Source organism: Toxorhynchites rutilus, chromosome 1, assembly GCF_029784135.1.
Source record: "Toxorhynchites rutilus septentrionalis strain SRP chromosome 1, ASM2978413v1, whole genome shotgun sequence".
In the NCBI taxonomy this organism is placed as follows: Eukaryota; Metazoa; Arthropoda; class Insecta; order Diptera; family Culicidae; genus Toxorhynchites; species Toxorhynchites rutilus.
The window spans coordinates 152,480,562-152,768,919 of record NC_073744.1 but is presented as its reverse complement, the minus strand read 5'-3'; the positions used below and the strand labels follow the sequence as shown (position 1 = coordinate 152,768,919).

The window sequence follows — 288,358 nt, the reverse complement described above, 5'->3', positions numbered from 1 at the left end:
AGGGCGTATCGATTTTAGTAAGAGAAATCTTTGATAATTTATATCTCAAAAACTATGAGTTGTACCGAAATAGTGTCTTAGAAAGAGTTATAGAGTATTGATGGTTGAATATGAAAAAAATGTACATTGAGATAAAAAATTAGTACTCTTTTTTTTATTTACAAAATAAAAATTCAATTTGCAATATCCAAAAAACATATATATTTTTTTTATTTTTTCATACAAAATAGAAGTCATGCAGAAAATTTAAAAAATGGGCCAAAGATAGTAAAACTATTTTTGACGAACTTTGCGGAACATCGAATTTTTAGGAATTTTTGAAACTTCGAATTTTTGTATGTTAAGAATCATTTTTAGCCACAAAATGAATCCTGATGTAATTTAAAACAAAAAGGGTTATTTTCAATCTCCTTCTAATCGTAGCCATTCTCGAAATATTAAAAAAAAAATATTTCTAATTTATTGTCTTTTTTATAGTAAATAATCCCTTTTAATATGTTTGTCGTGTTATACCGTCATGTTAATGAAATTCTATGAATTTGCTTATAATTTCCAACAACTTTTCCAAATACATCATCATGGTTCAATTTTTTGCCTCAAGTGTAACTTTTTAAAATGGCGTATCGATTTGAGTAAGAGAAATCTTTGATAATTTATATCTCAAAAACTATGAGTCGTACCGAAATAGTGTGTTAGAAAGAGTTATAGAGTATTGTTGGCTTAATTTGAAAAAAAATATACAGAGAAGAAAAATTAGTACTCTTTTTCTATTTACAAAATAAAACTTTTATTTGCGATATAAAAAAATATGTATTTTTAAAAATTTTTTAAATTTTTTCACTTAAAATAGAAGTCATGTAGAAAAAAAATTAAAAAATGGGTCCAAGATGGTAAAACTATTTTTGACGAACTTTGCGGAACATCGAATTTTTAGGAATTTTCGATACTTCGAATTTTTGTATGTTAAGAATAATTTTTAGCCACAAATAATGAATCCTGATGTAATTTAAAACAAAAAGGGTTATTTTCAATCTCCTTCTAATCGTAGCCATTCTCGAAATATTTAAAAAAAAATATTTCTAATTTATTGTCTTTTTTATAGTAAATAATCCCTTTTAATATGTTTGTCGTGTTATACCGTCATGTTAATGAAATTCTATGAATTTGCTTATAATTTCCAACAACTTTTCCAAATACATCATCATGGTTCAATTTTTTGCCTCAAGTGTAACTTTTTAAAATGGCGTATCGATTTGAGTAAGAGAAATCTTTGATAATTTATATCTCAAAAACTATGAGTCGTACCGAAATAGTGTGTTAGAAAGAGTTATAGAGTATTGTTGGCTTAATTTGAAAAAAAAATATACAGAGAAGAAAAATTAGTACTCTTTTTCTATTTACAAAATAAAACTTTTATTTGCGATATAAAAAAATATGTATTTTTAAAAATTTTTTAAATTTTTTCACTTAAAATAGAAGTCATGTAGAAAAAAAATTAAAAAATGGGTCCAAGATGGTAAAACTATTTTTGACGAACTTTGCGGAACATCGAATTTTTAGGAATTTTTGATACTTCGAATTTTTGTATGTTAAGAATCATTTTTAGCCACAAATAATGAATCCTGATGTAATTTAAAACAAAAAGGGTTATTTTCAATCTCCTTCTAATCGTAGCCATTCTCGAAATATTTTTAAAAAAAATATTTCTAATTTATTGTCTTTTTTATAGTAAATAATCCCTTTTAATATGTTTGTCGTGTTATACCGTCATGTTAATGAAATTCTATGAATTTGCTTATAATTTCCAACAACTTTTCCAAATACATCATCATGGTTCAATTTTTTGCCTCAAGTGTAACTTTTTAAAATGGCGTATCGATTTGAGTAAGAGAAATCTTTGATAATTTATATCTCAAAAACTATGAGTCGTACCGAAATAGTGTGTTAGAAAGAGTTATAGAGTATTGTTGGCTTAATTTGAAAAAAAAAAAAAAATACAGAGAAGAAAAATTAGTACTCTTTTTCTATTTACAAAATAAAACTTTTATTTGCGATATAAAAAAATATGTATTTTTAAAAATTTTTTAAATTTTTTCACTTAAAATAGAAGTCATGTAGAAAAAAAATTAAAAAATGGGTCCAAGATGGTAAAACTATTTTTGACGAACTTTGTGGAACATCGAATTTTTAGGAATTTTCGATACTTCGAGTTTTTGTATGTTAGCAGTCATTTTTAATCACAAATTATGAATCCTGATGTTTTTTTTTTTTTATCCAAAATATATATTTTTATTAAGGCTCATATGGCGTCAACCTGACGGGGCCGGGAGTTCAATATTTCGACAATGTTTGCCTTATAACTATGTTAGTAATATGTAACCGATTACTCGCGGTTGGCTCGAGCTTAGTATTACAAGTGTTTTCGTAATTGTGATGTTGCTGTCTTCAATGATCTGTACCTGTGCCCGACACGGGATACTTCCTATTGGGATGCAGCTGACCATTAATCAGCAACGCCCCCCTAGTCTGTACCCCATATCTAGCGTGGTGCGTCTTCTCGAGGAATCCAGGATAGAATGGTCAGAATCCTGATGTTATTTAAAACAAAAAAGGTTGTTATCAATCTCCTTCTAAATGTAGCCATTCTCGAGATATTCAAAAAAATATTTTTAATTTATTGTCTTTTTAATAGTAAATAGGCCCTTTAAATATGTTTGTCGTGTTATACCATCATGTTCATGAGATTTTATGAATTCGATTATAATTTCCAACAACTTTTCCAAATACATCGTTATGGTAAAGACATATGTTTAGGAGTTGCGTTACGAAACATTCGAAGACATGTGGGTTAATACAAAACGTAGCGAAACTAAAAAATCTTTTTTTTTTTATCTTAATACAAACTTCAGTCAATCAAAAAAATTGTTGGAAATTATAAGAAAATTCATTAAATTTCATGAACATGACGGTATAACACGACAAACATATTAAAAGAGATTATTTACTATGAAAAAGATTATAAATTATAAATATTTTTTTAAATATCTCGAGAATGGTTGCATTTAGAAGGAGATTGATAATAACCGTTTTTGTTTTAAATCACATTAGAATTCATAATTTGTGGCTAAGAATGATTGCTAACATACAAAAATTCGAAGTTTCGAAAATTCCTAAAAATTCGATGTTCCACAAATTTCGTCAAAAATAGTTTTACCATTTTAGGCCCATTTTTTAAATTTTCTACATGACTTCTATTTTATATGAAAAAAATGAAAAAAATATAAAAAAATACATATTTATTGATATCGCAAATTAAAGTTTTATTTTGTAAATAAAAAAAGAGTTCTAATTTTTCTTCTCAGTGTATATTTTTTTCAAATTAAGCCAACAATACTCTATAACTCTTTCTAACACACTATTTCGGTACGACTCATATTTTTTTTGAGATATAAATTATCAAATATTTATTGATTTCGCAAATTAAAGTTTTATTTTGTATATAAAAAAAGAGTTCTAATTTTTCTTCTCAGTGTATATTTTTTTCAAATTAAGCCAACAATACTCTTTCTAACACACTATTTCGGTACGACTCATATTTTTAGAGATATAAATTATCAAAGATTTCTCTTACTCAAATCGATACGCCCTTTTCAAAAGTTACACTTGAGTCAAAAAATGAACCATGATGATGTATTTGGAAAAGTTGTTGGTAATTATAAGCAAATCCATAAAATTTCATGAACATGACGGTATAACACGACAAACATATTAAAAGGGATTATTTACTATAAAAAGACAATAAATTATAAATATTTTTTAAATATCTCGAGAATGGCTGCATTTAGAAGGAGATTGATAATAACCCTTTTTGTTTTAAATCACTCCAGGATTCATAATTTGTGGCTAAAAATGATTGTTAACATACAAAAATTCGAAGTTTCGAAAATTCCTAAAAATTCGATAGTTTTACCATTTTGGACCTATTTTTTAAGTTTTCTGCATGACTTCTATTTTGTATGAAAAATAAAAAAAATTAAAAAATATGTATTTTGGATATTGCAAATTATATTTTTGTAAATAAAAAAAAGAGTACTATTTTTTTTCTCAGTGTACATTTTTTTCATGTTCAGACATCAATACGCTATAACTCTTTCTAAGACACTATTTCGGTACGACTCATAGTTTTTTAGATATAAATTATCAAAGATTTCTCCTACTAAAATCGATACGCCCTTTCCAAAAGTGACGCTTGAGTCAAAAAAAACTCCCAATTGCTGTGGAAAACTCATATTTCTTCCAACCCAAACGGAATACAAACTTTCATTCGAATCAAAAATACATGTTTTTAAAATCTGCATTTTTGGACGATTTCATTTGGAATCGCACTATTGTGCTTAGTTTCTCGTTTTCAATGAAACATTCAGAAATACGTAAAAACACACAGAAAAAAAATTGCGAGAAATTAGAAGCTCTCATTTAAACGCAATTTTAACAACTATTAGAAAACTTATGATTTTCTATATTGCTAGTGAGTGTTGTAATTCATTGGGGCAGAACAAACGTGAATAAATCAATCACCAAACTGCCTGAGAGCTTAGATATTTCTTAGTCCATTGAGTTATGCTAGATGGCGTCTAGCCTAACTCAATAGTTTTGGTACAATGCGTCATATCGAAGATCACATAGCTATCTACCGGAAAATGAAGGTTGTCACTTTTCCCAATCTAATAGTTTCATTGACGTTTTATTAAAACACGGGATTCTGATTCTCCCATTGCAAAAGACAAAAGTGGCTCCAGTGAAACCAGAATAACTTATCAACTAAACATTATATAATCATGGAATTTCAGTGGATTGTGATGCCATCTATGTGTTCGATTCGACACTTTACGAGTGATGTGTTCTTCAAATCCGTGAAGAGAACATTTCAACTTCTTCATTTATTTTTGTATTTATTCTTTATTCGTGATTACAATGTCCAGCATATTTCCTTTTTATTTTGTTTTTATTTTGCGAGAGGCATGGACTTTCGATATAAACTGGTAGATTCGACAAAAACGAGTCTTCAAAGTTCAGTTTTCCAAAACTATGCCATCAATCGCTTGCTGAACTCAATCTCTTGTAGTCAAACAAATCCCCAGAAAACGGAAATGATTAGAAGGCATCACCAGTGGTCGAGTTTTGATTGCGGTTCAAGCAATGGTAAAGTTTTGCGGCCCTCAGTCAACTACTCGGCAGCGAGGCCGAGGTGTTTCTAAAACAAACAACAACAGAAAGTGGTGTTAGGAGAATAGAAAAACTTTGCCAATAGAGCCTACCAATTACTTGCAATTGATCTTCAGCCAAAAACTTTGTCCTGGTTGGATGGAAGCGGCGTCCAGGAGAGGGATAAAAGGGAGAGAGGCTCTCCGAACAGCCGTTTAATATCCTTCGTCAATTGCGTGCGAGATGTTTCAGTGATATGTTTCGGACTGTGGAGATGGAAAAAGTTTTTGCTCCAGCTAATCAGGATTCTTGAGATCATTTCCCAGGAGATTTAATCAGCTTTTATTTGGCCTGCGGAATTGCTGCCAGAATATGATTGCTTGATCATGCGGTGCGGTGAATATGTAGTATATTTTGCGTTAACCTTGTTCCAAATTTATTAGGTTGGATTTTTTATGTTGCTAAATTTAAAAAAAAAACATTCACTTTCGCCCAACGCCACATGCTAGTCTGAGTTCCACTGATTGACGATGTTTCGACGCTACATGGCAATCGCTTGTCACCAAATAAAAGTAATTCCATTGTATCCTGCTGGGTTTAAGGTATTGAAGCGTGCGAAAACGGAGCGGAAAAAAATGGCACGCAATAACATTACCTATGAGAGGGGAAGAAAAACGCGCAGCAAAAAATAGCAGACATCAATTTAGACTCCCACCCTTGGCTCCAACTCCGACAGTTGTTGGTGGGAATAAACGAAAACATACACTCTTATAATTGTCAGAAGCAGTAGCCGAGAGTGGTACAGTGAAAGTGAGATTCTCTTCGTATTTTTTTCCTTCCATCGGGATATCTGCCAAGCTTTGTTGTTTTTGGAAACGGCAACTGTTTTGATGAAATTATAAGAAAAAAAATGCAACCCATAGTTTCTTTTGTGAGTTCAAATATTTCATCTTCGAACGCCGCCAAGTTGAACGGAAATATTTCCAAGCAAACCTCATCCTGTTTCGCCGAGAACGCCCCCATCCCGGACGTCTTCCCAGAGTCTAGTTTCACGCTCTGTTACCTTCCGTTGGTTAGCTTACAGAGCAGCACAGCATCCCGGGCCAGGGTGAGCGAAAGAACCCGGCCGTCTCGGAATGGAGCGAAATAATTGATATAAAGAAGAAATTCTGCTGCTGCTGCTCTATTTATTCGGATGTTGGGAAGCGGAAGCAGGTGGTGGGAAAATCCTGTCAAATGAATCGCAGGAAGGTGGCGAATGGAATTGCGCGGGTCGAGATTATCAGCAGCATCTCTCAGCGAGCGCCACACAATGGTACGGAACGGAAATACAATGATGAAAAAATTGGTTTATTTCCCGGGGGACGATTTTCACCAACCTTAAGAAAAGCTCGGGGCTGTATGTTTTGGGTGACTAGACAGTGGCGGATAGATTGTGATGGAATGAAGATCGAGTGCTGGATGACGTACTCAGGATGAAAGGATGGAAATTTCTCCGGTTTCATTTCCTGTGGCAAGCAGGATTTTTTCTTTCACTAGAAAATGAAGATACATATCAAGATGAATGCAGGGAGATGGTGTATGCATGGTGTACATATAAAAAAACACTAAAGGGTGTGTCACATCAAATTGCATCACGGAAAAAACGCTGTAGAAATTTAATTTTTAGGAATTATATCTTCAGCTTTCGCTTATAATCAGATAAGAGTGTATAGATCACGTTGGCCATGCTTCACTGTCAAATTTTCGTAAATTTGGGAAAATGTCGTCGAACGAAAAAGAGCGTCGTGAATTAATCCTGTGCACTCATTTCGAGAATCCGGAGTTGTCACATCGGGACATCGGTAAGATGCTGGGAATCGTCCAATCCACGGTCAGCAGAGTACTAAAACGATACTTCGAGAACCTAACCATCGACCGGAAGGTGAAGAACGGCAAAAATGGATGCTCCGTCAGTGAAAAAGATCACAAGCGCGTAGTTAAGCAGTTTAGACGTGATCCGAGAAGTTCGGTCCGGGATGTCGCCAATAAGCTGAATTTGTCAAGTTCATTCGTCCAGTGGACCAAGCAGCGGGAGGGCCTGCGTACATACAAGGTTCAGAAGGCTCCTAACCGCGACGAAAGGCAAAACATGGTGGGGAAGACGCGAGCCCGGAAGCTGTACACCGAAATGCTGACGAAGCCGCATTGCCTGGTAATGGACGACGAAACCTACGTCAAAGCGGACTTTCGTCAGCTGCCGGGCCTGTTGTTCTTCTCCGCAGAGGACAAATTCAGCGTTCCGGAGGAGATTCGCAAGCAGAAACTATCGAAGTTTGCCAAAAAGTACATGGTGTGGCAAGCGATCTGCTCTTGCGGAAAAAAAAACTACAACCTGACGTTGTACAGAACCTTATGGACGGGGTAAAGAGGAAGGTGCGAGCATACGGGCTTGGGTTGAATTATGAATAAAAATAAAATGCCAAAAGTTGTTTAACAGTTTTTATTTTACTGTCTAAAATTTTCAAAAGGATCGGTCTACTGGGCGAATTTCTACAGCGTTTTTTCCGTGATGCAATTTGATGTGACACACCCTTTATCACTGCGAAGTAAACTAGGAGAAAATTCTGGTCGAAACCCAGCGATTTTTTGTCATACTGCTAGCTGTTGTAGGGGTTTGAAGGATAAACACAAATTCATGGAGGATAAAAATTTGGTACACCAAAAAGCATGCTTCATTATTTTCAATAATATTTTTTATGTTTCTCATTCCGAAGATGTATAGAAAGTACAGATTTTTTTTCAAAAAAAATATGGAACTGTCCGAGCGAGTGGAGACACATCAAAACGCAAATAGATTTAGTCACATTTGTTCAAGGAGTGCATATACACTAGGGTGCCAATGAATGTATGGGAAAAAACGACCCTAAAATTTCAAAAAGTTACCCTACACAAAATGTTCACCACCTCGAAAAAACACCCTATGCCAAATATCAGCTCAATCGGTGGCGTAAAGCGGTCAAAGTTTGAGTTTTTTGAAAATCGAAAAATCACCCAAGGGAGTAGAAAAGGAAATCGGGTTTTTCGAAAAAAAAAATTGATGCCAAATGTCTTAAAATTGCATGAAACGTCGAGATCTAGTGTCATCTCGAAATTTTTTTTAATTTAAAATCGACACTCTGGGACTTAGTTCTTTTTCGGAATGCGAGACGAAACGTATGGTTTTAAGTTCCAATAAAAATAGTTATCTCGCTTTTTCATTCGGAACATGTTGCGAAATGTTGACTTGCACGATAATATACCCCATGCGAAATATAAGCTCATTCAAACTTCATTTATTAGTGTTGCAGACGTTAAAATTTGAGTTTTTTTTTGAAAACCGAAAACTCACCGGAAATCGGGGTTTTGTTTTGGTGCTGAATATCTCAAAATTGCGTGACACGTCGAGATTTACAGTTATCAGAAAAAAATTTTTTTGTCAAAAGTCGAGATGAGCTTTGGTTTAGGACCACCATTTTTTAAAAAGTTTGATTCATAGAACTACATTTTACAGTTTTTTTTATCGCCAACCGAAATTAGTCGATTTTTGACGTAGAACTACGTGTTTCAGGAAGGGTGCCAAATCAGAAAACAGGTCACGATGAAATGAAGTTAACGTTAATAACTATTTTCATTGTGAACGAATTCTCATGATTTGCATACCAATCAAATCGGATATTCTCTAAGATTTGTTTGATATGCTATACATTACAATTCGGTAATCTCTAATCGGTTTGAATTCATGAAAACTGGAAGAACTTCCTTTTTTCCCATACATTTGTTTTGCCGATTTGTGTGCTAAACCTACCCGTATTTCGAATGCTTATAACTCGAACATTTCTGATCTACTGATCTAAGGTTTCCCCAACACAGACTTCAAAATCGATGTACCTGTGGAAATCCGCTTTGCAAATATACATGTAAGTCGGGGGTATTTTTTCCCACTGAGCTGTGTTCCCCTAATATAGACTTCAAAATAAATGTGCCTGGGGGAATCCGCTATGAAAATACATGCAAATCAGAATATGTTTCCCTAAAACGTACTTTTAAACTGAAAAGCCTGGGAAAATCGTCATTTCAGATGCCAGAGGTGATAAACTTTCGCGGTTCGAGAACTACGTAAACATGAGATGTGCAATAATTTCAGAGGGAAATGTAAAATATAATAATCGTATGACAACTCTTCCGTACACATATTTTGGTAGTCCTAGGCATCATATCAAACGTAAAAGGAAGTTCATCAAATTTATTTGTAACAAAGAACATAATCTATTACAAAAATTTCGATGCAATTTAAAATAATATTCGAAGTGGTAAACAAATGGATTGCATAATATAATTGCGTAGTTCTACGTCGAAAAAATGCGGTCGTGTCTTAGATACAACCCCTTACAATTTTCAATGCACACGTTAGTCTCTTGCTAACATCTCACCGAACTGTGTTGGTTTCACAAATATGATTACATAATAATCTATTTTACATTTTGCCATTCGGATGGTTTAGGAGAGCATGTCTCAATCTTTCTCGAATACCAACGAAGTTTCAACTTTTTTATTTTTTATTTATTTATTTTACAATACAAGATGGCTTCCGATAAAAAATAGAGATTCACACTAGATGTTTCGAAAAATATCAATTTTGAAAATGTTTAGATTTCATATGAATTATTTGTAGAACGGGGTAAGTTGAAACGTGAAAGTTAATATAGGTTTTTTTCTTCTCAAACTATCTACAACTGATTTTTGAAACACTAATTTGAAGGAATTACATACAAACACTTGGAAAAAGCGGTTTTGGTACACGCGAGATGTGGGACAGTAGTCTTGATACACGTAAATTGGACACTACATACTAGGAATTAATATACGAAACAATCACATCAATAATACCATTTTAGACGCTTTCATGTCAGAGTAGAGCCACCCAAAACGGCCACTAATGATGTTTATGGGATCATTCAAATTTTCATATATTACGTAACACACTCAGGAAGGGAGGAAGGGGTGCCTTGTAAAAACTTGTTTAGAAATAAATCTAAATAAGTCTAAATATTTTTAAGCAAATGAGCATTTGTTTCATGTTATGCAGGGAAGAGGGAGTCTAAAACAGTAAGCAAATTGCGTTACGTAATATTTGGACGACACCTAGTTGCAAAACTAACAAATTTAACTTGTATCATGCCTGTAACACTCAACGAAAAAAAATAGCAAGATAATGTTTTAAAATAGGTTGAAGTGTAAAAAGAAGGTACAGTGATGTACAATATGTACAGTGAAAATCTAGAAAGTATGCATGCAATGAAAGATGAAAGATTTTGAACGCTTATAACTCGACCATTTCTCGCTAGATCGCATAGATATTAGCAATATTTCTACGCACCTGTAGGAGGCGATCTGGAGTTGTTAACACCGTATGTTGACGATGAGACCATTTCTCCTATTTTTTATTCTCCATTTTCCAATCCATTCTTCATTCTCCATTCTCCATTCTCCATTCTCCATTCTCCATTCTCCATTCTCCATTCTCCATTCTCCATTCTCCATTCTCCATTTTCCATTTTCCATTTTCCATTTTCCATTTTCCATTTTCCATTTTCCATTTTCCATTTTCCATTTTCCATTTTCCATTTTCCATTTTCCATTTTCCATTTTCCATTTTCCATTTTCCATTTTCCATTTTCCATTTTCCATTTTCCATTTTCCATTTTCCATTTTCCATTTTCCATTTTCCATTCTCCATTCTCCATTCTCCATTCTCCATTCTCCATTCTCCATTCTCCATTCTCCATTCTCCATTCTCCATTCTCCATTCTCCATTCTCCATTCTCCATTCTCCATTCTCCATTCTCCATTCTCCATTCTCCATTCTCCATTCTCCATTCTCCATTCTCCATTCTCCATTCTCCATTCTCCATTCTCCATTCTCCATTCTCCATTCTCCATTCTCCATTCTCCATTCTCCATTCTCCATTCTCCATTCTCCATTCTCCATTCTCCATTCTCCATTCTCCATTCTCCATTCTCCATTCTCCATTCTCCATTCTCCATTCTCCATTCTCCATTCTCCATTCTCCATTCTCCATTCTCCATTCTCCATTCTCCATTCTCCATTCTCCATTCTCCATTCTCCATTCTCCATTCTCCATTCTCCATTCTCCATTCTCCATTCTCCATTCTCCATTCTCCATTCTCCATTCTCCATTCTCCATTCTCCATTCTCCATTCTCCATTCTCCATTCTCCATTCTCCATTCTCCATTCTCCATTCTCCATTCTCCATTCTCCATTCTCCATTCTCCATTCTCCATTCTCCATTCTCCATTCTCCATTCTCCATTCTCCATTCTCCATTCTCCATTCTCCATTCTCCATTCTCCATTCTCCATTCTCCATTCTCCATTCTCCATTCTCCATTCTCCATTCTCCATTCTCCATTCTCCATTCTCCATTCTCCATTCTCCATTCTCCATTCTCCATTCTCCATTCTCCATTCTCCATTCTCCATTCTCCATTCTCCATTCTCCATTCTCCATTCTCCATTCTCCATTCTCCATTCTCCAGTCTCCATTCTCCATTCTCCATTCTCCATTCTCCATTCTCCATTCTCCATTCTCCATTCTCCATTCTCCATTCTCCATTCTCCATTCTCCATTCTCCATTCTCCATTCTCCATTCTCCATTCTCCATTCTCCATTCTCCATTCTCCATTCTCCATTCTCCATTCTCCATTCTCCATTCTCCATTCTCCATTCTCCATTCTCCATTCTCCATTCTCCATTCTCCATTCTCCATTCTCCATTCTCCATTCTCCATTCTCCATTCTCCATTCTCCATTCTCCATTCTCCATTCTCCATTCTCCATTCTCCATTCTCCATTCTCCATTCTCCATTCTCCATTCTCCATTCTCCATTCTCCATTCTCCATTCTCCATTCTCCATTCTCCATTCTCCATTCTCCATTCTCCATTCTCCATTCTCCATTCTCCATTCTCCATTCTCCATTCTCCATTCTCCATTCTCCATTCTCCATTCTCCATTCTCCATTCTCCATTCTCCATTCTCCATTCTCCATTCTCCATTCTCCATTCTCCATTCTCCATTCTCCATTCTCCATTCTCCATTCTCCATTCTCCATTCTCCATTCTCCATTCTCCATTCTCCATTCTCCATTCTCCATTCTCCATTCTCCATTCTCCATTCTCCATTCTCCATTCTCCATTCTCCATTCTCCATTCTCCATTCTCCATTCTCCATTCTCCATTCTCCATTCTCCATTCTCCATTCTCCATTCTCCATTCTCCATTCTCCATTCTCCATTCTCCATTCTCCATTCTCCATTCTCCATTCTCCATTCTCCATTCTCCATTCTCCATTCTCCATTCTCCATTCTCCATTCTCCATTCTCCATTCTCCATTCTCCATTCTCCATTCTCCATTCTCCATTCTCCATTCTCCATTCTCCATTCTCCATTCTCCATTCTCCATTCTCCATTCTCCATTCTCCATTCTCCATTCTCCATTCTCCATTCTCCATTCTCCATTCTCCATTCTCCATTCTCCATTCTCCATTCTCCATTCTCCATTCTCCATTCTCCATTCTCCATTCTCCATTCTCCATTCTCCATTCTCCATTCTCCATTCTCCATTCTCCATTCTCCATTCTCCATTCTCCATTCTCCATTCTCCATTCTCCATTCTCCATTCTCCATTCTCCATTCTCCATTCTCCATTCTCCATTCTCCATTCTCCATTCTCCATTCTCCATTCTCCATTCTCCATTCTCCATTCTCCATTCTCCATTCTCCATTCTCCATTCTCCATTCTCCATTCTCCATTCTCCATTCTCCATTCTCCATTCTCCATTCTCCATTCTCCATTCTCCATTCTCCATTCTCCATTCTCCATTCTCCATTCTCCATTCTCCATTCTCCATTCTCCATTCTCCATTCTCCATTCTCCATTCTCCATTCTCCATTCTCCATTCTCCATTCTCCATTCTCCATTCTCCATTCTCCATTCTCCATTCTCCATTCTCCATTCTCCATTCTCCATTCTCCATTCTCCATTCTCCATTCTCCATTCTCCATTCTCCATTCTCCATTCTCCATTCTCCATTCTCCATTCTCCATTCTCCATTCTCCATTCTCCATTCTCCATTCTCCATTCTCCATTCTCCATTCTCCATTCTCCATTCTCCATTCTCCATTCTGCATTCTCCATTCTCCATTCTCCATTCTCCATTCTCCATTCTCCATTCTCCATTCTCCATTCTCCATTTTCCATTTTCCATTTTCCATTTTCCATTTTCCATTTTCCATTTTCCATTTTCCATTTCCATTTCCATTTTCCATTTCCATTTCCATTTACTTATCTGAAAGGATCAAAATTATACAATTATTTTTTATCAATTTTTATTTCACCTCACGACCGTTAGCAGATTAGTGAAGAAAAAACTCTTTATATTTATATTTTCCCTTATAACCAGCTATCGGTTCTTAACGATAAAACGACATTCCAACGGTCGTCACTCTCTGGAAGCAAAAAAACTTAAATTTCCCATCAATATGTAAATTCCTTCGAAGAAGCATCCGTTTTTATGTGCAATACAAATTCTCGCCTTTATCATGGTCATGGGTAAGAATCGTATATGCGGGAATTCATAACCGCTGGATGTGCCCCGACTCTGGCAACTGGAAAACTAATAGAGATGACGATATCGCCAGCTGGAATGGAACGAGAGTGCGCGCGTTGGCAGCGAGAAGGCAATAAATAAATCGAATATGTTGGAAAAAGTGACATCTATACCATCGGGCTGCGCCAGAAGCTGCGCTTGATTGAGTGTCACAGCAACGTAGTTTCTATTGCTGCTGCTGCTGCCGCTGTTCTTCTATGACTTTTCATCCATTTTTTGTATCTACCCAACCAAACGGTGGGAATGCAATTTCGTTTCCAATATTTATACACATCGAATTCATCGATTTTTTCTCCGCGCGACCAACACATGGTGATGTGTTTCGGATTGCCGAAACATCAAATCAGATCTCACGTAGCTCCGTTTAAATTTGCATAACCGTTATTTGGGAGTCGCCTAAAGGCTGCATCTCGGAACGCACCGAGAAGCCTCATTACGGGGTGCCAATCTAATATTTACTCTGATACTGATTATCAACATCGTTTTTTTCCGAATGAAACGTGGACCAAGCGTCAACGCAATTCGACAGGGCGCTTCTTTTAAGTGACTGCTTGGCTTGGTCTGGGGCCAAAATATATCTAGAAAGAAAAAAAACGAAAACTGGCCCGACAGCGGAAAAATAAACAAATATAAAGCGCTAAAAAAATATCAGAGAACTGTAGCGTGGAAATAAGACGTGACATAAAATTTAAACGCTCATTCAAAATACAAAGAGGGGAACGAGATTATTCGTTCCGCTATCGCTCCTCCCCCCGACTCCCTCCACCTGCCGAACACACGGAATCGACTTTCCCACCGTTGATAAAGAGCACTGTGGCATCCGCTGGGGCGCGCACCGACAGCTTCTCCGCTTGGCTGGTCTGTTCAGGTATTCAGACAGGAACAATTGAAGATGTGTTCCGGAAATCTTCACGTTGAAGTATCTTCCTGAGAGCGGGAAAGAAAACACTCGGCGGTGAGTAATATGCAAAAAGGACATCCTCCTCCTGAGGGCGAGAAGCAATGCCACGTGATCGAGATTAAACAGTGGCCGGGAGGAGGTGAGATGTCAACTTGTTCATTCGGGACATTTGAGCTAGCGCACTGATTTAACCGACAGTTACAGCGCGAATGGAAGCGTTATCCTGGACATACCAATTTTCGATAGCATAAGAATAGTTGCTTCATAACCGTTTGAAGTATGGAAAGATAGTACAGGTCGGACTCGATTATCCGGAGTATTGATTTTTTTTCACTCCGGATAATCGAGTCAAAACAAAAATTATTTTTTATTCGTTTTTTGTTTTTTGAATAAAAAAGAGAAATTTGATTTTTGATTCATCCCCTTAAAGTCAGGAAGCACCTTTCTCACATGAAAAAAATAAATTTGTTTTTTAAAAGATTCTCTCAGGAGGTGATAGGTGATCATATTTGATGAAAAAAATCCTTCTACGCATATGTACGAATTTCAACAATGACAGAGTTATAGAACTTTTTTTCTGTTTCGGACTCTGTTGCCTCAAACTGGCTCTACATTGAAAAGTACGCTACGGAAGACAACTGCCTTCATTTGAAGGATGAGAAAATTTAGTATAGGGTATAGTAGTGGAACATCTAAGTTAGTGTATTTTAAAAACATTTTGGAAGTGAAAAACTTAAAAGTTAATAATTTTTAATGTGTTATTATTACTTTTATCCTAAAAATTATACTAATTGGATAGTTCCTATCAATTAAATTGAAGCTCTCAAACCGCTCTACAATTTGTTCTTTGACACCCAAATTCTATCTTTCTTAATTTGGCTGCAATATCAATATAAAGAATTCCTAGTAGAAAATCAAGCAAAATCTAGAAAAATCTCTATTTTCACACCACTGTACATGTAATAGCCACTCAAATTCCACCTTAACGTTGAAAGGTTACATTTCTTCTTGAAATAAGTCATATTTGAAAAAAAAAACATTACAAACTGTATATAATCGAGTCCAAAATTGTATATAATCGAATCACATATAATCGAGTCTGTATATAATCGAGTCTGACCTGTATCAAATGAAAGGGATTGACTAGTAGAACACAGTTATTTATTAAAAATGCAAATCCAAAATGGCCGCCACCACAAAGTGGCGCCAAATATACATATATATTTTTCAAAACCACATCAATATGGGTATCAAACGAAAGTGCTCGACTAGTAGAACATAGCAGATCATGAAAAATTCAAATCCAAGATGGCCACAGTCCGCAAATAACTGATTACTTTTTAATGGTTTCATTTAGCTGAATTTTCAGCAGTTTTATAATGGCAATAGAATTAAAGGTATGTTCCAAATTTCAGATCAATCAGTGATCAGGAACGGGGTCAAATTTCAATTAATGTGGGGCAATCGTACGTACACTCAAACATACATACAAACAGGGCAAGCTGAATGAAACCATTAAAAAGTAATCAGTTATTTGGGAACTGCGGCCATCTTGGATTCGTATTTTTCATTATCTACTGTGTTCTACTAGTCAAGCCCATTCATTTGATACCCATATTGAAGGGGTTGGGAAAAAATATATGGCACGATCTCGTGGTGGCGTTCATCTTGGATTTGCATTTTTCATAAATAACTGTATTTTACTAGTCAAGGTCTTTCATTTGATACCCATATTGATGGGGTTCTGAGAAAATATGTAATCCACCATCTTGTGGTGGCGGCCATTTTGGATTTGAAGTTTTCATAAATAACTGTATCCTACTAGTCAAGCCCTTTCATTTGATACCCATATTCGCTATTCAATATGGAATTGATATACAAATTATCCTAAATTTCCGAAAAACAAAAATAAAATACTCCGGATAATCGAATCCCGGATAATCCAGTCTCCGTATAATCGAGTCCGACCTGTATTTCGTTTTTTTTTTGTTCTTTATATACCGTTTTGTCTCATATTCCGAACAGTCTCATGTTCCGAACACTTCATTTTTAAATGTAAATTTACTAAACTTTTGTGTTATAAATAATTGAATAATGAAAACACAGACATTCTTTGGGATATGGGCTTCATTTTGACATCATTTACAGGTACCGATATAACCTATAACGTATAATATTAAACATTTGCAAAAAAGTGACAGTCAAAACCAAAGATAAAATGTTTGCGTTAGTAGATTCCGTAAAAAAGAAGCATATTTCATTTTTCAGTTTTCGTAGTTGTTCCAACTATTTGGTTTGCTGTTTTCATGTTAAATGCTTGAGAATGTAAGAATCTATAATAAATGGATGAAGAAAAAAAGATATTTTATGCTGAAATTTTCATTAAAATTAGTATTGAAGTAGTGTTCGGAATATTAATCAAGTTTCTACGCATGATTCAAATTCCGAACACTTCATCTTCAAATGTAAATTTACTGAACTTCAATGATTTATAAATTGAATAATCAAATTGACATTCTTTGGGTTATAGCCTTCATTTTAACATCAGTTACAGGTATCGATAAAGCGTATAATTCATGATACTAAGCATTTGCAAAAAAAATGTGACTGTCAAAACCAGTGATAAAATGTTTGCGTTAGTAGATTCCGTAAAAAACGAGCATCGTTATTTTCTCAATAAAAAGCAAGTACAATCAATAATTACAAAAACAAAATACATTTTTTGTGAGTATAGCATTTTTCTAAAAAAGACTAGCTAATTGGCTTGAATTTGATATATCGATCAAATGAATCCGTCCCGTAATTCACAAGTTATTATTTTTTTTAAAAAGACGTTTTCGCTGTTCGGAATTTGAGACAAAAGTGTTCGGAATGTGAGTCAGAGGCAAAAATGGTGTTCGGAATTTGAGACAAATGTGGTTAAACATTTTTTTAGTTTTTTACCATGAATATGCATTTGTAAATCAATTTTATTGCAATCAAGTGAAAAAGAAGGCTCGATTGTACCCAACAATTAAATTAATTTCTCGAAAAAGTACCATTTTGAGTAATGAGACACTGTTCAATGGCCATCAAAGTTTAAGTGTTCGGAATATGAGACAAAACGATATTTTAATGATGTTCTCCTTTTCTTCCCATACAAAGGTATGAGCTGGATCTGGTAGATAGTTGCGTTCTATGATTTAAATCTATATATACATAAAAATGAATTTCTGTCTGTCTGTCTGTCTATCTGATTGTTATGGACTCGGAAACTACTGAACCGTTCGACATGAAAATTAGTATGTAGGGGTTTTTGGGGCCGGGGAAGGTTTTCATGATAGTTTGAGACCCCTCCCCCTCTCTAAGGGGTGGGGGGGGGGTTTGTCTGCCATACAAATGAAACACAAATCACAAATTTATGCATTACTCGAGAATTTATCAAGCAAATGAAACCAAATTAGAATTATGGAGATTTTAAAAATTTATTTATTTACCATCTTTGGTCACAGACCACACAGACTATTTAGACATTCTTAATTCTATCTTTAAAAACTAGTCTACTTATGTTGAAATCAAAAATATCGTGCACATCGTTAAAAAGCCTACAGCATCTATCTAGCGGATTGTTATATCCGTATGTAGTACGGTGCCCTTGAACTCTGAGAAAGGAAGTGCTTCGGAGTTGGCGGTTCGGAACGTGAATATTAATATTTTGCAGTATGCTGCCGCAGTCGATGTTGTTGCTTAGTACGTCGTAGATGAACAGCCTTTGCAGAAAACTGCGCCGGCTCGACAGAGTTTGGAGTCCGATGAGCGCGCATCGATGTTCGTAAGGCGGTAGATTGTCGGGATTTGTCCATGGGAGCCGCCGTAATGCACTTCTTATAAAACGTTTCTGGATTTTTTCGATACGTGTTACGTGCACACTGTGATACGGGGCCCAGATCTGCACTCCATACTCTAATACGCTGCGAACCAGAGAACAGTACAGTGACTTCATGGCATGTACGTCGTCAAATTGCGCTGTATTTCTTCTCAGGAAGCCAAGCATGGAGTTTGCAAGTAATGTTTCTATGGTGGTTAGATACTCCACCCTCCTCCCTAAGGGGGGGCATACAAATGAAACACAAATTTCTGCATTACTCGAGAATTAATCAAGTAAACGAAACCAAATTTGGCATGTGAAGATTTTAGGGGGCACGAAACGTTTCTATGATGAATGGACACTCCTCCCCCCTCTCTAAGGAGAGAAGAGGGGAGGGGTCTGTCTTTATTCTATCATATTTTCTGTATCAAACATTTATTCCATGTAACGGAGAAACATGTTATTTGCAAGTGGTTGAAAAATCTTGAACGAGAATTGTGTCTGAAATAATCCGATATTAAAATGATGAGTTTTGGTAGAAGTACTAGGATTTTTTTAGTAAAAGGTAAATTCAACGGGGTCGATTAGATGATCAATCAATGAACAGTTCTGCGATTGGACTAATGAACTTGCGCTTAGTAAGAAAACAAGAATGTTTGAAGGTATTGATAACAAAAAACAAATTTTGGGCGGGACGAAGTTCGCCGGGTCAGCTAGTCAATAATAAAAAAACATATTGATGCGATGACATACATTTAACTCAAGGAATGTCAGCGAGAGAATCATCGTATACCATTCCATACCATTCACATTCCGTATGACTATTTTTTTTATATATTTTTTTAAATATTTTTTTTATATTTTTTTTTCGGGTCCAGACAGCTAAGCACATCCGACTTCCATACTGGCACTCACAGCCCTCAAAGTTTAGACTACAGAATTTGCAACAACATTGATATTTTTTTCAAATATTTCTTTTAAACAATCTCTTACCAGTCCGGTCTACTTAACAATGCACAATGGTCCAGGAGATACATTAAAGTGGAAATTAGCAATTAGAGCTCGGCCGTTATTCTCTAGACAAAAACATTATTCGACAAAGCTGTTGCATGTGCGCTCAATTTTATGTTGTCAAAAATAGATTGATCATAATTTTCAATGAAACTTTTTTATCTTCATAGATAGTGGTAAACATAATTCGACAATGTTGTAGCCCCGGTTATTGTAAGTAACTTTATAGAAAAAAGTATTTTTCTGTCTCTTGGAATAACCGCTATAGCGATTTTATTCCTAAGTTACGTAAAAATCATCAATCAAAAATTGTTTTTTTTTGCTTCAACTTTTAAATTTGAAATTCTACATTAAAACTGTCTTCGGAAAGCTTTTAGAGGTTAATAATAAAAACATTTTGTTATGTAATACTTGTCAATATCTCAATTCTGCTCAAAGTTATTGATATTTCTTCCCAAAAACTACGCAAACACAAAAAAAGTGTATTGACGGCATTTGAAAGAGAATATATCACTCTATTTAATGTGAGATTTTCAAAGCTATGTTATTTTTTGTATTTGAGTAAATTGAAATCGTAAATTTTTGTAAATATACGAGCTACGAAAGCGGAAAACGTCTTTTCTGTCTGTCCGATTGCTAGCGCAACAATTCGTTCGCTATGGAAGTAGTTGTTACGTTAACATTATTTCATAAAAACGAGACATATTTTGTTATTGAAAACAATGATTCAAGTAAACGTATCAAAATACAAAAAAACTTAAACATGCAACGAATTCATGAAAGATGTTGAATTATTTGATCGAATAGAGTTTTGCATCAATCGATTGGACATGTTTTCACATATCCATCAAAATAAAAAATATATAGGAGGTTGTGTTCAAGACACGACCGCATTGTTGACGTAGAGCTACGCTGTAGTTTAATTCATGTCGCTTGTTTATAAATGCGGAAATTATTTTATAATGCTACGAAAATTTTTAAATAACCATTCTACCAGTTTGATCGCCCTGAAATGTTTTTTTTTGTAGAATCATTTGACGATAATTGTTTGATGATTCTGTGCTCGCAGAACAATACATGCTCGAGATAAGCGCAGCTGTCATCCATGTTTTGCTACTGGCAAGCGAAACCAAATCACATACAAAATTCCATAACGCCATTTACTTTCTTGGTGACTAAATAAGCGAAATAAACTTTATCTGTTAATCTCAACAACTTCGAAAAGCTTCATTATGATCACGATTAGCGCAAATGCAATCCTAGTTGAAAGCAGTTTTGCGACTGGCACGTGAACCCAAATAAATTAATAACATATTATAACTTATTGAATAACTTGGTATTCTCCAAATATTTTTTTTTGTGCACAACCTTAACACTTGCTTCACCATAGCGTCAGTTCAATGCATTGATGACAGAAAACAAACAATGTTAACTGCTTGGAAAAAGGCTGAATATTTGCCTCAGCAGCGATTCATTACTAACACCCTAGCGTAAATATTTCCCTCCTCCTATTTTCCCTCCTTGTTTATATTTATCATTACGACTGCATAATTTGAAACACCAAACAATCTTCAATTATAGCATAAAAAATTAGGCGATTGTTGCATCGCCAATGCACACGGGAGCAGATACAAATAGGCCTTCAGCGTAGCGAAGATGTACTATTTTTACTTACGGGTTATGAAGCACGCACGTACGCACACAAATATCCATATATCGATGGCTTGAAGGAACACACACACTTATCTCCGTTTGCACTCTTCTCAGCAGAAGCCCTTTTAGTTAATATTGCCAGTCTAGATTAGCTTAGCTGTCATCCTTTGTGTTTCCTACCGTCATGCGAAACCAAATCACTGACAAAATTCCAGTACATTTATTTTCTTGGTGAGCTGACGATAGCCTAGCTTGATGATTCCCCACACAATTGTGTAGCTCAGAACCTTAACGCAATGGCGTCAGTATGATGCAATGATTGCAATGCCAGAGACATCAGCGAGTGAGTAATTTGGTCGCGTCCACAGCTCAGCCCGAAACGAAGACATGTGATATCGCAAAACAAGGAAGAACAAGCGATATTCATTGCTTTGAATACAGAACGAGACTGAGGGTTTGCCTCCCTTCCTTGCTTGAGACTTTATACTTCTTCAGTTCAGTCATTCTAACCTTCAAAAAGGTCCTTGAAAAACTTTACTTTATCCATCATATTATTCCTCCACCCCCATTGCCTTGAGAAAGGCGTTCGATCCCTCGCCGTCCTGCTCGCCCAGCAACGATGTTGTTCAGTCGATTTCCTCACGAAGAGTGAAAGTTTGCCTCAGCGAGATCCACTGTTTATACTCTAGACAAATATTCCCCTTCGTTCTTCTTCTTTTCCTTTGTTCACGGAGACTTTACATCTTACGATTTCCCCTTCGTTGCTCGTCGATAAGTTGCTCGCTATAGACAGCTCTGTTCGGGAAAGCATACAAATGGACAGAACAAATGCATGAGGAAATGGGAATGCTTCCAATTTTCATCAATTTAAACCATATACAGATTATGGGATTGTAATGTATAGCATATCAAACAAATATTAGGGAATTTCCAATTCGTTTGATATGTAAATCGGCAAAATCCGTTCGTGGCAAAAATAGATATTAACGTGAACTTTATTTCATAAAAACGTGACCCGTTTTCTGATTTGGCACCCTTAATGAAAGACGTAGTTCTACATAAAAAAAAAATATATATATTTTTTTTGGAAACAACCTCTTGAAAAATTGGAAGTTGTTAAGCATTACCTTAACCATTACCAAGAAAAACGGACAGAAATTTTGAGATAAGGCTAGCTTGTGTATTATTTTCGTGAGAGCAAGAATGATTCATGAATCAACTATCACAAGCTACTTCTAAGAATCCACCCAAACTATCGACCCATTCCAGGGCCACCAAAACCTTTTACTAAAATGTTATTTCTGAATAGCGATTGATTCTGAAATAATATCCGATATGAAAACAAACGAGCTGAACAAAATAATTTCGTAGCCCTGTGTCAACAATTTGGTTGTGTCTTGAACACCATCTTCTATCATTTTTAGACATGTTACAACTGCCAAGAAAATTAGGAGGTTGTCAGTAACTATCAGGATTGTGAATAATTTTTGCATTTGTGTATCTGGTGGTTCCCGACTAATTCAGGTAACGCATTTTTCTTGATAGGCGGTCACTTTTTTCACATGCATCATTAATCCCCGGCTGTATATAGTAATACATCGAAATCCGGACGCTTAAGCGCTTACGATAATAACTTCAACTACTAAAAAATATTGACATATCATAGCATGAAAAATTAGCGTTCCTATAGTATTAGAAGGCCATCATCTAAGTTATGAATCACAGAATTTCACAAAATCATGTTATTTTTGTTCATAATTTGAAATTTTATTCATCGTGTCGTGATTTTAAATCCGGACATTTCTTTAATCATGCTTCGAAATTCAGACACTTTTGCTTTTAAATCCGGACGCGTGTTTTCTTTGCAATTCTTTGAGAGAAATTGTTTATTAATTATTGTAGAACTTATTAACGGTGCGTCATAGGTAGCGGGACTAAATGGAAACATGTTCGGAACAAAAGTTTTTTTTTTTAATTCAACTATTTATTGTATTTTCACAAGATGACCACTACAAGATGGCGCCATTTTTTTTTTCAAAACCCCATCAATATGGGTATCAAATGAAAGGGCTTGACTAGTATAATACAACCATTGCACTATGGTCCAGGAGGTGCATTTAAGTGGAAATTAGCATCTAGAGCTCGACAGTGATTCTCTAGACAAAAACTGTCTTCGACAAAGTTATTACATATAATAGAGCGCTCATTTTTATGTTATCAAAAATAGGGTGACCAAAATTTACGATGAAATGAAAAATCTAACTTTCTTATCTTTATAGATAGAGGTAAACATAGTTCGACAATATTGTAGCCCTGGTTATTTTAAGTAACTTTGTGGAACAATATTTCTTTCTATCTCTTCAAATAACCGATATAACGCCTTTTCTCTAGGTTGAGTTAGGGTTACCATGAAAAAAAAGGTTTTTTTGCTCTAACTTTTAAATGTAAAATTCTACATCAAAACTGTCTTCGAATGACTTTTAGAGCTTTCCAATCCACGCATTTTACTAACTTGTATGTATCTTAATTCTACTCAAAGTTATTGATGTTTTTTCCCCGAAAACACGACCTTTTCATTTGCTAGTCGTTCTTTTTGGGGCAAACATAATACAAAATTATTGATGGCATTTTAAAGAGCACATTTGATTCTACATAAGGTGTAACTTCCAAAAGAGTGTTATTTTTTGTATTTGAGTAAATTAAATTTGAAATTATGAGTTTTTGCATATAAATGAACAAGTTGCAATTTTTAAATGCATATAGTAAGCGTAAAGTTTAAAGCAGCATCATTTTAGTTCAGTCTTATAGCCACTCAACATGGAGGTTCAAAGAAGACACATTTTTGTGTTTGTTTGCGGTGGACGAAATATAGAAGACGTTATACAATTATTACGAGAAAAATGCCAAGATATATGTGTTTTGAGTGCCAGAAAGTGCCTGAAATGCCAAATGCTGAGCCAAAGGATGCGTAACCGTAACCGTGTTCGGGAGATTACAGAAAAATTTTCTGCTGAAAAACTGGGCTTCGCAACAGCTTCGGATCCAGTATTATCTCTTAGTAATAGGCAAACACCAGAGTATTCCGATCTTCTGATTCCGGAAAATGCTAAACATTTGATTTTGTAGTTTTTTATTTGTATGATTTTTATTTATTACTATGAATTTAATTTCCATTATAACAACTAAAACAGGTTAATATGTACATACGGAAGATTATAAAAATAAATTTGAATAAAACAATAGGAACAACAAAAGTTTGGTAAAATAATGTCATCAATCAGCTCATCGCCAGTAAAATATGTCAATATATTACTTAAAAATGACACGTCGAGCCCCGAGTTGTTCTTCATAAGGTTTCTATTCAGGAAGCATTTGATAATTTGTCGGTCCCCGCTTTTCTTTTTATACAATGAATATATTTTATTGTAGAAAAAGAAAATAGTCAGAAATTTTTCTCGTAATAATTGTATAACGTCAATAACTTTGAGTAGCATTAAGATACATACAAGTTATGCACCGTAAAATGCGTGGATTGGAAAGCTCTAAAGATCATTCAAAGACAGTTTTGATGTAGAATTTTACATATAAAAGTTAGAGCAAAAAAACCTTTTTTTTCATGGTAACCCTAACTCAACCTAGAGAAAAAAGCGGTTTATCGGTTATTTGAAGAGGTAGAAAGAAATATTGTTCCACAAAGTTACTTAAAATAACCAGAGCTACAATATTGTCGAACTATGTTTACCTCTATCTATAAAGATAAGAAAGTTAGATTTTTTATTTCATCGTAAATTTTGGTCACCCTATTTTTGATAACATAAAAATGAGCGCTCTATTATATGTAATAACTTTGTCGAAGACAGTTTTTGTCTAGAGAATCACTGTCGAGCTCTAGATGCTAATTTCCACTTAAATGCACCTCCTGGACCATAGTGCATTGATGAAAAATATAAATCCAAGATGGCGGCCACTACAAAATGGCGGATAAACATATTCTCTCAGAACCCTATCAATATGCGTATCAAATGAAAGGGATTGACTAGTAGACAGTTATTCATGAAAAATGGGAATTCAAAATGGCCGCCAGCACAAAATGGTGCCATATATATATTTTTTCCAAACCTTATCAATATGGATATCAAATAAAAGGGCTTGACTAGTAGAATACAACAATTGATGAAAAATATAAATCAAAGATGGCGGCCACTACAAAATGGCGGATTAAATATTTTCTCAAAACCCCATCAATATGGGTATTTTATAGCGGCCGCCATTTTGGATTTTCAGGATCATGAAATACGCGGGTTTAATAATGACTGCATAGATAAAGGTGCGTTCCAAATTTCAGATCAATTGGTCAACAGGAAGGGGGTTAAATTTTTATGAATGTGGGGCATTGCTACATACAAAGTTACAAAGCTACCAACGTACATACAAACGGGTCATATAATCGACTCCGCACTGTATACCGAAGAGTTTTGCGGTTTCCCGGATCGAAAATCTTTACTCCACACTCCATACTCCATACTAAGGCTTTCAACATACCCTTATGCAACGCCTTCAATGAGAAATTTAATCGTCAACTTTTGACCGTCCGGATTTAAAATCATTTTCTGAATGTACTTTTTATTCCGGACATGGGTTTGTGAAATTCACATTGATTTTTGATTTTTGACATTTTTTTGTTTCTTGTTTGACACTAAATTAACTAAATTGACACAATAGTAACCATCAGTCACATTAATTCAACATGCAAAAAATGTCATGGTTTTGGCATGATATTGATTGTAATGAAAAAGTGTCTGGATTCAGAAGCATCACTTGTCTGTGTCTGGATTCAGAAGCGTACTTGTTTATCAAACGATGATTGTTGGCCAAAACACCAATTAATGCCACGAAACCAAATAGGTGCAATTGCCGAGTCCAATTCTAAACATGACTGTGTCGTAAACAATAAAAAGTGTGTTGCTAGTTCGAAACCTATCCAAAAATCCGAATTTTAAACTATTCCAGAGGTATTCGCATAACTCACAACACTGGCGGCTATCAATGTAAATCGTGAACATTATCATGGCGTCGGCGAATCCATTTTATTGATGTTTTTATTTCGAGCTTAAATTCCGAATTTTCCCCCCATCAACCCAGGACGAGAGGGATGGCTGCCAGAGGACAAGTGTTCGGCTGTTAAAACAAATTTTATACGTATTATTGGCACGTCGATCAGCGTTGTGATAAATTTGTTTTGCAAACGCAAATAAATAGTGTTCTTCGTCCTGACCGGGGCCAGCCGACTTTGGGTTTGAGGCTGCCGATGGCTCTCGGAGTGGGGATGGGAAAGGGGGTTGCCGTGATTGCGTGAAAGATTGATGGCCAACCAACTGGCTTTTCGGTTTCGGTTGGGTACGACAGTTGGCAAATGCATACAATTTCCGCCGCTGGGACTGTGTGGACCGATGTTCCGTTGTTCGGTGGATGGATGAACGGTTGTTGAATTCGCAGTTTTGATGTTTTCACTATTTTTATCGCATTTATTTGCTTCAACAAATGGCAACGACAGCGAGAAAAACGAGCTGAACAAGCTCGAGGAATTTGTTTCCGATTAGCTAGGTGCTCGACTGGCTGAGTTGGTTGAACATTGGGATTGCTGGTGGCGTTTGTGCGTTTGATAAAACGATTAAGCGGACGAAGCTCGCTCTCTGTATGTTGACAGGCCAATGTCGGAATGATATATGTCGATAAATAGATCGGAGACAAATCATTAATCAAGTTGTCCAAGTGAGATTCTATGTTGCTAAAGGTAGTTAATTAAAATACTGTCTTACCTAATTGATCACACACAATATAATTTGCTGATTCCATCGATGACCAATTAGGGAAGCAGAGATCAAAAGTGCAAACCACTGAACGCAAACCTCCTACCGGTGCTGCAGTAGCTGCCGATGCGTCAAGTTCATAATTACACAACAAACTGTGATTATCAACAGCGCCGGAAGGCCCCCTCCCGAGATATCCCATCGTCCATCCCTTTTGAAAGCTACCGGGTGAGTCAAGAAAAGCAACGAGTTTATCTATATAACCGGCCAATTATCGTCGTCATGTTTCGTGACAAAAGTCAGTGATATTATCAAATTAGAATTATTCACTCCCACCGGCACCCACCGCAGCACCCACTTTGTGACACTTGATTCCACAATTAGCTGGTTCCCCGTACAAACGTTGGTTAACGAAGAGAGGGCGGAAAGAAAAGCCAACTGTTCTGTAACTAACGATTATTATCTCTGTGTGGCAAGTTACGGAAGAAAGTGAGCGAGCGAGTGAAGAAACAAGCTGCTGCTTCTGCTACGAAACTCTTCCTTCATCAACATCTGGACGAGGAGAACAACTACCACTAAGGTTGCCTCCAGTGAAGGTGAAAATTATACACTCCTCATTTCCTCGGATCTGACCGACCGCCAAGAACCGCCCACCGAGACTAGCGTCTGGGATGGAAAGGGGTTGAAAGTTAATTCTAACGAGACAAGGTGTGTTTCATGGTGACGAGGAATTTAAAGCAGCAAAGGTGATGCTCGTTCGTTCCTCTGTACAGAATTGGAGCAGGGTCTTTTCGGGGGATGTTCAGTGAGATCATTTCGAGTTATTTGTATTTTTCAATGACCAATGGTTTGATTGTTTCACTGAATATTGTTCTCAATGTTTGAATTGTCGTAATGTCGTAATGACTTCGGCAGCTCAGCAAACTATTACTTTTGTGGCCATGCTGCCGGTGTTATTCATTTTGTTGATACATGTATGTCTTTCTTGCCGACGCAAGTATGCAAGGCGCAAGTGGTATTCGTAAGTATTCAACTCATGTTCCTTTACAACTTTACTCAACACTAACTGCAGCACAACTTTAGAGTGCGGAAAGGAACAAACATCTATAACTTATTTTGCACAATCTCTTATGAATTCATCACTTATTTGTGTGTAGTTTACATTTACTTAAAAAAAAGGAACAAATAAGTTTTGTTAAAAAGGTTCTTATTCTTTTCCTAAGTGTTGTGGTCAACTGTTTTAAATTTAAAAAAAAAAAATTCACATATCATCTTATGCTCATTATGAATATAGAATTCCGACGTGTGAATTTGTTTGCGTTCCGTAACATTATTTGGGTGGACTACTTGATATAAAAGTGATATGACCAACCCGCGTTATTTTCTTGAGATTGTTGTTAGATTTTGATATGTGAATAAAACTGAATTAAAATAAGAGTTAGGTAAGAAAATAATACCGATCAATGATCAATTATTGATCACAGTCAGAGATGCCAACCAAATCTTTGAATAAGCTGAAAAGATTTTAAAAAAAAACTGGAGAAAGCTGGAAGAGAAATTGAAAAAAACTGGAAAAAATCTTTTTTTTTTTAGATTTTTTTTTAAATTTTTATCTATTTTTCTATATCTATATATATGAAAATGGATTTCTGTCTGTCTGTCTGATTCTTATGGACTCGGGAACTACTGAACCGATCAATATAGAAATTGGTATGTAGGGTTTTTTGGGGCCGGGGAAGGTTTTCGTGATAGTTTGAGACCCCTCCCTCCTCTCTAAGGGGTGCTTCTTCTTCTTCTTATATGGCACTAACGTTCCTAGAGGAACTCCGCCGTCTCAACGTAGTATTACTTGCGTCATTTTCATTAGTACTTAGTTGAGATTCCTATGCCAAATAACACGCCTTGAATGCATTCTGAGTAGCAAGCTCTAGAATACGCGTGACAACAGTGCAAGTCAGAGGAAATTTCTTTGAAGAAAAATTTCCCCGACCAGAACGGGAATCGAACCCGAACTCCCGGCATGTTAGGTTTGACGCTTACCACTCGGCCACGGGAGCACTCTAAGGGGTGCTGCCATACAAATTAAACACAAAATTCTACATTACTCGGGAATTAATCAAGCAAATGAAACGGAATTAGGCATATTGAGGTTATAGGGTGCAATAAATGAGTCTATGGTAGTGAGACTCTCCACCCCCCTCTCTAAGAGGGGGCTGCCATACAAATGAAACACAAATTTCTGCATTACTCGAGAATTAATCAAGCAAATGGAACCAAATTTTGACGAGGTTTTAGGGTGCAATAAATTATTCTATGGTGGTTAGATACTCCTCCCCGCTCTCTTAGGTGGGGCTGCCATACAAATGAAACTCAAATTTCTACATTACTCGAGAATTAATCAAGCAAATGGAACCAAATTTTGACGAGGTTTTAGGGTGCAATAACTGGTTCTATGGTGGTTAGATACTCCTCTCCCTTCTCTTAGGTGGGGCTGCCATACAAATGAAACACAAATTTCTTCATTACTCGAGAATTTATCAAGCAAATGCAACCAAATTTTGCATGTGGAGGTTTTAGGGTGCTATTAATGTTTCTATGGTGGTTAAACACTTCACCCTCCTCTCTAAGGGGGGTTTCCATACAAATGAAACACAAATTACAGGGGGCACACAAATACAAACTTCTGCATAACTCGAGAACTAATCAAGCACAATTGATCTTTGTTTGAAACTGGAAATGGATTTTAATGTGATGAAATGCACTCCTATATCTTCTTCAATCTATACCAATAAAAAAAAACATTTATTCCGTGTAACGGAGAAGCATGTTATTTGCAAGTGGTTGAAAAAACTTGAACGAGAATTGTGTCTGAGATTAATCTGATATTATAATGATGAGTTTTGTTAGAAATACTAAGAATTTTATAGTAAAAGGTAAATTTAACGGGGTCGATTAGAAGATCAATCAATGAACAGTTCTGCGATTGGACCTGTGAACTTGCTCATAGTAAGAAAACGTGAATGTTTGAAGGTATTGATAACAAAAAACAAACTTTGGGCGGGACGAAGTTTGCCGGGTCAGCTAATTAATTGTACAAATTGAGGTATACAATGACAGTGTCAGTATGTAGCATTAGTACTTACGTATTACTGCCACCGGATCGTTATTTTCATTATGAATTTATTTTTAACGTAGATCTACGTCTTTCAGGAAGGGTGCCCAATCAGAAAACAGGTTACGTTTTTATGAAATAATGTTAACAGTAATAACTATTTTCACAGTGAACTAATTCCCATGATTTGCATACCAATCGAATCGGAAATTCTCTAAGATTTGTTTGGTTTAGTTTGGCTAAATGGTTTAAATTTACGAAAACTGGAAGAACTCCCTTTTTCCCCATACATTTGTTCGTTAGATTTGTGTGCTAACCCTACCCGTATTTCGAATGCTTATAAGTTGAACGTTTCTTAGCAGATTGGAAAGATGTTTGCATCAAGTGATAGGAAATACTTCTGCGCGTCTATCAAAATTAATAAAATGTTATTTTTCATGAGATGAACAATTGAATAACTGTAAAGTTTCAAGCGTTATCTAAACGCCCTAGCTGCCAAGGGTTGATTGGCCCGATTTACGGTTTCCTCAACACAGTCTTCTAAATCGATGTACCTGTGGAAATCCGTTTTGCAAATATACATGCAAGTCGGGGGTATTTTTTCCCACCTAGCTGTGTTTCCCTAACACGGACTTCAAAATTAATGTGCCTGGGGGAATCCGCTTTGCAAATACATGCAAGTCGGGGGTATTTTTGACGTAGGACTACGTCTAACCGGAAGATATAGGGGGTGAAATGGAAATCTAGGCACTGAACAAGTAGGAAAAAATGCAAGATTTGGAACGCTTATAACTCGAGTATTTCTCAATAGATCGCAAAGGTTTTTGCATCAATTGATAGGAAATATATCTACGCATCTATCATAACGAATAACATTTTATTTTTCTTGAGATAAATAAATGAATAATTGTTAAATATCAAGCATTGTCAAAATGCACTATGTGCCCATTTTTGATTGGTCCATTTTGTGCTCCTCAAATCGTACCGACCAAAACGGGCAACCAGAGCAGCAGCGAAATAGAATGAAGCACGATTGGAAAGGAAAAAGAAAAAAATGAACGAAACATTGGTCGCAGTCTCACACATGCGTAACTCTCGAGCCAGCCAGTTAGCTTAAAAATCCCCGCTCCGCTGCCGTAACGATCATTCTCATTCAAACCGTACACCACATCGGTTCGCATCACAACACATCAACAAACCAACCCAAGCAGCCATGTCTGGACATGGTAAAGGAGGAAAAGTGAAGGGAAAGGCAAAATCCCGCTCGAACCGTGTTGATCTGGAGTTCCCCGCAAGGGTAGCTAGGCCGAGCGCGTTAGTACCAGTGCACCAGTCCACCTAGCCGGCGTTATATAGTTTCGGCCGCCGAAGTGATCGAGTTAGCTGGCAAAGCTGCTCGCGACGATAAGAAAACCCGCATTCGGAACAGAACACATTCGGTTCGGTGGACATCAAGACAACAGGTAGTTGCAGCGAGTGGCAAACGCAATCGCAAAACGGCATCAGGTAGCAGAAGATAAAAGTTTGTTCTTTATACAAACTGCTTTGGTGGCAAATCCAGAACAAGGCGGCATCGAGGGCGTTCGAAATGGTTTTCTTCAATACCACGAGTACTAAGTTTTCTAAATTGGAACCATTCCATAAAACAAGGCGCTTTTCAGGGCCATTAAACCTTCCAAAAAAGAGTTTAGGAAATACAGTTCAATGCTTTCTAAAACATTATCCAAAATAATAATAAAACACAAATTGATTTTTTCATAATTTGTTTGCCAGGATCTGATGAGTATGTGAATTTGATAGTTGTTATGAGCTTATTGATAGTTGGGGACTTTCCTGATTATTCAATTTTCACCAATTCTTAAATTGTTTCCAGATTGAAAGTACAGTAATTTACAATTAGTTCGACATTAAGCTAATTGGACGGACATGTAATGCGACTTATTTAGTTGGAAATTTTTGTAAACATAGAGATCCAAATTATGACCCCACATTGAAAGTCGACACTGTACCACTGTCATCGCAAATGTTCAATTACAGGTTAAAATCGCCTCCAATGCGATACTGAGTGGCGCTTCGGCACGTCGCATTGAATGTAATTTACTGTACAACATGTGACAAAGCTGGATGGGAAGAAATTTTCCAACTGTGAAAGCTGTGGCGAGTGGCAATAAATCTCTAAACAGGAAGGTTTAGCCGAACAAGATGAGGATATCGAGTGATAACAAAACAATAAACTCTTTAGATTGAATATAATTTTGTGATCCTGAAAAGGACCCTTTTTAGCCTGCATGTGAATCCAACGAGCGAACAAATCGTAATGAATGTATTTTTTTTGCCATCGCTCCCTTTTAACGCTCATTCGTTCGCCTCGTTGGACTCGTCCCTCTGGCTAAGTCTACCGATTTGTCTCTATCCTGTGAGTGTGTACCGCTAGAGTATAAAACACGCGGACCCCAAAAAATATCTTATTTTCTTTCAAACCGTAAACCCGTGTGGTTGTACGGCATCGGCATCGTGGACGTAACAAAGGAGGACAAGTTAAGGGAAAGGCAAAGTCTCACTCGAACCGTGCAGGTCTCCAGTTCCCTGTTGGTCGCATTCACTGATTGCTCCGCAAGGGTAACTAGGCCGAACGGATTGGTGCCGGAGCACCAGTATACCTAACAGCGATTATAGAGTTTCGGCCGTCGGAGTGCTCGAGTTGGCTTGCAAAGCTGCTCACGACAATCAGAAAACCCGCATCAAGAACAGAGCAGCTTCGGTTCGGCGCTCATCAAGGCAACAATTAGTTTCAGTGAGTGGCAAAGTGTTTCTCCGGCACGTCGCATTAAATGTAATTTACTGAACAACATGTCACAAGCTGGATGGGAAGAAATTTTCCAACTGTGAAAGCTGTGGCGAGTGGCAAACGCAATAGCTAAACAGGAAGGTTTAACCGAACAAGATGGGAATATCGAGTGATAACAAAAACACAACACCAAAGGTTCTTTTCAGAACCATCAACATATTCATAAAGAGTAAACAGTAAACTAATCCATTTTTCAGGTAGATAGGTAGGTATTCACGTAGGAGAAGAAAATAAAACAATATATTTAAAATATATATTTAACAAAAGCTGTCCCCTGTGTATAGTCCTACGTCACTCCGGTTATGTCCCCGACATTACCCACCCGTCTTTTTGGTGTTAAGTACTTTTGTACTGAGAATCCTGGAAAATCGTCATTTCAGATACTAGAGGTGAATGGACTTTCGCGGTTCGACAACTACGTAAACATGAGATGTGCAATAATTTCAGAGGGAAATGTAAACTACAATGATCGTTTGACGTGCACAGATTTTGGTTGTCCTAGGCATCATATCAAACGTAAAAGAACGTTCAACAAATTTATTTGTAACAAAGAACATCATCTATTACAAAAATTTCGATGCATTCTAAAATAATATTCGAAGTGGTAAACAAGTGGATTGCAGAATATAATTGCGTAGTTCTACGTCGAAAATATACGGTTCTAGATACAACTCCTTACAATTTTTTGACTAAATTATCTATCACCTGAGAATCTTTTGCCATTTCCGTTTCACACTAACGGAATACGATGCTTAATTTTGCAAATGCGGAATCCAATTGTGCTAACAACGATGTCATTATTAAACATACGAAAATATTTTTTTTACCATGATCAAAAGTTTTTTTTACCATAACATTGACCCACGGGCAGAGAAGAAAACAACAAAATAAAGACAGCTTAAATCGGACAAATCCTTTCTCGGGTTCATTTGACCCTTCATTTTTATTTATATAGATAGATAGAAGTTAATTCCAATTCAAGAAATTGACTACAGTTGGACGAATTTATCATTACAGAACAAATGCGTAATATTTTTTTTTCGATTAAGCCAATTAAAAAAAATCTTTTGACGTAGGACTACGTTTTACATTAAGGGTGCCAAATCAGAAAACAGGTCATGTTTTTTTCTGAAATAAAGTTAACGTAATAACTATTTTTGCTGCGAACGGATTTTCACGATTTGCATACTAATCGAATCGGACATTTTCTAAGATTTGTTTGATATGCTATACATTACAATCTCATAATCTTTATGGTCTAAATTGATGAAAATTGGAAGCATTCCCATTCCACATACATTTGTGTGCTTTCACGAACAGAGCTGTCAGTAACGGACAACTTATGCAGCTGCTAGAATAGAAACAACGAAGGGGGATAGCGAAAAGAGAATATTTGCGAAGTAAACTCTACCCTTGTATAGTAAGTAAGCTGTCGCTAGCGTATAAGTATTGCATCTCCTCTGAGGAACATTCTCAGAATCTTTCTGTGCCCGAAACAACAATGGTCGCTTATTCTGCTCGTGTTTGTGTTTTATGTTTCCCCTCGAGCTGTGAACGCTAGCAATTAACACAACCATCCGAGCCGTGGCAATGAAGGCAAACAAATAGAAGAGTGCAAATGATTGTAAGTCACTTCTAGCCATCAGGGTTTGGCTTTGTGTGTGTTGCTCGTTTTCGTTGCGCGAAACTTAGAACTTGTTCATTTCCTGTACATGTGAATAGTGCACCTTCGATACTTTCAGTTGCCATTCGTATTTGTTCTCGTGCGCATCGGCTCTGTACTGATGCAACAAGCTCCTAGCTTTGTTGACGGTTTCGATCGAAAGTCGAGAAACGATTTTCCATAAACGGTCATTCTAGCGATGTTTCATTTTTATCGCTGCAACTGTTAGGCGTGTGTTTGATGCTTGTTGAATGGCGAAGTATTCAACATGCATTGCTATGTAAAGAAACAAATTGCGACATATGACAAATCAGTGTATTGTTCTCGCAAAGGCAAGAAAGAATCGTTGATTCTCGAAATGATTCTACAAAACCTCGCAAGCCATTAATTTTTTTTAGGGTCCCCGAAACTTTTTACTAAAGAGTTATTTATGAAATTTCGACGTATTCGCAAATAATATCCAAAATGATAAACCAACAAATTTAAAAAAAAACAAGATTGCGTAGTCCTACGTCCTAAGCGGTCGTGTTTTGGATACAACCCCTCGAATTTTTTTTATTTACAATATTTTCCAAATTACGATACATAGACGGCTAAAATTTGATCAGCCATTCTCCTGTGATGATGAGTTATACGCACGTGGGAATATCATTCCTTTATGTATAAGATTTCCTGTTCGTCTTGCCTTCACCATGTGCCCGTTTAACCCGCACGAAACAGAAAAAAAAATCAGTTTTTCGGTCTGTTTTTATCACAGTACAAAAACATAGGTACCACACTTATTTTGAACATCATTTGACAGATTAATCCGGAAAACAGTTTATCGAGCTGCAAAAACTGCATTAAAGTGTTGGAAAGCATAAGTTTGCACATATACGAGCGAAGTTGTTCTTAAATTGTCCGTATTCCTACCAATAATAATATTTTTTCAATTATGAGGATATTTTATTCTTGCAAAATTTAAAACTCTAAAAAACTAAAAGATTAGAGTTGTCCTTCCGGAATCTCTTTGTTTCAATTTCTTCACCAGGAAACCCTAATGAAAATTAAGAAAAACGTAATTTCTGAATTGAAGATTGTCTTAAAATGTATACATTTTTGTTAAAAAAAATATTGGGAATTGTATCCCAGACACGATCGCCTTAAATGTAGGACTACGCATTTGTTTTGTTTAATTTTCTTGTTTATCATTTCGAATATTTTTTTTTTAAATGCAACGAAATTTAATAAATAAGTTACATTGGTATTGCGACTGAAATGCGAAACTAAATCACACATGGCATTCCAGCAGAAGAATAATTTTCCTTGTGAGCCGGCGATGATGGCCCAGCTTGATTTTTCCTTACAAAATGTGGCGAAAAACAACATTATGATTACGCTCGCTTTGTTATGGCTCGGCTCGATGTGTTGATTGCAAAGCCAGATCCACAGCGAGTGAAATAGCTGTGGCATCGAGGGGAAACGAAGATGACACAAAATGAGCAGAATGAGAAAGACAATTCATCCTCGTTCGTAAGTAATATTAGTAGATTAAATATCTATTCAATACATAATCTTATTGATGTTAGTGAATAAATATGAAATTATGAATATGAATTATTACCTACTAGCTGACCCGGCAAACTTCGTCCCGCCCACAATTGCTTTTCTGATTTATACAATTTCGAACACTCACGTTCCCCGAAAAATATTTCTCTGTACTCGATCTATATTCGAAGCATATAATTTCTTTTTTGACATGCACTTAACCCAGACTGAGACACTTCAATCCTGATACTGACTGTTCAAATCCGTTGCTCCGTTCTTGAGTTAAATCGTGAGGAACGGACACCAAATTATTTTTATTTATATAGATATACAAAACTTGCTAAAAAATTATTTTCCAATTTTCCAACTTTCCGAATGGTTTTCATAATTTTTTTTGCATCTAAACCTGACCTGGCTATTAAACGTATCGCGAATTCAAATTACAGTATTGACAAATTATCAGTTATCTAGCTAGCGACCAGATAGCAGGGAGGCTTTCGAAATGATTTTTCTTAAGGCCAAGTGTTTAGTTTACTTTTCCAAGTTGATCTTTTTCAAGGCTAGAGGCGAATGAGTTGATGAATTTTGAAGCCTCTATAATTTAAAACAACATCATTTTTTTATTTAAATCGTTTATTTTTACAGGCTCAGTTACATAGGTTTAAAGGAGCCGAACTCCTTACTGTATTGTTACTAGTATATAAACATTTTTCCTTAATTCTAATGTTAATAATATAGGAAACCGATTACTCGCGGTCGACTCGAGTTTAGAAGGGTGACATATTTTTTTCAGGAAAAGGAGGGGATATGAGGATATATTGACAATGATCACACTCACACTCTCAATCACACTCTCAATCACACTCATCACACTCAATTCTTAAACCTATCTTATATCTAATATGTATTTACATTTCATCTTATTCTTAAGAAGGGATCCGATCTCTCACAAAGGAAAAGGAAAAGGAAAAACTAAGGGTGTAAGGACAATCACACACGAAGATCGATAGCTTTAAGGAATACATATATTTGGAACATGTAATCAAGGTCTAACCGAGCCAACACGTCTCTCACCGGCATCATGGGCTGCCTTCCTCGGGCCCGAAGGGTGACTACTAAATTCAATCTGGCGACAAGATACAGCTCGCACGACCAAACAACGTGCTCGATGTCGTGGTAACCTTGGCCACAAACACAAAGATAGTTGTCGGCAAGATTAATACGAAAGAGTAGCGCATCTAACGAACAGTGATTGGACATGAGTCGGGAGAAGGTGCGAATAAAGTCCCGACTCAAGTCCAGACTTTTGAACCATGGTTTGAGGCTAACCTTAGGGATAATCGAGTGGAGCCACCGGCCCAATTCATCTTCGTTCCATTTGCGTTGCCAGTTAACTATGGTATTTTTGCGGACTAAAGAATAAAATTCATTGAAGGCGATTTGACGCTGATAAATATCGCCTTCAATTGCACCTACCTTTGCTAATGAGTCAGCCCTCTCATTACCCGGAATTGAGCAATGTGAAGGGACCCAGACAAAGGTAATGACATAACAGCGTCTGGATAAAGCACTCAAAATTTCTCGTATTCTCTCAAGGAAGTACGGCGAGTGCTTTTCCGGCCTCACTGATCGTTGGAACGATCCTCGATCGAAGATAGTCTGATGTTCCATGGATATCCTGCTTCATGGACAGATCAAAATGCACAGAGGAATTGATGTAGTCAGGAAAACAAACACGGTTGGGAATATACGAAGAAGGATTAACCTGCATGGAGACGAATTCATGATATGAGCTCATGAATCCAGAATGAAAATTTAGCTCGATCAGCTGCTCAAAATTTCCGATCACCAATGGGTTCATAACCTTACACCGGATGAGGAACCGAAGAGATAATAAATTGAAGCGATCTTTTAGTGGGAGTAGGCCTGCCAAAACCTCGAGACTCATGGTTTTGCTGGTTTATGCTACCTAGAAAAAACCACCATCTCTGTTTTCTCCGTGGAGAATTCGATCCCTAGCCCAATGGCCCAGGTTGAAAAATTGTTCAAAGTATCTTGTAAGGATTCTTGCAGGTCGGATTCGTTTGATCCTACGACAGACACCACTCCATCATCTGCAAGTTGTCTTAGGCTGCAATTTTGTGTAAGGCAATTGTCAATGTCGCTTACGTAGAAGTTGTACAAAAGGGGGCTTAAACATGAGCCCTGGGGGAGGCCCATGTAAGAGACCCGACTTACTGCCGAATCTCCGTGAGAAAAGTTCAAATGTTTCTCACAAAGCAAGTTATATAACATATTATTCAATAGAGGCGGCAGACCCCGAGATTGTAATTTGTCTGACAAAACCTCTATTGAAACAGAATCAAAGGCCCCCTTTATGTCCAAGAATACTGAAGCCATTTGTTTTTTTTCGGCGTAAGCCATTTGAATTTCTGAAGAAAGCAACGCAAGACAATCATTCGTCCCCTTGCCCTTGCGGAACCCATATTGTGTATCTGAGAGTAGGCCATTCGTTTCAACCCATCGATCAAGGCGAAACAAGATAATTTTCTCCAACAATTTCCGTATACAAGACAGCATTGCTATTGGGCGGTACGAATTGAAGTCGGACGCGGGTTTTCCGGGTTTTTGAATAGCTATAACTCGTACTTGTCTCCAATCATCTGGAACAATATTATGCTCCAGAAACCGATTGAATAAGTTCAACAAGCGATGTTTCGCCACATCAGGGAGATTTTTCAGCAAGTTGAACTTAATTCTATCCGATCCCGGAGCAGAATTGTTACATGAAAGGAGAGCAAGAGAGAATTCTACCATCGAAAACTCGGAATCAAGATCGCACCTATCTTGTGGTATATCTCGAATAATTCTTTGCACTGGAGCGGAATCGGGACAAACCTTTCGTGCAAAATTAAAAATCCATCGATGTGAATATTCCTCGCTTTCATTGGATGAAGAGCGATTTCTCATGTTTCGAGCCACTTTCCATAATTTTTTCATTGACGTTTCTCGTGATAAACCTCCCACGAAATTTCGCCAATAAGCACGTTTTTTCCCTTTGATCAAGTTTTTAAATTGATTTTCAAGGTCCAAATACGTTTGAAAATTCTCAATGGTTCCACGTTTCCGAAAAGCTTTAAATGCATTCGATTTATCTCCATAAAGCTTGGAACACTGGCCATCAGTCAATGTGTCTTGTGAGGTCATATGCCATGTTTATAGATTCAGAAAAATTCGACCCAATGGTGATGGAAATTTTGATTGGCAAGTGATCACTACCGTTGGGATCCTGTATTACATTCCACTTGCAATCTAACGATAGTGAATTCGAGCAAAGCGAGAGGTCAAGAGCACTTGGTTTAGCAGGAGGTTTAGGTACACGTGTTGTTTCCCCAGTATTCAAAACGGTCATATTGAAGCTGTTACAAAGGTCATATATCAACGATGAACGATTATCGTCGTACGGTTCCCCCCAGGCAGTTCCGTGAGAGTTGAAGTCTCCCAAGATCAATCGTGGCTCAGGAAGGAGTGAGCACATGTCAACAAGTTGCTTGCGGCTAACCGCAGCTCTCGGAGGCCAATACAAGCTGACTATACAGAGGTCTTTGCCTCTGATGTTTGCATGACAAGCAACAGCTTCGATCCCTCCAATAGGTGGAAGGTCAATTCTAAAAAATGAGTGACACTTATTGATCCCCAATAGTACCCCTCCGTATCTGTCATCGCGGTCCAAGCGTATTATATTAAAATCGTGGAAAGAGAGATCATTTTGAGAAGAGGGCCAGGTTTCGGATAGAGCAAAAACATCACAATTGAGTTTATGAATTAGAAATTTGAATGTATCCAATTTAGGGATAAGACTACGACAATTCCACTGTAAAACAGTGACATCTCCGACCCCTCTATTTAAATTAGACATCAAGAGAGATAATCATTGCAAGGAGGGGCCATGTTTGCACCAATTGCTGCAAAATTGTCTTTAGTACTGGAAGCATTGCGGTGACAATGGTTCTGATGGAGTCGGAAACATTAAAACACGTGAAGATTTGATCCACAAGGTCAGACAACTTTATAAATCCCGATTGGGAAGTTGAACTTGACGGAAAAACAGGGACAGTTGGGGTTTTTGATGTCCCCTCAAGTGCTGGGTCGTTCGAAGGTGAACTATTACCACGGAGGCCAGGAGGGACCTGATTTTGCTTATCCGCTGCACTCGATTTTTTGGGCAAGCTAACAGGGGGTATCACCGGAGGGACTTGTCCTTGAACTTTGGGAGTGGTCACATTTTTGCGCCGGGGATTCCCTTGAGAAATAAACGGCGTGCCCCCGTTAGCTGTATCCGCTTCCATTTCGTCAACTGGCAACGTAGCGAAGACATTGTGTGTATTGATTGGTTGTTGTTCTTGAGCCAGTGGAGAAGCGCCCTTCAAAATTTCTGCGAAAGTGCGTTTAGAGCGTTCCCTCAAAGAGCGCTTCTGTTTCTCCCAGCGAGCCTTGTATGTTTCACAAGCTGAGAGCACGTGTGGGGATCCCCCGCAATATGGACACTTATGCTCAGTCGCACTGCAGGATTTCCCCTCATGTTGTTCTCCGCAAGTGGCACATCGTTCTTTATTGGCACAATAAGCAGCCGTGTGACCAACTGACTTGCACTTTAGACAAGTCATTGGCTTTGGAATAAAAAGTCGCACGGCTAACCTCAATTTATCTACCATCACGTAGTCAGGGAGAGCTGAACCAGCGAAGGTGACTCGAAACGAGTTGGACGGCGTAAATTTCTTTTCTTCTCCTTCATGGGAGACTGTTCCGAGCTGGCGGCAACCCAAGATCTTAACAGTCGTCGAGGGCAGTTTTTTAAAACGGCCGGTACCTTCACTCGTAATGTATTCGCACGTCAAGCCCGTTTCGGTTATCACACCCTCAATTTCGACTATGTGAGAGGGAATGTAAACCCGATACTCAATTGTAAAATGCTGATCGACAACAATCTTGTTTGCGTCTTTTCGATCATTCACGACAACTCGCAATTTGTTTGGTCTAACCTTCGAAATTTCCGAAACGGAGGTATACCTTGCCAGATCTTTCGCGATCTGCATGACTCTCAACGCCTTTCTATTTGGCTTAGGCCTGAAGAAAACAACCCAGGGACCAGTTCCGGGCGCATCTTCTGGATAGACCTTTACACGGGGAGTGGGAATAACAGGGGGGGAAGGCGAGGACGGGGATTGAGAGTGGGAAGACGAAGGTTGAGAAGGAGCGGGAAGAACAGAGGGAGAATACGAGGTTGAAGGTAGAGTGGGATCGTTAAGGGCAGATGGGAGATTTGCTAGTTTTTTGGAGGGAGGCTTGGTAGGGTTAGCTGACTCGTCCCCAGAAGAAGTATCTTCCGTATTTGGTACGAATTGAAGTCGGACGCGGGTTTTCCGGGTTTTTGAATAGCTATAACTCGTACTTGTCTCCAATCATCTGGAACAATATTATGCTCCAGAAACCGATTGAATAAGTTCAACAAGCGATGTTTCGCCACATCAGGGAGATTTTTCAGCAAGTTGAACTTAATTCTATCCGATCCCGGAGCAGAATTGTTACATGAAAGGAGAGCAAGAGAGAATTCTACCATCGAAAACTCGGAATCAAGATCGCACCTATCTTGTGGTATATCTCGAATAATTCTTTGCACTGGAGCGGAATCGGGACAAACCTTTCGTGCAAAATTAAAAATCCATCGATGTGAATATTCCTCGCTTTCATTGGATGAAGAGCGATTTCTCATGTTTCGAGCCACTTTCCATAATTTTTTCATTGACGTTTCTCGTGATAAACCTCCCACGAAATTTCGCCAATAAGCACGTTTTTTCCCTTTGATCAAGTTTTTAAATTGATTTTCAAGGTCCAAATACGTTTGAAAATTCTCAATGGTTCCACGTTTCCGAAAAGCTTTAAATGCATTCGATTTATCTCCATAAAGCTTGGAACACTGGCCATCAGTCAATGTGTCTTGTGAGGTCATATGCCATGTTTATAGATTCAGAAAAATTCGACCCAATGGTGATGGAAATTTTGATTGGCAAGTGATCACTACCGTTGGGATCCTGTATTACATTCCACTTGCAATCTAACGATAGTGAATTCGAGCAAAGCGAGAGGTCAAGAGCACTTGGTTTAGCAGGAGGTTTAGGTACACGTGTTGTTTCCCCAGTATTCAAAACGGTCATATTGAAGCTGTTACAAAGGTCATATATCAACGATGAACGATTATCGTCGTACGGTTCCCCCCAGGCAGTTCCGTGAGAGTTGAAGTCTCCCAAGATCAATCGTGGCTCAGGAAGGAGTGAGCACATGTCAACAAGTTGCTTGCGGCTAACCGCAGCTCTCGGAGGCCAATACAAGCTGACTATACAGAGGTCTTTGCCTCTGATGTTTGCATGACAAGCAACAGCTTCGATCCCTCCAATAGGTGGAAGGTCAATTCTAAAAAATGAGTGACACTTATTGATCCCCAATAGTACCCCTCCGTATCTGTCATCGCGGTCCAAGCGTATTATATTAAAATCGTGGAAAGAGAGATCATTTTGAGAAGAGGGCCAGGTTTCGGATAGAGCAAAAACATCACAATTGAGTTTATGAATTAGAAATTTGAATGTATCCAATTTAGGGATAAGACTACGACAATTCCACTGTAAAACAGTGACATCTCCGACCCCTCTATTTAAATTAGACATCAAGAGAGATAATCATTGCAAGGAGGGGCCATGTTTGCACCAATTGCTGCAAAATTGTCTTTAGTACTGGAAGCATTGCGGTGACAATGGTTCTGATGGAGTCGGAAACATTAAAACACGTGAAGATTTGATCCACAAGGTCAGACAACTTTATAAATCCCGATTGGGAAGTTGAACTTGACGGAAAAACAGGGACAGTTGGGGTTTTTGATGTCCCCTCAAGTGCTGGGTCGTTCGAAGGTGAACTATTACCACGGAGGCCAGGAGGGACCTGATTTTGCTTATCCGCTGCACTCGATTTTTTGGGCAAGCTAACAGGGGGTATCACCGGAGGGACTTGTCCTTGAACTTTGGGAGTGGTCACATTTTTGCGCCGGGGATTCCCTTGAGAAATAAACGGCGTGCCCCCGTTAGCTGTATCCGCTTCCATTTCGTCAACTGGCAACGTAGCGAAGACATTGTGTGTATTGATTGGTTGTTGTTCTTGAGCCAGTGGAGAAGCGCCCTTCAAAATTTCTGCGAAAGTGCGTTTAGAGCGTTCCCTCAAAGAGCGCTTCTGTTTCTCCCAGCGAGCCTTGTATGTTTCACAAGCTGAGAGCACGTGTGGGGATCCCCCGCAATATGGACACTTATGCTCAGTCGCACTGCAGGATTTCCCCTCATGTTGTTCTCCGCAAGTGGCACATCGTTCTTTATTGGCACAATAAGCAGCCGTGTGACCAACTGACTTGCACTTTAGACAAGTCATTGGCTTTGGAATAAAAAGTCGCACGGCTAACCTCAATTTATCTACCATCACGTAGTCAGGGAGAGCTGAACCAGCGAAGGTGACTCGAAACGAGTTGGACGGCGTAAATTTCTTTTCTTCTCCTTCATGGGAGACTGTTCCGAGCTGGCGGCAACCCAAGATCTTAACAGTCGTCGAGGGCAGTTTTTTAAAACGGCCGGTACCTTCACTCGTAATGTATTCGCACGTCAAGCCCGTTTCGGTTATCACACCCTCAATTTCGACTATGTGAGAGGGAATGTAAACCCGATACTCAATTGTAAAATGCTGATCGACAACAATCTTGTTTGCGTCTTTTCGATCATTCACGACAACTCGCAATTTGTTTGGTCTAACCTTCGAAATTTCCGAAACGGAGGTATACCTTGCCAGATCTTTCGCGATCTGCATGACTCTCAACGCCTTTCTATTTGGCTTAGGCCTGAAGAAAACAACCCAGGGACCAGTTCCGGGCGCATCTTCTGGATAGACCTTTACACGGGGAGTGGGAATAACAGGGGGGGAAGGCGAGGACGGGGATTGAGAGTGGGAAGACGAAGGTTGAGAAGGAGCGGGAAGAACAGAGGGAGAAGACGAGGTTGAAGGTAGAGTGGGATCGTTAAGGGCAGATGGGAGATTTGCTAGTTTTTTGGAGGGAGGCTTGGTAGGGTTAGCTGACTCGTCCCCAGAAGAAGTATCTTCCGTATTTGGTACGCGTTTGAGTGACTTTTTTTATCACTTAGGAGGGAACTAGAGTCAGAGACCTCCATATCCGAAGGTCCCCCACCCTCTGACATTTTAAAATTGGCACTTATATTCTAAGTATTTTTTTTAAAATAATATTTCACAATAATAATAATTCACAAAAACAAACAAAAAAAAAACTTATAATTAATAAATATTTTCTCTCACTATATTCAATCTTGTTCACCTATGAACGCACTCCAGTGCAGATGAACGGGAGCGTGCTGAAAGCTCGTTGGTGGTGGGAATGTGCCTACGACACCACTACACACAGTCGTCGGTGAAAGCTTACCCGCACTGTCACTGTTGGCACGATGACTCGGCGAAATCTCCAATGTCGGCGAAGCAGCGACAAAACAAAAACCAATGCTTGGCTTTCCGAGGATGAAAGCCTCTATCCACTAGCAGGCAGGGTACTTCACTCACTATCCAGATAGCGAAATGAACTCTTCAGCGGCAAAAAAAACAACAATCACGCGGTAACCGATAACGGAACTTGGACGCGACTTTCCTTCGTCTGGTTACTTCGGGCAATCGGCGAAGAATCTAAAACAACATCATCATTCAAGTCGTTTCGCTCCAAATATCAGACAGCAGTCTCAATGCTGATGTCACACAGCGGTTTTGCTCGATTGAAGGAAGAATGAAAGATATATATCGCTCAGTATGATGCCGTTTTGTTCGGTGGGGACACAAAATTCGAATTTCCTGTTGCCGATCTACGTCTTCTGATATGCTTCGTTCTGCGTTGAAGATGTAATTTTGCTAAGAGATACTGAAAAACTACCTAGATATTTAAGAAGATCAATATTTCAGTTTCAGTTCTCCAGACAGCGAGCAATCAACAGTACATTTTAATCCTTGGAATCAAATTGACAATCTTCTCAAATTGCTTCGCAATAAGTTCGCGCTCTGCACTCAGTGAAAGCATTTATTTATCGGCCCTTGTCATTGCTATTAAACCCTTTACACACCAGAGGATTGTAATGAAAAACATATCAAACTAATCTTAGATATTTCCCGACTCTATTGGTACGCAATTCAACAAAATCCGATTGTGGCAAAAATAGTTATTAATGTTAACACTATTTCATAAAAACGTGATCAGTTTTGGCACCCTTAATGAAAGACGTAGTCCTACGTCGAAAGCCTTCAGTTAGCATAAACTTTTCACCCATGGAAAGGACAAAGTTTCATCCAAACCGGATGTATCGAGCTCTCTCTGACTAGAGTCACTTCATGACTTCTTGCTATACTTTTGCTTTGTAGCATCTTAAATTATTGGTTTCATAAATTAAATTCCACTGACTTTGGGGCATGGGAAAGCGTGCTTGTGCATTTCAATACTTAATAGATACAGCAGTCAGCTTCGAAAATTTATGAATACCGATGACAACGAAACATATTCCATTTCCACGGTCACGGTTACGACGACTACTCCGAAAGTCCCCACACAGAGGCGCACACACACGCGCATACACTCGCAAACTCTCTTCTCCAGCATCTCCAGCAGAAAACCACATCCACCGGTGGGCGCGGAGGAATCCAGGAGAAGCGCCGACAACTAACGGCCGCCTTCTGCTGAGCCTTGAGAAATGTTGTTATTGGTGGGAGTCTCCCGTCGTAAGATATGAGGTCGAGCGAGCAGTGAGCACGAAGACCGGAAGCCGTGGAGCCGGCTGCTGCGGGGGCAGAAAAATAATAACAAAGCTCGGTGGGAGCCCGAATCGAGTCCCAGGGGGTGGTCGCTTCGTTCCGTTGAGCAAGAGAGAACGTAGAGAAGGAGCGGTTCTTCGGTTCCGCCCGGCGCCGAAAAACATCGTCAATGTTTTACAGCTCTATCTTCATAGGATCAAAAACTTAAAGGATTTGTTCATATTGATGAAGATTCGAATGCCTAAAACTTATGACTCTTATGACTTCTGAATGGAAACTCTAGAAACTTTTTCGAAAGTGATCCAGCAAGGCGGAATATTGACGCACTCCATTTCCCACCGTGCTCGAACTCAATGCGATGTTTTTCTCTCCAGATAGGACACTGAAACTCGACCAGCTGTTCTGTGGAGTGCTCTCCTGCTCTCGGGTGGTTCGTTCCGTCGTGTCCGTCGGGTCCCGCGATAGTAAACATTTTGCAACAACGAGTCCTGTTGTGCCGAGCGGATGGTAAATTGTTTTAGTTTATACTTAACCTCGTTTCGGATCAGACGCGCGATTTCCACCGGCCTTTCGGGGCAAGCATATGCTTAATCCTTTCAGTGATTGTTTCTGTGGAAAGGCTTAAGACAGCTGATTGTGACTGTTGTCAGTTCGCTTGCGGGGGTGTGGAGCTTAGGTCATTCTCTACTTCCGATCGGATCGGTTCTTGACATTGGACTCAACAAGGGGGAAAGTGTTTTGCCCGCTGATTTGTGCTAGCAATGGAAAAATACTTTGTATACAATTTTCAAAAAAGGCAACAGTTGAAGTGGATTGTAATCGGCGGAATGAAGTGTTGATGCCCGGCGTCGAATGAAAGTCAGTCGACAGTTTGACTTCAAAGCGTGGCTGCTGTGTGTGGGCGGAGGAAGATGCCGGTGGATGGAGTAGAGAAACCGTGATGTGTACATGATGGAATTGTGATGAAGTGCTAGAGTTTTTACATCGTCACTGTAAGCTGTTAGTTATCATTTTCAGACGAGGCGCCGAGCTTCGGCGGAACCGAAACGGCGAGCGGTTCATCACATCAAAAATGCATGCAAAAAATGAAATGTGCTGTTATAGCTGTGGCAACGCAAGTGCATTCTAGTTCAAAGGAAAGAGGATATTTTCATTAGTGCCACGGAATAGTGTAGTTTTGCGGCGGTCATAGCAAAAAAAAAGTGAGTTTCAATCCGTTAATCAGATTTTTTTTCTAACAAGTTGATTCAATATTGCTACGGCATTTGTGTTTTACTGGTCTACTGTTTACTGGTACGTCCTTTGATTCACACATATGAAATGGTTTTCACGAAAATGTGATTGTTCATAATTCATTCTGAGAAAATTGTCCGTTGGAATTCGACGTGAAGTTATTTTTTGTACGGTTATATCCAATGCTCATGTTCCTAGAGAGTTATCTGTTTATCTTTGTTCGATGTTAGGTTATTACATTTCGAAGCTTTCTAAGCCTGGTTCTTTTCCCAATACCAAGAAATTTTCAATTTCTAGTCGAAAACATTATTAGGTGAGATGATAGTAAATACCTGACCTCTATTCTTTCCAAAATGGTTAGGAAATGTTTCTGAAACAAATTTGACTATTATTTTTTGTGCAGTGGTTGGGACAATAAGGTCGAAGGAGTTTCATTGATTGAAAAATAAAACACTAAGCCACATTGAAGTTTCTGATGAACAGTACACCTTATCTATAACTGCCCTCTTCTCCGTCGCAGCTTTTAATTGAGTTTGAGCAACGAAGCTTTTAATTGAGTAGTCGCAAACGTTCTTTCGCATATGATATGAAAAAATGAATTTTGACGATGATGAAGAAAAAATCAAATTGGAGGGAAATTACATCAGACATGAACAAAACAGAAGAATCGATGCTTTACACATTGATATTTTTGTTAGGAGAGCGTGTTCACAGTGGGACTGACAGTAACAAAGTAACAAAATAAAATAAAAAAATATTTGGTTGGGGCAACAGTAATCCACTATTTTTGCGTGAAATTCAAAGCTTTTTTTTAAATATGCTTCGGATGTTTAGATCAAATATGCACCGGTTTGTTGCCATTCTAAAGGCAGCCTCATAATGCCTCTCTCGTAGAAGTCTTATTCCTTATTGACGAAAAACTCTTGCAATAGATTTTTACAGTCTTCTCTTGATACCAATTTCTTATCACTCAGGAAATTTTGCAATCCTAGAAAAAGGTGGTAATCACTTGGTGCTAGGTCCGGAATATATGGTGGAATATATGGTAGTGGACAACAGCTCTTCTGTTGGCCAATTCTGGACATAACTGGTCAATTGTTAGCTTCAAACGACCCATTTGTTGACAGTCGACATTTGAACTTAATGGAAATTTAGTGAAATAAGAAAAATAATTAAAATTAAAAAAAACAAATTGTACGTATTTGACTGTTGCAGCAACGACACCCTAAACATCATTCACAATTTCAGCGGCCTGGCTTTCATTTTCACCTTTATAAAAAAAACGTTTAAAATATACCGAATTTTCTCTTTGTTCACTTACACTGTTAACACCCTGTAACTCCCAACTGAATGGAACAAACAAAAAACAGCAAAATATTTTTTTTTACTTTGGATTGAGCCTAATTTTGTGATTGTATGATCGATATTACGCGAGATATTGATCTCAAAGCTAGGTACCGAGAAAATAATGGATTACTTTTTCGCTAACCTAACATATTGGTTCGTTTCCAGATTTGTTATGATTTGATATGGTATGAAAAATTTCCCCCTTCATCTTTGACGAATTATTATTCAATAAACAATGATCGCAACGCAATTCGGAAGGCAGTTTGGAAAACTTTTTTGAAATCGATGCAAGAAAATTTCCAAAGTTACCAAAACTGTCTTTCGATTGCGATGCAATGCGAAGGGGAAATTTGACATTCAAACAGCAATATCTCTCCACTGAAAGGTCCAACAGGAACGTTTTAGGAATCAAATAAAAGCTGGTTGATGGCGCTTATTGGATTTTCTATTGTATTAGTTGGCAAAAATTGTTTTAGTCCACAAAATCTTTGAAAAAACAGAAAGAGATCGGTGTTTTATTTCTCCATGATATTTATGTCCACTTCATCTACACACACCAAGACAAAAATTTTCTCGTAAAATATTTCAAAACTTGAGAGTTTACGCTCTAGAATTATGTTCATCCCGTTTTTATGCGTTCATTCTATGTACAAAAAAATGGGATATTTTTCTAATGAACCTAATCGGTAATTACTTTTCGGGTAACCCAATAGAATCAGTGATTGAAAAAGTTAAATGATCAATTAATAAAACAAGGGAATGACGTCGTGGATTTTTTAAGGTATTTTATATTCGACGTTTGTTCCATAGTGTACAAAGGCAATCTTTGCATTTAAAAAATGTAAAGAGCAATTCCACGCAAAATCTGCTGAAAACCAGATGATTTTGACGTGAAACTGTCCGCGTCTTTATGTCCAAAATTACAATTTTAACCAATTAGGAATACTTCTGATTCTTTGTAAGGGCGTATTCAAAATCATTGATTCTTTTCTCCATTCACCCTTGCCTCCTTCGTAACTCAAAATCCAGATGTTCGATTAAAATATGACGCTAAAAAAATAAATATGAGCTGTATACCTCACGCAGCTGTATATGGTTTAATACAAAGTGGTACCATGGTGTGATCTCCATGGAAACCGATCTAGAGATTGGAGTGATTACATTGTTTTGGGATAAGCCGATGGTATTTGGTTGTGTTCCTTATTTCATCGGAATGTAACGATACACAGCGATTTGTTCACCTCTAGATACTCTCAGTTGATTGCTCACCATCCCTCTTAAGGTATGGTGGTCACACTACAGGTTTTTTAAAGAAAAAACTATAGATTGGTTATAATAGAGGTTTATATAGGACTACTGTTGACTTTTTTTCCCTCGTTGGGTGTGAACCATTGCGTCCATTATTTTGAACTTTTGTGGTATATCGTTGACTTAGTAATTATTTGTTTGAGGTTGCATCTGAGAAATTATCAATAAAAGGGTGTTTTGAAATATGGCTGAAAAGTGCAAGCTCGGTTCAATGCTTCTTTTATGCGTATTTGTCGAATGTATTCTGGAGTGAAAAACAACAAAATCAATACGGTAGCAAAATAGTAACAGGACTGATAGGAGTGAGCAAAATTGGGTATTCATAGATTTTTGTGATTTCATTGTTATGCTTCTAAATTAATTCTTGAGCTGTCGAAACGTGTTTTTGGAAACGTATTAATTTTTGATGTCAAATATTAACGCTCAAAACCACTCTGTGTTGGCCGCTCTGTCGAATAAGAATAATTGACTGATATCAACGGGACAGACTAAAGAAAATTGTCATTTCAATATTCTAAAACCCATAATAGCTTCCGCACGGATCCTCGGATCCTCGAAGTACAAACAGGAATGACCCTGTAAACCAGAATCAGCGGAATCGGAATCCTCTTCGGATGTACGCAATGCAATTTATTCTACCCACAAGTTGGAATCGTTGATTGATTGATTGATTGATTTTATATAAATAATTAAGGGAGATAATAAGAATTATTATTTTTTATCTAGATTCGAATTTTGTTAATAAAATGGAAAAACCCGCGGGAGTAAGAATGCCTTGGCTACCTCTTCTCCCGTTAGCCTAGTCGTAACCCTCTATATTTATTCATTCAAACAATTATATGTTCCAACTTGGTTCAAAAGGTTAGTATGACACACTACATATATTAGTATGGTTAGTATGACACACTAAGATATTGTTAAGAGATAATATTAAATAGAAAACATAAATATGGATAATAATTGATTTGATTATTGATAGATTAGTGAATTCTTTTATATGTAATAAGTAGGATGTCTCAAAAAATCGGCCATCCGATTGTTGTCACATTACTAGCTGAAAAAAATGTTTGGTTCGATTTTCGTTTTCATTTATAGAGGGGAGTGAGTGTGCTTCATTTATTTATTCTCCCGTAGGCACAAACTCTCTATATCTCAGCATCTCTATAATTACATGCTCCACCTAATACAGATAATATTGAATAGGAAATTTAAATGTAAGAGCACCTTTTCCAGACATTTCACTAAATTTCTTCCAAACTTTTTTGATTCAATCCGATAACAACTGAAACTATGAAAAAATCTCAGCTTTCAGGGAAAAATATATAACAATATAGCGAATTTTTGAAAAAAGTCATTTTTGAAAAAAGGTGAATTTATTTCATTTTGCTTCCAAATTACAATATTATTTGTTTACTCATCTCATGAATTACGTATACTTTCAATGGATCTTTTGACGTAGGACTACGTCTTACATTAAGGGTGCCAAATCAGAAAACAGGTCACGTTTATTTTTTAAATAAAGGTAACGTTAATAATTATTTTTGCTGCGAACGGATTTTAACGATTATGAATCCAATCGGAAATTTTCGGATTTGTATGATAGGCTATACATCACAATCCCATAGTCTGTATATGGTCTAAATTGATGAAAATTGGAAGCATTCCCATTTCCCCATACATTTGTGTGCTTTCTCGAACAGAGCTGTCAATAACGGGCAACCTATGCAGCCGCTAGAATAGAAACAACGAAGGGGGATAGCGAAAAGAGAATATTTGCAAAGTTAACTCCACCCTTGCATAGTAAATAAGATGTCGCTAGCGTATAAGTATTGCATCTCCTCTGAGGAACATTCTCAGAATCTTTCTGTGTCCGAAACAACAAAGGTCGCTTAGTTGGCTCGTTTTGTGTTTTATGGTTCCCCTCGAGCTGTGAACGCTAGCGAATATTTCAATTGAAATGCATCTGGCATTGCAATTAACACAACCATCCGAACGGTGGCAAAGTAGGCGAACAAATAGAAGAGTGCAAATGATTATAAGTCGCTTCTAGTCATCAGTGTTTGGCTTTGTGTGTGTTGCTTGTTTTTGTTGCGCGAAACTTAAAACTTGTTCATTTCCTGTACATGTGAATAGCACACCTTCGTTACTTTTTGTTTCCATTCGTATTTGTTCTCGTGCGCATCGACTCTGTACTGATGCAACAAGCTCCTAGCTTTGTTGACGGTTTTGACCGAGAGTCGAGAAACGATTTTTCATAAACGGCCATTCTCGCGATGTTTAATTTTTATCGCTGCAACTGTGTGCATTTGATGCTTGTTGAATGGCGAAACACGGAAGATGCCTCTCGTTAAATACTCAGTGCAATGTGAGCATTGCTATGTAAAGAATCAAATTGCGACATATGACCAATTAGTGTATTGTTCTCGCAAATGTAAGAAAGAATCGTTGATTCTCGAAATGATTCTACAAAACCTCGCAAGCCATTAAATCTTTTAAGGGTCCCCGAAACTTTTCATTAAAGAGTTATTTATGAAATTCCAACGTATTCGCAAATAATATCCGAAATGTTAAACCAACAAATTTCAAAAAATAAACAAGATTGCGTAGTTCTACGTCCTAAGCGACCGTGTTTCGGATACAACCCCTCGATTTTTTTCTGATAAACAGAAAGTACCGTCGATGGGGGTGAAAATGGGTCAAAAAGGTAGTTTCCGAACTTTTTGTTGAATAACTATCGTAAATTAGAGTAAAACACAATTCTGGATTACCTAGAAATGTTCTCTAATGATGAACACTCGTAAGCGTCGAAGGAATTTTCGAATAATATTATTTTTTCACTGAACAACGATTAAATGAAAGTTGACCCAATCTCACACCTTGGAGGGGGTGACAATGGGTCAAAGTAGTGAATATAACTTTCTATTAAGAATTGTGTTTAGAAATCAATGTCTCAATAATCTCAAGATAGTGCGATGAAAATGTTTATATGTTTATATTCCATGTCAAACCGATATAGTTGTTCTCAGATTTTCATGAAAAGTGGTAGTTTTGTTATTTATCGTAAAACATTAGACCCGTATTTTTTATCATTAGAGTGATCATTTTCATTTTCTTTTACCATTTCCATTTTTTTTTCCAAAAATGACTTTTTTTTAAAACTCATAACTTTTGAATTACTGCACCGATTCAGATGATCGACATATCAAATTGAAGCCAATTAGCTAGTCTCCTTTCGGAAAATATTATACATGCGTAACAACACTTACAGAATATAAGAGGCACTGTATTTCATATGTAAAAGCTGTGTTCTCTTAACAGCTGAACGAGTTTTTGTTTATTTTTATGACGAAGATCTTTACTGACGAAGTTTTACACGAACGGATAATTTAATGTGGACAATTTTTTTGCAGTTTGTTTTCAATATTTTCAATGAATCTGACGAAGTTTTTTTTGAACGGATTATATTATGTAGATTATTTAATTTTTTTTTTTAAATTTGTATTGATCTCGATTATGTCTGTCATTCTTATAGTTGTATTAGTTTAAAAAAATAAAAGTAGTCTACAAAAGTTTGAGCGTCGCGCTCGAGACACAGATATAAAGGATATTAAATTGAAAGTTTTTTTGAAGTGCCGGTCTAGGAATTTTTCGTAAAGGAAATTTTCTCGATTTCTCTGAATGAGGGTATTCACAGTCAATCTAAAACAAGGCTGGCGGTTGGACTTGTGCTCTGGTGGACCACTTGGCTGCAAGCGCCTCGTCGGGACCGTATCGGCTCTGTGGCGGACATGACTGAGTATTGGACATTTTTGGACATTGCAATTTTTGAACTTATATCTGTAAATAAAATCAGTTCGTTTTTCATGTTTGCTAAACTGATTTCAATGTTGAAAAAAAAATTATCTTTTAGATAACTCGTCTTGCTCAAACCTCTGTAGGGGAAGGAGGCGGGACCATCATCATTCAACTTGCGGAAATTTTGGATTTTGATCTAGTAATTATTATTTGTATTTTTTTTTATAGTTTACATTATCTCGGGACCAAGGGCGCTATATTTTTTATATTTTTTCTTGAAGGCTGAGATTTTTTCAGATAACATATCCAAAATTCAGAGATGTGTTATTTTTTATTCTTGAGTTATGATTTTTCAAAATTAACCGATGGTCCAAAAATCATTTTTCCCTTTTTTCCAAAAATGACTTTTTTAAAATTTATATTTTTTCAATTACCGGGCCGAATCAGATGATCGATATACTAATTTGAATACATATGAAATACCATATATGCATAAAAATTGGATTCTAGTCGCATAGATGACATCAGCGCATAGGAATATTGAACGAAAACTTAAAACATGTTAACTTTGAGAAATCATTCGAGAACGAAAAAAAAAACCTCTCTGATATTCGGATATGTCATGGAAGAAAACCTCAGCTTCCGAGAAAAAAATATGAAAAATGTGTTGACCTTAGTTGCGAAACCATGTAAGCAATGAAAAACAATTACAATCAATAATTACGAAAACAAAATCTTTGGTTTTTGACGTAGAACTACGTCTTTCATTAAGGGTGTCAAATCAGAAAACAGGTCACGTTTTCATGAAATAAAGTTAACGTTAATAACTATTTTTGCCGCGAACGGATTTTGGCGATTTACATACTAAACGAATCGGAAATTCCGTAAGATTTGTTTAATATGCCATAAAATAGAATCCCCTGGTTAGTTAATGGTTAAAATTCATGAAAACTTTAAGTGTTTCTATTTTCCCATACATTTGTTCTGTCCATTTATGTGCATTCCCGAACAGAGATGTCAATAACGAGCAACTTATCGACGACTAACGGAGGGGAAATCGTAGGATTGCAAGTCTCCGTGAACGAAGAAAAAGTAGAAGAATGAAGGGGAATACTTGCCTAGAGTATAAACAGTGGATCTCGCTGAGGCAAACTTTCATTCGGCATCGGACTGTTGAGTAATCCAGTTCACTTTGCTTTCGCTGCGCTTCGATCTAAGATTGGACCCCACCAGTGGTAATCCAACTTGGAAATCGTCGTTTGATTTTTTTGTTCGTTTTTCGCGTTATTCGTATCGTGTGTTCTTCTTTCCGCGTCATAAATTGGACGCTTCGCGTAGTGTGCGATGAGCAAGAAGAAGAGGAAGGCAGGCTCGAACCCTGCAAAAAAAAAGGACGCATTGCCAGGGGCAATAAAATTTCGAGGTAAGCGTCATCTAATGATGCACGCGATGGTGGTGCAGTGAAAAGCGCTCGCACTGAACCGAGCCTTCGCGAATGTGACACCGTACCGAACAACAGCGAAGTAGGCAATTTCGGCGCGTCGGTCGAAAATGTAAACGCCGTTACTAAAATCAAGCTCCCCCCGCAGGTGCTGAAGGCGGTCGCTCTTGACAAACTCATCAGCGAATTCGCATCGATGGGTGTTACAGCAGATAACAAGCTGTGTGGCATAATTCAGTCTTTTTCCAAGCAGTTAACATTGTTTATTTTCCGTCTTCATAAGGGCTTCGTTGGTGCCTTTGAGAATGCATCAATGCATTAAACTGACGTTATGGCGAAGCAGACGTTAAGGTTGTGCACCAAAAAATTATTTGGGAATACCAAGCATCTTGAATGTCTTACTGGAATGTTATAAGTTATTTGGGTTCGCGTGCCAGTCGCAAAACTACCTTTAACTAGGATTGCATTTGCGCTAATATTGATCATAATGAAGCATTGCTACTGTTTTCGAGGTTGTTATTAACAAAAAGAGTTTATTTCTCTTGTTTAGTCATCAAGAAAGTAAATGTTCTGGAATTTTGTATGTTTGTATTTTGTATTTTGTAGGTTTTGCTTGCCAGTAGCGAAACTTCCTCCACTAAGGGTGACAGCTGCGCTTCTCTCGAGCATGAGAAAGTAATGCAACTCTTTTCGAGGCCAGTAATATTAACAGAAGCGTTTCTTTTGAGAATAGCGCAAAATGATGAGAAATGTTTATATTGCTAGTAGTTTCAAGCCACCAATGTATGGCTCTGTATGCATGCTATGGTGAACGCGTGTTTGGCGCTTGGTTTACGCTTAGTTTGTACGAACGATATCTAGAGGTGCGATTCCTTTGAGGCAATACTAAATAATATGTAGCATGATATTTGATACTTGCAAGTGTTGTCATTGTTGTTGTTTACATGCTTACATGCCAAAGATATATTGATGTAGTTATGAGATATGGAATAACGGTGCTGGTGCAACATGTATATAATCGACTGTAGCCGAGTCTATGTCAATTTCGAAAAAGGCCACCAGAATAGCCTCCGAGGTAAATTTTCAATGCATTGACATGAAATAAATTGCGGCATACGATTGTTTTGCGAGGGCGAGAATGAATATTCAATCAGTTATCGTCAACTGATTCTACAATGAAAAAATAATTTCAGAGATTATTCTACTAAGCAGTTGTTTCTAAAATTTCACAGCATTATAGAATAATATCCGAAGGCATAAACAAGCGACTTATATAAAATAACAGCGTAGTTCTACGTCAACAATGCGGTCGTATCTTGGACACAACCTCCTATAATTTTTTTTCTTCATGTTTTTCAAACAAAACTAGCTCATTGGCTTTAATTTGATATATCGATCATCTAAATCGGTCCAGTAGTTCAAAAGTTATGAATTTCTGAAAAAGGTCATTTTTAGAAAAAATGGGGAAAGTAGATTTTTCCGACCACCATAGATTGGAAATGGCCACCCTGATGAAAAAAAAAGGGTCTCTTATTTTACGATGAGGAATAAAAGTACCAATTTTCATGAAAATCTGACACTCACTATATCGGTTTGGCATGGAATTCAATTTCGTGCTTGACCCATTCTCACTCCCACTCAGTGTAAGTAAGAGATTATTTTGAAAATATTGAAATTCGAATTGAAAAAAAATGAAGTTCAAAATCAGTGATGACTCATCTTGCAAGACCTTAAAGAATAATTCTATCCAATTTTTACAATTTTAGTAGTTCTGTATAATGCTGGGCATGAGATTTTTTTCTGAGGTGTTATTTAATGGCTATTCACACATAAAACTTTGATGAGTTATTATATAATAACTGTTTGTACTACAGTTAAGTATTATGCATTGGAAGTTGTGGAAATATGTCTCCTATTAAACGGTTCATAGCTTTAAAAAATATTCGCAATTTTTGTCAAGATATTACTAATGGTAACTTTCTCCGTTTTTGACACAATTTCACCCCCATAACCTATTTTCACTCCCATCGACGGTACATATAAATACTACATGAAGCTTCGAATGAAATTATATTTCTCAAGCATTGAAATGGGTAAAAGGAATCATTTCAGATAAATCAAAGCCTATCTTCTTAAAATAAAACGGTTTTACAGGATCCAGTTTTTTTTTTAAGATCAATCTTCCAATTTTTTGAAAAATATCCCAATATGACCACGAACATCATACGCCTGAAGCTATGTAATCATTTCACAATTTCATTTCACCAGCACCACATACACCACGAGTGAGGTTCGATGTTGTACGTTCTGGCACAGTCTGATCGCCACGAGTGTGGCTCGACGTTGTACGCGAAAGGGTTGAAGTTTGTAATTTCTCGGGATCATAACTTATCGCTGATGCCAGAGAGAAAGTGTAATCCTTCTATAGCTATGCACACATTACAAACTCTCCATATGTACGATTTACTTGATATTCTGTGCGATTTCATGTCAAAGTTGAATAAATAAATTAAATTTAAAATGAATCTTCAGTAAATGCGCATATTCCCCAAGAAAATATTTTTTTAAATATTTCTTTTATATTCGGAAATAACGGAAATAATATTTCTTCTACCAAAATGAACTACTCAGTGTAGGCTTTCTGTCTTCCAGAGCAATTCCCGCAAAATATGCAAATCGCGCTCAATTTCCCCGAAGACGAATATCATCGAAATCGGTAGTCCTACTTGTCTCTCCTACTCGCCCACCGGATATCACCTCGTGCCAAGTCGGGATTTTGCAACCTCTCAAAACTCCAACACTACCACCACCACCACCACCAGCATCCAGTCGTCATTCTTCGTCGCTCCCAACGTAGTCGACATCGTTTGTCGTCGTCGTCGTCGTCGTTTATGCTCGATGTCACGCGGTAATGGGAAGACGAAACTCACCACCCACTCAAATATGCCGTTCCATTTCCGCCGCCTTCTTGCTGGTTTTCGCTCCTTGTTTCCGGTTTTCCTATTTTTTGTTCTCCATTGCACACCCAACGGCCAATCTCACGCCTTACTGAGCATGGGTTATGAGTTTGCTGCGTAACTTCAATCGCGAGGAAGGGAACCTGCTTTTACTCATTTTGGCTCATTAGGAAATTTGGTTTGTTAATTTACGGAATAAAATAAGCATCAGCTGTATTTGAACATTCGCGCGTATTCAAACAACAATAAGTCTCCTCATGAGCTCACTAATGTGTGCTTAAACGAAACTCGAATAAACTGTTCAAATTTGGGGCGAAACTACCCACTAGTCTCTGAGCGAAACACACTAACCCTCGCTGCTGCTTTGGCTTTCCGAAGTGCAGTTTGCAGCTACTTGAAAGAAGTTTCGCAAACGAAAACTTTCTTCTGAAGCCCGAGCTCCTCAACCAGGAAAGGCAACACTGTTTGACTGCTCATTAACCCGATGTTGAACCACTAATCCTGCTTCGGTCTGCCGGCCTCATTCCTGTATTCCACTGGCTTGCCAAATGGCTTCGCCGGATCTGAATGGTTGCAGTTTTAATCCGCTGCGATGAAAAACTTTTTTTCTCTGTCTCTCTCTCTCTGCTCTGTACCTTTGCATGCGTTAGTTTTGGATTTCTTTTGGGGGAAAATTAGTCTGCCGAGCGGAAACTTTGAAAGCCCAGTGGTCTCACAGCGCTCTGATCCAGCGTTCCAGATCAAACAAGCAAAACGAGGAAACGAGGGCGATTCCCTTCGGCGGGTAAGCAATGAGTGCCTGAGAGATGGAAGTAGTCGTAGTTTAGTTTGAATATGTGAGTCACTCGATCACTGAGAGTCCACCAAGTTTTCTGGGGGTGGAATAATTTTCCGGAATATTATACCGAGTTCTAGCAAACTCTCTGTTGGAACAGAAGTGAAAACTCATAAACAGATTGCTTCTTACAAAAATGCTCAGAAACTTGAAAATGATACTTGGCATTAACAGTGAGAGAACTTGAAACGAATCCTTTGAGAGTAATTCATTTGAAAAAGATATGATAATTCCTCTGACTTTTTGTTTCGTCAAACATGTTTTCTGACATTTCCCCCACCTTACTTGAATTGTCTCAATCACTCAAAACATACAGTTTGAATGAATGGTAATGACTCCAATTTTACAATTTTAAAACAACATTTTTATTTCTTTAGTTTTTATTTTTTGCTATTTATTCATCTTTTGACTGATGCAGAAAAACTGCTGGTAGTTAGCTTTAGTAGTTTGTTATGTATGGTTAATATTACATAAAAGGTAACAGATGACGAAACAAAAAAAAAAATTGTAGAATGAATTTTTTGTTTCGTTCAAAACATGGGATTTGTAATGCGAAAGTAACCCTCAGGCTAAACACATTTTCAATATTTAATCGCTGACATTTTTGCTCTCGATTCTCAACGCGATCCAAATACGCTCACAAAAAAATTAAAACATAAAAAATCGAAATTTTTCTTTACAAATTACCTAAACAATTTGAATGTCGCTCTTTGCCCTTCTTATTATTTTGTTTGTCGAGTGTATTTCATCAATTTTATTCGTATTGCTATCTATCTATCAATTATCCTCGTGATTGAATCTAGTTTCTAATAACACAACATTTTCAAGCCGAGGTAGGATTTACTAATCAGAATTACGAAACATACTGTAGAAAAAGTAGCTCACAGAATAGAGTGATTAACTTCATCTGTGCTAGTTACACAAAAATCACGGTGTTGGATTCCCTTCCCTTCGAGGGCTATAGATTCTCTCAATAAAAAAAAAAATGTTTTGACTTGCTTCTGAAATATGTATGCTTTTGGCCTTACCGCTCATGTTTTTATGTTTTTCAAATAAATTATCCATACAATCGACCAACTCAAACCTATAGAAGGGAATGGGGCGGGACTTTCATTATTATAATTACTAACTGGAATAATACCTAAAAAATAAGTAAAAAAACTTTTTAAGTTACACGGTTTAATTGTGATTAAACATAATAATGTACTAAAAGCTAGAAAATAATTAGGCAAGTAGCAGTTAGCAGTTATCACATCTCTCCTTCATTAGTCTAGGGCATTGATTAGACTAAATTAAATCGTGGGACATATCATGAAGTCGCTAATTGTGGATAATGGAAATCCAACGTGCCCCACGATTTTATTTTAGTTTTATCAATGTCCTAGACTAATGAAGGAGAGGTGTGATAACTGCTAACTGCTACTTGCCTAATTATTTTCTAGCTTTTAGTACATTATTATGTTTAATCACAATTAAACCGTTTAACTTAAAAAGTTTTTTTTACTTATTTTATTTTCTAGTTTTTAGTACATTATCTGTTTCATTAGAATATTTCTCTACAATTAAACCATTGTACTGTATTCTATCAGTCAAATAATTTCATTTGATACCGATATTGAGTGGATTTCAGAAAATACATATTGTGTTCTCCAAGTCAAGTTCGTTCGATTGATACACATATCTCAATCAACCTTTCTTGAGATAATATTATAGCTAAGATAAAGGTGTTTTATAAATTCGGTCAGTTCCTATTGGTCAAATTCCTATTAATATGGGACAACCCTACCGACATACAAACATACATTCAAACAGTTCAAGCTAAATAAAACCGTTTAATAAAGTAATTTGCTATTTTGTGATTGCGTCCATCTTGGATTTGGTTTTTGCATGATCTAGACGCCCATTCATTTGATACCCATATTGATGGAGATTTGAAAATATATATATATATATATATATATATATATATATATATATATATGACGCCATTTTGTGGTAGCGGCCATTTTGGATTTGCATTTTTCACAAAAAACTGTATTCTACTAGTCAAGCCCTGTCATTTGACACCCATATTGATGGGGTTTTGGAAAACCCATATCGATGAGGTTTTGAGAAAATATGTGATCCGCCATTTTGTAGCGGCCGCTATCTTGGATTTTCAAGATCATGAAATACACAGCTTTATAATGACTACAGAGATAAAGGTGTGTTCCAAGTTTCAGATCAATCGGTCAACAGAAAGGGGGTCAAATTTCTATAAATGTGAGTCAGCGCTACAGACAAACATGTTACAAACATACAAACATACAAACATACAAACATACAAACATACAAACATACAAACATACAAACATACAAACATACAAACATACAAACATACAAACATACAAACATACAAACATACAAACATACAAACATACAAACATACAAACATACAAACATACAAACATACAAACATACAAACATACAAACATACAAACATACAAACATACAAACATACAAACATACAAACATACAAACATACAAACATACAAACATACAAACATACAAACATACAAACATACAAACATACAAACATACAAACATACAAACATACAAACATACAAACATACAAACATACAAACATACAAACATGCAAACATACAAACATACAAACATACAAACATACAAACATACAAACATACAAACATACAAACATACAAACATACAAACATACAAACATACAAAGGATCCGTCCCTGAAAAATCTCGGAGAAAACGTGGCCAAAGTAAGGCGAACTCAAAATGGACAACTGCTGTTCGAATTGAAGAAGGACCCAACGATTAGAAGCTCAACTTATAAAGAGCTTGTCGAGAAATCTTTGGGCGAAACAGCGAAAGTGAGAGCTCTGTCCCAAGAAACAGTTGTAGAATGTAGAAACCTGGATGAGATCACTACAGATACCGAATTGAGAGTAGCCCTGAATGAACAGTTTGAGCTGGGAGAAGTCGCCATATCAATCAGGCTGAGGAAAGCATTTGGAAATACTCAAATAGCAACCTTAAGACTGCCAAGAACCGCAGCTAGAAAGCTATTGGAGGTTGGTAAGATGAAAGTCGGATGGACGGTGTGTTCCCTGAGAGCTATCCAGCAAGTATCTAGGTGTTTCAAGTGCATGGACTTTGGCCACCAAGCAAAGTACTGTAAAGGACCTGACAGATCGGAGCTCTGTATAAGATGCGGCGACAAGGGGCATTTGGCAAAGAATTGTACTAAGCCCCCAAGGTGCATGCTCTGCACGACGGAGGAAGAAAAAGACCACGCCACAGGGGGATCGAGATGCCCGGTCTATAAAAGGGCGATGGCAGCAATAACCAAATGGAGGTAACCCAGATAAACCTGAATCACTGCGACACGGCGCAACAATTGCTATCACAAGCCGCATCAGAAACCAAATGCGATGTGGCGATCATAGCAGAGCCGTATCAATTACCTCCAGATAACGGAAACTGGTTGACCGATAAAGCTAGAATGGCTGCACTATCGACGATGGGAAGATACCCCATCCAGGAAGTGGTATCCAATACATACGAAGGGTTCGTGATAGCCAAAATAAATGGAATCTTCGTATGTAGCTGCTATGCCCCCCCGCGATGGACAATAGAACAGTTTGATCTGATGCTATATAACCTAACAGACGAGCTCATCGGACGGAGTCCCATAGTCATCGGTGGAGACTTCAACGCCTGGGCAGTGGAGTGGGGGAGCAGATTTACCAACGCGAGGGGTTTTAGTCTACTGGAAGCCCTGGCGAAGCTGAATGTGAGACTGGTCAACGAAGGCTACACCAGCACTTTCCATAGAAACGGTCGAGAATCAATCATCGATGTTACCTTCTGCAGTCCGATGTTGGCAGTAAATTGGAGAGTATGTGATGATTACACTCACAGCGACCATCAAGCAATCCGCTACACTGTGCGCTGTCAGAGTTCATCTAAAACAAGAAATATAAAAACAAAAGGTCGCAGGTGGAAGTCGAAGAAATTCGACAAGAATTTATTCATTGAAGCACTCCGAGAGGAGCGAACAGTCACCAGTCTTAGTGCCGGCGAACTAACAAATTTGGTAGTGAGAGCATGCGACGTTACCATGCCACGAAAACTAATACCGAAAGGCGAACATCGCCCAGTTTATTGGTGGAACGAGACGATTAACTCCCTTCGGTCGAACTGTCTCCGAGCCAGGAGGAGGATGCAAAGGGCCAGAAATGCTATCGACAGAGTAGAGCGCAGGGAAGAACTCAAAACAGCAAAAGCCGCCCTTAAGCATGAAATAAGACGTAGTAAGATAAACTGCTTCAGAGAACTATGCCGCGATGCCGATGCGAACCCTTGGGGCAATGCATATAGGGTGGTGATGGCAAAAATTAAAGGTTCATCGACACCCAGTGAAAGCTGTCCGGTGCGGTTGAAGAATATTGTAGAAGGGCTCTTTCCGCAGCATGATCCAACGAGCTGGCCAGCAACACCATATAGTGAAAATGAAGAACACGTCGAGAGAGTGTCCACAGAAGAGCTGCTGGCGGCGGCAAAAGAACTGAAAGTGAATAAAGCACCTGGCCCCGACGGAATCCCAAATGTGGCCCTCAAAGCCGCGGTTGAAGCGTATCCAGATCTTTTCAGAGCAACGATGCAAAAGTGTCTGGATGAAGGATGCTTTCCAGATATTTGGAAGAAGCAGAAACTGGTACTGTTGCCGAAACCAGGAAAGCCGCCAGGGGAACCCTCTTCCTATAGGCCCATCTGTCTACTGGATACCCTCGGAAAACTGCTGGAGAAGATAATTCTGAACAGGTTGACGAAGTACACAGAAAGTGACAACGGACTCTCGAAGACGCAGTTCGGGTTCCGGAAATATAAATCCACGGTGGATGCCATCCTGTTAGTTGCCGAAGCAGCCAGAAAAGCCTTAAAACAGAATAGACGCGGCGATCGATACTGCGCTATAATAACGATTGACGTGAAAAATGCTTTCAACAGCGCCAGTTGGGAAGCTATTGCCGAAGCACTGCACCGAATGAAGGTACCGAATTATGTGTGCCAGATCCTCAAAAGCTACTTTCAAAACAGGGTTCTGACTTACGACACAGAGAAGGGACAGAAGGCATTGAATATAACAGCGGGTGTCCCTCAGGGCTCCATCTTGGGTCCAACGCTGTGGAACGGGATGTACGATGGTGTGCTGAGGTTGAAGCTTCCTACAGGAGTGAAGATTACCGGCTTCGCCGATGATATTTCCCTGACGGTGACAGGCGAAACTTGTGAGGAAATCGAGATGCTGGCTACAGAGGCGATAAAGATAGTGGAAAATTGGATGAAAGAGGCTAAGTTGCAGATAGCACATCACAAAACCGAAATGGTGTTGGTCAGCAATCACAGAGTTGTAAAGCAAGCGAAGATCAATGTTGGGGCGCATACTATCGTCTCCAAACGTGAGCTGAAATACCTTGGGGTGATTATCGACGACCGACTAAATTTCAAGAGTCATGTTAAATACGCATGCACGAAAGCGGCCAAAGTCATCGCGGCGCTAGCTAGAGTTATGCCGAATAACGCGGGGCCTAGCAGTTGTAAGAGACGCCTCCTGGCCAGTGTAGCAACATCAATACTCCGATATGGCGGTCCAGTTTGGACAGCAGCGCTTGAATGCCAACAAAATCGCAAGCTGCTGACTAGAACATACCGAATAATGGCGATGAGAGTAGCGAGCGCTTATAGAACTATATCTGCGGATGCGGTTTGTGTCATAGCCGGAATGATCCCGATCGATCTCACTCTGGCCGAAGACGACATGTGTTACAAACAGAGAACAGAAAGCGTGCAGAGTAACAGAAAAGTGCGGGTAAGAGCTAGGGCTGGCTCCATGAGAAAGTGGCAGCAGGAGTGGAACAACACGCCTAACGGTAGATGGACCCACAGCTTGATCCCGAACATCACTACGTGGGTAGAAAGAAAACACGGAGAAGTGAGCTTCCACCTGACGCAATTCCTATCCGGTCATGGTTGTTTCAGATGGTACTTGTACAGATTCGGCCATGCAAGTTCGCCGCTTTGCCCAGAGTGTAACACAATAGAGGAGACAGCAGAACACGTGGTTTTCGACTGCCCCCGTTTTTCTATTGAAAGGGAAGAAATGTTCCTCGCTAGCAGATCAACCCTAAATGCTCAGAACATCGTCCAAAAGATGTGCGAAAGTGAAAGTACGTGGAATGCAGTGAATCGTGCAATAACAAAAATGTTGACGACGCTCCAACGAAGATGGAGGGACGAGCAAAGATTCAGCATAGCAAATCTAGAGAGATGAGTGCATGAGCACAGCCCCCTCCCGAAGTAATACCAAATGGTGGTTCCGGGGGGTCCAGGCATGAAGTACAAGGAGGTGGTTTTAGTGAGTAAAAATCTCACACTACCCAGTCAACATGGCGACGGGGAGTCTATAAAGATCTCCACCTCCTTGCCAAAAAAAAAAAAAAAAAAAAAAAAAAACAAACATACAAACATACAAACATACAAACATACAAACATACAAACATACAAACATACAAACATACAAACATACAAACATACAAACATACAAACATACAAACATACAAACATACAAACATACAAACATACAAACATACAAACATACAAACATACAAACATACAAACATACAAACATACAAACATACAAACATACAAACATACAAACAGATTACAGGGCAAGCTAAATAAAACCGTTTAATAAAAATACCAACAACAATTGCAACATGTTCAGAAAGTATGAATATTATTCAGAATATACATAGCATAACGAAGAACATATGTTAGGCATGTGGGAGAATAATCTATAGACATTTTATAACATTTAGAATCCTCGATATATTGTGGGTCTTCATCCTTGTTATTCATATGAATGAAATGAAAAGCGAAAGGAATAACAGGGTGGTGGTGTAAAATGAGAATATAGAAATTCAACATGTAAGAAAAAATGAAACGGTTGGACCATTTCTAGATAGATCGCAAAGATGTTCGTATCAATTGATTGGGAATGGCGTTTAACGCATTTATCACTATAAAGCAGTCTTCAGAAAACAAACTCAGCGCTGCGCTTGAGTTTAATTATCATCAGCGCGCGCTCGAAGACAACTCTTATTCTATCTTGGTGCGAAGAGCACAAAATTCATAAGCACGACAGCGCAAAATGCACCCGGCGCAGAACTCAGATACTAAACATTTCTTCTCACTTGTGTGATGCGCGTCTCATTCTATACACACACACACACATACACATCAAATTCTAGCGCCCGCCTTGGCTTCGTTCGTTCTAAGCAAAGCAAAGCCTCAACAGAGAAAACAAAGTAGACAAACAAGATTCGAGCGCGGTTTAAAATTGGGCATATACATCGGTGTAAGGATACGATGCAGAAAGGATGTTCGAACTTTAAAGCGAACGGTGTTGATACAAAACATTTCAACTTTGTTCCGGCGCGCGTTGATTCGTCCGGGCGCAGGTGAGCGCAAGGAGTGAGAGTTCAACTGGGTGCAAAACAAAAAGTTGCACATCAGCACCGCGTTGCTTCCCGAAGACTGTTATAAAGAAAATTACAGTTTTTTGAAACAAACAATTTAATAACCGGAAAATGCCAAAAATACCTGAACGAGCCGAATTCCACGTTTTGATTGGCCCAATTTGTGCTTCCCAAAGTGTAGCGATCAAAAGGAGCGACTAAAGTGGTAGCAAAATACAATTTGAATTCATCAATACCACTGCGAGAACAATACTATCGTAGCTCTCCACCGGAAATATCATTCTATCAAAGGGAAATAAGAAAAAAAGAAATTAAGTAGCCATATCACTAAATTCGAACAGTCTTTCCTAGTTCTGATTTTACATACAACTATTTCGCTTGATACAATGAAAGCTATAGCACACTGTTTAATCCCTGATAAATAGTTAATCATTGCATCGCAAGCCCTACCCTTTGGGATTCTCCTGCCAGCCTGTATGCATCAACATAGTTGTTCTGCTGTGAATTGATCAGTAATTTTCTAACCGTGAAGTAGTTAACATCATCAACCAAAACGAAGAACCTGAGATAAAAGTCGGTTAATCAAATACAACATCAGCGAAAGGAGCGGTAGCAAAGCAGCAACATCAACAACATCATCAGCAGCAGTAGCAGGAGCAAACAAGTTTCAACATGAACGAAAACATAATGCCAGTATTTATGCTTCGCTCCTGTCGCAACGTGTTTTGTTCCGCCATTTACCCAGCAGTAGGAGTTAATTTATCAGTTCTTTTCAGAACTATTTTTCCCACAGATTTTCTGCTATGGACTTGCAAGTTCATGCGTCCACCGGAGAACTGTTCTCGTGCTATCTATCCAACACCCACAGTGAATTTTGTTCGGTTGTAGCACCGAGTGTTTTTGTATTTTTGATTCACGCTCTTTCCGCTTATCTTCAGGTCCAGTGTACACTTGCGGGGATATTTTAGCTTAGTTAGCGCCGGTGTAAGGTTGAGCTGCATTCCAATCCGAATGAAATTGATTCCAAACCGAATGAAATCTATATCTAGGGGAGGTGCGGTAAGTCGGACAGTGGGGGTAATATGGACAGGTGGTTGATTTGCATAGTTACATATTGAATACAAATTTATGTCAATGAGAATACCTTCTACACGTTACTCTATAATATTTCAACCACACTATGACAATGAATACTAATCAAAAGTGGAAAAGGGAAACAAAAACCGAAAATGATTCGGATAGATTATCATATCATTAGATGGAAAGTGTTTGTGTACGATAAAATTACATGTAAGCATTTTTGATTTCATGCGTTGTCAAATGTGGTGATGGTACACATTTAAAATCGCCTGCGGCTGCAACGTGTGTATCAGGAACAAGAGATGCATTCGCACATTGACAATAAGTAGACAAATTTCTATATATGTATTGTGTATTGTGCCATATGTCGCATCTTTTTTCTTTGTTTTTGTCAATGCGCGCCATGCATCACGGAATTTTTTCTTCAAGAAGATCGAAACCAACATATGTCGCGACGGTCTTTTTCGCCGCTGACATACTCTGCGGCCACATGCGATTATATATCTGTTCCAATCAATCATACACGAATACTCTCCACTTGACGATATGGAAACGGACGCAGTTCATCGTTTCATCGAGCCTCCTAGGATTTGAGACCAAATATTTGAAAATAGAATAAAATCACTGCGAAATGACGAGCAAAACCTGCTCCCGTTGGCTGCTCGCTGGCTGAAGTCAGAATACAATGAAATCACAAGTTTACTTGAATACTACCCCGTTGCAAAGGCGGAGCTTACGCTGCAATATTTTACTTTTTTTCCCTTCACCTGTACTGCGTTTGCATTTCGAGCGAGCGATTCCCGGGCGACTGATTTGCACGGCAGGATTCGCAATGGTATTAGCAGGCTATATGAAAATTAGCACAGAGCACAGGAATGCAAGAAAAAATATATTCCATTGGTATGTAAATCCACGAAATCTGTATGCAGCGAAAATAGTTATTAATGTGAAAACTATTTCATAAAAACGTGACCTGTATTCAGATGTGGATTCCTCACTGAAAGGCGTAGTCCTACGTTAAAACTGTATGGATGTTCAATAAATTCAGTATTTCAGTCTCACTCTAGACAGCGAGCGATCAGCGGAAATGGCGCCAAAAAATTGAGAAAGCTTGGTTGGAAAATTTTGATGTATCCACTGTATGTTCTGGGCTTTACACCATCTGACTATTTTTTTTTAAATCGGCAGAATAGTCTTGGTGGATGAACTTTGGTCGTCATAAAAGCTACCGAAAATCACCCGAAAAAGTTTCCTTCGGAATGCCACGGAAAAATGTCGAAAGGTTATGTGTAATAATGGCCAATATAAACATGATTAAAATTGATCTTCACAGAAGAAAAATTCCATTCCAAAATTAAACAAGAACAACTCAAGTTTTCCGAAAGACATGATAATCTTTCCAACTCAAAACATTGATTTCTACGATTGTAGATATATTGTAGATAGATAGCAGTTAAGCCGTTTATCAAATCGGTCACAGCTTCCTTGACAGTCTCTAGGTCGCCAAGGGAACCCTGAGATTATATTCAATTTTGGGATCAAGAACTTACTTACTCTTGACTTTGTTTTTCGATCTCGAGTTGATAGTCATATATCCTCGGATATCCAGTGACTACCCAACTTATCCAGTTGCTGCTTCGTCCTGCACGCGGGACAATAAATCCTCACAGATCGTTTTTACTCATTTTTTTAAAAGGTGGAAATTCATATTCGAAAAAAATGCGTAAAAAGTTATACAGTGTGCTATTCTGTCAAATCTAAAATGAAGTCCTAAAATGAATATCCCAATCCCATATTGTCTAGTGGTTGGGATAGGGGGTCTTCGTAGCCTAATTGGTTGCGTGTCCGCTACTAAGCGAACGATCATGAGCTCATTACTCAGGGCCCCTCAACTGACCATCTTAGTGTGTTATTCTAGCTACTACGTTCACGCAGCAATCATCATGTGTCGGTAATCTCAGTCCCTTACCGTTCACATTTTCGGTCTGCTGCATCGGTAATTGGCACTATTAATAACGCAACAATGGAAGCCTCATATCAACAGTCCCGCTGTGAACAACCCAACTGTGAACATTCGAACAATAGCAATATTCTTACGCCGAAAAAAAGGGCGACATGTGTTGTGCATCGATAGAATAGGAATTCTAAACGGCTAGTAGCCTTTTAGATAAAACAAATGTTTATCGATAGATATCGAAGCTCTTACGCCTCAAAAATGGTAACAGTGTAATATACAACAAAAGTTATCTTAAGATAAAAAATGTACACGAATGAATTCGGCTCTGTTACAGCTGAATTGCTAAATGAGCCTAATAAAATAAACTGTTGGGATAAAAAAAAATAAAATAAAATAAAATGAAGTCGAATCTATTTCCTAGAGAAATGCGCATCAGCAATGCAATACCCCTAGTTATGAAGAAACAACTCGATTGCAGGAATTTATTCTCCAACCCTCATATATTTACCACTCTCGCAATATGGTGCCTAGCATTGTGATGTTGCGAAATCCCTTTATCGTTTTATTGTATTGCGGATTTGGCCACGCGAAAAATGCGGTTGCCATCGAGAGACTCGGCGGAAATGACAGGCTTTTCGCAATCTTACGCCCAGGAAGTGTTAAAAAAATGTTTGTATGTTTCGAGTAGAAGTCTCATTCTCTCGGACTCTATGTCAGCTTGGAATTGAACCCAAATCCCACACGATACACCAATGCACGTGAATGTTATACCACATTTTGAAATAAAATTGGATCTTTGAAGTATACACGGAAAAGAGCTTTTCTTGCTGAGAAGGCGTAAACAACTTTTTTAAACCTCTGATGTGTGCTTATTTGCAAATTGTCTCTTAATTTGCTCTTATATTGTTATGGCATATATACTGTGATAGACATAAAAAAGCCCACCTTGGATGTTCAGAAACTTGTTGTCTCAATTTCTGGACTATTTTATCAAAAAATTACTACCGTAATTTTATAGATTTTTTTTTTGTTAACTATTACTCTTTCAAGTAATTGACAAGTTTTGCCATTTCTGTTAGATTTTGTTAACTCCATTACATTACTTCTTTAATGTGTGCAAATATGCGTTAACAAAATTAAAAGCCAAAACATAACTGTCAAATCACCCAAAACCTTTGAGTAACCCCTCGTTTCTTCATGTTATGATATCTAGAGCTGTGCGGTATTGTTAGCAATCGATATTGAAGCGATGCAAATAAAGTGTTGTTTACATTGTATTATTAACAACATTAAATAAGGATTTTCTTAATGTTGATCCAATTTTAAACAATTTTTGTAAGTAAAAATAACAATTTCATGAGTCTTTATCAGGAAATTATTAGGCATTTTTCGTTGCATTTCCATCATATTTAGGTTATATATAATTCATGAAACTTATACCAAACATTTGATTTCAATGGCTCGCAAAATGAAAATAGAATACAAGTGAAGAAGCCCTAGTTCAAGGATTTATAGATCACACAATAAAAGCAAAAATGTTAAAAGCGTCTTTCACCACTTTGTTGTCGCTGTGTTTGGCTTGGGATCAGGACATTGTGGTGGCCATTCAAGGGTTTTTTAATTTTGCGTTCGCTCTTTTTAGCAGTATGTTTCGTAGGCCAGTTTCCGAAGCGATTCCTTCAGGTTAACCTTAAGAATGTCAATGTAGACATCTGCAGTTATGATTCTGTGAATTTGCACCGTATATCCAACACCAGCCCAGGAAAAGCATCTCCACACCATTACGTTGCCTCCTCCATGCTTGACTGTAGCCTGTAAATGAAGTTCCTGCAATCTTTCATCATCTTTCCACCACACACTTTCACGCCGCTTCTTGTTGAGAAGGTCAAATTATGATTCGTCAGTCTACATTACATCTTTCGAAAAGTCCCTGGGTTTGTTAACATGCTCGATACCACCAACGAGAGGTTTTCCTGAATTGGTTTTGACTGATACTTTTGGAGAATTCTTCACTTCCCAGATGATTCGTTGATCCTTCCGGCTATCGGTCTTCCAACGACGGCCTCTTCCGCTGTGAAATTTGCTGCAAATGATCCTGAATAACAATATTTCGGACTTGAATGCTGATTTCCTTTCACCCATTTTGATTTTGTTGGAAACCCTTGGTTTGGATAACAACAATCGACTTTTATTTTGCAACGTAAACAACACTTTGTTTATATCGTTTCAACTGAATAACTGAAAGTTTGTAAATAATATCGCACAGCCCTATCTGTCATAACATGTGGAAACGACGTAGAACTACGTCTTTCAGGAGGGGTGCCAAATCAGAAAACAGGTCACGTTTTTATGAAATAAAGTTAACGTTAATAACTATTTTCACTGTGAACGAATTCTCAAGGTTGGCATACCAGTCGAATCGGAAATTCTCTAAGATTTGTTTCATATTTGATACATTACAATTCGCTAATCTCTAAACGGTTTAAAGTCATGAAAACTGGAAGAACTTTATTTTTTTTCCCATACATTTGTTCTCCCATACATTTGTGTGCTAACCCTACCCGTATTTCAAATGCTTATAACTCGAACATTTCTTAACAGATCGGAAAGATGTTTGCATCAATTGACAAGAAATATTTCTACGCGTCTATCACAATTAATAAAATGCTATTTTTGCCATGCCAAGCTTTATCTAAACGCCCTAACTGCCAAGTTTTGATTGGCCCGATTTACGGTTTCCCCAATACAAACTTCTAAGTCGATGTACCTGTGGAAATTCTAAAATATTATTCGAATTGGTAAACAAGTGGATTGCATAATATAATTGCGTAGTTCTACGTCGAAATATGCGGTCGTGTTCTAGATACAATCTCTTACAATTTTTTAATACCTATCACTGTATTATACATAAACTAGAATCTTGTTTGAGTAAATGCTGTACAAGTTTGTCTGTATATCATATTCAATGAAACTTTTAATCTCATTTGGTTGTACGTTTTCTGGAGCTGAATGAGTTTGATTTTTTTCTCTGGAGAGTGGAATCCAGCCAATATCTTGAAGCTAGGGCCGATTGAGAAATGAAGAATCAGATTAAAACTACCAACGACGAACAGCAGTTTTGTGCAAAGAATGACGGAATAACACTGAAACAATGGACTTATAATAGTAATGACCTGATACATTCTTCTTCTGTAGGAACATTGTACCACTGCGACCATTAGTTTGATCTATTGTAGTGCACTCCAGTTTGTTATGTATGCAGTGTCAGTTCGTTCCATCACTCAGGGAATAAGTGATAGTCGCACCAGGACTTCGCATATCCCCCCACGAAGGTATGACTTCGTTTATGAAGTTCCTTACCTTTTTTGGTTCAGCAGACCAAACCTCGTTAGGCATAAGAATGCCCTTTCCAAGAATCCGCAGTCTTTGCTGAATTAGTGTACTGCTGTGATACAGTAAATGTTCCGAAGTTTCAGCTTCGAAATTGCAGAAACGACAGTTATCATCTGCCAGTTTTCCGATTTTTTTAAGGTGATACCTGCTCGGACGGTGTCCGGTCAACAGACCGGTTAATGTACTCAAATCTGCCTTATTCAAGCTGACTAGGTTGCGTGTTATTCCGTTACGAGGTGTAATGAATAATTTGGATTGTCTTGGTGTTGATAGAACCCTCCAATTGGCTTCAATAATTGATATTTCCCATGTTTTGAGCTCAGATTTCATGCATGATGTTGATAGTCCACAAAATGGCTCAGGCCCGACGAATTCAGTTGAATATCCTAATCTTGCTAATAGATCGGCTTTTTCATTACCTTCTATACCGCGGTGACCAGGCACCCAGTACAGATTAACTTCGTTAGTAGCAGTTAGTTGTTTTAAGAATAGAATACATTCCCAAACCAACTTTGACTGACATGTGTATGCTTTTACTGCATTAAGAGCTGCTTGGTTATCTGAGAAGATACAGATATTGGCATACCTGTATTTTCTAGCCAAACAAATATTTGTACATGTTAGAATAGCTTGTATTTCTGCTTGATAAACTGTAGGCCACTGTCCCATTGGAATTGACATGTCGAATCCTGGTCCAGTAATCCCAGCTCCCGTAGCACTACCAATTTTAGATCCATCGGTATAAAACAAGAGTGATCCTGGACGAGTTTTGGGACCACCTTCGTCCCGTTCGTTGCGATTGAATTCAATCACTTTGAAGGGAACACTGAAGTTAGTCTTTGTTTTCATCCAGTCTTCATTCATGCTTACTATAGTGTTCAGTTGAAAATCTTTCAGGATTTGTAAATGCCCTGTGAGATCTCCTTCTAGAAAATGTTTTATACGTTTCAGCTTAAGAGCACCTTTTTCCGCTTCAAGTTGCATATATTGTTGCATGTGTAGAAGGTATGAAAGAGCATCTAGGGCTTTGGAGGGGGCGCTGGATATTGCTCCAGTTATTGATAATTATGCCAGACGTTGTAGTTTATCGAGGATTTTCTGAGCTGATATTTGTGTAGTTTTAGGCCACCACATTAGCGAAGCATATGTTATTCTGGGTCTCACAATTGCCGAGTAAATCCAGTGTATCATTCTCGATTTTAGTCCAAACTTTTTCTTGAATATACTACTACAACTCCAGAGCGCAGTCTGGGCTTTAGATGTTACATACTCCAGTTGGTCGCTCAAATTTAGTTTTTGGTCAAGTATGACACCTAAATATTTGGTTCGTTTTGAAAGTTCCAATTGTACATCTTCCAATCTAAGAGGTGAAATGTCATACTTTTTTTTCTGGTAAATGTAATTATGACTGTTTTTGAAGGATTAACACTAAGTCCTTCCTAGTTGCACCATTTGAGTGTGTACTTAAGGACTGTTTGCATTCTGTTGGAAATAGTATACTCACATTTACCCCTCACTAAGATGATTATGTCATCAGCAAAACTAATGACTTCGTATCCTAAATTAGCTAGGTTATTAAGAAGATCGTCGACAACTAGGGACCACAACAGAGGAGACAGAACTCCTCTTTGAGGGAAACCTCTAGTTGGTTTCGTTGTTAGAGTAGATCCTCTTGATATGGCTGTTATTAGTCGGTTGGTTAGCATGGCATTTATCCAGTTGGAGATGCACATGTCAAAACTACATTTTTTCATTGCTTTATTTATAGAGTTTTAGGATGCATTGTCAAATGCTCCCTCAATATCAAGAAAAGCCGTAAGTGAGATTTCTTCTTTAGCATCAAAAGGCTTCTCTATTTCTGAAATTAACGTGTGAAGCGCTGTTTTAGTTGGTAGGCAAACTGAAATTTGTTCAATGGTCTCCTATTCAAATATGATGATTTGATCCCGAGATCAATGACCTTTTGCATCATTTATAAGATGACAGATGTTAGACTAATTGGTCTATACGCTTTGGGAGTCATCTTGTCACGTTCACCAGCCTTGGGAATAAATATAACCCGGACTTCTCACCATTTTCTAGCAATGTAGCTTAGCACCATACTAGCTCTGAACATCTCCGTTAGAAGAGGGACAGTGATATCCTTGCTTTTTTGTAACAGCACCGGATAAATCCCGTCTGGTCCTGGAGATTTAAAGGGGTTTCAAGGAATCCACTGCCCACTCAACCCTTGACTTCGTGAAGACCGCCGTAGCCAATTCATTAGCTCTATTCTCGTCTCTGATTAGACAAGATTGAGTTGTATTGAAGACCTGTGCGTGTCCGGAAATCAATTGGATTGAGCTTGGGAGGTGTGTTTCCATCATGATACTAAGTGTTTCCTGGGAAACGGTTGTATATTGACCATTTCCTTTTTTCAGACTACCAAGCCCGTTGGTGTGATCCTTAGAGAGGGCTTTATGAAGTCTTGCTACAACAGGTAAACTTTCTACCTGTTCACAGGTGAACTTCCAATCCCTTCTCTTATATTTACGGAGTTCTTTGTTCATTCTGTTAGACAGTTTTTGTAATCTGTTCAATCAGAGATAATTTTTTCTTTGTTGAAGAGTTTTCTAGACAATTTTCTAAGCCTTTCAAGTTTTTTGTTCCACCAAGATGCATCCTTGAAGTTTTTTGGTTCAGTGGACAATTTTCTTCGAAGGTGGATTTAATATTGGTTTCAAATTCTGATGAAACTATTTCAAACTGTTCAGTGGAAGAAATACTTTCCACTGATATCAAAATTTTCTCCTGAAATTAGGAATGATAACAATCCCAATTTGTTCTTCTCGGATCTCTGAATTGTTCGATCAAAAGATCACTAGAATTATAATTAAAAATTATATGTTTAAGATCAGATAGCGATTCTTCATTCGACACATGCCAATTTTTTATCTTATCTGATAGTTTAGTGCAGAGTGTTAGATCAAGAACTTCTTGTCTAATGTTAACAAATGTCGGGTCGTTTACTTGGTTAAAAATGCTAATATAATTTGACATTGAATATTCAAGCGAACATTCAACTATAACATTAACGTCGCTACTGCCCCAGACCATATGGTGGACATTGGCGTCATATCCAATAATGAATTGTTTGTTATATAATTTACAGTGTTGTATCAGCGCAGCAACTTCAAATGGAGGAACTTCTACGTTGTATCCGGGGAAATAAGCCGAAGCGACGATGATAACGGGTTCCTCTCGGGTCGTTGGAACATCCAATTGTATTGTTACGATGTCACGGTTGATAAATTCTGTAATCGGTACATACCTAATGTAAATCCCGTAAAAGAATTGCTGCTCTTGGTGCAGTTTGTGTGCTGTCATAGAGAAGCTTACATTTTTGTGTAGAGATTCCTCGAATCCTAGAATTATAGAACCAAGGCTCTTCAATGAGAGCTACATCTAAAGTTTCGTGAATGAACCTTCTGCATTGGACGCTGCTCGCTCCCTTGGCGTGATGAAGGTTCACTTGAATAAACTATATTCTGTCCAGCATTTTGTTCATCTCCATTATTCAGGGAGAAGCTGCCGGAACCCGAAAAGCTTGTTAGGGTTGTTCATGTGAGTCCCACGAGTTGGGTAGAAGAAGGTCAGCTACATCAGTGACCCGCTTAATGCAGTAAGGGCGGAAAATACTGTGGCGCCCCGGTGCTCCATAGGCTCCGTTATAGGCAGGGTATTTGATGAAACCCCCTCCCCCTACCATACATCCCACTGCACGGGTCGCGTAACACCTTGGCTTAGGGGTTTATTCATTACTTTCTTTCTATAATAACCATGGATAACAGCTATTACAACCATCCCACTTTTTTGATACATTGATACATTGAAAGATAAGAAATAATTAGCGATTGTTTACAATCACCCTCGTATGATGTTTGTTCTGAATATATCATCGATTATTAATAACGTAATGTACGACTGTTTACTGATCTTGTTTATATCGCCAAATCATTCACCCTTCAAAACTGCATTTGCATTCATGAAAATTCATTCATTGGTTTTTGCTCAGTGTATCATTGACTATAAAAAGTAAATATTTAGAGGGTTTCCCATCTACTCAGATAGCCAAAAAAAAAAAGTTTCGCTCGAATAGATACATTTTCACTGAAAGTTAAACAGCTTAATAATTCAAAAGCACACTTGGCGCTTTTTACTTGCAGTCAGCGCATTTTTCGAATAGCCTGCAAACAGACAAAAACTGTCTAATTGATCCATATGGAGCGCTACTAGTGCCTATTGCACGCTGGTCATCTCCATTTTCCATTTGATGATGATGGGGATGCACTGGCCAATAGCATTGCGCCTGACCAACCAGCGAGTAATGCTCGAAACCATGAGCTCTGTCGATGGGGATGGCGATGATGATGCTGATGATGCATTTGTGTTCAAGTTTACGATCTCGTTTGGACTTCTCGTCCAATAGAATCCAGGGACACGCCGTTTCGGCACACTAGCGGATGGTAGCAGCCGTTGTTTGCACTAAAGTTTGATGGAAATTTTAAAAGCTTTCGCTTCCTGTGCCATCCCAATCTCCGTCTAAACCCTGAATAAACCAACAAGTGAAACTATCGACTGTGCGAAACTTGGCAGGAAAAAATGTGTGGGGGAGGTGGGAACACTCCCACCCCGCAACCAACAGATATGTGTAGACTTCAATCCATTAAGGCCACAGAAATGATGCAGTGCTAGGCGAAAAAATCGCTGTTCAACTATTTTTACCACCCTCACTCACTCCCACACTCACACGCTCCGGAGATGCAGCGAAGAGGAGCGATCAAAACGGCACAACTTTGGCGCTGCAAAACAGCCAAACAAAAATATCCCCATCTCATGTACGTGAAAATGAACTATTTCAAGCCGAACTATCTCGACCTCATCAATCATCTCTCCGGCACTTCGGAGTGGGTTGAAAGTTTGCGATGCGCAGTGATGTCGATTCTTCGGCTGTTTTTTTGTTTTGTTGCAGCATTTTGGCAACATCATAGGTACTGAATTTATTGGAACGCTGTGAACACATCTCATACAGTTCATTATCATTGTCACGAGACGAGATTCAGCAGTCTGTTGTTGGCGTACTTTAACCACGGAGCTGTGTACAGTTATGAATAAACAGAGAATTCTTTGTAAGCAAATTCCTTTTTTTTATTAAGCTATGGAATATTCTAAATTTCCAAAAATTTGTTTCCTCTCATTCAACTCATGAAAAAAACCTTTGGGTGCATGAAAAATTGTAATAGTTTACTGAGTCCAAACTGGTTATTTGAAAGGAAAAGAAAAAAATATTCATAACTACAGCGCTCAAAACATGCAAAATATTGTTGACCATAGCCCGGGGTCAAGAAATCAATAGTTGGCGGAGACCAGAGTATCCTTCTAGACACGTAACACCAAGCAAGGAAGACGAACAAAACAGAAGACGTCTCGTCACCCCTTCCAAGCGAAGATGACAAATCCCGTTGAACTCCCCGTCGGACGCCACGACACGCTTCACTCTACGGAGATTATTAGCATGTCTATTTTCGAGTCATCAGACGAGGCTTATCTCCCCGTTCGATAAGCGATTGCTGCTGCGGTGTTGCTATTCACTAGCACTCAGCATGGTTCTGAGACCATACAAGCTGAGCTAAAATTGAAATCCTCCCGCTTCGCCCCCACCTTCGTTCAATTGAATAGTGGTTGTCCATATTGCGTTGAATTAAACATGGATACGGGGAACGAGGCACCGTGTTTAAAAATACAAATTTTGCTCACACGGGAAAACCCCAACTCCCTGGGTAGAAGGGTCTAATAATATCATAAAAAAATAGACGGAACGCTTATCACATGCCGATAGTGGCTTCACCACGGTCGTCTCGCCATGGTTGAATTTAGAATCTGATTCGGGTTCCTACCGTGGGTGGGTTACACCGGAGAAGTGAGGAAGCTTTCTAATTAATTTGAACGAACTTGCATAGAGTTCGGGATGTTGTTCGTTGGGGTTTTTTTTACAGGAAGAATCGTGATTGCTATCGGTGTTAGTTCGTATCCGGACTTTGGCGATCACTATTGAGTGTTCATTTTTGGTAATAATTTGATTCGAATTCGTTGCAAGTTTTTTTTATTACGGTGTCCATTTCCATTTTAGGGTGGTCCGAAAAATAATTTTTTTCCACTTTTTCCCAAAAATGTCTTTTTTCAAAAAGTCATAACTTTTGAACCACTGAACCGATTAAGATGATCGACATATCAAATTGAAGCCAAAAAGCTAGCCTTTTATTAAAAAATATTGAACTTGCAAAGGAAATGGATTTCATTTTCGTAATTATTGATTGTATTCGTTCTTTATAGTGTTCATGGCTTTGGACTAGAGGGCGCTATATTCTTATGTTTTTTCTTCAAAGCTGAGAATTTTTCTCACAACATATCTCGATATCAGAGATGTATTTTTTTCGTTTCTGAGTTATAGTTTCTCTAATTTAATCTGTGGTTCGAAAAAAACAATTGTTCCCCATTTTTTCCACTACAAAAAAATCATAACTTTTGAACTACTGAACCGATTCATATGATCTACGTATCAAATTAAAGCTTATGAGTTAGTTTTGTTTGAAAAAATATTATCTTTGCGAAACAATTGATTTTTTTTGTAATCATTGATTAAGTTAGCTTTTCATAGTTTTCACGGTTAAAGATAGAGGGCGTTATATGTTTTTATATTTTTTTATGAAAAGCTGAGAATTTTTAACATAACATATCACGATATCATAGATGTTATTTTTTTCGTTTTTAAGATATTATTTTGCAATTTTTACATGTTTTAAGTCTTCGTTCAATATTCCTATGTGACTTGACTAGGCGTATGCGACTATAATCCAATCTTCCCGCAGGTGTGATATTTTTTCAAAGAAGGTTAGCTTATTGGCTTCAATTTAATATATCGATCATTCAAATCGATGCAGTGGTTCAAATATTATAAATTTTGGCAAAAAGTCATTTTTGGATCAAAGTGGAAACAGGATTTTTCGAACCACCGGTTAACTTTGAAAAATCATATCTTAAAAACGAAAAAAATAGCATCTCTGATATCAAGATATGTTAAGTAAAAAAATCTCAGCCTTAAAGAAAAAACAAAAAAATATAGCGCTCTCTAGTCCAAAGCCATGAAAACAATAAAAAACGACTAAAATCAACGATTACGAGAAAACCATTTCTTTTGCGGGTTCCATATTTTTTAATAAAAGCTTATTGGCTTCAATTTGATATGTCGATCATCTAAATCGGCTCAGTGGTCAAAAGTTATGATTTTTTGAAAAAGGTCATTTTCGGGAAAAAGTGGAAAAAATGATTTTTTGGACCACCCTTAAATGGAGATGGGCACCCTAAAGAAAAATAAAAAAATAACGGGTTTAATGTTTTGCGATACAGCAATTCCAAATGAAATCGTCCTAAAAATGCAGATTTTGAAAACTTGTATTTTTGATTCCAATGAAAGTGTGTATTCCGTTTGGGTTGGAGGAAATATGAGTTTTTCACAGCAATTGGTAATTTTTTGACTCAAGCGTAACTTTTGAAAAGAGTGTATCGATTTTAGTAAGAGAAATCTTTGATAATTTATATCTCAAAAACTATGAGTCGTACCGAAATAGTGTCTTAGAAAGAGTTAAAGAGTATTGATGGTGGAATACGAAAAATTGTACACTGAGAAAAAAAATTAGTACTCTTTTTTTATTTACAAAATAAAAATTCAATTTGCAATATCCAAAACACATATTTTTTATTTTTTTTTATTTTTTCATGCATAATAGAACCCATGCAGAAACTTTAAAAAATGGGCCCAAGATGGTAAAACTATTTTCAACGAACTTTGTAGAACATCGAATTTTTAGGAATTTTCGAAACTTCGAATTTTTGTATGTTAACAATCATTTTTAGCCACAAATTATGAATCCTGATGTGACTTAAAACAAAAAAGGTTATTATCAATCTCCTTCTAAATGTAGCCATTCTCGAAATATTTAAAAAAAAATTCTAATTTATTGTCTTTTTTATAGTAAATAATCCCTTTTAATATGTTTGTCGTGTTATACCGTCATGTTCATGAAATTTTATGAATTTGCTTATAATTTCCAACAACTCTTCCAAATACATCATCATGGTTCATTTTTTGACCCAAGCGTAACTTTTGAAAAGGGCGTATCGATTTGAGTAAGAGAAATCTTTGATAATTTATATCTCAAAAAATATGAGTCGTACCGAAATAGTGTGTTAGAAAGAGTTATAGCGTATTATTGGCTTAATTTGAAAAAAATATACACTGAGAAGAAAAATTAGTACTCTTTTATTTTATTTACAAAATATTTTAAAAAAATAAAAAATTTGCGATATAAAAAAATATGTATTTTTTGATATTTTTTTCATTTTTTTCATATAAAATAGAAGTCATTTAGAAAATTTGAAAAATTGGCCCAAGATGGTAAAACTATTTTTGACGAATTTTGTGGAACATTGAATTTTTAGGAATTTTAGAAACTTCGAGTTTTTGTAAAATTCATAAAATTTCATGAACTTGACGGTATAACACGACAAATATATTAGAAGAGATTATTTACTATAAAAAAGATTATAAATTAGAAATATTTTTTTAAATATCTCGAGAATGGTTGCATTTAGAAGGAGATTGATAATAACCTTTTTTGTTTTAAATCACATCAGAATTCATAATTTGTGGCTAAGTATGATTGTTAACATACAAAAATTCGAAGTTTCTAAAATTCCTAAAAATTCGATGTTCCACAAATTTCGTCAAAAATAGTTTTACCATCTTAGGTCAATTTTTTAAATTTTCTGCATGACTTCTAGTTTGTATGAAAAAATAAAAAAAAATTTAAAAATATGTATTTTGGATATTGCAAATTGAATTTTTATTTTGTAAATAAAAAAAAGAGTACTATTTTTTCCTCAGTGTACATTTTTTTCATATTCAACCATCAATACTCTATAACTCTTTCTAAGACACTATTTCGGTACGACTCATAGTTTTTGAGACATAAATTATCAAAGATTTCTCTTACTCAAATCGATACGCCCTATTCAAAAGTTACGCTTGAGTCAAAAAATTCCCAATTTCTGTGGAAAACTCATATTTCTTCTAACCCAAACGGAATACACACTTTCATTCGAATAAAAAAATACTCATGTTTTGTCATTTGTCGATTTCATTTGGAATTACTCGATAAAGAACAAAATTACCACTTTTGACGAAAATGACGAAAACCGCTATATCGGTTTGGCATGGAATGGCTGTGTATAAATAAACATGAAAGGCCAACGTGTTGCCAATCGCAAAATCCGAAGAAGGAAAGGTCTGCTTTGAGCCTTCTTCATTTTGTTGTGTTTGATGTATTCTGCCCATAGAACAATGTTATGATGAGAAACAATGCTAAACTTTTAGAAATTTGTTGTAAAGAATTCAGTACTGGGTCTCAAAATTCTAAGAAAAATAATTAAAATTTGGAATTTTTTTTCGTACCGCACAACATTTAAAATTCTGAGGAAACACACATCTCTAGATATGGCGTAGGAATACATGTTAACACGAATTAGAGCAGTACTGAATCTCAAAATACCCCAAAAAATATTACTAGATTTTTTTACTACATCCTTCAATTTTTGATGAAATTTTTAAATAACATATTAGGCTGTCAAAAAAGTCCTGCGGTATTTTTTTTGAATTTTCATTTGTTCATAAAATTAGATACAATCATCTGTTTTAAGTCAAATATGCGCCGTTTTGTTCGATGATTTGTTCCCAACGAGATGCCAACTTCATAATACCCCTGTTATAGAAGCTCGCTTCCTTATTGGCAAAAAAACTCGGATAGCCAATTTTCACAGGCCTCTTTTGTGGCTAACTTCTGACTACCTAGCTCGTTCGCCATGGACAAAAACAGGTGGTAGTCACTTGGTGCTCCCATCCGAGCTCCCGGAGCTTCTGGCGCGTCACCAAAGAAGTGTGTGGCCTGGCGTTGTCCTGATGGAAGACAATGCGGCCTCTGTTTATCAAAGATGGCCTCTTCTTCATGAGTGCTACCTTCAAGCGGTCCAGTTGTTGGCAGTACAGGTCCGAATTGAACGTTTGGCCATAGGGAAGCAGCTCATAATAGATTATTCCTTGACAATCCCACCAAACACACAGCAGAACCTTCCTGGCCGTTAATGAGGGCTTGGCCACCGTCTGAGCCGCTTCAGCGGGCTTCGACCACGACCGTTTGAGCTTCACGTTGTCGTAAGTGACCCACTTTTCATCGCCAGTCACCATCCGCTTCAGAAACGGGTCGATTTTGTTGCGATTCAGCAGCGATTAACATGCGTCGATACGGTCAAAGATGTTTTTTTGCGTCAACGTGTGTGACACTCATACATCGAGCTTCTTTGTGAATCCAAGCTTCTTCAAATGGTTAATAATGGTTCGATGACTTATCCCCAGCTCTTGGCCGATGCTACGGCTGCTACTATGCCGGTCTTTCTCGGCTAATTCAGCGATTTTGTCGCAATTTTCGACGACAGGACTTCCGGAGCGTGGCGCATCTTCGACGACCTCTACACCAGAACGAAAACGTGGAAACCATCGTTGTGCGGTGGAAATGGAAACTGTATCGGGTCCATAAACTGCACAAATTTTATTGGCAGCTTGAGATGCATTTTTGCCTTTGTCATAGTAGTACTGTAAAATATGTCGGATTTTCTCTTTATTTTGCTCCATATTTGCGACACTATAACTCACGAACGACTTAACCAAACAAAACACTGTCAAGGACTATATTATAGCAAAAATACCTTTCCAACAAGCTATAGTATGACTCGATACAATGAATACAACTAGAACTACGCGCTTACAACGACACCTCGCGGAAACACCGCAGCACTTTTTTGACAGCCTAATATATCGATACACCATAAAAAGATGCACTTTCAGTATTTTTTTCAAATTTATATTTCGTGGCTATTGAGAATGACATGCCAAAATTGAAAAGTACGTTTTTCTATGGTGAACCTCATAGATTTTCAAGAGAATACTCAAAATTTCTTATTCGGTACCCTATACAATATTTTCCGTAGAGCGAGTGATTTGGTTTGGGGGCACTTTTTACTTCCATACCCAGCCAGGCTCTTTGTCTAATAGTTGATACTGGTATGAAGCTTTTGTTCGGCTTGCCACTGCACTATGTTTTCAGGAAGACAAAAATCATAAAAGTGATTCTCTCTAATACATTTTTGGATTTTTCTATCAAAAGCAATGATTTCAACTAAATAAGAGTTCAAATTTTAAGACTCTGACACGTGTTACTTCTGAGATATTGAATGATGAAGTTGAAAATGGGAAAAAAATTGCATTTTTTTGCTAGAACACCTTTCACTAAAAAATCATTTCGTGAACATTGTTTATCAGAATAAACTATAAGTATATTTGATTTTTTAAAACAAATAAACTACACTCGACAAGAAATCAAAGGAACAGTCGAAATTTCGAGTTGGTTTTTGAAATACTGTAGCTTCGTGAAAAAAAGCGCCTACTTTGTTCTTTGTTTTTTCTCTATTTGGAGAAAAAAAAACAGTCGAAGCACACCATTGGTTGTTATAACGTTATTTCGAGAACCCTAAGCGCAAAAAAACATGGTTTTCATCTGGTAATGCCGACTCATTTACTACAAAGCCAAACCGGTTTAGTGGAAAACGGGAAGAATCATTACGTCTTTCGACACCTTTTGCTCCAGTGGAATATGCACTTGTAGAGCAGGACGTCGTCGAATGTAAAGATGTCGAAAAATGGTCGGCAAATGCTTTTCGTCGATACAAAAAATGTTTTATTGGAACGGAATCCGCAATATGCCTGGAGAATGGGTAAAATATATAGAGCCCTGAAAATTATGTGTTTTCTTCATAGAAAAAAAAAACAAAAAATGTTGATGGATTTTTCTACACTTTTATACCGGTAACTGTATTACACAATATAACCAATAATTCTTCGCAGTAATTTTTCCTCATTCTATGAAATTCGTATCTGGCATTGGTGATAAAGTAACCTACCATCAAATCAACGCACAACAACGCACATTCAATTCAACAGAGCGCAATCGAATGCAGTTTTGTAGAATGCGTTGTCACCGTTTCTTCTAACGAGGGATAGCTGGAAAACGTGATACATTTATTAAAATTGCTAATCACGACTAGGGCAGTTAGCATGATGCTGCATTCAGATAGACGTTAAAACAGCTAGAATCTGCAGCGACACGGCGTTTTGGTACAAATCGATTTTGACTGGCTTGTTCGATTGGGTGGAGCTTAATGTCACACCATTGCTCCAATGCACAATGATCCAGGAGGTGCATTTAAGTGGAAATTAGCATCTAGAGCTCGACAGTTATTCTCTAGACAAAAACTGTCTTGGACAAAGTTGTTGCATATGATAAAGCGCTTATTTTGATGTTGTTGAAAATAGGGTTACCAAAATTTTCGATGAATTAAAAAATCTAACTTTCTTATCTTTATATATAGAGGTAGATACGGTTCGACATTGTTTAAGCCTCAGTTATTTCAAGCAAATTTGTAGAGCAAAGTTTTTTTGTACCTCTTGAAATAACCGATATAGCGAATTTTTTCTAAGTTGCGTTAGAGTCACCATAAAAAAAAGTTTTTTTTCTCTAATTTTTATATTGAAAATCTTACATGCAAACTGTCTTCTGAAGACTTTTAGAGCTTACTAAGACAAACATTTGCGATGCAGAATTTGTTAATATCGCAACTCTACTCAAAGTTATTGATATTTCTTCCCAAAAAATACGCTTGCATCATTTGCTTGTCATTCATTTTGGGGCAAACATAAAAAATGTTCGTTGACGGCATTTGAAAGTGCATACTTGACTCTAAATACTTGACATTTTGCGATGCAGAACTTGTCATTATCACAACTTTACTCAAAGTTATTGATATTTCTTCCCAAAAAATACGCTCTCTTCAATTACTTGCCATTATTTCTGGGGCAAACATAAGAAATATTTGTTGACGGAGTTTGAAAAACAAATTTCACTCTATATAATATGTGATTTTCAAAGATATGTTATTTTTTGTATTTGAGTAAACTAAAATTGAAATCAAGAGTTTTTGGGTGAAAACCCATCAATAACTTTGAGCAGGATTGAGATGTTGATAAATTCTGCATCGCAAAATGTTGGTATTGATTAGCTCTAAAAGTCGTACGAAGGCAATTTTGATGTAAAGTTTCAAATATAAAAGAGTAAAATAATCGGTTTTTTCATGGTTACCCTAATGCACCTTAGTTAAAAAACAACTTTACAACAATATTTATTCTTTAGAGAAAAATTGTCTTCGACAAAGTTGTTGCATATGATAGAGCGCTTATTTTTATGTTATCAAAATAGGGTGATCAAAATTGCCGATGAAATAAAAAGTCTAACTTTCTTATCTGTATAGATAGAGATAAACATAGTTCGATAATATTGTAGTCCCAATTATTTTAATTAACTTTGTAGAACAAATCTTTTTTCTATCTTTTAATATAATCGATAATTTTTTCCTGAGCTGCATTAGGGTGACCATGAAAAAGCGGTTATTTTGCTCTAACTTTTATATTTCAAATTCTACATCAAAGCTGTCTTCGTACGACTTTCAGAGCTTATAAAGACCAACATTTTGCGGTGCAAAAATTGTCAATATCTTAATCCTACTCAAAGTTATTGATGGTTTTTCAGCCAAATTTCAATTTTAATTTAATCGAACACGAAAAATAACATAGATTTTAAAATCACACATTATGTAGAGTGTACTATGTTCTTTCAAATGCCGCCAATAAACTTAGTTTGTGTTTGTCCCAGAAAGAATGACAAACAATTGTAGAGAACGTATTTTTTGGGACGAAATATCAATAACTTTAAGTGAAGTTGAGATTTTGACATGATCTGCATCGCAAAATGTTTGTATCAGTATATTCTAAAAGTCTTTCGAAGACAGTTTGTATGTAGAATTTGAAATATAAAAGTTAGAGCAAAAACACAGTTTTTTTTTATGGTGACCCCAACACAAATGACCCATTCTAGCGTGACGTGACAACGGGTTGACTCACTAAAAACAGTTTTTATTCCCCTTTTTCATGTATTAATAATACGATTTCCAAATCGTAAACGATTTTAAAGTGAAATTTAGAAAATTTCCTACAAGAATCTTCAGTTGGAGAATATGTTGCAGTAGAATTCGCTTGTTGCCAACCCAATACTTTTGTGACGTGACAACACCTGTCTTTTTGCGGGTTCCGACTTTTGAACATTAATGTTGTATTTTCAGTTCCGTTTTAAAACATACAAATAAACTTTGTTCTATGATTTGACGATGAAAGAAGAACGTAGATTCCTGTATACTCAGTTTTTCGAAAAACTCGTAAGAACATGCATTTTGACGGCATGCATTTTGTGACGTGACAACACGCTCTGTGCTAATAAGCAGTCTCCACGAAGCGTTGTCACGTCACACAATCAATAAGTTGTATTAAATAAGAATTTCACCGTATTGTATCAAGCTATATACTATTTTTCATGTTTTTATTACACTGAATATCTCTTACATTCCTCTGAGATCTCCCCTTCCTTCCAAAGGTCCATCCTATAGGGGAAAGTGGGCCTAACGTGACCGGTGATCCTGAACCTACCCCTCTTTGTATCTCAGTAACGGTACGTCCTATCGAATTATCAGTAGTATCAAATGAAAGGTGTCGCTGATAATTCGATAAGGTGACCTTTTTCTGGCTCTCTTAATTTTAGCGTTTTAGCGCCATTTTGCGTTTTATTTGCTTCAAAAACAGAGAAGAAATAAATATTTTTGACCTGTATGCAAAATGAGTTCAATGTTCTTTTAGATTGTGAAACATTGCGAAACAAAACAATTGTAAATGCTTATGGTAGTATATATAAATTGAATCTACAGCTTACCTGTAATACAGCTGTTACCTGTAATACATTTGGGAAAAGTCGGGGTGGTGCTAAACCGACCTCCAGTTTTTATATCGTGATTGTTTAACACGTTCACTCTGGTGCTTGCCATCAATGGCTGGTACAATCCTGGTTCATCGAGTGGCACTCACTACAGGGGGAACGCAACTTTTAATAAACTTTTTGTATACATCCGCGCACATACTTGTGCAAGGGCGTTTATGTGTGAGTGGTGAAAATGACTTTGACTTTGACGTTGACTTTGAGCGTTGATCTTTGATCGTTGATGTTTGCGTGTGTATTTGTATGTGCACTTTCTTTGTATAACTCCACACACGTCGCTCTAAGGCCAAGTTCATGGATATATGCCAACCGTACCATTCACGATCGTATTGTGGGATTTCATCCTCGATTCCAAAATGGCATCGGAATACGATATTCGACTTCCGCTGGTAAGCCCATTTCGTATGGGGTTTCCACATTTTTTTAGCATTCAATACTACCATCAGCAAACCAGAAGTTGAAATAAGATTATATTTTATATTATGGAATCTACGTTCATATATTGTTGATAAAACATAGGAGAAATATCATTTGTATGTTTTGAAACGAAACGGTAATTAATAAAATTAATCATAATCAATCACAGTCCGAAACAGCAAAAAGTCAGGTGTCGCCACGTCACAAAAGTATTTGACTGACAACAAGTCAATCTAACTATAAAATATTCTCCAACTGATGATTCTCGTTTGAAATTTTCTCAATTTCACTATAACGTCGTTTAATTTTGTGTGCTTTTTTCATAAAAACGCAAAAAAGTGTTTGAAGTGAGTCAAAATGTTGTTACGTCACATTGGAATGGATCGTATACTTTTCGTGACGTGACAACAACTTCTGGAGACAGTTGATACTCCTCTGTTTGTGGACCGATCTCAACCAAATTTATTGGGTTGTTGACCCTCGTTGTTTGCTCAGAGAAACCCAAGTATAAAAATGTTTGAACCTACGTTCATCTGATAAACTAATAAAATGCTCTATTTTTGTGACGTGACAACGCTTCAAAATACCTGTTTTTCAAATGCTTGTTTCTCATAAATTACAAAATGAAACGTAGATCTACTCATGACTTCAAACAAGCATTTAATCACCCATTCAATGGTATATAGACATTGAAGTTTGGTTAAGCATGAGCGGAGATATCTCAAGAAACATAAAATAGTGAAAACCTAAAATATTTCAAATATATTTATGTAGTTTTTTAAACTCGTCTCTCTCAAAGTTTGGTGCAGAAAAATTAAATTTGTTACAAAAAAAATATGATATAAATAGTGCTTACTCAAATAACGTTTTCAATTTTCTCCTAATACGAGATCTGAAATTTGGTTCTCTGGTGCATAACCTCATGGTATGGGTCAAATTAGGAAAAACGTGCTATATCGGTTATTTCAAGAGATAGGAAAAAACTTTGTTCCACAAAGATGTTTTCAATAACTGGGACTATATGTAATATGCAAGTTAGATTTTTTATTTCATCGAAAATGTTATTTCGTGCTCGATAAAAAATGTTATATCGATAAAGTACTATTTTCCATGTTAAAAATTAAATCGAAAAATGTTTTATTTCAAGATGGGTTTTCAAGTGGGAGCATTTGCTATAACTTCGCGGAGCACAAATTTCCTGCGGAGCATCATTTGAAAACCCCTGTCCAGGACCATTGTGCATTGTGCAATGGTGTAGCTAATTCAATCAAATCAATAATTCAATCAATGAGCTACGGATATCCAACTGTTGAGTCGGACAAAATGTTCTCGAACGAAAATAACATGAAATAAGTCACAGATCCTTATTCAAAAAATGATTCTAAGAGAATGAACTCTACCATTTAATTGAGTAATTAAATGTAATAACCACATATTACACATCATCCACATTTCAGCGGAGAAAACACTTGTTTTAATTTAACAGTTCGCCTATGATTGGCTTTCATTCCTCACACACACAACCGCTTATATTATCCAATCTCTTAACAAGAAAAGTTTCCCCATAGAAATATCACACTTTCGGGTGCCGAAAGGAGGAGGGGAACCCGTGGCCGGGGACAATGGAGCAAAAGGTATAAATTTGGCGAAATAAATTGCTAAATTGATATTTAGAGGATTCCACTTTCATTCACTCCACAATCCCCACACCCGGGAATGAAGAACTAGGAAGGAAAAAAAAGGAACGACATACCCAATGCAATCAGACCATCCGAAGGATCCGGAAGTTGCTGGTTGGTTTGTGGAGCAAAGCGGGCCGGCGAGCAGCAGCGCTGAGAGTGGATGAAAGTTTTCCATAATTTATCTTCCCGGAATTGTATTCCGGCTCATTTTTTTTTCTCCAGCCGCCTCCCCTCCGTCGGTTCTCTAGCATGTGGCGGCGACGTATGTGGCAGTATGCGAGTGCCTTCCGGATCTCGCTAGCATCGGCTTGCTTGCGAGGGAAGCCCGAAACGAGCAGACTTTTCTCAAATCAGAATTCAAATAATGATATGATGAAAAAACGACACATTCACAGCCAAGCGCCAAACGAACCAACAACAACATCAACAACGGAAAAAGGGAAAACATATAGATATAAATAGCAAAGTCCTGATCTGAAGCCTTGCCGGCATGAATATGTTGTGCTGTGAGGGCTGACTGTAGCCGCCGCTTCATGGGAACCAACTTGTGACAACGTGATATGTCCTCTCGTCTCGCCCCGTCGCAGCGCCGAGATCTCAGCATCTCTCACAGTCGGATGGGGTTGGATTGGATGACGAGAAATGGGATGAAATTTGTTATTTGTGTTATAATAATATGAAAATGAGCACCCTCAATCTGTTGTTGGCCGTTGTTTTGCGCTGTTTGTGCTTCATTTATGTGTTTAACAATAAATTATCGTTTGGTATTTTTGGGGAGGACGACATTCTGGCTCGAAGTTTGACACCATGCATTATGCACGAATCTTAGAATGCCTTCGATTTTTGGGAGAGTTTACCATTCTAAAAAAAATTACATGTTTCGAGCCCAATCGCATTTTTTCTTTCCGAATATGTGAATGGACCTCAATCCTACCCAAGGGTGCTCAGCTGCTGTTTGGGTGGTTTCCCTTTAAATCCTAAATTGAATTTATTTACGCTGGAAAAAATATAGTTGTTCCAATTTCTGAAACCCCTGCCTGCTGTCGGAAATGGGGGCTGGAGGGGAAAGATTCACACATTCGTTTCGTACTTTTCCCGCGTACTTCCACCCCCCTTATTGCCACTGCCTTCGAGTGGTATTCCTTCGGTGAGCTTGGGCTGCTTTTTGGTGGCTTATTTGCTGCCGGATCGTTTCTGGTTCTCACCTCGGCAGGATGAGCAGGAAGGAGCGGTGAGACGAGAAGGTGTTCCGGTACAGACATTCAGACGGCTTTCAAGTGGGTATGAATATCCGAAGAATTTATGCTTTCATATACCTGATTAGCTGAAGTTGGTTTTTGGCGGTAACATTCCGGCACAGGAGACGGAGCAAGCAGGAAGATTTGTGGCTGTAGGAGCAGCCTGTTTACAAGCAGCAGAAAAAAAATACATGGACCAGTGATGCAGGAGTGGGCGAGAGTATGAATTTATGTGGTTGGTGTGGTGGAGGAAATATGTTAAAGAACTTGCGTAGGTGGCGGTATTTACACTAACGATTTTCACAGCCGGAAACACGGTTTTGGCGCGTCCGCCTCCACTGCTGTCCAGAGGTACTGCTGTGCTAAGTATCAAGGATCGAGCTAGATTTAAAATTGTTCATGTCTTCTTTCGATAAGTTAGTTCTCTAAATGGATTTTTTTATGTTATTTGTTCACTTTCAAACATTGTTATATAACATAACTCTCATAATTTTTCATTTGTCTTTTTTAAGAGTTCCTGAAGATTGGTATAAGGCAATGTTCTATTCAGTAACAACACATCTGAACGGATAACTGTGATCCCATCTGATCTCGTTATTTATTGAAATGCACTCCAATTCATAGAATATACCTATCTACTACCTAATGCAAAGCCAGCTGATACATCCGTTCGAAAACGCGTTCTACGGGCCACTTCAGGAAGTGTTGCGCCTTCTGGAAGCGTGAAAAAAGTATGTGAAATTTAGTCGATTTCTCAATGGGAAGCATTCTGAAGATTAGAAGATAGTTTCCACATTATTTGACCGACGAACAACGCAAAAAAAACGGAAAAGCATTTGTGAAATTTCGATCTCCAGGTACTAAAGAACGTCATTTCTTCATAAGATTGTGATTGGGGATGAAAGATAAATATATTTCAATAATCTCAAGCGCAAATGATCATATTGGGCCTGATCACGAACATCACTGCCACTTACACTTTCACGTCACTTACACTTCACTTGATCTTTTTGTGTCTATCATCATTGTCACGGACAGTTACGTGTAAAAATAATCTCCGTGAAGTGAAAGAGTTCATTCCCGTTTATAAGAGACATGTCAGTTGCATAATTCCGGGCATTTGAACGTTATGTCGATTGCATAATTTCGGACGTTTGAACGTTATGCAGGTAAAATTAATACAGTATATGAGATGATAATCGGTTTAATTAAGTGTATGTTTTAGAATGACAAGTTTGCGATTATACCTCGATGATTCGGTGTTTCAATGCCAACTATTCGGACTCATCCCATGATTCATTTGTTTGGTGCGTTAGTTTGCTGAATCAAACGCCGGTTAAGAGATGAGGGGGGATACTTGGTTGCTCGTGAATAATGCAGTTGTTGAACATATGGGAATGTAAATTTATTTTCTCATTTTATAAATTACTCTAGATATAAAACATGACTAACATGTATAATGATGAACATCTCGCATATTCTTCTTTTAGCTCTGTCTTACACGTTTGAATAGTGAGAAATATTTAGTATAGGTCAAGGTTAGAATTATTTTGCAAGAAACATTTCTACAATTTTGTTGAATAATGCTACTTTCTTTAACTCATAGAAAATACGAATTAATCCACCTCACGATCAGTATAATCTGAGCTACTCCCATGTGGGATTCTGAATTTCAATTCTTTTATCCTTCATATTCTCGTGTAATTTGGTATGCAGGAACCGAGGTTAGATTCAATTGTTCAAACAGAAACTGGTTAACAGCATCGGTCAGAAACATAATCTTCATATAAAACATCTGATGGATTTCAAGGAATTTTCTAAAAGTGGTGCAGATTTTCTTTAGATGAATATCAAAATTATGTAAAAAGAATTTCGAAACAATATCTTGTGAATGCTTTGCAATTTGCAAGTTTTTCCTTGTTTGAAACTTTTTATCAGTACAGTTTAATTCTTCGTTTTTAAGAAACATTAAACATTGCAGTTCTTTTGGCTCTTAAATCTATTATCACTTTTTTAATATTATTTCTTTCAAAGCATGTCTTCAAAACAATATCGTTGAAAATATTTATTACGTAAAAAGGAAAAAATAATGGCCTTATTCTTTAGAACTATCGTGCGAATGTTTGAATTACAAGAATCTGCTGTACAATGCTGGAAAAACTGTACGGTTTTTATTCAATACTCAATATATCAACAAATCAATAGTATACATAATCAACCATAATGATCGTTCTTGTTAATGAGAGCAGACGATTTGTTGTTTCCCTCACACTGTTACAACGTATTTGGTCCAGTGGTCTCAATTTACATTTCATGGCGCTGCAATTTTTTGTTAGTCTACTTCTTAAAATGGAAATAAAAAATTGCTATTCATTTGTCCTAAATGAATAGCAATTTTTTATTTCCATTTTAAGAAGTAGACTCGGAAGTAGAATTACTTACCTTTTGCCATGTTTCAATGGGCCTGCAGGAGCTACATTTTGAATTCTTAATTACTCCTCATATCGTTGTAACCGAGTCCAAATAAACAAATTTACGTCCTCTGGATATGTCAGGATTTCGTCTAAAAATGCCACCTCGGGGTGAGTTGGACATACGGGGTGATTTGGAACACCCCATTATCTCAAAAAGTACGGCTCAACTTGGATTTTTTATAATGCCATCTTCTTTTATTAATGAACCGTATGTAACTAACGTAAAAAAACTGTGATAAAATTCGACAGGTGAAAGGAAATGGTAGCATGAACACAGCAAGCACTTTGATTGTCAAAAAATGTGAATTTTCCGATCGTGGTTTTAAGATTTTTCCCGCTGATTAAACAAACTTTTCGTGTATTGCGCAGTAAAGTTCTGTTCGCCTACAGAAGAGGAACAATTTGATGCAGCGGAACTGTAAGTTTGATAACAATAAATTAAATTAATTGCATTTAAATTTTTGCATGTTGTGTGGGGTGACATGGACACGTTTCTGTGAGGTGAATTGGTCCTACAGGTTTGATACGTTTTTCTGGTCTAATTAATTCCAGATGCTGCTGAATTACAAAAAGAGGGTGGACAAACAACGTTGGAGGAAGGAGGAGCTTGAAAGAGCAACGCAGGCCATCGAGAGCAAGCATCAAAAGAGTTTGAAAATGCTCGAAAAACAGTGAAAAAATCCATGATGAATTCGAGATGGTCTCAATCAAATTTTTCTGGTCTGGAATCTGGCCAAGACACCTCGTATCGATCCCAGAACACTGTTACTGATTGTAACATTATTCCAAAATGCTTTACATAAACATAAGTATGATTTTTTCTATGAAACACACACTCTGGACCAAATCACCCCACAAACGGTCCAAATCACCCCGCATCAAATTTTAATGTCCCAAAATCATCTCTTTTATTTTATGATATATTTGGTAGTTTAAAGCTTTATATTAGGCTGTCAAAAAGTCCTGCGGTATTTCCGCGAGGTGTCGTTGTAAGCGCGTAGTTCTAGTTGTATTCATTGTATCGAGTCATACCATAGCTAGTTGGAAAGGTATTTTTGCGCGCTATAATATAGTCCTTGACAGTGTTTTGTTTGGTTAAGTCGTTCGTGAGTTATAGTGTCGATGGCTTCAATGTTATAGTGACGATGGTTTCAACGTTTTCGTTCTGGTGTAGAGGTCGTCGAAGATGTGCCACGCTCCGGAAGGCCTGTCGTCGAAAATTGCGACAAAATCGCTGAATTAGCCGAGAAAGACCGGCATAGTAGCAGCCGTAGCATCGGCCAAGAGCTGGGGATAAGTCATCAAACCGTTATTAATCATTTGAAGAAGCTTGGATTCACAAAGAAGCTCGATGTATGAGTGCCACACACGTTGACGCAAAAAAACATCTTTAACCGTATCGACGCATGTGAATCGCTGCTGAATCGCAACAAAATCGACCCGTTTCTGAAGCGGATGGTGACTGGCGATGAAAAGTGGGTCACTTACGACAACGTGAAGCGCAAACGGTCGTGGTCGAAGCCCGCTGAAGCGGCTCAGACGGTGGCCAAGCCCTCATTAACGGCCAGGAAGGTTCTGCTGTATGTTTGGTGGGATTGTCAAGGAATAATCTATTATGATCTGCTCCCCTATGGCCAAACGCTCAAGTCGGACCTGTACTGCCAACAACTTAACCGCTTGAAGGTAGCACTCATGGAGAAGAGGCCATCTTTGATAAACAGAGGCCGCATTGTCTTCCATCAGGACAACGCCAGGCCACACACTTCTTTGGTGACGCACCAGAAGCTCCGGGAGCTCAGATGGGAGGTTCTTTTGCATCCGTCGTTTAGTCCGGACCTTGCACCAAGTGACTACCACCTGTTTTTGTCCATGGCGAACGAGCTAGGTAGTCAGAAGTTAGCCACAAAAGAGGCCTGTGAAAATTGGCTATCCGAGTTTTTTTGCCAATAAGGAAGCGAGCTTCTATAAGAGGGGTATTATGAAGTTGGCATCTCGTTGGGAACAAATCATCGAACAAAACGGCGCATATTTGACTTAAAACAGATGATTGTAACTAATTTTATGAACAAATGAAAATTTAAAAAAAAATACCGCAGGACTTTTTTGACAGCCTAATGATTAAACATTATTGATTGAGAGAAAACAAGTGTAGCTTACTATTCAATGTGGCATTTTTTATTTAGACCGTATTGGTTTGGAATTATTAGGCGATTTGCTTAGGTGGTCCAAATTCCCCCCTTTTCCCCTACCTGTTTTTCTCCGTGACATGACAGTATCGTGGTATTCATAAAAACACAGAGTTCATCAATGTTGCCACGGCGGATGAACTCTTCCGGAATCTACGCACACGGTGGCAGCCGTAATAAGGTTGTATACAATTCATTTCGTTTTCACCGTGATGTGACGTTCGTGATCAGGTCCATTGTTCCTGTCATCCCGCCAAATCGACCGAAAGGCCAGATAGCTACGAAAAGAACGCCATGTTGTGTGTTTTCTGGGATCAGCAAAGTTTAATCTGGTTCGATCTTTTGGAAATCAATAAAACTGTTGATAGTGAACTTTACCGAAAACATTTGTTGGAATTAAACCGTGTTCTGCTCCGAAAACGATCGGAATATCACACAAAGTGATTTTACCTGATGGCAATGTCCCGTTATACCGAGTGAGACCGGACAGGGAAACGGTTGAGCTATCCAATGGGAATCAACTACCGCATGCGGTTTTTCCGCCAGACTTGGCTTCTTCCGATTATCATTTCATTAATGGAACACGTACTCGCTGAACAGCGCTTCAATTTTTATGAAAATGTACGAAGATTTTTTTGGCGAGGTATTCATATATTGAACGATATATGGGAGAAATATACTACTTCCATTGTCCATTAAGTGGTGTAAATATTAAAATTTGATCAATAAAAAACTCGAACACCCCTCATAATGATTCCTCTATAGTGATTTTGACGTTTGCTTCTCAGTTCTCAAGATGGCGTCCAAGCAAGATGAGTAAATTCCATACAAATCAATTGTAGTGAACATGATTAGAGTGATCGTGAAAGTTCATCGACAGCTTGGGAACCTAGATCGGTAGGTCGGTTATCTGAACCACTAGACCACTAATTCAAAAGTTAACAATTTAAAAAAAGTAATTTTTGGAAAAGGGAAAAATGATTTTGCAGACCATCGGTCAACTTTGAAAAATCATAACTCAAAAACTAAAATGAAAACATCTCTGATCTGTGTTATGCAAAAATCCTCAGCTTTAAAAATGGCGCCTATGGACCCGAGAACAAGTGAGGGGCTTAGAATGAAAGGGGTGTAAGTGGTTTGATCGATTTCTCTACATAGACTCTCTCTTTTGGTCATAACTTAGCTGCAAATACATCCCCAGCTGTATTTGACAATGTGGAAGGTACGTTAGAACCTCACCTATCAGATTCTATAGCAAACTTAAATTGGAACGTTTTTGCAATTGAGTTATTAACTAAAGAAAAAGTTGATGAAGAGAAATCGATCAAGTCACTTACACCCCTTGCATTCTAAGCCCCTCAAGTGTATTTTTTTTTTATCAAAAAAGTCATTTTTTAGAAACAAAGGGTAAAAACAAATTTTTGGACCACCATTAAATGGAAATATTTACTCTAACGAAGAAATTAAAAATCGGGTCTAATATTTTGCGATATAGAACACATCTACCTCTTTTCACGAAAATTTGAAAATCACTGTATCAAACGTTATGTCAAACGCAAATTTGTATTCCGAAGAAAAAAAATTATCAACATAATATTTTATTAATACTAGAACTGCGGACAGTTATTGTATACCTTTTTCAACCAAACCACATTTTTGCGAAAAAATAAAAATTTATTAATTTATTATTTTAATAATTATTTTTGTGAAGGATCGTGGAGATCGATCCACGATCGAAATAAAATCGATTCTTCCATACAAAAGATCTGCTATGCAAGGAATATCGGGCTATTGTTGTTATGAAAAACCCATCCAACATGTCCTGTGGTTTAACTGAACAATGGAAGAACAGAAGGAATACGCCTGAAATGGCAACTGTGTAATTTTCTATTTATAGATACGACAAAACATGTGACATGTACGCGATTAAAATCCGGCTCTGTTACAGCTAAAATGCTAATGACCCTAAATAAAAATAAACAAATGGGAAAAAAGTTGAAAGATGAAATGTAGGAAATAATTTATGTTTTCATTAAAAATATCAAACAATTTAAAAAAAAAAAATCATTGGAAAAAAATATGTTGAAAATTGAAATTCACTTTTCTCAAAAAAAAAAACTTGTTTTTCAGAAATTATGAAAAACTTTGTTTGAATTTTTTTTTTTGAACAATTGAATAACTATAAAATGTCAAGCATTATCTAAACGCCCTAATTGCCAAGTTTTGGTTGGCCCGGTTTCCCCAACACAGACTTCAAAATCGATGTACCTGTGGAAATCCGCTTTGTCAAAACATGCAAGCTGGGGGTATTTTTTCCCACTGAGCTGTGTTTCTCTAACACGGACTTCTAAATTAATGTGCCTGGGGGAATCCGTTTTTCAAATACATGCAAGTCGCGGGGGTATTTTTGTTGTTGAGTACTTTTGTACTCGCTTGGCGTTGGACAAACCGAAATATGTTTCCCTAAAACGTACTTTTAAACTGAGAAGTCTGGGAAAATCGTCATTTCAGACACTAGAGGTGAATGAACCTTCACCGTTCGAGAAATACGTAGACATGAGATGTGCAATAATTTCAGAGGGAAATTTAATATACAATGATCGTTTCACAATTCTTCCGCTCACAAATTTTGGTAGTCCTAGGCATCATATCAAACGTAAAAGGACGTTCATCAAATTTATTTGTAACCAAGAACATAATCTATTACAAAAATTTCAATGCATTCTAAAATGATATTCGAAGTGGTAAACAAGTGGATTGCATAATATAATTGCGTAGTTCTACGTCGAAAATATGCGGTCGTGTCCTAGATACAACCCCTTACAATTTTTTTATGCATATATCTTTCGTTTTTTGAATATAAAAGAATAATTTAATTTTTGATTCATCCCCTTGAAGTCATAAAATATCTTTCTCATATAAAAAATCAGAATTCATTCAGGAGGTGATAGAAGATAATATTTGATGAAAAAAATCCTTCTACGCATATGTTCGAATTTGAATAATGACAGAGTTATAGAACTTTTTGTTTGTTTCGGACTCTGTTGCCTCAAATTGGCTCTACATTAAAATGTACGCAACAGAAGACAATGCTTTCATTTGAAAGATGAGAAAATTTAGTACAGGATATAGTTGTCAAACATGTAAATTAGTGGATTTGAACAACATTTTAAAAGTGAAAAACTTCAAAGTTAGTTATTTTTTTATCCTAAAAAATCATATTGAACTTGATTGTTTCTATTAATTATATTCAAGCTTTCTAATCGCTCTACTATTTGTTTTTTGACACCCAACTTCTATCTATCTCAATTTCGCTGCAATATCGATATAAACAATTCCTGGAGAAAATTCAAGCATATTCTTCAAAAATAACGATTTTTATCCCATAGTACATATAAAAGCCAGTTAAATTTCATTTTCACGTTGAAAGGTTACATTTTTTCTTAAAATAAATCATATTTGAAAAATAAAAAGAATTTTTTTTTCAAACTGTATATAATCGAGTCCAAAATTGTATATAATCGAATCACATTTAATCGAGTCTGTATATAATCGAGTTCGACCTGTATTCCATTTTTAAACTTTATTTTCAATTTTTTGGTAAAACAAATATTTTTTTTCCAGTGTATACTTTTTCCAGAATTGCAATATTATGATCCATATTTTTGATTAAGACCCCATTTCGATCGAACATTCCATTTTGGCATTTTAGTTTATTTTCTGAAATGAAACCATTTTTGCATAAGCCCTTTTCAAAATATAGTCGTGATAGTACAGGTCGGACTCGATTATATGTGATTCGATTATATACAATTTTGGACTCGATGTAACTTTCAATGTTTAAGTGTCTATTACATGTACAGTGGGGTAAAAATAGTGATTTTTGAAGATTTTGCTTGAATTTGAAACCAGGAATTGTTTATATCGATATTGCAGCCAAATTAAGAAAGATAGAAGTTGGGCGTCAAAGAACGAAACATAGAGCGTTTAAAGAACTTCAATTTAATTGATAGAAACAGTCTACTTCAATATAAATTTTTAGAATAATACTAATAGTAACACATTAAAAATTATTAATTTTTAAGTTTTTCAGTTCCAAAATGGAATTGAAATCCACTAATTTAGTTGTTCCACTACTATATCCTGTACAAAATTTTCTCACCTTTCAAATGAAAGCAACAGAATCGTCTTCCGTATCGTAGTTTTTAAAGTAAAGCCAGTTTGAGGCAACAGTGTCCGAAACAAAGCCAAAAAGTTCCATAACTCTTTTATTGTTTAAATTTGAACATATGCGTAGAAGGTTTTTTTTTCCATAAAATATGAACGTCTATTACCTCCTGAGAGAATCTGGATAAATTAATTTGTTTTTCATGTGAGAAACGTGTTTCCTGACCTTAAGGAGATGAATCAAAAATCAAAGTCCTCTTTTATTTTCAAAAAACGAAAAATACATGCAAGAAAAACAGGTAAAAAAAATTTTTTTTTGACTTGATTATATACAGGATTCGATTATATACAGTGAAAAGAAAACAGAAACTGTATATAATCGAGTTCGCGCTGTATTCAAAAAACCAATACCGTAAAATGGCATCGTACCTAGTGCCGAACAAGTTGGCAAGATTTCAACTAAATCAAAAATATGGAACTAAGATGGTTTCGTTTTGGTTGGTGGAATGCCTCTACTCTTACATTAAAAATGTTATGAAATTAATCGGAGATATCGTAAACTATTTTCGTTAAATTGATGAATGACGAAGGTTTTAAATATTATGTGACGATCCGATCTAGAAAATCTACTTTCAATGTTAGTTTTTGTGCTCCACTTCTCTAAGTTGACGTTCACTGAACCAACTGTTGTTTGTGGCACTTATTGATTTTCCCCCCTGAAAATACTGGAATAAAAAAAAAGCAAACTTGAAATCAATTCCCCATAGCATCCCATCCATACCACTCAATTCAGGCTGTGCCTCGGAAGGGAAACAAAATGTCCAAATGCAGCCCTCTCCGAGTAAAAAACTTTAATTTAACAATTTAATTTCGTCATCAGTATGTATGGACTGCTGCCAAAAATCGAAGGGACGGTTTCCTTTCACCAACAGTCGTGACCTTCCAGATGGAGTTCTGATTCCAATGGGTCTGCTGAGCTGTGAAATGAATTTGAATCATTCTCCGGAAAACTTGAAGCAAGCAACTATCCGATGTGTTTATTTAAAGGGCAAGAAGCCCTTCTTCTGCCTCAAAGGCCCTGCACTTTCTAATAAATTTGATACAAGCTTCTTCGCGCATTCAACAAGCTCGGAATAGTGGCGAACGATTTATGGCGTCGAATCATGATACTGCTGTTTTTTTCCGTACGTGGCGCTGCCTTCCATTCCTTTTCATTGATAGTAATTTATGTTGATTAAATTTCACCTTAACTAATCTTCCGAAAACTATCCTGCTTCTTGCTGCGGGGCGAGTTGTTGGTGGTGTGGTAAGTTCAACTTTTTGAATTTATCGACCGAACGGGAGGAGGTTCGTTCTCAGGATTGCAATTAAATATTGTGCACGAGAAAACTATGGCGATTATAATCGCGATCCTACTATATCGCGTGTTTTGGATGAGCCGTTAGGATCGTAATTAAAACAAATGAATCGTGTCACGAATGAAAGTGTCACAAATAACTCAATTCTTATGATGACAACATTTTCTCGTCTTCAGTTCCGATCCAACTAAATAAATTTCCTTTCAATACGTATATATTTCTTCCGATGTAAGTAGTTTTTCCAGTTTCTTTTGGATTCAAGAAATGCGATCTTCATTGTCTGGTGCTTGTATTTATTTAACCTTCTTCAAAGCGCAGGGCAATTAGGTAAGTCTACGATAATGATACTGCAGGGAATACAATTCGAAGGATTGGCCTGGCTATTGAGGCTAGATACCTATTGAGGCTAGATACCATTGAACTTTGTAGTTTAAAGCCTCTCCAATGAAAAAAGTCACAGGAGGGTTGTGTCCGAGACACGACCGCATAGTTGACGTAGAATTCCGTTAGGTTGTTTGATGATTTTGGATACGTTTGAAGAATTACATCGTTAAACTCTTTGATAATGATTTGGTGGCCCTGGAAAGGGCCGTTTTTGTTTGGTTGTTGGGTATTGTTTGTTCACTCCACCAGTGTTTACTGTGTGATGATGACAGAAGGATGGTAAACAGTCGTTGGATGGTGCGTATCAGATAAAAGACACTGAAGTGGAACGAGATATGATGAAAACCGCCCTTTGTGATCCTAGACGAGATGCCTTCTGTGTTATGGATGAAATTAAGAGAAAAACTCACCAATGTAATATAAGATAATTACCAATACCGAACACAGTTATGAAATTCCACGGAGCAACCAACATTGAAGTTCCTAATTTAAATTTTATTTGCTAGAATCAATCGTATCACTCACCTTACTCGCAATATAAAAATGCCCCCGATATACATATACGAGGGTCGTGCAGAAAATAAGTTTCAGTGCCTCAGAAATCGCGGAAAAATAAAGTTAGGACAAAAAACAAGGTGATTTTCGTAATCTACGTAATCTATGTTTTATCTATTTTTCTACATAATCGCCGTAACGTTCGAGGCATTTTTCATAGCGTGGCACGAGTTTTTTTTTATTCCGAGCGCGAAGTGCGTAGCGTCCAACTTTTTGAAGTACGATGTAACTGCATCACGAATTTCTTCAGTGTTATCGAATCGTTGACCGCCTTGTTGGACCTCTTTCCGTCATCGGTTCACCATTTGAAGACTCATATACCCTACACCATACACTGAACACAATTCTCTATGAATTTCAGCACCACTATTTTTTTTCGCGATCAGATAACGAATGGTAGAACGTAACTCATATGTGGGCGATTTTTTAAGCAGCACTCCCATTTTAAAACTCAATAAAACACGAACGACGCGTCCGATCCGACTAACGTTTCTTGCAAACCGCTTAGAAATGTTGTAAAATTACATGGTAAAATGTTTTTAGTTCCAACTTTTCATGCGAGATGGCGCTGGGGCACTGAAACTTACTTTTTGAACGACCCTCGTATTGGCAATGTCGTTTTCCCCCGGTCACCTTGGTTTTGATGTCTCTGTTGGGGAACACTTTTCGGTGGGAACAAAAACTCCCCCTACTTTCATGTATTCGCAATGCCAATTTCGCCCAAGCAGCTTGGATTAGATGTCTCTGTTAGGGAATACATTTCGGTAGGAACAAAAGCTCCCCCTACTTTCATGTATTTGCAATGCCGATTTCCCCCAGGCAGCTTGGTTTTAATGTATCTGTTAGGGACCCGTCGCATGTGTCGTCTATTTCGACCAATCAGAAGTGGGTATTTCCGTTAGGATAGGGGTTGAGATTTTTCAATTGTTCGATAGTTAGTTTCATGACACATATTATTTTCTTCAATATAAAAAATTGTTATGGTGTGACGAAATCGATTGACGCAAAAATTTCATCAATCCACCATGAAATGACTGATCAATAAGCGTTTGAAATTAGACAATTTTCACGATGTGCTCGATTTTCGATTTTCAATTTGTACCGCAATATTTTCCCGAAAGACGTAATCCTACGTCAATAGAAAAAAAATCAATCAATCAATCTTAAACTGTATATTATCACAGTCATTTTGATGGCTGATAGTGTGTGGTCCTACTTCGCAGGAAGCTAATCCGTCATCGCCTGAAACCATTCCAGAAAAAGCCCGATTCAACCAGTCACGTTCTCCCACTCAAGGCGGAGCCCTTCCTCTCCCTCAATTCGGTCCGAGATATCTCGCTGGCAAACATTCTCCTTGCATGGGCAAAAATAAAGCAACTATCCCGCATCCGACGAGGAAGCAACGTGCCACAACCAATTTCCATACGCCCGGATCGCGAGGAAACATCAGGCGGCAGGAAGCGGGAAGCAATTATCCACAGTATTGATCCGGAGATCCAGTCAACCGACTTTCCGGCGATTTTCATGTCTTACTCGCTTCCGATGTACGACGGTTTTTTTGTGCGCTTGTCTGATACACACTCCCTTCCACGGCGGGGAGGGGTTGAGGATATCAATGATACTGATGGCAGATCAGAGGAGACGACAGAGATGATGCATATGAGTTGTTCGACACTGCCTCAGCCCTTCCTCAGCATACGGCTGATCGTCAATCGGCTGCTTCTTTGAACGTGTAGAGGTGTGAGTTTTGAGTAGCTATGTCAGCCAATCTAACAATAGTCTAACGGTGACACCGTAGACGAACATAAATCAAGTTCATTGGGTTTAATCGAAAACACCCGAGTGCTGGGAGACTGTGAAAATGCTGAGCTATTACAAAAATCTTGCGCAGCTTTACTTTTGGATAATTTATATAATCGTCCATGTAATCCGATTAATTCTATTCCGATTGAAATTAATGTTCTTACAGCCTAGCGTAAAATTTGATAGAACTTCGATTTGCTTCAAATTATGAACTAAAGAATCGCTTTACTTGGTTCCATTCGTAATTCTCAATCTCAATTTAATCTCACCTAAAATGTATATTTACTTAGAACTGAAATAATATGCACTGAAACATAGGGAATACGTCTAATTTTGGCAGGGGATCTATACTGAAATCTAGTGGCGTGGAAGTTGGCATCGATAATTCATAGCTACATGTAGAGATTCAAGGATTCACCATTGTCAATATTATTCGTAGTAAAGAAGTGGCCTCCTCCATTCTATTTATCGATAAATTTTAAACGGTTCTCTTCAATTTTGTCCTCAGGCTAAATTGGAATGGTCCATAGTTTTATTGTACATTTAGCCGAATACCATTCACCTGAATGACATTTACCCGAATAGAAAAAGAAAATTTCCGAAAAATCAGATTATAGCTTTAGTCGAATCATATACAGCGCGGACTCGATTATATACAGTTTTTGATTTCTTTTCACTGTATATAATCGAATCTTGTGTATAATCGAGTCAAAAGAAAATTTTGTGTTATTCCTTTTTTTTATGTATTTTTTGTTTTTTGAATATTAAAGAGGAATTTGGGTTTTGATTCAACCCCTTAAAGTCAGAAAACACCTTTATCAAATGAAAAAAATAAATTTATCCGGATTCTTTCAGAAGGTGATAGAGGATCATATTTGATGAAAAAAAACCTTCTACGCATATGTTCGAATTTCAACAATGACAGAGTTTCGGACTCTGTTGCCTCAAACTGGCTTTACATTACAAAGTACGCTACAGAAGACGATTTTGTTGCGTTCATTTGAAAGATGAGAAAATTTAGTACAGGATATAGTAGTGGAACATCTAAATAAGTGGATTTTCAATGACATTTTGGAAGTAAAAAACATAAAAGTTAATTATTTTTAATGTGTAATTATTAATTTCATCCTAAAAAAATATATTAAACTAAATTGTTTTTATCAATTAAATTGAAGCTTTTTAACGTTCTATAATTTGTTCTTTGACACCGAACTTCTATCGTTCTTAATTTGGCTGCAATATCGATATAAACAATTATTGGTGAAAATTCAATCAAAATCTTCAAAAATCACGATTTTTACCCCACTGTACATGTAATAGCCACTTAAATTACACCTTAACGTTGAAAGGTTACATTTCTTCTTGAAATAAGTCATATTTGAAATATAAAAAAAAAATTCCAAACTGTATATAATCGAGTCCGACCTGTATTAGGAGAAAAAATCAATGCAACATGAGAGAGCAACAAAAATGCGAAGTAAAATGGAGAATGTTAATGATGAAATTGAAAAATGATCACTGTTAGAAATACCCGAAGGCACAATTAATAAGGTAACACAAAGCCTAATATTATTATTATTATTATCATTATTAATCTTCGACCTAGTCGCACAGATCCAAAACATAAACTACGTTCATAATTCGATTTTACAAAACATGTTTATTCATATTAAAGTCGAAACTGCTACTGACATTGTTGAATGCCCTTAGGCAGCTGCTGAACGGGCTGTTGAACCCATAACTTGTTCTATGTCTAGGAACGATAATTAAAGGCAATTGTCTAGGGTTGACGTTGAGGAACATAAAACGAAACTTTTTCAAGTAGGTCCGGACAATCGATATTGTTTCTCAGAAGGTCAAATATGAACAGCCGCTGTGTCTGGGTTCTTCGTGCTGATAGTAACTGAAGGTCTATAGGTTGGCAGCGAGCCGCATAATCAGGGAGATAAGCCGGATCGTTCCAGGGAAGGTTACGGAGGGCGAAGCGCACGAATTGCCTCTGTACACGTTCAATGCGGATCACTTGAGTAACGTGATACGGTGACCAGATCGGCGAGGCATATTCCAGAGTACTGCGCACTAACGTACAGAAGAGCGCTTTCAGGGCATACATGTCGGTAAACTGCGATGCGTTTCGGTGGATGAATCCAGAAAATAGAAAACCACAGAAAACGCTTTGGCTGTTATGGTGGGGATATGTTCGTTGAACGTCAGATTGGAGTCATTCACAACGTCCAGATCGCGGATGGACTGAACACGTTCTAGAAGAGTTGAGTTAATTGAGTAGACGTGATTGATCGACGACATACCACAGGTCAACGTGATTTCCTTGCATCTAGTGATGTTCATATGCATACCATTATCGGAGCACCATTGCGAAGTGATGTTGATATCCGTTTGTAGCGCAGTACAATCCAGTATTGACTTGATTACCCTGAATATTTGTAGGTCGTCTGCATATAATAGCTTCCCGGATGACAATCGGGGGCATAGATCATTTATAAAAAGAACAAAGATAAGAGGACCCAGTACGCTTCCCTGTGGAACACCGGACACTATTTCAAATAATTCCGATCGTGCAGAGTTGAGTTGTACGAACGCCTTCCGGCCCTTCAGGTAAGATAGTAACCAGTCCGTGATCCAGTTTGGAAAGCCCATGTGCTTCAGCTTCTCCACTGCGAAGGCATGCGGTACAGTGTCAAAGGCCTTCGAGAAGTCGACATAAATAGAATCGACTTGATTCCGACGTTCCATTTCCTGGAACAAGCTGCTTGTGTAGCATATTAAGTTGGATGTTGTTGAGCGACGGGGAACAAATCCATGCTGGTATTCAGAAATCAATGGTGTTGCAGCAGCCATTATGACTTTATTAATAAAGGAATCTAAAACTTTTCTTAAGCAACAAAATATCGAGATGCCACGGTAGTTCTCGACACGTTGCAAGCTCCCAGCTTTATGAATGGGGATCATAGAAGCAGTTTTCCACATAGCCGGAAACGTTTTCTCTTGCACGGATCGATTAAATAGTAGTGTCAAAGGCTCCACTAGAGATGTAACACAGTTTTTGAATAAAAGTGGTGGTAAACCATCGACTCCTGCTCCTTTTGACACGTCGAGATCTTCTAATACATTCAGCACTTCTGCGCTAGAGAAATCGATGAGGGGCAGATGAACATTATTGGAAGGCATATCTTCGAAACTGCTTTGATGAATTTGAAGCGAGGTAGAGCTGAACACACTTTGAAAGTGGTTTTAAAATAGATTTGCAGCTTCTTCGGCAGAGGTAGCCGTAGATGAGTTGTAGCTTACGTTGTTGGGCACACGATTATTGGTTCGTTATAGTTTTACAAATTTCCAGAATGTCGAAGTATTTTTCTTCAGTGATGACTGTGACCTGATCACATAATCGTAGTAGTCAGAGACAAGACGTTTCTTATAGCTGAATGTAGCTTGCCGTAGAAGATCTCTATTTGAATCTGTTTTAGATTCGAAGAACCGTTTGCGGGCTTTGCGGAGTCTGTTTCGCAGGACACGCAGCTCGGCATTCCACCAAGGCTTCCTGTAGGTAGAGCTGATAGCACGGCGACGACGGGGAACATTAGCTTGCAAGATTTCGAGTAATTTATCGTAGAACAGCAGTACGTTTTCATCGACAGAGTCACCTTGGAAATAATTCTGCCAGTTTACTGACGAGAGTTCAACATTCAGAGATGCGAAATCATACCTCCGAAAGTCAAAATCGAAAGCTGCGGGATGCAAATCCACCTGGTCGTGCATGCAGCAGTGGGTATCTACTTGCGTGACGAATGGTACGTGATGAACGTCGATATTCAGGAGAGGAAGTGGAGGTGCGAAAATTTCGAGATCGTCCGGTGAATCAACGAACGCCAAGTCAAGAAGCCTACCATTGAAATTTGTGAGAAAGTTCACTTGTACCAAACCACAAGCAAAAATGGATTCCGCAATTGTAACTTCATGTTCACTAGATGCGTTTACCGGCAAAAGTCCATTGATATCTTCGTCAAAATGCCAACGCAATTGAGGGAGGTTATAGTCGCCCAATAGTAGAACGATATCATTTTCAGATGATCGATCACAAATGCTCTGAACGGCCGTGAGTGGAATATAATCTTGGATCAGAGTTAGGTCGTATGTAGATCCCGACAACGTATATATATCGTGGAATGCTCATTACGATCGCAACGAAACACTGAGTAATCTGACGTCAGCTCGGCGTCGCATATATCCGGGCGAAGCCATGTTTCGGTGAGCACGACCACGTCATAGTCACAACTCGATAAAGCAAGCTTGAGATCGTTCATTTTGGTGCGTAGTCCTCTATCATTCTGGTAGTAGATGGACAGGATGGAGACTCCGTTGCAGTTGCAGTGGTGGTTGCTTGCAGAAATCGAAGAGGCTAGGCGATAAAACTCTGGCGTTCCTCTCGCAGGTTCACTGGCGAGTGTGGTACTGTCGATGGTAGTGCAGCTGGAATTGGGTCGAGTATCAGGAAGCGATGATTAGGCGAACGATATGTACTTGCCTGGCATAGCAGGCTGGAAACCTCGTTCCGTAGCCACAGACACAGGATCGGGACGACTGCGACGGCTGGAACTGGATTTTTTTTTTGGTTGCGACAAAGTGGTCGATTGAACGGTCACGATTGTTCTGGGCGTAGAAGGAGCTTCCGTAGTGCTTTTTGATATGCGTCCCGGCGAATGCTGAATTCCATTGAGTTGTGTGCGTCGATTCCAGCGATCTTTTCGCAGTAGGTTGCTGAAAGCCGAGGTTTGGTCAGAAAGCGTCGAGTTCGTATTGTAAGTGTATCATTTATATATTATCGTGGGTTGATGATGATGATGATGATGATGATGGTGATGATGGTGATGATGATGATCATGGTGATGATGATGATGATGGCCCACCTCATACCCCTACAAAGGTTTGAGCAGATTTATCTTATAGATAATATTTATTTTCGAACATATCAAGAAGCCAGTATTATAAAAACAAAAACAAAGCGAACTGGCTCTGTTGCAGGCATAAATATCTATCAATAGAACTTTAAAAGTAGGCATAAACTGCGAAAAAACAAACAATGTCCCTGCCCATATTGACATTGACATAGTCATAGTTTCAACTTCAAGCCCAAAGTTTTTTCCAAGGCATGTCAAGAAAATTTCCAACCCAGGAAGATACTTGACTGATTGGGAATTGAACCCAATATCCAAAAGTTTCAACTTAGAACATAAAAGAGATCTGCTACAATCAGAAATAATCGATACAACCATCTGATGAAACATATTTTACTACAATTCTGAATGACCTATCCCAATTCCAGTTTCCATTTCAGACCCTACATAAAATTTCATTGTGTGTTAGTTTTCTGCCAGTGTTCATTATTAACATTAGTCAAAGAACGCGCGCGAGGCTCAAACTTTCATAAACATCGTTCGTTTTTCTTTTTTTTATAATCTACAATACAATAAAAAAAACATCATCATCATCAGTACGAACATGGCAGTTAGAGATACCTGTAATTTTTTTAAAATTCAATAATTAGTAAACATGAATAAGTTTATTTACAAAATTCTTTCGAAACGCTGTTTACAAATCAGATTTAACGTGGGAAATACACATTCTCTTAAACTCTGGCATTGTTGCCGCACGTTTTATTTCCGTGGGCATCGAATTGAAAAAATGTATTCCTTTGTATAAAAAGTTCTGTGACCTACTGAATATAAAGTTAGGTGTTCTTGCATCATCCGCGTTTCTAGTATTGTATCTATGAACATCACTTCCTCTTTCAATTCGATCACACAACTATCGAGACAGCATACCGTTGAAAATTTTAAAGATGAACACCATTGTCAAATAATAAATTCTTTGCTTCACAGATAGCCACTGTAGCGCGTCCAACATCAAATTAGAGGAAGTGTATCTACTTATCTACTGTATCTACTTAAAATCAAACGCAAAATTTTATTTTGTAAACGCTGCAATCTCGTTAATTGTGTATTGTTTGCAGGGAATAGGATCGACGAGCGAAAGTCTATGTGCGGTGAGATCAATGATTTATACAATTTGATTTTACTGTTCACCGTCAGTTCTTTTTTCAAACGACACAAAACGCCGTACTTCTTGGCAATCTTCTTGATGACATTATTAATGTGAGACTTGAAAGTTAAATTGTCATCAATGATAACTCCCAGGTATTTGATTTCATTCACGCGTACTAATGTTTCCCCATCTATTTCAAAATTTACGTCAATACTGGAGTTTGCTGAAGAAATTAGCATGTATTTTGTTTTGCCGACATTCAATTTCGATTGTTTGAATTTAAGCCACTGAGCCAGAGAATGCAAATGGTTGGCCCTATTAATAAAAATTTAAAACATAAAAATCTGGAACATGTAGAGATAATGCAAAAAAAAAAACAAAATGTAATAGGAGTACCGGTAAGTTTCTTCGTTTTTTTTTTCAATAAATGATGCATTTATTATTATACAGGGTTTTCCAACTTTAAATTCCGAAAGTAAATTGAAATAAAACACACTTAGAATTCGAATTTCGATGAAACTTCTATTTCAAATTAAAGTTTGGTTTATGCCATTATGTGTGAAATACAACATCATTCAAATGTCCACCTAGGGCTTCCTCGCACACCTTGATCCGGAACAGGTAATTTTCGATGACTTTTCGGCACATATGGGGCTGTATCTCGGTCATAACTTCACGAATGTTGTCTTTCAAATGTTCAAGAGTTTGCGGAGAGTTGGCATAGACACGGTCTTTCGCATAACCCCACAAAAAAAAGTCTAGCGGGTTCAAATCGCATGATCTGGACGGCCGATTGGCATCACCAAAACGCGAAATTATGCGTCCCTCAAATTTCGTTCGCAATATGGCCGTGTTCGGTCTCGCCGTCCTCATTTTCAAAGAAATACGGCCCGATGACTCCACCAGACCATAATGCGCACCAAACAGTGACTTTTGGCGGATGCAATGGCCTCTCAACAATCACGTGTGGATTTTCTGAGCCCCATATACGGAAATTTTGGGTGTTCACATAGCCACCGAGCTCGAAATGTGCCTCATCGCTGAAGAAAATTTGATGCGAAAATTCAGCATTTTGCTGCTGTTGTTCGTTCACCCAATCGACGTATGCCCGATCCATTCCATGGTCACCACGCTCTAATTTTTGTACCAGTTGGACTTTATATGGATATAGGTGCAAGTCCAAATGCAAAATTTGCCACAATGATGTGTTTGACAAGCCCAATTGCTGAGCACGTCGTGGAATCGAAACATTCGGGTCATCCTCCACACTGGCAGCAACAGCAGCAATATTTTCGGCCGAACGCACATTACGATGATGCACAGGTCTCACAATATCCGCTACGGATCCAGTTTGTTCGAATTTACGCACTACATTAGCGATTGTGTGCTCTGTAGGCCGTCCATGACGACCAAAATCCGTCCGTAATGCTCGAAAAACATTTGCCAGTTTTTCATCATTTTTATAGTGTAATTTAACAAAATTAACACGTTGTGCGATGCTAAAACGATCCATATTGTAAAATGGCAGACATTCAACTAACGATATGACGCTTTGGTTGACAGCTATGTCAAACGGTTGTCAGCGCAGGGCTGTATACTTTCGGAAGCCCGAAATGGAAAACCCTGTATAAATGGTTACAAATTTAATATTGAAAGTATTGCCCATCGCTAGTTACAACTTTTTCCCATTTTTCTGGTAATTCAAGGATCCCTTTGCGGAAATAATCGGCCGGTTTGTCGGCTAACATCAAGATTGGAGAAGTGCTGGTCAACCAGTCCATGTTGCATCGATCGAAAAAGGTAGTAATCGGACGGAGCAACGTCTGAAGAATACGGCGGGTGGAATAGAACCTCCCATTTCAGCGTATCCAAGTATGTTTTGACCGGTTTCGCGACATGCGGCCGAGCATTGATATGGTTTGCAGAGCTACTCCAAGTGTATCTGCAAATTCTTGTTGCGTTTGTGACGGATCTTGATCGAGGAAAGCCTCCAATTCTCCATCTTCAAAAATCTTCGTGATCCAAGTCAAAATTACCACTTTTAAACCGTGCAAACCACGTCTGACACGTTCGCTCAGTCACCATAAACTTCCACCAAAATGCGATGACTTTCCGCAGCTTTTTTCTTCATATTGAAGTAATGAAGTAACACTCCCCGCAAAAACACTTTCGTTGGAACGAAATTCGACATATTCGAAGTGGCAAAAAACTATGTTGTTCACGCTTCAACTTTTTGTCATACACTCAGAAAGACTCGCAATGACAGTTTCCAACGAATGTCTGGGAATTTGATTCACTGGAATAATAATCAAGTTACACCATGAGTTGTAAAACCGAATCAATTTACCGGTACACCTAATAGAAAAAACTGATTTTGGAAACTAAAGATTGTTCTTAGCTGGATGAAAAAATACTGATTTTCGACGGACTATATTTCATAGTGTTCGTCCACTGTCTCTAAAATTGTCAGTTCTTCTACTATTGTTGACATGCGGTATTTTGAAGAGGATATTTTTAAGTTTCAATATGAAAATCAAGAAAACTCACCTGAAGATTGGAAATCTTATCATTCGGGATCACCATAATTATGTATTATCTGATTTAATTTCTCATTTCATCGTGTTCGAGTAGGTTTTCATTTGCTTTAGCATGTGTAGACAAACATCGTCGTGTTGTAAAATCATTTCCGTCATGCCGCTGCTCATAACATCATTTATTCGGCTCAAGCTAGGCTGACCAAATAGTTCAGGAATAAAAACAGAACACGTGCACCCAAAAAATGAACAAAAGACATAATGGTTTAAGAATTTAATTTACTAAATAAAACCAATCAAACAGACATTTATGATATACTTGTTTTGTTCTCTACAACGGTTTAAAAACAGAACATGTGAACCCATAAAATAACCAAAAGACATAATGCTTCAAGAATTTAATTTACTAAATAAAACCAATCAAACAGACATTTATGATATACTTGTTTTGTTCTCTACAACGAAGCAGAAGAGACTTTGCGAAAGAGATTATGATTGTAGGAGATTTCATCATAAAATTTGTTACATTCCATGAATTATTTATTGTATATTTATTGTAGGGTTTATGTCATGACTTTTCTGTTGTCCAAATATTGATCATAGCAGACATTTTTTCATGCCTGTCTGTCTGATTCTTATGGACTCGGAAACTAGCAATTTTTGGGATCGGGGAAGGTTCTTATGATAGTTCGAGACCCCTCCCCCCTCTCTCACCTTTCTAAGGGGGGGCTGCCATAGAAATGATACACAGAATCAAATTAGGCATATGGAGGATTTAGGGTGCAATGAATGTTTCTATGATGGTTAGACACTTCACCCTCCTCTGTAAGGGGGACATACAAATGAAGCGCAAATTTCTGCATTACTCGAGAATTAAACTAGCATATGGAGGTTTTAGGGGGCACAAAACGTTTCTATGGTGAATCGACACTTCTCCTCCCTCTCTAAGGGGGGCTGCCATACAAATGAAACACAAATTTCTGCATAACTCGAAAACTAATCAATCAAATGGAGCCAAATTTGGCATGTGAAGGTTTTTGAATATGAGAAATGTTTCTGTGATGGTATGACACCCCTCACTCCTCAAAAATGGAGTCCCGTAAAAGTAACACACATTTTTCAACCAAACATGACAATTGAATTTTTTGTTTAATGTGATGAAACGCACTCCTATATTTTCTTCTATCTGTATAAATAAAAATGGATCACCGAATGTGTTGATAAGAGCAAAACTCGAGAAAGGAATTGACCGATTTAGGGCTGTCTTTATTCTATCATATTTTCTGTATCAAACATTTATTCCATGTAACGGAGAAACATGTTATTTGTAAGTGGTTGAAAAATGTTGAACGAGAATTGTGTCTGAAAATAATCTGATATTATAATGACGAGTTTTGGTAGAAGTACTAAAATTGTTATAGTAAATGGTAATTTTAAAGGGTAGATTAGAAGATCAATCAATGAACCGTTCTGCGATTGGACCTATGAACGTGAGCTTAATGAGAAAACGTGAATGTGATAACGAAATATAAATTTTGGGCGGGACGAAGTTTGCCGGGTCAGCTAGTTTATTATAATTCCTATAATCTATATGATTAGGAAACAACATGTAAACTATATCAACAGAAAACATGTCACGTGTTTATGAAATAGTTTTAACGTTGATAACTATTTTTGCTACCAACGGATATTGATGGTTTGCATACCATGAGAATCCTTGTAACGGGAGGAAGGATATCGAGGACATGGAGGCGATACAACCTTCACTTAAGCGCCAGGCAAGTTATTACACTTGCCGTGAAGGAGCGAGATTTGTCTCTTCAGTTTCCCGTGCCCGACCGTGAGACCTCAGGGCGAGTTTCTGCCTACGATCTTCAACCCACACTTGAATCGTCTTGGCGCTCACCAAGGAATAGAATTCAATCAAATTGGTATTCAAAAAACATCCAGGATGGAAAGGTTTCCTTTGAAGGTTTGCCTTCCCAGAGCCTATGCTACCTCGAACCCGAAACCCGAACAATTGAAGGGCCTCAAAACAGCCAAAATTCAATCAACATAAATTATAATGTGAAATACAGTATATATACAATTGTTTTCTATTAAATTCAAATTATCCCTAATCACAAATTTGCCTTAACTCTAGTACTTGCAAGTTTTTCTTTCTGTGGCTCCCTCGGTGGTCGAGAACAAGTGCACTTGCTGCTACGCTGAGTGGTGTCTTCGCTAGATGGTAACGCACGTAATGGTATATGCGCTTTCTCCGGATTGTTGTGAGACTTTTTCCGGGCTTATCGTGCGCGACACACGGCCTTCCCGGATGCCAAAGGTCGAACCGGCCAAAGTATAGGGATTTCAACACTCCCAGATTGGCACCTTCGCTTGAAGGAATTTCATCTTCAAGCGAAAACTCGATTATGCCTTATTATAAATTCATACTATTCGTATAGTTACCTTAACTAATACACCACTGAAAATAAAATCATTTTCTCAAATTTTCTCGACTTTCACTGTGATTCTTTTAATTCATCTAGATCTAAATTCAAATTCAAATTTCAATCATTAATCACTTTATACTTGCAGAATTTCTATCACCTTATAACCACTTTCTTTGTGTATGAACTCCTATTGTTTCCTACTAACTCAAACGTAGATCCGTTCTCTAAGCCGGTTGAACTGAAAGAGACCTTTCAATCCTTTTCAAACCCAATATTGACCCGCATGTGGACAGACAACTGCATGTGGATTTAAATCGCTGACAAAACCCTTCTGGCGTCTTTCGGTAAAACAGGATAGGGACCGCGATCTAGTACCTCGTAAAAGTATGTTGAATGTGTAACATCGTTACATCCTTAATCCACATATGGTTTAAATTGACAAAAATTTTAAGTATACCCATTTTTCCGTACAATTGTTCTGTGCATTTCTGTGCTCTATATACAGATGAACGAGTGGAGCCGCGAGGTATTATTTTTTTACACCTTTGTGAATAAGGCCAGCGTAAATTAATCGTTCGAAATCCAAATGCAGCGTGCGTTTGTACCGTCACTGTAGAGAGAAGAGATACTGCTAATTAGCCCCGCCTGTTTATAACTTGTTGGGTTGATTTCTAATACTCAGTCTAGCTCCAACTAGCAAGTAGTCGGCAGTCCCTCGTAATAATGGTGTCGCTGGCGCTGAATCGGACTCTGATGCTGAAGCAGTTCAAAATCTGTATACTGTAACCTTTGGAGAGTGTGAATATAGTACACTGGCAGCCACTCAATAAAGAATGTTGTTTGTAGCCCCACTCAGACGAAAGCTACCCTCATCATGATTCAGGAAAAACGTGTATAGAGGGATTATCTGAAGCACTTCATCACAAAGCCTTTTGCGACTGTCGTGATCATGACCATTTGATTCCTCAGTTGATATGATTCTACATAGATGGAAGTTTAAATCAAAGTGAAGCAATTTCCTGTGACTGACACCGGTCAACTACAAATTCGAATTGTTCGAATTGTTTTGTTTTCTGAGCGGGGAATGTCGATACATCGACTGAAACCTGATTGCTTTCATAAAAGGCACTGATAACGAAGCCTCGATGATCATCCGATCATCCGACCAAAGACGGAGTGGTGAACAAACGAATTGAATAAAATAATTCCATAGTCTTGCGTCAACAATACGATCTTGTCTATGACCCGAGCCTCTATATTTTTTGAGAACACTTTGTACCAGACCTAGTGAAATCCCTCTTGCTTTTTATGGGGAAGAACGTAAATAAATTAATCAAAATTAATAAAAACTTTGGTTGCATATACATTATCTCTAACAACAAAGCCAATAAGTGTTTAATAAGTTACTAATCGTTGTACAACAGGACGTTATTGTATATTTTTTTTCTTTATATTCGAAATATGGTACAAATTGATAAAAAGACGAGACAATAAAAAATGGTCGAAAGAACGGTACTGTCCCGTTGAAAACGGTACGTTTGGTCTGCCTAGCTTAAGCGCATCATTTCTCGTTTCTGATGGACTGTATTTCCTAAGCGTTTTCTGTCTATTTGGGCTTCAAAAAGCAGATATTTTTTTAATAGTAACTCAGTATTGCAGTGAACTCTGGATTCATCATAAAACCTCAGGATATGTATATTCGATGTATTCCCCATTTGATTCTACATTTAGTACATTTCGTCCATCTCTCGGGCAAATTGTGGATTCCTTTCCAATGAACCTTTTTTGTTCCGACGGAAACCATTCGTCGACCCATTTTTCGACATGTTTTTATTCGATGAATTGCTGAACATGTCCCAATAAAGCCAAAAGGTGATGAATTTATATCAAAAGAGTCTGAATCGAGTTCCAGTTCTAACTGTAGATAACAATTGAGTATTATATGATGTCCTTCATCAATTGACACGATTCCAAGTCGGCGAAGACAAGCACCAGAATGCGATCTGCTGCTTCTAATCTTTCGACATACGTTCCAATGGGAGGAGGTCTCTCTAAGTTCAAAGGTTAATTGCTATAGTGTACATGTTGCATGAAGGGTGTGAGCTCGATCTATCTAATGATTCCCTTTGAAGTGACCCCGAACTCTGCACGATTCACACTTGTGGACTGAAACTGCAGCCGGCAGCAGTTGCAGCAGTTCGCTCGTTTGCAGCTGCCGGGGAGAACTTGGAGGATTTTGCAATTTATATTCCACACATTCTCCGGCAAAACTTTGGCTGTTTAACTTTATCCTCAAGCAGCACAAACACACCTTGCCCCCGCCCAGCATTCGATACATGTATGCTTTCACGTCTGGAAAACTCGTCTTTCCCCCCAAGAGGAGCGTCTATAATCCTTTACTGACCAATAGACTTGCATGCTTGCATACTCGCCCCCCGGTTCGCCTAGATCCTCGTTTTGCCACGTTCAAGGCGAGTGTGTACATATCCATATACACATCCACCGCACACAGTTTTCTCGCTTTACGGTTGTTTCCCAATTTAAATGTTCCCCCAGAGTACGAACCCTTGGCTGAGATCTGAAGCCGCAACCGAAACAGATAGCACCACCGAGATAGCAGATCCGATGAGAATGGAGAACTTGTAACATTTTCATTTGTAATTGAACTCGAGTTAATAATGTTAAGTTTTTTTTCCTGTGCAACCCTTCCACACACACACACGGTTGCAAACAATGGTCATAACACAATCAGTGGGTGTAAATGTTGAAACTTTCCCCTCCGATGGGGTTGAAGTGCAGTCTGCACTACTTTCGAACATAATCAGATAAAATCAAGCCCACCTCGAAGAGAAGAGGGGGCGTTTCAAGCGTTGCAACCTGACCGTTTAAATCCTCACTGTGCGCCCTCTGATGCACGTGTTGAGTTGAGTGGTGATTCAAGGTACGTAATCAATGAACCAAACACAACATCTTCACCGCCCGGAAGGTTGCAGCCACAAATGCTAGAGTTCAACGTGGAGAATTCTCGGCGCTCGATTTCCTCTGCTTGTTCCACCATTAATCAATTAGTCATGCATTGGGAATTTGAAACTTCCCAACGCTACGAAAAATTGCTCAGATTTTCTGACTGAGGGAGCTTAAGAAAAGTTTTGGTTAACAGCAGTAACTAGCATTATAATGAACGCTCCAGGCTGAATCATTATAATTTCATTCGAGCATGAATTCTAGTGCCGCATTGATTCTATTGATTCCACACACTTTTTCTACCATGAAAAAAACTAATACGTGTAGTTTGAATTGTTTACGTTATGATTGAATGGTGAACATTTCCCATTATCTGCGCGCAACACACAATTGCAATGTGTGTGCAATGTGAATCAAATGGACAATTCTGTCAGACTGCTAGTTATAGACCAATATGTACATTAAAGGTAAATGATTATGTATGTTGGAGCAAATTGAGCACAAGAAGTTAGAAAAAATCGTGGAACTTATTACAAAACAGACAATCGTGTACCTGAAGAACGTGATTAAGTCTCAAGCGGCCCTTATACGATCATTCGTGTTGACATCAACAGAATTACATTGAGAATGATCGTGTAATCCCACAAAGTTGAGATGACTGCCAATAATGACGAAAATCCGGATTTTCTGATATCGGTTCGTCATTACAGAAATAGGGCAGAATAGTACACATCCTGTTACTCCGGCATGCTATATACACTCTGTCCAACTTCTATAAGACCAGGTGATGATCTTGTTGCTTTGTGTCAATGTAAACTAACAATGCTTCAATTTATATTGTAGCGTGTAGGTATTGGTGACTACCATGCACTGCAATGATTTTCATATGTGTGTGTGCAAGCGCTGAGCGTAAACGAATGTTTTCGTATTTTCAACTATCAATCGGGGTTAAAAGGTTGAAACTCCTCATCTTACACCATCTCACCTTGGAAGACGTCTGAGTTTTGCCTAAGCTCACATGAACCGACAGTGGGACATGGTATGCTGTGACAAAAAATGTTTCCAAAAGAATACATTTTGCTATATACCATAACGAAGAATTCTTCAATGTATAGGTTATCTTCACTGACGAAAACAAGTTCAATTTGGATGGTCCTGATGGTTTCAACGGGTACTGGTGTGATTTACGGAAGAAGGAACAGTATTTTCCAACCAGGAATTTTGATGGAGGCTCGTGCATGGTTTGGGCGGGATTCCCAACATGAATTTTCAAGGTAATTAGTCGAAATGGCAAGGTTACCAATTATTTCATTGAAATTCTCACTGTTTGTGTTGCAACGAAATAGAATCAGGGTGGTCTCATAGAAGTTGGACAGAGTGTAGGTCCACGCATTAGTATTAGTGAATAAGTAGCAAACTATTTTGTGCAATAACATCGTAGTTCTGCAAACTATTTTCATTTGTGTGCGTAATTTTGGTGTTATTAAAATGCAAGCATACCTGTTAAATAAGAGACCATACAATACTATAGGAAAGCAATGACAATGTTATTTTCGTATTAGATTAAAAAATTCAAACATACCTGTTAAACTGTTTACCACTTCCAACATTATTTTAGGAAGGCATCGAAATTTTTGTAATAGATTATGTTCTTCTTTACAAATAAATTTGATGAACGTCTTTTTACGTTTGATATAATGCCTAGGACTACCAAAATATTTGAAAGGAAAAATTATCAAACGATCATTGTATTTTACATTTACTCTGAAAATATTGAACATTTCATGTTTACGTAGTTCTCAAACCGCGGAGGTTCATTCACCTCTAGTATCTGATAAAACGGTTTTTCCAAGCATCTCAGTACAAATCGAGTACAAAAGTACTCAACACCGAAAATTACCCCCGACTTGCATGTATTTGCAAAGCGGATTCCCCCAAGCACATTAATTTTGAAGTCCGTGTTAGGGAAACACAGCTCAGTGCGAAAAAATACCCTCGATTTGCATTTGCATCTGACGAAGCGGATCCCCCCAGGCACATTGATCTTGAAGTTCGTGTTAGGAAAACACAGCTAGGTGGGAACAAAAATACCCCCGACTTGCATGTATATATGCAAAGCGAATTCCCACAGATATATCGATTTTGAAGTCTGTGTTGGGGAAACCATAAATCGGGCCAATCAAAACTTGGCAGTTAGGGCGTTTAGATAACGCTTGACATTTTACAGTTATTCAATTGTTCATCTCATGAAAAATAACATTTTATTAATTGTGATAGACGCGCTGAAATATTTCCTATCAATTGATGCAAACATGTTTCATAAAAACGTGACCTGTTTTTTTTTTATTTGGCACCCTTCCTGAACGACATAGTTCTACGTCAAAAATCATCTGCATTATTATATAACAATAATTTTTTGTACCTCTAACCATCATTCTCGGATGAGACGTTGGACCGATCAGTCGATTATACCAATAGCTCTCGTAAAAATCTTACTCATTGTACACGGCTTTGCCGTTGTAGTCTTCAGTGTGTGTGCGTGTTAGCGGAATCTATTGAAAAATAGATAATATGGAATCGAGTGTAAGAAAGAACACGTTGAAACTGTGTTTTGAATCCGGTGCTAAAGTGCCCTCGCATCTAGAAGTCCTCAGATTTGTTACCGGTAACTTGAACAGCAGTCGCAGTCTACAAAGACGAAAATGATGGCTTATTCTTCATCAAGTTTCATGATGAAGGTAAGTTCAATGAACTCTGTAACCCCGTCGAAGAGATCTACACCTTCAAGTACAACGACACTTCAACGACACCGATTAGTCTGGCTATGACCAGTCGCATTTTTCGATACGTACGAATATTCAATCTGCCACCCGAGATCGATGATAAGGCCATTGCTTCAGTCTTGGGACAATTCGGAACAATCAGGCAACATGTAAGAGAACGCTACCCAGCTGAGTGCAATCTGAATGTGTTCAGCGGTGTCCGTGGTGTCCATATGGAAATAGCAAAAGAGATCCCAGCGAATCTATTCATTGGACATTTTCGAGTACGAATTTATTACGATGGATTGAAGAACCGCTGTTTTCATTGTAAGGAAGAAGGACATCTGAAGATGAACTGTCCAAAGTTGGCGACTATCCCAACCTCTGGCAGTGGAAATGCTCGGACATACAGTACAATAGCTGCTCACGGAAAACTGATGCCTCTGTCTAACACAGCTATGCCTCCATTGGTGGCCAACATGCAAACCTTGGCCAGGAAGAATGACGATAAGTCAAACCACGTGACTCCTGCTTCACACGAAATTGAGAAACCTCAACCGGAATGCAGTAAACAAACGAAGATCGCAAAAGAACACCCCAAATTGATTGTTAACCCAGAATCGATGGAAATCGACCCAAAACAAGGACAAAAACGAGCAGCTACATCTCGGAGTGAATAGGACGTGAATTGAGAGTGAGTGTCCAGCACAACAATGGTATTTCTTCGAACAATATGTACAATTAACATCAACGCTATTAACATACAGATAAAGAAATCTCTCCTGAGAGATTTTGTTTGGAATAACGATATCGACATCGTATTTCTACAGGAGGTAGCATTCGAGGACTTTGGTTTTCTCTCCTCTTATGCTGCTATTGTCAATACAGGGTCTGAACACAAGAGCACAGCTATTCTCGTGAGAAGAAATATTGAGTATGAAAATGTCGTTATGAGTGCCAATGGACGAATAACTTTAGTAACAATAGATCAAATGAATTTCATAAATGTTTATGCGGCACAGGTTCACGATACAAAAACGAAAGGAACACAATGTTCACTTCTGAAATTATCCCACACATATCTACTAACAAAACCAATATTATCGTTGGCGACTTTAACAGTGTTCTGTTTAGATCGGATTCAAACAGTGAAAGTACAAATATTTGCACAGGTTTGGAAACCTTAGATCATGCACTGAAACTATACGATGTAGAAATGAAGAAAAATTTGAGTACTAACTTTACGTTCATTCGTGGGAGCTCTAAATCCAGATTGGAACGCTACTACGCATCACAAGACTTTATCAATCAAGTGAGATCAATTATGACTAAAGCAGTGGCATTTTCTGACCACCATGCCGTGATGGTGAATTTTCAGGTTCCTGATGGCATTTCGTTACATTTTCGCGTAAGAGGCTATTGGAAAATTAATCCTAGTCTTCTTCATAATGAAAATGTCTGTGAAGCTCTAATAGAACATTATCGAAATTCTAGAAGAACTAGTATGTATCAATATTATAATGTATTATGGTGGAATGAACATGCTAAGCAAAAAATATCTAGATTCTTCAAAACTCAAAGCTTTTTATTGAATCAACAAATACACAGAGAAAAACATCTCTATAACGTATGCTTGAATGAAATGATTGAAAAACAATCGGCGGGTGAAGACGTGCACAATGATATGTACTTCACAATCCAAATTAATGGAAATCGAACAAAATAGATTATCGAATTTAGGAATGAAAATTGGCTTAAATTCGCTACTTCATGATGAGAAAATAAGTCTATTTCAATTAACTTCTCGAATCAAAGACAATCAGAAAATGCAAGCTTTCGCCTGAAAGTTGACGGTGTTACAACATCTGAATCCCATAAATTGAAGAATTACTTGCATTCATATTTTAGTGAGGTCTTTAAAACTGACGATAATGATCTTGAGTATATGAGACTAAGGGTCTCAGACACCTTACTGCAAAGCTTACTATTGCAGATGCGGCTAGCCTCATGAAGCCTATAGAAAAAATAGAATTAGAAACTGTTTTGAAAGAAGCTGCCAACAAGAAAACTTCGGGTCCAGATGGGTTGACGTACGAATTTTATTTGAAATTCTTTGATCACCTAATTGATGATTTAACGATACTGTTCAACAAATATTTAATCGAAGGTGTCTGTCCATATGATAACTTTTCAAAGGGGATAATATGCCTTATTTCAAAAAAAGGTGATCCACATGATATTGTCAACAAAAGACTAATAAGCATGTTGAATACCGATTACAAGTTGTTCACAAAAATTTTAGCAAATCGATTATACTCATTGCTGGAAAAAATTATCGGACGTGGTCAAATTGCATGCAATCCAAAGCTCTCATGCATTGATAACCTCAAAACATTACGTAATACAACAATCCGTGCAGGTCAAACTAAAAGATTCAAAGGACTGCTGCTAAGCTTTGATTTGGAAAAAGCTTTTGATAGAGTGAACCATAGGTTTTTATGGGCTGTACTTGAAAAATTTGAATTTCCTATGCCCTTCATCAACTGTCTGAAAAACCTTTATTCTCATGCAAGTTCCAACGTGATTTTTAATGGTTTTTTAACGAACGACATTCACGTCAAGTCTTCAGTGCGCCAGGGGTGTCCTATTAGCATGGCACTGTTTGTTCTGTACATAGAACCTTTTATACGGATGATTAGTGATAATATTCGAGGCTGCTTCGTGGCTAATAGTTTCATAAAGGTACTAGCTTACGCAGATGATCTCAATATTTTTATTCTCAATGATCACGAGTTTGATACGGTTCTAAAGGTCATCAATTATTTTAGTATATATTCTGTATATATTGAACATCCATAAATCGTATTATATGCGATTTAATGATTGCAAATCAGGATCGCACCAGATTTTAGAACAGAGTAATTTGAGAATATTAGGCGTTACGTTCCTTGCAAAATATCAAGCTACAGTCACATATAATTATAATTCGATAATACAATCAATTAAGCAGTGCCTGAAGACGCATTCGAAAAGAAATTTGAATTTAATTCAGAAGGTCTGGATCCTGAATAATTTTATATTGTCGAAGATATGGTACTTAGCGCAAGTGTTCCCACCCAACAAAAGTCATCTGGCACAAATTAACACAAGTTGCTGGATGTTTGTTTGGAACCGACATATATTCAAAGTTGCTCGCAACCAATTATTTTTAGATACGAGTAAAGGAGGGCTGTCTCTAGTAGATCCTTTACTTAAATGTAAAGCGTTATTTGTAAGAAATAATTTATTTTCGACACAAACCAATGAGTTGAAAATTGATCATTTCATGATGGCTCAGAAAAATAATATCTCTCATACCAGAAATAGTCGAGAGTGGCTATGTTATACCGATACGATTGCTGAAAACCCTTTGATAACATCCACAAAACTTATATATAATGCTATGCTGAACGAACGGAATCTAGTTGTCAAGACAGTAATGGAAAATCCAGATTTGCAGTGGGAAATACTGTGGGAAAATTGTGGTAAACCCTTCCTCTCATCAAATGCCAGAGAAGGACTGTACATGTGCTTGAATGATATTGTGGGCTCAAAAGTGAAACAATTAAGAAATAGTGTGACAGGGATCATCACTGATATATGTGAAAATTGCGAACAGTTAGACACTACTGAGCATCGTATAAAAAAGTGTATAGGATCAGAAAAAATGCAACGAAACATTCTGGGAATGTGCTCTCCCATCAGCTAAACTAACCGGGTATTGCACCTACATATTATTACAGGTTCAGGTCCCTACCATACTAGACGATTAGAAAAATCTTTTTTTAGTTGAATATGTTTTGCGATGTATAGACGACTTTAATCCAAGTATATGGTGTTTCTTGGAGAAAAATCCATCTATTTCTGAAATAAAGGTTTTCATAGTATCGAATTTTGGTGTTCGAAATGTAGTTGCAGTGTAGGGACTCATTATTTTTTCACATTTGTAAGAAAGTACGGAGAAATTCCTTATTCGTAATTCCTCAGGATACTTGTGTGTAGCACTCTAATATTCTAGTTATAGCGGTTCAAAACAATAGCAAAAAAGTCTCGCGCTTTCCTTCACTGATTTTGGAAAATGAGATCAAAAGTCTAACCAGTAACTTTACATCCGCAAAGTTTCCATTAAATCTAAGATGATGCTGCAAACTTCGGAATAGTTTGATGCGAGATCTCTTATGAAAATAAATTCATAAACAGTGTACGATAACAATGTTTTTGGACTGGAAAAATCCAGAAAATTCTGGTCAAAACAAGTAAGGAGCAAGAAATCCAAATACACTACTCCTATTATTGCCTCGCCACTAAGACCTACGTATAAAATTCGCATACAAAATAATATGAACATCGGGTGTTTGAAACAGTATTCGCAGTAAACTATCACTAGATGCTATTGTATACTATTGTATGGTGTAAAAGCAATGCTCGTCTGAAACATTTCACAATTTACCTATCGGGTTAATAGATATACTAATTTGAAAATCAGTTATATTTATAAAGAAATACAGTATGTGAAGTTTTGTACTGTAGAGAAGGCAAATGTGCAGCAGAAACATATACAAAAAATCGTGAAGTTCACTGCAAGAACAATGTGAGTGAGCACAGGTCGCATCAACAGGATAGCTGTGGTCTACAAAAATGATAAAACGCGACCACACAAATCATTGATAATGCGCCAAAAAAAGCGGTTCCGATGAATCCGCCGGACCGGATCTTGCTCCGTTTGATTTCCAGCTGTTTCGATCTCTGCCGAACTCTCATGATGCAAAAACATTGGATGACTTTATAGCTGTATCACTTGAAACATTTTTTTCGCAGGTTAACCACAGAAAATCTTAACAGATGGAATTACGAACCAGAAAATTTACGACCAGAAAAATTACGAACGGTTTTAGATAATAATGACCAATTCATTATCATGCCTGTTCATAATTAATTCTGAATAAAAAATCCCTCCATTTACAATTTCCATCCATGATTTATTTACCACTTACTACCACTTAACACTCTCTTACATAGAACATTTATTCTATGCTGAGAATCCAACTTTCATTTTGAAAATGCGTGTAATTCTCCCGAGAATACCACTCCATACTTTGCCTTATGCACCATGAGCTGTATCACCCAAATAGACTTATATTCAATGTTGCTCAATTATTTATTATTAACAAATTGAAAGTAAAACTCAGAATTGACTGTTTATAACCTGTCATGACTCGTATGAAATTGGTTCTTGGTATAACTTAAATTTGAGCTACAATGTATCATCCGAAAAAAATCAACCGTTACTTCTTATACACTACAATCTCATCCACTGACTATATCAATATATTCACGCACAAAAGTTGTACATCAATTGTTTGAAGCTACGACGAACAAAACAAACAAAAAAAGCTATCTCGATCGCGTGTCAATAAACACACAAAAACTGTGTCCCATAAAACACGCTGACAAATGGTCAAATCCCCTGACAGTGGCCACCATTGTTGTCCTTGACTGCAAGTTGGCAAGGCGGAACAAAACGGTGGGAAGGGAAAGGCGACAGCATAGTAAATAGTTGTGTTAAAAATTCGCTTCGAGAGAAAATTAATATTTTCATCATTCAATATCGGCACCGAATAACGCGCCGAGTAACCGAGCTCTTCAGAGACAGCCGTCCCACTAACAGAGGATCGGACCGGAGCTGCCTGCACGGATAAGCTACCAGGTCCCGAGTACACGAGGTGGAACCCATCCCCGTGGGAATCATAATTCATATTGTTTTCGATGCATTTTTGCGGAGGGAAAAGTTGCACAACAATTGTCGGTTTGATTTATGAGTGGGCTTACGGACGGTCGACGGTCGAGTCCAGGACGTGGTCCAGCTATTGGTTAGCTTTCGGCTCCCAATAAAATAGTGAGGGCTTTAAGTATTTTGCCTCTGCCCTCGTTCGGGACAATGGCTGTTTGAAATGCAATGTTTGAACGATTATTGGCAGATTGGTGCGCAATAATAGCGTTTAATCCATTCGTTGTTTCAATGAGGATTACGCCGCGGGGACAGAATATTATTTTTTATCGGATTCATTAATTGATTGCATCGATTGAGAAAAGTGTTTCGTTAAAAGTAAATTTTGGAGAAGAAAATTAAGTTGATTTTCTTCAAAATACTCCACAACTTCAACAACCAGTACACATTATGAAACAAATCTAACGCTGATTGGATAACCAAACATATGGATCGGGAATTAAACGTGTTATTACGGTTGAAATGGAAATCCACTTTCGCCCAGCGGCTATATAATTACTCAAAACATAAATCCATTTTTAACAAATTCTCAGTACATTATTCCCAACCATATTATTATGGAAAATTTACATTTATCCACTTGCCGCGGAGCAGCATTGCGATAGAACCAGCTCCGTGGCAAGAAGGGGTAGCGTTGGCGCATATTTTCCCTCCATTCCGACAGTTTCACATATCGTAGAGCCTTCTGTTTTTACCACCCATAAGCAGAGCACATAAACATCATGTTTTTCCCGAACATTCTTGGGTGGGAACGTCCGGACGGATGGCGTTGGTGTGTGAATTTTCGTCTGTTTTCGAACGTTGGTGGTGGCTTCTCGTACCACAGTCCACAATCGAGCCGTTGATGCATTCAGTCCCGCCGATTTCCCTCGTAGCTCGTTTGCTTTTACGTTACGGCAAGCTACATGTTCCATTTCTGTGTTTTGATAAATTTACGATAATTTTAACTATAGTAACCTTTAGATTACTAGCTTTGTATTAAAAACACATTTGAGTATACTAGGTACAATCTTAGGATGAATCCAGTGTTGCCACATTCTAATCTGTACCAGAGGGGTTAAAAATCTTTCTCATCTGTACTTGTTCATCCAAAAATCTGTACAATCGAACATATTCGTTGTAGAAATTTAAAATGAAAAAAATACTCATTTATTTACTACAAATACTACATTTATATTTGCAAGTCATTCGTGTGTTTTATAATGCCTCTACATAGTTTTTTTTTTTAATCTAGATTCCATACTATCATGAATTAAAATTAAAAAAAAAAACCCAAGCGATACTGCGGCGAGAAAGTCGGCATGTACCTTTATGTTGCTTTGTTCGAATGTAAGAAATTTCACACGCGAACAAAATCTGTATCAATCTGTACTTTTTGACGAAAATCTGTACTCTGTACCGTACGGAATCTGTACCAAAAATAACGAAAAAATCTGTACCTTTCCAGATTAATCTTGACGTGTGGGAACACTGGATGAATCTATTTGGTCATACATACTCAGTTTGCAAAGACATTGTATCAATCGACGTTGATCCAAATCTAGAACATCTTACAAATTAGATCGTCAAAAAAGTAATCGGGGTTTCTTGTTCAATTTGTAAATGACTGGTTTTTGACGTCGGACTACTTCTTTCATTTCTGTACTGGTATGTAAGTTTAAATTTTCGAAACCAAAAGCGAGTGCAAGGTTTTGAACCTCTTTGCCGACTGAACGGAGTGGTATGATAATCACTTCATTCAAAAGATAAAATGTCCAAGAGTTATATGCTTACTAATTATTGACCCTGATTATTGACGTACCTGAGGAATCTCCCCAGGAGGTTGCGGCGTTCGTAAATTGTTGCAGAGAAATCGAAAAAGACTTCAACGTCGGCTGTGATGTCAACGCTCATCACACTTTGTGGGGTAGTACTGACATAAACAGTCGAGATGAATGTCGTTTAGAATTTCTGTCTTCAAACAACATTGACATTGCCAATATAGGCAATGGACCAACGTTTATAAACGCTATCGGACAAGAAGTCCTGGACCTAACACTGTGCGGTCCGGTAATTTCTGTGAAAATACACAACTGGCACGTTTCGGAAGAGGCGTCTTTGTCTGGTTACAGACACACTATTTTCGAATGGGATGGTGGCTTGACAGTACAGAAAGAATATCGTTATCAAAAAAAAAAAAAAATCACTGGGAACGACATTCACTTGAACTCCAGCCAAAAATTATTAATACAAGAATAAGGTCGATTCAACAGCTCGAATCAACTTCGAAAGAATTGAATGATACGATAGTTTCTGTCTATAACGGTAATTGTCCGCTAAAGAGAGTTTCTTTGACAACAAACGTTCAGTGGTGGAACAAAAGGCTCGAGCGGATTCGCAAAACAGCGCGAAAGCTGTTCAACAGAGCTAAAATTAATTCGAATTGGTATCAATATAGGAGCGATATAGTTCCTCTCCAGGTTTCATCGGAAGTCTTTCGCTTTCTCTTGCTGACGGTTGTAACCCGCAACGCCCGAGAGGCGAGCGGGTTCGTCGCGACCGGGGATTTTGCGCAGATAAGCGGTCGGCTTAAACGCCGCGGCGACAAACGCGAGGGAGACCGACCGCCGTGTTCTTTCCTTGACCGGCAATGAGACACCCACTGAGGGCGGGTTTGTCCTTTTTCCCTCACAAACCCGGTTAGATACGCAACTTTTACCTGCGCTCTCGGTAGGACCCGCGACACCGTTTGTCCACGGGACGCAATGCAGACACAAGGGAGCCTGGCTCGATTCCAATGACTACCGCTTATGCTGGAATCTCCTCACGGGACCTACTCAAAATCTTCTTCCCCTCAACTTCGGAGCTCGCTTCGGAGCATAGGAGTGAGAGTGGAAATGGGAAAAAAGGAGTCTCCACTCAGACTCGTGACCAACTCAACAACAAAAATATTTGAACGGATTTGTCGTCGGTGCTTAGGCCACCGCGTGCCGGTAAATAAATACACAAACGTTTCTTATATAACTGAACATCTAAAGTCACGAAATCATATTTATTCATACACAACGCCTACATCAATAATTCAACATCAATTCAATTCATTCACTACACTACTCAATCAAGGAAAACATTAAATGAACATAGGAAAATATATTTACATAACCGACAATGAAATTCATCCCGACTAAACACTAAATTCTACATCCCAAGTCTCGAATTCATAACCTGGAGGTTGTGAAGACGGCGCGTTTGTCAATTACTCTATTCGCTCATGTGTGTACGGCATTGCTCAAATCACGCTAAACTATCAGATGGAGTGAGCTCTCCACTGCATGCAATTGTGTGTGTGGCTTTTATTGTAGTGTGGCTTTCTGGGTTAGTAGCTATAAATAGCATTTCTTTCAAACTCATTTATCCTACATGCGCATGTTAAAATATGGATAAGGAAAGGGTACTCACTACCATGGTTTTACGTGATCGATGCGGCGGCGGCTTCTGCTCCAATATGAGTGGGCGTATGATGTTGTTTCCGGTGAGCCTTGCCGCGGCTGCTAAGGTTTTGGTGCGCAGCGCGTTTCACTCAGGGTGCGAGAACGATGAGCCTTGATTTGGATGATCGGCCTGTTTCAACTTGCTCCGTGGGGTCAGAAGCGGCACTTCCTAAGACGTTCACATTGAGCCGATGCGTGGGAGTTTCAATTTAGTTTTACTCAAAAAAAAAAAGGCTCGAACACACATTTGAGTATAACTAACACGTGATACCAAAGCACCAACTACCTTCTTCAACTTTTCTCGCGGTTTAAAAAAAACCATCACCACTCCTGCCTCGGTTCAGATCAGCGCACTTATCAATAGGGCCGGAGCTGCGTAATTATTAACGAAGTTAATAATCACGCAAGTCATGTCAAATTCCCTTGCCCCTACATTGGTCTCCCGAGCGCAGTTCAAATCTAGTCGCTTGCCGGGTTTTTGAGGTTCCAAGAACAAGAAAACCCCCGCCGAAAGACTCTGCTGTTTGGAGGAAATATCCAAACGAAAAAAAGTGAAATAAAGGACCCATTATGGCAAGTTGCTCAAATCTACAAAGCGGAGAGGCTCTCGCTCTGCCATTCATCCAAACAAATACAGAAGGGAGGAACTCAGATCCACACATACGAGATTGTGTTGGATCTGACTTCAGATTTAAGAAACGAGGGGCTTCCATATGACGAAATCAGTACCGTGCTACACGGTGGGCTGTGTCACATTTCCAAGTTCCTTGATCTTTTTGCATATTTTTCGAGCTAAGTAACTGCCTCAGAAAATTCATATTTATGTGTAAATTATCTATTAGAGAGACCTTCTTGATGGTTTAATGACGCTTAGCGGGAAGAGTGTTAGTGTAAAATGAACATCTAAAACTCCAACATGTAGGGAAATTATGAGAGATTTCGCTCGTTTATAACTGGACCATTCATCGATAGAACGCTAAGATGTTTGCATCAATTGATTGGAAATATTTCTACGCAATGAAGAAAGGTAAGTTTTTTTCAATTAAACAATTTGAATATATCAATACCATTACGAAAATGATCGACCATTATTAGGTGCTCCCATGGCCTAGTGGTTAGCGTCACACCTAACATGCCGAGGGTTCAGGTTCGATTCCCGTTCTGGTCGGGAGAACTTTTCGTTAAAGAAATTCCCTCCGACTTGCACTGTGGTCACGTGTATTCTAGAGCTTGCCACTCAGAATGCATTCAAGGCGCGTTATTTGGCATGAAAACTAAGCACTAAGCACTCAACTAAGCACTAATGAAAATGACGCAAGTAATACTACGTTGAGACGGCGAAGTTCCTCTAGGACGTTAGTGCCATTTAAGAAAAAGAAGAACCATTATGCATCATTAGTTCATCGTAACTAATCATTGTGCGTCACCAGCGTCAGTGTAGTTGATAGTTGAATCTTCTGCCAGAAGCTAATTTTGTTCTTTGGGCGTTACAACCTATTTGACGATTATAAGTACATCTAACAAACGGCCATTTCAACAAATTTATGAACAATGAAAGGAATTACATAAAAAACAATTGTTCCGATCAATCACAGTCCTATGTCAAACATACGTGCACCACTCTGATTTTTGAATATATTATGTGAAATAAAAAGGTATAGCGCTCCATCTTTGACCGAGAAAACTATGAAAACCTAACTCAATCAATAATAACAAAACCAAAAATCCAAATTTTTCGCAAATGTAATATTTTTTTCGAATAAGACTAGCTAATTGGCTTTAGTGTGATATATTGTTCGTCTGGATCGGTCCAGTATTTCAAAAGTTATAAATTTTAGTGGCGGAAAAAGAGGGAAAATTTGTTTTTTCCGAACCATCGGTCGATTTTGAAAAATCATAACTCAAAAACGAAAAGGAATGCCTTTCTAATTTTTGAATGTTTGTAGCGCCCGAGCGGTCTGGGGCACTTTTCTTTTATGTTCTATCGAGAGAAACAACTGTTCTTCTCGATGTTCAACTATCAACTGATTTATTTTTTCTCTATAATCCTCGATCCCTCTGTGAGGATGTACAGAACTCTAAAAACGTTGGAACTAACTTACTGGCTACCTGCTATGTGTAGGGAATTTTCAACTTGCACAGTATGGAAAATTCCATCGTTCCTGTTGGAAAATCCTTGGTTGGATTCTCCCCTATCTTCAGTAGGAATCTTTCTTATTGTAAATACTTATTCATATTGAAATTATCTGAGATGTTCTATTCGTGGAGAGGGTCACTGCATCTCCCCCTACTCAATGAGTTTTAGGGGAAACTAGAAGAGTTTCCTCTAAAATTGGTCTGTGAGGTTATTTTTATATATAACTGATTGTATATTATTTCAATTTTTGTGTGTTCTTCATTTGCTATGATATCTGTATTTATTTATCTCAACTCCCTCAATTCTGAAATTCCGCAATTCCAAATGAAAAATAAAATTATCATATCTCCATAAAATTTTCCAAAACGCCTTATCGATAAACACTTGTGCTTTTACAGCTACAATAAAAATAGTTTTCTTTTCTTTTCAAATTTCTTCGTATAATACGTTTATTAATACTCCCCTATTTACTCTTTTAATTCATTCATCATATATTTGAAGGGTGTGTATACCTGTTCCATTAATTTTCTTCGCATTTATAGCGCTATTTCGTTTCATTCATATGTTTGATAATATAATTTTAACCCACATTTTAGTTACTCATGAACTTTTAAGTAAGTATTGGGACATACATGCCGTTACAGGAAAGAATTCCTGGTTTTCCAGCCCTTCGGTACATTCAAAAGCTATGATTGCGATTGATGGACACATTTTTGTTAAATTGGCTGTAGACATATATGGCTCAATCTTTTACTTTTTTTTAAATTCCACTTCGAAGTGTGTTTATTAAATTTGAAATCACACTTGTTTAAATCTCGATAAGTCCATTTCCCCAGATTGCCCTGTTCATACTTTTAAAGTATGGGAGACAGGAAAGTTTTTTCCAAACAAAATAAGCAGTTTTTACAGAATTGAAGAAATACTTTCAACTAATAATTTCCCTTCTTTGATTCATGTTTCTCAAGACTTGTTATCTTGTTATCCTGTAGCTTGTCTTTAGGTAGTATCATGTTTCCTATATTTAATAATTCCATTCATTGATTAGCCCTCGCCAGATTAATTTTATTGAACGATTAGCAAATCCTTAATATCATTCAGTTTCAGTTGTTATTCACATAGAAATATGTATATATATTTTTTTCGTTTGTTAATCACAATTCACGCTAATTTGTCTTGCTTTTCTACATTCATTGTTAATCGAAAACCATCTTAAAAATTAGAAAATTAACTTCTAAACTTATCCATGTCCATGTTTCCACAACACTCGGCCTATTAACAGAATCGACTACTATTTCTCCTATAATAAAGTAGCTTCTTACTGCCTCCTTTGACCAACGGATGGTTTTCCATATTCACCCGTCTATCCACAGCTTCCAGATCTAGTGCAGCTCGACTTGTGTGAAGTTGGCGGCCAAAAACCAGCGGCTCGATATTCTACTGCTCGAAGTTCACCCCGGTGCTGGTGTGGCTTATGTGTTCACTTCGATTACCAAGTCAAAAAGGTTTTGGTCGCACTAAATTTCCGGCAGTCTTACGACCTATCTAATAACTTCCTTTCCTCGAAACTCCGCTCAGCGTTGAATGGAGGACACTTTAGCCACCATTAGATTAACTTACTTGCGCAGTGGCATTTAATTTAGGAATTATCTTTTCTTGTTTTGGTAAGCACTTTTTCGGTTCAACGTCACATTCTTTTTACTCTTTCGATCTCTTCATTTGCTTTAGCTTCGATCTCACATGCACCAACATGGGTCACAAAAAATAATTCTTGATAGCACAAAATTTCGTCCCTTCTGACAGCAGCGGGACGCCAAAATACACAACAGCAGCAGTCAAAATTGAAACACTTCTATGGGTGGGCTGCTGTCCCCACTTGGACAGCATCCCACCGCTGTCACCAAATGTAGCGCCCGAGCGGTCTGGGGCACTTTTCTTTTATGTTCTATCGAGAGAAACAACTGTTCTTCTCGATGTTCAACTATCAACTGATTTATTTTTTCTCTATAATCCTCGATCCCTCTGTGAGGATGTACAGAACTCTAAAAACGTTGGAACTAACTTACTGGCTACCTGCTATGTGTAGGGAATTTTCAACTTGCACAGTATGGAAAATTCCACCGTTCCTGTTGGAAAATCCTTGGTTGGATTCTCCCCTATCTTCAGTAGGAATCTTTCTTATTGTAAATACTTATTCATATTGAAATTATCTGAGATGTTCTATTCGTGGGAGAGGGTCACTGCATGTTGAACAATCTCAACTTTCAAGAAAAAATATAAAACAATGTAGCGCTCTCTAGTCCAAAGCCATGTAAAATATAAAAAAAACAAATACAATCAATAATTCCGAAAACAAAAGTTTTTTTTGTAAGTGTAATATTTTGCTGTGAAAGACTAGCTTATTGGCTTTAATTTGATATGTTAATCATCTGAGTCGGTTCAGTATTTCAAATGTTATGAGTTTAAAAAAAAAGTCATTTTGGGAAAAAGTGGGAAAATTTTGAAACTAGTACTTTTCACGAAAAACATAGAACCTCTAACCTCTGAAAAACCTCTGAATAGTTGGAATTTTATTCTTTATCGCAAAACATTAGACCCGAATTTATTTTATCATTAGGGTTCCCATTTCTATTTTAGGGTGGTCCGAAAAATCTAGTTTTTTTCACTTTTTCTCAAAAATGACGTTTTCCCAAAAAATCATAACTTTTGAATCATAAAACCGATTTAGATGACCGACAAATCGAATTGAAGCCAAAAAGCTAGCCTTTCATGAAACATTGAACTTGCCATTTTTTCTTAATTTTATTCTCGTAATTCTTGATTGTAGTCGTTTTTTTACTGTTTTCATGGGTTTGGAAGAAGGCACTATACTTTTTTATATTTTTTCTTGATAGCTGAGGATTTTTCACGTAACATATCATAAATGCTATTTTTTCTTTTTTTAAGACATGATTTTCCAAAGTTAACCGATGGTTCGAAAAATACAATTTCCCCCCCTTTTTTCGACTACAAAAAATCATAACTTTTGAACTACTGGACCGATTCAGATGATCGATATATAAAATTGAAGCTTGTTTTGTCTCAACACAACACAAAGTCGCTGACGATCGCACACTCAGATCGCAGCTTGCTCTGACTCGTCGAAGGACCACGGCGCACATTCGCCGTAAAGCAACACGAAATAATTCACCCTCAGCGGCACACAGCAGTACCAGCAGAGAAATTTCAGCGGCTAAAACACACCATTAACTGTTGCACAACACGATGCTGACAAAAGGACGACAGGATCGAACACGTTCGTTGCTTGTTTGTCGCCCGGTGACTCACAAGACAACGGAGGATGGAAATTACGTTGATCGCCCTGTTGACCAGATTGGATTTCACTGCTGCTGCTTCACTGGGACACTTCTTCAAAATAAGGCAATTTCAATTTAAGATCCTACTCCTTTAATTGTCACAAACAGAATGAGGAAAAACTTAAATCTACACATCCTTACGCACTAACAGAATAAGAAAAAGAAAAACTTAAAACTACACTTCTCGCTATGTATGTGTGTACGACTGCATCGACGAGTGCAGCCGATTACATCTTCGTTTCTTCCGATTGCATCATCGTTCTCCCCCTGTTCGTCTGCAGCTGGCTCTGGTCGCGTTCGTCGCGAACAAAGCTAATGAGTTGTTTTTTTCTGAAAAAAATGAATTTTTGTTTTTGTAATTACTGATTGAGTTAGGTTTTCATAGTTTTCTCTGTTAAAGATAGAGAGTGCTCTCTTTTTTTATATTTTTTCCTAGAGAGCTGTTTAGTGGTACAAAAATTATGAATTTTTGAAAAATGTAATTTTCGGGAAAAAGTGGAAAAATAGATTTTTCATACCACCTTAAAATGGAAATGTTCCCCCTAACGAAAAAATAAAAAAAATACGGGTCTAATATTTTGACATAAAGAACAAAACTGTCACTTTTCATGGAAATCTGAGAAACACTATTTCGGTTTGGCATGGAATGACTTTATATTAAGGTGGCAATGGATGTATGGAAAAAATTTTATCATCGCATTTCAAAAACCGACCATGTACATCTTCTTTACTGGCCCAAAAAAAAAATACCTGTGCAAAATTTCAGCTAAACCGGACATGATTTAAGGGTGCCTCAAAGCGCTCAAAGTTTTGATTTTTTCATCCTCGAAAATCTTCCAAGGGGGGGATAACGGAAATTTGGAAAATCGATTTTGTTTTCGATGCCAAATGACTTACAAATGTATGAAAAAATGTCGAGATCTGGTGTCATCTCGAAAAAAAAATTTGCCCGAAAATCGACCTTTTGGGACTTGGCCTGAGAGGCAATGAAGGTATGGAATTATAAAATTATCGAATTTGAAGAACCGACCATGTACATTTTGTTTATTAGTCCAAAAAAATGACCTGTGCATAATTTCAGCTCAATATGACATGATTTAGGGGTGCCTCAAAGCACTCAAAGTTTTGATTTTTTGGCCACTCAGGCTAAGTCCCAAAAAGTTGAATTTCGGCCAAAAAATTTCGATTTTCTGAATTTCCTTTACTCCCCCCTTGGAAGATATTTGGAGGATCAGAAAATCAAAACTTTGAGCGCTTTGAGGCACCCCTAAATCATGTCCGATTGGGATGGAACTTTGCACAGGTCATATTTTTGGGCCAATAAACAAAATGTACATGATCGGTTTTTGAAATTTGACATGACCATTTTCGCTGCCACCCTACTGTACATAGATGTTGAAAAATCTTAAATCGTCAGTACATTAAAAGATACCCGAAATTATATGTAGTATAATTACCAATACATCACAAGCTGCTGAATTTTGCACTTGTCTGAATCGAACCAGCAATTAACAAGATAAAACGAAATACAAACTTATTTTCAATCCCCCCTCTCTCTACATCAATAACAAATAATACCTCTTCCCCAATAGCGCGGACGCCGGGCGTGTAACTCCGTTCATTGTCCACAAGTGGAGAATTTGACATGTCATGACGTTCCAGTTTCAGTTCAATTTACTCCGAAACAGTGGCCGAACCCATGATGATGCACCATTCCGTACCGTAATATAATCCGATTTACTCTTCTCTGAATGGGCTTCCCACAATCCCCGAACCGGGTCCCAATTTTGTATCTCACATGCAGCCACCGTCGTGTGTGGATGCAGCTGTGTGCATCGCCACTGCAATCAGCAACAGCAGCGGCAGCATCACTAGCGGACGACCGACGGCTGGAAATCGAAACCGAACCGACGATCGTCTCTGACCTGAGCCAAATCAGATTAAGTGTCGATTAGAATATGAGATCTATGTACTTTGCGGGGGCAACGCTCATCCTCCCACTCCGTCATCACCGCCGTTTCACTGCAGCTGCAGAGCTACAATTCGGTCCTAAGTCATATTAGCACATAGGCAAACATTTGAACGACGATGCGTTTGCCAAATTACGAGACCTCTGCCGAGAGAGAGAGAGAGAGAGAGAGAGAGAAAGAGCCTTGCATTTAGGTAGATTACGCCATCGCAATTGGAACTTGTCGAACGCTGGGAAATTCGTGGCAGCCTACCCGTACTGTGTACTCCAAGTTCCAAGAGGCATCCAGAATCCGGCCAAGGACGGCTTGGTGACGGTGATGTTTATTATTGCATCAATTGGCATCTCGGTTTCCTCGGTGTTCACCACCGAAAGTGACTTCACCCCCGAGAGGTCGATAACTGTGAACGGTTATTATTGCCTTTAGAGTGGTGCTCTGTGCTCTGTGAGTTGCTGTTGTTGTTGTTTCTCGGTTGATCACTGAGGCGGCGATTTCTAGCCACTTCTCTTTAAGTAATCGATTATTGACGAGAATAGATAATGAATAGGTGTGGGTGGGTGACTGCTCACTGCCTTGGGGGATGCTGCCAAATGTACGCAGACGGTTTGCTGTATCGAGCGAAGAAGATTAGATCGGTAATTAACAACTATTGGTTATTGGCGTAATCAAGAAGAGCACTGTTATGTTGTATACAGATTTATGATTTGAGGCAGTTAGGATAATTGAGTCAAACATAGAACCGAGCCCAGATTTTTTTTGGTTGTTGTTAGAGGTCCATTAGGCCCATCGGTGAGACCATTCAGTTTCATTATTACCCCACCAGAACTCCCACTGGGTTTTATACACAAACCTGGTATTTTCTGCCGTCGTGTAAAATTAAAAACTATCCCGTGCTGAGCAAGTTTTCAGAGCCCTAATCAGTTGCTTTGTTTCCACTGGAGCGATCCGGGCCGAGAGAACCTATGCACATAAAACATCATAAACCATTAATAACAAAAGCCCCATGTACCGATCCAGGCGAATAAGGACTAGAGCCCTTCCGTGTTGGCCTCCCCCAGACAGCAACAAATAATTCCCGATTTCTATAGAGCGATATCCGTTGCCTACAGGAAAAAAAAAGATGAACAAAACCGGGAGTGTAAAAAACTTTAAAACAAAATCGTGAATCCACTGTTTCGACAAAGTGGAGTATCTCCCGTTGTTGCGTTTTTTGCCGTACATTTTATTCACAAAATCCTTTCTCTGATTTTTCACAGGTACCAAACGCGGGAAAAAACTTCGGAGGAGATTGGATGAAGAGCAACCTGCCTGTGGAAGCTGGTCAACCGTTGTTGTCAGTGCGAGGGAGAATTAGTAGTTTATGCACAAGTGAGTCAATGAATGTCGGTGGCGGCGGCAGTGGCAAAGGGGATAGCGCCACAAAACTGGCTGAATACGGTGGGAGATCCCGTCAACCAACCGTGCTGACCGCCGTGGCATGTTTTGGGCCGTAATGCTATCCTTCTGGCAGCAGGTGGCATCCCGTCGATCAGCAGCAGCAGCAGCAGCAGTAGTAGACAGCACTGGAATCAGTGTAGCAAAGGCGGGGGTGATATCAAGAGTGACGAAAACGACGACGACGACGACGATAGTCAATTTAATCAAATTAACTCGGCTCACCGTGGCGATACGTGGTTTATGAAGGTTGATCTGATTTATTTACAGTGCGGTAGATAAACTGCATGTACAAATATACTCGCTAAGTTTGTGGAGGGAGTTATCGAAAGAAAAATAAAAGTGCAATAAGTGAGGCAATCAGATTACTGTTCCCTCTGTAATTGACCAGCGCAATGGGAGTGATGAACTACGCGACGGCGTTAGTGCTGCTGCAGATGCTGCAAATGACAGGTACGTGATTTTGTTACCTAATTTGATACCAATACTAATGTAAAAAATTACCTTATTAGGTGTCCTTAACTCGCCTTAACGATTTTATGCGAACCAATTTTTATTATCACCGAAAAAGTTTTCTAGAACCTCTACTCGAGTGTAACGTTCATCCACACTTAAAGTTCACTCGAAAATACTTTATTATTGTTAGGTATATTTATTTATTTCTTATACGAGTAATGATATGATATTTTTGTACGCTCACTTCCATCAAAAATCTGTATCCTGAATCAACGGGAAGCATGGTGGCACCGCATACCTACTATATTTTTTAGTGAAAGTATGTTTTATGACGCCAAATGACAAAATGGAATATGGACCTTTAACTCCGTTCCATTCATATGGTTCATTCTAGGCGCTCGTTATATTCTCGAAATCGCATTTTACAATGAAACCATTTAATGTCATTTTGTCACATATATACGGACACATAAACATACTGAATGGTAAATAAAACACTACGACAGTAATTATTTCATCGATAAATTCCACCAAGCACTCCAAAGATAAACTTAACGTCCCATCTGTTATCCAAATATTAGTTTATACCATCATATGAAGGCCTCAGAAAAAAATGTCGATACAAAATCTGGTGGTGTTAACCAGGAAATAAAAAAAAAAATACCGGCATCAGCTAGAACCAATAAATGAGTCGGTCAATTCCCAAATTATAATAAATAAAAAATATACTTGTTTGTAAATTTACCGAATATCATTCAACAGAATAAAAAAAAAAGAATGACAATCCATTTATTTATTTATTTTTCAAACCTTCTGGTTAAGTTATATTTCAATTATATTCCTGAGTATCAGAAATCACAAAAAATATAAAGGGCCTGGGCGGGTAATAAAAAAAAAAATTAAAAAAAAATACTAAATGTGCACGGTGTATCAAGAAAAATTATCAAAAAAAAATTTCATTACAAATTTGAGTACTAAAAAAATATTAAAATTTTGATTTTTTTTATTTAGAGATTTAGTACTACTCTAATTCATATTCAAATGTGTTCCAACGACTTTTCTAGATATGTATGATTTTCTTCAGTATTGCGCTGTACCAACAAAAAATATTTTTTTTATATAGGGTTGGGGAAAAAGAAATGTCGTATTTCTGATCGAAATTTGACGCTTTATTTAACAAAAATAAAATTATCCAATTTAAGTCAAATATGCGCCGTTTTGTTCGCAAACTTGTTGCCATTTAGAAGGCAACTTCATTATTCACCCCTTATGTTGAAGTGTTGCCATATATTGGCAATATACGACATTTCTTTTTCCCCAACCCAATATTTCCAAAGGGCTTGGCTGGGTAAGGGAATAAAAAGTCACCCAAACCAAATCACCAGCGGTATGGAAAATATTGTACAGGGCACTAAATATAACATTTTGGCAGTAGTACTGTATATTTGAGTCCTTATATGGTACACCATATGATCTATGGTGAAAAATGCACCTTTTCGTTTTTTTTCACACCATTCTCAATAGCTTTGAGACAAAAATATGAAAAAAAAAATACTGAAAGTATATCTTACTAAGGTGTATCGATCAATATTTTCAAACAAGTTTTTCAACAAAAAATTAAATACTAAAAAAATTGAATCAATTTTTATTTTAATTTTAAATTAAATCTTAATTTTTGTTGATTTTGAGATTCAGTACTACCCTAGTATTTCTTCCTACGTCTAATTTAGGTACACCCATATCTCGCTTTACGGCCTAGATTGGTTCCACAAAATTTGGCCGCAAAGCGAAAAGCCGTATAAAGAGCGGCCGTATAGCGAGGTATGGTTGTATATGTGATTTTTTTTCAGAATTTTTAGAGTGTTTTTCGCGGTACAAAATATGCAAAATATATTTTTTGTACCGCGCAACACTGTAAAAAATCTGAAAAAAATCACACATATCTAGAAAAGCCGTAGAAACACATTGAAATATGAATTAGAGCAGTACTGAATCTATGAATCCCAAAATTTTTTTTTCAAAATTTCAATATTTGTTTTAGTACTTAAATTTTTGATGAAATTTTTTTTTTTTGATAATTTTTCTTGATACACCGTAGTAAAATGCACATTCAGTATTTTTTTTTTTCAAATTTTTATCTCGAAGCTCTTGAGGATGGCGTGAAATAAACAAAAAGTACATTTTTCACCATAGACCCTATGTTAAACCACATAGGGGTTCAAAAAACCGCCAAAATTTCTTATTTAATATCCTATACAATATTTGCCATACAGCTGGTGATTTGGTTTGGGGGTACTTTTTACTCCCTTACCCGGCCAGGCCAATAAATTTGGTATAATCCTACAAACAGTCAAACATACATACATACAGGGCAAGCTGAATGAAACTATTTAGAAAGTAATTATGTCGGGGTATAACCGTGTAAAATTTAATTTTTTTTTAAACCACTTATATTGGTAGCCTTCCTTTTGAAGGGCTAACCGTACTAATAGTCCAACATATGACAACACCAAACACGGTTTCTTTCACAACATTACAGTCTACATCGGATATACATTAAACACTCTATTTACATTAACATAATACATAACATAACATTAAAAACAATAATTAATTGCAGCCGGTATTTAGGATTCCATCCGATCGGGAGAAACGGGTCCAACCACACACTTCAATGATGATGGCTTATTCTCTTCCTAAAGATGATTCGCTCTTCGTCGAGTGGAGTGACGTAGCCTCTTCTCACGATGTAGATAGTGATTGCCTCCGAAATAATTGCTCTTGTTTACATTCTCCTGATTATTTTCGAACTCATGCAAGAGAAGACAGCTTCCTTCCAAGTCAGGGCTGTAGCCTAGGGCTATTTCCAGACATCCTCACCCACCCAGAAATAGCGTGGATTTCTGAAAAGACATAAATATCCTCTTCGACCATATGGGAGCGGGAACGGATAGGTAGATGATAGTATGCTCGAAATTGGATAATTCTCAATAATTTTCTTCATTTAATTCTGGCAAAAAACAAATCTTTTCGATGGGTCTTCGAAGCGAACCTGTAGCTGTTTTCAACGTTACTACACGCACTATTCCATCGCTTCCCGGGTGAATCTCCTCGACTCTTCCCATCTTCCAGCGCAATGGAGGCAGATTATCTTACTTGATGATGACCAGTTTGCCAGTTTGAATGGGTATCGGTGGTTTCCAGCGTTTCGAACGTCCTTGCAGTTGACACAAATACTCTCCTTGCCATCTCTTCCAGAAATGTTGTAACCTTTGTTGAATAAGTTGCCAATGGTGCAGCCGATTGCTTGGAATCGCCAATAAATCCGGTTCTGGTAAATCTTGCAGTGAAGAACCAATTAGGAAATGCGCAGGAGTTAGCGGTTGCAAATCACACGGATCATTCGAAATAGGAGTTATTGGTCTGGAGTTAAGACAAGCTTCTACTTGTGCCAGCAAAGTCGTCATGTCTTCTATCGACACTGGATTTTCTCCAATCACTCTCAATAGGTGATGTTTCGCTGATCGTACAGCTGCCTCCCAAAGTCCTCCAAAGTGTGGGGCACTAGGGGGATTGAAGTGCCACTGAACGCCTTCATCTGTACACATTCTTGATATCTTGTCACTATGCTGTTTATCCCGAAGTAGCCGCATGAACTCTCGAAGCTTGTTCCTAGCTCCAACGAAATTTGTGCCGTTGTCCGAGTATATATCGGTGCACTTTCCTCTTCGCGCCATAAATCTTCGTAAGGCTTGTATGAATCGATCTGTAGATAAATCACTCACTAGTTCCAAATGTACCGCCTTAGTGCACATGCATACAAATAACGAAACGTAAGCCTTGACTGCTGTACGACGAGGTCCGGGTCTTATGTAAACTGGTCCAAAATAATCAATACCGGTTTTTGAAAATGGTCTGGATATGGTTACACGAGCGGCTGGTAAATCACCCATAAATTGCTGTATTAGTGATGGTTTCGAACGAAAACATTTGATACATTGATGCACAATTTGTTTGGCAGTACTCCGTCCACCTAGCGGCCAGAAACGAAGTCTAACAGTGTTCAATAAAAGTTGTGGCCCTGCGTGGAACAGACGTACATGATAATGTTTCAATAGCATTCGCGTGAAGCGATGACGGGCTGGTAACACCATTGGATGTTTAGTATCATCGCACCCGGCAGCATTCCGCAACCGTCCACCAACTCTCAAAACTTGATCCTTGGATACATATGGGTTGAACCACCGGAGCGGAGAATTTCGGGGTACCGAATCATTCTTCAATAATGTCTTCCATTCTTCAACGAAACATTGCTTTTGCACACAACGTACTAATATTCGTTCAGCGCGATGAAGCTCATCAGTTGTGATAAACCCAGTTCTTTTATCCGGAGATTTTATCAGATACTCCATTAGACGCAACCAAACAACTGTGCGCCGAAGTAAATTCGAGTACGATGAAAATTTTTCTAAATACCACTCGTTGAATTCAGCCGTGGGTGAAGTTGTTGTAGGAGCCGCGATTACCAAATGTCGTCGTTCATCTTCCGCTTCATCATGTTGGGTAAAACCTATAGAAGGCCATTTGATCGATGTTTCAGCTAACCAATGAGGTCCATACCACCAAATTTCATTTTGCTGGATGTCGTTTGGGAAGATTCCTCTCGATATCATATCTGCTGGATTCTGAATTCCGGAAACATGCCTCCATTCAAATCCTTCTGTGATATTCTGGATCTTGGCTACTCTATTGACAACATACGTGGTCCAAGTCGTGGGAACTGATTGGATCCACCGTAGCACACATGTTGAGTCAGTCCAAAAATATGTCGGTACATTCAAATGAGTAGCTCGCATGGCCTTCTCGAATAATTGGGCGGTTAGTAGAGCTCCACAAAGTTCCAACCGAGGTATAGATTGCGTTTTTAGTGGAGAAACCTTTGATTTCGACGTCAACAATCGCACAATTATCTTCCCTTCGGAATTCTCGCTACGCACATATATGCAGCCACCATAGGCCTTCTCTGAAGCATCTGAGAAACAGTGGAGCTGTACCGAAACTGCTCCTGGAATAATGACACAGCGATCTATCCTTATGTTGTTCATACTGTGAAGCTGCTCATAAAATTTGCGCCAGCTCTCACCCACCATTGAAGGTAGTGGCTGATCCCAATCAAAACTGTGATTATTATTGCAGCGCAATGTCCATATTTGCTGCATAAATACTTTTGCTGTTGTTATGACCGCTCCAATCAGACCTAGTGGATCGAACAGCGTAGCTATGATGGATAACACTTGTCGTTTGGTGATAGGTTTAGTTTTGTCCAGTGGGGAAATATTGAACGATACCATGAATTCATCCCTTTGGGGCGACCAATTCAACCCTAAGGTCTTCACCATCGAATCAGGGCTGATATTGATTCCAAAATAGTCACGAATTGCCAGACTTTCTCCAGAAATTCCGTGTAGAGCTTCAGGGCAATTTGAAGCCCATTTTCGAAGCCTGAATCCTCCCCTTTTCAACATCTCGTTCAACTGGATCTGAAGCTCCAACGCCTCCTCCTTTGTATTTGCACCCGTTATCACGTCGTCCATATATATATCTTCTTCCACTGCTTTGGCTGCTAGGGGGAGGGATTCTCTCTCATCCATTGCCAGTAGTTTGAGCGTTCGAGTTGCTAAAAACGGTGCTGGCTTTGTTCCGTAAGTGACTGTATTAAGTTCGAAGGTATCAACTTCCTGATTTGGTGAAGGGAGCCAAAGTATGGACTGATAGTGCCGGTCCTCGTATCGAACTAGAATCTGTCGAAACATCTTCTCGACATCAGCAACGAGCATAATTTGCTTGATTCTACAGCGAAGAACTATCGAACGTAAGTCATCCTGAATAACCGGTCCCACCAATAATCCATCGTTTAGAGCTACTCCCGAGGATGTTTTGCATGACGCATCAAATACTACTCGAATTTTTGTTGTGGTACTAGTCTCCTTGACTACTGGATGGTGTGGTAGATAGCATCGTTCGGTTAAGTCTTGATCGGCTTCAGTAATCTTTTGCATGTGACCTAGCTGCATATATTCCTCTATGAACAGCACGTACTGTTCCCTTAAATTTACGTCCCTTGCAAGTCTCCTTTCGGTTGACAGTAGACGCCTTAATGCGATGTCCCTTGATTTGCCCAATCTTCGCACAACGTCCTCCTTCATTGGTAGAGCTACAGTGTGACGTCCGCTGGATTCACGATTTACAAAATGCATGAAATGCGATTCACATTGAGTCTCCTCTGGCGAATAAAGGTTGACTGGGTTGACCTCCTCACAGGACCAAAATTTTGTTATCAAATCCTTCAATTTCTCGGAAGCGGATACGTTGCAACTCATTTTTGTCGATTGATCCGTCATTGATTGTCCTCCACACACAACCCATCCAAATACTGAGTCTTTCAGGAAAGGCATTTCTCCTCCGAGTGAAATCTTTCTTCCGGTTTCGAAGAATTCAAAGAACGACTCAATACCAAGAACCATATCTACTTCCTGAGAGACACAGAATGAAGGGTCCGCTAGCTCTATTCCTTCGGGAAATTTCCAACCATCGGTGTTCACGTTTCTAGTTGGCAAATTAGCTGTTACCTTCGGAAGTACGAGAAATTTCATGCTTCGTGCGTAGCTCGCCACACGTGAGCGTACCACTGCCCTTATTCTTTGTTGGACCCTTGACGATGCCTGTCCAATTCCAACGATAGCAATATCCACTTTCTCTCGATATACCTTCAGATGCTGACTCAACCGTTCGGTAATAAAATTGCTTTCTGACCCTGAATCTAGGAGAGCACGTGCAGGATAGCGATTACCAAAGTCATCCTCTACAATGACCACCGCAGTGGCGAGAAGAACTTGAGATGTATAACGCAAAGCTGCACCCGATACTTGGAGATTGCTCACTGTCTTACTGCATACCGGAGTTGGACTTTCCCTTGAATCCTTGGAAGTAGATGCGGTGGATGCAGGTATTACCCTTGGACTAGCATCCTCTTCCGGTTTAAAACATACCAATGAATGATGGCGCCCGCTACAATTCCGACAAGAAAAACTGGAGATGTATTCCTTAGCTTGGTGTCCCCGTCGGAAGCAGTTCCTGCATAAACCGTGTTTGAGTAATAAGGAATCCCTATCTGCAACTGACATCGCTTGGAATTCACCGCATTGGTATAATAAGTGATCCGCCGAACATGCGACACAGCGCCCTTTAGTTGCTTGAAAACTACCGAAACTAGCCTTTACTGTCGATAATCTCGGTTTTGGTAGGACAGACTGTTGATGGGTACCCTTGTATGGCAATGATGGCAAGGATTCCAGAACTCTTATTCGTCGATGGAGAAACTCGGTCAATTCTTTCAACGTATCTTGCTCTAACGATGATGAAAACTCCTCCCAAGCTCTTCGCGTAGTCAGATCAATGCGTGATGTTAAAATATTTATTAGGAGAAGATCCTTGTATTCCATCGGTTTCACAATCTGATCTAAGGTCGAGACAGTCCTCTCAAAACCCTCCAGAAGACTATGAAGATCAGATAGCGATTCTCTGGAGAGCGTGGGCAACATAAACAGTGATTGTACTTGACGTTTCTTCAGCTGCTTGCTATTGTTGTAGCGAGTCATCAACATCTCCCAAGCTACCAAGTAATTGTCTTTTGTTATGGGTAGTGGATCAATCAGAGTCTTCGGTTCACCTTGGAGACATCCCTTTAAATAGTGAAACTTCTCTACCTCTGGTAAGTCTCCTTTCCAATGTATAAGTGAGGTAAAAAGGTCCCGAAAACTTAACCATTCATCTATGTCTCCACTGAAAGATTGCAGCTTAATCTGGGGTAACCGAACATGGTCGACCGTAGAAAGTACAGATGAGTCACCCCTCAGGGATTGATCCTGCTGCGCCGGCTCCTTTCTTTTCTTGAGTTCGTCCATCAGAAAAGCTTTGGCCTGGTAATAACGATTATTGAACTCTAATCTATCCTTTTCGTAAACATCGTCTTCTTCTTCGAAATCATCATGGGATATTATTTCGGTGACTGTACTTCGAAAAGTTTGCCATAACTCATCAATATTCTCCAAGCGCACTTCTACTTGCGACGCAGTGGCATCCACTTGAAACTCCTGCACATAGCGCCAGATGTCGTTGAATGTTGACTGTATGTCTTTCAACTTCGCCATCAACATCTTTAGCGAAGGGGTCTTCTTGGTGGACGTCGCGGTGGGAGGCATCGTTGCAGTGAACCAGAATGACGAAAGAAAAGGTGTAGTTTTCCACAAATCCTCTTGCTTCGGTGAACATATACTGTTCTAACTAACCTGACCAGTTATCGAATTCGCCCTATGACTTCAGAATTACAGTTTCAATACGCACCGAGAAGCTACTAGTACCAAGTCTCAGTTCAATGGATCCTTAATCAATCGATGCAGGTGGTAATAGGCGAGGGGGGAGGATAATAACACTGGCTGTAGTATCCACAAGAAAGCCTTCGGCTGGGCATATACTGTGGCAACTCACCTAGAGAAACAACAGCGTCCACCACGTATAAAATGCAATAATCTCAGTTGACGTTCTTCGAATGCACAGTTTTCTCAGTAATGCATTTTTGGCCGGGAGTGCCAAAACCAGGGAAGGAACAATAAATGAATCGAAGAGAATTTTTATTTCATCAAATTGTGTATATTTCCGTATAATCTAGCTTCGGCAGACATATGCTCTATGCACTAACCTGGGAAAATATACACGGCGCCTCCTCTTCGTCACTTTTCCTTCTCCAATGCTCAATTATTAGCAACCAGATGTAACCATTTAAATGCTTGTATCTCCTTTCGGTCGTCTTAGCGGGAGAGCTCGATCACTTCAAATGCTCGAAATCAGTGTACAGCATAAATTCCTTATAAACTTCAATGGAGACGTCGTGGCAGTATTTACGATATCGGAACAATGGCAGCAAATTATCAACACAAAGAATGGTCTTATTGTCCAACCAACTATAGTTCCTTTTAGTAATTTTTTAACCGAGATTAAGCTCGCCGACATCGAGCGCGAATCCAAAGTAATAAGATCCGGTTCGAAGGACCAATAACCGTGTAAATTGGTAGCCTTCCTTTTGAAGGGCTAACCGTACTAATAGTCCAACATATGACAACACCAAACATGGTTTCTTTCACAACATTACAGTCTACATCGGATATACATTAAACACTCTATTTACATTAACATAATACATAACATAACATTAAAAACAATAATTAATTGCAGCCGGTATTTAGGATTCCATCCGATCGGGAGAAACGGGTCCAACCACACACTTCAATGATGATGGCTTATTCTCTTCCTAAAGATGATTCGCTCTTCGTCGAGTGGAGTTACGTAGCCTCTTCTCACGATGTAGATAGTGATTGCCTCCGAAATAATTGCTCTTGTTTACATTCTCCTGATTATTTTCGAACTCATGCAAGAGAAGACAGCTTCCTTCCAAGTCAGGGCTGTAGCCTAGGGCTATTTCCAGACAAATTAGTTATTTGGGGACTGCGGCCATCTAGGATTTGGATTTTTCATGATCTGCTATGTTCTACTAGTCGAGCACTTTCATTTGATATTAATTCATTTGATTTGAGGTTTTGAATATGAAACAATATATATGGCGCCATTTTGTGGTGGCGGTCATTATGGATTTTCATTTTTAATAAATAACTGTATTCTACAAGGCAATCCCTTTCATTTGATATACATATTGATGGGGTTCTGAGAAAATGTGTAATCCGCTATTTTGTATCGGCCGCCATCTTGGATTTTCAAGATCATGGAATACGCAGTTTTATAGATAGTTTTATAGTTTTATAGATAGACCAGAGATAAAGATGTGCTCCAAATTTCAGATAAAACGGCCAAAAGGAAGGAAGTTAAATTTCTATTGATGTGGTACAGCGCTACAGATTTTTCGTATGGATACGTGTAAAATGAATGTGTTACACAGTTGACGATTCATTCAACTCATTATACTTACAAAACAAACAAAAAACAAAATAAGCATAATAGAACGATAAATTTTAATAGATTACTTTCTGTATTTTTTTTTGAGCACAACTCTGCAGATTTATGGCTAATCTTTCTGATCTCATGGCTTCTGTTCATAAGCCTTGGCAGCGTCTACGGCACCCAACGCGAAATTTCCTGTCTGAGTGGCAGCGCTCATACCTTCGATCACAGTACCCGCCTTATCCCACATGGAAGATCCTCGTTTTCCTCCTTTACCACGGATCTTCCTGCGTCCTCCTCTATTGATCCTTCTTCTTTTGTTGCCCCATTTACGACCACCTTTGAATATTCGTCTACTCCATTTACCTAGACTCCCGAAGAAACCACGGGCCCGTTGATCGCTGTCCATCGGCTGTTCCGGGAAATCCGGATCGCATTCCTCTTCCATCGCCGGAGGGAACACGGTTGGACGGTTTGTGCTCGTTGTAGTGGGCTCTTCACAGCACAATGAACAACAGCCAGGTGCACTGTAAACTGAGCCCAAGTCTGCCGCAATCACCAGCAGGAATGAACGTAGCTTCCAAAGCGTGGTGTGCATGTCGACTCATTCGAAACGTAACTGTGATGCAAGTGGACTTACACAAAGTACTCGTTGGAGTATGTTTGTTTTGGAAAAGAGAAGAAAAAACATTCTACAAAAATAAATGATGATCAGGTGTTCACACCAGATGCACATAACACGCTGATTAATTATCAATCGTTTGTTTTGAGGGGGTATTGTAGTGTAGGGGTACAAATTTCGGGCGTTTTTTCGAGCTCTGAACAAATGAAAAAAAGTATATTTTGTATTTGTCATTATTTCATTACTTGTTCATTTATCTTTTTACAAAGTAACAAGAACTAAACGAAAAAATATATTCAAAATTTGAATAGGTACAACCTGGTAAAGTGAGAGGGTCAGAACAAAAGGTGTTCCATGGCGAATACGATTCTGGTTATCTGAGACAATAAAATCGAACAGATTTCGAATCAGTCGAAAAGTAGCTGTGGTGTGAAACTAGTCAATTTTTAAAAAATAGTGGAAATAAAAATATTTGTTTATTGGTTCATCAATAATTATCCACCTCTATTTTAGAATAAATCCATTCAGTGTTACTTGAGATATCGTGTACGCCAGTTTATAAAAACTAGTTTGGATAAAAAATTGTAAGGGGTTCAACGTAGAACAATGCAATTATATTATACAATCCACTTGTTTATCACTTCGAATATTATTTTAGGATGCATCGAAATTTTTGTTATTGATTATGTTCTTCGTTACAAATAAATTCGATGAGCGTCCTTTTACGTTTGATATGATTTCCAGGACTACCAAAATATGTGAACGGAAGAATTGTCAAACGATCATTTTATTTTACATTTCCCTCTGAAATTATTTCACATCTCATGTTTACGTAGTTCCCGAACCGCGAAAGTTCATTCACCTCTAGTATCTGAAATGACGATTTCCCCAGGCTTCTTAGTTTAAAAGTAGGTTTTAGGGAAACATATTCCGGTCTGCACAACGACAAGCGAGTACAAATGTACTCAACACCAAAAAATACCTCCGACTTGCATGTATTTGCAAAGCGGATTTTCACAGGTACATCGATTTTGAAGTCTGTGTTGGGGAAACCGTAAATCGGGCCAATCTAAACTTTGCAGTTAGGGCGTTTAGATAACGCTTGACGTTTTACAGTTATTCAATTGTCCATCTCATGAAAAGTAACATGAAAATTGTGTTAGACACGTAGGAATGTTTCCTATCAATTGATGCAAACATCTTTTCGATCTGTTAGGAAATGTTCGATTTATAAGCATTCGAAATACGAGCAGGGTTAGCACAAAAATCGACAGAACAAATGTATGGGAAAAGGAAATTCTTCCAGTTTTCATGAATTCAAACCGTTTAGAGCAGGGGTGGCAAACTTTTGGGCGTTGCGGGCGACTAATTTTTCAAATGTTAGGCTGCGGTCTACCAACATTGATTGTATCAAAAAGTCATTGAGAAATAAATGCACAGTAATTTACATTTAATGCGACATATCTCAGTGTCGCATTGGAGCGATTTTGTCCTGTAAATGGACATTGGACTTTACCTAAATTTGGAACCCAAATTTTGGCCCCTAATTGAAAGTCGCCACCGTATCACTGTCATCACGAATAGAACAAAGTTTCAACCCTTCTATACTGGCGCGTAAAATCATAACTCGTAGAATGTTGGCATTAAACAAATGGACGAAAATTGCCGATTTTTCATGGATTTACCTTCACACGCACTGACGAAACTACCCATGCAGCATCAATCGTAGTAACCCATGAATCAGCAGAAAAAAAATGACAGCTCTATGAACTCTAACCGTGATGGCGAAAACAGTGAAGCTACTCCGTTCTGAAGTGTGCGCGTTCAAAGAACGGTACCCCGCGGCGTCGAAAACGGACATCGTGCGGCACTCTACAACATCTTGACATTATTGGACAACAATCAGAGTATCGAAAGAAAGCCCGGTTCCGGACGGTCGACGACCCTGAGCGACAAGAATCTCCAAAGGATGCTGAAGAGGAAGATCGAGGGAAAAGTGGCTACATCACTGTGTGCGCTTGGCCGGGAGGTCGGTGCAACCGGCCAAACAGTAAAAAAGAGCCGGCGAACATGGACATACATGTCAGGAAGCGGAAGTTCCGTCCACTGGTCTCGGAGCTGCAGGCAATGACGCAGCGGTAGTGGAGTTTATTTCACACACCAAGTTCCCCAAGAAGGTGACTGACAATTAACGAGAAGGGGATGTCAAAGTCGCTCTTCTTTAGCCCCGGGCTGGCCGTGAACGGGGGAATTTATAGTACGAAGTGCCTGCCGAAAGTTGCGTTGTTCATCAAGAAATACCATAAGGGCGAAGACGCGGATGAATACCGATGTGGTACCCAAGTCGGCGAACCCACCCAATGTCCCCCAGCTGCGTCCCATCGAGAATTTCTGGGCAAACCTGAAGCGTAAGATCTATTCTAACAATATTGTCGCGAAAACTGAGAAAGAATTGATAAATAAACCGAAGAAGAAACTCAAAAACATGCCAACACGCATATTTTCGTCCGCCATGGCGAATGTTGTGGTTAACTGTCGGAAGGCCGCTCGCAAGGGCGTGGGGTTTTTTTTTGCAAGTAAGATAATATAATTACCTTCCATGGAAAATTTATCAAATTCAATTATCTCTCTTAGGTTGTTTTTTATCACTATCCGAAAAAAGATTCATTTTTTTAATACAAACGTTATTCGCGCAGGGTGTCACAGATTGTGCGTGTCTCTGTGATTTTGCTATTGTGTATTTTTAGGCGTTATTTGTATTTATTTGAAGTTATAAAAGATATAATTAAATAAAAACTGCAGAAAAACTTTTTTCTTTGACTGCATTCAGTTTCAATAGTCATTTATCTCAGCTTCCTCACAACAATTTTTCTGTTTCTCGGTCTGTGAGACCGTATGCTCGAGTATGGCAGGGTTAATTGAAGTAATTGTAATTGTGATAAGTAATTGATAGTAAAAATCAAAATTTTCATCGATCAATATCGGTGATTTTTACAAAAGAATTAATTTTTCGTAAAAATTCACCCAAGATAATTATTATATTCCTTAATTACCTAGAGGTATAAGAACTATCTATCGAAAATATTGGTCCCTATTATGTGAATTGAATCGAACGGTCGATTCGACCGCTATTACTATCACGCCAAACAAATGTTCGTATTTTGTAAATCGATAGAATTTTATCGAATCGAGTTCATTCTCGAACGTCGGCGAATTTTGAAACATTACCGAAATGTTTTCCTTAACATCAGGAATGCAACAAGCAAAACAAACAGCTCGAAAAGTTATGCCGACAGTTTTCACCCGACTGCATCTATAACAGCATTCTGTTCAACTAAAATTACATAACAGGGTCCAATATATAATTATAGAAATTTCTAATTTCTCATTCATCACTGTTGTTCTATTTATGACCATATTTCTTGAAGGAAATCTGCAGAATTAATTCACATTACTTATCATTAACAGTTACAATAACAATTACAATAACATTTAAATAACAATACTTCATTAATACTTGCATTCGCAGTCTTCAAAGGCGAAAACTTCACTTCAAAAATTTATTCTTTATAGATTTTTGAAACCTTATGCCGGATGTTTCAAGCATTTTCAATTGGTCATTTAACAAATGATATTCCTGGAGAACAATGTTGAAATTGTTCCTGGTGACATTTTTTTTGCTTTATTACAAGTTATGATCGAACTACTGGATGTGTTAATATTAGATAACTAAAAATCTTAAAGAAAATATTTAAACAGAAACTATGATGAAAAAAAATCTACTCTTACAACTAAAATATTTCATTGAGCTTACCACAAACAGGCTAATATTTAATCCTTTGCGTTCGGAGGTAACACTATCCTAGACCAGTTGGCGGACGCCTAGGAATACCTACGCGGGCGACCAGTAGACCGCGGACTACCGATTGGCTATCCCTGGTTTAGAGATTAGCTAATTGTAATGTATAGCATATCAAACAAATCTTAGAGAATTTTCGATTCGATTGGTATGTAAATCATGAGAATTCGTTCAGAGTGGAAAAGGTTATTAACGTTAACTTTATTTCATAAAAACCTGACCTGTTTTCTGATTTGACACCTGTTCGCGCGCAACCGTTTTGAATTTCGGATACATGACAGTAAAAAACATATAAATTTGAATTGAAACACAGAACTTTACGCGAACACATATGTTTAGCTGACCATGTACATTTACCGACCATACCATTCAGAATCTCTCTATTGTTCTTTTGTCCTGTCTGCTATCTACCATCAGTTGTTTTATCTCTCAACGAAAGAGCGAACAAAGGTAGGTAATCTCCAAATTCAGAGAAATGAGCGCTGTGAGTGGTCCTCGCTCAACCTGAAGCATACCAAGCGATACTGTGTGGGTAATATGAACACAGTATCACTTGACCATTGTGGATCACGTTCGTTCGGGATGCTCGAAACTATTCTGGCACGAACAGCACCCTTCCTGGAAGACGTAGTTCTACGTTAAAACTCGTTTTATGTTTTGGGTCAAGGCCGTACCAGGTTATATAGCGCATCATTGAATTGGATATAACTCGGGAAATTTTGGGATTTTCTAGGATATATTCTTGAATGTCTAAACTTCAGAGATATAAAGAAAACAATTTGCGATTTTCTAAATTTTAGATTAGCCCCTTTAATCTTCTTTGATGAAAATTCTTCCAATGACATGTATTTAATAAATGATTTTATTATTATTTTTTGTCGTGAACGAAATATCATCATCTTTTATTATGTTTTCTCTGGTAATTTTAAATGGAATATCTTTCCTAAATCTATATCTATAGAAATGGGTTTTTGTCTGTCTGATTCTTATGGACTCGGAAATTGCTGAACCGAAAATTGGTATGAAGGGGTTTTTTGGACCAAGGAAGAATCTAATGATAGCTCGAGACCCCTTCCCCCTCTCTATGGGGGGCTACCATACAAATGAAGCATAAATGTCTGCGTAACTCAAAAACTTATCAAGCAAACAGAACCAAATGCGACATGTGGAGGTATTAGGAGACAAGAAAAGTTGCATGAGTGGTTTGACACTCCTCCCCCTCTCGACAGGGAGGAGGGGGTGGACTGAATAACTCGACTATATCTTCTTACATCTACATAAATAAAAATGGATCGCCGAATGTGTTGATAAGAGAAAAACTCGATAACGATAAATAATATTTTCAAGGTTTATTTCGCGCAGCTCTGCATTCATACTGCTATCATCCCTTTTGTCAATATGTCTTCGGCACTCAACGCGAAATTTCCTGCCTGAGCGGCAGCACTCACACCGTTCCCACATGGAAGATCCTCGTTTACCACGGATCTTCCAGCGTCTTCTTCTATTTAGCCATCTTCTCCTATTTCTGTTGCCCTTTTTGCGACCACCATTGAATAGCCAAGCTAAAGCCCCGAAGGTACGGTCCCGCTGATCGCTGTCCATCGGCTGTTCCGGGAAATCCGGATCGCATTCCTCTTCCATCGCCGGAGGGAACACGGTTGGACGGCTTGTGCTCGTTGTGGTGGGCTCTTCACAGCACAATGGACAACAGTCAGAAACGCTGTCAACCGAACCCAAGTCTGCCATAATCACTAACAGTATTGGGGATAGTTTTAAAAGCGTGGTGTGCATGTTGACTTTTTAGAACTGTAGCTGTGGAGTGAGTGTACTCGCACGAGGTACTGGTTTAATATTTTGGAGAAGAGAAAAAACATTCAACTAGAATAAATGATGATCAAGTGTTCACACCAGATGCACATGAAACGCTGGTTAAGTATCATAATTATCATATTTAACTGTATACTTTTCTCGGAAAATACGGGCAAAATTGCATTTTCCTAGGAATCCAAGGATACATTTGATGGAAGAATTGACGCAATGTTTGTCATTAAAAACAGAACAAAAATCGTGCCCAAAGAATTGATCTTTATCATTAGGAAGACCCTAACCAAATAATATGACATTTTTCAATTCACTACAGAATGTCAACATCCATCGAACATCACGTGAAAAGAACATGCGGCGGGGAGTGATTCCCCATTATGACTTTTATCCGCATTCCAAACCGGGATAAAGACCGAAGCGACAGCATAATGATTACAGACAACGGCACGGAAGTAAAATGGGTGTGACGGATTTAACGATCGTCCCATTAGTGAGACAAAATTATAGCCTTCGTTCGCGTCTATGTATAACATGGGGCACCCTTACACCCCCACCGAAACTCATCACCCATCACGGAGGGACCTTCAGTTCTCCATCAATTCTGTCGATTACAACAAATCGATACCTTCGGCCTTACGGCCGTTCCTCGACGGCGTTCTCTACTGGAAGGCGCTCAAGGAAGTGAAAACAGGACAAATTATTTATGACACGACCGCTAAATAGTGTCTGCCTTTTTTACGACCGGTAGCCGTCCGGTGCTGCTATCTGACGAACCTGCTCGGCCCGAGTCAGAAGACCGGAATCTCCGGATTTGGGTGTGACCGAAGCACGGCGGCGGTGGAAGAGAACAAATTTAATAATAACTGGCTTGTCGGAAGTCGTGCCACTTTGTACCGGACTGCCGGGAGAGAGGCTGGAATGGGGGGCTAGTGGGAGATACTATGTGCTAATAGATAAATTTCCTTGTTGCCGACCGACCGGAGTTTGGTAGCGAAAGCGAAACGACGGAAACGATATAAAAAGGAGTGTCTCATACTGAGTGTGTGTCCCTCCCCAACCCATTTTCGTCGAAGGGAGAAGGGTAATATTTGTTGACGGAAGAAATTATGCCGATGAGTGTGGGTGAGGTTGTTTTCATCCTTGATGTTGTTGATGAAAAAATAAATAGCTGAGAGGATGTTCAAAAATAGAACGGAACTAATATTCGGTCGAAAACAATTAGCAACACTCAGCTCAGCTACGCCTCGTGTTCCTAATGCGCCGCTAAATAGGTGCAATGCTTAAGAAACATTATGCAAAAAAGTATCATAGATTCGTAGCCGGGTAATTTTCCCCAGCAGTTTCTGCACCACGTGTATCGCTTTTTCTTAGCGAATGAAATGCATCTGTTTGAATGACTATCTTTTTTTTTGCAGCATGGTCATCGCTCCCTTACTGGTAAGGAAGTGTGCTTAAATGCCAGTAATTAGGGACAAAACCCACTAGGAAGGAACTGACTGCAACGACTGCAGTGTTTGGTTTTCCGCCGCGATGCGCTGGCGAGTGTGATAATGAGTTAAATTGTGCGGAAAATCGTTTCCCATCGCAGTGGAAGAGAAGGCAGGCAGGGTAAAAGCAATTAAAAGCAGACCTTTCTCCGGTGGGACACATGCTAATGGGAATGGGCATTGTGCAGCCGAATATGACTAAGTTTCAACAGAGCAGAAGGTTTCCATTTCTAAGAAACTTTTCACAGCTTCTTCCGATTATCAGCAGACAATCAAAGCCGGACTCCTCAGCACGACAGTCCAATCCAATTGTTGGAGATTTCTGTTTGCACCTTGAATTCCAAGCATCGGCACAATCAGTAGCCAAAGCAAAGCAAAAATCCATACTCACCGGGGTACTCTATCGAACCACTCCAAAGCACAATTGCTGTATCAGTATCTTTTGAGTAAACCTCCCTCCGCTATCGATGCCCATTCCTAGTCTGGTACCGAACCAGGCACCGAAAGAGCATCGAATGTTGATCGAATAATGCAGCTCCCTCCCAACTCGGAAGGAGTTTTATTTCAGGAAGCAAGAAAAAGTGAACGAGAAATGACTGGATAGTTATTTGCTACAATCACTTTCATGCTCCAGATGCGAATGATTCGGGCAGTTCATCATCTTTTATTTGCTACGCTATCATTTTTTCCGCAAACACACAGTGTCCGACTCGGAGCCACCCAATCTTCGAGGTAATGAAATGTATCGACGAGCAGATGGGCGGGCGGATGAGACCCTAAGAAAACAGTAAGCTTGGATCTCTTGAGAATAGATTAATCAAGTGGGAGAGCTTTCCGGGGCTTGTACGATTACGAGGGTTTTTGGTTTATGCAGAAACAACTAGCCAGACAGAACCTGGACTGGTTCAATTGAAAACCGTTTGTTTAGCAATAAATTTCAAAAAAACACTAGGTACTGGTTTCTTATTGATAATTATAACTCTCCGTTAGGACATAATTAACATCTTTCCCTCCATAGAACATACTCTAGAGAGGGTTTAACAGCGTTTATCCAAATTCACTCTTAGCAGTTTTGATAAAAAGAGCTGTTATGCGTAGATCGACAGTATGGGTAAGAAAGTAAGTTTTCGTTTCTACACGAAGAACACAAAGAGTAGAATTATAAAATGAAAAAGGTGTATTGTCTACACCGCACAGCAAATTGGGCTATGTTTAAGTGAAGATGTTCAAAATCCAGTTTTTGAAATTTATAACAATGACGATATTACTCGATCGGTACCTGGAGAAAGAGACCATGTTGAGGCCATGAGGCACGGACGGAAGTTTGACGTAGGACTGTGATTGTTCAGAACACTTGGTTATTTTAAATGTTATTTTTTCCATTGTTCAGAAATCTGTTTAACTCTTTTGAAACTCCAAGTAGTAGCCCTGAATAGAGCCGTTTGTTGTATGTACTCATAATCTTCAAACGGTTTGTAACGAACAAAGAAAGACAATAAGCTTTTGGCAGGAAGTTCGACTGTCTAACTCAAAATTATTAATGAATATCAGTGGGACAAATAACAGGGTGGAATGGTAGATGAAGTATATGTGAATCGGTAAACAAAAACAAATATCGTCATTGATTATATTGAATATGAACTTTATGGAGAAGAAACGTAAAAACAAGTTGGAAATACTCATGATTTCGTGAGTAAAAATACACATGAAATCATGAAGCTGCTTTATTTTCAATGGATAGCTATGGTATTGTGATTTCTTTCTATTGTCTTATTCTTTTTATTAGTCTTATTCTAAGGCATCGAGAGCAGTAGCTTTTTCGGTGAAATAATGTTCGCTTGCAGACTATCACAATCAAGACGTATTGGTTCTACTGCTCAGTCTATCATAGAAGGAATTGAGTCATTGAGAATTATGAAAATGAGTCATGAAAAATATTAATATTTCATTTCGTTTCATTTTTGTGATGCGATGTAATGCTGATCTCAGTAAGTCTTCGCATGATAATCGCTGCCTCTTCTTAACACTTTGCGGACCGCTCACGAGATTACTCGTTTTCGCGTTCCTTCTTTACGGACTTGTGTGAAATTAGCGGATAAAAGTGTTTGTTGCGTGCAAGTTTCTGTTCAACGTCTTGCTGGATTTAATGGATAATGAATTATTTCAATTGAAATAAATTGTTTGTTTATCAAGTAACAACATTCAAAATCATGCTCATCAGAAAGAGGATTAAATCATTAATCTTTCCACATAATTATTTTTTTGACGTAGGACTACGTCTAACCGGAAGATATAGGGGGTGAAATGGAAATCTAGGCACTGAACAAGTAGGAAAAAATGCAAGATTTGGAACGCTTATAACTTGAGCATTTCTCAATAGATTGCAAAGGTTTTTGCATCAATTGATAGGAAATATATCTACGCGTCTATCATAACGAACAACATTTCATTTTTCTTGAGATAAATAATTGAATAATTGTAAAATATCAAGCATTGTCCAAATCCACTATGTGCCCATTTTTGATTGGTCCATTTTGTGCTCCTCAAATCGTACCGACCAAAACGAGCAACCAGAGCAGCAGCGAAATAGAATGAAGCACGATTGGAAAGGAAAAAGAAAAAAATTAACGAAACATTGGTCGCAGTCTCACACATGCGTAATTCTCGAGCCAGCTAGTCAGCTTAAAAATCCCCGCTCCGCTACCGTAACGATCATTCTTTGTGTGGACACCGACTGGACAACATCGTTGCTGGACGGGCTGGACGGCGAGGGATCGAGTGCCTTTCTCAAGGCAGGAGGGCGGAGGTGGTAGCGCTGGAGTAGAATAGAGTAGAGTTTTCAAAGGGCCTTTCTCAAGGCTAGAGACGAATGAACTGCAAAAGTTTAAAGTCTCTATAATACAATACCTTCCTTCCTTCCGTAACGATCATTCTCATTCAAACCGTACACCACATCAGTTCGCATCACAACATATCAAGAAACCAACCCAAGCAGCCATGTCTGGACATGGCAAAGGAGGAAAAGTGAAGGGAAAGGCAAAATCCCGCTCGAACCGTGTTGGTGTGCAATTTCCCGTAGGTGTATTCGACAATTGCTCCGCAAGGGTAGCTAGGCCGAGCGCGTTAGTACCAGTGCACCAGTCCACCTAGTCGGCGTTATATAGTTTCGGCCGCCGAAGTGATCGAGTTAGCTGGCAAAGCTGCTCGCGAGGATAAGAAAACCCGCATTTAGAGAAAACCCGCCAGAGTGCTCGAGTTGGCTTGCAAAGCTGCTTACAACAATAAAAAAAACCCGCAAAACCAAACAGAACAGAGCACATTCGGTTCGGAGGCAACAACTAGTTTCAGCGAGTGGCAAACGCAATCGCAAAACGGAAGCAGGTAGAAGAAGGAAAAAGTTTGTTTATACAGACTGTTTTGGTGGCAAAACCAGTCACCGTAAAACACGGCGCTTTTCAGGGCCACTAAACCTTTCAAAGAAGAGTTATTAAAAGTTTTTAACAACACCAATGCATTCTAAAGTGACATAATATGATATATAATTATAAACTGATTTATTTTGTTTATGCTTGTTCTTGAACTTATTGGTGGTTGGGGTCTTTTAAATTGATCATTCAGTTTTCACAAACCCATGCATGGTTCCCGAATTAAAAGTGGCTCCAAATTACACCACATTGTATGCAGGATGGCATTAACGAATTTTCTCGGTAGCAAGGACTGCTTTCTTTGGTTGATAACTGATGTTGAAAATTGACTGACGTTACATCTGCATTGTATAGAAAAATAACTAAGGAGCAACATGATGAGCTATGTATTTCCTGCTGCTCTGTTCTTATTTTAAAGGACTTTAATCCGAAGGTCATCCGTCCGTGTATTTACTGTTGGTTTTTCAGAACGCTTATAGCTCGTTTATTTCTCGACAGATCGTAGAGTTCGTCTTCAAAACCTCAGTTCTTTTTCATTTTTATTTACTTTGTTTGCGAAGACTACAAATCTTACAATTCATTCGTCTCCGAAACCACAGTTTAAGGTACGGTAATGTGCTCAATAGTGAAATATATGATAGTGAACGAGCTGATGACCACCTATGCATTCCCTATCACAGCCATCATTTTGATTGTACGATATGTGCATACGCCGAAAGATGCCCGGCGTTGAACATTTAATAAGTACAAAGCCTTCAGAAAAAAATCAAGAATCAAGTTTGTAAAAAAACGCAAAAACACAACACCAAAGGTTCTTTTCAGAACCCCAACATGTTCATAAAGAGTAAACAGTAAACTAATCCATTTTTCAGGTAGATAGGTAGGTATTCACGTAGGAGAAGAAAATAAAACAATATATTTAAAAAATATATTTAGCAAAAGCTGTCCCCTTTGTATAGTCCTACGTCACTCCGGTTATGTCCCCGACATTACCCACTCGTCTTTTTGTTGATCGTGACAGAGAAAAGTTATAGACTGAAACGTGAGCATGGGTCAATATAGGAAAATTTACAGAATTTTTAAAATCAAAAAAAGTTGTTTGAATGGAGTTATCGAAGTTATTTTACCTATCTCCCAGCCACAATTTTATAAATCGAAAAAGGGCATGAGAAAAGTTATGAGCCAAGTTGTATAGAAGAAATTAATTATGTAAAAGAAAATTGAAAAAAGTTATTTGAAAGGACCAAAAACACATTCTCGAGATAGTACTTATTCGATATAGAATATTTTTAATCTATCTTTAGCAAGTTGTATGGGAGGGACTCAACCGCGAGTAATCGGTTAGGAAATTGTTTATATATATATATATATATATTTATAAAAATATAGTTAAAAATACGGCTCCTTAAAACTTATGTAACTGAGCCTGTAAAAATAAACGAATTAATAAAAAATAAGTTGTATGGGAGAAATTAATTATGTAAAAGAAAACTGAAAAAAAGTTATTTGAAAGGACCAAAAACACATTCTCGAGATAGTATATCGAAATATAGAATATTTTTATCAATTTTTAGCAAAATTTCCATTGGTCGGAATTAGATTGGATCGAAAATGGAAATAGAACATTTTCACACTCGAAAAAAATAAAATGAAGGAAATCGAAATCGAAATTTTTAGGCGATTTTTTAAATACTTTGAAATCGTGAAATATCAATGCATGCAGATGGGATATAAATCTCTTTAAAGCATAGTTTACATGGATTTACACGGAATATTTTACAGAGAAATTTGTATTTCGATGTATGTAGATGCAGTGGATAAAAATGAGAAATCGATTTCATTCTGTTTCTTCAAAGATAGCAAATCCAATGAACGTTATCAACTATCTTTCATTTGATTTCTATAACGTTGTTGTGGACCATTCAGTATTGATATATTATTGTATGAACGAAAAATTTCGAATTCGTGTTTGATAATGAATAGTTCAATAAATAATCGTCGAAAAACAGTTCTGAAAACTCTAATAAATTCTATACACCCAGGATTTTTTTACGAAGGGGATAGAATTTTGAGGTGTACTTTGAGTATTTTCTCATACCCTTTTCGGACCAATGAAAATTCGGCTAAAGATAAATAAAAATATTCTTTATCGAATGAATACTATCTCGAAAATGTGTTTTGGGTCCTTTCAAATAACTTTTTCAATTTTCTTTAAATTAATTTATTTTACCCATACAAGTTGTACCAATGAAAATTTGGCTAGAGATAAATAAACATATTCTGTATCGAATGAGTACTATCTCGAGAATGTGTTTTCGGTCTTTTCAAATAACATTTTTCAATTTTCTTCAAAATAATTTATTTCTTCTATACAACTTGCCTCATAACTTTTCTCATACCCTTTTTCGATTTCTAAAATTGTGGCTGGGAGATAGGTAAAATAACTTCGAGAACTCTATTCAAATAACTTGTTTTGATTTTAAAAATTCTGTAAATTTTCCTATATTGATCCATGCTCACGTTTCAGTCTATAACTTTTCTCTGTCACGATCAACAAAAAAAATAATTATGTGGAAAGATGAATGATTCAATTCTCTATCTAATGAGCATGATTTTGAAGGTTGTTACTTGATGAACATTTAATTTATTTCAAATGAAATAATTCATTATTCTTTAAATCCAGTAAGACGTTGAACAGAAACTTGCACGTAACAAAAACTTTTATCCCCTGAGCGTTCATCCGCTAACTTCGAATGAACTGCAAAGTTTAAAGCCTCTCAAAAACTTGCAAGCAAAGTAAGCTTCACACGAATCAAAACGTGCGGTCCCAGGTGTATGTCTTACATATTTCTTTCCGGTCCTTAAAGTGTTAATTAATGAACGATCACTGTATGGGTGACACTTTCCTCGTTGCTTTGATGAAATTTTGCATGAAGTTTGAGTGATGCATGGAATCTTGCATCTGATTACTTCAAAATCTTGCTAACCTGCTAGATAGAAAGAATTAGTGCACGCAATTTTATGTTACATACAACATTCATGGGAACGAAGTTTAAAAAAAATTGATTTTTTTCGGATGGTGATAAAGGAAACTTAGACAGATAATTGAGTTTGATAAATTTCATGGACGGTAATTATATTAGCTTACTTGTAAAAAAATTCTACACCCTTGCGGGCGGCGGACGAAAACATGCGTGTGGCCTACACGTATTGTTCGAACCAGAACAAGAATGAATCATGTATCAACCATCTTCAGTTACCACTACAAAGCCACGAAAACTCTTCGATTCTTTTCAGATTCTTTTCATGCCTACACGGTGTAGGTATGAAAAGAATCGATGGGTTTTCGTGGCTCTGTAGTGGTTACTGAAGATGGTTGATACATGATTCATTCTTGTTCTGGTTAGAACAATACACAAGATATGTATCCTTATTTCCAATATGTATTTCTTCTCTTAGACACTTACTGCCATCACAGACAATTTTATTTACACCACCATTATATATCTTTACTCGCTACCGAGTAACTGATAGCGTCTAAACCCGGCTATAGTAGTGAAACGTTGTGGGTTTAAGCAAATGGGGCTTTTAAGCAACTTGTCATACTTGAAATATTCTAAAAAAAGAGACTACTTTTTGAAAAGGGCCAAAAAATTTCTCGTGAATTTTTACAATAAATTATGACTCAAAAACTATAATACCTACAAAGTACTGATCAAAGAATAAAATGTAGGAAATTGTTGGAATTTTCATAAAAAATACCAAATTAAAAAAAAAAATTGGCTGAAAAAAAATTTCAAAATTAAAATCCATTTTTCTCAAAAACAATTTTTCTTAAAATTCTCAAAAAGTTTTGAGAATTTCAATTTCCAAAAAGTCGTACATTGGAAGATGGGGTACTTTTACTGGAAAAACTAAGAGTGGGTTATGCCTTTGATATAACCGCAAGGTGGACGTAGAACTAACGTTGACTTAACAATCGATAAGTAACAAGCATATAAATCTTAGACGTTTCATCTTTCGAATAAAGTGTTCATCATACCACTTTGTTTAGCCGGAAAAGAATTATTAACGTTCAAAGGGGGAATCGATTCCTCCTCGGAAATACCAAGTGCAAATAGTACCCAATCCCCAAGCCCCGACAATTGGAATCATCGTTGATCCGGAGTAGGATTATTAACGCTTGAGAAAGAATGGATTCCTTCTCGGAATTACACAGCGAAAATAAGACCCCCTTCCCAACAATTCCACCTTCCCAATAACTACGATCGGTTGCAGCATTCGTGAGCAAATAATTTTATAATGCTGCTTTAATAAATGTGATTTCTTCGATATGTAATATAATATCCGCTTCGATCATATCCACTACACCGTATCATATCAAATCCATAGTCAATCCAAGTACAATAGTACCCGCTGCTGGCATCTAATTTGCTATGCCAATTTCCTCTGGCTCCATGGTTTTGAAGTCTGTGTTGAGGAAACATTCCGATTTGCAGAAGCTCCATGGTTTTGAAGTCTGTGTTAGGGAAACATCCATCCATTCCATCGATCGTACCTCAATCGTTGCGCAATTATAACTGAGTGGATTTCCGAGCGGCACTCGCTTATATACCGATTGGTGTGATTTCAATAGCCCGTTTTGAAAGCAATTTTAGGGCTATTGAAACTTTTTGGATCAAAAAGTAACTATCATATAACGCGTAGACATTTTATCTTTCGAATGAAGTATTTATCTTACTATTTCGTTCAGTTGTTTAGGAGCTATTAACGCTTAAAATCTCGTTCTCCGGCGTAACGCTTTCGTTTTCGAAAGTTTGAACTTACACCCCAGTATAGAAATGAAAGACGTAGTTTCACGTCAAAAAGTTTTTCTAACAACACCTTTTTTATGTTTTCCAGATCCTAATTTTGTTTAAAGTCAAGATAGCGATATAGTGTATTCAACGAAGTTTTAGATCTTATCACAATACTTTTGTCGAGACGTCAACTTCTATCTACTATAGTTTCTGGAATATAAAGAATTTTTGAACGAAGACTCCTGAAAAAATAATGTTTTACTCGTAACATTTTTTTGTGTAAATTATCGCGTTTGACATGTTCTTGACATGTTTCTAAATACAAAAAAGTTAGCAGAGCATACAAATCGTAATAATTTATACATAAAAATGTTACGAACTAGTCTTTTTAATAAATTTCAAATAAGTCTTAACAGTTTCATGCAAATGGCCATTTGTTACGTGTTATGTAGTCAAGAGGGAATAGAAAATAGTAGAAAATTTGTGTTTTACATTGAATTGTAATTGTTTGATAATAGAAGGTAGTACGGAACGAGTGTTTTCAATCAAAAACCGGAATCCTTGGTTGTGGAGAGGAGTCATTGAGGATATAGCCCAGCACCCCGAGATCCAGTCCTCTAACAGTCATCAATTGTCAATTTCAAATACTTTGCGGAATCGTTACTATTTATGAAAAATTATACTGATAATAGAATCTGAAACTGTCTTGAATGCAAACGTCTTCTAGCAGCTAAAAAGTTCTATTTATTACAGTTTTAATTAAAATTGAGATTGATTTCAACTCACGATTTTAGTTTAATAATAATAATATAAGCTAGAGAAATATAATTGTTAATCCACGCTCCCACACACCATTTATGTGTGAAACTAAGGGAAGAATGAACTTTCAAGTGGTTCTTGCATTTGTAAAGGTAGTTGTCATATTTTCCATCATCCGGCTGCCTGCTGGATGGAAGTCTGGAGTCTTGGAGATCTTGTAAAACACACAGTTCTTTGTGTTTTCAAAATAATCTATCTGAGTTTGGCTACATCGAAACGTTGCCGCACTCCATTGACAACTTGTCTTGTGATTTGCGTGATAGAATTGACGATGGAAGAAGCTTGTAACGAGGCTTTTATTGAGTGACATTTCAGGTAAATCACCGGATACTGTGTTTTGAGCGACATAGCGTCAATACGGCAGCGTATTTAAAAGAATTATTGCTCATACATGGCTAGGTTTTGTGATTTTCTTCAGTACGTCTCTCTCTCTCTCTCTCCCTGTCTCGAGAATGCATCCACTTGCTCAATCTTCCACAGTACAATTGAGTAATTGAGTTCGTAATGCCTGCTTGTAGACTATGCCGCCGTATGTTGCAATATCGTTCACCGGTTGCTCCTGGTGCCAGTATTAAAGGATTCCGGTAGGCCTGGGCTCTCTGTACTTGTTTGTGGATCGTCACTGTGAGCGGTCGGCTCATGGTTTATTGAATTCTTCTTTACTACTATTCTTTACTACATTTTTCTGTTTCTTCGTTCGACTACCCTTGAAGCTTCGGCTAAAGCTAGGTTTGTCGAGAACACCTTATCCACTAGTCCTCTAAAATTAAATGATCCAAGAGGTATTGTTCTGTCAAACCGAATTCCACCACAGTCGATCATGCCTTAGTGTTGGAGGTCGATGAAATTTTTCAATGAGCGATCGTATTAGAAGTTGCAGTCTGTCGTATAACGTACGCAGGTTACTGATCACTTGTGGATAACTCGAAAGGAGTAGCAATCGACTTCAAACCAATTCAATGGCGTGGGATTTTTCTCATCTGTATGCCCTCATGGAGCTGTAGCTTGCTCGAATTTACATATCAGTACGAGCCAATCTTTCGGTTTGCCGGAGAATTTCCCGGGGACTGGACGATAGATTTATGATCGATCCACTAGACGGTTCGGGTTATGCTGCGTTTGTTCATCAGTTGTTTACTGATCTCTCGGAGTTTAACGAGGTTCGTTCGGTGCTTCGAGCGGTGCAGATCGATGCTCGAATCAATGTTCAGGCTTATGACGAAGTATCTTATATTTTCGTCGATCTTCTCTATTGAGCCGATCAGTGTTGGACAGCGGTGGGTCCGGTTGCAGTGAAGGGCCTGCTTTCCGGAAACTGGAAACTGTGATTCGAAACATTTTTCGGATACCCACAATGATACGAAGAGTTTTTCCGCGGCTTCTTTCATCTTCGTTTGTCACCTGTGACAGATTCGTTGAGTCAGGCCTGCTGGAGAGCATGACGATATCACTGGCGTCGTTGTAGCGAGGAGTGCTCCGGTCACAACATTCTGTCCTAAGACCAACTGTTTTTGGGATATAACAAATTATAAATAATGAAATTTCGGAGTAGAGGTCAGTTAATTTTACGTGGAATTACGTTTGAAATCATTACAATTTTCAACACAAGTCTTATTTTGAATTTCGTGAAGCTGCTCCCAGAATCGAAATCAAAGACATAGTCCTATGTTAAACCCAGATTAAACCGATGCAAGAATCAGCACAAAAATATATATAAGATTCAAACACAATTCTTTCGCTATAGAACAACAGATGACAGGGGAATCCTCTGCCAACACAACACGATGGTGATGGCTATCTCGAATGCAATATTTTCTCTCATCCAGCACCCAAACTGGATCCGTTAGCAATGATTGCCACAAATCCGACAAGTAAAGCCACGAAACTCAACACTTGCAACCCCCTCCAGCCCCTCCTTGGTCTTGGGGTGGAGAGGCTCGCTGAATCGTCAGCTGTCTACCGCCGGTTTGCAAAACGCACTCGTGTCATTCGTGTGGTTGCTACCGTGGTTGCGTCGGAGAGAAATGAATGTATTCCTGGCGAAATGGAAAGGCATAAAAACTGTTACGACCTTCCCATGAAGGATGCGTCGACAGAACAAATTTCCTAAATGGCTTAATCTTGTCCGGACAGCCGGAGCACAGCATCAATTCCGCCGCTCCGTATCATGACACTTTGGTCTGTAATCGATTCCGAAAACAGGCTGGTCGCCAGGCAATTTCCCCTTATTCGGCTGTATTCTCTCACTTAATATTCCATTTGACTTAATGTGCTCTTACCCAAACCCCGCTTGCGTTGTGTGTGGACGGGAAAAAACATCGCTTCGACTCCGAGAAGCTCTTTCTCGATTCGCGTTGAACAAATTTTATGAGCCCCGGTCTCTGCCGTCACTTCCGCATTACGCGCGCGACGCTCTTATTTTATCTGCTAGCAGTCATCTTTATGGACTCCTGCATCATGGGCAGGACACTTTATTACAAGCTTCCTCCAACCGATTCCCTTCCTGGCGTTGTTTTCGGTGAAGGTGAAGTGGAGGAGCAAGTTCAAAAGATTGCACCACGTACTTAGCGTTCAAGTATGGCGGCATGGCGAAGCGTTGGCGGGTACAATTACGGGTATTTTATCTTTTACTATCCCTCCTGAACGTGTAAATATATCTTTCCCGCTGCTAGCCTCCGGAGGATGTGTATTGCAACACGCCGAAAAATGCACTTATTTTGGGTAGTTACTCGTTTGCTCCATCCAGTTAACATATTTTAACGGTAAGTGCTGCGATAGACAGTTCTACCGTAAGCATACATGTGCTTCTTCATTGCCGAGGCAAAGACTCTATTAAACTACCGCCACTTTAATACTGTAAGCTACTTTCTCATCTGCATCCATCCATTTTCGATCGACCCAATCCCGGTGCCCAACTGGGAATTCCCACAACCGAGCGATGTTCTCTTTGTGTTCCCGAAGCTATGTGTCACCGTGTGTAACGCTGTCCTGGATGTCCTTCAGCGTGTTATGTTGCTCTGTGCACACACACACACACAACAGTGGCAAGAGAGAGACGAAGGAAAAAACGAATCCCACATAGCCGAACCCCGCGCTGGGATGCGAGAAGACACCAACGCTTTTTGTATATCCGGATACACAATCCCAAACAAAGCTGCCCACCTACAGCCGGCTTTGCCATCATCCGTCAGATAACGGACGGTTCGGGCCCCCGGAGGCGGGGATAGAAAACAGGACCAGATATTTGCATTGTTGTGACAGAGAGGAAGACAGCGAGAAGCAGTTTGGAAATGGGAAAACAAAAAACAGGGAAAACAGAATTGAGTGGCATTTTCACCTGTCTCTGGATTTGTGTAGCTACCGTTCGGGTAGGGGCAAGAACGCGGAATTGACGGATGTGTTGGAATAAAGTTTCGAATAAAATCGAAAACGTTGAAAACTGTTCACACTCGCGGTGTTTCGCCGCAGATTTGGTTTTAGATACACCCAGGTTTTTTCACGTGGTTTTTTTACGAGGTTTTTTACGCAGATTTTCCAATTAACTCGTTTTTTTACGCGGATTTTCCAATTAACGCGTTTTTTTTACGCGGATTTTTCAATTAACGCGGTTTTTTTCACGAGGTACGTATTCCCCGCGTAAAAAGAAATCTGGGGGTATAACGTTGAAATAGAGAACGTAAATAGATCATGCTCATGATAGTGCTGAATACGTTGTTCATGAAGACTCGTTGTTTCTGATTCCATGTTTGAACCGTTATCGACATGACTCGATAATTGCTTCAAAAAATGCTTACTCTGATGAGAAGCTTCAGACAGATCAGCCGGAGGGTATTTTAGTTGGAATTGTGTTTGTTTTTGGTATTATCGCCAAAAACTGAGTGATTCTGCATGCGGGTTTTGTTTTTGCTACTTCGATATTAAGCATCTATATATTGGGTTGGGGAGAAAGAAATGTCGTATATTATCAATATATGGCAATACTTAAACATATCTTGTGTTGTACTTATCGCATCGGGTCATACTATACGGGTATTTAAAGACGACAATCTGTGCTGCAAGTGTAGTTTTGACAGTGTTGTGATTGTCCTTTTCAGTCTCAAGTTATAGCGCGTCAAAGATGGAGTCCACCAAGCAAGAAATTCGCCATATTTTACGTTTTTACTACCAGCGAGGTAAAACTGCAACGAAGGCGGCCGAAAAAATTCGTGTAATTTATGGACCCGATACTGTAAGGATTCGCACAGCACAGCGTTGGTTTGATCGATTTCGTTCTAGTGTAGTGGCTGTCGAAGATACACCCCGTACTGGAAGGCCAATCATCCTGGAAACCGATAAAATCGTTGAAATCATCCAAGTAGACCGGCATGTGAGCACTCGCTCGATTGGTCAGGAACTGGGAATAGACCATAAAACAGTTTGGAACCATTTGCAGAAGATTGGATTCCAAAAAAAGCTGGATGTATGGGTGCCACACGAGTTGACGCAAAAAAATCTCTTAGACCGAATCAAATTTCGGTATAATGAAGTTGCCTTCTAAATGGCAACAAGTTTGCTAACAAAACGGTGCATATTTGACTTAAATTGCATAATTTTGAGTATGTTAAATAAATCGTCAAATTTCGATCAGAAACACGACAATTCTTTTTCCCCAACCCTTATATATAAAATGGAGTTCTGTCTGTCTGTCTGATTCTTATGGACTCGGAAACTACTGAACCGATCAACATGAAAATTGGTATGTAGGTTTTTGGGCCCGGGGAAGGTTTTCGTGATAGTTTGAGACCTGTTCCCCCTCTCTAAGGGGGGGCTGCCATACAAATGAAACACAAATTCCTACATTACCCGGGAATTAACCAAGCAAATGAAACCAAATTAGGCATATTGAGGCTTTAGGGTGTAATAAATGTTTCTATGGTGGTTAGACTCTCCACTACCCTCTCTAAGGGGTGGCTGCCATACAAATGACACACAAATTTCTGCATTACTCGAAATGTAATCAAGCAAATGGAACGAAATTTTGCATCTGAAGTTTTAGGGTGCAACAAATGATTCTTTGGTGGTTAGATCCCCCCCCCCCGCTTCTCTTTGGTGGGGCTGCCATAAAAATGAAACACAAATTTCTGCATAACTCGAGAATTAATCAAGCAAATGAAACCAAATTTGGCATGTGGAGGTTTTAGGGTGCAATAAATGTTTTTACGATGGTTAAATACTCCACCCCCCTCTCTAAGGGGGAGCTGTCATACAAATGAATGACAAATTTCTGCATAATTCGAAAACTAATCAAGCAAATGGAGCCAAATTTATCAAATTTTAGGGGACACGAAACTTTTCCATGGTAAATAGACACTCCTCCCCTCTCTCTAAGGGGGGATGGGGCTGCCATACAAATGAAAGACAAATTTCTGCATGACTCGAGAACTAATTAAGCAAATTGAGCCAAATTTTGCAAGTGGTGGTTTTAGGGTGCAATAAATGTTTTTAATGGTGGTTTGACACCAGTAGTGAGGAATTAGGGAGATTCCGGCCGTGAAGTACGTGACCGACTGTTGCTTATTGGTCCTCCCTCAACAGCAGGTGAGTGTGGACACGACTCGGTCGACAGTGGTCTGTCTGACACAATGTAGTTATGAAGAAATCAAATTATCTAAAATCTGTCAGTGTCCATGTGCTATATGAAACGTCCCATACCAGAAAAACAAAAAGAAGAAAAAACGAAGCAGTGCACCAAAATAGAAAGAATCAATATAGAAAAACTAACATTTAGTTCAGCGAAATGCTTAAAGTGTAGGAGAAGATAATGAAATATATCGATCAGTGTGTTAAAAATTTAAAAAAAGTTGTATTTGGCCGAGTTTTTTAACTATTTACAACCATTAATCAAATGTGCAGATGAATTTATTTACTTATCTATAATTAATTTAATAAGAATTTTTCTATCCATCTATTATATATATAAAAATGAATTTCTGTCTGTATGAACTCGGAAACCACTAAACCGATCGACATGAAAATTAGTATGTAGGGGTTTTTAGGGTCGGGGAAGGTTCTTATGATAGTTCGAGACCCCTCCCCCCTTTCTAAGGGCAGCCATACAAATTAAACACAAATTTCTGCATTTCTCGAGAATTAAGCAAGCAAATGAAACAAAATTTGGCATGTGGAGGTTTTAGGGTGCAATAAATGTTTCTATGATGGTTAGACACTCCTCCAGCTCTCTAAGGGTGGACTGCCACACAAATGAAACACAAATTTCTGCATAACTCGAAACTAATCAAGCAGATGGAGCCAAATTTGGCATGTGAAGGTTTTACGGGGCACGAAACGTTTCTATGGTGAATACACTCCTCCCCCTCTCTAAGCGGGGCTGCCGTACAAACGAAATACAAACCTCTGCATAACTCGAGAATTAATCAAGCACAATTTGGGATGTGAGGGTTTTTGGGTATGAGAATTGTTTATATGATGTTATGACACCCCTCCCTCCTCTAGAATGGTTCCATAAAAATGTTACACATATTTCAACCAAAAATATTCCAACCAAACATGACAATTGAAAATTTTCGAGAAACTCTGAAGGAAAAAGGGAAAATTCGGAAAATTAAATTCCCATATGTTCTACAATTACATAGTGACAAGTGCTGTTAGTCCATTTGATGTTTGCGCTAGCAAAATTGATCTTTGCTTGAAACTGGAAATGGATTTTAATGTGCTGAAACGCACTCCTATATCTTCTTCTATCTATATCATACAAATGAAACACAAATTTCTGCACTACTGGAGAATTATTCAAGTAAACGAAACCAAATTAGGTATAGGATGTGGTTTTAGGGCGCAAGCCGCCATAAAAATGAAGGGCAAATTTATACATAACTCGAAAACTAATCAAAAAAATATCAAATTTGCCATGCGAAGGTTTCTATGGTGAATAGACACTGCTTCCCCCGCTCTAAGGAGAGTATAGGAGGGGTCTGTCTTTATTCTATCATATTTTCTGTATCAAACATTTATTCCATGTAACGGAGAAACATGTTATTTGCAAGTGGTTGAAAAATCTTGTTCGAGAATTGTGTCTGAAAATAATCTGATATTATAATGATGAGTTTTGGTAGAAGTACTAGGAATTTTATAGCAAAAGGTAAATTTAACGGGGTCGAAAAGAAGATCAATCAATGAACAGTTCCGCGATTGAACTCATGAACTTGCGCTCAGTAAGAAAAAGTGAATGTTTGAAGGTATTGATAACAAAAAACAAATTTTAGGCGGGACGAAGTTTGCCGGGTCAGCTAGTTTAAAATAAAAAGGGAAGTTTGAAAAAAAAAGAGGTACGCATATTTATGTTACGCATACAAAAAATTGAAATGTATTCGTTTGTTACCAATCAAAATATTTTCTAAAAATAAATTATATGGCAGAACAACGTTCGCTTGGTCAGCTAGTGGAATATAGCATTCAGATAATTGCAGGTATATAAAATACTAAACGTGAGTAATTGTTCATAAAGATTCAAAAATTCACATGTTGATTTTTTTTATAAAAATAAGCTGAAATTGTTATGATAAATTGAATTACATCACAGTCATTTAATTTTTAGCTGAGCCATCTATAAAGTCTTTAGAAAATCGTAAAAGTGTTTTATGTTTCTGTTACAGTCGAATAAATGTTGCTGTTAATTAAATAAATAAATAAATAGTAATACAATCATAAAGCACTCTCGGGACACATGGGACAATATTGCCCGCCAGCATCCGCTGCGGACGCAAAGTGTCGCTGCTCATCTGGTGGTCGTGGTGGCGGCGGTGATATAAGTGGTGCTATTCTTCTGGTGCGCTTTGTCAGCCTTAGTTTCGGTAGTTTGGACGACTGACAACAACTTTGTCGCACCTGAGCTGTTGGTTCAAGACAGCGGAAAGGTACAGACACAGAGCCTTTTCGGCTAGCCAAACGAAAGCAGCGCTGTTTTGTTGTGGTATTTAATCTGCTCCCGCCTCCATCTACCCCTCTTTGCAGGTTTCCCACCAGAGAATGGTAACACAAAAAAAAGCCATAACAAAACCACCAAGAATGGGAAAGTTTGAACATTTTCCACTCAATTGTCGGTTCGCTTTAGCTTTGGTGTGGAAATTTTGAATGGTTCAAAAAGTTCCGCATTTAGCGGAACTTTTCCGTGGGTTTAACTTTTTTTAGGGGATTTCCAAACAAATCAAGTCAAACAGCTGAGATAATGTTCATGGCTCTTATGGAATTTAATCTTTCAGCAATTCAAGTCGTGTTGTCAACAGCGTTTCACCCTTTTTTCGTATCTTTTCTATCGACGAAATTCTATCGCCCCAAAGGCGAAGTGTTTATGGTGCCTAGATAATTAAATTAATCGGCTGTCATTTGTTTCTGTTTCCTCTCGCTGGGGTCCGCAAATAAACCTCCGGGCGTCGGTTGCCCGAAAATTGACTGCCGTTTCAACAGCAGATATGAATACAGACATTGTAGCCACAGAAGTGAAAGGGAGAGCAGCCAGCAAAAAAAAAATCTGATACCACAAGTTCGTTCGGTCGGTCAGGTCAGCCAGACGACGATATCTTGCAAATAGACCAGCCGACCCCGACGCCTTATGCATTGAGTGCATTTTTTCTCCTACATTTCCACAGTCAGCCAATGATTTGAGTCACGCTCGCTTGCTCCGGCTTGTCCCGGTTCTTTGCCCCCACCATCATTGCGGTTTTAGCGCGCCCCGGAAAATACAGTTGTACATAGTCTTCCTGATGTTCTGCCCAACAGTTGCTCTGACCAGCCGGCAAGGATGGCGCCACCTGCTGCTGCTGTTGCACGAATGCACTGCTCGCCGATTCAGGCCATGACCGCTGACGCCACTGACGGCCACGGAATTCCCGCGAGTGTGAAATATTGCCCGTAATATCTTTTTATTGCGTTCATTAGCTCCGGCTCGGGCACTGGAGTTTATGGTAGAGATTGCAGTGTTGCCAACCGTCGACACCTCCCGAGTTTGGTGGGTATGGTGTATGGTCATCCTGTAACACTACGACTGCATCCTGCCAGGTTGATGGATGGCGTGGAATCAGTTTTAATTCCTTCAACTACAAATGACGCGTACGAGACTAAACAGTGGTCACGACGGGATCAGTTGGCTTATGTTAGAGGTTTGCTGTGCAGTATAATAAATGTAACGCCCGCTGAGCGGAAGGACTCATTAAAGTGATCCGACTCTTGGCGTGAACCGTGAATCGAAGTATACCCAGAGTACGTTGTACACGTACCTAATTGCAATTCACGGCTTAAGCATTTCTGCTAATACAATTACAAACGCAGCTAATAAATTCATGAGCTTCACGACATACACTTGCATGTGCCACTTTCGCAGTTCGCTCTTAGCCCGGCTTCCAGGGGAGTGCCAATCGTAAACGACAGCAATTTTCTAACATGCTTCCGAGCCACAACAACAACAATATTGCACATCTTCATCGGTGTGTTTGTGTGTGGGCGTGCTGGTTGGTTATAAAATATATGAAAATTGCCATCCTTCCGCTTATGATGATTGTTATGGGATTGTTGAAATATGCTTAACAGAAACCAGCGGCCCTTTCCCGGCGTTAACATGACGACTACCTCCCGTTCCGGTGTTCGTTCGCTTTTCGGCAATAAAAAAGAGGATAAGACCGACGAAACCTTATTTTCCTCCCACAGCGGGGCCACCTGTTCCTCCCAACACCCTCTGGGGCTAATGGTTTGTGGATTCACCGAGAGGATGAACACCGCTCAGCAGACGGAACATAAATTCGGAGACGTGTGCAGTGCGGTTTTCGGTTTAATGCCTTCAGGGGGAATAACATACAGAACATGTCGACGACGGAGGGCGACCCGATACGGACAATTTTCTTCCGAAGGCGGGAATAGCTAACGATGATGCTCACGTTTGGCTTTTGTTTTTGGAAAAGCTACGAATACATAGCTGATTTGTGAATGCTCAATCCGAACTGTCGACTTCCAGTGAAACGGATGGGCAGCTCAGGTTCAATTAACATAAGAACATGTTGCATTGTTATTGGTGAAGAACAATGGAATTGATGAATGTCATGCATATTCGTCTTAAGAGTTGGCAGGACCATCTGAGATAGAAGTGGAACGTTGTGGGAATAAATATATTGGTCATTTAAGCAACTTTGCATACTCTAAATATTTAATAAAAGAATTGGACTACGTTTTGAAAAGGGACAAAGTTTTTTTTCTTATTTTTCACAACATTTTTACTCAGAAACTATGATACCAACAAAATTTTGGTCAAAGAATGAGATGTGAAAAATTGTTTAAATTTTCTTAAAAAGATCACAGGTTTTTTTTCATTTTTTTTTATTAATTCGTTTATTTTTACTTTTTTTTTTCATATTACACTAAAAAAATATTTCAAAAATTCATTTCAATTTTTTTAAGCGTACATTTTTAAAATTCTAAAAAATATATAAATAGAAAATACGATAGTAATTTTTCATGGAGAAAATGGAAACTTTTTTCTGACTTGTAATTTATTGTAATTATATTGGCTGTTCATATAATTTTTGTTCAGAATTTAAAAAAAAAACATGTTTTTGAGAAAAACATTTGTTCGTGCCGAAATAATTTTGAACATCCCGAGCGAACGCGATCCACAACAGCCAAGTGATATTGTGTATTTTTTACTCACACACAATCACTTGGTTTGTTTCATGTTTAGCAATAACGCACAATAAAGGGTGTGTCACATCAAATTGCATCACGGAAAAAACGCTGTAGAAATTCGCCCAGTAGACCGATCCTTTTGAAAATTTTAGACAGTAAAATAAAAACTATTAAACAACTTTTGGCATTTTCTTTTTATTCATACTTCGAGCCCAAGCCCGTATGCTCGCACCTTCCTCATTACCCCGTCCATAAGGTTCTGTACAACGTCAGGTTGTAGTTTTTTTTAACAGAAATCCATTTTCTCTTGAAGTCCGCCTCCGATTTGACAACTTTTGGGTTCTTCCGGAGCCCTCGTGCTGCTTCAATAGTGGTAGTAAGCGCTTCTGTAGGCACTCCTTAAGGTAAACCTGCCCGTTTACCGTGCCGGTCATCACGAAGGGGGCGCTCCGCTTTCCGCAAGAGCAGATCGCTTGCTACACCATGTACTTTTTGGCAAACTTGGATAGTTTCTGCTTGCGAATCTCCTCCGGAACGCTGAATTTGTCCTCTGCGGAGAAGAACAACAGGCCCGGCAGCTGACGAAAGTCCGCTTTGACGTAGGTTTCGTCGTCCATTACCAGGCAATGCGTCAGCATTTCGGTGTACAGCTTCCGGGCTCGCGTCTTCCCCACCATGTTTTGCCTTTCGTCGCGGTTAGGAGCCTTCTGAACCTTGTATGTACGCAGGCCCTCCCGCTGCTTGGTCCGCTGGACGAATGAACCTGACAAATTCAGCTTATTGGCGACATCCCGGACCGAACTTCTCGGATCACGTCTAAACTGCTTAACTACGCGCTTGTGATCTTTTTCACTGACGGAGCATCCATTTTTGCCGTTCTTCACCTTCCGGTCGATGGTTAGGTTCTCGAAGTATCGTTTTAGTACTCTGCTGACCGTGGATTGGACGATTCCCAGCATCTTACCGATGTCCCGATGTGACAACTCCGGATTCTCGAAATGAGTGCACAGGATTAATTCACGACGCTCTTTTTCGTTCGACGACATTTTTCCAAATTTACGAAAAATTGACAGTGAAGCATGGCCAACGTTATCTATACACTCTTACCTGATTATAAGCGAAAGCTGAAGATATAATTCCTAAAAATTAAATTTCTACAGCGTTTTTTCCGTGATGCAATTTGATGTGACACACCCTTTATTAAATCTCTCCGGAGAACAGAATATTTTTGTTATGGCTTTGTTCGAGTATTCGCTAGGACAGACTAGGAACAGCTGATGGTGAGCAGATCACAAAACAGGAGACAGAGGTCGAAAATATATCGTCGGTATTTGTGAGTCGAGAAAATAAATGTGGTTCGCGTTATGTTTGTATCTTGTAAATGTACTTCAAATTCAAATCGGTTTTCCTGTGAAGTTTCCGAAACATCTGATCGATTGCGCGCGAACAACATTATTTTAATTTTCAAAACAACTTTGTTTCAATTAATTTTTTTGATGTAGAACTACGTCTTTCATTAAGGGTGCCAAATCAGAAAACAGGTCACGTTTTTATGAAATAAAGTTAACGTTAATAACTATTTTTGCCGCGAACGGATTTTAGCGATTTACATACCAAACGAATCGGAAATTCCCTAAGATTTGTTTAATATGCTTTACATTAGAATCCCCTGGTTTGTAAATGATTAAAATTTATGAAAACTTTAGGCGTTTCCATTTTTCCATACATTTGTTCTGTCCATTTGTGTGCTTTCCCAAACAGAGCTGTCTATAACGAGCAACTTATCGACGACTAACGGAGGGGAAATCGTAGGATTGCAAGTCTCCGTGAACGAAGAAAAAGTAGAAGAATGAAGGGGAATACTTGCCTAGAGTATAAACAGTGGATCTCGCTGAGGCAAACTTTCATTCGGCATCGGACTGTTGAGCAATCCAGTTCACTTTGCTTTCGCTGCGCTTCGATCTAAGATTGGACCAGTGGTAATCCAACTTGGATATCGTCGTTTGCTTTTTCTGTTCGTTATTCGTATCGTGTGTTTTTCTTTCCGCGTCATAAATAAGACGTTTCGCGTAGTGTGTGATGAGCAAGAAGAAGGCAGGCTCGAGCCATGCAAAAAACGAACGCATTGCCAGGGGCAATGGAATTTCGAGGCAAGCGTCATCTAATGATGCACGCGATGTGGGTGCAGTGAAAAGCGCTCGCACTGAACCGAGCCTTCGCGAATGTGACACCGCATCGAACAACAGCGAAGTAGGCGATTTCGGCGCATCGGTCGAAAATGTAAACGGCTTCTTTGGTGCCATTGAGAATGCATCAATGCATTAAACTGACGTTATGGCGAAGCAGGCGTTAAGGTTATGCTCCAAAAAAAAAAAAATTTGGGGAATACCAAGCATTTGCTGTGCGTAGTAGAATGAAGTGCACGTAAAAATATTCCGTCTCGGTACAAACAGTGAAACAAGCTACTTTTCCCAACTAACGACAATTGTGTGGGGTACAAAGAGACAAAGATTCGAACAGTTATCTAAGTTGTGAAACATGACTGAAAAAGATAGTCAAATGCGTCTACGGAGTGACCTAGCACGATCTGGTGGTAGGAGTACTGAAGCTGATATGACTGTAGCAGACCTTGCCAATCTTATGCAATCACAACTAGCCAGTTATCAACGTACGGTGAAGGAAGACTTCAAAAAACTCGGAGATTCCCTGTCGTCGCTTACAACACAGATGAGCAAATTGTGAAAAGAAATTACTTCGGATATTGAGAAGCTGCGAGATGAGAACAACCGCACATTCGACAAGTTAACTTCGTCAATCGATGCCGCAAAGAAGGAAACATCGCTGGCATTGGATAGATCTGCTCGAATAAGCGATCTTGTGGTGAGCGGAGTCCCGTATGTGGACGGAGAAAACCTGTTATCATATTTTCACACATGGTGCAAAACGTTCGGCTATACTGAGACAAATTATCCGCTCGTCGATATCCGTAGACTCTCCAAGGGAATGTTAACGGCTGGAAGCGTGTATACGATCCTGATACAATTTGCCATCACTGTCCAGCGTAACGACTTCTACTCTCGGTATCTTCGCTCACGTTCACTGTCGCTCTCTGATATCGGGTTTTCGGTTGCCAAACGAATATATATCAACGAAAATTTGGGACCCAACGTCAGAAAACTACGATCCAAGGCACTACAACTGAAGAAGGATGGGAGGCTGCGAGGAGTATTTACACGGAATGGTATCCTATTTGTGAAGAGAACTGGCGATGAGAAAGAGATCGTCATATCTACGGACGATGATTTTCATCTATCGTGAAACCCCTCCTAATGAATTATTGTTTATCCTTCTTTCCTTCCCTCTCTTCCATGATTCCCCTCCTGAAAGTCGGTTCGCGTTGCTGCTGTTGCTGCCAAATGATATTCTGCTGCTGTGTGAGATCTGTTGACTGTTCCTGTATATGGCGATCCATATATTTCTTGTTTCTGTTTGTGCCAAACAATATGATGTTGATGTTTTTTCTAGAATGTTTGTTAAAATGAAGTATGTAGATTTTTACGAAATGCTCTTTTATGATCCTCCTTTGATAGCTAAGTCCTTCTATTTATCCAATGGCTAATAATTCCAATTTTAACACCTCGACAAACTGGTGCATTCCAGGTACTGTGATGAAGTCTGCGTTAATTAAAAATAAGCTCTCTGTATGCTGTGTGAATTGTCAAAGTATTTGTGCTCGTGCGCTTTGCAAGATTGAGGAATTGCGTCTGATTGTTAAAATAAGTAATGTTGATATCCTGTGTGTTAGTGCAACGTGGTTGAATGAGAATATTGACAATTCTATTATATCCATTGATGGATATAATATTGTCAGGGGTACGACTAAAACGTCAAATCCCTCATATTGCCAGTGTACCCAATATTGCTGCGGTTTACTGACATTTTGGTTCAATCAATTACTGTTGTTTACAACTCGGTCCGGTTATATAGTCGAATAGTGGCTAACATTAAACTCCATGTTAAATGTGAACACCTCCATGTGAAACCGAAATATGAAAATCGCTCATGCAGTTAGAATAAAGCAGCGCATTTTCGATTTCAATCCTCGTAAATGATATGTTGATAAACAAATGACGCCATATTGATTTTGATTTTGGGTAGCCTATATTCAATTGATGTCTAACCCCTGAATATTGTTCGACATGACAGAGTAGGTCGTTTGGGAGGTGGTGTATTAGTTTACATAAAAAATGGTATAACCTGCAATTTGATCATGAAGTCCAATAATCAATTCAGAGTTACTAATACTGAATTTATCACAATTGAAGTACTTCTGGAAAACGAAAAAAATACTACTGACTGCGCTTTACAACCCACCAGAAATAGAATGCAATGAATCACTTGAACATTTGTTATTGTCATATGGAAGTTTATACAACTTTATTTATTTCCTTGGTGATTTTAACACTAATCTCTTAGTAAACTCACCGAAGTCGGATAGGTTACGTAAAGTGCTATCTACTCATTCGGTACAATGCTTGGGAAGCGAGTCAACGTTTTTTCATAGGAACAGTGCATCACTGTTGGACTTGATTTTGACCAACGATGCTTCTAAAGTTTTGAGATTCAACCAGATAGAAGTTCCCGTGCTGTCCAACCACGATCTTGTATTTGCATCGCTTGATTTTAATCATAATTTGTGTCCAAGGAACATTCAGTTCCGTGACTATAATGCATACAGTTTGACTCATTGATAGATGTTTTTCACTCAGCAGAATTGAGTTATTTTTACAACACAAATAACTCCAACCAAAAATTTGAGTTTTTCAATAATTTGTTAACGGATTTACACGATATGTTCGTTCCTATTCGTACAATCTACTCTAAGAAGAAGGTCAATCCTTGGTTCAATTCTACCATAAGTAGAGAAATTGTTAATCGTGATTTGTTATATAAGAGATGGAAACATCTTAAAAACCCCAATGCTCTTCTTGATTTTAAAAGAGCACGAAACAACGTAAATGAGCTCATACGATCTGCCAAACGAAACTATTTTTCAGCCAGGCTAAACACGAGTTTGCCAACAAAAGAATTATGGAAAAATGTCAAGAAGCTAGGAATTAAAACATCGGAGACACAAACTATCAATAAGTTCACTGCTGATGAAATCAATCACTCTTTTTGCAGAAATTTTACTGATAATCACACAATAATTCATAATTCTAATGAATCAACGTATGTGGAGCGTGAATCTTTTTACTTTGATAGTATCAACCAAGAAGACGTTATTTATGCCATGAATGCAATGAAATCAAATGCTCTTGGGCTGCTAGATATGTTGCCATTAAAATTTTTGAAGGTTATTTGTCCGATATTAATTGAACCAATAACGCACCTATTCAACCACATAGTTACTACGAGCGTTTTTCCAGATGGGTATAACTTTGGTCCAGAAACCAAAGTTATACCCATAAAGAAAAAAACCCATTTGAGCTCATTGGACAACTTGAGACCTATCAGTATCCTTTGTGCATTATCAAAGGTGTTCGAAAAAATTATCAAAATTAATATAAGTAATTATATAAAAAGATATGACCTGTTAAGTCCATTTCAGTCCGGCTATCGAGCGAAACACAGTACAAAAACAGCAATGCTCAAAGTATTTGATGATATTGGAGTCGTGATTGACAACGGAAGGCCAGTAGTCCTAGTTCTTTTAGATTTTTCCAAAGCGTTTGACACCGTTTCTCATGAAATACTGTGCCAAAAATTAAAAACGAAATTTACATTTTCAGATCATGCAGTTAACCTAATTAAATCGTATCTGTGTTCGAGATCGCAGGTGGTTTTCAATAATGGAGTTTTTTCGTCATTTCTTTCCATAACATCAGGAGTTCCTCAGGGCTCAATATTAGGACCCATTTTATTCTCCTTATACATAAATGACCTCCCTTGTGTAATTCAAAATTGCGAAATACACCTCTTAGCCGATGATGCGCAAATATATTACAATTGTTTAGGAAAATGTGCAATTGAAATATCTCAGGAAATTAATGAAGACATAGCGAGAATCTATGAATGGGCGTGCAAAAATAAACTAGCACTGAATGCTAATAAAACAAATGCAATTTTTATTGGTGGTTCTTTAAACGATTCACTGAAACCGGTTTTGTTGTTGAACAATGAGATTGTTCAATTCGTCGACAGCGCAATCAGTTTAGGCATACGTATCGAATCAAACTTCGAATGGGACAATCATGTAATGTCACAATGTGGAAAAATATATGCCTGTTTGCGAACTTTCTCCAGAACTTCATCATTCTTATCGACTGCTACAAAACTGATGTTATTCAAAAGTTTAATTCTCCCGTATTTTACAGCATGCGATTTTTTACTTGACTCTATTTATGTGGCTACTCTCAATAAATTAAAGGTCGCCTTAAACTCATGTATACGCTACGTTTTTAATTTAAGTCGGTATTCTAGCGTTTCACATCTGCAGCATATACTTATTGGATGTCGATTAATACATTTCAGCAAACTTCGTTGTTGCTTTCTTTTGCATAACATTGCGAGTACAAAACAACCGAATTATTTGCACAGTAAACTTCAAATTATGAGGAGCAATCGTTACAAAAAATACATATTACCGCGGTATCGTACAACCAAGTACGGGAACTCATTTTTTGTTCGAGGTGTCGTACATTGGAATTCATTACCTGTATATCTTTCCAATCAAAAATCATTCTTAGCTTTCAAACGAGGATGTAAAGAGTATTTCAGTTAAGTTAGTATATTTGTGTATTGTAAAGAGCATTTTTTGATAAGAAATTTTTAATATTTTGTGTAACTTAAAATTCGTAAATCCAAATTGATAAGTGGCACTTTCTACTAGGAACAACTCAATGTAACATAAAAAAGACTTGGTCTTACGTTGCAAAATAAGAATAAATATGAAATATGAAATATGAAAGCATCTTGAATGTCTTACTGGAATGTTACGAGTTATTTAGGTTCGCGTGCCAGTCGCAAAACTGCCTTCAACTAGGATTGCATTTGCGCTAATATTGATCATAATGAAGCATTGCTACTGTTTTCGAGGTTGTTGATATTAACAAAAAGAGTTTATTTCGCTTGTTTAGTCACCAAGAAAGTAAATGTCGTTTTGGAATTTTGTATGTGATTAGGTTTCGCTTACCAGTAGCAAAAATTCCTCCACTAAGGGTGACAGCTGCGCTTCTCTCGAGCATGAGAAAGTAATGCAACTTTTTTTGAGGCCAGTAATATTAACAAAGCGTTTCTTTTGAGAATAGCGCAAAATGATGAGAAGTATTTGTATTCCTAGTAGCTTCAAGCCACCAATGTATGGTTCTGTATGCATGCTATGACGAACGCTTGTTTGGCGCTTGGTTTATGTTGTACGAACGATGCCTAGAGGTGCGATTGCTTTTAGGCAATACTGAATTTGTTGTTGTTTCCATTCGGTGCCAAAAATGTATCGATGTAGTTATGAGATGTGGAATAATGGTGCTGGAGTAACATGTATATAATCGACTATAGCCGAGTCTATGTCTATTGCGAAAAAGACCACCGGAATAGCGTTTTTCAATGTATTGACATGAAATAAATTGCGACATACGATCAGCTAGTGTATTGTTTTGCGAGGGCAAGAATGAATCATCAATCAATTATCGTCAACTGATTTTACAATGAAAAACCATTTCAAAGATTATTCTACTAAGCAGTTGTTTCGAAAATTTCACAGCATTATAGAATAATATCCGAACATATAAACAAGCGACTTATATAAAATAACAGCGTAGTTCTACGTCAACAATGCGGTCGTATTTTGGACACAACCTCCTATAATTTTTTTATATAGAACATAAGATTTGCAGACCCAATTGATGATGAATAATCTTTTTCAAAGAGTAAATTTTTAATTTTCTTTTTTATAATTTTGTTACTCTATTTTCATGTACTTGTTTTCCTTGTATCTAATCTTCCACTTCACAGTTGCGTTCTTCCACATTTACTACTCTGAAGGGATCAATGTAGATTGGATCCAATTTATTGCAGTTTTCGTTAGTGATATATACTAAATCACCTACAGATACTTAATTGGGTTCATGTTTAAATTCAACCAATTAATTTGTATCGAAATTTCATATGCTATTTCTTGTAACATAAACTAGCGGCCCAATTCTATGTTTTAATAAGTTTACCGCAAAGTCATTGGAATTGCTTTGCTGTTGCACTCAAACAGACTCTCGCAACTTTTTCTCTTTTCTTTTATTCAATGTTTCTTTTTAGTCCAAATGTCTCTATGTCTCAAACTTCTACTCTTTCTCTGCGATCAATTGTTGATCTTTCAATTTTGACAATTTCAACTCTCTACTCTTGATTTCCTACTATCTACTCTATACTTTGTTCTCTCTTCTCTCTACTCTCTGCTCTTTATTTTGAACTCTACTCTTCATTCTCTGCTTTCTACTCTCTACTCTCTGCTCTCCATTTTCTCTCCACTCTCTCTACTCTCTCTACCCCCTCTACACTCTCTACTCTCTCTACTCTCTCTACTCTCTCTACTCTCTCTACTCTCTCTACTCTCTCTACTCTCTCTACTCTCTCTACTCTCTCTACTCTCTACTTCCTCTACTATCTACTCTCTCTACTCTCTACTTTCTCTAGTCTTTCTACTCTCTACTCTCTACTCTCTCTACTCTCTACTCTCTACTCCGTCTACTCTCTACTCTCTCTATTCTCCCTACTCTCTACTCTCTACTCTCTCTACTCTCTTTACTCTCTACTCTCTCTACTCTCTCTACTCTCTATTCTCTCTACTCTCTAGTCTCTACTCTATAATCTCTCTACTCTCTGCTCTCTCTACTTTCTACTCTCTCTGCTCTCTATTCTATCTGCTCTCTACTCTCTCTATTCTCTCTGCTCTCTACTCACTCTACTCTCTCTACTATCTACTTTCTCTATTCTCTACTCTCTCTACTCTCTAGTCGCTACCGTTAAAAAAAACGCACACACAAACACATACACGCACATGTACGCACAAACGAACACATGCACACACGCAGACGCGCACATTTTCACACACACAAAAAAACGCATCGCAACTGCTGACTGCTCACTCTCTCACACTGTTTTTGTTTACATCAACCAACCAACTAACCAAAAAACACACTCCCGCACACACACACACACACACGCACATGCACATGCAAACGAACACATGCATTCGCGCACACTCTCTCACACAAAAAACACCGCAGCTGCTCACTGCTCACTCTTTCACTCTGTTTGTGTTTACGTCAAGAATGCGACCATTTACGACCGTTTACGACTGTTCACGACGACCGCGCTTTATTTTTTAGCGATTTTATTTATAGTAAGATTTAAGTTTATTGTAGTACTGATCCAGATTATACATTGATTTTATTTTTATATCAACGAGGTATTGAGGTAAATTTACTTTCCGTGCAAATACTACGATCTCAGATACCCCAACGCGCCCATAGACTGTGGGTGAAAGACAGTCGAAGACGTTTGTTTTGAAGTTCAAATATTTTCCGATATGACAAACCACTTCATTGCAATATTCAGTACCTCTGTCCGAGTTTAGTTCCAAAAAGTTTCCAAAGGCCAAAATAAAGTCTTTAACCAATGCGCGGGCAATGGTATTAGCTTTCTTATTTTGAATTGATATCAAAACGATAACTTTAGTGAGATCACGCTGCAGTGTAATGCAATAACAAATAATGATTATTTTTCCATGTTCTGGGCAATGTCCCGTGTATATTGAAATAACATCAAATGGTTCAGCTACTTTTTTCTCATTTGCATTCATCATAATTCCATTACACTTTGAAGGAGAGACTTTAGTGCCTGATTTGCATTTTGGAAGTATTCTTTATTTATTTCAATTATAACAAATGTTTTCTTAAGGTTTGCGCTTTTTTTTTCATGTGTACGAAGTCGTCTTTTATTTCGGTTAGTAAATCTTCCAGAGCCCTAATTGGTTCTAAGTTTTCGATTCCACGCACAAGATCAGATTGATCAGACGAATCTACGAATTTCGTCCGCATTCGTTGGTACTGGATAGTTTTGGATAAAATTCAATTTTGTTTCATCATGAAGTGTTTTAAAATTGTATGCCCCAAATATGTTACACTCTGTTAAATACATATCGAAAATTTGTAATTTTAAATCTTCCCGCTGAACATTTTTCATTTTTTTTCATTTTTTCCAAGTTGGTACTACTGTCAGTGGTCTTAATGTCAATTTTGAGCGCGACTTGTCATTGAGTTTGTTTATAGTGTCGTTAAAAATAAGTTAACTTTTTTTGTTCGGCGATTTTTGATATGGCACTTGAATTTTGCTCGATCATTGTCATTGAATTTTTGATTGATAATGGCATGAATGTTATTGAAAAAGCACTCTAATCTCCAGATATGGTCCTGTGGGATGTTTTCTTTTTTTACGAAACTCAAATTACCGTTTCGTGGAACCCGTTCTGACAGCATTCAAAGCATTACGTGACCTGAATGCAATTCCTGAATACAGCTATAAAAAGTGTTTTGATGATTGTTCGTTAAAAAAAAGTGTTTTGATTCAAAAGAGGCATATTTTCAACGCTATAATATAAATTAAGTTGTTAAACATAGCATATTGTTAAAATTAAGTTGTGTTTGAGCTTTTTGGTAGTAAAACGTTGACTGACTGGGACTGACAGTTACAAAATGATAAAATAAAAAATATACGAGAAAACTCGTGAGCGGCCCGCAATGTGTTAAGGAGAAACAGATTTAGATATCATTTCGGATATGTTGTTATAATGCATTTAAATTTAGGAAATTACTCTCTAGCAGAAAGTTTTGTGACCCTGAAAAGGGCCGATAGTTTGCTTGGTTTTGTAAAAACAGCTGAAGCTGGATGATTCATGTTTCATTGATGTTCTCGCGCGATCAATACACAAGCTGGATCATATGTCGAAAGTTGTGTGCTTATTGCCAATGCACGAACTTACAATCATTATACCCATAGCGAAAGTTATTCTTCTAGATACACCGCTGATATACACTACGGCTGCAGGGTATTATACGGAGTGGTTCAAAACGGTATTTTGAAGGGGATATGGCGGGGCTGGAGTGGGGATAGAATGGCCAGTGCCATGCCGCTGTGCTGGTCGGGTGACCATCAGGGCTTTGTAAACCGCGCTTTTAATGAAAACATGTGTCAGTGATTGTGACACATAGGGCCCTCTTTCGATATTTCAGTATTCCACTCCCTGATTTATCTTGCTTGCTGAAACGATTCAAAATCTATATACTTTAAACTTAGGCGAGTATGAAGGTCGTGCAGTGAGTTTTCTTAGATCGGTAACCACCCAATACTAGAAGTTCTTCTTGTTTCCAGCCCTTATAGTTTTTCGTGAAGTTACCCTCATCGCTACTCATGAAAAATGCGTGTGGAGAGATCTTGTGAAGTATTTTTTCTTGCGAAGTATTTTTTTTGCGAATGATATGACCACGTACATTCTTGATTCTTAAGATACCATGAATAAAAATTTAAATCAGAATAAAAATAATATATTTGTTCATTCTCTACCAATACTTCCCTCTGAAAACTCATAAAATTAATAGTTCGGACGTGTGACTCAATCATACACAAACACTCTCCATCTGACAGTGTTGCCACACTGTGGAGAGAGAGGAAAAATAGCAACATGAGCTCCGCTCGTTGGCAACTTGCTCTCATGGCATATTTAAGTAAAGCTTTTTTTTCAATTTCTACTAACCAGTCTTACTCCTGCCAGCGGCGTGCGCTCAACATCACTTTGGGATGTGAGGTGTTGTGAATGAAATCGTTGTGCGATTTCGCTCGCACCATCAAGCCCATGGTGGAATTCGATTAAATGATACGAAGCGTCACTTTTCTTGCTACCAAGCAGTCTTGGTAATGGTTACCATCGTATCACTAATTATGGAGACGTATGTGCTGTGTCATCAATGAACATCATAACATCAACAGTCAAAGTACCGTCGACCTAAAAATGTCATATGACATTTCGGTTTTTTTTCGTCTTATTCATTAGCTGTTCATCGTCCCGTAATTAAACAACAATGTTCACGGGGAACGCTCACCGCTTGAAACGTTCATTCAACACATTCGCACTTGATAGGGAATAGTTTGTCGGTTGCTTTGATCAAAACAACCCGTCTAAATATCATCCATCGTGTATGGATGTTTGAGTGAGAAGGTGGATGTATGTGTGCGGCTACGCTTGAATGCAGAATAAAGAGAGAAGAAGAATGCATACCACTGCAGTTTTAATGTCAAATGACATTAAAACTACAGTCAAAGTAGCCGGAATTAAAGGATGGTTATGACCACGAATGGTAGAATGGAAATAGCATATTTTCACCGCTCTTCTGGGTACGTTCGACAGAAAGAGAGAATATATAAACGTTCAATTGATTGTCGTGTTTTGCGGCTGTGCGTTTATTTCAGAGGTGACTGTTCGAACCGAGCAATGCTTTCTTGGTCACATTTGCAATACATATTGAGCTGTGACTCTCACGCAAGAGCAGTATGTGATGGTTGAGAGAAATGTCGACCGTTTACAACAATGCTACCAAGTGGAGAGAGCTTGTTTATTTTTGCATTTGTTGCTTTTTTCAAATTTGTTTGAGCTTTTTAGTTTCATGGATCACTTGCAGGGACAGCGCCGAACCTCATGTCTAAAACTTTTTTCTGTTCAGTCAGAATCTGTTAAGAGGTCTCGGATGAAAACATAACTGTTCGTAGCACAGTGAGGAAATTATAGGAATGCCGCCTCGGTCATATATCCGGAAATTCAGGTGTTTAAAAAGCACAAATTTCAAATACAAATTTCCGCGCGGTAATTAAATATTACGTGAGGAAAGCTCAAGACATTGCTGAGTTGTCGATGAAAACGATGATATTTTGTACTCAGCATAACCTGAATGATGCATAATTATGCTCAGCGATTGTTGTAGTTGATTGTTGACCGCGAAAAACAACTTCAATTTCAGCGATGACATGCAATTATTGAAAATAATTTGACTCAAAAATCAAAACAGAAAAAAAGCAATCTCTGACACCGGACAAACATTGTCAAATTAAAGAGCCACTTGTCCTCGAGGCGTGATTTTCGTTTTTAATTTCGCTGTCGACTGTCGGTTCTGTTTACGAGTACATCGTTTGCCACCCGAAAACCCCCAATGAATGCGGGACAATCCTCTGAACCCCAATTTAAATACCCAGTTTTTCAATACACGTATTATTGCTGAAAAGGGTTAATCAACACTGTCGCGTAAATGACGGACGCGATGGCCCCGTTTTTCTGGAATGATTTAATAATAACACCCTCTTCGGAGCCGTTGTTTGCGCATTTTTCAGTAATTGTGATTCCTTCTCATCCACTCGGCCCCTCCTTCTATTTTAATTTGCCATTCATACGCCAATAGCGAAAATGATTGACGCTTGTCGATTAATGGATTAAAATGTTTCGTTATAAATTTCATTCACTCGACACAAAGCGAACAATTATCCTTATCACAGATCACAGAGGATGAGGCCATCAGGCGAATTCCCAGCGAACGTTTGTTTTTCCCCAATACTGATGAATCTCTTTTCAATTCGTCGATTCCCACGATGGTCTGTGATTGCCTGATTCTGATGGATGCTTGGAGCTCCGAACACAACAGTCGTTAGAGCGATAAACAGGTTATCTGTTTTCCGACTCAATCCCTAAAAAAATAGAGAGTCCATAAAAGGAGATCGTTCAATCCGATGGCACATCTTTCGTAGGAACTCTCCAGTATTGCCGATTTTTATGGACCGCTAAAGGAAGACACACTTGGAATGCCCCTAGGAAATTAAATTCATGACAGACCCCCGAAACTCCGAATTTGATTTCCAGAGCAGCCAAATCCCAACATCGCAAACTAATCCACCGTTTGTTCGCGCAGAGAGAGAGAGAGAGAAAAAAACGCATGTTTATCCAAACCATTCGTAGTAACCATAAAGATCCGTCGAAAGCCATTGAAAGCTAGACTGGAGCAGGCGATAAAATATTTCTCCATCGCACGCATTTATCGTTCGGCAGTTCGACTCCCCAAGAATTGGGCCTCCCTCGAAGGCGGGGAAAAAACGGCAAAACATATTCACTTCGTGTGTGCCGCCTTCCTGCCTGCTGAGGCTCTCTTCCATTCAGGAAGAAATCAAACACTTCCTTCTCTTTTCTGCGCCCATAGCCATTGAGTGGGGTCCAACCCCACAGACTCCCGCTCCCATTTTCGCCTGACAACTTCCGTTGCTATCGATAAAAGGCGATAAGCGAGCTGAACAGGAAGGAAGAAATTTTGCGGAACGATGCCCCCACTGGGAATAGCGTGGGAGGGGGAGCTGGAGTGGATATCGGAAGATGTGTAAACCGGGGTTTCCTCCCCATTGCGAAGTTGGAAAGTCAAACGAGCACCGAAAAAAAAGTAAATCAGCTTTGATCCAGCTGAAAGGACTTGATTCAGTTTATTTACATTTATTACATCATGTTTTCGTTCGATACACAATCAGGGAAGAGCGTGGAGAGGCGGGAGTGGGAAGCGGAACCATTCTTGGTGAAGTACAGATTTTGCGATTAATTTAATGACGTGAATTGAATTGGAATGGATTGAATGAAAACAGGTGTTTGGAGGGGAGAAAGTTGTACAGGAATTGGTGTGTTCGTCACACGGGTAATCAGTTTAAGTTGCGCTACTCAGACCCCACAATGGTTTTGAAGAGTACGGTAGAAATCAACGCAGTTTATTTTTGCATTTGAAAATACCACTTGGAAGTTGTTGTGTATCTTATATTTTAATGCATTTGTAATAATATTTTCAAAATTATCGCCATGAATCTACTTAATTGTGTTACGTTTTTAGAGTGTCTCCATTTTCCCTTTAGATTTGTTCAAACATGGCAATTTTCACAGTAAGAATTACTATACTGTATTCTTTCAACAGTTTTTTACTGATCACATTTAAGCGATTCTATTTGTTTTCATACAACAAAAACTATAGAAGCCGTGCACGAGCTAACTCAGAAGTTGGGCTTACAAATTTTTAGATCATGTGAGATTCTCAAAAACGTTCAGCAAGTTAAACGGAAACCGACCAGATCTAGTCGTAAATGTTGTAAATTACTTCTATGCGCAGGCTCCTTCGACGAAAATGGGACTTGAATCGTGCAAGTAGGATCCCGAGGAATTTTCGCACAGCATTGGCAGGATACATTGTGCTTCCCGCTATCTAGTTTCGTATCTGACCCAGACTTAGCACTCAAAACTTTGAGTGCTTTGAGGCACCCCTAAATCATGTCCGATTGAGCTGAAATTTTGCACAGGTCATTTTTTTCGACCAATAAACAAAATGCACATGGTCGGTTCTTGAAATTCGATAATTTTTTTTCCCAAAAGGTCGATTTTCGGCCAAAATTTTTTTTTCGAGATGACACTAGATTCATGCGTTTTTATGTCGTTTGGCATCGAGAAAAATAATCGATTTTCCAAATTTTCTCTACCTCCCCCTTAGAAGATTTTTGAGTATCAAAAAATCAAAACTTTGAGGGCTTTGAGGCACCCCTAAATCATGTCCGATCGAGCTGAAACTTTGCACAGATCATTTTTTGGGCCAATAAACAAAATGTACATGGTCGGTTTTTGAAATTCGATGATGAAATTTTTCCCATACATCCATTACCACCCTAAGCTTCATGCTATAAAAAAATCAAAGATTGGTTGAAGATATGTTTCTATAAAAAGATGGTTGGGTATTGGTACATAACCGGAGAGACGTAGGACTACAATTAGTGCTGTAAATTTATATAACTTATATTACATCATTTCCAAAGAAATAATTCACAAATTCACAAATTCAAAAATTATGCAGCATCAATCGCAGAACGGCAACAGAAAATCCGAAATCGACTGTGTTGGCAACAACTATAGCAAATCCAGTGGAGATGGATTTTCACCTTCATTTTTCAGCAGAAGAATCTCACTACTGAAAAAAACCTTTCTCCCATCCGGCTTGCCATGTGTTTTACTTTGACGCTACTTCTAATCCGGAAACAATGCACGAATTCACAAAAACTGGGTGATCGATCGGAAAGTCCCCAACCACCAGTAAGCCCAAACACACACACACACACACACACACACACACACACACATACACACACACACTGCCGTGGAGTTGCCGGCCTAGAATAGCACTTCGGGTCTTGGTCCCTGTCCCTGTCGTATGAGGCGACTAATCGGGTGACAACGCGAGTAAGGGCGCGGTAAAGCCTATTGGAGATTGCACGGGGGAAATACCGTGTACAGGAGCCACGAAAGGAGTGCCAAGCACATCAGGATTGACGCCAGTAAGATCCTGATTACGACATACTGGTACGCATAGAAAACGGACACGATACGGAAACCATTTCAACACGACGCTAAAGGCTGACAGTCGTACTATCCTGTTCCCTGAGTAAGGAAGGGTGACACCGTCCTGAAATGGCGTTTGGGCTAATAGTGCGGTTGCCCCCGTCCCGGTAATAACTTGGCAAGTCTTCGGGTACGTTCGATGCTCGTCTAGGCCCAGGCACTAGGTACTAGGCGTCAGATGTCACATTCCTGACTTGCGCTGATCTGGCTCTGAACACGGTCCCCATGAAGGACCGTGTCAACCCCTGCATGGCCTCACTGCTTGCATAGATAACCATGGGATCACTGGTAGTGACTATGTACAACGAGCGGAGATAGCGGCCCGAAGTTGGGACCCAGAAAAATATGAATAGTTGCAATAACACACCAACAAACGATGGAGAGGAGAATGTGTTCGCGAGAAGCGGACGAATGCTGAGGTCACCTGTCACTCGAGTAGCCACAACGAGTACAAGCAACACAAAACCACAAGAAGTGTTTGCTGCCCAAGCATTCCAAGGAGATCTTGGCTCCGTACAGAGCCAGTTGTTTACGCTGACCTCAAGCGCATCCCAAGAAGGGCAACTTGGGAGGCTCAGCATCACGGACGTTAGGAAAAAGGTCAATGAACTTTACAAAAACAATGTCCACTTAAAAATAAAACATCTGGTGACGAGCATCAGATCAGTCGTCATGGTTGCTGAACGCGAGCATAAGGAGCTGCAGATGAGAGCAGAGGGTGCTGAAAAGGCTCTGCTCGAGGCGAATGAGAAACCCGTCGAGATACTTGAGACGCCGAAGGGTCCTCTGAACACACGATCGGACAAGAGAAGGAGGGACACCCCAGGAGAAGAAGAAGAGCTGAAAAAGGCCAAGAACGATCTGAGTAACGCGAAAGGAGGTGAAAGCAGTGAATGGCGTACTGTCGATAACCAGACAGAAAAACGCAAAAAACAGAAGGAGAAGAAGAAAAAAGTTGAGCAGGAAAAGAAGAAACTCGGACCTCGAGTGGAGCGAATCAAGGGCGATGCTTTGATCGTTGAAGTGTCAGCAGGAGTATCGTATGCAGCTATCCTTCGGAAAGTGAGAGACGATCCGGAGTTGCAGACACTGGGCGAGAACGTCGTGAAAACTAGGCGCACGCAGAAAGGCGAGATGCTCTTCGAGCTTAAAAAAGATCCAGCGGTTAAGAGCTCTGCTTTCAAACAACTCATTGAGAAGTCACTAGGGGAGGAGGCGAAGGTGAGAGCTCTCTCTCAGGAATCAACCATCGAGTGCCGGTATCTGGACGAGATCACGACTGTTGAGGAATTGAGAACTGCGTTACAGTCACAATGTGACCTTGGCGATGTGCCAATGACAATCCGGCTGAGAAAGGCATACGGTGGGACACAAACGGCCTCGATACGGCTCTCGAAACAAGCTGCGAATAAACTGGTGGAGAAGGGTAAAATAAAAGTGGGGTGGTCCGTGTGCCCGATGAAAGCTACCCCTCGTATGGCCAAGCAAATGGAGAGATGCTTTCAATGCATGGGCTTCGGTCACCAGGCGAAAAACTGCGGTGGTCCTGACAGATCGAAATTGTGCAGGAAGTGCGGGACGGAAGGTCACGTTGCTAGAGACTGCACAAAGCAACCGAGATAAATCAACGGAATCTTCATGTGTAGTTGCTATGCACCCCCAAGATGGTCAGCGGAACAGTTTCACGAGATGTTGGACGTACTCACGGATAAGGTCAGCGGCCGCAAACCAGTCATCATCGGAGGAGACTTCAACGCCTGGGCTGAGGAGTGGGGAAGCAGATGCACCAACGCCAGGGGGTACAGCCTACTAGAAGCCTTCGCAAAACTAGACGTCACACTTCTGAACGAAGGCACTAGCAGCACCTTTCGAAGGGACGGCCGCGAATCCATCATCGATGTAACTTTCTGCAGTCCATCACTGGCGGCTAACACGAAGTGGAGAGTGTCGGAGGGATACACACACAGCGACCACCAATCCTGTATAGTGTCGGCCAACGGAATCCCGCAGCGGTACGGAATACAAGAACTTTTGAGCGGAAGTGGAGGACAAAGGTTTTTGACAAGGAGCTTTTCGTCGAAGCACTATGCATAGACAGCAGAACTCTTAATCTGAGCGCCGACGGGCTGACAGGAACATTGGTGAGGGCATGCGATACAGCGATGCCGAGAAGACTGAACCCGACGAATGAACGACGTCCAGCCTACTGGTGGAACGAGACACTCAGCATCCTCCGCGCTAACTGTCTACGAGCCAGAAGAAGAGTCCAGAGGGCACGAACCGATGTAGAGAGAGGAGCACCGCGCGTCTTTCCGAGCGATCAGAGCCGCCTTGAAACGAGAGATACGTAGGAGCAAATCGAACTGCTATAGGGAGCTGTGTCGAGACGTCGACGCAAATCCTTGGGGTGAAGCTTATCGAATCGTGATGGCGAAATTCCGTAGTTCAACGACTCCCATGGAATTATGTCCGGAAAAACTCGAGGTCATTGTGAATGGACTCTTTCCGCAGCACGACCCACCGACGTGGCCACCCACACTGTACGGTGAGGACGAAGCAGAGAACGCACAAGTCACCAACGAAGAACTCATCGCGGTGGCAAAAGGTCTAAAGTTGAAAAAAGCACCCGGCCCCGACGGAATCCCCAATGTGGCCCTGAAATCGGCGATCCTTGCTTTCCCCGACATGTTCAGGGTGATGCTGCAGAAATGCCTGGATGACGGTCTCTTCCCTGCGGAATGGAAGATACAAAAGTTGGTGCTGCTCCCGAAACCAGGAAAGCCACCTGGAGATCCAGCGTCGTATAGGCCTATTTGTTTGTTGGATACTTTGGGAAAGCTCTTGGAAAGGGTTATTCTCAACAGACTGGTGAAATGCACGGAGGATGACCACGGATTGTCGAAAATGCAGTTCGGGTTCCGGAAAGGAAAGTCGACAGTGGACGCTATTCGGACAGTTATCGAGAAAGCTCAGGTCTCGCTTAAACAAAAACGAAGAGGCGACCGTTACTGCGCGGTGACTTTGATTGACGTGAAGAACGCCTTCAATAGTGCCAGCTGGGAGGCCATCGCCGAGGCGCTACACAGATTGAAGGTCCCTGGCTACCTGTACAGGATACTGAGGAGTTATTTCCAGAATCGGATCCTGGTATACAACACAGACAGGGGACAGATAGTGAAGAATATCTCGGCGGGAGTTCCACAAGATTCCATCCTAGGTCCCACGCTTTGGAACACGATGTACGACGGTGTTCTAAGGCTGAAGCTACCCAGAGGTGTGGAGATCGTGGGCTTCGCGGACGACATCGTAACAACGGTAATCGGCGAGACGCTTCAGGAGGTGGAAATGTTGGCGACTGAGGCTGTAGACATGATCGGTAGTTGGATGGACAGCGTAAAGCTCCAGATGGCACATCACAAAACCGAGGTGCTGTTAGTGAGCAATCGTAAGGCAGTGCTGCGGGCAGAGGTATCGGTCGGAGGACATACCATCGTTTCGAAGCGGGCGGTGAAGTACCTCGGAGTCATGATCGACGACCGGCTGAACTTCAACCAGCACGTCGACTATGCATGTGGGAAGGCGTCAAAGGCCATCAACGTGGTGGCGAGGATCATGCCAAATAGCTTTGGCCCAAGCAGCAGCAAGAGGCGTCTCTTGGCAAGTGTATCTTCGTCGATACTGAGGTATGGTGGCCCTGCCTGGTTGGCGGCTCTGGAAACCCACCGAAATCGGAGGAAGCTGAACAGCACATTCCGACTCATGGCCATGCGAGTCGTAAGTGCTTATAGGACCATTTCGACAGAAGCTGTGTGTGTAATCGCCGGAATGATTCCCATCTGCATCACTCTGGCGGAAGATAGCGAGTGCTACAAGCGACGGGAAAGCAGAGGTATCCGGAAATTGATGAGGGCGGAGTCGTTGGACAAATGGCAGTATGAATGGGATACGGCAGAAAATGGTAGATGGACGTACAGGCCAGGTCGAAGGTACAGGTGATACCGGTACTTTCGACCTGGTTGAACAGGAAACACGGTGAAGTTAACTTTTACTTGACGCAGTTTCTGTCTGGGCATGGCTGTTTCAGGCAATATCTACACCGGTTCGGGCACGCAGTTTCACCCCTCTGTCCGGAGTGTGGAGATATGGAGGAAACACCGGAGCACGTCGTTTTTGTCTGTCCCAGGTTCACCGAAAGGCGCGAGGGGCTGCCTGCACTTCATGTCGGGAATATTGTGGAGGAGATGTGTCGCGACGAGATGATCTGGAATGCCGTGAGCAGTGCAATCACACAAATCATGTCGGAGCTGATGCGAAGGTGGAGGGCTGACCAAAGTGCTGACAACGTCCGACGGTGAAAGGTGAACAACGGCGACGGCTGTTGCAAGAGATGGTACCTCACGAGAGTAGCTGTGACGGGGTGCGCGTTGTGTTGGAGGGCACCACCTAATCGGCTCTCCGCTGGGAAGAGAAATCCTGCGAGGGTGACTGTGACGGGGCGCGCGTCAAGTTGGAGGGCGCTTCCTAATCGGTGCACGTCTCGACAGGTAAACGGATACTGCCGCGGAGAACAGCAAAAGGCCTGCCTGACAACGCCTGATCGTGGCCTGGATGGAGGAACACCGCGAACAATTCGAAGGAACGAGTATCAAGGATGAAGCCACGATCAAAATGGTGAATACCCCACGAGAGTAGCTGTGACGGAGTGCGCGTCAGGTTGGAGGGTACTGCCTAATCGGCGCTCCGTTGGGAAGAGAAATCCTGCGAGGGTGACTGTGACGGGGCGCGTGTCAAGTTGGAGGGCGCTTCCTAATCGGTTCACGTCTCGACAGGTGAGAAACCCCGCGAGGGTGGCTGTGACGGGTTGCGCGTCAAGTTGGAGGGCAATTCCTAATCGGTTCACGTCTCGACGGGTAAATGGATGCCTGCGAAGAGGACATCAGCGCAGTGGAATTAATAACGAATAGAAAGGAAAAAATATTGAGAAAAAGGGAAGGACAACGCTAGTTAGCGTTGAAAACTCGAGAAGTGCATGAGCACAGCCGCCCCCTGAAGTATTCGCCTAGATGTGGTCCCAGGGGGAATAAGGCAACGAGTAGAGGGCTTGGTTTTTGTGGGTGCGATCCCCACTCGACGTCTGGGTTAACCCTTCCCAGGTAAGGCTGGTAGAGCGTTCCTCACCTCTTTAAAAAAAAAAAAAAAAAAAAAACATACACACACACACACACACACACCAAATGTCCGATGTATGATGTTGTCCAAAATATGATTCAGAACGGTATTCCGAAACCTGTGTTTTGAGCCCAGATTTGAACGCAATAAATTTGAAGTTTACAGTTTAGTGAGTCTCTTCCGACGCTAACTGAAATAAGTACAATGTCATCTGCGTAAACAAGGATAATTGCACAATTGAAATGATTTGCAGAAAGGGATTGCAATAATTATGAAGAGGGTTGGTGAAATAACTGAGTGTTGAGAAATTCCCTTTTCTTGGATCTTCAATGATTTAGTATTGTTAACTGAAGTTCTATTTTCCAGGAATATAGAAGTCTATTTGACAGTCGAAAAAACTCTTCAATACTGGTTATCTCCATGCTCGATTAAAAACCTTATTTAGATCAAGTGATGCCACATCTGCTGTTGTGATCTTTCTCTTGAACGTCATGTACAATAGCCCCCAATTCTTCGAGGAAGGGTTGTCCAAATGTCCAGACAAATCCAGACAAAACAGATATTTTCGCAATCGTGATTTTTTAAAATTATTTTACATATATGATACATATAGAACAGTATTATTTTTTAATCATACATTGAAACACCATCGATCAAGAGGACTCTCTAAGCAACTACTTTTTAAAGCAGTATTCTAGTCTAGAAATTTGAAAAAAAAATCATATTTCTGTAGATTAGGCATTCAAGAATATACTCTAGAAAGGACTTATCGAAAATCCTATTATTTACCGAGTTAGAGACATTTCAGTTATGCGGTATCTAAACTGGTACGTCCATAACAGTGAACTTCAAACGCGTTTTTCTCGAAACTAGTTTTTTCAAACTGGCGTACGCGATATCGCAAGTTCTACTGAACCGATTCATGTCGAATTTATATGGATACAATCTGCAGACATTTCTCTATCGCATGAACCTCTGAAAAATGATTTTTTTATTTTTCATTATTTGCAAGAGGTTGAAAAATCTTGAGCGAGAATTGTGTCTGAAAATAGTCTGATATTATAATGATGAGTTTTGGTAGAAGTACTAGGAGTTTTTTAGTTTTTTAGTTTTTTAGTAAGAAAACGAAGGTATAAGGTATAACGGTATTGATAACGAAAAACCAATTTTGGGCGGGACAAAGATTGCCGGATCAGCTAGTATATAATAAGTTATTTCAGCATAGATTGTCTTTCCTGAACAATGAAACAACTTCATCATACAATCCGTTACGGCAACATGGATAAGTCGTTTTATCTACAAGCAAAAAAGTTTGATCGAGCAAATGTACGGTGGGTTCGTCGAGTTGACCATCTCCAGAATGTTTGTGATCATAGATTTAGATTTCATTCGACTATACTTGGTTTCTATCAAAATGTACGAACCTGTAAATAGAGATTGTACTCGAAAAAATTTCCTTTTTGTATAACTTTTTTTGCATGAGTATATGAATGAAATTTCGGGTAAATCTAGTTTAGAGTATAATGCTTACATGTGCAAAATTTTGCCACAATCTGTCAGGTGGTTATGGAGATGGCTTCCACGCAAGAAGTGCTTCGACAAAAAATTATGGGCGCGGTCGTGGAAAATCTAGGCCAGTCCCACAGGTGGATCGCGAAACAGCTGGGAATCTACCATTCGACCGTGTCTCGTGTGCTAAAATCGTTTAAGCAGTCCGACCCAGCAACGAGCTGGCAGCGGAAGAAAATCAAGGAATACCGACTCCATGAAGGTGAGGAAGGGAAGGGATTACTTCAAGCGCAATCCAAATTTTTCGATTCGGTCCATCTGGTTCGTTCAGCAATCAATGAAGCGGGCCGGACTTCATATCTTTAAGTTAGGCAAAGCGCACCGGTTAACAGAATACGGTGGCCGAATCCCGTGCCAGGAAGCGAGTGGTTGGTGCTGTCCAAACGCATCGCAATGGATGACGAGACGCACATTAAAGCAGACACCAAGCAGATCCCCGAACCTGGAGTTTTTCGTCGGCAAGTCCTGCCTGAATGTTCCGGAGAAGTTCCGAAGGAAGAAGGTCTACAAATTTGCCGAGAAGTGCTGTGGCAGGGGACCTGTGGGTGTGACAAATTCAGCAAGCCGTATATAACGAACGGCTCCATCAACGACTGCCTTTTCTTCCGGTCCCACGCAGGTGACACTCTGTTTTGGACGGATCTGGCATCGTGCCATTATGACGAAACCGGTGATGGAGTGGCACGAAGCCAGCGATTTTGGTTTTGGTACCGAAGAAGGCAAATCCACCAAACTCGCCAGAATTTTGCCCAATGGAAAAATTCTGGGCGATTTTGAAGGGCAAGCTCCGGAAAACAGGGGAACTAGGACAAGATTTTATGGGTAGTGTTAGATCCAAAATGCGAGCATCTGGCCTAGAAAGGAGGTTGGATAAATCAACTTTGCAAAAATATAGCTAATATGTGCTTATTTATTCTCTAAGAGTTTCAAAAACATCTGACTTAAAATTAACTTTTGGTGATTATTTTTGTCTGATGAATTCTTTTTTTTTCGATTACGGTCTTTATTCCCACGTAAATGAAACAATTTCTTCAATTTCTGTTCAATTCCTGACAATTGTTTATGTAGCGCTCCTCGTGCATACAGTTTTAGCTATGTATTCCGTACATTCTTTTTCGCTTGTTTGTAAACCGATCCAACGTTGATGTGCTGTGTAGTGAACGTTCGTTTTGCTTGTGCTTCTCAGCGGCATCTGTTGATTTCAATTCTTCAAAATTTAAAAATTACCTCACAGTCAGATCAACAGTACAACAAACGCCATTGAGTTATAGCTAAAAGCTTCCAGTTTCAATAGTTATTGCAACTCCATTTGAAGATGGAGGACCTTCTTTGAAGTAATATTCCGACTGAAAAGATTATAAGGTAACACAGTAAAACTATTTTTTTTTCAAAATTCAATTTTATTATTCAACATAATTGCCATCGAGGACGATACCGCGACTATAGCGATCTTGCAACTCGATACCATTTTTATAGTACTCTTTCGGTTTTTCCTCAAAATAGGCCTCAGTTTCGGTAATCACTTCATCATCGGTCTAAATTTTCTTGCCAGCGAGCATTCTCTTCAGGTCTGCGAACAGAAAATAGTCGCTGGGGGCCAGATCTGGAGAATACGGAGGATGCGGAAGCAATTCGAAGCATGAATATTTTGCCACCGTTTTCATTGATTTGTGGTTTCTTCATTTTTGACGTAGGACTACGCCTTTCATATCTATACCGGGGTGTAAAATAAAAGTTTCGAAAACGAAAGCGTTACACCGGAGACCGAGATTTTGAGCGTTAATAGCTCCAACAACCGAACGAAATGGTATGATAAACACTTCATTCGAATTAAAATTGCTTTCAAAACAATTTCAAAGCTATTAAAATCACTAATCGGTATATAAGCGAGCGCCGCTCGGAAATCCACTCAGTTATAATTGAACAGCAATTGGAGCATGTTATCGCTGTTGTGGTGAAGCTAGCTTCTCATCGTGAAAACGCGAATGAACGGTGTCACCAAGAACCTGTTTGTGCACCTTAGGCCAGAAGGGAATCCATCAGGAGGAGAGTGATGCCTAAAACGATTCCGCTTGGAGCAGTCACCACACACACACATACACGCGCGAAACTATTTTCGTTTGGTTGCCACCCAGCGTCGAGAAGATTCCGGAAAGATTTTATCGTTGCTGAAAAATAATCTACCAGTTCCCCTGAGATTTAAAAAAAACATTCATGCCAGAGAGTTTATTATAATGTTTTATAACACTGCAACACTGCAACCAAATATATTTGGTTTTGTGATTTTTCAATCAAGTGCAATGAACAGGTGGTTATCGAGTTAGCATTAACCACTGGTGGGCTTCGAGTATCGAGCAGAATCAAGTGCGATCAACGTAAGACCACATCTTTCGGCAATTTATTAGAGGTGCAATGAATCTTAAGAAGGAATTCCCGCTCTACGCGCACTTGCAAACGATGTTTACTCAACAATTTCTCAAACGAGAAATGGGTGTTGTGAGAAAGGATGTGCGAACGCAAAAAATATGTAGACTGATTTGATGCAATAGCTATTTTGTATATTGGAAATGGAAGACAAATCACATCACAATACAAGCAATAATACATTGTATTATACAACTTTCGTGTGATTGCTTCTTTTGCTGAATATTGTGCTTTCAACGTAATGTTCTCGTTTTCGTAGTCCCCCAAATATTCATTTATTCATTCATTCAGAATTGATTCAGATGCAACGTAAAATAAATGATCACTAAATCATCGATAGTCCTACGTCACCCCTGCGGTTATACCACAGATATAACTCATTTCCTGGTTTTTCACAATAAAAAAAAAGACGGGTGGGTAATGTCGGGGAGATAACCAGAGTGACGTAGGACTATACAAAGGGGACAACAAGAAAAATCCGGGGCTCAACGTGTTAAACAATTGCTTGAACTTTTTTAATTCAAAATTTGTAAAAAACAGGGATCATTCTGTTTTTACAAATTTTGAATTAAAAAAGTACAAGCAATTGTTTAACAAACCACCAACAAACGCTCAAAGATACGTCTAAACTAACACGGGCTCCCCCCAAGCAAACAAAAATCAATTTATATATTTTGCTTTTTTATTCGGATATCACTTTAAAAGTCATCGTATTTTGTAAATAACTTTTAACAACTCATTTGTGAATAATTTAGTGGCCCTGAAAAGTGCCAATTTGTTTTGTATCGTTCTCACGGTGCCGAAGATTTTGTCCTCAATTTGCAGAAGCACTTTTCTCGACAGACTGAAAGCAGTCACAGGCCCTGATGTGCTGGATCGATTCCACTTAAGCGACGGATAACGGTTGTCCATTTGATGAAAACACGGTGGTTGTTGCTGCTGATATTCGTGGCCTCGAAGTGCAGACTTTTTATCGTCCAAAAGTTTGATCGGTTTCTTGATCAGTACGGAGAGATATCCATACGCGCACGCACAATACATCGATTCAGTTGGGTTGGTGTTTGCACTAGTTCAAACCGTACGAAACTACCGCCCGATAAAATGTCTGCAGTCTGCGGAGGCTCTTAGAGTATGAGCGCCACATAATTAAACTCGTTGCCCGCTTTCGCCGTTGCCATCGCTACGCTCCTGCCACTCATGATACTGCTTCAGCCTCTCCTGTCGTTGATGCCGCTCCATGATAAAACGATTTGCACATCCGTTCTGCTTCGCCGTTAGAAAAAGAATGATGTTTTTGTAAAGCAACAGCCAAATTTATATCATTCGAGTTGTGGTAGAATCACAAGTGGGAGTGGTTTACAATATGATTCTTCATTTGTACTCAAATTATGTATATTCCGCTATTACTCTGGTTGCTCGTTTTGGTCGGAGCCATTTGAGGAGCACAAATCGGACCAATCAAAACGAGGCACACAATGCGTTTGAACAATGCTTGACATTTCACAATTATTCAATTGTTTATCTCAAGAAAAATTAAATGTTATTCATTGTGATAGACGCGTAGAAATATTTCCCATCAATTGATGTAAACACCATTGCGATCTATTAAGAAATGCTCGAGATATGAGCGTTCAGAATCTTTCATTATTTCCTACTTGTTCAGTGCCTAGATTTTCATTTCACTCCTCATATCTTCCGCTTATACGTAGTCCTACGTCAAAAGTTGATTCACTCTCAATGCTGTAACTCACGAACCAATTGACCGATTGCTGTTAAATTTTGACACGTATCCATTGAAAGATGGTGCTTTGTGATAGTCATGTAGATTTTTGCAAGAGGCGCCATCTACACGTCAACCTTATGAACTTTTCAGTTGAACTGTTAACTTGAACACAACTTTTGATAAAATCAAGTGTAAAATGGAGTGTTTTCTGGTACAGTTGTAGATCAAGAACTCGGCTTCTGAACTCTTCTGACGTCACATTGGACTGCTAGATTATTGATATTTTTGAAATTAGTTTTTGTGTCCATTGCCCAATTGTTTGTAGTTTTATGTCCGTTTTTGATGATATAAATTATGTGTTGTTGTTGAAAGTTTCATTTTCGTTTTTACTTTCTGTATTCAACTCAGTTATTGATTAGTTTGAACATAGCAAATCAATTTTGTTTTGTTTAGGTTTTCAAATAGCTTCTTTCGATCCACTATCTCGCAATTTTCCTTTTTTCTGTTCTGTTTTGGTTGAGTCTTTAATGCACTTCTTCTGCATCGTAGTATTTCCACCTTTTACAGATTCACGCGCTTCCTCAAAAGATATGAAGACCTTCTTTCTCGTCTTGGCAGATCGATAGTTTACAATTGTATGAAATAAATTTTACATCTGAAGCAAATTTAAGTTTGTCGCATTTTATTTTTTGTCAATTCTATGATCTTAGTTAAAAGTGCCGCATAGTGGCTCTTTCCTTGGGCATCTAAGCTTGGTGTTTCCTCTGTTCCAGCATTCATAGCACAACAAAGGCTCTGGAATGAATGGGCGAATTAGAACATCAAGGGGGCCGAATTTAAAGTTTTCGGGTGCTTCAGTTCCTTCGACCATTATTATCAAAGTTTGAAGTTGTGTTACTTGATCTGCTATCCCTTTTTTTTGACATTCTATAAATTTTATTGACATTTTGTACGCTTAGGCACTCCATGAGGTTTTTTTCAGACACCTCAACTACTTCCTAGCAGGTCACGACAAACGCCTCACCAATTTGAATCATGATTGCAACCGGTGAAACGGAAACATCGACAGCCGATTTTAAATTGTGAAAATTCAGCGCTCTCCGACTTGGAGATTTCCAAAAGCTACAAGAAATAAAAAATAAACATATCGACCACCACCACCATGATTGGCAGTTCTTTATATATCAAGTGTTAACTGTCGAAAAAGCACCAGCCGTAATTTTCGAACTGCAAAACTTTAGTTTCGCACAACGCATACCCAGGCCGCTCTGTAACCCACAATATAATAGAAGACGGAACCTGCTGGAAATGAAATGCACTTTTCCGACGACCAGCTGCCACAGACTGACTGGTTTCGCTATTAGTGGTTTTCATGGCTCCATGATTGGGTCGTAAATTTAGAAGCAGTAATCGATCTGCTTTTCGAGCAACGTGCATACTCGTGTTGTGGGGGGAGTGTGGGAAGTTTGAGTTTTCTTTGCAGCGAGAATTATTGGAAATAGAAAATTTATTTCAAGCAGACTTGTTCAAAACGAGTTCAACGATCCTAGCTTTATGGCTTCGAAAATTACTAGGGAAAAATACGCTTCCAAATCGAGAAGATAATCGCCCAATTGCATTTATTTCCAGAGCGCTATTGGAGTACAAAATAATTGAAAAATTGCTCTCCCCGGTGTCGTTTGTGCGATTTTACACAAATAAAAAAAAAATATTTCGTATTGTTCTGCCAGTCCCGCTCTATTCCCTTAACATGCTCATGTGGCCCATGTGCGAGAGTAATTGAATATAAAAGCTTATGAGATTCCAGTTTTTGGTCCTCTCGTCTCTTCGGCTAGACCGGGGCGCTTGTTTCACCTCGGTAAACCAGAACCTATTTCAAGTGCACCAGCCAGTCAGCCAGCAAGCCAGGAGGCAGCAGTTTGCCCCTTAACAGGTTCGTTTATCCCACAGAAGAAAAGATTAAAGTGTATCTCATCTTTGAGGTAAGAGTTGAACTGGGGAGGGAAAGCGCCGCCTCCGATGAGGATTTCCCGGCAAATTCCAACCGATTATGTGCTATTATCGTTTGCCGGCTTAGGAGGAGGTTGAAACTTTTAGCTTCATTCGACCTGAGGAAAGAAATGGCCCGAGCAAGCTTGGAGGCGGCTTGGGCGAAAGTCTCTAATATTTCAAGGAATACCTCTTGCCGGGGAGAAGCAAGCAATTTGCGATTCGAGCGCAGAAATGAAAGGAATCGAGGATTAATCTGGTGGCTTTTGATGTGATTAAAATTTCAAATATTCATCTTAGCCGCAGCAAATTAGCACCTCAGTTTCCACCACCCGTCTGGTGTTTGCATTCTTCGCCACCGCCTCACTAATTCTGGTTGGGTAGTTTATTTGATCCCGTCGGGGTGTTACAAAATTTATTTCCCACTTAGGGCGCTTCTTCATCTGAATGAGCACATTAGCAGAAGTTTTCCCGTGTGCGGTGTGATTCTAGGTGGTGTCTTTCGTAGTAAATCTCAGATGTTTCTTATTTTAACTGGAGCAATGTCGTTCCACTCGAATCAAATAGTTGACTGACGATGTTGACAGCAGTAGCGTGTATTTTTTCTCGAATCACCATCGCTTCAACCCACCGCCCGGAATTTTCAACCGCTTGCTGGTATTCGCGCACACTTTAGCATCCACTTTGAAGCGACCAAAAAGCTGGTTTGCTTTTCCACCTGAGCAAGCTGCTTGAGAACGATACTCCTCTGTTGCCTCCGACCTCGCGTGGGTGCTAATCTTGCCACTCTCAAATGTGAATATTCCCCACACATGTACACGAAGGCTCGGATGCAAACTTTCAAGTAGTGTCGGCGGTGGAGAGTGGCGCCGGGAAAAAACCGAGAAGAAAATATAGAAACGCTTTCCGAGGTGTTATAACCAGGTATCATCTTACGGGCGCACCTTATGGCGAAGGCATCTGCCTTCTTATCTCGTCCTCGTCATCATCATCATAAATTTATGCTCGTTAGATGTGTATATATTGCTACGCTAGCAACTTCGTTAGCCACGAGGAAATGCACAGAACTTGGTCCGATGAAAATTGAGTAATGAATTTTGTACAGTTGAAGATTGTTTTTTTTTACGTAGAACTACGTCTTTCAGAAACAGTGCCAAATCAGAAAACAGGTCACGTTTTTATGAAATAAAGTTATCGTCAACAACTATTTTCACTGTGAACGAATTCTAATGATTTGCATACCAATCGAATCGGAAATTCTCTAAGATTTGTGTGATATGCTATACATTACAATTCGCTAATCTCTAAACGGTTTAAATTCATGAAAACTGGAAGAACTTCCTTTTTCCCCATACATTTGTTCTACCGATTTCTGTGCTAACCCTACCCGTATTTCGGAAGCTTGTAACTTTAATATTTATTAATAGATCGGAAAGATGTTTGCATTAATTGATAGGAAATATTTCACCGCGTCCATTACAATTCTTGGAATTGGAATTGCTCACGGCAAGGCGACTGAAGATGCAACGACTGATTGTATTCGACATCCTCAGTGAAAACATCGATTGTGCAGATCTCCTTCTGCATATTCCAATAAACGTTCCTCAACGTCAGCTGCGATTCTCCACATTGATTGCTGTTCCCGGACAAAGAACATGTTATGGCTACAATAACCTGTTAAGTTCCTGCCTCCGAGCCTTAAAAAATGTCTGCCAATTTTTTTATTTCAACACGACTAAAGATTGTTTTAAAGCTAGGATTAAGAATATATAATAAGTATAACCAGTCTGTACGATACTCTCGAAGACGATGAATAAATAATTCATAAAACGTTATAAAACGTTATTTTTCACAAGATGAACAATCAGGGTTGCCAATAATATTTTTCAAAAACTGGAAGATTGCTTGAAAAAAAAAACTGGAACAACACTGGATCCTGTAATACCATATATTTTACGAAGATCGGATTTAATTTACCTGGAATGTTTTTTTTAAACCAATCCAATGTTTGATAAAAAGAATTGCTTTCAAAGCTTCGTGCAGTATTTATATACAGTTCATAAAATGGCGAAAAAAAAACATTAGGTAATCATGTCATTCGAGCAGATCAAAATGACGTTTCCCAGCACTAGAATATCACTGAGAAACAATATCCAAGGACCTTTTTCTAGAATCTGTAGAAAATACGGTTCTATTAGGGCAAAAAACGATCAAGGGATTGGAAGGATCCTCAGGAACAGGGTTACCATATCTATAGATTTTCCAATCTCTTTGAAACCAAGAATCTGTAACAGATTATATCTTTTTTGGGATTCATACAGAATTAACGATTTTTTTTTCAAATAACATTCAAATTTTGTTACGGCTTGATGTCAATAATATTTTTTCCCATCTCACCTATTTCATTCATTGGGTCATTTGTATCCATTTGAGTCAGAAGAGTCATTATATTTTGACACTTATATGTAGCGTGATGTCCTGCTTTCACATGTTCGATCAAAGCGAGAAAATGCAAAAGTCTGCACCATCGGTTAACGTTATAACTAACACTGTTTGCTTTTCTCCTATCAAAGCACTAACTCAAAACATATGAGAGGTACAAATTGAAAAAAAAAAACTAAATATTGTTCGCGTCATGAAAATTGTCCAAATATGATTGCTTTTTGCTCAGACGTTTCATGAGGGAATCATGATTTTTCCCTAACACGGACAAGACAGGGTTAGGTCCAATCCGCGTTAGGAAAAACGTATTGCGGTCTGCACATTTACAGCTGTCTTCCGCACAGCCCAGAGTGAATTTACTGTATGGATGGGGTATTTTTGTTCCCACCGAGCTGTGTTTCCCTAACACGGGTGCCTGGGGGAATCCGCTTTGTCAAAACATGCAAGTCGGGGGTATTTTTTGGTGTTGAGTATTTTTGTACTCGCTTGTCGTTGTGTAGACCGGAATATGTTTCCCTAAAACGTGCCTTTAAACTGAGAGGCCTGGGAAAATCGTCATTTCAGATACTAGAGGTAAATGAACTTTCGCGGTTCGTGAACTACGTTAACATGAGATGTGGAATAATTTCAGAGGGAAATGTAACATACAATGATCGTTTGACAATTCTTCCGTTCGCAAATTTTGGTAGTCCTAGGCATCACATTAAACGTGAAAGGACGTACATCAAATTTATTTGTAACGAAGAACATAATCTATTACAACAAATTCGATGCATTCTCAAATAATATTCGAAGTGGTGAACAAGTGGATTGCATAATATAATTGCGTAGTTGTACGTTGAAAATATGCGGTCGTGTCCTAGATACAACCCCTTACAATTTTTGTTTAAAGTTTAACAACAAATTTTTTTTTTTAAATTTAACGTTTTACAAAACTAAAGTATATGAACATTGAGTAAAAGACGTCTTTGTTGATCCTCTTTGACTTCAACCTAAAAACTCTGTATAGTCGTTCAGTCACCCGTTCTATGTGGAATTGTCACTTCGGTCCGTATATCCTCAGATAACAGTTTTCTATTTTCTATAGCTTTCAAACTGAAATTGATATAAAAAAAGAACAATAAATAATTTCGAATTACTTTTCCGAGAGCAGTACGAGCTGCAGAACTGCAAATGCACGAATTCCACATACGAAAGTGGTCATATAAGAGCGACCAGGGTTGCCAGATTCATCTATATTTTTACAGATTTTTCAGATTTCCCGTTTCAAAAAAATAAAAAATTAAAATATATATACTCGACAAAAAAAAATTAGAGGAACAGATTGCCGGAAAGTCGGAAGTCAGAAGTCGGAAATTTTAATTAATTTTTGACATGCTGTAACTTCGTGAGAAATCAATACATATCGATGGGATGTCCATTATTTTGAAGCTACAACTTTCAGGTATTATAATATTTTACGTACATATGTTTGTCTTGGTTTGTGTAGGTGTGGTGGGCAACAATATCGGGAAGAAATGGAAAATGCTTTTATTTGGTTCCTATAACGTCCCTGTAGGACCTTTCCATACTGAGATATTTCAGTGTGAATGAAAAATTACTCCTTTGTTTTTGATGATGAATTATTCAATAAACAACCATCGCCCCGCAAAGCGAAAGGCAGTTTTGAAAACTTCGATAAATTATGTACAAGGATAATTTGTTACTTTGACGAAAACAAAAGAAATAATTTTTTGCATCGATTTTATAAAAGTGCCAAAACAGGATTGTTATAGTGCTTTGCAAAATCCAGTGCTATTCCGCAAACATTGCAGTAAGTTCTAATAATTGCAGGCAAGTTTTTAACCTAGTGTATTCCCTAAATATCTATGAACATTTCATATTGATACGTTCAGCCGTTTTTTCTAGTCGATTTTTCAAATTTTGGATTAAATTAGAGGAGCATTTAATCGCGAATCATACCAGTAGTACAAAATCCTACGCGACTCCCAGAATGTACGATTTGTAACTTACGTTTTCATGCGTTTGAAGGTACGAGGAGTCAAAACGTAAAAAAGTCACAGGAGGGTTGTGCCCAGGACACGACCGCATATACCTTACGTAGGATTCCGTTAGGCTATCTGTTGATTTTGGATATGTTTGAAGAATCACATCGTTAAACTCTTTGATAATGATTTGGTGGCTCTGTAAAGAGCCGTTTTGTTTGGTTGTTGGGTATTGTTTATTCATTCCACCAGTGTTTACCAAGTGATGATGACAGAAGGATGGTAAACAGTCGTTGGATGGTGCGTATCAGATAGAAGATACCGAAGTGGAACGAGATATGATGAAAACCGCCCTCTGTGATACTAGACGAGATGCCTCCTATGTTATGTATGGATGAATTAAAAAAAAGTCACCAATGTAATATAAGATAATTACCAATAGCAAACACAATTATCATTTTTTCTCATAAGTAAAAACATATTACTTTAATATAGAGAAAACATATTTGAAATGAAATGGTAATTTCCATTTATAAATTTTACTTTCTGAGTGTTTATTCAACCCAATGAGAATTTTAATTGGACTAACAACAACTAATACTATATGTAGAGGATATGGGAAATCACTTTGTCTAATATTTCTTCACTTTTCCAATTTCTCTCGCCGTAGAAACTTTCTTTGGGTGAAAATGAACACAACGAAACAAACAGCTTAAACCAAACGACCCGTTCTCGAGCGGGAACACACCTTGGTTTTTATTTATGAAAATTCAAATGAATCATTTCATATATCAAGTCATTTTTAACACAACTGCTACCATATACAATTTTACACTTACACTCTTGCTAAATTTTTCACAATACACGATCGGTCATTGATATGAAATTTCACGAAGCAACCAACATTCAAGTTCCAAATTTAAATTTTATTTGCTAGAATTAATCGAATCACTTACCTTACCTGCAGTATAAAAATACCCCGTCTTGCAGATATTTGCAATGCCGATTTCATCCGGGCATACTGCTTTCCGTTGGCGTAGATTCGTCGCACGTCTATTCCCCAGATGTTTTCTACCGGATTCAGATCTGAGCTGCGGGCTGGCCACCACATCAATTCAATTTTCCGGGACTCAAACCAGGATTTAGTCACTGAACTCGTGTGAATACTAGCATTATCTTGCTGAAACACGAATTTTTGGCGACGATACTTCGCTTTGAATCGAATCAGGCTGTTTTCCAAGACCTCTATGTAGTCTGGCGAACTCATTTTGCAAGATGTGGATACTAATGTTGAGCTTTCTTTTTGCGCAAAACCCGATCCAGACCATCAAAGATCCTCCACCAAAGTTCCGTGTTGAGAAGTACATTGGTTCCTTCCGCAAACCTCTCCAATATCCCGTAAATCCATCGGGGCCATCCAGATTGATTTTTCCTCATCAGAAAAAATAACCTGAAGATGATTAAAAAAAAATCATAAGCTCTAATAGTTTGTAATCGCATTGTAACATTTATCTAAGAAAAATACAGGAGATAACGAAGACTTTACCGTGTCCCACTGACGAACCATGTTCACTTTTGCGAAATCCAAACGTTTTTGCTTGTGATCTGGTGTTAGAGTCGGAGCCTTGTGTATTTTAGATCGAATTATGTTGGGGCTGGAGTGTAAAACCTTACGAATAGTCTTATCCGCAACAGGTAGATCCAGCTCAGATTTGATCTTGGACATCGATATTGTTGAATTCGACGCCAATTTCACAATTCTTCGTTCATCCCGCGCCGACAGCTTTGATTGTTTAGCCTTTCGTTTGGTTGTTGCATACTTTCTCGGATTCTTCAAGAAGTTTCCTATCACCGAATCTGATCTACAGAGTCTACGGGCAATTTCGCGAAGAGGCACCTTTTCTCGTCGGTAGGCTTCGACCATTCCCCTTTCTCTTTCACTTAGAACACTTCCTTTTGGCATTTTCAAGCAATACGATCGAGAAAATTTATTCAAATGCAGAAATTTGCCTGCATTTGCTCACTGCGTTTATAAAAATGGGAGCTCCGAAAACAGATAAATGTAGAGGCGAATGAACTTCAAAGTTTGAAGCCTCTTAAAAACAAAGAAAGAAAGAACAGATATATCGTGTTTCTGACAGAAGCAACGAACACACTATCACTATTAAATGTGGAATATATATAATTCACTAATACTTACACGGTGGTATATGGTACACATGCTGATTAAAGCGTAAACATTGTTATTTGCATAAAGTGGGGGTGCGTTTATGAAATGTAGGAATAGTGTATATCACTACACTAAAATTAAGCTCATCTTCAAAATTGAACAAATATTCAATTTTACTTTTACGCTTGAACAATTTTTGCATATTTTATTTGAGAAGTATTTAGATGAACTTCTTGGGAAGGACATTACACCATATCCCAGGAGACTAGAATTTTTTTTAATGACTGTTGAGAATTTCGGAAGGTATATAATTTTTGTTTTCATTGTACTTTTTGCAGATTCTTACGGTTTTACTGATCAAATTTTTCAAACTTTGTAGCTTTTGAAAGGTTTGACTGACATCATTTAGATGAACGTTATAAAAATATTCTTCTTTGATCTCAGTCTGTTCAAGAAAAATTGTTTCAGTCTGTTCACTTTTTCGTGTTGGTTCTCCCCCAGATCAATCACGACCAATTCCATATTTCTGGCTCTCAACCACCATAACGAAGAACTATACTGATCTTATACTTTATTCAACAATGTATCAATTTTTCTATACGAATTTTAATGTCTAATGAACCTGTTCATGAATCAAAACGAACATCTTACCTATAGAATAATAAAAATATCGCCTCAACAAAAACAAGATTACTTTCCTTAAATCGTGACCTCAAAAGATGGTGAGGACAAATCACGGAGGGTTTCCAATTGTATTGTCCTTTTGGTTATATTCCACTTCTTTGGAACGTATTGTTTCCCGAGCCTGCATAACAGTCAAACCAACCAAAAAGCTTCCACCCTGTTTGCAGATCATCAAAAATTCGTCACCCCGAACACGAAACAATAATGAAGACAGTGCTGTATTGCACGATCCATTAAACCCTACTAACCACGGGAATGTAGCGGAAAAAAATCGTGCGACGCTATAAAACGAGCGATATGCCGGGGATAAACGGTTTATAAATTATGAAAACAAAAATTACATGTCTTGCCGCCAGGAACGACAAAGATCGTGGGGGAACCAAGAACAATACAAAGGAAGACGGAGAAGGTGCGATATTATTAGCTTATACAACCGCTTTCCCCTCGGTCTCGACACCCGACGACGACGACGACGGAGTGGCAGCAAGATACGTGCCACCACTTTTCTGAAGGTGCTTCCTCGTAGTCTTGCGGAATTGGCAACGCGCAAAAAAAATACCTTTGGAGTTTTTATTGTGCTGAAACAACGGTGGGAGAATGTTACACCTTTCCATTCCCACTATGAATGGAGCACAAACGAGGAGAAAAAAAAAGAAATATGAATGCACCTCTGTTGTTTCTCGGGGAAACACGGCGTGAGTCGAGATTCACTCGATTTGTTTTCAGTAGGGATTTTTTTTCTCTGGTGTGTTCTCTCAAAGCATTATTTGGCACCTGGCGTTTATGCAAATTATTTTCTTCCGGTTCAGGAAGCATCGGGCGGGGAAGAAAGGAGCCATTTTCCACTCGCTTCATTTATGAAATATGGTTTTGATTACGCTAATCAGGGGATAAAATCAGCAGAATCAAAAAAAAAAAAGAAGAAGAGTATGCAGGAACGTAAGGCCGCAACATCAAATATCAGGGTAGGATAATATTGTTAGAAGTAAAGATCGTATAAAGAGAATTCTTGAAACTTTAAACAATGAAAATCCTAATCGATTGATTAATTAGTAGACTACCATGTGATTATCTACATTTTCTATCAGGTTATGTTTTAATCGAGTTCCGAAGATCTTGGGCCAAAGATGGCTCTGTAGGCAAATTGTCAGAATTGTACAGACAAGATAGTATGATCGGAAAAATTAGTATTTCGATATTCATGACAGTCGCTTGTTGGGTGCTTCCTCTTTTTTTTTCATACCAGATGATTTTGTGTATCGTCACCGTCTTCGTGATAATGTTTGCACCATCATACAAATAAGGTTCCCGTTTCGCTTGTTCATACAAAGATTTGATTTTCTTTGCATGCACGAAAGCTACAATACATATTATGATATGGCTGCGAGTAAAAGAAGCTGATTCCCTTAGTTTGACAGTTTGACAGTGTAACAGTTGCCACAACTGTTTTCATCATGTGATATTTTTGGATTATTTATTTACTTATTTATTATTGGTGTGCATATTTATTGAGTGTTGTTTATTTATTTATTTATTTATTTATTTATTTATTTATTTATTTATTTATTTATTTATTTTTTTATTTATTTATTCATTTATTTATATACTTATTTATTTATTTATTGGTTAGGATAGTTAGTAATTATTCAAATATAAATATTTAAATTCAAAAACTCACACTGAAACATTTACAGTGTACCTCCACTAAGTCATAACCGAAAGTAAACTAAACGATACTCCAGAAAGTATACTTAAGATCTTAGATTTCCCATCCCACCTCCCTGGAGCAGGGCGAAAGCTCAATCGCCAAAGTTGTTCGGCCAATGAGTGTCTGCTAGCGCAGCGCTTACTTTCGTGGCCTTGAGTTTTGGGAGGGAAATGAAAAGGCTGTATCTAAGGATAGTTGGTCGAAGCAAGATGCACACAAGGGGATGCTTTGGGGAAATTATCTTCGGCTGAGCTTGAGCTCTGAATCGCGAGATACCCTGCGGTTTATCTGAGGACTACAATGTTCTTCGACCTTTTTACTTAGAACTGTCCGACATCGCGGAACCATTGTGCGTTTTTGTTCGCGATCGTAATTTTGTTAGCATTGTTCCTAGATTCCATAGAACCGCGTAATTATTCAAGCGTGAAACAAAGCGACTAGAGAACAGGGAAATACGTCATTGGCAAAAACCTGGTGAGCCAATCACGCCAAGCAAAGGCATCGTCGTCACCATCGCGCCTTCCGAGGATCCGCTGAGCGATACCCACCGGCGGAGAGTTCTACGGAAACAAGCAAAAGGAGTGGGTGAGGAAACTTGTGTCCTCACCGCACTCCCCAGGTACCCTGTATTGTATAGTTTTGTCCATGTGCACATGTGATGTCCCCATAGTTTAAGCAAAATTAAATGTACAAATAAATGTAGAAATATGTAAAACCATAGTCTACCCAAATGCAGAAAGTTTTCTAGTGTTGTCTAGGAGTAAAAGTCGCTATAATACATGTCCTGTGAACATTCAATTTATTTTTATTAAGGTTTCACGTTATCCGTGTTTCGTAGTTGATGTCTGGAGTTGTTTGTGGTCCTCCTTTGTTTCCCAGATGGCCGTGCCAGTCTGGTAATTTGTTAGAGTAACGTTGCCTGTGATGAGAAAACCCTGTTGTGGTATTCTGTGCTTTTAGGGTGATTCTTGGTCGTTTGATGGTTCTCTCGGAGTACCCTACGGGTGTCTTCTAGAAGTCTTCGCTGGTTGGAATTGGTACAGCTCGATCGTCCCCCGATCCTGATAAAAGGATACAATTTAGGCCTGCCTGTCAGGCCTCTAGCTGGGCAACTAACGCGGCGATTGGTCCTCGAAAGAGGTGGCGCTTAAGCCAATCGCTTAAGAGAGGTCGGGTGGGAAAGCTGAGCTGTTAGCCTTCTTCGAGCTGGCCGTAGGTTCCGGGTTGTCTTTTAAAACCCGGTCCGCTACAACAGTTTGACACCATGACGAAGTAGCAGCGTATTCGTGATTTGTCCCACGCGCAAATGTCGCAAAAAGGTATTTCAATCGCCATGGGGGTGTTTCAGTGGGCCGTGAAAAGGGTCTTAGACCGAGAAAAGAAAGGACAACTATCCGCGAAGGTGACCACAGATCGTTCGAGGTCAGCTCGGGTTCCAAGGGTTATCGCTGGCATAAAAAGGAAGATTCGGGCGAATTCAGTGCGTTCAATGAGGAAAATGTCGAAAGAACACTAGATCAGCGACTTTACGGCATGGAAGATCGTCAAGAAAGATTGCGGGGCGATGTCGAGGGCACACAAAAAAATGAATACCAACCGCATCTTGGAGCTACGAGTCGAGTGATGTAAGAAAATTTTGAACTTCCTCGAACGAAACAATCCGGTAATCTTGATCACCGAGGAGACCATGTTTATCGACAGATGGCGCTACGTCCACTCCATAGAACATCCTTCAACAATTGCGCAAGTAACTTTACTTCGCCAAAAACTATGCGCATCGTCGGCGAGCTGGAAGCCTTTTTGAATGAATTATTTTAAAATGTTCAAATCACACATGCTCGTATTGCAAAATGAAAATTACGCTTTTGTCATCAATCCTGATAAAACACCGATTGGAGAGCACGTTTGTAGATCCGATGGGAATGTTGATGAAGATATTGCTGGAATCGTGGTAGGCGATTGCACAACAACGCGAGAAATTGTGATTTGAATAAGAAACACTGATCTTTTTCTTCAATGATACCACCGTTCTTAACGTTCCTAACATTGCTAACGTTTGCCGTCTCAATGTAGTGTTACTTGCGTCTTTTCTGGTATCAGAGAAATTGCCCTTCGGATCATCAAGTAGTCTCAATTATTTGGCGAATCCACAAGGATACGGTAAGAAGGAGAGAGCTACACGTAAATCGAAGCTCTCTGACCGGGATAAGCGCGAAATAGTTAGAACAGCTTCGAATACTTTAAAATCGTTTATGCAAATAAAGCAATAACCCTTTTTAAATGTTACACGGGTGATAATTCGTCAAGTGTTGGTAAAAAAATCCTTACATAAAGAGGGCTTGAAAGGTTAAATCTTTTCATCTTACACCATCTCACACCGGAAGACGTCTGAGCTTTGTCAAAGCTCACATAAACCGACAGTGGGACATGGTATGTTGTGACCAGTGCTTGGAAATATCTGTTTCACATCAATCTTTTCAGCTGAATTTCCGACCACATTCGATCCTTATACCATTGCATTCGGGATACCGAAAATGAACCAACGCCAAACCTCACAATCACAGCAAGTCAGTCATTCTCTTTTTCGTTCTGTTCTGCGTTCACGGAATGTGAGCAAAAGGAAATATCCCTAGTTTTGTCATTCATTGATATGAATATACTAGTTCATTTACTATCAGCATCGCTCTCGGACACTGACGAAACGGAGAAATTCGTTGAGGAAGACAGTACAGAATGCTCATAATAGTGACAAGAAATCAAATTGTTCAAAGTTTTCGCATTTTAACGTGCAAGGTTTCCGTCTCAGTTAAAATGCTTTCATTTCACATAGTGAATATGCAATTCCAATTCCACTTGTCAGAAATGCTTCAAAAGACTCCAATTCCGATGTAAAAAATACCGTAATTTCGAACATTTAATTTTAGACTCGAATTCCGAACACACGAACATAAAATGGTGGTGTCCTAGACACGACCGCAATGGGAGTATTTCGAGCTTCCTTTTGCAAACGGATGAAACTGTGCCATGATGAAATTGCCAACATCCAGCTTTAGCTGACGAAGTTTGCATTCGCTACTCGGATCGATTCTGCAGAATGCTTCCTCGCTGTCCAAGCCTATGCAATCCTTAGCTGTGAGTGTGAATGCAGATCTTGCTTTTTTGTTGGCATTTCCGCTTGCGCCACCGATTTGCGTTGTCCTTTCGGAGTTACTTCAAAAATAACTGAATAGGCAAGGCACTGACTCAATGAGAATATCACACACTCATCGTGATATTGAAAATGAACAGTCACAGCATTCCTGACAATTCAATTGCAATGAATAAATGTGAATGAATTCTCATGACTCGAACTTTAAGGAAAGCTCAGATAGCACAGAATGAATATGAATGAACACAGTTGTAAATTTGTTGGACGTCGAATGAATGACAGCAGCATCGACAAGCAAAATAAATGCGTTACACTGATAAAAATATATTTTTTTCAATATTACTCAACAAGCTCAATATTTCCAAACCCTGGTTGTGTCAAAGAATGTTCCAAAAGAATACATATTGCTATATACCATAACGAGAAGTTCTTCAATGTATAGGTTATCTTCAGTGACAAAAAAAGTTCAATTAAGATGGTCCTGTCTGATGGTTTCAACGGGAACTGGCGTGATTTACGGTAGAAGGAGCAGAATGTTTCAACCAGGAATTTTGGTGGAGGCTCGTGCATAGTTTGGGTGGGATTCTGTCCAACCGGAAAGCTCAAGAGAGCTTTCACATCATTCAAGGATTACATACACGTTCTGGAATCCCCTCTCCTACCGTTTTGCGTGGATATATTCACAAAAAAATCACATTCCAGCAAAACAATGCTCCTATTCATACCAAAATAATAAGCAACGGATTAGGGACCAAAAACTTTGGCTCTTGGACTGGCCGGCTCGCTCTTCAGACTTGAATCCTATTGAAAATCGTAGGGGGATTTTTGTACGTAGACTCTGCACTGAGGGAAAACGGTACACCACGATTGAAGAGCTTAAGGTCGCAATTTCGGAAACATGGAAAAATATCGAGAAATCCGTTCAGCAGAATTTGGTAAATAGTATTCCAACACGAATTTTCCAGGTTATTAGCCGAAATGGCAAGATCACCAATTATTGACATGTAAATCAGCCGATCGTTTTGAAATTTTAATTAATAATACATAATTAATTATATGAAATATGAAATATGAAATTATCATATTTAAGCCCAATAAATGAACAAACAACTCTTTTGAACGAAATTGACGTTAATTCTAAGCATTCCACAATGTATGAATGTATTTTTTGGACATTCTAACTATTTGTGTTGTAACGAAATAAAATCAGGGCGGTCTTATAGAAGTTGGACAGAGTGTAGACTCAGCAGTTATATTATTAGCCGTCCATCTTGAAAACAACAAGCGCGTATTTTTCATAAACGAGATATCAATTGAACGAAACCATGGCGTTCCATTCCTGGGTATGTCAAACAGAAATATGGACACAAGAATCATTACGGTTCACAATCATTTATTAAATGACAATGCGCAGCATAATTTCCGTCAGCATAAACATCAAACACGTTTTCGTTGAAATCGTTTCATTTCTACGATCACATTCAATGATTGTCAATTTTATAGTTCGCAAAAACATTCAAACACACTTAAAAAGAAAAAAAATCAATTGAAAAATCAATATATTCACTTGAAATAATTTATATGACAGAACAATGTTTGTCGGGTCAGCTAGTATATTATACAATACCGTTTCATCTACGTATCAATAACTTTTCAATCCATGTATAGCATAGAACGATGAAATTATCAATTACTCAGTCTACAAATTTTAGGAAATTTTGATTTTATTTTCGTAACAGTTGTCATTTACGAATAAATTGTCTTCTCTACTACATAAACTCTGTCCAACTTCTATAAGACCACCTTGATTATGTTTCGTTGCTACACAAACAGTTGGAATTTCAACAAGATACATTCATACACTGTAGAATGCTTAGAATGAAGTATATTTAACACCAATTTCGTTCAAAAGAGTTGATTGTTTATTTATTGTGCTTAAATATGATAATTTCAGCTGTTCAGTTTCTGTAAGACCATTTCAAAATTCATAAGTATTACAATGAAAATTCAAAACTATTGCCTGATTTACATGTCAATAATTGGCAACCTTGCCATTTCGGCTAATTACCTGTAAAATTCGTGTTGGAATAATATTTTTCAAATTTTGCTGAACGGATTTCTCGATTTTTTTACATTTTTCCGAAATTGCGACCTTGAGCTCTTCAATCGTGGTGTGCCGCTTTCCCTCAGTGTAGATTCTGCGTACATGGATCCCCCTAAGATTTTCAACAGGATTCACGTCTGGAGAGCGAGCCAGTCAGTCTAAAAAATTAAGTTTTTGTTTCCCAATCCATTGCTTAGTTTCCTCGCTGGTATGAATAATAGCATTTTTTTTATTGGAATGTGATTTTTTTGACGATATCTACGCAAAAACGGTAGGAGAAAGGATTTCAGAACATGTATGTAATCCTTGAATGATGTGAAAGATATCTTGAGCTTTCCAGTTACACAGAATCCCACCCAAACCATACACGAGCCTCCACCATAGTTCGTGGTTGAAAAATACTTTTCCTCCTTCCGTAAATCACGCCAGTACCCGTTGAAACCATCAGGATCATCCAAATTGACCTTTTTTCGTCACTGAAGATAGCCTAGCAAAGTTAAAAGTAAAAAAAAATAATTGAAGAACATTTCGTTATGGTATATAGCAAAATGTATTTTTTTGAAAGCGTTCTTTGTCATGACATACCATGTCCCACTGTTGATACATTTGAGCTTTGGCAAAACTCAGACGTCTTTCGATGTGAGATGGTGTAAGATTAGTAGCTTTAACCTTTTTATCCCTCTTTATGTAAGGACTTTTTACCAAAATTTGACGAATTGTCTCCCGTGAAACATTTAAATTCGAAGATTGCTGTATTTGCATAAGTGATTTTGAAGTATTCGAAGCTGTTATAATTATTTGCCGCTTATCCCGGTCAGAGAGTTTCGATTTACGTGGAGCTCTCTTCTTTTTAACGGATTCGTCAAATAATGGAGAACTTGTCACCTCCTTGCCCGGAAGCGCGTGAGATGGAGACAAAAATTATATTGTTCGGACGTTGCGAAGGCTCTAGTCGCCCGACCCAAGTGCCCTTTATAAGGCAACGTCCAGGTTCGAAGTCCTGGGAACCACCGACTAATTCCTGAGTCATTCCACACAGAAGGAATTATGAGCTGTACCAAAGAATGATGAACACGACTTATTTTCTACTTACGATATTTATTCAGTGTACGTGTATGTGTATTTATGTATGTAAAATGGTGTAGTGTCTCCGGATTGGCTGATTTGGGCTGAACTCTGGTGTCTGGCGGTCCTCTCCATGGTATGGCGTAGCGTGGTCAGGATGGAAGAAGGCTGATGTTGGTTGGTCTACTCAGCCATTTGGCGCTCGCGCAGCATGCTGGTTTCTACTATCGTTCCAGCAATAAGAGAGCCCAGCTCTCTTTGTAGGTTCCTTTTATATCCTCCAAGATGAGTGACCAGCTTCCTCCATGAGTACCGGTATTCTGGAGAGAATGGAGATGAATTATACCCACTGACCACCTTCATTTATCTCCCCGGTTAGCCCCAGCCAAGGTGTGGTATGTTCTGTTGTTCTGTTGTGTGAGTGCGATGTGTTTTTCCTATGGCACTTGACTCACTCTTCCAGTATGTCCTTAAGGAACCTGGAAATCAGGTTACAAACTTCTTGTAGGATCGTTCAATCCGACGAGCAATTTCTCTAATTCCAACAATTTCTTGGTGAAATGCATCGATTTGTCCTTTTTCTCTATCCGCGAGCACTCTCCTTGCGGCATTTTCTAGATTTATTAATCAAACCAACTGTTGAAACAATCAATATAAATCGCCATCGAACTGGAAAATCGCCATCACTACTCACCGCCATCATCATCACAAACCGGAAACAATAATCAATCGCCATCATATCAAAAACAATGTTTACTCGGGATACGGGCCCTTGCCCTCTGGTCTGGTTCCTCCTGGGTTGCGATATATCCCCGATATTCGCACTTGGAATTTCAATCCGCTTTCGGTAGTTTCGGTGGCTCCTTTTGCATTCAATATATTATTTAGGGAATTGATACCACTTTATTCCTTTTGAATTCCTAATTTTTACTACTATTTTATTCCACTACTATTTACAATGGTTTCTACAATTTCTTGATAAATTTTTCCTTGTAATAATTATTGGCTCTATCTAACTTGCACTCCCTTTGAATCCTTTGGCTATAATAATTTCAATACTTTCCTATGAACTTTTATCCTCCCTTTCTCTATACATTTCCCTTCTTTGTTTGCATGTTTATATTTTCCTCTTATAGGTGTTGGTGATCAATATTCTAATACAAATTATTTGGACCCATGCCGCAAAATCTATCATGTTGAGGGGTTGTCCGAAGTATTATTACATGATGTATTCAAAACCAACTAAAAACAACGGAAATCGTAACTGGTCTTATAGAAACTTGACGCTTGAAAAATACATATGTTTACGCTCAACATATGAAAATCACGCAGCGTATAATAGTTACCAATACAAATATAAATTGAAGCGTTGTTTGTTTACAATGACACAAAGCAGCAAGATCATCACCTGGTCTTATAGAAATTGGACAGAATGTATTAGGAATAATCTTTCGAAATTGAAATGATTTCTATATATCAGACGATACCTAATTGGAAAAACGAGCATGTCAAGAATTTTTGAAATAAGGGTTATATCCTTATATGTTTATACATGAAGCTTTCATCAATATGTGAACAAATTTATTTGTATGCTTATTTCTCAGAGGTGCACCTTTGCGAGGGCTGATCAAATCTTTAGTTTTTATCGCCGTGGAATAAAAGTGAATAATGATGTTAATAGCTACTTCGAATTATTCATATGCCCTTTCTGTGAATTTTATCAGGATAACATGTTTCCATAAATATTTATTTTCTACCATGATAAATTGTTAAAAGGGTAAACTTTTTTCTCTTCCAGTGATCTCCGCCGTGAGTTGGGAGGAGTGGTGGACCTACGATGGGATTTCTGGTAAGTATAATACACACCTTTTATGACAATTTCGGGCAAATAATAAAATGACTATCACAAATAGACCTCATCAAGGTTAATTATCTTTTTCTCTCGGATCACTTCTTAATACAATTCTCTCATCCCAAAACAGCACTAAAGTGCTCAGTAAATAGAAAACCCTTCGAGAGAAAAAAAATCCCACAAAACAGTGCCCCTCAATTGTTGTTCGCTCGCCCCAAAATATACTGCTTAATCATCCCCTTCTCATTGAAAGTTCCCCATTCTCACCTCGCCGGCACGCTACGGATCATTAGTCGCTGGCCGCTGGAAAGCTTAATTGTGCGCACGTGGTGAACTTCTTCCCCGAGGGCCCAAACTCTCATCATGTGCTGCACTTCCCGGGGAAGAACATCTCCTCGGTTTCGTCGCAAGATAAGGGAAGCAGAAAAAAAAGTGCCAACATCCAGTCTCATCGCCATCATCATAATCATCAGCAGCCACGGCCAGCGGAAGGCCACTTGGGATGAATATCAACCGCAAACATTAGCATCCCGCCAGCAAAAACCTCGAAACAATTTGTTATGAAAATTAATTGTGAGAACACGATCAGCTGTCTTGCATTGTTTCGCAGGCGGTCTTTTTGCCCAGGCCCCGTGCCGGGAGGGCAATGCTAACCCATCGGGCTTACGGTTGCCTGGATTGTCCCTCGGGGAGGTCTACATTAGGCCATTTCTACGCATCGTTACGCATCTGCTTGCGAGGTTCTTACGTAACAGGTGTGGGGGCGAACGGAGGATGCCTCCTGGCCAATCGACCTGGGATGGAAATATCGTCATTAGTTGATTTACACAGGAAAAGAGTTGAGAATTATGCGTAGGTTGAGCAATTAGAGATTTTCAATTAGCATTCTAGTTGAAACTTTCTGCAGTAATCCTCAGACAACTTGCTGAATGAAAGCAGATCATAAATCCGTTGATAAAATTCTAATTTAATTAGCTTCCACTCCGTACCCTGAGTAAATAAATTGACCAGCTTCGGAAATGTCGTTAGCTGCACCGTCGTCGCGGATACGGACGGATAATCTCTAGGACACATACCCCTAAACCGTACCGAATGGAAAACCATTTCCAGCATTCGGTTCACCTTAATTGAAAGCGGATAAAGGAATTTCATTTCACTCTCCGATATCACTATCAGCTCGGTCCGAAATTTCTCCACGCGGGTTCGCTTTATCGCCCGATCTTTCCCGCTTTATTGGGAGAGACTCACTTGAACTCTCCTGAAGAAACCTGACAAACCTGGCTGACACAACGGTCACCGGTAGTTTTAATTAAGTTGAAATGAGATTGTTGAGATAATTAATTCGGGGAATGGCGGAAAGGTCTTGCAAGCAGCGAGCGGGCTGTCAACACGGAACACCTCTTCCCCAAAGGTGTGCGCGCCCGATTGATTGATGAAAAACGCGGAGCGGCATTTTTATTAGCTTTCGACGACTTTCGACAAAGATATGATTGAAATGCAAATTTTACGGCTCCTCGGGAGGACGGGGACGGGGGCGGCACAGAGCAGACCGACCTAGTTTCGGCAAAACCGTTTCCTGCCGAGTCGTTTCGTTTTTGACTGTAGCTCGGAAATGGATTCAGCAAACAGCCAAGAGTTTCAATAAAAGATAATGTGCTTTTGAGAGATTTTAGTTTTCTTTCTTTTTTTGGGTGGGTGTGTGATTACGGTTGTGCTGCTGCAGAAGTGATTAAATTGAGCGCAAAGTGGAAGACCACGTCGAATTTTATCGGAAGCGAAACTCGGGCCCCATGCACCGTTTTCAGACCATTCGAGTTGAATTGATTCCTGACGATCGTAAAAACCGTTAAGAGTTCATTTCGAGGGCAAAACGGTTTAATGGAAGGATCGTAAGAATTGTTTGGGATTATAGGGAAAAGACATTTGACCACTTTTGGCATTGACAATTTTGGGATTAATATAATTACAGGGAAGTTAATACGGAGGCTGTGGAATGATTAGAATTCTACGTCTGTGATTTGATTTGCGTTCGCGATACTAACTGAAAATGAATAGTAGATTCGATAATTTGTCGCTTAAAAATAAATATTAGTTTCCGATGTCTTTGAATCATTACCAGAAACGAATTTATAGCTTACAGTAATTTTCGAAGTGAAGTAACGAAACAACGAACTCAAGCTGTATTGAGATGGTAATATTTTTATCATTAGGTACTGATTTTATGTTTTCGGAACAACCATATAATGCAACCATTTTAGAAGAAAAGAGTGAGACCATCACCATTAGTTGAAAAAATCCAGCTCGTTATTTGAAATTTCTTTTTGTTCTTTAATTTGAAAGAAAATGTCTACAAACATTTTGCTGTTTTAAAGCATTATGTTTTGTTGCATAACCATTTGATGCGATAACTGCAGCACAGCGAGTTGGCATTATGTTCGGAGATTGTGATGCGAACGCACAACGAACAACTTTTCCTTCGAAAACTAGGATTTCAATGGTTTTGAAGTATTATGAAAGTATTACTGAAAAGTCTGCTCTAATAATTCAAAATTACAACCATAAAGGCACAAAGACCAACATTGGATTGGTCTGGAAAAACTCAAACGAGTCTTCTGGTTCTTGACGGATATCAATGATTTCTTTGTGCACAAAGTTTCCCTCCGCTTATACGGTTTCGGATAGTTCGGGTAGAACTGAATGTGTGAATGTGTTGTGTAGTGTCTGTTGCAGTATGCCAATGGCCCACTTTGACTCCCAGGATCAGATCTTCTATTTCCGTCAATTTTCATGAATGTATGCTTTTCTTCCTGTATTGAGTCGAGTTAGAGTGCAAATTCGAATTATACCAACAACGAAAAAAAATCCCAAACGATGGTAAACTGGGATTGATCCCAGGTTGGCTGAGCTGTGAGATTGTTCTAAACAACCACACTCTCCACAAACCGTTGCCGCCCTCATGCCAATGCACCATGGTCCAGGAGGTGCATTTAAGTGGAAATTAGCATTTAGAGCTCGACAGTTATTCTCTAGACAAAAACTGTCTTCGACAAAATTGTTACATATGGTAGAGCGCTCATTTTTATGTTATCAAAAATAGGGTAACCAAAATCTTCGATGAAATAAAAATATACCTTTCTTATCTTTATAGATAGAGATAAACATTGTTCAACAATGGCGTAGCCCCAGTCATTTTAATCAACAAAGCTTTTTTCTATATTTTAATGTAATCGATTTAGCGCTTTTTTTTTAAATTGTATTAGGGTGACCATGAAAAACGTGTTTTTTTGCTTTAACTTTTATATTTCAAATTCTACTTCAAAACTGTTTTATTATGGCTTTCAGATCTTCAGATCAGATCATTTACATTTTTTTTTGTCTAGAGAATAACTGTCGAGCTCTAAATGGTAATTTCCACTTAAATGCACCTCCTGGACCATTGTGCAATGCACAAGAATATTGCACCATACCCATATAAATAAAAATGGATCGCCAAATGTGTTGCTAAGCAAAAACTCGAAAAAAGAATCATCCGATTTGACCGTCTTTATTTTGTTGTATTCCTCCTGCCCATAGATCATTGCTACGGAGGGAAAAATCGAAAAATTTTCGGAAAATTTAACAAAATTCAGAAAATTTAATTCACGTAAGTTCTACAAAGACATCATGATAGGCGTTGTTATCCCGATTGAAATTTGATAGTGTTTGTGAGAGAAGAGCAAAGCACACGCAAATAGATCAATTCACTTATCAGACTGTGTGGTGCTTCATTGACACGAGTCTTTGAATACATTTGAAAAAAAAATAACAATTCAATACTAAAGTAAAATGTATGAACAATTGCAAATATAAATAAATATATATATATATATAAAAGGTACATTTGCATATGAAGTAAAATTCTGATTATACGCGAACGTAGCATGGGTAAATTTATAACGAATTGGGGCTCTTTTGGTATTAACAAGTTCTTCCCCACAGTAACTCAATGTTGATTATTCCTTAGTATTTTCCTTCGTTGATCGTATTGTTTTAACATATTCACGTTGGAGAGCCTTAACCCCTCTCTTCGTTGGCCGAGCCATTTTGATTGAATGTAATTCTTTTCCGTTTACTATTTTTGAAAGCATAAGCAGCCATGACAGTGCTCCGAGCTCTGCAATACAATTTGCTTAATCAATGTTAAAGTTGCTAAAACTTACATTATAGACCAATCAAACGTAAAAATAATAATTGTATTGATATGAACACAATTTTATTCTATTGATTTTCATGACATGAAAATTGAAAAATGAAAATGTTACTTTCAGAGCACTAGCTCGAGTTTTCCGACGTTTTTCTTTATACAGTGCGACAGCAGATGGTAATTTGATATCTTGTGAGTAATCGATTAGAGTTTGGTTGATATTACTTGATGGGAAGTGTGCGAAAACGATCATTTTTTTCACACTGTTTCGCAAAATTATTGGTTTTCAGGCGAGGGGTAAGGGAGGGAGATGAAAGAATTGTGGCAGCCATTTGTGGCAGCTATTCGTGGCTAGCTTTTACCTTCACCTTAAAGTAATGTATTAGTATGTCAAAAAATGTACTAAATATTTATTTTGAGTCGCATGCTCAACGCCAAACTGCTCAATCCCTCAAGCCTCAACCTTATTCCATGATACCTTTATCAGTGTTACAAAAACAGCATTCAGAGCAAATTTTTACGCTTCGCTTTACATCGAATGCCCCGGAATGACCCTCAGAATCTCCCTAGCTACGCGGATCGTTGTAAGCTTATAGAAGTGAATCTGCTTAGCAAACGACGTAATACAGCAATAGTTCTGTTTACCTTCAATATCATCCAAGGAAATATCGATTGCCTAGAATTACTTCGACAGATGAACTTATTTGGACGTATCTGGGGGAACAGAACACAATATGTGAAAGTGCACAACAGCGCATCTAGGTCCTTTGGTATCCATTCAGAAGCTCCGCAAGGTAGTCATTTCTCGCCTATTCTCATGGTCATGTCATGGTCATGGATAAATTACCATCATTGTTGACCAACGCAATAGTGCTCATATACGCGGATGATGTGAACATTTTGCTATCCGTGAAACACATCGATGACTGCTATCAGCGTTAGCAAGATTTGTTTAATTTTTGGAGATTCTTTGAGAGTTATTACCTATACTAGGAGAGCTTAGCCGATAACTTTTGACTATTGACTGGGTTCGGATCTACAAAGAGTAGAGTATGCTCGTGACTTAGGCGTAACGATGGATCAATCCCTCACGTTTAAGGGGGAACTGTGGTCTGCAAGGTCGAAAAATCGTTTTTTGCGTTTCACTTCAGTTTATTCCTAACGTCTAAAAAAATACTTTTCGATCTCGACAGAGGTCCACCCTTAACTTCCACGTAGAACAAATAGTCGTGGAAGCGCTGCAACTATATTCTTTTACTCGCCGCTTTGAGCACGAATTCACTGATCATGTCATGCGGTTTGAAGATTTATACTGTAACTTGATTAGAAAATGAATTGACTAGCGTTGACTAGCGAGGATGGCTGGTGAACTAGTCCAGTCAGTGATTATTCTAACTGACTCAACTAATGAATACAAATCTACCTCTTCATTCAACTGATTTCAATCCACACTTCCATTTCCCTCTGACACTAATTTTATACCCGCGTACACAATCTTATTTTTACGTCCATATAAAGAGGAACACACTGCATGCTATTTTATACGTGTGAGTAATTTTCGTGTACGATACAGAAGAATCTAGCTCACCTGTAGCGTATGTCAAACCACGTTGAACTCAAACATCGATGCATGCACACGTACATGGGAGAGAGAAAGAGAGGAACGAATTCGTTTTGTGGGAAGTCACTTCAAAATGCAATGAGTACAATTTGACTGGGAAGAATGAAATGATATAGTCGAGTCGGTAGAGGAAGATAGCGACTAAACGCCCGACTGACTGTTTATTCGTTTTGGCAAAGAAACTGCATGAAGAAGCTAAAAGTCATTACTAACTGAATACGGATATAGCCAGTCAGATAGTCAGCTGACTATCCTCAGTTGACTATGACTATGCAGAGCCCTGACCCTCAGCGTAAAAAAACTGGGTGTAATAACTTCTCTAGACAGATATCATTAATAAAATAACCTCTATTGCTCTTCACGATGTTTTGTTGATTGACTTTACGCGATAATGGCTGCATAGATTTATACGAATTACATTCTAACGGTAAATAGAAGCATGCACACAAGTATATCAAAACAATAGACTCGATATGACTTACACATACTGCACTTATAAAAAACATCAAACCTTAATAATTTCTGACAAGTCCAGCTCGTCATTGTTAGTTTGTTCAGGAAAGCTTATGACGATCTGGACTCGGCATTTCCGTTCAAGGGGTTTTGAGAAGTTATTAAGTTATTAAGATTAAGTTATTAAGTTTTTTTTTTTATTTTTTTATCCCATTTATTTATTTAAGACTCATTAGCATTTCAGCTGTAACAGAGCCGAATTTTAATCGTGTTCATGTCACATTGTTATCATATCTATAATTATAGCACATTACACAGCTGCCATTCGCCAGTATTCCTTCTATACCATTACATATGGTACATTCACACAGTAGCCATTTAGGCGTAAGAATATTCTTTCTGTTCTTCCATTATCCAGTTGAACCACCGGACAGCGGAGACAGTTGATTGATCATTGTTGAGTTATTTATAGAACAGCAGCCCGATGTGTCTTGCAGAGCAGAGCAGTTGTATGGATGAATCGATCTTATTTCGACCGTGGATCGATCTCCATCGCTGATGATTGTTGCGTGGACGTAGCTATTCTGTAACAACACAAAGATGGTCAATGAGGGCCCTGAGTTTTGAACTCACGATCGATCGCTTACTAAGCGAACGCGCAACCAATGTGGCTACGGAGACCCCCCAAGTTATTAAGTTATTGCAGTTTATAATTGAAAAGTCCTATAAATAAATAAACTTATAAAATATTTTTTTAAATTTTTACCCCTCAAAATGTCAACAACAAACATTTTTTATGCTTGTCCCAAAAAGAAAGACGAACAAATGAAAAGGGCTTGTTTTAAAAAATATATATATAGGAGGTTGTGTCCAAGATGCGATCGCGTTGTTGACGTGGAACTACGCTTATTATTTTATATAAGGTTTATTTTATACTAGGTTGTTATTTTATATAAGTCGATTGTTTATACTTCGGATATTATTCTATAATGCTGTGAAATTTTAGAAACAACTGCTTAGTAGAATAATCTCTGAAATGGTTTTTTCATTGTAGAATCAGTTGACGATAATTGATTGATGATTCATTCTTGCCCTCGCAAAACTATACACTCGCTGATCGTATGTCGCAACATGACAGCATGTCAATGCATTGAATAACTACATCGATATATCTTTGGCACCGCATGAAAACAACAACAATGACAACACTTGCAAGTATCAAATATCATGCTACGTATTATTTAGTATTGCCTCAAAGGAATCGCACCTCCAGGCATCCTTCGTACAACGTAAACCAAGCGCCAAACAAGCGTTCACCATAGCATGCATACAGAGCCATACATTGGTGGCTTGAAACTACTAGGAATATAAACATTTCTCATCATTTTGCGCTATTCTCAAGAGAAACGCTTCCTCGAAAAAAAGTTGCATTACATTCTCATGCTCGAGAGAAGCGCAGCTGTCACCCTTAGTGGAGGAAGTTTTGTTACTGGCAAGCGAAACCTAATCACATACAAAATTCCAAAATTCCTTTCTTGGTGACTAAACAAGCGAAATAAACTCTTTTTGTTAATAACAACCCCGAAAACAGTAGCAATGCTTCATTATGAGCAATATTAGTGCAGATGCAATCCTAGTTGAAAGCAGTTTTGCGACTGGCACGCGAACCCAAATAATTTATAACATTCCAGTAAGACATTCAAGATGCTTGGTATTCCCCAAATAATTTTTTGGCGCACAACCTTAACGCCTGCTTCGCCATAACGTAAGTTTAGTGCATTGATGCATTCTCAAAGGCACTAACGAAACCCTTATGATGACGGAGAACAAACAATGTTAACTGCTTGGAAAAATCTGAATTATGCCACACAGCTTGTACTCTGCTGTAACACCCATCGTTGCGAATTCGCTGATGAGTTTGTAAAGAGCGACCGCCTTCACCACCAGCGGGAGGAGCTAGATTTTGGTTGCTGCCTGGGTAATGGCGTTTACATTTTCGACCGACGCGCCGAAATCGCCTACTTCGCTGTTGTTCGATGCGGTGTCACCCTCTCGAAGGCTCGGTTCAGTGCGAGCGCTTTTCACTGCACCAACATCGCGTGTATCATTAGATGTCGTTTGCCTCGAAATTTTATTGCCCCTGGCAATGCGTTCGTTTTTTGCAGGGCTCGAGCCTGCCTTCCTCTTCTTCTTGCTCATCACACACTACGCGAAGCGTCCAATTTATGACGCGGAAAGAAAAACACACGATACGAATAACGCGAAAAACGAACAGAAAAACCAAACGACGATATCCAAGCTGGATTACTACTGGTGGGGTTCAATCTTAGATCGAAGCGCAGCGAAAGTAAAGTGAACTGGATTGCTCAACAGTCCGATGCCGAATGAAAGTTTGCCTCAGCGAGATTCACTGTTTATACTCTAGGGAAGTATTCCCCTTCATTCTTCTTCTTTTCCTTTGTTCACGGTGACTTTAAATCCTACGATTTCCCCTCCGTTGATCGTCGATAAGTTGCTCGTTATTGGCAGCTCTGTTCGGGAAATCACACAAATGGAAAGAACAAATGTATGGGAAAATAGAAACGCTTAATGTTTCCATGAATTTTAACCATTTACAAACCAGGGGATTCTAATGTATAGCATATTAAACAAAACTTACGAAATTTCCGATTCGTTTAGTATGTAAATCGCCAAAATCCGTTCACGTAAAAAATAGCTATTAACGTTAACTTAATTTCATAAAAAACGAGACCTGTTTTCTGATTTGGTACCCTTAATGAAAGACGTAGTTCTACGTCAAAAAAACGAATAACATTGAGTAGGATTGAGACGTTGACAGGTTCTGAATTGGAAAATATTTGTCTTAACAATCTTTAAAAGAACGGGACTAATACGACTCATGATGGAATGTTTCAACGATGCTGTCCATTTATTTTTAAACGGTTTTATTGCCCTGTAATCTGTTTGTATGTTTGTATGTTTGTATGTTTGTAGATTGTGATAACTGCTAACGGCTACTTGCCTAATTATTTTCTAGCTTTTAGCACATTATTATGTTTAATCACAATTAAACCGTTCAACTTAATTTTTTTTTACTTATTTTGTTTACACTGGATTCTTTTTTTACGCGATTTTTTTCTGCGTGATTTTTTTACGCGATTTTTTTACGCGATTTGCTCAAAATTTTCGATTATATCGGATGACAGCAAAAAAAAAATGGAAGTCTAAATCACATTTTTTACTTATGGAAATATGAACCAGAAAATGTATCAAAAGCAGTACATTCAGAAGAGGTCGCTGCATTTTTGGAACATCAAAAGGTTGATTGTTTTCTCTGACTACAAAATATGTGTTCAGAAGATTATAGGCCGTGTACGGGAAAAAGTTCGTGCAAAAGGCAGAAACGATAATGTCTTACAAAAAGCATAAAATCCCGTTATGTATACCTGATTATTTTAAAAATAGAACATTGAATGCATAATTTTGCTCTAACTAGATTTTCGTGACTCAATCTCTTCGTGTTCAATCTTTATCAATAACGCAACGTATTTTTTATAATTACATTACCTTAACAATTATACCGATTATGTCATATGATAAGCATAACATTTGTATTAGGAATTAAATATCACAAAATTTAGAAGTAAGTTTTCTCGTTTACAAATTGTACACTTACTGGAAAATAGAATCCCGTGACCTTTTCAGAAATCATGCGAATGCAACCCAGTCCACGTACAACTTCGAACGAAGAGGCTGCACTACATCCTGTTTTGTTCTGTCCGTTCAATGTTTATCGTCTACTATAGAGCGGAGTATTTTTTTTTCGGTATTTTGTTCGAATCATGACCAAATGCCAGCCCCAACATGGACCGCACAGCAGAACGGCATGAAATTCCTATACCATACTTATTTCTTGTGACAGAAATCATTGCAACAATGGAGGCATGAAGGCAGAAAATTGTTTTCTTTCTCCTCCAACGGTGACTACTTGAATTGGAATGCTCGCAGCGAACACAACAGCAAATATTTTTTGCCTTCCGGCTGTTTTTTTTCGCTCTGTTCGATCCGATATCGGAAGCATTCGAACGATTTGTGGGGAGCAATATTTTCCGGATAGCTCTTTATTCTCGGTGGTATCCATAGTTCAAACTCTGGAGCGAGACCCGGAATTCCCGCCGATTTACATCGAGAGGTTCACGAATAGGTTCGCATACACTTTATCACCACGCGCAGCGGAGTCCTCGAAGCCCACGAGAGCCCGCCAACCGTGCAACTGAACAACAAATGCCTTTCCTCAGATGTCACCAGAACTGTAAACAATGATAAGATTTATTTTGCTGCTCAAATCCCTTCTTTCAATATCTCCCTGTAGTACATCATTTTCCCGGTCCGCATCCTCCGAAAACCCCACACCACACGGCATCGAACAAGGATCACACGACCTCGAGAGAAAAAAATGACATAACACAGCACATACATGAAAATCCAATGAGATGTTCTTCTGTCGTACCTCGAAGTTGCTGTTGGAGTGCCAGCGGTGGAGTTTGAGGAAAAGCGAGCGGGCTGACAAAAAAAAAACGGCGAAAGAAAGACTGAAAATACCAACACGATAAGATGATAAAGCGGTGAATCTGATGGGAGGAGTGAATAAATATCCTCCCTCCGAGAAGCGAACCATGGGATAACCCATGCAATCAGCAGTAAGACCATTTGTCAGAACTTTGACTTTTGGGACCGAAAATAGCCGTGGAAGGGCTATGAAGACATTATTTCGAATTGACTTTGGGATAACTGCGTAAAAATAGATTACATTCCATCGTGCGGGCCACCGAGGTGTCTTGCGACACGATGCAAGATGAGATTGTTAGCATTTGTTGTACTGCTACTTTTGTCCGATTAATAAACTCCTTTCACCGGTATTAGTTGACTTTACGATATTCTCTTTTCAGGACCTGCGTTTTGGGGTTTAATCAACCCGGAGTGGTCGCTCTGCAACAAAGGCCGTAGGCAATCGCCGGTGAATTTGGAGCCTCAAAGGCTGCTCTTCGATCCGAATTTGAGATCGGTGCATATCGATAAGCACAGAGTGAGTATGAGTATCTTCTGTTCGGATTGCGGCACGGTTTTCCTGACTGACCAAAATCTGTACCATTATCAGATCGCCGGTACGATAGCCAACACCGGTCACAGTGTGATATTCACCATCAACAACGAGACGGCTACTCCGAGTGGCACCACGCCACAAGTTCCAGTGAACTTGACGGGAGGTCCCCTTTCGTACAGGTATCGGTTCCACGAGATTCACATACACTACGGTCTGCACGACCAGTTTGGATCGGAGCACAGTGTGGAAGGGTACACTTTCCCAGCTGAGGTTTCCTTAGAATCCTGCCGCCGCAAACTTCCATTGCTAAATGTTTTCGCTATTTTCAGATTCAAATCTTCGGATACAATTCGCAGCTGTACTCGAACTTTAGCGACGCCCTGTTTCGGGCACAGGGGATCGTAGGGCTGGCGGTATTGTTGCAGCTGGGAGATCTATCGAACCCAGAGCTGCGGATGCTGACCGATCAGCTGGAGAAAATTAGATTCGGTGGCGACGAGGCCCAGGTTAGGAGGTTATCGGTGCGGGATCTGCTGCCGGACACGGAGCACTACATGACGTACGAGGGCTCGACGACGGCACCGGCATGCCACGAGACGGTCACCTGGATCGTCATGAACAAGCCGATCTACATCACCAAACAGCAGGTACGTTACAAGTTTGGCGCTGAGGAACTGACCTAAAAACTATTGTTTTTACCTTTAATTTGTTTGTTTAGCTTCACGGCTTGAGACGACTGATGCAGGGCGGTCCTGATCATCCGAAGGCACCGCTTGGGAACAACTTCCGACCGCCACAGCCCCTGCTACATCGTCCCGTGCGGACGAACATTGACTTTCGAAACAAACAGGAAAAGGGGGGTAAAATTTGTCCAACTATGTACAAGGACGTTCACTATAAAGGTAAGAGCCTATATGCAGTCTACTTTCAGCAAATCTTTCCTGTTTTTGACTGTTTCTCTATTTCTGTCACTTTTTTATTTTATTTTTTCGTTAGGTTCTCACATTAGTCATTCCACTAAATAGCAACTTCATAGCTTCAAATTTATAATAATCGTGTCGTGTCTTCTGAATGATTATTTTCTAGTAATATTTTGACTTCATCGAATAGAGAAAAAATTGCAGGAAGAGATGTCAGATGAATTAAAAGTCACTCTGTTCATCCATAGTCAAGAAGTATATTGATCACGATGTTCGCGTGATCAGAAAGTGGCAATCATTATGATAACTTCTGGTTAGAGGTGGTAGAACAATGATGGTGAACAATTTGATTGTTATTCACGAATTTGCCATTGAAAAAAATTTCCGCGATCCGTGAATCCAACACAGACGGGTTTTAGAAGCACACGGTTTGATAAAAATGCCTTGATGCTCGAAAAAATTTAAAGGGTTGTATTTCGGACACGACCGCATATTCTCGACGTAGAACTACGCAATTACATTATGCAATCCACTTGGTTACCACTTCGAATATTATTTTAGAATGCATCGAAATTATTGTAATAGATTATGTTCCTCGTTACAAATAAATTTGATGAACGTCCTTTTTCGTTTGATATGATGCCTAGGACTACCAAAATATGTGAACGGAAGAATTGTTGAACGATCATTGTATTTTACATTTTCCTCTGAAATTATTACACATCTCATGTTTACGTAGTTCTCGAACCGCGAAAGTTCATTCAACCTTAGTAGCTGAAATGACGATTTTCCCATGTTTCTCAGTTTAAAAGAACGTTTTAAGGAAACATCTGCACAACGAAAAGCGAGTACCGAAGTACTCAACACCAAAAAGTACCCCCGACTTGCACGTATATTTGCAAAACGGATTTCCACAGGTACATCGATTTTGAAGTATGTGTTGGGGAAACCGTAAATCGGGCCAATCAAAACTTGGCAGTTAGGGCGATTAGATAATGTTTGACGTTTTACGGTTATTCAATTGTTCATCTCATGAAAAATAACATTTTATTAATTGTGATAAACGCGTAGAAATATTTCCTATCAATTGATGCAAACATCTTTACGATCTGTTAAGAAATGTTCGAGTTATAAGCATTCGAAATACGGGTAGGGTTAGCACACAAATCGGCAGAACAAACATATGGGATAAAAGGAAGTTCTTCCAGTTTCCATGAATTTAAACCATTTAGAGATTAGTGAATTGTATTGTATAGCATATCAAACAAATCTTAGAGAATTTCCGATTCGATTGGTATGCAAATCATGAGAATTTGTTCACAGTGAATCTAGTTATTAACGTTAACTTTATTTCATAAAAACGTGACCTGTTTTCTGATTTGGCACCCTTCCTGAAAGACGTAGTTGCACGTAAAAAAAATATATTTTTTTACGCAGCTCAGAAAATACTAAATTTATTCTTATTCTAGACGTTTGTACAGGATTGCTGTTTTTGACTCGTCCAACTGAAGGAAATTATCGATTGCTTGGTAGAAGCTCATAATGCAGAATTCCATTCCAAAAGTTTCTTCACATAAATACCGACATCGGAGGTAGCTGATGGTGATCAATTTCGCTTACCCCAAGATTCATTCCGCTCAACATTGTTGTAAATGATTCATTTTTCATCACCCGTCACGATTCCTTGTAAAAAAGGCTGTTGTCGTTTCTTACGCAGAGCAGATCTATATAACGCGGTATCGTTCTAACGATATATGTTATAATATATACCATTCGACGGCAAATTTATCCAGCAATTTTTGCGCCTGAGACATCAACAGTGGAAATAATAAAACAAGTGAGCAATTTAACAAATAAAAGAAGTATGTTTTGCGAGCGAATGAGAAGGTAAACCATGTATTATGCATTTTGTTTCTACTTCGTTCCCATTAATGTTGTATGTAACACAAAATTGTGTGCAATAATTCGTTCTATCAAACAAATTAGCAAGGATTTTTTCAAATGTAAACATATTGGGATAATCAGATGCAAGATTTCATGCATCACTCAAATTTCATGCAAGATTTCATCAAAGCAACGAGGAAAGTGTCACTCATGCAGTGATCGTTCGTTTATTGGGCTGGAAAATCAACACGATTATCGAATTTTACTCGCTAACTGGACCGCAAAACAGCAACAGCAATAGTTCATATGGAGGATGACATCTATTATTGATACATAACTGCTTTGCAGCCCAGTTAACGTACGCTTTGTTAAAGATAAGTCCAGTTGAAGATAGTCCAGTTAGCGAATGACTTCTGTAGATGATGGGGCGACGAACATTCCGGGCTTCGGCAACATGGGCAATTGTACAGCAAAAAATTATATCAATACTAGGAGCTGCCATCCTCCTAGTATTGATATCATGCGAGGACCTATTCAGATCGGGATTACATCGCATCACAAAAATGAAACGAAATGAAATACAGTAAATTCTTCCTAACTCGATATCCAAGGAACCATCGAGTTAGGGAGGCATCGAGTTAAGCCGGATTTAGACGTTGTTGGCTACACGGTTGCGATTAACGTCAATCGATCCGAAGAATTACGAACGCACCAATACCACGAAATTTGACATTTGATTTGTATGTATGGAACTTCTCGCTCGCCTAAAAACAAAAAGCTTTGAAGGCTGCTCTATGGAAAATATTGTAAGGGTACTAAATAAGAAATTTCGACTATTTTTTTGAACCCCTATGAATCTATGGTGAAAAAACGCACTTTTCAAAATTTTGCGCGCCAGTCTCGGTAGCTTCGAGATAAAACTTTGAAAAAAAAAAAACTGAAAGTGCATCTTATAATGGTGTATCGAAAAATATCATCAAACTAAATTTTCATAAAACATTTAAGTATTGTTTGGTACTTAAATGTTTTATGAAATATTTTTTAAAAAAATTTGGGGATTTAGAGATTCACAACTACTCTAATTCGGATTTGACTTTGATTCTGCACCTTCTCTAGATATGTGAGTTTTTTTGAGAATTTCAACAATTTTGCGCGGAACAAAAAATTATATGTTTCAATTTTTTTTTTAGAATTTTGAATGTGTATTTATTATATTTGTAGATATCTTATCTCAGAATATTTCGAGAACTGCGCGGTAAGAAAATCTATATAAATAAAAATGCAAGGCAAAATCTGTTGGTAAGCGGAAAACCCGAAGAAGGGGTGGTCCGATTTTAGCCTCCTGTATTTTGTTGTATTCGTCTCTTCCCGTAGATCAATATAGCGGAGAGAAAAATCGGAAAATTTTCGGAAAATCCTGAAGGAAGTTCGGAAAATTCGGAGAATTGAATTACCACATGTTCAAAAAATACATCATAATAAGCGTTGTTAGTCCATTCGATTGCGCTATCGAAATTGATCTTTGTTCGTAAGTGGAAATGGATTTTCAGGCGAAATAACGCATTTCCATATCTTATAACTATACAAACAAAAATGGAAGGCTAAATGTGTTGGTGTGCCCTAAACCCGAGGAAGGAATGGTCCGATTTGAGCTGCCTTTATTTTACAATATTCTCTGTATCAAACATGTATTCCATGTATTCCAAGAATCTTGAACGAGAATTGTGTCTGAAGATTATTTTATATTATAAGGACGATTTTTTGTAGAAGTGCTAGACAATTTATAGTAAAAGGAAATGGTAAAGGGTCAAAGGGTAATCAATCAATGAAAAGTTCAGTGATTGGACTCACTAACGTTCATTAAGTAAGAAAACGTGGATGTTTGAAAATATTCAAATCAAAAAATCTATTTTGGGCGGGACGAAGTTCGTCGGGTCAGCTAGTATCTAATAATTTTGAAATATATTTTTTTTATTTCCATGTTTTAGTGATTTTGTATCATTTTTTAAATGTTTCTAAAATATAGTATGGTATTTTATTCGGGTATCCGTAAACAGAGCCCCAAATATTATCACCAGCGCTATGAAACGTATTGTTGTGAATTAGAAAATTAGATAGTTTTTCTGAATCCCTATATGGTTTACTATAAGAGCTATGGCTAAAAACGTAGTATTTATTTCACGACACTCTCAATAGCATGGAAAAAAATATAGAAAAAATACTCATAGTGTATCATAGTATACTCATAGTATCTTACTATGATTAAATTACCATCGAAAAGTCATTTTTTTATGTTTAGTCTTATGAATTCAAATTTACGATTTTATTAAACATCGATTTCATAAAAAGTAGAAGGGTCTGAGCCTAGGGGCACGGACGGAAGTTTGACGTAGAACTGTGATTGTTCAGAAAACATGGTTATTTTAAAAGTAATTCTTTTCATTGTTCAGAAATCTGGTAGTTTAACTCTTTTGAAACTCTAAATAGTAGCCCTGAATAGGGCCGTTTGTTGTATGTACTCTTAACCTTCGGTTTGTAACAAACAAAAAAGACAATAAGCTTCTGGCAGGTGGTTCAAATGTCTAATGAAAATGATTAATGAATATCAGTGGGACACATAACAGGATGGAATGGTAGATGAAGTATATGTGAAAGCTGCAAACAAAAAAAAATATCTTCATTAATTACATTGATTATGAAATTTATCGAGAAGAAACGGAAAAAAAGTTGAAAATGCTCACGATTTCATATTTTGTGGTAAAATACAAATGAAATCATGAAGTTGCTTTATTTTCAATGTATAGCTATGTTATTGTGATTTCCATTGTCTTATCCTTGTTGTTAGGCATCGGGAATAGTAGCTTTTTCGGTGAAATAATGTTAGTTTGCAGACTATCACAATCAAGTCGTATTGTCGTAAGTAAATAAGTCGTAAGTCATCTACTCAATCTATCATAGAAAGAATTAAGTCATTGAGAATTATGAATGTGAGTCATGAAGAATATTAATATTTCCTTTCGTTTCATTTTTGTGATGCGATGTAATGCCGATCTCAATAAGTTCCGCATGATAATCGCTGCCTCCTCCAAATTAATGATCGATCACTGTATGGGGGACACTTTCCTCGTTGCTTTGATGAAATCTTGCATCTGATTACTTACTGATTACTGATTACATCTTGCTAATTCGTTAGATAGAACGAATTATTGCACGCAATTTTGTGTTACATACAACATTAATGGGAACGAAGTTGGAAGAAAGAATGCATAATAAATAATTTACCTTCCCATCCGCTCGCAAAACATACCACTTTTATTTGTTAAATTGCTAAGTTGTGTTATTATTTCCACTGTTGATGTCTCAGGCGAAAAAAATGGTGGATAAATTTACCGTCTAAAGGTATATATTATAACATATATCGTAAGAACGATTCTGCGTAACATGCATTTGGAAAACTCTTAATAAACGTTACATCTTTCGTAGAGTGACCCTCTATATAGAAATCAAAGACGTAGTCCTACGTCAAAATGAAAAAAAAGTAGACGATGAAAGTTAGGAAAACATTTTAAAATAATTCATTTACTGCAAGCTGCTGTTACTTCTCCACGGTCTTTTGGCAAAAATGCGGAAGCTTTGTTTGGAGATGTTCATGCAGTCCGGTTGTGACTTCAAGTGGCTTTTTGGGCAGATTGTGAAAAATAGTTAAGTATTAATCCTTTTACAAATTTTGTTACTTTCGTTTAGGTGTTGTATGACATTTGGCGTTTTAAATGTTAATTGTCACACAATTTTTACCGCTCTACTATCACAAATGAAAATATTCTATGTTTTGAGTTTTGATTTCACAACTCTATGTACACTAAATATGCAATACATTCTGTCAAATTTATACTGGGAATTTGTGTTTTCAAAGAAAATACTTTATTTATCATCTAAATTTATAAAGGGTGTGTCACATCAAATTGCATCACGGAAAAAACGCTGTAGAAATTTAATTTTTAGGAATTATATCTTCAGCTTTCGCTTATAATCAGATAAGAGTGTATAGATCACGTTGGCCATGCTTCACTGTCAATTTTTCGTAAATTTGGAAAAATGTCGTCGAACGAAAAAGACCGTCGTGAATTAATCCTGTGCACTCATTTCGAGAATCCGGAGTTGTCACATCGGGACATCGGTAAGATGCTGGGAATCGTCCAATCCACGGTTAGCAGAGTACTAAAACGATACTTCGAGAACCTAACCATCGACCGGAAGGTGAAGAACGGCAAAAATGGATGCTCCGTCAGTGAAAAAGATCATAAGCGCGTAGTTAAGCAGTTTAGACGTGATCCGAGAAGTTCGGTCCGGGATGTCGCCAATAAGCTGAATTTGTCAAGTTCATTCGTCCAGCGTACCAAGCAGCGGGAGGGCCTGCGTACATACAAGGTTCAGAAGGCTCCTAACCGCGACGAAAGGCAAAACATGGTGGGGAAGACGCGAGCCCGGAAGCTGTACACCGAAATGCTGACGAAGCCGCATTGCCTGGTAGTGGACGACGAAACCTACGTCAAAGCGGACTTTCGTCAGCTGCCGGACCTGTTGGTCTTCTCCGCAGAGGACAAATTCAGCGTTCCGGAGGAGATTCGCAAGCAGAAACTATCCAAGTTTGCCAAAAAGTACATGGTGTGGCAAGCGATCTGCTCTTGCGGAAAGCGGAGCGCCCCCTTCGTGATGACCGGCACGGTAAACGGGCAGGTTTACCTTAAGGAGTGCCTACAGAAGCGCTTACTACCACTATTGAAGCAGCACGAGGGCCCGACCATCTTCTGGCCGGATCTCGCTTCGTGCCACTATTCAAAGGACGTGTTGGAGTGGTACGAAGCCAACGGGGTCACCTTCGTGCCAAAGGAAATGAACCCGCCCAACGCGCCGGAGCTTCGCCCAATAGAGAAATATTGGGCGATTATGAAGCAGGCCCTCCGGAAGAACCCAAAAGTTGTCAAATCGGAGGCGGACTTAAAGAGAAAATGGATTTCTGTTAAAAAAAACTACAACCTGACGTTGTACAGAACCTTATGGACGGGGTAAAGAGGAAGGTGCGAGCATACGGGCTTGGGCTCGAAGTATGAACAAAAAGAAAATGCCAAAAGTTGTTTAATAGTTTTTATTTTACTGTCTAAAATTTTCAAAAGAATCGGTCTACTGGGCGAATTTCTACAGCGTTTTTTCCGTGATGCAATTTGATGTGACACACCCTTTATTATCGTTTTCAAAATATGTTCCTTCTGAATCAATTTTAAATTGAATTGCAAAACTTCAAATTATTAAAAAATTGTACCGCATTTCTGAAAAAATGCATTACAGGTCCATGAAAATTATGTTTTAATGAATCTAAAAATATAAAAAAAAGTCACAGGAGGGTTGTGTCTGAGACACGACCGCATATTTGACGTAGGATTTCGTTAGGCTATCTGTTCATTTTGGATATGTTTGACAAATTAAACTCTTTGATAATGATTTGGTGGCCCTGAGAAAGGCTTTTTTGTTTGGAAAACTACACCTTCACCGCCTCCAAAAATTTTTGATGGACAAGTTGTTGAATATGTCGATAAACTTTATAATCTGGGTGTTATATTTACATCTAATTTGTCATGGGATGTTTTCATCAATTCTCAATGTGGTAAGATCTACGGCGCCTTAAAACGGTTGAAATTAGTGACTCGGCATTTGGAAACATCCACGAAAATAAAATTATTCAAGTCGTTGATTCTTCCTCATTTTTTGTACGGAGATTTCATTTACACTAATGCTTTTGCGATCGCACTCAACAGACTAAGGGTTGCTTTGAATTCATGTGTAAGATATGTCTACAATTGATCGAGATATTCCAGTGTTCCGCACTTACATAGCACTTTATTATGATGTAGTTCAATTTTATGTGTATCGTACATGCATAAACTTTTTCAAAATTGTCAAAAGTTGCGTGCCACAGTACTTATTTGAACAACTTCAGTTTATGAGAAACACGAGAACCATAAGTGTTTTAATTCCACAACATTAATTTGTTTACTATGGGCAATCGATGTTAGTGAGAGGTGTTATATATTGGAATCACTTATCACCTGCTCTTAAATCGTCTATAATTATTTGAAACTTCAAAAATGGTCTGCCTGAATTAAATTCAAAATTCAGGAACATATTATAACAGTTTTTAATGATATGTTAATTTTTTCTTATCAGAATATCCCACCACAGTGTAACGTAGTTGAAAAGGATTTAAATTTTATTTGCTACTATTAATCGTGTCACTCACCTCATTTGCAATAATAAAAATGCCCCCAACTTGCATGCCGATTTTACCCGGGCACCTTGAATTTGATGTCTCTGTTAGAGAACACATTTTGGTGGGGAACAAAAGCTCCCCCTACTTTTATGTATTTGTAATGTCAATTTCCCCCAGGCAGCTTGGTTTTGATGTCTCTGTTAGGGAACCGTCGCATGTGTCGTCAATTTCGACCAATCAGATGTGGATACTTCCGTTAGAACAGGGGTTGAGATTTTTAAATTTTTCGATAGTTTGTTTCATGATATATGTTATTTTATTCAATATAAATATTGTTATGGAGTGCCGAAATCGATTGACGCAAAAATTCCATCAATCCATCATGAAATGACTGAGCAATACGCGTTTGAAATTGGACAATTTTCAAGATGTTGTTGATTTTCGATTTTCAATTTGTACCCCAATATCCCCCGTCCCGAAAGACGTAATCCTACGTCAAAATCGAAAATTTCGAAATACCGAAAAATACCTTCATTTTAATAATTTTATTTTCTACTAGCTGACCCGGCAAACTTCGTCCGGCCCAAAATTTGTGTTTTGTTATCAATACCTTCAAACATCCACGTTTTCTTACTATGAGCAAGTTCATGGGTCCAATAACAGAACTGTTCATTGATTGATCTTCTAATCGACCCCGTTGAATTTAACTTTCACTATAAAATTCCTAGTATTTCTAACAAAACTCATCATTACAATATCAGATTATTTTGAGACACATTCTCGTTCAACATTTTTCAACCACTTGCAAATAACATGTTTCTCCGTTACATGGAATAAATGTTTTATACAGAAAATATGATAGAATAAAGACAGCCCTAAATGGTTGAATTCCTTCCTCGAGTTCTGCTCTTATCAACAATCCGGCGATCCTTTTTTTGTATAGATAGAAGAATATATAGGAGTGCGTTTCATCACATTAAAATCCATTTCCAGTTTCGAACAAAGATCGATTTCGCTAGCTCAAGTAATGCAGAAATTTTCGTTTCATTTGTATGGCAGCCCCCCCTAAGAGAGGAGGCAGGAGTATGTAACCACCTTAAAAACATTTTTTGCACCCTAAAACCTCCATATGCCAAATTTGGTTTCATTTGCTTGACTAATTCTCGAGAAATGCAGAAATTTGTGTTTCATTTGTGTGGCAGCCTCCCCTTAGAGAGGGGGGTGGAGAGTCTAACCACCGTAAAAACATTTATTGCACCCTAAAACCTCAATATGCCTAATTTGGTCTCATTTTCTTGATTAATTCTCGAGCAATGCAGAAATTTGTGTTTCATTTGTATGGCAGCCCCCTCTTAGAGAGGAAGGTGGAGTGTCAAACCACCATAGAATCATTTATTGCACCCTAAAACCTCCATATGCCAGATTTCGTTTCATTTGCTTAATTCATTCCCCAGTATTGTAGAAATTTGTGTTTCATTTGTATGGCAGACCCCCCCCCCCTCCACCTTAAAGAGAGGGAAGGGCCTCAAACTATCACGGAAACATTTCCCGACCCCAAAAAAAACTACATACCAATTTTCATGTTGATCGGTTCAGTAGTTTCCGAGTCCATAAGAATCAGACAGACAGACAGACAGAAATCCATTTTTATATATATAGATTTTTTTTTATTTGTCGTGGTACAACATAATACCATAATAGTATTTTCTCGAATTTTCATTTCCAAGCTTATTGCGTATGGCGTGAAGGACACAAACTACGTTTTTAACTACAGCTCCCATAGTGAACCATATAGGGATTCAAAAAAAAACTTGATTTTTCTAAGTTGATACCTTATAAAACATTTTTCATAGTGATAAGGTGATAAGAATTGGAGGAACTTTTCACGAACACATGAATACAGTACAATTATAGATTTTAAGATAGTAACAAAATATAAGAAAATGAAAAAAAAAGGATTTTTTTTAATTATTGGATATTTTCGTGCAGCGAAAATCACGAATATCAAAAATCACATACGAGCATATTTAAATAGAAATCAAACCAGTACTAAGTCTCAAAATTCTCAAAATTCTAAAAAAAAATATCTAAATTTAATAAATCTATTTTTTTTGTATCGCGCAACACTGTTAAAATTCTGAAAAAAATCTCACATATCTAGAAGAAACATAGGAGCACATTTAAATACGAGTTGTGAATCTCTAAATTTTCAAAAAAAAAATTTCTGTTTTTCAAGATTTTTTTTTACTTGAATTTTTTATGAAATTTGTTTTTCTCATAGGGGTTCAAAAAAAAGTCAATCCAGTGTATGTGGTTGTGGAACATCTATATTAGTGAAATTAATTTGAATCATCCTTTAGGATGATTAAATCCACAATAAACTTGATTTTTTTCTATCAACAAAATTGAAGCTCTTTAACACGTTAAGCCCAACGTCGGTCCCTAGGGGCCGACGTTGTACTTTTTTGTAGGAAAGTGCTGACTGATTGGGACTGGCAGTTATAAAATAACAAAATAAGAATATATGCGGTTTGTTTTCGGATGTTTTACAAACTGTGACTACTTTCTAGTCGGATTGGTAACTATTTTCTATCTATACCATAGAGTAATGCGGGGCAAAGGTGCGCACCTAACTGTTGTCGTCCAATAACTCTTGAAATAAAGGCAAATAAAATCCCGTTTGCTTACCAAATTGTAGTTATATATATTACCTTCGAAACGTAGTACAAGCATTTCTCGAGTTGTGTTTGTAATTGGTTTGTAATATAAAAAGACAAATGCGCACCTTTGCCCCGCACTTATTGAATTGAACTTCTGAGATAATCTATACCAAAACTAAATGCTTAATCATCAGAAGCGGGAGAAGCATCATTACTAGAGAGTGTAGGCATCGTCCAATAGGTAGGAGGGGGGTGTTCTGTGTTTTTTTATGAGTGGAGAAGAGTGGGTGTTAAAGTGGAATATACCACGTGGAAATTTTTGGGAGGAAGGAGACTGACAATATAAGACATCCGAAAATGTCCAACATTTGAAACAGAATTCGTTTTTACTAACAAACTAGCTGACCCAGCGAACTTCGTCCCACCCACAATTGATATATTGATATAAATCATTCCGAACACTCAAGTTCCCACAGAAATTATTTTTATGTACACAATCTATACTCGCGGTAAATAATTTCTAATAATAAACCTGATGCAGACTAAGACGCATCAATCCTGATACTGACTGTTTAAATCCGTGGCTCCGTTCTTGAGTTAAATCGTGAGGAACGGACACTAAGTCATTTTTATGTATATAGATCAAGTTTATAAATACATAGTAACCTTCACTTGATTTATTTGAAATTCAATGTTGAAAAAAAAACGATATTGATTTGAAGTTCATTGTGAAAACATAAACATAAACGAAACATAACCGTTATTGAATTTTTTTTTTTTTTTATCTGTATTTTAGTGACTTTCAACTCATTTGGCTGGTTCGTCACTTTGCTTCCATTTTTTGGAAGAATGTCGGGAGTGAGAATTGAACTCGTGACCTTTAGCGTGAGAGGTATGGATGTTACCACTACGCCAGATCGCCTCCACACGTTATTGAATTGAATGCATGGTGCAAATAAGAACTTTTTTTTTTGAAATTCATTTTGAATTATTTTTAAGCCATTTTTTTTATTCCTCATCTTGGATTTCGGTTCTGTTGATTCTGACGCTTTGCCTTGGAGCGCTGTTGCTCCGTTGTGCTGTTTTGGGGTTCGAAGAGACAGACGGTGCTTCCATATGAAGCTAGAAGCCCAATCTCCAGCAGAAGTTGAAATGTCAATAAAAGAAGATTCTAATCATAAATCACTTTCTGATATGAGCCTCTTCATCATAGTTGATTCAAAAATACCGAGGTCTGCTGCAATCCGACACTTCGAGAATCCCTCCCGAAGCCTCTGTCGGGCCATTTGAGCATTTCTTCAAATCAGTTTTCTTCTTGTGGGTCCCGTTTAAAATTTTGTTGAAAACATTTTATAATTTTTTTTTCAGAGCAAAACGCTAGTGCGAGCTTTTACCCCACAGCCACTGCGCACCTTTGCCCCATAAGCAATTTTTGAACTAATCGAATTTTTAAAAAAAGCTCTTGAACTTTTTCACGAAAACGAATACGCACTATCATCTACTATAGAATGAAGGTTTCCTTGACAGTGTAGTTTCGAACTTTCCAGTGATTTTAGGTAGTTAAATCGTTATCTCCAAAAATGAAAAAAAAATTAGATTAAAACATCGCAAAATTCTTTTTACCTCATAACTTTTTGCCACTTTCATGAAATGTTTCTTTTTTTATATGTGTGAGCTGCTGATGTAATATGTATCAAACGACTACACTGTTGTCGAAATGTTATGCTCGTTTGCTTCAAAATGGCCAATGCGCACCTTTGCCCCGCATTACTCTAAATATCTTTGGGAACTGGGACCGTCACTGAAATTGTGCAAACGCTCTTGCTGTGCGCTAAATGGAAAACGAAGCAAGAACAAATCGGGGCTTAACGTGTTAACCGCTTTACAATTTGTTCTTTGACACCCAAATTATATCTTTCTTAATTTCTTTCATACTAATCCTTAACCATTCCAGGTTTATGTTTCCATTCTAAGTTGTTTACACAGAAAACACATTCGTATTTATAACTTTTTGAAATAAAATTGCTTATTGTTTCTAATTACAGCTAATAGTTGGAAACACAACTGAGCGCCAGCAAACCGAGGACCGGGAACCATTCGATGAGGACAGTCTGGTGACGTTCGCTTGAGTGAGGACCGACCGAACATGAATGCATCCCCGAAAAACAAAATCGCGGGTGAAAACAAATCATTCTACAACGCTTCCAGTGTACAAAAAATATATTGTATGAAGAATAGTTAAATCTTAAACAAAGTAAAGGCATAATTTCTAGCATCTAAGTAAGTTACTGCGCGCGCGGGAGTAGACAGAAGAAATGTTATTAAGGCAACCCCAAAAACAAAAGTTTTTGCACATCGATTGGTTGTTTAAGTTTGGTGGGAGCTATTTTCAGCAAATTGGCACAATTATAGCAGCTCGCAAAGATACGAGGCGTGGGAGGGGTTAGTCAACAAAGTCGAATTGAAATGCAGCGCAAGTTCACACTTTTTTTTTATTTCTTTCGCCCTGTTGTGTTCGTCGTTGTTTTGGCGCGGTGGAAATCGCTGATCATGCTTGAAGAATAAGGGCGAACAGCTTCGCGGACGGCGGGATGTCGAGAGAATAAGTAGCAAAAGTGTAAACGGAGAAACTCTATTAAAAGTTTGAAATAATTTGTAAATAATATTAATGTAAAAAAACAACATCAACAACAAAAACACAGCATCAGCAGCAGATGTGGGCTCCGAAAGGTTGCTTCCAACCCCCTTTCGGGGGAGGGAGGGAGAATAAGAAAGGTGGATAAAAAAGTACCCCGAGTGAAAGTGCAGAGGGGGAGTAAATTGTAGCAAATAAATTTCAAGCTAGGAAGACTATAAAAATGATGATAGCAAAGATGAGGTACACAGCACAAAAAGCAACCACCAAGATCATCTCAGACAGTGCCGTTCAGCTTCTGGGCGGTGGTCATGGCGGGCGGATGTTTCTCTGCAACTCCGATAGACGAAGCTGTTGAATAAGCTTTATGGTAGTTTGATGGAGAATAAATTGTGAGAAAATGACCCAGCAGCGGTTCCGGAGAAAAACTGAATTAAACATTCATGTTGTCACGCTGGCGATCACGGAGTGCTTGCTGTTGTTTCATACTCTTTTTTTTCTACTCTCTATTATTTATATCATTCGAAATTGAATCATTTTATTTGTTTACACCAATATTTGAAAGCAGTTGCAATTTTTCTTCGACTAAATAACGCAACCATCTATTTTGCAAAGGCTCCGAGCCATTGAATTCGTCTCCTTTTTCGGTAGACGGGGAAGTAGTGAACATTTTTAATACATGTCACAGCTTCTGGAAAGTTGTTCGAAACACTGCCCGAAGGAAAATTCTCAGTTATGTTCGGAGAATCTTTTGTGTGCAGAGTTTGTAATCATGTTTCCGGGAAGAGGAAAAAAGAACGCTCCACAATGAGTTCATATCCATCAGACTGTGATAATTGAGTAGATGGTGTTAAATTTGGGGTTAAGGACATATGTGAAAGAGCTTGAACGGTCTGACACGTTGTCATTAATCAGCTTGCCATTGGAGAAGAAGTGGACCTAACTGTCTGAATGGGATTTTGGTAAGCCGAAAAGTCCGACCGCCAGTTGAATAAATCTAAAAGCTCCAAGCCAGAATCATCAATCAAAATCACGAGCGATGGGTGACCAAAGAAGATTCAGATTATGGCCGCTCTCTCCCAGGACTTGGATGATTGAGAAGAGTTCTCTGAATAAACAGGCACCACAAACATATCAAGTTAATATCAAGTTGAGAAGTATTCTGTTATGTTACTGTGCAATATAATCAAAATCTCAGGTCTGCGAGGAATATGCTACTTAGGAAATGCCTAAACAGCGCAAGGATAACTCCTGGAAGGTGAAGAAGCAAATGAGGCAGCCAATATCGGAAATAAGCTATCACAACAATTGATAATTAGTCCAGTTGAAAGCTTTCGTTGTGGAGTTCTGTTAAAATTGATAGCCAAAAAAGATGGCACAAAAAGTCTGTTATATCAGTATACTGAATTTGAATGTTATATAAAGCTGTACGAAAATAAATTAACTTTACATCAAGTTACTAGGACAAAAATTAAAGAAAAAAAACGCGCATAAAAGAAAGCAACGCAAGGCACTAAAGTGTAAATAGTTCCAGATTAGTATAATTTAACAGAGGAAAAACATCATACCCTTGATGCGAATAGTAAAAGCGGAAACTAGATCAAGCTGTGGGAGGAAAAGTCAAGCTGTATCAATTACGAATCCATACGGATAAAGAATACACTAATCGAAAACTTATGAAAAAATAAAGAGACATAAAAGAAAAACAGGATGTCAATAACAGTGGATGATAATTTAGTTGAACGTGGATGAAAATAAGCCAGCAACTCTTACATATATAGCAAAACATATCCCATTACTGTGTTTAGCAAGACATGAAAGAAAAAAAAACAAATTTGAGTGAAAAAACGTGGCTACCGTTTAAATATGCAATCGGACATTTGCTAACCCTATTATTATCATTATTATTATCACACACACAAATACACACTGATGCGTGTACGTGTATAAAAGGGATGTACAGTGGAGGATAGTGCTGATTTCTAATGGAACATTGACAGAAGAATATATATGAGGAATTGTTTAAATAAATAAGCATTTATTGCTATGAAGAAAAACCAACCGACTTGTTTTTGTTCTGAGTAATGGAAGAATCGTTAAATACACAAAGCAATTATTTTGGTTCTTAATATTGTATCACAAGACAACGATCACTCCAAAGATGGCCTATGAACATGTCATCTTAACATTAAAGTTCTCAGAATAATATTATTCCATACAGTATTTATTTATACAAATGACAAAAAAAATTGAATGGAGAGATTTTTTCGAGATTTCTGGAAGGTTGTGTGTTCGTGATAATAGAACACACGGAGATGAAATTGAGTATTTACAATAAATTTCATTTCATTTTTTCAGGTAGTTATTGTAGATTGCTTTTTATTGCCCATTTTTTTCTGAATTTGTTACTTTTGGGCCGCACAATTGTTTTCTGAGCTGTGTATCATTTACCCGAATACCATTCTCTCGAAACACGTTTACCCCGAGCACATTTACCCGAATGTAACGAACACCCGAATGAATAAGGAAAAATCAGGTTATGAGTTTTGTCGAATCTCCTGATGATAAATAAGATTGAATCAATACACCATGAGAGAGAAACGAAAATACGCAGTAAAATGAAAAATTGCAATGAGGAAATTTGATGCGGGAGACTTCGCTGATTCATTTGTAGAATTTAGTGTAAGCACGATTAACATGTCGTCTTCTTTCTTCTCCGTATTGCTCTTTAAGGCTAAGAGATCATTTAGAAATGAACACGGACTTTGGAATATTTTTCTCCGAAAATGAAGCAGGTAATATTAACATACAAAATATAAAGCATAAATTACTTGGATATGGGAAAGAATTCAAGGGAAAATTTGTTCCATTGGGGTACTTGTCGCATTCGGGTATTTGTTACATTTTTTACATTTGAATAATGAAATGGTGGAAATGAGGGCTCAGTAGAGAAAAATATAAATATCTTTGGACGCTAGTACTCTACTGACAAGAAGAGAGTTTTATTAACATTTTTGTTACAATCGATATGACATTTCCGCAACTACTACAATAAAGAGGGGGTTGCCCTAATCCGAACGGTGGTCCTGAACCGACCACCTCTTGGATCTCGGAAATGGCACTACCTACCGAATTTTTAGAAGTGTCACTACGCTGACAATTTGGTTGTATGGTGACCTTTTACCAGCTCCCTTCACTCTAGCGTTCTGGCGCCGTTTTGTGTTACCAATGCTTAAACAATTATAGGAGATTGTGTCCAAGATAAGACCGCATTGTTGTTTTATATAAGTCGCTTCGGATATTATTTTAAAATACTGTAAAATTTTAGAAATAACTGTTTAGTAGAATGATATGATCACCCTGAAATGGTTTTGTTTTTCTATCGCATATTCAGTTGACAATAATTGATTGATGGTTCATTCTTACCCTCGCAGAACAATACACTAACTGATCGTATGGCGCAATTTGGTTCATGTCAATGCATTGAAAATTTACCTCGAACGCTATTCCGATGGCCTTTTTCACAATTTATATAGACTCGACTACAGCCGATTATATACTTGTTGCACCAGCACCATTATTCTACATCTCATAACTACATCAATATATCTTTGGCACCGCATGGAAACTTGTTATTGTTATTGTATACATGCAAATATCAAATATCATGCTATATGTTATTTAGTATTGTCTCAGTGGAATCGCGAAATCATTTAGGGATTTAGGGTTCGTACGACGTAAACCAAGCGCCAAATATAGCATGCATACAGAGCCATTAATGATGACTTGAAGCTACTAGGAATATAAACACTTCTCATCATTTTGCGCTATTCTCAGAAGAAACGCTTCTGTTAATATTACTGGCCTCGAAAAATATTACTGGTCTCGAAAAAAGTAGCATTACTGTCATCCTTAGTGGAAAAAGTTTTGCTATTGGCAAGCGAAATCAAATCACATACGAAATTCAAGAACGGCATTTACTTTCTTGGTGACTAAACAAACGAAATAAACTTTTTCTGTTAATCTCAACAACTACGACAAAAATTGCATTGCTTCATTATGATCAATATTAGCGCAAATGCAATCGTAGTTGAAGGCAGTTTTGTGACAGGCATGGGAAGCCATATAACTTAAAACATTCTAGTACGGCATTCAGGATACTTGATATTCCCCAAATAATTTTTGGTGCACAACCTTAACATCTGCTTCACCATAGCGTCAGTTCAATGCATTGATGCAATGTTAAAGGCAACAACGAGAAGAGTACACTGTTTTATACCAAAAAAAGCATTGTTAAAGTTTTATTTCGCATGCGTCCATTCCGTTCTCCAATACTTAATTGTAGTCTGAGGTCATGCTGCCAAATCAAAATTTAAAAAAAAATCAAGCGCTGCAAAACAGATGTGTGAAAGTAGCACTTACATCCGACAGTTGCGCTTTACACCACCATACAAAATAGAATTATTCCAATTTCAGGCCTGTGTGATATCCAAAGTATTATGTTTGTTCACAACACTTTACATAACCGTAATTTTCACCATAATATCACATTCCCTACTCGAATAAACCTTTTGAATACGAGAAATGCGAATGACCTAATGAGAAACAGAGCTTATACGAAATTGGGGCTTACACGCATAAAGAGTTACGGTCCTTTGAAGTTCAACATGCATACTAAATATATTTTTAAAAGTAAGCTGAAACAGTATATGACCATTAACATGAATCAATATATTCTGTAAATGTGCCGTCCACATTATATATATGTAGACTTTGGCTAGTATATTTTCTTTACTTTTCCTTATTTCCAGTATGTTCTATAATATGGTGGATCCCTTCAAAGGAACTCCAATGTTCCACTGGGATCTCACATGTTTTGTTTTCTTCGTTTGTAGATGTATTCTCCGCTATTTCTTCTTTGTTTGTTGTATTTAGCAAGTGTCCACTACCAGGGGGCTCTTTATACGAGCTTTCTGGTGTGGGGGTTAGTGGAGGGTATAAAAAAACGAAGCCTTCATAGTAAAGATGGGCGAGCGCTCACGAGCCGCTCATTTGAGCCGGTTCGTCAGAACGAGCGTACGTTCCACGGTGCTTTACGGTTTTCGCTTCTCTCAACGGAATCTCTTTCGATTAGAGAGCCAGAGACATCAGCGAGTGAGTAATTTGGTCGCATCCACAGCTCAATCCGAAACAAAGACATGTAATGACGCAAAACAAGGAAGTACAAGCGATGTTCATTACCATTACCAGAACGATACTGAAAGTTTGCCTCAGCGAGAACCACTGTTTATACTCTAGGTAAATATTCCTCTTCGTTCTTCTTCTTTTCCTTCGTTCACGGAAACTTTAAATCTGACGATTTCCCCTTCATTAATAGTCGATAAGTTGATCGTTATTGACGGCACTGGTAGAAAAGCACACAAATCAGCAGAACGAATGTATGGGAAAATGGAAACGCTTATAGTTTTCATAAATTATAACCATTTACACACCAGGGGATTGTAATGTATAGCATATCAAACAAATCTTAAAGAATTTCCGATTCGTTTGGAATGTAAATCGCCAAAATCCGTTCGCGGCGAAAATAGTTTTTAACGCTAACTTTATTTCATAAAAACGTGTCCTGATTTGGTTTTGGTTTTCTGATAGAACCGTTTCATGTATGAACTTGTATCCTTTAAAGGTTAGTCGAGAAAACGTGGTAGAAACCGGAACCAAATTCTGTTCAAAAATGTACACAAAAATACCATTAAAGCCATTACTATCCTTTTCTTCTATTTATTCAATCATGCAGAAGAAGATAAGGTGTCATCATTTCTCATTTTACAGTTCTATATAGTTAAGATCTACATAAATATAAGCCTAAGTCAAATAAATTTATGACTACAGAAATATATCATAGATAAAAAGAACATTTTCACCTTCGTTGCCACGTTGTCCGGAACATTGTTCGTGATAGCCTATATAGAGTATCCTATGGCCATGAGTGCTCTCTTGGAAAGTTTGTGTAGCTGCTGTAGTGATTTGATCTCATTGGGTGCTATATTCTGTTTATGTATAGTAAAGGTAAAAGAGAATGGGTAAGTGCATTCGAGAAATGAAGCGGATTTCTAAGGAAGACATATATGAGAAATAGAGGTGGGCGATCCGCTCGCGAACTGATCTAAAGGGCTGGTTCTTTAAAGTGAGTGAGCGATCTACCACTCTTTTTTAAAGAGCGGTAACTCACCGCTCACTTCAGGAAAAAAACTGATACATGAATTTGTTGATTAGGCTGAGCGCGAGCGAGAGCTATGTAAAAGATCTTAGCATTACCGCGCGCCAGCCAAGCCACGCGAGCTACTGAACTAGAACCCCTGATCCCTGAATGGGAGCTGGGCGTTGGCAGTTGGCATACGAACGACCAAGATAGAGCTGATCGAGAGTGAGAGCGAGAGCGAAAGCGCATGCCACGTGCTGTTTGCTGTATGTATTCCATCCACTGATCTGAGTACTGACTACTGACCGTGGCAGCGAGCGAAAATTGAGCGAACAAGAGTTGTTCTGAGTGGTATTGAGAGCGGGACGGTTTGCCCACAAACACAAACAACCGAAATCTTTGATTATTGCTCGGATTATGCTTTTCTGTCAACAATTAAATTGCAAAATCATTCAATCTCGTAGTTTGGTGGTACGTATCCACGCTTGAGTTTGCTCTGTTGTTTTTTCAGTAAAATTAAATTGGATATTCCGTTTATCTGAATGGTAAGCTTAAATAGAAAAACGGAGCACGATTCATTAGTAATCATCTATATTCTTTTTTTTTTTAGCCAAAATGTTACCGCAAGGAAGAACGCAGAGTGATATTTGGTACCATTTTTTCAAGGAAGACGGTAAAGGTTTATGCCGGTACTGCAAAGCCCGTGTCGCTATGTCTGCGAGATCTGTAAGCAACTTAAAGAGGCACCTTAAAACGAAGCACCCCATGATTCCTCTGAAAAGAGTAGATGGTGCATCGAAAGAGCAGATGGAGCCACGTTCTGAACCCGCAGCAGAAGCTGTTGAAACTTCAGGTGATGTACAAACTCAACCTCTTCCCAGCAGTCAAGACCGAAAATCTGCAACGACATCCGACACTAGTACCTCTGGGTCACACTTTACGCGGTTCATCCCGCAGTCTTCTATGACACAATTCGCCGAGATCGTTAAACCGATATCACCTCACAAAAGCCGGCTTATTGACATCCAGCTATTAAAAATGATTTGTAAGGAATTCCATCCTTTTTCAATTGTTGAGGATGAGGAATTCAAGAAGTTTATACATCTTCTTAATCCGTCCTACACACTTCCAAGCAGAAAAACTTTGTCTACTGGGCTTATGCTTGCTACTTACAATGAGTTGGTAGCAAAAGTAAAATCAGAGGTGCTGGAAGCTCCGGCTGTCTGTATAACTTGTGACGGTTGGACCAGCATGACCAACACTGGTTTTTATGCACTCACTGCACATTTTATTGATAAAAATGGTACGTTAAAATCATACCTGCTGGAGTGCTCAGAGTTCACGCCAAGGCATACCGGTGAGAATATTGCGAAGTGGGTGAGTGATGTGCTTCGTAAGTTTGGGATTCAAAGTAAAACGATTGTAATTGTTACTGATAACGCTTCCAATATCTGACTTCAGCAAATATATTGAACATGAGACAGCTGGGCTGCTTTGCACATTCCTTGAGCTTAGTTGTGCAGAACGCGATTAAAAACTCCATACAACAAGTTGTCGATAAGTGCAAGACTATCGCTCAATTTTTCAAAAAAAGTAGCCATGCTACCTCAAAACTGACCGAAATGCAGGAAAAGCTTGGTAAACCGACTCTAAAACTAAAGCAGGATGTTCCAACGAGGTGGAACTCCACATTTGATATGTTAGAGCGAATGATGGTGAATAAAGAGTCTGTAATTTCAACATTGGCCTTACTGGATCCGAAACGCTGTACGCTGGATAATGAAGACTGGGAAATCATCGAGCCAAGCATGGACATTCTTCGTACTTTCAATGAAGTAACTGTTGAAATATCTGCTGAAAAATCCGCCACCTTGTCCAAAAGTGCAGTACTTGCACGAATGATGATTGATCAAACTAAACTGAAACAGCAATCATCCGATTCGCTTCCACCAATTGTCAAAAAGCTGGTTGATGAGTGACATAGTGGTCTTGTAAAACGATTTGGAGATAGAGAATCGAATGATCTTATCGCTGAAGCTATTTTTCTAGACCCAAGATTTAAAAAACAAGGTTTTTCTGACCAGGCGATGTTCAACGAAACATACCAAGCTCTTTTGCAAGAGATGCAACAAAATTGTACTGCAACGGATGAGGAACAACAACCTGAGCCCCAGCCTTCTGCTGCTAAGTCATCTATTTGGGAGCAGTTCGACGAAACCATCAGCAAACTACAAACAACACAAGATCCAAGGACTGCCTGCATCATGGAACTGGACAAATACATTGCTGAACCGTATTTAGCCAGACATGGAGACCCGCTTGCCTGGTGGAATTCAAGGAAACATGTCTACCCAAATCTATATCGGATTATGCTTACCAGGCTATGCATCATTGCTACGTCTGTTCCATGTGAGCGAATCTTTTCGAAGACGGGACAGCTCATTAGTGAGCAGCGAAGTGCACTATCTCCCAAGAATGTTGCGAAGATCATGTTTTTAAATGTAAATCTAACTTAAAATATATTCAAAACATACTTTTCAAACATTTATTAATAAATTGAACATTTTAACAGTAATACCAATAAATTTCTTGAGGTTTTTACTAAATTGATCGAATTCTCTAAGAAAAATCAAGCGAAATGAAAAGAGCGAGTGAGCTGTTAGAAAGAGCTAGTTCACCTTAGTGAGCGGAACCGATCTGATCCGCTCACTAAAAAGAACCATTTTGCCCACCTCTAATGAGAAACATAATTTAAAGACCGCGACTACTCAAACTATCAGAATCTTGAATGCGTGAGTTTACCCTTTCGAACTTCTAAATCAGCAGCCAGTTGAATTCATTAATTGTATTTTTATATAACTAAACAACATGCTCGATATTATGACATCTTGAACCACAATTACATAAATTGTTAGTAGCAAGACCTACATGATAAAGACGTGAATTGAGCCCGAATTAATTGAACTTTGGGGATAATTGAGTAAAACCATCTTCCAAGATCATCCCTCCATTGATTCTACCAGCTTATAACTGTCCGAAAATAACTCGTGATACGCATCGACTCACATTGAGAGCTACTGAAGAGACTGAGGGAGTACTGAATTGTAGGCAGAAAGATCGCTCGTTGCGTCTGGGTGGAAAGCGAGTGGTAAGTGCAATCGAAAAAACTTACTTATTTTAATCGTAAAATTGTTTAACTTTATTAATAAATTTTCTGTTCGTGTTTCAAGCAAAAATATTCTGAATAAATTAAAATAATAAAGTAAAATAAAGTAAAATAATTGATAATTGAATAAATTCCAGAGGTTCAAATCCCACGGGGTGAAGCGGAACTTCATCTATACCACCATCCTTCGGTACCGGGAGACGGACTCGGCCAAGGACCGTCCGAGATCCGGGCGGCCGCGTTCGACGAGGACGCCAGCAGGCATCAAGATGGTGAGGAAGCTGGTTCTTCGAAAAATGAACCGCTCGATCCGGAAGACCGCAGCGGTCCATTGTGTGATATTCAGCTCAATGTGTCGATCGAGACTGCTCACACCATCATGACGAAGGACCTGCGATGCAAGCCGCACAAGAAACGCAAGGTTTACAAGGTAAATATTATAATATCAATAACGAAGAAAAGGTTTGAACTGGGCCAAACTGATACTTTCGCAAAACGCAGGTCAGGAGTTCGTGTTTTCTGATGAGAAACTCTTTGTCTTGCAACTGCCGCAAGGTTATGGCCCGGCACTTCAAGACCTCTACGGGAAAATCGTCATGTCGTAAAGGTTCTCAATAAATATTGCCTCAACAAAAATTGACACAGAAAAGAATATCTTGTATTTTCATTTTCTAACACATTTTAAAGTGTATTTCAACTTATTGAACACCCTGTAGATATGAATGCCTTCGATTTCGACGATATCCTAATCATAGAGCCCAATCAATTAAGTCATGGATCATTTTCTTCAATACCTGAAATATTAATCCGAAACTGGGAACTTTGAAATTTCAATGTGAAAGTAAGCTAAAGACATTCCACTTCTGAGGCTGGGAAAGACTATTTTATCCAGAAAGCTATTGAACAATCAATTTGGCCTCTACTCTCTCCAAGCTGTTCGAGAAGTATACAAACCCAAAATATGTCTTACGCCGATGAGTACAGTATCTTCCCTGAAGAGTAGTTTAGGTTTGATGAGGGAAAGTCCTCCACTAGCGCTATAAATTGTATACAGCGTGACAAATCGATGTCTCCAATTAAAAGCAGAGTCGACGTTTGTTCAAGAAACACATAAACTCTCCTCTTCTGGTTCTCTGCTGGTAATCCACCGTTAATTGAACTGAATTGTGTTTAGTCAATAATATCTTAATGGTTATCAACTAATGACCCGCAAGTGGGTTCTGTTTTACGATCAAGTGGCCATTAGTTCGAGTCATAATGTTCTGCCCTATATATCGGAGCGGATGCTGTGAGTTGCACTCATTCTTTGAACTCGATGTTTTATCTCTCAGTCGATCGCAATGAGATCCATAGTTTTCCAGCTCATCATATTGGTGCTGTTCGGCGGATTTCTCCTGGAGATATCGAGCGGGTATTCGCGAGACCTCAGTCCGGGCCCAAACCCGTACAGAAGAGTTCCAGTTGGATACCTACCTCCGGTGTATGACTATGATTACGTAGAACTGGAGGAACTACCAATACTAAGGAGAGTGAAGAGAGCATAGGTCGATTGAATGTCGAAATCGAAAAGCTATGATGGTTATATCAAACAAATTGTTGCAGTGTTGAATAAAATGATGTATAAGATGTGACACTCGTGTATTTTCCTCAGGAATATCACATATTTTGTTGTAATATGTCTGGTGAGGCAATTGACATCCCCCTGAAGCCACATCATTCCTAAGGCGCGTGGAATATTCAAATAAAATTTCATGATAAAGTTATCTATTTTTTTAAATACCAGAAAATGTGAACTCAGAAAAATGAACATGTATCCCTGATTATAAACTGTATTATTCAATCCGAATTACTCCCATCTGCGATATTCATGCTTCCACGGTTCCAAGAACCAGCAAATTCAATACAACAAATTTACCCTTGATCAATTGTTTCTGCGAATATTTCTGGAAACTATTTTCTAAATGACCCATATCTACTTTTAGCTTTAGACGATAGTTGAACCAATGAAACATGACAAAAGTATGCTTTTCCCTTTCAATTTATTCCGCACAAATAATACCATTACTAGTAGTTCTATTGTTCAGAATCTGAGGAGACAGCATTGATGGCGCCCGCTGCTAACTCGCCCACCGTAGCCGCTGCGTTTATACCTTCGACCACGGTGCCTGCCTTTTTCCACGATGATCCTTTCGCTATTGCTCCTGCTCCCTTGAATATTTTTCCGATTAAACTACCTATCATTCGCACGAGGCCCGAGCGTGTCCGCTGATCGCTGTCCAGTGGTTGTTCGGGGTTATCGAGATCACATTCCTCTTCCAGCGAGGGTGGGAACACGGTTGGTCGAACCGTTGGCTTTGGTGTCGTCGGTTCTTCACAGCACAGCGTGCAACAACCAGGGGCACTGGCAGCTGACCGCAGGTGTGCTGTTATCACAAGTAGAGCGGGAAATGGTACCAGAAGTGCTCGCATGATCACTTGTTTGAACAGAAGCTGAAGTGTAAGTGGACTTGATTGGTATTCATTTTTATTTTGCCACAGCTTCAGTCGACATGGAACATACTAGATTTGATAAGGACCAAGTGTTTCTATCCAGATGCACATTTGTGGTACTTGAGTATTCATTATCATTCATTAGTCCCAAGTGAGGCAATAGTCACGGTGAACCAGTATTCTTGAAGGGGCAGTATTGTATTCTGTAGAATGTTTTAACATAACATTTTTTGACGTAGAACTACGTCTTTCATTAAGGGTGTCAAATCAGAAAACAGGTCACGTTTTTATGAAATAAAGTTAACGTTAATAACTATTTTTGCCGCGAACGTATTTTGGCGATTTACATACTAAACGAATCGGATATTCTGTAAGGTTTGTTTAATATGCCATACATTAGAATCCCCTGGTTAGTAAATGGTTAAAATTCATGAAAAATTTAAGTGTTTCTATTTTTCCATACATTTGTTCTGTCCATTTGAGTGTTTTCCCGAACAGAGCTATCAATAACGAGCAACTTATCGACGACCAACGGAGGGGAAATCGTAGAATTTAAAGTCTCCGTGAACGAAGGAAAAGAAGAAGAATGAAGAGAAATACTTGCCTAGAGTATAAACAGTGGATCTCGCTGAGGCAAACTTTCATTCGGCATCGGACTGTTGAGTAATCCAGTTTACTTTGCTTTCGCTGCGCTTCGATCTAAGATTGGACCCCACCAGTGGTAATCCAACTTGGAAATCGTCGTTTGATTTTTCTGTTCGTTTTTTGCGTTATTCGTATCGTGTGTTCTTCTTTCCGCGTCATAAATTGGACGCTTCGCGTAGTGCGCGATGAGCAAGAAGAAGAGGGAGGCTCGAGCCATGCAAAAAACGAACGCATTGCCAGGGGCAATAAAATTACGAGGTAAGCGTCATCTAATGATGCACGCGATGTTGGTGCAGTGAAAAGCGCTCGCACTGAACCGAGCTTTCGCGAATGTGACACCGCACCGAACAACAGCCAAGTAGGTGATTTCGGCGCGTCGGTCGAAAATGTAAACGCCCAGGCAGCAACCAAAATCAAGCTCCCCCCGCTGGTGGTGAAGGCGGTCGCGCTTGACAAACTCATCAGCGAATTCGCATCGATGGGTGTTACAGCATAGTACAAGCTGTGTGGCATAATTCAGTCTTTTTCCAAGCAGTTTTTTTTTATCCCATATATTTATTTTAGGCTCATTAGCATTTTATCTGCAACAGAGCCGAATTTTAATCGTGTACATGTCACATGATTATCATTATCTATAATTAGCACATTACACAGTTGCCATTTTGTCAGTATTCCTTCTATACCATTGCATATGGTACATCTACACAGTAGCCATTTAGGCGTAAGAGTTTTCTATCTGTTCTTCCATTATCCAGTTAGACCGAACAGCGGAGACAGTTGATTGATCATTGTTGAGTTATTTATAGAACAGCAGCCCGATGTGTCTTGCAGAGCAGAGCAGTTGTATGGATGAATCGATCTTATTTCGACCGTGGATCGATCTCCATCGCTGATGATTGTTGCGTGGACGTAGTTATTCTGTAACAACACAAAGATGGTCAATGAGGGCCCTGAGTTTTGAACTCACGATCGATCGCTTACTAAGCGAACGCGCAACCAATGTGGCTACGGAGACCCCCCCATTTCCAAGCAGTTAACATTGTTTATTTTCCGTCTTCATAAGGGCTTCGTTGGTGCCTTTGAGAATACATCAATGCATTAAACTGACGTTATGGCGAAGCAGATGTTAAGGTTGTGCACCAAAAAATTATTTAGGAATACCAAACATCTTCAATGTCTTACTGGAATGTTATAAGTTAGTTGGGTTCGCATGCCAGCCGCAAAACTACCTTCAACTAGGATTGCATTTGCGCTAATATTGATCATAATGAAGCATTGCTACTGTTTTCGAGGTTGTTATTAACAAAAAGAGTTTATTTCTCTTGTTTAGTCATCAAGAAAGTAAATGTTCTGGAATTTTGTATGTAATTAGGTTTTGCTTGCTAGTAGTAAAACTTCCTCCACTAAGGGTGACAGCTGCGCTTCTCTCGAGCATGAGAAAGTAATGCAACTCTTCTCGAGGCCAGTAATATTAACAGAAGCGTTTCTTTTGAGAATAGCGCAAAATGATGAGAAATGTTTATATTGCTAGTAGTTTCAAGCCACCAATGTATGGCTCTGTATGCATGCTATGGTGAACGCTTGTTTGGCGCTTGGTTTACGCTTAGTTTGTACGAACGATATCTAGAGGTGCGATTCCTTTGAGGCAATACTAAATAACATGTAGCATGACATTTGATACTTGCAAGTGCTGTCATTGTTGTTGTTTACATGCGGTGCCAAAGATATATTGATGTAGTTATGAGATATGGAATAATGGTGCTGCTGCAACATGTATATAATCGACTGTAGCCGAGTCTATGTCAATTTCGAAAAAGGCCACCGGAATAGCCTTCGAGGTAAATTTTCAATGCATTGACATGAAATAAATTGCGACATACGATTGTTTTGCGAGGGCAAGAATGAATCATCAATCAATTATTATCAACTGATTCTACAATGAAAAAATCATTTCAGAGATTGTTCTACTAAGCAGTTGTTTCTAAAATTTCACAGCATTATAGAATAATATCCGAAGGTATAATCAAGCGACTTATATAAAATAACAGCGTAGTTCTACGTCAACAATGCGGTCGTATCTTGGACACAACCTCCTATAATTTTTCAGGACTTTTCTATGTAGAAAATATTTTTTGAAATCCGTTAATTAAGTTTTTCGGTTCCAAATTTATACTTTACATAATTGACTAGATTGAAGATGGCGCACACGTTTATTTTTGACACTTATCATTCAACTCAATTTTTAGGGGAAAGTTGGGAAAGCTATCTGCAAAAAAACAGTTCGATGTAAATTTTCATATGTAGAATATAGATTTTTTTTTGTATTTTTCACTACGTGATTGTTTTACCATCACTTTTCTCCAATTTTATCGAATCCGCTGTGAGCTTTCGCATTTTTACTTCAGAAATATTTGATGTTTAAAAATATTAATCAAGTCGGGTAAGTCGGACACTTCACCGCAGGGAAAGACGAACATTTTGCTTTCAAAACAATTTGATTATCTCCTCCTTCTTCTTTTTTCACAGATGACCACTAACTACGTTTGCAAGAGAAACCGGAAGCCATGGACGAACCAGCGGATGGAAGAGGCTGTAAAAGCTGTTAAGGGAGGGGTCCCCGTGAACAAAGCTTCGTTGAATTCCAACATTCCAAGAACAACACTCATTCGGCACCGCTAAAATTCAAATTTTTTACCACAGCAAGGACCACTTCCGCAGATGTCACCACAGGAACAAGAGCTAGTGCGACATCTCCTCGACCTAGAAAGGAGATTCCATGGGAAGTCCATAGCGGAAGTATAAAAATTGGCCTTCGAACAATCATATAATTCTTGAACATTTTGTCTTTCGAATGAGTGATTATCATACCACTCCGTTCAACCGGCAAAGTTGTGTTAACGTTCAAAGCCTTGCACTCCAAGCGTCTCGCTATCGTTTTCCAAACTATGAACTCAAACCCCGGAACAGAAATGAAAGACGAAGTCCTACGTCAAAAAAATTAACTTTTACTTAAGGGTTTAAATAAAACTTAAGGGGGTAGAGACACGAATTTCAGAAATTTTTTCGATCTCAGTAAGAATAAAACAAAAAATTTTTCTACTATCCATTATATCATGAGATGTTCATCTATCTTTTAACAAGAAAACAAAAATACTTAAACTAGAATAGTTAAGAGCTGATGAAGTGAGAGGGTTCAAAAAAATTGTGCCATGGCGTACACGATTCCACCCCTTCTAGTTATTTGAAACAGCAGTTGAAGCAGTTTTTGTTAGTGTACGGTCAATAAAAATATTCCTACCTTCCACGTCTGCAAACATTCTTCTGTCTTCTCCGCTGTCTTCATACATATTTTGTATCCATGAATCGATTTCAATGTTCCCACATTTTATTGGAAGGAATATTATTAAGGAACGGTTGAAAGTTCTCCCAGTGAATATTTCCCGTCCCCTGGAATTACATTACCGATGCTAAAGCTATGGTCAATTTCGCTGGGTCCTTTTTATTGGGTCCATTAAATGGCTGGTTTCAATTCAAAGCTTCCACGACCCGGTTTATGGTGGTTTCCATTTGGTTCATTCGCTCGTATTATTGACACAGTTATAGCTGGCAGTGGTGTCAATGTGCATTCTGGGATCCACACAATGATGAGGCTCATTTCTGGCTGAATGGCTTCGTCAATAAGCAAAATATGTGTTATTGGTCAGGCAGCAATCCACACGTACTCCATGAGTCACCATTGCATCACGAAAAAATTAAAGTTTGGTGCGGTTTATGGTTCGGTGGCGTCATTGGGACGTACTTCTTCCGTGATGATCAAGACCGACAGGTTACTGTGAATGGGAATCGCTACCACTCAGTGATAACCGAATATTTTTGGCCCGAATTTGATAATATGGACCTGGACAATATGTGGTATCAACAGGACAGCGTCACAAGCCACACAGCGAATTTAACAATCGATTTATTGAAAACCAAGTTTCGTGAGCGTGTTATCTCACGCAATGGCTCAGTCAATTCGCCGCCTCGGTCGTAAAATTTGACCCCATTAGATTATTTCCTGTGGGGCTACTTCAAGTCTATGGTTTATGTCAACAAGCCAGCGACGATTGATGAACTTCGTACGAATATCGAACGTGAATTGCAACAGTAACGACCGATTTATGATTGAAAACCGTCGAAAAATGGGTTCAGCGTCTGGACTTCTGCAAGCGTGTCCGTGCAAAAGAAATCGAGTTCAATACATAATAGCAACAAATGTACTTTCACATGAATAAAGAATTTCATTGATATCCAAACCCGTTTTTGTTTAATTTCAAAAAACTTTTGTAGCGCTCTTATCGAAAAACCCGATACTACAAGAATGTATTTATTCAGTTAGTTTGATAGTTGGAATTCAGTAGGTCTAAATATGTATATATAGTGTATTTAACAAAAAACAAAATGATTAAAATATATTTTAATTGATATACCTTAACCACGTTTATTCGCCACTATTCAATTATTTGTATTAGTTACATAACTATTCTTCGGCTCCTTCTTCTGCTTCTTCTTCCGCTCCCTGTTCTGCACCGCCCTCTTGTTCCTCTTGTTCCTGTTCCCCTTGCTCTCCCTCTGCCTGATTGGCAAGTTCGTAAATTCCCAGTCCCAAATTTCCCACATTTGCTCCAGAATTCACACCGCCGATCACAACCGCTGCTTTATCCCACTTCGACATGCCCTCGCTACTTCCACCTGCAGAGGGTCCTCCTTGCTGTCCAGCATTGTTAATATTTTCACCTTGACTTGACCCTCCTTTATCAGCTCCTCCTTTATTGGTCCCTCCTTTATCAGTACCTCCTTTATTACCGCCTCCCTTACCGCCGCCAGTGCTTGGAGGTTTTCCACTACCCCCACCTGGTCGTCCACTTCCGCCACCGGGCCGTCCCCTACCCCCACCTGGTCTTCCTCTACCACCTCTACCAGCCCTTGAAAAACCACGCGTCCGCTGATCACTGTCCAGAGGTTGTAGATCGAGATCGCATTCCTCTTCCATCGCAGGAGGAAACACGGTCGGCCGAAGCGTTGGCTTTGGTGTCGTCGGTTCTTCACAGCACAGATTGCAACAGCCGGGGGCACTGCTGGTCAAACGCAGGTGCACCGTGAGCACTAGCAACGATAGTTCGAGAAACAGTCCCATGGTTACTTGTTCGAAGTGATGCCGGGATGCGAGTGAACCTGCTCGGATTCCTCATTTGTTTTTGGTTTAAATCTTTGGGCTTCGGTGAACCCAGTAAAAGCAATAACGATCAGGTGTTCCCACTCAGATGAACATAAAGTGATGATTAAATATGATTTACTTCCATTACCATTTTATTTATTTTCCAATCAATTGTATCATGGTTTTCTTTTTCGAAATTTGTTCTAAAATGACAAACCAAATTGATAGCTGTAGATAAATTCGATACCCCTGCCTGACACATGCTGTACTCTTCTGATCGTGTTTTCGGAAAGGTTACTGAAACGGAGTTTTTCCCAATACCCGTTTTCCGAAGGGATATCCTTTTTCTCATGCATGATCAGTTATAAGCTATTCTCGATCAACTGCTGCATACATTGCCTCAATATCAATGAAAATGTGATATCCTGAGTCTTTTGAATTGATAAGCTCCATTTGATCCAAAGGAGCCCGTTTGGTATTGGCACACGAAACTTCTGGCGATGAATGTCGAAATAGAATTTGGGAGTGTATTTTTAGGTGGCCCAATGTCACGGCAGTTGCAGCGGTTAAGTTTGTAGACCTTCTTGTAGATGGGGTAAGGGGGGTAAGCGTCATCCTCCATCCTCAATTCGGTAGTTTTACATTCTCTAGTGTTGTGAGTAGCAACGAAGCAACCATTGCTTTTTAAGTGATTGTTTTATCACTTCGAAATCTACCACCGTTGAAAATAGACGTTCAAACTATCAGTTGTTTCTTTTTAACTCCAGTCTGATTGTGCACCTTATCCTCCAATAGGATATGGGTTTCTTGACCGAGGAGTCGGAAACAGTGAAGAAAAGTAAGTTGAAATTAATCTATCAAGATGAAAGAAAAGCTGATGTCGTTCGCGAAGGCTTCAATTTTCAATTCAGCAGAAAGAAAATGTTCGAAAATGTGGCAAATGTTAGTATTTTCGAACACTCAAATTCCCCGGCTGTTATTTTCCTGTGGGAAGCTCAATCGAATTATTTTTGCCATACATTACAATGTGTGATCTTTTATCAAAGTAATACTGTAGAAAAATTCTCATACTTTTGTATTTTATTGGGTTTTCTCAAACGAAATGGAATACACCAACCAGGCATACTTGCTTTAAACCGACTTTATTGCTCAATAACGTTATACAAAATTAAATGAAATTGATGGTAGGTGGTTGCCAATAAACAAAGCTATCATTTGATGTCAAAACATTGCCACATGGTTGCTTTCCAAATACATGAGAAATTATCAAAGTTGTGGTTGCAAAGATTTCTCGAACGCTTGGTGCAAAATGGGTTAAAGTTGGAATTCAGCAGGTCTAGATCGCGGCGGAACTTTTTCTTTTCATCATCGGATTCCATTTTGTTTATATATCAAAAAAAGGATATGATTAAAATAAATTTTAATTAATATACCTTTACTACGTTTATTCGCCGCTATTCAATCATTATAATTAGTTACATAACTATTCTTCGGCTTCCTCTTCCGTTCCCTGTTCCGCTCCGCCCTCCTGTTCCTGATCTTGTCTCTGTTCCTCTCTCTCTTCCTCTGGCTGTTTACCTGCCTGATTGGCCAGATCGTAAATTCCCAGTCCCAAATTTCCCACATTTGATCCAGCGTTCGCACCGGAGACCACCACCGCCGCTTGGTCCCACTTTGACATGCCCCCGCTATTTTCACTTGCAGAGGGTCCTCCTTGCTGTCCAGCATTGTTGATATTTTCACCTTGATTTGCCCCTCCTTTATTACCACCTGTCTTGCCTCCGCCAGTGTTTGGTGGTTTTCCACTACCTCCACGTGGTCTTCCACTGCCCCCACCTGGTCTTCCACTACCTCCACCTGGTTTTCCACTTCCCCCACCTGGTCGTCCTTTGCCCCCACCTGGTCGTCCAACTCCTCCACCTGGTCGTCCGCTACCCCCACCTGGACGTCCTTTACCCCCACCTGGTCGTCCTTTACCTCCACCTGGTCGCCCACTACCCCCACCTGATCGTCCAACTCCTCCACCCGGCCGTCCTCTACCGCCACCTGGTCGTCCTCTACCCCCATCTGGTCGTCCAATTCCTCCACCCGGTCGTCCTCTACCGCCACCTGGTCGTCCTCTACCACCTCTACCGAAGCCTCCCCTTGAAAAACCACGCGCTCGTTGATCACTGTCCATCGGGTGTGCCGCTAGATCGAGGTCGCATTCCTCTTCTAACGCAGGAGGAAACACGGTCGGCCGAAGCGCTGTCTTTGGTGTCGTCGGTTCTTCACAGCACAGCTTGCAACAGCCAGGGGCACTGCCGGTCGAACGCAGGTGCACTGTGAGCACTAGCAACGACAGTTCAAGAAATAGTTGCATGATTACTTGTTCGAAGCGATGCCTGAATGCGAGTGAACCTGCTCGAATTGCACATTTGTTCATGGTTTAAATCCTTAGGTTAGGTGAACACAATAAAAGCGATAACGAACAGGTGTTCCCAATCAAATGGACATTAATTGCTGATTAAGCATGATTTACATCCATTACCATTTTATTTATTTTTCCGATCGATTCTCATTGGATATCCAGACCAACCGATTTTTAAGCATGGTTTTCCATTTCAAAATTTGTTCCAAAGGAGCAATCCAAACTGATAACTGTAGATAAATTCGAGAAATATTATGATAAATGTTACTGATTTACCTAGCATGTCCTAGTTCTCATACATGATCAGTTATAAGCTGTTCTCGATCAACTGCTGCATAAGGTGCCTTATAATCGACGAAAATGTGCTTTGTAGAATCTTCTAAATAGATCTCCATTTGATCCAATGAAGCTAGTCTTGTATGGCAAGCATTCAGAATAGACGACCTAATGTCACGATAGTTGCGGCGTTCCGGCTTGTAGATCTTCGCGTAGATGGAGTAGGTGACTCCCTCCATCCATCATGTGGGAGTTTCCAGGCCTTGGAAATAACCTAGTACAGTGCTAATGCAGATGACGTTCATGATGCCCACACACGAACAGCTGTTACATAGCTTTGCGTAGAACATTTCCTTCTCGACATCAGATCTTTCTTCGTGTGAGTAGTACATGTTCATGATACTGTAGTTGTAGAACTGGCCATCCATTCTGGCCATAGATATGCTGTCACTGGTCCCCTGTCATTTGATTACACGACTCTGCAACTGTGCGGACAATGAAGGGCCCAACACGTCTGTAGTGACTCGCCCGAAACTCAGAGAGTTTGGTTGGAAAGTTTCAATGCATCCATCATACAGTCCGGACCAGGCACCAAGCGTTTACCACCTGCCATTGCAAAACTTGCCCTCGTCGCTCTTCCGTTACACTAGGAGTCGCTTTTCTTGTTAAACAGCTCGAATTTGGATTCTTTCGACCAAATAATGCGCTTGCATAACTCCAACGGGATGTTGACATGATTCCTCGCAAACTGAAGTCGTTTTTGTTCATTGGTGTCGCTGATCATCGGTGGCTCTTTAGCGTAGTAGCTTTTCAGGTCCTGTTCCACCAAGCGTCTTCGAATGATGCGATTAAAAGAGTGCAGATCCATCCTTTCTTTGATCGCCCGAATGGTTGTTCGTGGGTTTTTCGTTACATCCCGGAAAATTAGCGTGTCCATTCTTGCATCAGTCTTACGTTTCGAGGCAGAGCATCCGATGCTTCCGAATGACCAACAGGACCACACCACGGCATATCTCATACTTCTCAGCAATGTTTCGTTGAGACTCCTTACGCTGGAAGTAACCCACAATCAAATTTCGGACCTTTGTTGAGAGTTGCTTTCCACCCATTTTCTGGAAGCTCAGCGTCAAAAGCACGTCATTATGCACTAACACGTCAAATAGCTACGGAAATTATGTTTGTGTCAAATGTAAACAATCACCTGTCAAAGCCGAGGGGTATATCGATGAACAAAACACGGTGAAACAAATTTACGCAAGTGAGTTTTTGTTTATGTCATACCCTAGAAGTACCCATTTAGGAACAAAAGTATTTTTTTTTGTTTTTCTAAAAACCAAATCAACGATACTGAAATGCCAAATGCCAAAATGTAGTATTGTCTGGAATACCTAAAAGTATAAAAAAATACTTTAATATTGGAACCAGGGTTCGGCAAAGTCATATTCAACTGGGCATAGTCAGCGGACTATGAAGAAATTCGCCTTCATATTCAATTAGAAATGAGTTTTGTCTTCTTCCAGCAGTTTCTCCGTCAACATGACTCAACAGTTGACAAATTTGTGAATTTTGTTGATATAAACCAGTTTTTCTGTATGTATTTTTTTTCACAATATTGAACTCGGAGACAAAGTGAACTAAAATATTCTTTAGGATTCTTCCCACACTACACGCTATTTCGCACGCTATTTACCAATATTAACGCGAGGACCTCTATAGCACACCTGATAAGTGTCTAAGTTCGTTGGGTTTGAGTTCACGGTGGATGAACAATAAACCGTCCATTAATGGAGTAACTTTTTTTCTGTATCTGAAATCAAGTTTTCGTTCCACATTATATGGACGTAAAATAAGATTGTGTACGCGGGTAACGAGATTCGTGTCAAGGGGAGTAGTAGTGTAGATTGAAGTCAGGCTGAATGAAAAGGTAGATTTGTATTCATTAGTCACGACAATTAGAATAACCGATTACTAGATAATTCATACATAGTTCTACAGTATCTTTTGATCCTTTTTTGAGTTGAACTCGAATTTTGATAGAATACAAAAATTGATGTTTTCAGGTGAAAAAAATTGGCGTGGGTTGAAATCGACAGCTTTAAAGGAACGAATGAAAACTTGTTACAATAATTTCAAAGTATTAAGAGGCTATCTATAAATTATGTAGACACTTTAACAGGGAACAGGGGGGGGGGGTAGTTGCAAATTGTATGTGATTGGATTGCTCAGATTTTGAATGATAAAAAAGGCAAACAAATTCATGTACTTCAACTGCAAGGAAAAACCGTTCACTGATGGCATATTGAACCTCGAAACTCTGGTTGCTGAGGCAGTCTTAAGTTTGCGGAACGAAAGGTTCGGATTCCGGTCTAGAAATCTCAGCCAGCACTTATGTTTTCGTATTCAAAGGATGTTTCACATTTTTTTTCTTCAAAATTCAGACGGTTCTCATAAAGTGCGATTCACATACAACATCCACGTCACGTTCACGTTCCATCCCGTCACGTTGTCTCAATTATTCTTCCAAGCAGTTCTTATGCAAACATTCACATACACCGGTAACGGCAACTTGGACTTGTCGTGGCTGGTGTATGTGAATGTTTCAATAGGATTTGGATGGAAGAATAATTGACGCAACGTAACGTGACGGAACGTGAACGTGACGTGGATGTTGTATGTGAATCGCGCTTAATCAAACAGGTGATGGATAAATTCCTGCTCCTGGTCCAGAGTACACACAAGAGTTTTGATCCCGACTTAGGTGAGCATCCACGTGAGATGTGCCGATGGTCGTCGAACGAAGGGTACTGCTAGATTTTTTATGTTGCCCGATTCAACGTTGGTTTCGGATGTTTTATCATTCCAGTTCTGTCGTTTTTTATTCCAAATATAAACACGAGGCATCTAAAAAAATGTTCCTACCAGTGAAACACAAACCATGTGTCGGTTTTACACTGACTGGAAAGTTGTCGGTTTCACCCCGAATGGAGCCGAAATTTCAAAACAAACAATATTTTCGAGCATCGATAAGCAGCAAAGTCACCTAACCTCTCACACAATACTCTGAACAATGATCTAAGATGAATTAAGCTCACAAAAGTTTCGAGTTTTCCAAAACGTTCCGACTAAAATACATTGCACTAGCGAAATTTTACACGAGCTAACTCCTGTTCGCTGACCGGTTCTGTTTTGTTGTTTGTTTTGACAGTAACAAAACTTCCGTTGCTGTAGGATGACTCGAAACGTAAGAAATGACAAGTGTGTACAGGGGAGATCGGAAAATTTAAAAAAAAAATTCTAACTAAAAAACTCAGGGGGTGTCGGTTTTACCTACAGTGTCAGTGTTACCCTGATGTACCCTACCTTTGCTTTGTTCATTCACCACCATTCAATTATTTGAATTAGTAAAATAATTATTCTTCGGCTTCCTCTTCATCTCCCTCTTCCGCTCCTTCGTCCTGTTCCTCTTCCTCTTCCTCTGGCTGATTGACTGCCTGACTGGCAATATCTAAAATTCTCAGTCCCAAATTTCCCGCATTTGCACCAGCGTTCACGCCACCGGCCACAATCTCCGCTTTATCCCACTTTGACTTGCCCCCGCTGCTTGAACTTGCAGAGGGTCCTCCTTGTTACCCAGCTTTATTGATATTTTCACTTTGACTTGCCCCTCCTTTATTACCACCTCCTTTACCTCCACCAGTGCTTGGTGGTTTTCCACTTCCTCCACTTGGTCGTCCACTGCCCCCTCCTGGTCTTTCACTACCTGCACTTGGTTTTCCACTACCTCCACCTGGACGTCCTTTACCCCCACCTGGTCGTCCTCTACCTCCTCGCAGTCGCATGATTACTTGTTCTAAGTGATGCTGGGATGTGAGTGGACCTGCTCGGATTGCACATTTGTTCTTAGTTTAAATCTTTAGGCTAGGCGAACACAATAAAAGTGATAACGAACAGGTGTTCCCACTCACATGAACATGAAGTGCTGATTAAGCATGATTTACATCCATTACCTTTTCATTTATTTTCCAATCAATTTTTATTAGATATCCAAATCAACCGATTTTGACGTGGAACTATGTGTAACCGGAATATATGGGGGTAAAATGAAAACCTAAACACAGAGCATGCAGGAAGAAATGAAAGAATTCGAATGCTTATAACTAGAACATTTCTTAACAGATCGGAAAGATGTTTTCATCAAGTGATAGAAAATATTTCTATGCATATATCATAATTAGTAAAATGTTATTTCCCCTGAGATAAGCAATCGAATAACTGAAAAATATCAAGCGGTATCTCAACGCCCTAACTGCCCCGTTTTGATTGGCTCGATATACGATTTTTCCAACACAGCCATCTAAACCAAGGTGTCTGGGGAAACTGGCATTGTAAATTCAAGTTGGGGGAATTTTTATTCCCACCGATATGTGTCTCCTAACACAGCCATCAAAACCAAGGTGCCTCACATTACATGCCGTTTGTTCAAATTCTTTACTTGCACAGAAAATATATTGAATTCGGAAATTGTTTCATTCAATCAATAATTTTATTAAAATAAACACATGTTTACTATGCCAACGGTAGTTCCACGTCAATCTTTCGGTTATAACATATATATATAACCCATCCATTTTTATTAATTTAGAATCTATTGGATATTTTTGTTTCGGATAACCAGAAGGACTGAAATCATGTATGCTTGGGCACCGTTTTTTTGTGGATCATGCTATCACATATATATCACAATATATCAATAATATTTTTCAAAAACCTAGAAAAACTGGATCCTTTAAAACTGTTTTATTTCAAGGAAATCGGTTTTGATTTTTATAAAATCATTTCGTTTCCATCCCAATAGAATTTCCTTCGAAGCTTCGTTTATATGTAGTTCATGTTTACTGGCTAAGCATGGTGAAATAAACCATCAATCAATCACATCATTCGTTTTCCACAACTCAAACAGTATAATGCAAAAATATTTCAGGTCCTACGTATCTATCTAATTTTATTTTTCTTGAGACAAGCAATTGAATAATTGTGGAATGTGAAATATTTTCTAAACGCGATAAGCCCCTCGTTTTGATTGGCCGGATTTGTACTCCTCAAATAGAAGCAACCAAAGTAACATCGGAATGCAATTCGAATACAAACGAAACATTACATTGTAAGCCCCATCCCTTTGTGATTCTTACACTTTTGCGTTTCGTAAGAGTTGGATTGTTGATTTTTCTACTTTTGCCCTCACAACTGGCTGTAAGCGGCCCTTTCTTAAAGCTTCAGTCAGTGCTGAGTACCATTTGCTTTTCTTCACATACAATAGGTTGGCAATCAGGGCTCGGCATAGCCATAGCCAACTGAGGATAGTCAGCTGACTATCTGACTGACTATTTCCGTATTCAGTCGGAAATGACTTTTGGCTTCTTCACGCAGTTTCTCCGCCAAAACGACTAAACAGTCAGTCGGGCGTTTATTATAGTAATATAAATATACCGCTATCTCCCTCTACCGACTCGACTATATCATTTCATTATTCCCAGTCAAATTGTCTCCATTGCATTTTGAAGTGACTTCCCCCAAAACGAATTCGTTTCTCTCTCTCCCCCATGTATATCGTATGTATGCATCGATGTTTGAGTTCAACGTGGTTTGACATACGCTAAAGGTGAGCTAGTTTTTTTTTGTATCATACACCAAAACTATTCACACGTATAAAATAGCGTGCAGTGTATGTGCGCTATCTGCACGCTATTTACTAATATGCTTACTGGACTAGTTCATCAGTCACCCTCGCTAGTCATTTTATTTTCTAGTCAATTCATTTTTTATTGACGGCGACTGTCGAAGCAATTCTAGTCGAAGCGAAGCTACTGAGAGTAGAGTCGGTCTTCATTTTTACCTTCGAAGATTTCGGGCCCTGGTGCCAATGAATGTATGGGGAAAAAATCGACCCATTTCAAAAAGTCATCCTATACAAAATGTTCACCACCTCGAAAAAACACCCTATGCCAAATTTCAGCTCAATCGGATTTAAGGGAGAGTGGCGCAAAGCGGTCAAAGTTTGAATTTTCTAAAAGTCGAAAAATCATCCAAGGGGGGATTAAAGGAAATCGGGGTTTTCGAATTAAATTTGTTGATGCCGATTGAGCTGATATTTTGCTTAGGGTGTTTTTTCGAAGTGGTGAACATTTTAAGTAGTATGGAAATAGCATGGAAAGTTAAAGTTGAGGTTATTGATTTCTACTGATCAGATGTACTTTAGTACCCTGGCCGGTATGAGCTTTGTTCGAACTCCTTACTTGAAAAGTAAATATGTTGAATGCAATTGAATTCGGAAAATATTTTATTCAATCAATAATTTAATTCCATATTGATTATTTGTTTTAATTGTTTTATTCAATCAATCGCCGCTGTTTTGGTTGACGGTCAACAATCGCGGCACAATCGCGCGGATAGCTTTTTAATGTTCAAAATGTCGTACAAAATGCATCAACCACTGCATTCACTGTTCAGGAGTTTGCCTCATCAAAAACAATGTTTAATCTAAATACGATATTCCTCTTTTTCCATTTTTTACACGAATTCTCAGATAGTGCCACTTAAACAACTGTATTTTGTGAAAAATAAATGAATAAATGTCATGAAGCTTCACACATAAGCTAGTGATAGATGCACCTCTCGAAATTAATTTTATTCATTTTTAGTGGCTTGCAGCAGTTTTCGACGCAAACATGTTCTGGGAGGATAGGATATTTAAGCTGTGTGAAATACGGCGAAAGATTGTGAAGCATAACTCTGGATATTGAATTGAATTATAATGCTTTCATTGAAAATGATGTTTTTGTTTTCCCAAAAATCAACATTAACTTTTCGGACAACCCAATATGAGCTATCCTGATTTATCCTGATTTTTATTTTCATTCTTCGTGATTTTTTAAAATTATAGTTGGCAACCCTGGTCATGAGCTTATCATGACAACAAACGCCTACTTTGATTCGTTACTCGTTTCACCTTAAAAATCATTGAAAATCAGCGTGAGGGATGGGGACCACACAGAAAAATGGGTGGGTTATATCTATGATATAACCGCAAGGTTGACACAAGACTACCGTTGACTTAGTACTCATTTGTTTGTATTGATCAAATTATTGATTGAAGGCGTGTTGTGTACGTACCCACTATCGTAGTACACTGCGATCTGTTAAAAACGCTCAACGCTTATAGAGTTCGCAATCTTCATTTTTTCCTACATGTTCAGTGTTTTGACCCCCCACAGTTCCGGTTAGACGCACAAAAACATCACCATTAACTTTCAAAAAGGGTTTTCACTGCACAATTTGAAAAAAAAAATATATAGGAGGTTGTGTCCAAGATACGACCACTTTGCTGACGTAGAACTACGCTGTTATTTTGTTCAAGTCGCTTGTTAATAACTCCGGATATTTTTTGATTTGACGATTCCCTACACAATTGTGTAGTTCAGAACCGTAATGGAATAGCGTCAGTTTGATGTAATGATTGCAATGCCAGAGACATCAGCGAGTAAGTAATTTGGTCGCGTCCAAAGCTCAATCCGAAACGAAGACATGGGATGACGCAAAACAAGCAATAACAAGCGATGTTCATTGCTTCGTATCTAGAACGATACTGAAAGTTTGCCTCAGCGAGATCCGATATTTATGCCTCAGGCAAATATTGTTTCCCTTCGTTTTTCTTCTTCTTATTTACTTTGTTCACGATGACTTTATATCATTCCCCTTTTTCTTCTTCTTCTTCTTCTTTTTTTGGCTTTAAGAGGTTTTAAACTTTTCAGTTCATTCGCCTCTAGTTATTTCCCTTCGTTGATCCCCGATAAGTTGCATGTGGGTAGGGAAGTTCATAAATGAGCAGAACAAATGTATGTGAAAATGGAAATGCTTCTAGTTTTCATCAATTGAAACCGTTTACATATCAGAGGATTGTAATATATAACATACAAAACAAATCTTAGGGAATTTCCGATTCGTTTGGTATGTAAATAAAATTAGCGAATCTTTTTCAGTGGTTAAATCAAGAGTAATATAAACGAGGCGTGAAAAATATGCACAGTGACATAATCTAGATGTTGCTGTAATCATTATCAAAGTTGGAGGGACAATTTTCCATTCAATCAAAGATATCTCTCTTATTGAAACCTTTTATGAAGCGAACGAAAACTAAAGGATGAGATCATTATTAGTTTAGTTGAAAAATATTGTCGTTATACACGTCAATGCAAAAAAAAAATCTACGATAGTGGGCTGATAATTTGAGCACACATGCTCGTAGAAGACGAACAAAAACAATTAGCAAGATTGGGTAGCAACCAAATTGAAGCACAAATCTTAACCTTCAAAATCGTGTATTTATTTTTCGATATAGTCACCGTTAAGCATTATATATTTCTTCCATCGAGTTGCAAGTGTTTTTTATACCGCCCCTAAAATTATTTTCCGATGGAAAATCCATCTCTTGTAATGACTTTTATGCATTGATCGAGGTAAATATATCTTCATGTCTATTTTCTTTAAATGCGTTTAAATATTGAAATTATCTATGTGGTATAACTATCTCTACGGATATGCGGCAATTTGACGCGATCGTAATGTAGGTAACATTTTGCGTAAAAATGCAAACAATAATATATGGGAATACTGCGACAATACTTCGATCCGTTATCTTCGTTATCCGATATAATTATCCCATATGAAACAAGCGATTAACAATTGTTGCCGAGAAGCAGCAATAGATTGAACGAAATACAGAATATAAATTGACATCAAAGTGCGGAGAGATTTTAAAAATTTCAATTGCTTAGTTTGAGCATTGCAAAATGAAATACTAGAATATTTTTTTGAATCAGTATCAATTATTATGTTATTGTGAACCTCAATTCTACATATTTACATTTTTTTCTTATATTTACTTATAGTATACTAAGCATTGTACATACATACATACATATAGTATTCGTCTGCGCGACAAGTTGATTCGTGTTCGCAGTGATAGGTATATAGGGCAGGACGGGGGGAGATGGCCACCCGGGGTAAGATGGCCACTCTCTAGATTATTGAGACAATCAACTATTGGTCAATTATAGTACATTAGTTTGGTGTATTACATTACACTCAATCATGTATACCCATTTTTGCGTGCGTGTGTGTGTGTGTGTGTGTGTGTGTGTGTGTGTGTGTGTGTGTGTGTGGTGTGTATAGGTGAAACGTCATGATAAACTATAAAAATAAACTTTTCAGATGGCGTCCAACAACGATTTGTTATTTTGCTCGCAAGAAATTTAGTGTTTAGTGGTGAATATGGATATGTCCTGTGAAACCAATGTTACCATAGTAAACACACACGTCTGTTAAGTGTGTTTGTATAGAAAGCCGTATGTTTTAAAAGCATTTCATAGAATTATTGAGACACTTTTGCTTGACTCATAGCGGGGGCAAGGTGATCACTATTGTAAGAGATGTGATTTGCCATAACGCACCTTAGAACGCGCCTCATTGACGAATTGAATGAGAACATCACACCACTCGAATTGTTGGTTGAATAACTTAAGACAGTTTTCTAGTCTAGAAATTTGGAAAAAATCAAAACAATTTTCCTTCATATTTCTGTAGTTTAGGCATTCAAGAATATACACTAGAAAGGACTTCTCGAAAATCCCATTATTTACCGAGTTAGAGCCTTTTCAGTGATGCCAACCTGGTACGGCCATAACATGAAACTTCAAACGCATTTTTCTCGAAACTATTTTTTTCAAACTAGCGTACACGATATCTCAAGTTCTACTGAACCGATTCATGTCGACTTTATATGAATATTATCTGCATGCATCTCTCTATCGCATGAACCTTTAAAAAAATGACGTTATTCTAAATTTTACTATTTTTAAAAAATCGGGAAACGTGAAAAACGTTTTAAACCGCATTTTGTTTTTTAAACGGACGCCATTTTGTCAGCAAAGATGTTTTTGATTTGTCCGAGGTTCATGCGATAGCGACATTTTTACTGATTCGGAATCTGTTCGATTTTATCGTTTTAGATAACCAGAAGGGCTGGAATCGTGTACGCCATGGCACTACTTTTTTTAACCCTCTCACTTCATCAGCTCTTAACTATTCTATTTATGAATATTTTTTTCTCCGTCAATTTTTTGTTTTATTGTTAAAAGATAGATGAACAAATAGATAAGGCGCTCCCATGGTCATTTTGATGTTTTTTTCAGATACCAAATATAATAATTTTTAATTATGATAATTTCGCAAGGGTTGTACATTAAGCACGTTTTAGGTAATTCAGGAAAAATAACACCTCCCACTCTTGTCACGGTGGATCTAAAATACAATAACCTTGATGTGTAGCACATTTTTGCCGGATACAATCATCCTCTGCACGCCTAGATTCACGGGTCATTTCATGTGGCCATCTTACCCTTAGTGGTGGCCAATTCGACCCGTCATGGTTTTAGTATCACCTTTTTCATATTTTTTTCAATTGTCTTTATTGTCTTTATTATTTATTCATCATTTGACATCAAGGTCTTTATGAAATTTACAACATAAATTAAAATGGACACGCGGAAAATAAACGTTGACGAAATGTACAAGTAGACACATTAAAATCAAACAAATTGTATGCTACATGAAGACGTCTACAAACAAAATTAATTGGATCGTGTGAGCCATATCGGGTATTCCTGCGTGTAGCTTGGATAATTTGCCTAGATCGCAGAACTCGTTCAGGTGCATATATGCGCATGCGACCCAGTAGCTCAGAACTGTCAATTTCAGCCCGTAGGATTTTCGCTCCGAATACAGCTTGATTGATAGCATGCCGAATTTGAAGTGGTTCAGGGAGGAGATCATATGGTCGGTGTTAAGTCAGAGGGGACCAAGTCGCAAAATTAAATGCTTTGAAAATTGCAGATCATTGAACTTCAAGTTGGGTTTTCTCGCAGTCATAAAAATGTCCCATGGTCCGGTCTGACTTAACACCGACCATATAACATTATGAAATGAAAAAGAAAAACTTTTGAAGTCAACGTGATTGCGGAAAACATCCTATAGATCGATGCTGACACAATGAAATGCCTCAATTTTGTATGCATTGTGTTTAATTGTATTTATATAGGGCGGCCATCTTACCCCGTTTTCCCCTAACAAACGTCCGTAAACCTAGTGTTAAGGTCTCTTTTGAATAGAGGAAAACAATCAAAATCCCAAAGGCACAAGGTCGGGAGAATACGGAGCAGCAAATTAAAAACTCGATAACAGCGCGATGTATCATTCGCATTGACAGAAAACGCTTTCGCATTGACCAGAAAACGACGCGCTTCCGAAGGTTATTTAGTTCGTCTTGTAGAAACCATGTGTACATGATTTATCAGTTCATAAAATTAGAAACTTATCAACTTCATTTACCTTCCAAGTTTTTATTCATAACGAAGTATCGATCATTCAAAAATCAATAAAAAAAATCAAAAGTGGCACATTGCTGCTCTAATTTTGTTGTATTATTGAACTAAATTATATTATTCTATTGACCAGAAGACATTGCGCTGCAACATTGATGTATTTGGTAAACGTCTCATTTATCTCTATGTATGAAAAACTACTTCCTTCCAGAAAGCTACCAACCGTGGGAAAATGGACCAATGTCACACTAATCAACATCGCTTGCCTGCACTTCTCCGTCACCACCATCTTTCCGTTCCGGTTGGGTAATCGGATCATATGCTAGGATCATTTCTGTTCTGTTCTTCCCACCCCCGGAAGCAATCAAACATCATTCGCACGTCGTTGGGCTTTAGCCGTCTTCACACAAGCTCCTTCTCCAGCTCCCATGGCAATTGTTCTGGTCCTGGTTGAAAAAATAATCCCATAAAACATAATTAAGTGAAAATCCTCAGCAGATCCTTACGACTGTGTGATGCACGTCTCACGTAATGTACACATAAAAGGTTTTGGCTGTCCACCAGTGAGCGGAAGGAATGGTTCCAGAGTTCGCGCGGTGATATCTCCTCATCCGCACCACAACATGGTCCAGCACCTTTGTCCGGATGGCTGTGCCAAATACACGGATTCATGGCAAACACAAACCAACCGAGAGATAGAGAGGAGGTGAAGCAGTTACCTAACTGGGCTTATAAATAAAATCAAAATGTGTCAACTGATGTATTTTCCGTAATGCAGGATAAATCCTGTGCTCTGGGGCGGTTGTCGGTTTCTTTCACGGCGGAGGAAAGCTTCATCTTGCTGTGCTCAAGAAATGAATTTATTTAGTGTGCTTTCTCACCCCTTCCCGCTCCCGCTCAGGACGACGCAAGCCAGCAAACCACTGCGATCTATTTCGATAGATAAATAAATTTATAAAGCTTTTCCCTCGCTCCGACAACTCCGTTGCCAGCCAATGAGTTTGTGTGTTCGCTCTGCCACCGGATTTCGAACACGAAGAATAAATAGCAATAAAACTAAAGGTTGAACATTTAATGGCAATAAATTAAATTAAGGTTGACAGCTTTCTGACACCCCTTCTGCATGTGTGTTTCTGGTTCTGGTTCTTGGTGCGAGGGCGGGGTTCCAGAAAAGCGAAACGTTTCTTCGAATGTGAGTGCGAAAATTGTTTACCCATAAGGAACTACCAGCCTAACCAAAAGGATGTGTTACAAGGGTTTGAGAGGTGTGCTGGTGGGCAGAGATGGGTTTGTTGTTTGTCCGGCACGCACGAAACGGAGTCCATGAGGCATAAACTATTAGTAATTAAGACTAGTAGAAGTTGATCCCGAGTGATTTGAATCAACTCTCTGTTGGACATGTGGCGAAAAGACATTTAACAGAATTTTGCATAAAAATTGTGAATTCAATTATTTTTACAGAAAGAAAAAAAATCCTAATATACGTATAACGTGGCTTCCTCTCATTCCAAAACTTAGAAGCGGGTACTCAAGAGTGAAAGATTTTGCCAATCTTGAACAGAACAGAGAAATAAAACCACTTTCGCTTGATTCGCTAATGCGGAGCCCACTCAATCAGGTGTATACCTAACCCCGTCTCGGATCGCGCAAGCTGATCACGTATTAATTTTGTTTATCACAAAACCCTCCTTCTACCTCACGACCATCGCTTCAATTCACTTCCAGGGAAGCACTCCCGCGGGGTTCAGCCTTTTTATTATTTCCTTCAAACCCCCATATTTTCGCGAGCGAAATTGACTTCCACTTACGCATCCCAGACTGGGGAACTTTTCACTCCCCGGTTCAGGAATCAAAGCGAAAGTGATAGCAAAGTTGTGCAAATTATGGCTATATTCGATCGACTTTTGGCACCTTTTTGCACTTCCCAGTGCTAATGATTTGGTGAGGGGAGAAGTCGTGTTTCGACCCAAAGATAGGATCATAAATTGTGAATAACTTCCAGTTGTGTTGCTGTGATACATACTAAAAAAACCCGAATAAAGAGTACAGAACAAAATACATGTTATTACTGTTTGGGCGCCTTTTTCTGGTTGGAACCGAATACCACACGGTAAGTGTCTATGAGGAAATTACCAACCTTCACAGCTTTCCCCGCACTATCTATCACTTTTTGTGCTTTATCCCATTTCGATTGATCGGTTGATTTTCCTCCACGACTTGTCGTTGTTCCCCATGCTAGTGGAGCAGGTGTGGATTTTTTGTTAGCTATGCCAGTGACTCCACGTACTCGATCCCCAGTCTCCAGCGATGCATTGTATGGATCATCACATTCTTCCTCGAGTGCGGGTGGATATACCGTTGGACGTTGTGTGGTGGAAACTTGTTCGGGTTCGCAACTAATGCTACAGCAACACGGCGAAGGGTTGCCACCTACCGGGGCAAGCATCAAGATGACCGCACAGAACAGATTTAGGATGCTTCCCGGATGATGACCCATTCCTGCTTGAAAGGTTCGAAAACGGGGACGGGGTAGCTGTGTTAGTCAAGGTTTATTCAATTCTCATATTAAGATAAGCATGAAAAATTTGTAAATGTTTACCAGTGCCTGCACAGATGGTTTAACTTTTATATTGCAATCTACAATCCATTCCAGTTGCAAACCAGCAATAGCGTCCATACCAACAACTGTTTCTCTCTTGAACAATCCATATGTTCTCAGTTCAATATAACATCAATAACATTCTCATTGATGGTTTATTCTTTCTTTCTGCGGAATCCAATTTCTTTTTAATTTGAAGACACGAACTCCGTGAACGCATCGACAATTGTCGAGAATATTCTCAGAGCATTATGGACAGTACATCAAAGTCAAGGAAAATCAAAGCCAACGCGTTTCTAAAGCAGATTTTTCCCATGTCTACCTCAACTGTTCAGTTGCTTTCTAAATGTTCGTGAGCCTTCGCTCAGAATCTATTGGTTACCATCGTCCTTCATATGCTTGGAACTAGAACGCATCTACAATCTGGCCTCTCTATACTGCTTCGATTCATTCATTAGCCATGTCAAACCGTACATAACTTACCGTACCGTCCGTTGCTTCTCTTGGAACTCTCGAAAAAAAAAAGGTTCTCAAATGGCGATCAACACTAGGGTAAGAGCCTGTCCGGACTCAACTGTTCCTATCTAACGCCTCCTCGAGGATCATATGACAACATTTTAGATCTGGCTTGAACTTGAAAAAGACACCTGGTCTTGGGTCCGAGAACGGGTGTCGAAAGTGACTAAGTGGGAGTGTGCGAGCGCTATATCTCTCCCTGGGAAGGCCTCTCGGGTCACTGGGGTCTTAAGGATGCGTCTGTTCTCCATGTTAGGGACGGCGCCCCGAAGACGTTCCTCTGGTAAGGTGGGACTCTAATATACCTTGCCGCTCCGCTGTCTCCCGGACAAAGGGGATACACCCAAGAAATGCAACTATGTTCAAGAAGAATAGTGAGAATGCGATCGCCCGAGAAGAGTCCCCGGATTGGAGCTGGTCCTGGAACGGGCGTAAGAGCGAGCGCCCAGCGGCTGGAGGGCGATGTGCAAGAGCGGGCCACCAGCCGGGCTCAACCCGGAGAACCACCGCAACACGAAAACACCAGCCATCGATATCACTTGAGAAACGCTGCGCCTATGAGGCGTTTTGCGACTGCCAGATGAAAGTCGTCCACACTCGTGGGTACCACTTTCTGCACTGCATGTGCAGTCGCTCTCGATAACTCACAATGTTCGAGGAAGCGTATCCAGAGTTCGCCATGAGGCTTGATCAGAACGCGATGAACGCGAGGCGTATAGCGATTGTACGCAACAACATGCTCTTCCTAACGGGAATCGACGAGACAAAGCAGGTGCAGAGAGAAATGAGCTCCAGGAACAACGATGTGTCGAGACTAAGTTCAGTACGGCTGAGCAGTTCATTCGCGAGTGGGACACGCGAATCTGTAGCATCAGTGGAGGCAACAATACAACAACCCCCTGAGCCGGAAGACCCACAGCCAGATCAACAGCTACAGCCAGAGATGCCAACCTTCCTGATTTATCAGGATTTCCAGACTTTTTAGCACACTCCCTGATATCCTGACGAACACTCAATTTATCCTGATTTTTCAGAAGTGATCCTGATTTTTTGTACTCTTTACATTATTCGTAATAAATATACTTGTTTCCATGCCAAAGTTTTCTGTCATGATAGTTCTCCGATTCGCTCTTGTATATATCTTACATTAAGTTAAACTGTGTACTTAACTTTTTTTATCTCTTCCCTCAATTATTTCGTGACTTCCCAGCAGTGCTAGAAAATTTCATGAAACCAGATTGTCTGACGAATTTATGTAATTACAACGAGATTAAGTTTGAAGAACAACATTGCTTTATTGAAGGTGATGTGTATGTAGATGTATCCCCAGAGTTATTAATGTAGGAATACGTTTCAGAGTGTAAAATTACTCAAAAGAAAATTTTTGAACCCACAGTCAATACAAAAAGATTTTATACGTAATTTTTTCGTCTGATCCAAAGTAGAATAAACTTTAATTATGGAACTATGGTAAATATATCTATAACCGTACTAAATATCATAAAAATTAATATAAAAATTAGGTCTTCGCCCGCAGGAAGATATACTCTTTTTCTGGTGGGATTTGGAATAGATTCTGTATTATGAGCTACTACCAAGCAACCTTTTTCTCACATGTATGGCTCGCAGCAGTTTTTGACGAGGAAGCAAACATGTTCTGGGAGGATAGAATATTTAATCTGTGTAAATGATGGCGAAAGATTGTGAAACAGAACTATGGATATAAAATTAAAATGAAATAAATGAAAATGAATGATGTTTTTGATATGAGCTATCCTGATTTATTTTGATTTTTATTTTCATTCTTCCTGATTTTTTCAAATTATAGTTGGCAACCCTGTCTACAGCCACACTACAACTCTCATAACTCATTTGAAGTATAGTTCAGCTCAAATAACAAACGATTTTTCTAGGTCCAGAACCCTTTCTGTTCAAAGTATTGGATAAGTTGAAACAGCTACAGCTACGAAAACTCTATCCAAAAGCAGTTGTCCTCAAAGTCCTACGTCAACTTCCCGTCTGTGTCTTTAGGCTCAGACCCTTCTTCCTTTTTTATATGAATTCGTTCGAGCATTCACGTTCTCTTACTAAGCGAACGTTAGTGGGTTCAATCGCAGAACTCTCCATTGATTGTACTTCTATTTAGTCCTTTACAATTTCTTTTACTATAAATTTCCTATTACTGCTACCAAAGCTCGTCATTGTAATATAAATTTATTTTCAGAAACAATTTTCGCCTCAGATTTTTGGTTCACTCGCAAATAACATGTTTCTACATGTTACATGAAATACATGTTAGATACAGAAAACTAAATTTTCATCCATAACTTTTATTTTCAAAGCGCGTTATTCCACCTGAGAATATATTGCGATTTTCACTTCACACCAACGGAACACGAAATTTTATTCCGCAAATGCGAAATCCAATTGGACTAACAACGATGTCATATGTCGATGTCAATATATGGGAATTAATTTTTTCGAAGAAAGAGTAAGCATTATTCAAATGCGGGACGGAGAGCTTTTTTTTGTGGACTATCATGACATTTCTCATTTCCAGTCAGGAAAACTTTGGCAGAGATCTCTATATATTTACCACGAATATTTTTTTATTCTGATAAAGTAAAAAGTTCAAAAATCAGAATCATTTCAGAAAAATCAGTAAAATTGAGTGTTTGTCAGGATATCAGGAAACCTGCCAAAAAGTCTGGGAAATCCTGAAAAATCAGGAAGTTTGGCATCTCTGCTTGCGACATACAAACGAAAGTAAAATTTGTTTTTGCTAGTGATTTCTAGCTAGCGGCACACTATCATTGACACTAATGGAGTTATTAAACATATTTTCGGCACTCGCGAGATATAGGCCCTATAATAGAAATCGAATCGAGGATTCGATACAATCACTATCACTCTTACACCGAGTAAAATCTGGAATTATAGAAATCGAGGAAAACTGCTCGATTCGTTAGCAAGCTCGAATTTCAGCGGTTGTGATGAAATATTTTGAAATGTTTCATGAAGCACTATAAAAAGGATGCCAAATCTTTTTTTGAGGCATCTGCTATGAAAATGTATTTCCAAAAGTGTTAATATGGTTATGTTTTGGAGTAAATTGATATTCCCTCAAAAAATAAAGCTTAATAGGCATAAGGCACGCATGCATGTGTAATAAAAACGACAGCGTGGAACAATTTGCTGTCCAAAAATATAATTAGTAGAAAATCTATGAAATTCCCTAAAGAGTCATGCACGAATTTCACTTTTTTTTATCAAAACAATGTTTGTTATTTATGTAATGCAACATGTAATTCTCTTTTAGCGTCGATTTCTTGTTGTAGCGGCATCGATAGGTTCATTGTATTGGGGCCACCCCCTGTTGCTCTAAATTCTCGCTTGTTGTGTGCTAGTGTTTTCTTTACCTTTCCCCTCATGTCAATCCAAACCTGTAATTTAAATAAATTCATTATTGTTTTGCAGGATAGCTTTAGCATATGGTATAGAGCATTATTGAATTCCTGCAACTTTTATATTAGAACTGCCTCCAGAAAAACTTCGAGCAATGTCTACATTCGCTTCCATTGTTTCAAGGAACCGTTCAAACTGGTAGTGATTTGGTTTTTTTTCTTCCGCCACTCATTTTCAGCCACTGAAATATGCGCTGGAAGTAAATTCTGCATTGTAAGTTATAACATGATTAATATAAATAATGCTGGATTGAACACTTACTTTGTATAGACTATTCTGGCAGCACCGTAAAACAAATGCTGATCTAAACAAACGAACATGTGTTGCAAATTGCATATGTTGAAGCGTTTCTGAAATGTTTCCCAAAG

General features: G+C 38.6%; 5 protein-coding genes across 5 annotated transcripts; 2 read left to right on the top strand and 3 right to left on the bottom strand.

Annotated features, from left to right (window-relative positions):
- The first annotated feature begins 46,694 nt into the window (after positions 1 to 46,694).
- LOC129761870 (carbonic anhydrase-related protein 10) lies at positions 46,695 to 251,614 on the top strand. The gene is made up of 8 exons (XM_055759694.1): positions 46,695 to 47,375; positions 139,184 to 139,814; positions 223,814 to 223,864; positions 235,074 to 235,210; positions 235,283 to 235,498; positions 235,558 to 235,875; positions 235,947 to 236,130; positions 249,003 to 251,614. Exons 2-8 carry the CDS (start codon positions 139,757 to 139,759, stop codon positions 249,023 to 249,025), a joined length of 987 nt encoding a protein of 328 aa, XP_055615669.1. The 5' UTR covers positions 46,695 to 47,375; positions 139,184 to 139,756; the 3' UTR covers positions 249,026 to 251,614.
- Positions 251,615 to 256,556: 4,942 nt separating this feature from the next.
- On the top strand, positions 256,557 to 257,770 carry LOC129761526 (zinc finger BED domain-containing protein 4-like). Its single transcript, XM_055759251.1, has 2 exons — positions 256,557 to 257,184; positions 257,253 to 257,770. The coding sequence occupies exons 1-2, from the start codon at positions 256,557 to 256,559 to the stop codon at positions 257,768 to 257,770; spliced, it is 1,146 nt and encodes a 381-aa protein (XP_055615226.1).
- Positions 257,771 to 266,611: 8,841 nt separating this feature from the next.
- Positions 266,612 to 267,268, bottom strand: LOC129761525 (keratin, type I cytoskeletal 9-like). Its single transcript, XM_055759250.1, has one exon. The coding sequence runs from the start codon at positions 267,266 to 267,268 to the stop codon at positions 266,612 to 266,614; it is 657 nt and encodes a 218-aa protein (XP_055615225.1).
- Positions 267,269 to 268,726: 1,458 nt separating this feature from the next.
- LOC129763457 (translation initiation factor IF-2-like) lies at positions 268,727 to 269,684 on the bottom strand. The gene is made up of 2 exons (XM_055762532.1): positions 269,168 to 269,684; positions 268,727 to 269,125 (listed from the first exon to the last, which is right to left on the bottom strand). Exons 1-2 carry the CDS (start codon positions 269,649 to 269,651, stop codon positions 268,773 to 268,775), a joined length of 837 nt encoding a protein of 278 aa, XP_055618507.1. The 5' UTR covers positions 269,652 to 269,684; the 3' UTR covers positions 268,727 to 268,772.
- Positions 269,685 to 273,385: 3,701 nt separating this feature from the next.
- LOC129761524 (uncharacterized) lies at positions 273,386 to 273,814 on the bottom strand. Its single transcript, XM_055759249.1, has 2 exons — positions 273,664 to 273,814; positions 273,386 to 273,594 (listed from the first exon to the last, which is right to left on the bottom strand). The coding sequence occupies exons 1-2, from the start codon at positions 273,812 to 273,814 to the stop codon at positions 273,386 to 273,388; spliced, it is 360 nt and encodes a 119-aa protein (XP_055615224.1).
- Between the last annotated feature and the right edge of the window lie 14,544 nt (positions 273,815 to 288,358).

Bases quoted from the DNA above. Each gene is read 5' to 3' on its own strand.
- LOC129761870 (XM_055759694.1), top strand. From the start codon at position 139,757: ATGGGAGTGATGAACTACGCGACGGCGTTAGTGCTGCTGCAGATGCTG. The intron at 139,815-223,813 runs GTACGTGATTTT...TTTCTCTTCCAG, and splicing joins GCAGATGCTGCAAATGACAG to TGATCTCCGCCGTGAGTTGG. The intron at 236,131-249,002 runs GTAAGAGCCTAT...TTCTAATTACAG, and splicing joins CAAGGACGTTCACTATAAAG to CTAATAGTTGGAAACACAAC.
- LOC129761526 (XM_055759251.1), top strand. From the start codon at position 256,557: ATGATTCCTCTGAAAAGAGTAGATGGTGCATCGAAAGAGCAGATGGAG. The intron at 257,185-257,252 runs GTAAGTTTGGGA...ATCTGACTTCAG, and splicing joins GTGGGTGAGTGATGTGCTTC to CAAATATATTGAACATGAGA.
- LOC129761525 (XM_055759250.1), bottom strand. From the start codon at position 267,268: ATGGGACTGTTTCTCGAACTATCGTTGCTAGTGCTCACGGTGCACCTG.
- LOC129763457 (XM_055762532.1), bottom strand. From the start codon at position 269,651: ATGCAACTATTTCTTGAACTGTCGTTGCTAGTGCTCACAGTGCACCTG. The intron at 269,126-269,167 runs GTGGGGGAAGTG...GTGGAAGACCAG, and splicing joins TGGGGGCAAAGGACGACCAG to GTGGGGGCAGTGGAAGACCA.
- LOC129761524 (XM_055759249.1), bottom strand. From the start codon at position 273,814: ATGCGACTGCGAGGAGGTAGAGGACGACCAGGTGGGGGTAAAGGACGT. The intron at 273,595-273,663 runs GTAAAGGAGGTG...GGTAACAAGGAG, and splicing joins ACCACCAAGCACTGGTGGAG to GACCCTCTGCAAGTTCAAGC.